At 32.4% G+C, this 231,848-nt stretch overlaps 8 protein-coding genes, 1 long non-coding RNA gene and 1 pseudogene across 21 annotated transcripts; 5 read left to right on the top strand and 5 right to left on the bottom strand.

The window, feature by feature from the left end:
* The first annotated feature begins 8,898 nt into the window (after positions 1–8,898).
* LOC127736128 (uncharacterized) lies at positions 8,899–59,150 on the top strand. The gene is made up of 8 exons (XM_052246682.1): positions 8,899–9,069; positions 12,688–12,796; positions 13,464–13,536; positions 14,791–14,897; positions 15,503–15,587; positions 52,790–52,954; positions 56,145–56,242; positions 56,499–59,150. The coding sequence occupies exons 1-8, from the start codon at positions 8,969–8,971 to the stop codon at positions 56,739–56,741; spliced, it is 981 nt and encodes a 326-aa protein (XP_052102642.1). The 5' UTR covers positions 8,899–8,968; the 3' UTR covers positions 56,742–59,150.
* On the bottom strand, positions 18,462–52,665 carry LOC127736127 (testicular haploid expressed gene protein-like). Of its 6 annotated transcripts, XM_052246676.1 has the most exons (9): positions 52,144–52,305; positions 49,925–50,026; positions 42,041–42,071; positions 32,343–32,405; positions 31,018–31,146; positions 23,802–23,933; positions 22,650–22,691; positions 20,514–20,769; positions 18,462–20,096 (listed from the first exon to the last, which is right to left on the bottom strand). In XM_052246676.1, exons 1-9 carry the CDS (start codon positions 52,166–52,168, stop codon positions 19,806–19,808), a joined length of 1,071 nt encoding a protein of 356 aa, XP_052102636.1. In that variant the 5' UTR covers positions 52,169–52,305; the 3' UTR covers positions 18,462–19,805. The 6 variants fall into 6 exon arrangements, with proteins under 6 accessions (XP_052102636.1, XP_052102641.1, XP_052102640.1 ...); XM_052246681.1 differs by lacking the exons at positions 49,925–50,026; positions 52,144–52,305 and adding an exon at positions 52,536–52,665; XM_052246680.1 differs by lacking the exon at positions 49,925–50,026 and having other exon boundaries at positions 52,144–52,308.
* A 2,465-nt stretch (positions 59,151–61,615) lies between the features above and the next one.
* On the bottom strand, positions 61,616–68,134 carry LOC127736131 (yolk ferritin-like). Its single transcript, XM_052246684.1, has 7 exons — positions 67,963–68,134; positions 67,125–67,225; positions 66,695–66,841; positions 66,209–66,286; positions 65,250–65,294; positions 63,084–63,197; positions 61,616–62,159 (listed from the first exon to the last, which is right to left on the bottom strand). Exons 1-7 carry the CDS (start codon positions 68,015–68,017, stop codon positions 62,028–62,030), a joined length of 672 nt encoding a protein of 223 aa, XP_052102644.1. The 5' UTR covers positions 68,018–68,134; the 3' UTR covers positions 61,616–62,027.
* Positions 68,135–68,185: 51 nt separating this feature from the next.
* On the top strand, positions 68,186–73,453 carry LOC127736132 (ferritin heavy chain-like). Its single transcript, XM_052246685.1, has 5 exons — positions 68,186–68,430; positions 69,456–69,577; positions 70,504–70,650; positions 71,291–71,419; positions 73,228–73,453. Exons 1-5 carry the CDS (start codon positions 68,337–68,339, stop codon positions 73,369–73,371), a joined length of 636 nt encoding a protein of 211 aa, XP_052102645.1. The 5' UTR covers positions 68,186–68,336; the 3' UTR covers positions 73,372–73,453.
* A 5,878-nt stretch (positions 73,454–79,331) lies between these two features.
* LOC127736119 (SMC5-SMC6 complex localization factor protein 2-like) lies at positions 79,332–159,361 on the bottom strand. 3 transcript variants are annotated; one of them, XM_052246660.1, is made up of 22 exons: positions 159,227–159,361; positions 155,514–155,560; positions 150,193–150,222; positions 136,962–138,974; positions 133,886–133,970; positions 123,814–123,859; positions 117,367–117,480; positions 100,471–100,515; positions 97,582–97,642; positions 96,678–96,715; positions 95,836–95,998; positions 91,658–91,753; positions 90,744–90,887; positions 88,836–88,893; positions 88,367–88,477; positions 87,664–87,741; positions 86,835–86,913; positions 86,232–86,408; positions 85,645–85,773; positions 85,065–85,148; positions 81,774–81,842; positions 79,332–79,998 (listed from the first exon to the last, which is right to left on the bottom strand). In XM_052246660.1, the coding sequence occupies exons 1-22, from the start codon at positions 159,250–159,252 to the stop codon at positions 79,624–79,626; spliced, it is 4,068 nt and encodes a 1,355-aa protein (XP_052102620.1). In that variant the 5' UTR covers positions 159,253–159,361; the 3' UTR covers positions 79,332–79,623. The 3 variants fall into 3 exon arrangements, with proteins under 3 accessions (XP_052102620.1, XP_052102621.1, XP_052102619.1); XM_052246661.1 differs by lacking the exon at positions 150,193–150,222; XM_052246659.1 differs by lacking the exons at positions 150,193–150,222; positions 155,514–155,560; positions 159,227–159,361 and adding an exon at positions 146,803–150,171.
* Positions 109,178–110,433, bottom strand: LOC127736137 (uncharacterized). 5 transcript variants are annotated; one of them, XR_007998825.1, is made up of 3 exons: positions 110,382–110,433; positions 109,814–109,884; positions 109,178–109,387 (listed from the first exon to the last, which is right to left on the bottom strand). It is a non-coding gene; the product is annotated as an uncharacterized LOC127736137 (long non-coding RNA). The 5 variants fall into 5 exon arrangements; XR_007998822.1 differs by lacking the exon at positions 110,382–110,433 and adding an exon at positions 110,240–110,324; XR_007998821.1 differs by lacking the exon at positions 110,382–110,433 and adding an exon at positions 110,169–110,220.
* A 42-nt stretch (positions 159,362–159,403) lies between the features above and the next one.
* On the top strand, positions 159,404–176,807 carry LOC127736123 (docking protein 2-like). 2 transcript variants are annotated; one of them, XR_007998816.1, is made up of 4 exons: positions 159,404–159,556; positions 168,804–169,155; positions 170,584–175,418; positions 175,598–176,807. XR_007998816.1 is itself a non-coding variant. In XM_052246666.1 (3 exons), exons 1-3 carry the CDS (start codon positions 159,494–159,496, stop codon positions 171,822–171,824), a joined length of 1,656 nt encoding a protein of 551 aa, XP_052102626.1. In that variant the 5' UTR covers positions 159,404–159,493; the 3' UTR covers positions 171,825–176,807. The 2 variants fall into 2 exon arrangements, 1 of the variants encoding a protein (XP_052102626.1); XM_052246666.1 differs by having other exon boundaries at positions 170,584–176,807.
* LOC127736301 (small nucleolar RNA U3) lies at positions 160,308–160,507 on the bottom strand (annotated as a pseudogene).
* Positions 176,808–188,878: 12,071 nt separating the features above from the next.
* On the top strand, positions 188,879–204,740 carry LOC127736122 (uncharacterized). The gene is made up of 3 exons (XM_052246665.1): positions 188,879–189,024; positions 198,451–198,808; positions 200,704–204,740. The coding sequence occupies exons 1-3, from the start codon at positions 188,962–188,964 to the stop codon at positions 201,948–201,950; spliced, it is 1,668 nt and encodes a 555-aa protein (XP_052102625.1). The 5' UTR covers positions 188,879–188,961; the 3' UTR covers positions 201,951–204,740.
* Positions 204,741–218,001: 13,261 nt separating this feature from the next.
* LOC127733755 (protein phosphatase inhibitor 2-like) lies at positions 218,002–219,048 on the top strand. The gene has a single exon (XM_052243070.1). The coding sequence runs from the start codon at positions 218,002–218,004 to the stop codon at positions 219,046–219,048; it is 1,047 nt and encodes a 348-aa protein (XP_052099030.1).
* The last annotated feature ends 12,800 nt before the right edge of the window (positions 219,049–231,848 follow it).

Raw genomic sequence — 231,848 nt, 5'->3', positions numbered from 1 at the left:
ACTTAATAAGTTACTGTCCTGGCAGAATTTTGTTTACTTTAAAAATGAAAATTGTTCAATTTCTTTATTTTCATTTGATAATTGGGTCTGTTAATTTATAACAGTAACAAAATAGTATGCCAGACAATCTCGATACAGAAACTATTTCATTTATAGTTAGAAATTGCGTTGTTAATTTCCGCCATTTAAACAGAAATTTAACGGAGTAGGCTACTGTCCTGGCAGATTTTTTTTGTGTTAATAAAATAAAAGTTTATATAATTTTATATTTTCATAAAACTTATATTCTAAACTTTCCAATAAACCAAAATTTGCTTACCAGGGGCCGGTTTCACGAAGCTATCCTAAGACCTGTCATAAGATATATCTTAGGACATGTCTTATGACCCTCTTATGACTATCCTAGGACATATCTCAGACCTCGCCACGAAGCTGTCTTAGGGTGATCTTAGCTAAGATATCCTAAACCTGTCGCAAGTTCTTTAAATTTTTAAATATTAACATGGATTCATGGAAAAATTCATGTAAATGTATTATGTGTTTCCAATAAATTACTTAACGTATTGATTAACATTCCAGAATTAGATATTTTGTAAAATTAATATAAGACATTAGTTTAATTTATTTAAATAATCTATTAATAATACACCAATATGCATATAAAAATTCAAATAAAAATTTGAGAAAAAAAAACAATAAGCTGATGATTATTTGATTTTGTACAAGTGAGTTGAATTCAAGTTTTCACTGTATCGGTTATAAAAAGGTTAAAGGATAAAATCGTGCATTTTTGATATAAATAAATCGAAGGTTCATTGTTGATAAATCATTGTTGATAATCCGCCAACCTATAAAGATTTTGTTACGAGTAGAACAAGGAGATTAGATAATCAAATAATAATAACATAATTTGCAAAATTAATATAAAAAATAAGTGTAATTCATAAAAATAAACTTTTGACTATCCTAAGACCATCATAAGACACCTCTCGTGTAGTCCTAACTTTATGACCAACTTTAAGAGATGTCCTAAATTAGGACCACTTTGTGAAACCCACTTAGGACTAAGATATGTCGTAAGACCATCCTAAGACATATCTTAGTCCTAAGACAGCTTTGTGAAACTGGCCCCAGACATTCATTTTGAAGAAGATATTTAACTTTATATTTTGATTTTGAGCTGATTTCAACAAAATTTCTAACGTAATCAGGCGCGTAGCTGCCTTTACGCAAACAATCATTTGCTTGCACATTTTTTTCACCAAAAAAAAGATTCTGAAATTGAATTACGGATAGTCTTTAGTCTTTACAGATTATCGTGTCGGGCGGTGTTTAAAGCCCAAATCTCTGATGTCGTCTGTAGCAGTGACTAATAAGGAACTATATATCCTTCAATATTCGCAATCTTCTCAATTCTAGTTACAATGCCAGTAACTACATCAACTACTGAACGGTCATTTAGTGCATTAAGGCGGCCGAAAACTTATCTCCGTTCAACCATGGTACAGGACAGACTATCTTCGTTGGCGCTCATACCTGTTTCACCGAGAGAGTTCTGCGATCATTTGCCTTGGCAAAAAATAGATATATGGACTTTCGATATTAACTATACTTAAAGTCTTACATGCAGTATTAACATTTAATAATACAGGCTCAATACAATCACCTTGAAAACATCTTAGATTTATATCCCTTACTTATAAGTCAAGACTTAAAAGTGGCCGTTAGATTTCATATTCCCATTGTCCGTTCGTCCAAAAGACTATTGATTCACCTGGGGTATCTGTGTCCCAAATGACCTTCTACCGTTGTCGTAGAAACCTCTCCTTTGATTTGAGAATGACCTTCGTGAGACACACTACGGGTGTCTTGCAAGAAGCAGGAACTGCTTACCCTTTTGGAGCACCGGAGGTCGCCACATTGTTTTCTGGGTTCGTGTTTTTCATCTGTATTTAGTTTTCAATGTTGAATGTTTTTGTTTCTCCTTTTGTGTCTTATCTGTTCCCGGGTTTGTCAATTGTCTATTGATTAACGCTTTGGTTGTCGACTCTCCCTGATCTTCCCCATTTTATAAAATTTATTTTATATTAGGAAATAATCATGTTAATAATATAAGCAGCAAATTACGGAACTCACTAGACTTTTACTATCGTTTCATGAAAATATGGTATAGTACGAAACAGATAGGGTATTTTTCATGTTCAAAGCATTCACCGTAATTACTCATATGCCCGGAGCTTCATGGGGATTCGCTTCCCTGGACCACCGTCTACGGTGCTGCCCTGGATCGCCGACTAGGGTGCTACCCTTGACCAGCTGGTGACTTTGAGCGGTCCATAGCCTCCTCCCTTGCCGAATCACTATAAAGTCCACAAGTATTCACAAAATAGGAGTTTGGGCGTGAATGTGATGTGAATTTCATAAGCATGGCATACCGGGAAAATGCCCGAAAAAAATTATCATTTTCTGCATAAAATGGTCCCAAAAGTTATGATTGCACTTTATGTAAGTCCAGCTACGCCCCTGGTAATATGCTACTGTCCTGGCAGATTTTTTACCTTTAAAAATCGAAAAAAATATTAAATTCTAGATTTTAGAATGAGTATTCCCTACACTTTATAATCGTACAAAAATATTATGCCAGACAGTTGTTTTGGAGAAATTATTTCAATTATAAGTAAATTTTTCTCGGCAATTTCAGACATTTTTTTTTTCTTAAAATTTAACTGTCCTGGCAGATTTTTTTTAACTTATTAATTTTTTATTTTTAATATTTTTACAAATAATGTAAATATATACCCTGTTCTTTATTATACAATTTAAATTTTAACAATATGTTGGTTAAAACAAAAGTTACAGATGAAAACGTATCGAAAATAACTGTCCTGTTTTTAGACCTTCCCAGATTTTTGGCCATATCGCCCGTTTTTCATCAACTCGCACCACATTTAAAAAACGCCCCACTAATATGAAAAAGGGTAAAATCCAGTTGAATTAAGTTCTTGAGACTTATAAAATTTTAAATAATTTGGCTCCTTTATGTTTACAAAATTTACTTCACATTCAACACACTAAATATCCTTTTAGATACAGTAATATTTTGGAAATACCACAGGTAAGAACTATCTCATATGGAAAGAAATCTTTTAGCTTTGCTGCTGCTTCTTTATGGAATAGTTTACCGGACCATTTCAGGACTGTTAACAGCTTCACATATTTTAGAAGTCTTGTTCAGTCCTGGAGTGGAACGGACTGTTTTTGCTCTGCCTGCGGGTAATTTTTGATACATTATTTATGCTTTTTATGCTGCATTAACAGCTTGCATTGAAAATGAAATTTTGTTTTTACGTTTTAATAATTACAAGAGTTGAAGTTTTTTACTTTAAATTATTTACTAAAAAATTTTAGCTGCATTTTTTTTTAAATTATTCCTGTATTAGTGCTTCATATATATATGTTTTTATTATTAGCAAGATACATGTATATACTAGAGTTTAATGTGGTGCTGTTTTATTACTATTTATTTGCATGCTGCATGCCTTGTTTTATTTGTTATTGCATATGTTTTTGTATTCGATGAAAAGCTCATTAGAGCTTATGTTGTAGTATGTTTGTCAGCACGCCCCACTTATGAAAAGGAGTTTAATCCCGATGAATAAAGATCTGCCATCTCGCCCCTCTTATGAAAAAAAGAATTAAATCATACTGCATTAAGGACTACCAACTCGCCCAAATTATGAAAAGGGTTTAATCCCGATAATAGCAAATTGTTGTTAAATTGGAATCCTTAAATTATTACGATTATATAACGTATTATAATACTGATTTCTTTGTCATTATTATGCAAATATGTAAGCTTACAAAAGTAAAGTTATCCTCATATAAATACTACAATTACAAATAATGTATCCACAATTTTATTTTGAGACTGAATGAAGCATCCTTAAATTTCAATCCAAATCATACGTAAATTAATATACGTAAATACGATGATTATGTTAATGATGTTATGGTTCTGGTCCTCCCTGGAATTAAATGTACAGGATTTATATAAAATTAAGAAATATATGTAGCTCTATCATGTTTGTATCTATAAAATTTAATTTTGGATGTAACACGTCTTCTGATTGGCTAAAAGTTTTTGTCTATCAGCTCGTAGACATAGACGGGTTTATCTGTAATTGACCTAGAAAACATGGGCGCATCCATTAACCTCTCACGTGACCGATCCGCCATTACAACCGTGAAAAATAACGCACGTGTATTGATCAAAACATTTTCGATTTTCTGTTTTTGCCATATGACCGTGACGTCACCAACGTTTTTTTTTTATGATTTACTCCTTAAAAATGGAATTTAGAATTAAATTATAAGGAATGGCTGTAATATTTTTTTCTGTCTATTCGAAATAACCTGAAAAAAATGTGATGCACACTTTTAAATAACTCGCTACGCGGGTTATTCAGTGTGCACCATATTTTTGATATTATTTCTTTATAGACAGAAAAAATATTACAGTCATTCCTTGAATGAACTTTTTAAAAATATTTCATTTCAATGTAAAAAAAAAGATGTTTTTCTGTTACAAATCATAATGTATTGTTTTGTGTGTATACATGAAATGCTGCCCATCATGTGCCCTTGATTGGAATAATAAATATTCTTATTCTATATATGAAATTTTCTATTTTTATTAGTATTACAAGTGGGGTTTTTTTTCTATTGTTATTTTAGCAGTACAGTTTGGGAGATTGTGTAGATTAAACTACTTTTCATAAGTGGGTTGAGTTGGTAAATAAGAGTGGGGCGAGTTGGTGGAAGAAAAATGGACGAGTTGTCTTGCTTCCTCCAAAACAGAGGGAGAGAGTAAAAGGTATAATTTATTTGCTGCAATGGAACATGTGTTTTGTTTGCTTTTCTTCTTATTCCAAATACTGCCCACATTTCCACACGCTAACGGCTCTGATATTAAAGCAACACTCTTTCAAACATCATATCGGCCTCTAGTAATTAAGTGTTCCGCAACTATTCTTCCCGTCATTTTAACTCGATTAACCATGATTTAATGAACGTATTATTTGATTTTGTGATAAGTTATATGAAAATAACAAAATTATTTTTTTTGGAGTGTAGAAAAACTTTAAACAGCACATCCGATTCGGTTGAAAATTATGACTTTCAATTCTCTTTATTGCCCAGTGGCGGATCCAGGAGAGGGGGGGGGGGGGGGTCCGGGGGTTGGAACCCCCCTTTTTTTGGACGATCAATGCATTTGAATGGGGACATGTGGTTGGAACCCCCCTTTATCCTGGGTTGGGACACCCCCCCCCCCTTTTGAAAATGGCTGGATCCGCTCCTGTTGCCTCTATGTTTTTAAGTATTGATAATAAAACAAGTGATCTCATCATGATCAGAGTTGATAAATCCACCATATCAGGTAAGACAAACATAGTACGGTTAAATATGTGGTATAAAATTAGAAAAATGAATATTCAGTGCAAACAATGAAAACAAATAATTCAAATCCTATTATACTCACCACTCGAAAAAGGAAAATAAGGATTAGTAATTAAGGCACCTATAAGCCTGCTCGTAAGAATCGACTTGTAACAAAAAGGTCTCAAACGTAAATGAAATGTGACTGACATAAAGGTCATTGCGCAGGTTGGTGTTGAGCCTAGCTGTCAATCCCCCACTTTTCAGTCTACTCCTAAACCGGCCATGATTTAATGATAAGTAAAACAAACATGCAAAAAGTAAAATAACAAAACTATCGAACTCCAAGGTAAATTCAAAACGAAAAGTACTTTATCAAATGGCAAAATCAAAAGCTCAAACACATGCATCAAACGAATGGCAAACAACGGTCATATTCTTGACTTGGTACAGGCATTTCCTTATGTAGAAAATGGTGAATTTAACCTGGTTTTATAGCTAGCTAAAACTCTCACTTGGACAGTCGCATAAAGCTCCATTATATTGACAACAATGTGTGAGCGCAAAACAAACAGACATAATAGGTGCAAGCTTCTTAAAACCTTCACTAACCTTCAGGGGCTACACTGGAAGCGTCTGATGTTTATTTCTTCCCGTAAAAAAGGGATTTGCCTAATATTAACTGAAGGCCATACGATACAGTTTTAATCCTCGGTAATTTTTTTACGAAAATTTGCATAAAAGCTATTTTTCACCTAGGTAATTCAAATATGTGATAAAAAATATACCTTCATGTGCTAAATTTAGAGATAAATAGGGTAGAAATTTTAGACATTTACCTACAGTCTCGGCCGGGTTCATGACACTTCTATCTTTTGGACAGACATCCTTAACTTTTTTGTTTCAAAAGATAAACACATGCGTTTTTTTTTTAAAAGATTTGGAATATCTTTACAAAAGCATACTCTTAATTTTTTTTAGCAATTCTGTCGAAATAATTCATTTTTATTAAATTTTCATGATTTAAAAAAAAAACTTGACGGAAATTTTTAATAATCTTCATACAGTATCAAGTCAAATGTCATTTTAAAAAAGAGGGGTCCATGTACTCGTTTTCAAGTTAATGATTGAAATCACTCGAAAAATGCATCTTTTCCATATATGTCGCAGTTTGACGTCGCGAAAAATAACATTTTACGTTAACAACGTCATTACCTCCCCTGTAACTGTATCTTATTAATTAACTACTCTGTTATTGGACTTAATATGATGATAACTGTCTTTGCTATACAAAAGTGTCAACTCGGCCAATACAGGAAAACTCGGCCAATATTGGCCGAGTTTTCATCCGTCCAATACAGGATTTCGGAACGTCTCTTAGTTTTTAGATCGAAAATCATGATAAACACAACGTAATGTAAGACGCTGTTTTATTTACTCACCATAAACATGCCGAAACGTTCAGTGTGGCAAATATTTCAGGCTGAAGACGGTCACATTCAATTAAAAAAGCATTTTATAAGCAGACAATTGAATTATTTCAGGTTTGGGCAACGAGTCTGTAGATTATCACAAAGCTCATTTTTTGTCGACCTCATAACCATTTAAAACAGTTTATCAGTTTAATGAGTGCATTTCAATTTACTGTTTACTTTCGCTTCTCATGTTCTTGTATCATATTTTTTTCAACCCGAACCTCATATGGATTGTTGAAGGATGACCTGTAATCTATTGATCAAGTCTTTACGGATAGTTGTCTCATTGGCAATCATATTCAACTCCTAGTTTTATTTAGTCATTTTGTTTCTGAATCTCTCATGCAATGGCAGTACCTTTCCAATTACTATTTATGTGCTGCATTTGAATATGTATCGTAACACTTTAAAGTGACTGAAAAGGGTTAACAAATCATCACAAAATGTAGAAGACTCTTCTAAACAGCACCAGATCATTTGACATTGCAGCTTATAAAAGGAAATTCAAATTTGGATAGTTCGATTTCAATGTAAAACATGTTAAAATCTTGTGAAATGAAAGAAAACACAAAAAAAGTTAAACACTGTATGCACATAGTTAATTAATAAAGATATCATTACGTGATTATTTCTGTATTGGCCTTGTTATTGGTCCTCGGCCAGCTGTATTGGCCTTCGGCTTCGCCTCAGGCCAATACAGTAAGCCTCGGACCAATAACAAGGCCAATACAGAAATAATCACGTAATAATATCATAGTATTAAAGTTACTATCTCCGCTCGGTGAAAAAGGACTGAGGTTTCTCCATATTTTTGATTTTAAAGAAAATAGATAAATCAATATGATTAAAACTATTGACACTGTACATATTGGCTGGTTGATGTCTAGTAAGATGGGAAGTGCTGAACTATTGAGCAGGACGATATAAAAAAGGAAAAAAAACCAACTTGCAATAGTCTAGAAGTTAGTCAGTCTCCTCTTTCATTTTCGTTTTTTTTATTTTCAAAAATAATTGCCCCCTTTTCCGCCCTACGCCCTGCAAATTTTTTTGAAAATCAAACATATGAGGGTCTGGATGGGGTTTACAGAAATGAGAGTAATGGGCAAAAAGTTCAATGCGAATGCGGGACAAAAAATAAATAATAATACAGAAAAATAGGCAAATAGGCAAAATAATCAAGAATGTTGCTCTTCTGCTTTAAAGTATAAATTTTAAATTCCAGATTTTTTTAATTCACATGACTAAATCATTATGAAAAAAAATCCCGAAAAGAACGAAAACATCATTAAGGGGAATGCGATTCGCCTCAAGTTTTGATCTAAGGAGCATTCAATTTCCCGTGTATTTGATTCTAGGAGCATTCGATTTTTCGTATATAGTTTATAGGCGCGTACGATTCCTCGCAAATTAGTTTATCTGATTATCGAAAAATATGATGATAAGTTAAGAAAACATGCAAAATCCACTTGTTAAAAATCATTAACCCTCGGGATCTTACCATAAAGATATTTATTTGTCTGTTCACCAAATGTAAATAGATACAAGACTTGAAGATGTGGTATGAGTGCCTTTGAGACAACTCTCCATCCAAGTCACAATTTGTAAAAGCAGAGACATATAATATATATATGTCTCTGGTAAAAGTAAATCATTATATACGTCATATTACTTAAAATGAATTTCATTTTTTAAATGTACACGATATATATAAGCCACGCCATGGCTAAGGATCACTATACATATCCTTAGCCACACACACTAGTCAAAGTTGAAGCTGATCGAGTGCAGAAATATGTAGATAGATAGTTGAAAACTATCATATAATGAATTGTTTTTATTTTATCACTTTTATAATCAAATTACTTTGCATTATTTGTAAGTCGGCGTTGGTGTATACAAAAAAAAAACACAAAAAAAACACAAAAAATATCAAAAACAAAGATTACACGGTTGCAAAGTATAATCTTTCCTTTAATGTCCATATTTGTTTACAGGAAGCACGTGTTCTAAGCGTTGTTGACATTGTTTACGTTTAGAAATGAAAATCCATCCTTAAAATGGGAAAACCTAGAAAAACACACAGACAACCTAGATTTCAATATGACAGAAATAGATCAAAAGAATGGAAAAGTTCAAAGAAATTGCCTGCAATCGAATGGTAATATAATTTCGAAGTCTTTCAATATTTCACAGGTTGGGCCACAGCACAGCCACAGACACTAGAGAGTACTAAAAACTACTATCAATAATAATAAAATATGGGCAATGGGAAGAAAATCGTGTCAATCTATACAATAAAGATACACATATAAGCATTGAAACTATTTTCTTCGCATTGCCCATATTTTATTGTTATTGATAGAACATTTAGTATGAGGGTAGGAATGCCCTTTACCGTCAGGCGTCAAACAGTCATTTTCGGTTACCGTTAGCGTCAAATTGGTTAAAATTTTATTGTGATTCGTCAAACTATCCCTATTGTGATTTTTCAGAGGTCTCAAATAATTAACAGTTACTGTTATTTTTGGAAAGAATTTATCGTGATTCATCAAAATCAGTCGATTATATAACAGTGTTCTCAATAAGAGCCGGCAACCGGCAAAATCTGCCGCCTATTGCGGTGTTTTGTGCCGGCTATTAATTCATTGACAAAAATATGACATACACGAAAATCGCATAGTCGGGATATGTCGTACATCTTTTTTCTACTAACTCGTCCGCCAGGCGTAAATAACACAATAGTAAACGTTAACCAGTTTTAAATCATTTGAGCGTTTGAAACAAAGCGATTAACTCTGTACAAATCGAAATTGATGTTGACGCGGATATTTTAGACAGCTCGTTGCAACCTCAAACATGAAGAGAACGATCAGTGATTACTTTTAGCGTGAGCCGGATTTACAGTAAAGTAAAGATAAGAAAGCTCGCTTAGTGTATCTTACATGGATTTAAACTTGTGGTCATTTATGTATTCTTTTGTATAATCGACGGAGTATAAAGTAAAATAAAACACGGTGAAATCAGTCAACATCTGACGAATTCTAGTCACTTCGGAATGTGGTTAAATCGGCACCCGGTATACTGATCTTTTCTCAATTCGGTACCTAGTCAAATATACGTTGACTATATATTGGTTTTAGTATTTTAAGCAAAAAAAATTAAAATAAAGAAGGGGGATGGCCAGAATTAATTATTGTATATAATCAAGTTCTTTTTGTTTCTTTGTGTATTTTCTTCGGTCAACTATATGTTTATTCAAGGTATTGGATATTTATTATGCATGTTTTAACCAGTTGATAGTGATGACCTGGACTAATAGTTTGCCCTTTTATTGTACAAAAATCAAATTTTAGGAAATGTTATATTTACATATATTTAAATGTGAAATGTTTTGTAGATATGTGTCTCATAAGCCAATCTTATGGCTGGGTACTGATTGTTTTAATGTATATTTTTATTATGTCATTGTATAATGTTCAATCAGTATGTGACACAATAATAAAATAAAATTTATTTTATTTATTATTATTTATTGCTTCTTATTTATTCATGATTAAACAACAGCTTGGGTAATGGCTTCATTGGTTTTAATTTAAGTTTTTGAAGAAAAAAAGGTAAGAGTTCCATATGGCACCCCACCATACAAAAAGAACACAATAATGTATTACAGTTTATTCCGTGGGGGTGCCATATGGAACTCTTTCCCATTTTACTTCTTAATAACAAGATTATTTTTAACAATGTACTGAACAAAATAAAATCCAACCCCAATTTTTTTCTAAATAATTAAAAAGCAGAAAACAGATGAACATTATTATTTGGTGCCGAACTGACCAACTAAATGCCGAAATGACTTTAAAATAGGTGCCTATTTGATCAGATGCCGATTTGACTATTTCGGATTGAGTGTAACCTGATAGACTGTTGACATGACAGAGTTCCTATTTCCTGGATTTAAAATTTATTATTTATATAGCCATATTTTGTCAGTTGCTTACTGCGGGTTGACAGTTTCCAAAGGCAACTCTGGTTTCCTCTAAATATAAATCTTACCAGTTTTTGAATAACTGAATAAAGCATAAATTAATGTTCTCATTGAATTCTATTTGAAATGATAACACAAGACACTAAGAAATAATATGAAGTGAAGACACAATTATAAGGGCTATTCCAGAAATGTCTGTATAGTGACGGGAAAGGCACATTCATAATAAAAAAAAAATGCATGGGCTACTTTAAATATTTTCCCAATCAAAATTTAAAATTATGGAAATATGAATTAAAATTTTATTCAAATAAAATGTGCTTTTCCCTCCCCAAACAATCAATTCTGGAATAGCCCTAAGTGATGAAGACTAAGAAGAACATTGAACATGGAAAGGGGTGAAGCAAGCCATGTCATATAAAATCTGCAAAAAAAATCACATTAATTTTCAATTTTTGAGGAAAAATTTAAATAAGCTACTAAAAATGGACAAATTAACATGAAGAATAAGAGGTCAAAATCTACACAGAACAGCCCAGATGCCACCTCCTGCAATCTAGATTTTCAAAAATCCGAACCCCCAGCTTAACGAGAAGGGGGGATACCCCCCTCTCGCGCCTGCGACGCTCGCTTCGGGCCTTATGGCCCTCATGATTGCCTGCTACTTTTATTTTTCTTCCTCTTATTCAAAATCTTATTGAGAACACTGTATAAAGTGTTCATTTTATCGTCATGCACCAAAAATTACCGTTAACGTCATTCGGCCAGATTTTTTACCATTATTCGTCATGAAGATACCCCCATTACGACCCTCTAGTATCGGGTCTCACTAATTATAATTTAGCGACAGAAGAATAATAAAGGATATGTTTAAATAGATATATATACTGTTTACATTTTAGTGTATAAATGAATGAATCAAGTCGGCATGGTTGATATATCAAAGGTTCAAACCAAATTATAAGAGAATAATATGATCTTTATTTGTTTCACTAAAAAGGTCTATATATATAAATATATCAGATAATAAAAATTCATTACAAGACATACGTAGTACTACTAAATATAGCAAAATTTGAAACTTTAAAAAACAGCAAAACATCAACTAAAATTAATTGACTTTTCAATAAATTTATTGTTTTAATAGTACATAGAAACTTTCTTGTCGCTAAATTTGTCTTCTTGTTGCTATTTTTTTCGTGTCGCTAATTTTTTTTTTGGCCGCTAATTTTTTTCTTCTTGACGCTTCTTGTCGCTAATTAGTGAGACACTGAGACCGTCTAGTACCTGTGGTTGGGGAAGATCCCCATTTAACTGGGTACACTAATACTTATACGAAAGGTTTATTTTGATACGGTTCACATAATATATCAGTACGAAAACATAAGAGATTTTTTCTGAATATAAATATGAAAATACATATATATATGTCACACTTAGTCATCATTTTTTTTAAAAAGCCCATAACATAAAAGCATGCAGATGAAATATTTAAGCAGCATATACATGTATTGAAATGCAGTTAGGGGTATTTTTAAATCCAAGAGCTCTGCTTGAAGAATTATATTGGTTGATGGTGATGCAGTGCGTTGTATTGAAAAAACGTTCCAGATATACTTTATTATTCATGTATACATATGCATGTACAAATATATACTTCAAGTAGATGTTGTAATGTGACATGCAGTTATACAGATTAAGGGTTTGATGGAGACTTTGCCATGTTGATTGCTATCAATTACTTGATGGCATACAGAAAAGAGGTTTAAATTAATTTTCCATTCATTTCAGTAAACAAATTAAGAAAGCATGGATTGCAAATAAGTCTGTTGAACAGAATATGAGGTTGATGGGTCTGTCCAGTGACCCAAATATCACATTAAAAGTACCAAGCACCAAGGTATGTTGTTTAACACTGTTATTCTATTCACTTACACATTATTAGCATTGCTATAAATGTATCAGTTAAGTTGAAAACTTTTAAGTCAATGTTCTGGCATAAGAGTCTAAGAGCAGATATTTGAATCTATAAGTCTGACAATATTTCTCCATGAGTATACATTGTAGCTACTGTGACTCACGATTGACATCCAGATCTAGGTCTTTGTCTGTGAAAATTTTGTTAAGCTAGGGGTTGACACTAATGCTAGCCTGTTACCCTGAGACTTGTTAATTCATGATTGATTAGAAGAAGAGTAGTCCAACATTGTCCAATAGGCCAGTAAATAAAATTATAAATTGTTACAAAAGTAGCTTGATCAGAAGAAACAATATGATAAGAAAGCTGCCATTTAATTTAAACCAACTTTCTGCGATTTTCCAGTTTTCTTAATGCACTAGTACTTATTCAAGGGATGATTCAAGTTTTGCACATTTGCAATGATTTATTTTCAAACTCTTTTTCTACTTGTGAAAATCGTGAATAATGATTTTGCTTACAGTGTATAAACAGTAGACGTGTTTGTAACAGTATGAAAAAGAATTGATTTAAAATAACATGCATGTTTATAGTTACAGATCAATGAATGTTTATTGTTACTATAATCAAATTACTTTCTTTGTTTCAGGAATTGCTTAACAGTGAAAATAAGAAAACACAAAAGAAAGAGAAGAAAACTAAACAAACAACAGTTATTAAAGGTTTGTTAATCGTATATAAAACCTCTCTAAATAAATCATTTACTGAAGCCTGAAATGTGTCTAAAACTATATTTTGATAGGAGTTTCATCATTCCATTGCAAAAAAGGATTAGAGATTTGTCTGCAAAACTGAGCTACTTTGAGAAGCGATCAGATGATTTCCTCGATAATTTGCATGTTATAGTTTGGTACCGTAATTTTGATACATTTTATATTTCAATGTTTATCAGACTTGTAATCCAACTCTAAAGTTCAACGCTAGAAATTAATGTATGCTAAAAATATAAGTAATTTCTTCAAGACCTCTCACTACAGCTATGTATTACAGTAAATCGGTACTTACTCCTCTGAATTAATTCATGGATGGCTTAGTACTTGGTTTTATCCAGTTTGGGGTCACAGTATTTTTGTTTCTGTCTGTACAATAACAAATGATCTCAACCACTTGGTTTTAGATTCAATGTGAAATGGTCAAGTTTATCTGACAAATGTCCAGAATATTGTTCCTGACGTATGGCTTATGTTTACGTAGAAACTGAGATTTTCAGATTTCTTTTCCTGTTGTATAGATGAAATTTGTTATTTTATTTGATTAACCTGATTTATTCTCCTTGCAACAGTAGATTAACAAGATAAGAAAAGAGGAACAGGATAAGGCCACTTATTTGCCGTTTGAGTTCTAAAATCAGGTGTTTTAAATCTATAAAAAAAAAACAGCCTTCATACATGTATGTTCGCTAGACTTTTGGCTGAGATATCATTTTAAATTAATGACTCTTATCATGCTATCTTTTTCTAAGGTTATGAAGTTTTCTCACCTATGTTGATGATTGGCTTCTGCTAATTAGATGATTTAAGATAATTGACCAAATACTAGATCATAATTATGTGTCTTGCTTCATTTTATAATAATGTGATAAAACATGGAAATAACATCCAGAACAAAATACCTTTATAAATATGCTTAAAATATGGCCTCAAGTTATCTTAGAAATATTGAATTTTGTTTTCAGGACATGTACTAACAACCCACTTATGTTAAATTTTTCAAAGATGCTTTATATTGGCTCGTTTTATAGGTACATTTTCTATAGGAAGTGATTTATCAGAATTGATTTTTTTTGGCATTCATTTTATCTTGCAACTTTGCCTTGAAAATCTGGATGATTGCGCTTAAGTGCCCTTTGGGTCAACTAGCACCCTTCTGCCCTGAGATTCAAACTGGAACACTGATAGTTGTTTTCAATATTACAGAATTAGAAGAAGAAGCCAGTATTCCTCCTGCTAAAACTTTACAGTTGTCAGAACCTTTGGTTAGATATTGTGTGTGCATGTTAGAAACATATGGAGAAGATTATAAGGTAATTATGTTTGCACCGCTATAATGAGAGAACCCATGGTAACAGGATTTGTTTAATATAAGGAGATTGTGTAAGGTATGAATGGGTCTACCACTATAATGTAAGAAGCCATGGTTATATGCTATTTTTTTATGTTAAGAAGAATGTAAAATGAAAAATTGCTGGTCAGACCAAATAAAGTCATCAGCGCCACTTGATGTTAGTACTTTATACTGACTCCATGCTAATAAACCATACTCCACAGGGATGGCTGGTGCTGATGGGAAACTAGTTAAAACATCAAATAAACAAGCTTTATTAAAGGATGAATTTGCCAAAAATAGTACACCATATACGGCATATATGAATCTATCACTTCTACCTACATGTACAATTAAATGGACAAAGGGAAATAACTCAATCCACAATGCTTCCAAAATATGTTTCTTTGTACAATATTGCTATGTTTTATTTAAAGTTTACTATGCAAAATGTAAGCAATCATTACTTCATCAGTGTTCACATCCACTTTGATTTTCATTATTTTCTAATTTGTATTGTTTAATTTCCTAAGTTTACTGATTACAGTGGGTTGATATTAAGCATGTTTTGTATCTTGATTTTAGGCTATGGCAAAAGACAGGAAAAATTATTATCAAGACACACCAAAACAGATTAAAAGAAAGATTTCATCATTTAAAAACACACCAGGTCAGTATGCGGCCTATCTGAAGTTGAAAAGTGAGAATAAATTGGCAGAACTTCTCATCTGAGAATTTTATGGAGAACATCTCACATGAAATTGATATGACATTGAAAACACATTTTGATAAAAGCCTATGGAGGATGATATTTGTGCAATTGGACATATAAATAATATGTGACTGATTTTGTTTCCTTGGAAATCTTGTTTCTATATGTTGTTATGGAGACATGAATTTGAACATATTGTCTATTTGTATTGATATTTCAATAAATCGTTTTAAGATTCCTGTTTTTATTTCGTTATTTAAGGCTGTGCAAATGTAAAAGGTATCTTCTGAAGCTAGGAATCTAAAGTGAGATTTAAACAAAATTTTCAAATTCACAGAACTGCTGTTTTGCAATTTTATTTCAAGATATAAGCTATTTAGTATTTTAGAAATCAAAAGCAACAACTGAATTGTACATATATCATCTTGCATGGTCTTTTATCTTTGGATTAGTGATTTCATTCACTATGTCAGCAGTGTATGAAAATTAATTTAATCAAATCTTGTTAGATGCTGTAAATTACTGTAACAGAATATTTTATAAAACCCATACTGACAGGAAACAAATTACAGGAACAAATAAACTTGTCCACTTTAATTTTAAGTATATTGATAGTCATTTATACTTAAGGATTCTTATTGATAAAGTTGAAGTCAAACTTACAAAGAAATCATAAATGCACTTATGACCTTGGCTATTGCGTAAAGTCTTTGGGGCAGTTGACCACCAATATTATTTTCCAAGTGTCATAGCCACAGTGTAGTCTTTCTTTTTAAGGCTATCACTAAATAATACTTATAATCTAATATTCACTTGAAATGAGTAACATGACAGTTGCAACAAGTAGACCTGGTATGGAACGTTTTCCCTTTCCAGAGCACCTGAGCTGATTGCTGGATTTTTGTTGGTTTTCAGTTTCCTAATCTTTGGTTTCTGTGTCATGTTTTTATGCCCCACCTAGGGGCATGTTTTTAGTCTGTGCATCTGTCCATTCGCCCGTCTGTCCCGCTTCAGGTTAAAGTTTTTGGACAAGGTAGTTTTTGATGAAGCTGAAGTCCAATCAACTTGCAACTTAGTACACATGTTCCCTATGATATGATCTTTCTAATTTTAATGCTAAATTAAAGTTTTGACCCCAATTTCTGAACTGAACATAGAAAATGATAGTGCGAGTGGGGAATCCGTGTACTATGGACACATTCTTGTTTACAATGTTGTGGTGTTATTTTACATTCTTTAGATTTTATGCCAATCACTCCTATTTATTTTCTAATAAAAGTCCAAAAAAATACTGACCAATTTTTTTAAACAAATGGCATAGATAGAAACTTATGATTCAATGTTTGTCCTTGAGGCAAATCTGACCAATGGCAGCTACCAAACTGTTATACCAGAATATTTTAACTGTTCCTTTAACTCAATAAATTTAAATTCACTCGGTTGTCTCCTGTAAATGTACTCACCTGAGGCTAGGGAGCACATGGGTTTAAACCCCAGCCCGGTCAAACAAAAGATTTGAAAATTGGTATTTGCTGCTTCTCTGCTAAGCAATTAGCATTTATGAGTAAGAGAAAAAGATTGGTTGGTTAGGGGACTGTAATATTTCAATGTGGGAAATCCAGCTCATCATGTCATACTCTTAACAAAGCAGGGTTCAAATTTAAATCAATTCAACATTTTCTTGTCCTGATATTCATGTAATATTTGCAACTGGATGATAAACACCAATTTGTCCTTTCATTAATAATTCCTTTGTGTTCCATTATTTAACCCTGGACCTGTAGTACTATTTATGCTAGCAATCTGACAGCAGACTAGATTTAAATGGGTCACTTTAGCATATTTAGAGGTTCTACAACCTTTGTAATGGTTTGTAAAGATAAGTTTTATAACATTCTATGGCCATACCACTCCTAGATCAAGCTCATTTGAAGGCCGTATGGTTGCCCACATTGCTTACATCCACTTTATTTGAACTTTAGTGGATAGTTGTCTCATTGGCAATCATACCTCATCTCCTTATTTTTATATCAGAATGACTATTGAAGACATTGTAATATGTGTGCTAATGTATGCTCAATGGTTTTATAGTATGTAGGATCAAAAGTACATCTTCGTTTGTCACTATGCAATGATATGGGGATTAGGTGTGTATGGCAAATTATTAATAGTCTCTAAATTTCATTCACTAATTTTCTTGAATTAGGGCTATTTAGAGCTATTGTTTAAACATGTCTTTTGTTGAAGAACATATAGTATATGTTGTTTTTTTTTTGTGTGTTGTTGGATTCCTTTAAAATCAGTTAGTAAAATGTTTAATGATAAAGTTATGATCACCTCAGAAACTTGTTGGTCACCTTCAGGATCAGGTTGATTGTCATAGGTTTATTTGTCATGTTTGTATTTTATTTGTTCTAATCAGTATTTAGTTCTATGTTATTGGACTGGCATATACATGTATCAAGCTTAAACTGTTACCCCCTGAAGACATCTTAGGCAGAGCTGGTGTATGACAGTTCTTAGTCTTTCTGTGCATTTTTAGTCATTTTTATATTATTACAGGGTATGTGAATAGCCTGGATTAATTTCTCAAGTTGTGCAAGAAAACTTGCATTGAAAAGTTTGGATTGATCCCTTTGAGTTAACTTTAAACCACTGTTAATGAATTAGTATCTACACATGTAGCAAATCTCATTAGTAATGGCATAAGGTATATAGTTGCATAGAATTTTTATAGATTTGTTATTTTAAAACAAATTTTGTTTTTTGTCTTTGTCCTCTGTTCCTCACAACTTGTTTCCTCTACAAGACCATTTGAATAAGATAAACTCATTGCTTAACAGCAGATTTATTTTCAATCATCATACAAATAAAACAAAGAGAAAAAAAATTAACATAGATGTTAAGAAGACATAACCTAAACCATGTGCAAAGAAAATAACAAATTGCAGCATGACAAAATCCATTTAATGATATTCGAACCTGAATAAAATGGCAATGAATGGCAAAACATGTACAATGTCAATAGTTTTACAACAAAATATTGACATTGTCAAAAGTTTATTACATGATATTAACATCATCAAAATTTTATAACATAATATTGTCATCCTCAAAAGTTTTTTCACAAAATGACAATGTTGATAGTTTGATAAATAATATTGACATTGACATTAGAATGCCAGAAAATTAACCCCTCAATTTTGCTGGGATATTGAGTATAAGCTATATTTAGTATGAAGTTTTACTTGTGTTGACAGTACTTTTTGTCTTACTACAGAATTTTGACAGTGTTCTTTGTAGAAAGTATCTCCAATTCATTAGGAAGTTATTTCAATTAAAACTCATGATACTGTAACAACAAGCAAGTATTCCACTTGTTGCAGAGTAGAAGCATATAAACACAACCAATTTCAACTTGCCATAAGATTCAAGTTCAAACATTAGAATGATGACAATTTCTGGCAGTTCTTGATGATAGATCAATTGTAAAAAGAGTAAAAAAAGATTTAGCAAAATGCATGTAGTAGACACACCCACACAATGTTCAAAGAAATAAAAAAAATATTAAGGTCAAAGTTCTACACTTTAAAACTTTCTGTTCATGATCTATTACTTAAACAGTACTGTATTTTAATCTTAAATAGATGACTATCATCTGTCTCCTCAGATGTTACAATAATCATGATAATACTGATTTAATGCTCCAGGTTATGGAGAAAATATGTACCTTTTACTTAAAAAAAATTTAAAATCCTTTACAAGCATAAGTCAGGTTGTAAAATACAATTTACACCTTTTATCCAGTAGAAAACATATTTAAACAGTTTCATGTGTATATTCAGAATAAATCACGAAAAAAAACTGGTTGTATGGAAATATTGTAATATTTTACACTTAACATGTTATAAAGGTTTTTAATCAGCTAAATAATTACAAAGGTTGAAATATTTTCATAGTGCTTTCCGATTGTTCAATTGTTATTTCTTTTCTTTTAAAAATGCTTCATAGAATTTCAAATAATTAACAAAGATACAGGGTGATAGCACCTTTGAAAACATTTGTAACTTTATATTTATCAACAAACATCAATAATACTGTGATGGTAACAATTCCAAAATGTTAATAAATAAATAATTAATACTGTTTCCAATGTGACAAATTTAATTTTTCAAACTATCTATCTATTGGTCTAGATAGTGTTTCAATTCGTTTGGGAACAACTCCTTTCAGAGCAGTTTCTTTAACTAAGAATGCATCAGGATTAAATTGCACATGGTCCATAGACGCTCTAACTATAGGTTTTGATAGTTCATCCACACGAGGAGTTGCAGTGGCACGCCTTGCTGCTTTGGAAATGGGCCACATCTCATCTTTTGGTTTTTGATAGGAATCTGGAGTTGATTTTGATCTAGCTAGTTCAGCACATCGTTCAGTTGCAGATGCATTTTTTGCAGAGACAGGAACCTGAAAGAAAGAAAATACATATCCAAAATATAGATATAATAGTAAATAAAAACCTTGACTGGTTTTATGTCAAGGTTTGCTATGTAGTTTATTGGTTATGCTTAGATATGTTGAGCTTTTTAAACATTGATTATATAAAAAAAGATTCAACCGAGTATAATTGATCGTTTTTTGATAACATTCCATTAATTTGGGATGAAGATGAACAATGCACTAAATCATTTGATTGATGGTTGTTGTTACATGTAGATCAAACATGGCATGATGCTTCCAAAAAATCCTAATCTCGGAAACAATTTTTCTATATTGCTATTTTTGTAATTGTCTGAAAATATATTACGGTAATAGTATTCTAAAATATGACATCGTTGTTGTCTCTTAATATAAAGAGAATAGATTTTTTTTTAATTAACTTACCGACCATACAGGATCTCTAAATGGTCCTTCAGGCCTTTTCTTAGGGAAAGACAAACTTTGGGTTCTTTCACTTGGTTCACCTTTCAAGGCAGATTTTGGTATGATTGTTTCTATTTGTCGTGCTCCTTCATATTCTTTAGGTGGCTGTTTAGGTTCTGCCAATTGTCGTGTTCGAGGCCGGTCTTCAGCCTGTTGTGCTCCTTTACCCACAAGCCATATTGGTGTATTACGTCCACAGCTGTATAAATACTCCCGCCTAAAATATGAAATAAACTTTAACTTAAAGAGGATAAACATATATATCATGTAATGGTAGCATGAAGCAGATTCTTAAAACATAAAAACTTTCTAGTTCTGCTGGAAGTGTACATGAACTTAAAATTGCGATAAAAAATTCCATATCATAGCAAAAATGAACCACCAACAACATACCCTGTTTTATAAGTTTAAAGCATTTGTAAGGATTTAATATTCGACAAAATTACTCCAAGATGTTTGGTAACCAAAATATATTTATTAATATTGGTATAAATTAGTGTAGAAGCTATATAACTGTTACTGACTAAGAAAGAAAAAAACATAATTGGCAAATAAACAATTGATGAAAAAATTAAGTAATGGAAAAGTATCTTGAGCTCGTCAAAAGATGTCAAACAGTGCCTTCAAGACATTTACTAAATTCCAGGAGTATCAAATACAGAAGGAATTTCCCTGGCTTTTGAATTTTGCATCAGTGAATAATTGACAAAAAAGAATTTTACGATAAAAACCATTCAATGTTCTTGATGAAATTCATCTTCTTGACTCATTTAAACTCATTGTTTGCTTTTTCTGAAGGTACAACTCTCACAAATAAACCTGCATGGTTACGATTCTTAAGAAAGTTAACTTGTGCACTAGAGAACGATATTCTCAATAAGGGAATATACCTATTAATACATAAATAGCTACTTATATAACATTATTAGGGCAATGGTTAATAGCAGGAAGCAATATTACAGAATTTCAAATATAATTGATGTAAATATGAATATTCAACTCAAGTTAAAATATAATCAAAACAAAAACAGAAAGCAACATTCTGATTAAAACAACATGACTTCATTGTTTTAAAAATCAATGTATTCGTTTTAGGAAAAGGTATAAACAGTGAATTTCTTTTCTTGGCTATGATAAGTTGAGAATTGAATTTAGAGTTTCTTTAATAGTATTTTAAGGATTTTGAGTGGTTATTGAATAATGGCATTATGTTTTGTTATAAAGATTGACATTAAGAATGCATTAAGTCGCATGCTGATATATCACAAATTTTTTTGAGGAATTTGTTTTAAATGCTTATGACGTCAATACAATCTAAGGCATTATATTTTACTTTTTAAGATAAAAACAGTGAAGACTAGAGATCTCATAAGCACGGATTTGATTTCTTATTCTTTATGGTATGTGGGGTCCGTTGAATGACTTGAAACATATCAGTGTTTAATTGCCATATATAGTAAGTTAATGACTGTTATAAGTTGGTAGCATTAGGCCATTGTTTAAAAGCATGAAAAGTAATGATAAATATCATTTTAACATTTTCTGTAACAGTTAGTTTGTGACAATGTCTTACGAAAATCATGGTAAAAGCATTCTAATATTTAAGGAATGACTTAATATTTTTTCTGTCTATGAAGAAATAACATCAAAAATGTGGTGCACACTGAATAACTGGCGTAGCAGGTTATTTTAAAGTGTGCACCACATTTTTTATGTTATTTCGAATAGACAGAAAAAATATTACAGTCATTTCTTATAAATTAATTCTAAATTCCATTTTAAACCAGAGTAAACCATGAAAAAACGTTGATGACGTCACGGTCACATGACAAAATTATGTCTATGAGCTGATAAACAAAACAACGTCAGCCAATCAGAAGACGCATTACATCCAAAATTAAATTATTCATTGATAGATGGAAACTCTTCTTTTTATAGTAAAAGAATAATACCAAAGGGACATTCAAACTCGTAAGTAAAAAATAAACTGACAACGCCATGGCAAAAGTTTAGTAAACCTAACTAGTAAATGTAGTTTGTTAAAGCAACAGCTATTAAAATAATATTATTGGACAACATGTAACAATGATGACCTACTGTTGTATATAGTTGTAATAATCTCTCCAGTATACGTTATCTCTGTTCCAAAATAAGTTATAAGTAAAGACAAAATGAAGTCAATAATAAAGATAAGTTTTTTGCAGCAATATAAACATTGATGCCATTAAAAAAAGAAAATTTTATATATTTAGTAATTTTGTTTTAAAATAGACGATTTAATTATGTATCATGAATTAAAATAAATCCGCACTTCAACCAAAAGGTTGTGCGATGGGAGAAAATAAATGAGTCTGTTGACATGACAAAGCCTTACAATGTATTTCTTTATGCCTAGAAAACATTTTGCACCTCAATTCAATTTCAGTACAGAATGATTTTTTTCAATCCAATAGTAAGCAGACATAAAAGCAATGTAACACTCAAGTTATTTTTTTATGGGGGGAGGGGGTATGGTTAATTCTGATGCAATTATGTTGTATCAATGTTTCTGATTGGATGGCAATAAGCGTAAAATTCTCTATCTCCCTGTCTGTAACTAAGGAAGCCGACATTTTGAATTTCTGAATGTATTGACATGTAATTTCTTCAATAATAAGCAAAAAACTCACATTTTGCACCTAGAAATCTTCTTTTTATCAAATTTTATAACATGTTGAAGCGGACAAGAAGCAAGAAAACGCCTGGTGTTTACATTTGATGCCCGAAGCATACATATGACGTCACCTAGTTATGGCGCCAATGAAGAAAACATCATTTCGCGGATTTTTCGTTTAATGAAAATTTTACACTGAAATAACGACTAAAATTGAATGATTTGTTTATTTTGCATTAGAATAGAGATAACTGTATTGTATTTAAGCTTTGCTGATGTCCATCGGTAGTTTAACTGTCGCAAATATCCATTTACTGTCTCCGCTACGCGTCGCCAGGTAAACTAAATTTGCGACAGTAAAACTACCGATGGACGTCCACAAAGCTTCAAATACAGTACAGTTATCTCTAAATTACTATACTTTGTATTTTAAGTGAGCCCCTTTTTCAAAGTCATGGATCCACCACTGAAACAATGTTCTTTAATTTGATTTATAATATTGATTCTCAAGACTTGTTATATGCTTCCTAAAGCAGGTGAGGTGCTACCTAGGGTGCTCAAACATACAAATACTGTAAACAAAAACAATAACCTACCTGTTTTCTCGGTGATCTCTATGTAGTTCTTTAGATCTAGAAAGTTCTTGTACCCTAACATTTGCCTGTTGCTGTAGAGGTTTCAGCTCCCATACCATAGATGACCGTCCACAGCTGTAGTAAAACAGTGGTCTGCAAAAGAGTGGCAAAATTGAAACTTAAAATTGTCAAATGCTGATGTCCAGTAGGGGTGTAAAAGGGATTTTTGTGCGTTGGTCCCATTGTCTCTATGCATCTCAATGAGATTTTTATTCAATTTTCAGCACTAAGGTCATTCTGGACCACTATTAATTTATATTACCAATGGAATTGATTAAATGATTTCAAATTTTCAATACCAAAACAGAGTTTGCGATTGCCAATTCTAGAGGTATGCAGTTGAAAACCACAACTGGTATTTTATCACATAAATGGATTTCAATGAAACTTTAAAACAACCAATCTTTGTCTAAAATAAAATCCCTAATTTGATTTATCTTGTCAAAGCCAGAAGGTTTTTCAGAGCTTTTCATCAGGTACACAGGCAAATTTATTCAAGCAAATTTCACATGAATCTCACAGATTCACCTCAAACAAGCTTATACGTGAAACTCATGTGAAAATTTCATGTGAATTTCAAATGATTCTTATGTGCAAATTTTCATATGAATTTCACATGAACTTCACACAAAAAAATTGTATTTTTCATGATTTTAATTAAATTTGAAAATTTAGATGTTTTTTGAATAACTTTATTTTGAAAATTCACATGAACAAAAATTCAATTGATTTTCACGATGAAAGACACATGAAACTCACGTGAAATTAATTCACGTGTTTCACGTATAAGCTCGTTTGAGGTATAATTCACGTGAATTTCACTTGAGATGCACATGAATCTCAATTCACATGAGTGAAATTTCCCTGTGTAGCACACTTTGAAAAAAATATTTCTGATGTCAGTGAGTCGATTTGGACTAAATGTCATCAGAATCATCCATAGCCGACCATCCAAAATTGACCCTGTACCCTGGAACTATTATACTAACGTTAGTATAATAGTCCCAGCTGTACCTAAGTACAATTGAGTTGGTTATTTAGTTGAAAATCTTGTAAAAGTCATATGGCTGTAGAAAGGGTACAACAATGAACTACCTTAAGAATTATATTTATGAACCAAAGTTAAAAAATACAATAATAAAATAAAATTATATAACTTCTGTAAGCATGGTTATAAACACCAATTGCTACCAAATCAATGCATGATGCCCTCCCAAGAATTGTGGCTGAAGAACAAAACATCACCACTTCCGCTATTTAAATATAAAATTTAACAAAATCTAGCTGGAACATTCTGAAAAATTGTGTGAAGATATATACACTATTGACTGGGTAAAAGATAATTGTATGATCCTTTTCGGAACGTTACGAAAAGAAATTAAAAAGATACAATGAGGGCAATCACAAGCCATACGATCGAATAAAGACGGATGACATCTTGTCAAAAAAGAAGAAAGCCGTTTTCAAAATATAACACTGAAAATTAAAGATCGAACAAGCTACTGTTCTTACTGTGTACTCAAGTGCCATGAAAGGGGGAAAACATTGTGTTACTTCAGTGGCAACTCGTGTTTCTTATGACAAGTAAAACCACGTGATCAGTTGCATTTGGTGATTCCATAAACAAAGTATGACTTTCAAGAACTAGAGATATGTCAATGCATTTATCAGACCTACCCTAACCCTAAAGGTTATTTATTGAAACATAAGCTGATGTATAATGACAATGACGCACGCGAAAATTATTCAGATTATGCTGAAACTCTATAAACTCTCTGTATTTTCGGTGAAAAATTAAATTTGTTTCGATTTATTTTATCGCATTTAAAAATTCCGTGCACAAAAGATAGAAACATTGAACTATGCTTTGGTGTTTTGATAGAAAGTTTTTGTCAGTCTATGAATAGAATTATTTTACTTACTGTGCTCGATAGAACGACCCATTTCTCTTGATTACTTTAGGTTTAGCTAGATATTTTATACGTTCCCAGTTAGGGGGTCGTTCTATTTCTTCTCCATAATCTCCGAACAGTGAAAGCGATCCGATTCTCATAATCAAATTTTACATCGTTCGCCATCAAACTTTATTTAATTTTATATACCTCCATTGAAAAAGTCACCATGTTCAATATTAAAACCATATTAAGGCGATTACAGTTTTAATTAATCCACTACATCTGTACTGCCTATTTTCTCAATACACATTAAGTTTTGTTGTGTACTGAAATATACCATAATCTTGAAGTGGACTAATCTTAGCAACCAACATATAAGACTAAATACAGACAAACTACTCTACATATATTTTCACTTTTGTTCCCCTTTAATCGGAGTTACAACCAGGTGAAAAGTTTAACTGATATTTAAGTTATTTTCACTAGAAATTTCTTTGAAACTGCTTTTTGTTGAGCCTGCGACTTTTGTCGCAAAAGCGAGACACAGCGATCCTACATTCCGTCGGCGTCGTCGTCGGCGGCGGCGGCGGCGGCGGCGTCCACAAATATTCACTCTGTGGTTAAAGTTTTTGAAATTTTAATAACTTTCTGAAACTATCCTGCATTTCAACCAAACTTGGACAGAAGCTTGTTTATGATCATAAGATAGTATCCAGAAATAAATTTTGTAAAAAAAAAATCCTGTTTATCCGTATTTTACTCATAAATGGACTTAGTTTTTCTGCCAGTTAACATTACATTCACTCTGTGGTTAAAGTTTTCATACGACCGCAAATTTTTTTTTGTGGTCGTATATTGGTATGACGTTGGCGTCGTCGTCGTCGTCGTCCGAAGACACATTAGTTTTCGCACTCTAACTTTAGTTTAAGTGAATGGATCTCAATGAAATTTTACCATAAGGTTCAATACCACACAAAGGAAGGTGGGGATTGATTTTGGGGGTTATGGTACCAACAGTTAAGGAATTAGGGGCCAAAAATAAGCATTTTTGTAACTTCCAGACATAACTTGTGTGTAAGTGTATGGATCTCTCTGACATTGTACCACAAGGTTCCATATCTCAAAGGGAATGCTGGGATGGATTTTGGGGGTAAATGCCTCCAAATTTTAGGAATTAGGGGCCAAAAAGGGGCAAAAAACAAGCATTTTTCTAGTTTCATGACAATAACTTGTGTGTAAGTCTATGGATCTCTCTGACATTGTATCACAAGGTTCCATATCACAAAGGGAATGCTGGGATTGATATTGGGGGTAATTGCCTCCAAATTTTAGGAATTAGGGGCCAAAAAGGGGCAAAAAACAAGAATTTTTCTAGTTTCATGACAATAACTTGTGTAAAAGTGTATGGATCTTTATGAAATTGTACTACAAGGTTCCATATCACAAAGGGAAAGCTGGAATTGAGTTTGGGGGTAATTGCCCAAAAAGTTTAGGAATAAGGGGCCAAAAAGGGGCCAAAAATAAGCATTTTTCTAGTTTCCAGACAATTACTTGTGTTCAAGTGTATGGATCTCTCTGAAATTGTACTGCAAGGTACCATACCACAAAGGGAAGGCTGGGATTGATTTTGGGGGTAATTTCCTCAAAATTTTAGTAATTAGGGGCCATAAAAGGGCAAAAAAACAAGCATTTTTCTAGTTTCAGGACAATAACTTGTGTGTAATTGTATGGATCTTTATGAAATTGTACTGCAAGGTTCCATATCACAAAGGGAAAGCTGGGTTTGAGTTTGGTGGTAATTGCCCTAAACGTTAAGAATTTGGGGCCAAAAAGGGGCCAAAAAACAAGCATTTTTATACGCCCGTTTACGGAACGTATTATGGTATACCGTTGACCGTCCGTCCGTCCGTCGTCAACATGTCGGACATTAACTCAAAATTGCTTTAACCAATATGCATGAAACTTTGGTGAATTGTTTATATCTATTGGCGTGAGCTCCCTTTCGGTTTTTATAAATTTTGGATTTACCGTTTTCGAGTTTTGGGGTTTCATTCATTAAAAAAGGGGGGATTTTCCAGTTTGTGGACAATAACTCGAAAACAATTTCACCAATTTGCAAGAAACTTTGGTGAATTGTTTATTTCTATGGACATGAGCTCCCTTTTGATTTTTATAAATTTTAGACCATACTTTTCCGATTTATGGGGTTTTATTCATTACAAAAAGGGGGATTTTCCAGTTTTCGGACAATAACTCAAAAATGCTTTCAGCATTTTTTATGAAACTTTGGTGAATTGTTTACATGTATATCTATTCAGTATTGATGTAAGCTCCCTTTAGAATTTTATAAATTTTAGATTTTACATTTCCAAGTTATGGGGTTTTATTCATTAAAATAGGGGGGATTTTCCAGTTTTTGGACAATAACTCAAAAAATTTTCACCAATTTGCAAGAAACTTTGGTGAATTGTTTATTTCTATCGACATTAGACTTTAGAATTTTATAAATTTTATAGATTTTACATTTCAGAGTTATGGGGTTTTATTCATTAAAATAGGGGGGATTTTCCAGTTTTTGGACAATAACTCAAAAACATTTTCACCAATTTGCAAGAAACTTTGGTGAATTGTTTATTTCTATTGACATGAGCTCCCTTTTGATTTTTTCAAATTTTAGACTATACGTTTCTGATTTATGGGGTTTTATTCATTACAAAAAGGGGGATTTTCCAGTTTTGGGACAATAACTCAAAAATGCTTTCAGCATTTTTTATGAAACTTTGCTAAATTGTTTATATCTATTGCACTGTTGTAAGCTCCCTTTTGATTAATATAAATTTAAGATTTTACATTCCGAGATATAAGATTTTATTCATAAAAAAGGGTTGATTTTCAAGTTTTTGGACAATATCCTTAAAGTGCTTAGAGCAGTTTTCATTAAACTTTGATGACTGATTTATATCTATTAAGATAACCTCCCTTTAGTTTTTTTATAAATTTCTGATATAACATTGAGAAGTTATTGTTTGTCTATAGTCTGACAACAGATTTACTAAGTATTGCACAACAGCACAGTGTATAGCACAACAGCAAGAAATCTTTAATTGAATATGAATTCAATTCATATAACCAATTTCAAGTTCTTTGACTACATTTATTCAGAAACCTATAATATGTCAAATATTTAATTACAATCCAAATTCAGATCTGTATTAAGCTTGAATATTGTGTCCATTTTTGCCCCAACTGTTCAGGGTTGGACCTCTGCGGGCGTATCCAGCTGTGCTCAGCGAAGCAGTTTATTTTAATTTTGAAGCTCGTGACAGCTTGATTATAAAAGTTGAAAATAGCAAATAGCAAAATGAATGAAAAAGAAAACACGAAAAAATTAAAGAAAATGTAAATATCGCCACACAATGTTTGTGTTTTAGGACTAGGGTCAAGCAAAAAACGGAACATAAATTAAGATGTAAAATGAATCTACCCACGGGATTGCAATTTCATGAAATATCTCCAAATAGGGTATATTTCTCCAAAACGAATGACATTGATGAAATTGCACCCTTTTTATACGCCCGTTTACAGGACGTATTATAGTATACTGTTGTCCATCCGTCGTCAACATGTCCGACAATAACTCAAAGACGCTTTAACCAATTTGCATGAAACTTTGGTGAATTGTTTATATCTGTTAATGTGAGTTCCCTTTCGTTTTTTATAAATTTTTGATATTTACTTTCCAAGTTATGGGGTTTTATTCATTAAAAAGGGAGATTTTCCAGTTTTCAGACAATATCTTTAAAGTGCTTTGATGAGTTTTCATGAAACTTTAATGACTGGTTTATATCTATTGACGTAAGCTCCATTTCGATTATTATAAATTTTAGATTTAACGTTTCGGAGTTATGGGATTTTATTCATAAAAAAGGGGTGATTTTCCAGTTTTCAGACAATATCTTTAAAGTGCTTTGATGAGTTTTCATGAAACTTTAATGACTGGTTTATATCTATTAAGATAACCTCCCTTTATTTTTTCATAAATTTCTGATATGACATTGAGAAGTTATTGAACTTTATTCCTTTAAAAAGCGACGGGCGTATCATGCGCTCTCATGGCGCAGCTGTTTATTCTCTGAAATTGTACTGCAAGGTACCATACCACAAAGGGAAGGCTGGGATTGAGTTTGGGGGTGATGAATCATAAGGGGGTTCAAAAAATTTCGGGGGGGATTTTTTTTCCTTTTTTTTCTTTAAAATTTTCCATTTTAAATCCGTTATTTCTGATTTATATATAAAAGCAAATAATAATGATATGGTTTGAATAGGTAAATTAAAATTTTTAAGTTCTTAGACCACTTTCGTTCTGTGTCAGAAATCTATGCTGTGTCAAATATTTAATTACAATCCAAATTCAGTGCTGTATCAAGCTTGAATGTTGTGTCCATACTTGCCCCAACTGTTCAGGGTTCGACCTCTGCGGTCGTATCAAGCTGCGCCCCAGCGGAGCATTTTATTCAAATTTTAATAACTTTCTTAAACTATCCTAGATTTGTACCAAACTTGGACAGAAGCTTGTTTTTATTCATAAGATAGTATCCAGCAGAAAATTTTGTAAAAAGAAAAATCCTGTTTATCCGTATTTTACTCATATATGGACTTCGTTTTTCTGCCACTTAACATAACATTCACTCTGTGGTTAAAGTTTTTCAAATTTTAATAACTTTCTTGAACTATCCTGGATTTGTACCACACTTGGACAGAAGCTTGTTCGTGATCATAAGATAGTATTCAAAAGTAAATTTTGTTAAAAAAAAATCCTGTTTATCCGTATTTTACTTATAAATGGACTGAGTTTTTCTGCCAGATAACATTACATTCACTCTGTGGTTAAAGCTTTCAAAATTTTAATAACTTTCTTAAACTATCCTGGATTTGTACCAAACTTGGACAGAAGCTTGTTTATGATCAAAAGCTAGTATCTAGAAGGAAATTTTGTAAAAATTTATTTCTTGTTTTTCCGTATATTACTTATAAATGGACTTAGTTTTTCTTCCAGTTAACATTACGTACAGTCTGCAGTTAAAGTTTTTAAAACATTTATTAGATTCATAAACCTTCTTGGATTTTTACCAAACTTGAACAGAACTTCTTACAATCAAAAGATAGTATCTAGAGGAAAATTTTTAATAATTTTTTCCCCATTTTTGTTGAGCCTGCGACTAACAGCAAAAGTAGGCGAGACACTGGGTTCCGCGGAACCCTTACGAATTTTTTATTCCTACCTGCCTGAACTTTTCCCTGTTTGAAAATTTTTCTTTGGAGATGCTAAAGTTTTAACTCGATCAGTGGCATCTGGTATACTTCTGGAAACTGGCCACATCATTTCCTGTGTCCCCCACATCACATTTGGACTGAAAGTAAAGGAAAGAAAAAAAAAAATATACGTAACTCTTACATAGTATCAAATATCGAAAGTCATAAAGTTTACAGAATCATAAGCCAATATTAGTATCAGGAAAATATTGATATTATAGATTAATCATAAGCCATATTTCTTTGACGACTCCTGATCAACCATATTTCTGAATCATTCAGACCCTCTACGTAACCGATCCTTCCTAATTGGTTATGGAGCCACCCTATAGAGGAGCGGAATATAACGACTGAATTATTCGAGTTGATATGACAAATCATGAAAAAATCTACTAAGATCGGGAATATTTTTCCGTTAGTTATATCCATTTTGATATTATTTTCAGGGGTAGACATTTAAGAAACTATAACTGTCTTCTATGGCTCATTTTGTAATGCCTATATGCATACATATTAATTTTAATTTCACAACAGTTGTGAAATCTTTACTAGAATATGAAGCTATGGAGACGATATCAATCATGATTTAATGGAAGCTAATTAGTTTATCAGCGTAATATGCATACATCTCGGTAATCTGCATATATATCAGTTAGTATACTCGAGTCTAAAGCTCCTACCCAAGAGTCCATACTATTTGAGTAGTTGTATTGTATGGGAATATCTGTCGTGTTTGTGAGTGATTCGAGGCTATCTTGTATTGGAAATTCTTGGCTCTCTCTTGCCAGAACAGTACCTTATGTAATAGTGGTTTACAATGGATTGCAAATTAAACAGTGTATTTAATAACTTGAAAACATTAAACAGTTTTCCTGTTATATTTAAGCAATTTGAACTTGGAAAGAAATGATTGTTTTCTGAATAGTTCCTTAAATAATGATATCAGGTTTAATTGGAGATTTAAATCTGATACATGTCACCAGACTATTCACAATATATTTTAATAATTCATTTAATCTCATTAGATCTGTATAACTATTGTAAAATTACGGTAACCGAATTTTAATCAGGAGATTACAGGAAAATACAGAACATCTGTTTAGAACAGTCAATATTTTAAATCGAGTTTTAAAAGGGGGAAATATTTTAAGAAAAAGAGGGCATGATTTTAAGATTGCTTAAAGTCTGAAAGACCATTAATAGTAAAGCATGCAAAGGCTGCGCTGTTACTACTCAAGATTTCAAAGGGTTTATTGATTAAAGGAAAGATCATTTTAAATGAACTCCTACTTACCCTACGTTTGTCCACCATTCTATTTTTTGTTCTTTTGGTCTTGAAAGATCTTTATAACGGTCTCTGCAAATACAAGCGCAAAATTTGAAAAAAAACTATACAGTTGTAATTGTAGGTATTAAAATACATAGCGACTAGAAATGTCAACGTACCGTTGGTATTTTACCTGCTACACGACTAGGAACATTGAAGACAAAAGAGACTTTCTCTTACGTTTTGTAACACATGTGATACACAGCACGGAGTAGTGCCTGACAGCAGATACATATTTTTGAATAGTGACAGACAGTCGAAACACATCATTGGTTCGTTTCCTCACACACTATTGTGTCTGAAGGAAAGTCGACAAAAAACAGGGCGTGTCAGCTGGTACACTTCACCGAGTTATGTCAGACAGCTGATACACTAAACTGGAATCAGCTTGCATTTAACGCTTCGTCTATGAATACAAGTGTAGTAGTTAGATGAAAACTAGTTTACTGATACACATCAACGCGTTATGTCAGACAGCTGATACACACCAATAAGAAATATTACCGAACTGTGTCGGATAGATTATGCATACAACTTGCTCTAACCATTAAGGTCAAACACACCACTGATTATTATCACAAAGCTTGTTAAACCACTTGATCGAGTCAGACGTGGTACATACCACTTGGTCGTGTCAAACAAGCGGTACATTATTCTGAATCGTTTCAGACACTTAATGCATACGACTTGTTGTCAGAACGAAGGAACATATCAGTGGGTCATGTCAGACAGACGGAACATACCACGGGATAGTATAGAACAGATGTAACATTTCACTGGGTTGTATCATACGAACGGAACAAACCACTGGGTGGTGTTAGACGAGCGGAACAAGTAACTTGGTTGTTTCAGACAGATCGTACATACCATTAGATCGTATCAGGCAGACAGAACATACTACGGGAGCGTGAGCCATAGAACATCCCGTTTAAACCCGTTAAATCGTGTTAGACCACTTGATCGTGTCATCCGATAGCACATTAACTGCATCATGTCTGCCAGTTAGTATCTACGACTTGATATCAGAACGAAGGAACATACCAGGGGATAGTATAGAACAGAACCTACCACCGGGATATATTAGACAGACGGAAAATACCACTGGGTAGTTTATGACAGAGAAAACATACTACTTATTCGTGTCAGCCAGGTGATACATACATGTACACAGTGGATAGTTGCAGAACAACGGAACGTACCACTGGATTGTCTTAGACAAACTGAACATATCACTAGAATAGTGACAGACAAGTGGTCCAAAACACTGGATGGGGGGGGGGGGACAAACGGATAATACCATCAGATAGATTCAGACTATCGAAACATACCATTGTGTCATATCGGAAAACCGCACCATACCATCGGATTATGTCAGACTAACGGATCTTACCACTGTGACGTGTCACGCATATGGTTCATAACACTGGATCATGTCCGACAGAAGGAGCATACCACCCGAACATGTCCTTTTGAGTTAAGATGGTGCATACCACTGGATCATGTCAGACAGAAGGAACATACTACTGGATCATGTCTTAAAGATGGAACATGCCACTGGATCGTGTCAGACAGAAAGAACATAATACTGGATCATGTGTTAAAGATGGAACATACCACTGGATCGTGTCAGACAGAAGTAACATACTACTGGATCATGTCTTACGGTACATACCACTGGATCGTGTCAGACAGAAGGAACACACTACTGGATCATGTATTAAAGATTGAACATACCACTGGATCGTGTTGGGCAGAAGGAACATACTACTGAATCATGTCTTGAAGATGGTACATACCACTGGATCGTGTCGGACAGAAGGAACATACTACTGGATCTTGTCTTAAAGATGGTACATACCACCACTGCATCGTGTGGGACAGAAGGAACATACTACTGGTTTATGTCTTAAAGACGGTACATACAACTGGATCGTGCCAGATAGAAGGAACATATTACTGGATCATGTCTCAAAGATGGTACATACCACTGGATCTTGTAGGACCGAAGAAACATACTACTGGGTCGTGTCTAAAAAAAGGAACATACAACTGGATCGTGTCAGACCGAAGGAACAAACACCTGGATTATGTCGTAAAAATGGTACATACCACTCGATCCTATCAGCCAGAAGGAACATATCATTGGATCATTTCTTATAGAGGGTACATACCGCTTGATCGTGTCTTCCACTTAATCATGTCTTATAGAGGATATATATCACTGGATCATATCAAACAGACGGAACACACCACTGGATCATTTCTTATAGTATGAACATATTATTGGATCATGTCAAGCAGAAGAAACACACCACTGGATCATGTTATAGAAGGAACATACCACTGAATCATGTCTTTTAGAGGGTACACACCACTAGATCATGTCTTTTTGAGGGTACATACCACTGGATCATATCAAACAGACAGAACACACCACTGGATCATGTCTTTTAGAGAGTATATATCAATGGGTCATGTTTTATAGAATTTACATACCATTGGATCATGTCAGACAGACGAAACAACCGGGAACATACCACCGGATCATGTCTTTTAGAGGGTAAATATCAATGGGTCATGTTTTATAGAATTTACATACCATTGGATCATGTCAGACAGACGAAACAACCGGGAACATACCACCGGATCATGTCTTTTAGAGGGTATATATCAATGGGTCATGTTTTATAGAATTTACATACCATTGAATCATGTCAGACAGACGAAACAACCGGGAACATACCACCGGATCATGTCAGACAGAAGACAGACGAAACAACCAGGAACATACCACTGGATCATGTCTTAAAGGTGGTACCTTCCACTTGGTATAGTGAGAAAGCCGATACAAACCACTTAATCATACTAATTGCAACACGGATTTTAATTCTGATATTATTCATTGTTGCATTAGTAACAATAAGGAAAAACGCCATTCTTTAAAATGTTTTTGTCATTTCCATGAAGATTATTTTCACAGTAGGTGGGAGTATGCGTGTTACCATGCAATATAAGTATGCCGACTCTTGGAATATTGTGTTAGAATAACAATTTCAGTTCTACTTACGAGCTCCTACTAACTAAACCAGGAAACTGGGATTGGTTGATAGGCGGAAGTACCAACGTCTCCGACGCCTTCGTTTTCTCTCGCTTTAGCCCCATACGATGCTCCCCAGCAACGCTTATCCATGCAGTTCAAACTTTACATAATTTGCATGTTAAAGTCGAAGACTAATCAGTGCAATTTATCGTACAACAGATCAAAAAATTTATTTTAATTAATATGATATTAATGTTTTAATAATTTAAATGTATATCTATACACAATGGTGATGAAATTGTATATGCTTTGTGACATATTGTTTGCAGATCAACCGTGTCTTTTAACAATTATAAACTACAGAATGGAAGTATTGTTATTTTATGGATTTTGATTTTGTTTTATAGCGTTTAATGAATTGGACTGTTTAATTTCGAGAGACTATTTTAAAAGGCGGACATGTTATCGATTTGAATTGAAATTTCATTTAAACGAATTGAATTTTTACATTTGACACAATACAATTCCGTTTGACGCTTCATTAAGTAACTTTTTCAAATATTGATCTGGTTTAGCAAGTTTTACATATTCAAATATAAGCACATGATATAATTGTCTATATTTACTCAAGGGAAGACTTGACAAATCTATGCCCATGTCTGTTATTTGGTCTCCTGAGATTGAATTCGGTGGAAAAGAACTTTTAGGGGGGGGGGGGGGTGTTGGCAAGAGAGTGGCAAAATCACACCGTTCCGTCGAACTGCCTTAATGAATTTGCAGATTTTATATTTGTAATTGGGACGTAAGACTCCGCGTTAAATCGGGTGCCTCGTATAGCAAAGGCGCCACGCATTCTACACGTTAAAAAACCTTTGCGTCAGCTTTTGCGGGGACCGTAGGTGGTCTGTCCCGAGTCAACATTTCTGCTCTTATCCAACATGCACACATTTATTTCCTAACTTCCCGTCCATCATCGCGGTTGGCCCGCTTTGTAGAGCCTTGCTGTTGGACTTATTGCTAATTTATTCTCGTCCGGAATGTGAATGAAATAATTGCCACTGGGCATTACGCCGACAACATCTACTCGTTGTTTGTGTGTGTATCCGTAGATATGCATTATATCCGGAGAAGACAGAAGATATACATGGTACGGATGGAGGATGTTTTAAAGAGTTACGGACAAAGATCAACAAATCTATCCCATGTCTGAGCCCTATAACTTTGTAAACCAGAAGGATATTACTCGCCAGCATTCGACTTGCGGGCTTACCATAGTTCAAACATACATTACAGAGACGGATTAAGGGGGACCAGGTATCTCTTATGGAGCTACATGTATTATAAATGTATAGACATTTTACTAGTATCACTCCCAAACGTTGACTTGCAACCCCCCCCCCCCCTTTTTTTATCTCAAAATTCTGGACTCATATCTGCATTAGAGGTTATTTAATCTAAGTTTATTCCGATAACCTTTGTGGATACAATGGTATACAGAAAACAATCATTGAATTTCATAACAAAGTAACCCTCTGTCACATAGATGGTGAAACATTAGGTTTTCATAGAAACATTAAAACATGGACCGGATTGTTTTAAAAAATGATTAAAGCGAAGTAATAATGTCCTATTTGGTAAAGAAAAACGGAGCAATACCAGCAATGTTGGTATAAGGTTCATTGATCAACTATAAATGTCAAGATTATGTCCGTTTCTCAGCTACTGTAAGCAATTGGTCAACTATATATATTGGTGTAAGGAATGGTTACAAGGTATACATGCCCGTCTGGCAAGGTTCATACGACCTTGACACAATTTTCATGATATATTCTCTAACGTTAAGTTTTCATTTTGAGTCCATTTCTCACATACGACAAGCAATAGGTCAACTATATTTGATGTATGATATGATTGTTAGGTTGACATGTCATGTGGAAAGGTTCGTCTGACTTTGACTTCCTGTTTCATTTGTCAACGTTGGATTTTCGTGGTTAGGTCGTTTTTTTTAGCTCACCTGGCCCGAAGGGCCAAGTGAGCTTTTCTCATCACTTGTCGTCCGTCGTCCGTCGTCGTCCGGCGTCGTCCGTCGTCGTCCGTCGTCGGCGTTAACTTTTTACATTTTGAACTTCTTCTAGAGAACCACTGAATGGAATGAAACCAAACATGGCATGAATGTTCCTTATGAGGTGCTGACCAAGTGTTGTTACTTTGTAGCCGATCCATCATCCAAGATGGCCGCCAGCGGGGGACTTAGTTTAACATAGGACCCTATGGGAAATGCATACAAATGACTTCTTTTAGAGAACCACTGAATGGAATGTAACAAAACATAGCATGAATGTTCCTTACAAGGTGCTGACCAAGTGTTGTTACTTTGTAGCTGTTCCATCATCCAAAATGGCCGCCAGTGAGGAACTTAGTTTAACATAGGACCCTATGGGAAATGCATACAAATGACTTCTTTTAGAGAACCACTGAATGGAATGAAACAAAACATAGCATGAATGTTCATTAGGAGGTGCTGACCAAGTGTTGTTACTTTGTAGCCGATCCATCATCCAAGATGGCCGCCAGCGGAGGACTTAGTTTAACATAGGACCCTATGGGAAATGCATACAAATGACTTCTTTTAGAGAACCACTGAATGGAATGAAACAAAACATAGCATGAATGTTCCTTACAAGGTGCTGACCAAGTGTTGTTACTTTGTAGCTGTTCCATCATCCAAAATGGCCGCCAGTGAGGGACTTAGTTTAACATAGGACCCTATGGGAAATGCATACAAATGACTTCTTTTAGAGAACCACTGAATGGAATGAAACAAAACATAGCATGAATGTTCATTAGGAGGTGCTGACCAAGTGTTGTTACTTTGTAGCCGATCCATCATCCAAGATGGCCGCCAGCAGGGGACTTAGTTTAACATAGGACCCTATGGGAAATGCATACAAATGACTTCTTTTAGAGAACCACTGAATGGAATGTAACAAAACATAGCATGAATGTTCCTTACAAGGTGCTGACCAAGTGTTGTTACTTTGTAGCTGTTCCATCATCCAAAATGGCCGCCAGTGAGGGACTTAGTTTAACATAGGACCCAATGGGAAATACATACAAATGTCTTCTTTTATAGAACCACTGAACGGAATGAAACCAAACATGGTATGAATGTTCCTTATGAGGTGCTGACCGAGTGTTGTTACTTTGAAGCCGATCCATAATCCAAGATGGCCGCCAGCGGGGGACTTAGTTTAACATAGGACCCTATGGGAAATACATACAAATGTCTTCTTTTAGAGAACCACTGAATGGAATGAAACCAAACATGGTATGAATGTTCCTTATGAGGTGCTGACTGAGTGTTGTTACTTTGAAGCCGATCCATAATCCAAGATGGCCGCCAGCGGGGGACTTAGTTTAACATAGGACCCTATGGGAAATACATACAAATGTCTTCTTTTAGAGAACCACTGAATGGAATGAAACCAAACATGGCATGAATGTTTCTTATGAGGTGCTGACCGAGTGTTGTTACTTTGAAGCCGATCCATAATCCAAGATGGCCGCCAGCGGGGGACTTAGTTTAACATAGGACCCTAAGGGAAATACATACAAATGTCTTCTTTTAGAGAACCACTGAATGGAATGAAACCAAACATGGTATGAATGTTCTTTATGAGGTGCTGACCGAGTGTTGTTACTTTGAAGCCGATCCATAATCCAAGATGGATGCCAGCGGGGGACTTAGTTTAACATGGGACCCTATGGGAAATACATACAAATGTCTTCTTTTAGAGAACCACTGAATGGAATGAAACCAAACATGGCATGAATGTTCCTTATGAGGTCTTGACTAAGTGTTGTTACTTTGAAGCCGATCCATCATCCAAGATGGCCGCCAGAGAGGGACTTAGTTTAACATAGGACCCTAAGGGAAATACATACAAATGTCTTCTTTTAGAGAACCACTGAATGCAATGAAACCAAACATGGCATGAATGTTCCTTATGAGGTGCTGACCAAGTGTTGTTACTTTGAAGCTGATCCATCATCCAAGATGGCAGCCAGCGGGGGACTTAGTTTAACATAGGACCCTATAGGAAATACATACAAATGTCTTCTTTTAGAGAACCACTGAATGCAATGAAACCAAACATGGCATGAATGTTCCTTATGAGGTGCTGACCAAGTGTTGTTACTTTGAAGCTGATCCATCATCCAAGATGGCAGCCAGCGGGGGACTTAGTTTAATATAGGACCCTATGGGAAATACATACAAATGTCTTCTTTTAGAGAACCACTGAATGCAATGAAACCAAACATGGCATGAATGTTCCTTATGAGGTGCTGACCAAGTGTTGTTACTTTGAAGCTGATCCATCATCCAAGATGGCAGCCAGCGGGGGACTTAGTTTAATATAGGACCCTATGGGAAATACATACAAATGTCTTCTTTTAGAGAACCACTGAATGCAATGAAACCAAACATGGCATGCATGTTCCTTTTGAGGTGCTGACCAAGTGTTGTTACTTTGAAGCTGATCCTTCATCCATGATGGCTGCCAGATGGGGACAATGTTTAACAAAGGACCCTATGGATGATACATACAAATGTCTTCTTTTAGAGAACCACATACTGAATGGATTGAAACCAAACATGGCATGAATGTTCCTTATGAGGTGCTGACTAAGTTTTGTTACTTTGAAGCTGATCCTTCATCCATGATGGCCGCCAATGGGGGGACTTCCTTTAACATAAGACCCTATGGGAAATACATACAAATGCTTCTTCTAGAGGTGCACTGAATGGAATGAAACCAAAACATGGCATAAATGTTTCTTATGAGGTGCTGATTAAGTGTTGCTACTTTGTTGCCGATTTACTGTTCAAGATGGCCACCAGGATTTTTTATTAAATTACAGGACCAATATTAAACCAAATTTGGCCTCACTCATTATTAGGGTATCTGTTATGATTTTAATCTATTTTTACATGATTTCCAAAACCAAAGTAGAATCAGGTGAGCGACACAGGCTCTTGAGAGCCTCTAGTTTCAGACACTTTAAGCAATATTTCAACTTTTTTGGCGTATGTATTATGGAAAGATTGTGAATTGTACTTGTTCGTCTAGAAGGGTTTCGGTGATCTGACCATCCGACCTTGGTGATGTTAAGTGTATGTGATATTTGTCGTTAAACTGTTATCTTTAAAACTTTCAACATACAATTCAGTCATGATCAGTAAAACAGGCGAGACATTTCAGCGTGTGCACTCTAGTTTAATTTAAATTCAAATACACAAACATAAAAATTTAAAGAAAAAAACGAAATATAATCGGTTTGAAGCTACGTAAAAAGTTACTTAAAGAACGAATTAATCATGAGTTATGTATACATATGAACAAAAGGAGATAACGGGTATACGTCAATCAGACAGCTACCATGAAAGACCAAATTGTACATCCTGAAGAAATGTAACAAAGTTACCATCTGTCTGTCACGATTCAGTGGTTTGGACCGTCTGTCTGACTCGACCCAATAGCATGTACCCAATTCATGGCCTAATGGTATATTATGTCTGTCTGACACTTGTGGTATTTAATGTCTATCTGACACGACTAGTGGTATGTTATGTCTGTCTGACACGACCAGTGGTATGTAATGTCTATCTGACACGACTAGTGGTATGTTATGTCTGTGTGACACGACCAGTGGTGTGTTATGTCCGTCTGACACGACCAGTGGTATGTTATGTCTGACTGACACGACCAGTGGTGTGTTATGTCTGTCTGACACGACCAGTGGTGTGTTATGTCTGTCTGACACGACCAGTGGTATATCTGTCTGTCTGACACGACCAGTGGTATATTCTATCTGTCTGACTAGACCAGTGGTATGTTATATACAAATAAGGAGATGTGGTATGATTGCCAATGAGACAACTATCCACCAAAGTTCAAATGAAGTGGATTTAAGCAATTATAGGCAACAGTACGGCCTTCAGCAATGAGAAAAACCCATACCGTATAGTCGGCTATAAAAGGCCCCGACATGAAAAATATGAAAAAATATGCCTGTCTTACACGACCAGTGGTTTATTATATCTGTCTGACACGACTAGTGGTATGTGAGGTTTGACTGACACGATCAGTGGTATGTTATGTCTGTCTGACACGACCAGTGGTATGTTATGTCAGTCTGACACAACCAGTGGTATGTAATATCTGTCTGACACCACCAGTGGTATATTATATCTATCTGACACGACCAGTGGTACGTTATGTCTGTCTGACACGACCAGTGGTATTTTTAATCTGTCTGACACGACCACTGGTATGTATGTCTGACTTACACGACCAGTGGTATGTCATGTCTACCTGACACGACCAGTGGTATGTCATGTCTGTCTGGCACGACCAGTGGTATGTTAGCATGTACACATCCAGACAGGAAAAAATATAGTTATATTGGAGACTCGGAGGGAAAAGTTAATAACCGAAAAGAGATAGACTCAGTTTAATTGACCTCAGCTTTCAATTGATCCTTTTTGTCACTGATTTGACTTTACAACGATACGTATTCTTGTGTTATGATGCTAACTAAATCTATGACAAAAAAGACTTACCTTCCCGACTGTCGAATTCTCTCGTACTCCACTACAATCAGAAAGAAAAACAAATGGTGTAAATATTTAATCCAGTTAACCATAATGGCAAAAATATGTGCGGCAGTTCAAAAATATTATATGCATACGTTATTTCTATGTATTTTTGATTTCATCTTTAACCGAAACACTTGAGAGGTATTCCATTAAAAAAGAAAACAACTTTAAGCAAATCATAGAAGGTATATTAAATGAATCACAGAAATTGAATTTCAATTTTTAGAGTTCGAAATAAAACCCATTTTCCACTTTTACATACACTCAAAGAAGTCTGGGCCTAATTCATTAATGATATCGACCGTCGTCATGTTTAGGAGAAGACTCCTTCCCACGGAAGACTGATCTAAAGTCTTCACAACTTTACACGTCTTTAAGACTATTAGATATCACCTTGATGGATCTGATGATTGACTCGACTCGTTAATTATGTAGAACATGTTCCAAGTCCAAACCATTTAATTTTTTGGTTTCATTGTCTTTATAACTACTTTATTATTGGTTCAATGAGGTTTTTACTAAATGGAGCAATTTTTATACGACCGCAAAAATTGAAAATTTTTTGGTCGTATATTGGTATGACGTCGTCGTCGTCGTCGTCGTCTGGCGTCGTCCGGCGTCGTCCGAAGACACATTGGTTTTCGCACTCTAACTTTAGTTAAAGTGAATGGATCTCCATGAAATTTTACCATAAGGTTCAATACCACGAAAGGAAGGTGGGGATTGATTTTGGGGGTTATGGTACCAACAGTTAAGGAATTAGGGGCCAAAAAGGGGCCAAAAATAAGCATTTTTGTAACTTCCAGACAATAACTTGTGTGTAAGTGTATGGATCTCTCTGACATTGTACCACAAGGTTCCATATCACAAAGGGAAGGCTGTAATTGATTTTGGGGGTAATTGCCTCAAAATTTTAGGAATTAGGGGCCAAAAAAGGGGCAAAAAACAAGCATTTTTCTAGTTTCATGACAATAACTTGTGTGTAAGTGTTTGGATATTTCTGAAATTGTACTACAAGGTTCCATATCACAAAGGGAAAGCTGGAATTGAGTTTGGGGGTAATTGCCCGAAACGTTTAGGAATTGGGGGCCAAAAAGGGGCCAAAAATAAGCATTTTTCTAGTTTCCAGACAATAACTTGTGTTCAAGTGTATGGATCTCTCTGAAATTGTACTGCAAGGTACCATACCACAAAGGGAAGGCTGGGATTGAGTTTGGGGGTGATGAATCATAAGGGGGTTCAAAAAATTGGGGGGGGGGGGGGGGATTTTTTTTTCTTCTTTTTTTTCATTTTTTTTTTCTTTTAAAATTTTCCATTTTAAGTTGGTTATTTCTGATTAATATTTAAAAGCAAATAATAATGATATGGTAGGAGATACACACCAAACAGGATGTGTAAATTATTATATAATAAGTATTGTGCAATAGCAAGAAATTTTCAATTGAACAGTATTGCACAATTGCAAGAAATCTTCAATTGCACAGTATTGCGCAATAGCAAGAAATCTTCAATTGCACAGTATTGCGCAATAGCAAGAAATATCCAATAGCACAATATTGCGCAATAGCAAGAAATTGTCAATTGTACAGTATTGCAAAATAGCAAGAAATATTCAATTGCACAGTATTGTGCAAAAGAAGATACTTCGTATAAATTGCTTATTTCTTGATCAATTTCAATGGGGTTTTATTCTTGAATTCTTGGGGTTCTTTAATATGCTGAATCTAACCGTGTATTAAGTTTTTGGATTTTGGGCCCCGTTTTTAAATTGGTCCACATTGAGGTCCAAAGGGTCCAAAATTTAACTTTGTTTGATTTCATCAAAAATTGAATTATTGGGGTTCTTTGATATGCCGAATCTAACCGGGTATTTAGATTCTTAATTTTTGGTTCCGTTTTCAAATTGGTCTACATTAAGGTCAAAAGGGTCCAAAATTAAACTTAGTTTGATTTTAACAAAAATTGAATTTTTAGGGTACTTTGATATGCTAAATCTAAACATGTGTTTAGATTTTTGATTATGGGCCCAGTTTTCAAGTTGGTCCAAATCGGGGTCCAAAATTAAACTTTGTTTGATTTCAGCAAAAATTGAATATATGGGGTTCTTTGATATGCTGAATCTAATCATGTATTTAGATTTTTGATTTTTGGGCCCCGTTATCAACTTTGTCCACATTGAGGTCAAAAGGGTCCAAAATTAAACTTTGTTTGATTTCATCAACAATTGAATTCTTGGGGTTCTTTGATATGCTGAATCTAACCATGTATTTAGATTTTTTATTTGTGGACCCGCTATCAAATTGGTTCATATTGAGGTCAAAAGGGTCCAAAATTAAACTTTGTTTGATTTCATCAAAAATTGAATTATTGGGGTTCTTTGATATGCCAAATCTAACCGTGTATTTAGATTTTTAATTTTGGGTCCCGTTTATAAATTGGTCTACATTAAGGTCCAAAGGGTCCAAAATTAAACTTAGTTTGATTTTAACAAAAATTGAATTCTTGGGGTTCTTTGATATGCTGAATCTAAACATGTGTTTAGATTTTTGATTATGGGCCCAGTTTTCAAGTTGGTCCAAGTTGGGGTCCAAAATAAAACTTTGTTTGATTTCAACAAAAATTGAATATATGGGGTTCTTTGATATGCTGAATCTAAACATGTATTTAGATTTTAGATTTTTGGCCCAGTTTTCAAGTTGGTCCAAATTGGGGTCCAAAATTAAACTTTGTTTGATTTCAACAAAAATTGAATATATGGGGTTCTTTGATATGCTGAATCTTACCATGTATTTAGATTTTTTATTTGTGGGCCTGCTATCAAATTGGTTCATATTGAGGTCAAAAGGGTCCAAAATTAAACTTTGTTTGATTTCATCAAAAATTTAATTATTGGGGTTCTTTGATATGCCAAATCTAACCGTGTATTTAGATTTTTAATTTTGGGTCCCGTTTTTTAAATTGGTCTACATTAAGGTCCAAAGGGTCCAAAATTAAACTTAGTTTGATTTTAACAAAAATTGAATTTTTGGGGTTCTTTGATATGCTGAATCTACACATGTGTTTAGATTTTTGATTATGGGACCAGTTTTCAAGTTGGTCCAAGTTGGGGTCCAAAATTAAACTTTGTTTGATTTCAACAAAAATTGAATATATGGGGTTCTTTGATATGCTGAATCTAAACATGTATTTAGATTTTAGATTTTTGGCCCAGTTTTGAAGTTGGTCTAAATTGGGGTCCAAAATTAAACTTTGTTTGATTTCAACAAAAATTGAATATATGGGGTTCTTTGATATGCTGAATCTTACCATGTATTTAGATTTTTTATTTTGTGGGCCTGCTATCAAATTGGTTCATATTGAGGTCAAAAGGGTCCAAATTAAACTTTGTTTGATTTCATCAAAAATTGAATTATTGGGGTTCTTTGATATGCCAAATCTAACCGTGTTTTTAGATTTTTAATTTTGGGTCCCGTTTTTTAAATTGGTCTACATTAAGGTCCAAAGGGTCCAAAATTAAACTTAGTTTGATTTTAACAAAAATTGAATTCTTGGGGTACTTTGATATGCTGAATCTAAACATGTGTTTAGATTTTTGATTATTGGACCAGTTTTCAAGTTTGTCCAAGTTGGGGTCCAAAATTAAACTTTGTTTGATTTCAACAAAAATTGAATATATGGGGTTCTTTGATATGCTGAATCTAACCATGTATTTTGATTTTGGACATTGGACCATAATAGGTAAATTAAAAAAATTGAAGTTCTTAGACCACATTCTTTCTGTGTCAGAAACCTATGCTGTGTCAAATATTTAATCACAATCCAAATTCAGAGCTGTATCAAGCTTGAATGTTGTGTCCATACTTGCCCCAACTGTTCAGGGTTCGACCTCTGCGGTCGTATCAAGCTGCGCCCAGCGAAGCATTTTATTTAAACTAAGACCGACTTAAGAGCACCAAGTTGTTACACACCAAAGTTACTAACCTAAGTAATCGACGGTCATTGGTTTCTAAAAATACTTTTGACATGATCATGAAAGTATTATATTGACTACTTCCATGATATGATATATATTTCCATTTGTATGCCTCGCCTAGGGGGGTAAAAAAGAGAGGGTATTGTTTCCGTTATCTCAAAATCAGTATCTTGTTAATTGTCCCCCGCCGCAATACGGACCGAGGGACATAGAAACATCGTGCGTCTGTCCGCTCGGTATTGTCAGCGCCCTCTCGCCTACATTTCTAAACAGATGTTTGTGAAATTGATATCTGTAATATCAGCGAATTTATTGAAAATTGCATTGTAATCGGTGAATTGAAACGCTCCACCGCCTTGCACACAGCGAAATCAATGATAGTGGTCACGATTTAAGCGTATTTTCAGCATATTAGAACAACAGATTAAATGTGTTATTTGATAAAACAGCTAACAGCTTTTAATACAATTGACAACAAATAAATAAATGAACAAAGCAAACGTATTAATGTCGACCTACGAATTCGATCAATAAAATATTCCTGGGTTAATAAAACCTGCCATTAACTTCATCAAAATTCAATATATTATATAAAATCAGATTTTAAAAAATTGCTATAATCGTATCATTTACCGAGACACGATGCAGTAAATAAAGTTTAACATAAAAATGTTTACAACTTACTAATACCAGACCAAATACCCTAAAATCGGAAAGTTCACAAACAGAAAGTACCAGCACCATGTGGATTATAGAGAGTGTGTTGTGTAAATGATTGTAGATGCTGTCAATTTTATATTGATTATTTGTTTACATTAATGCAACTGACAAACAAGCCAACAATGTGTTGAACCCTTGTGGAATAGAGATAAGTATTGTTGATATATAGGATTGTTTCTAAACCTTATTATGTTTTATATAATAATTACCTTTACTTTAAAGAATATAAGTTATTGTAAGGAAATATTAAAGATTTAATTATTCAATAGCTATATACTTGTTGGTATTGATTTTTATGTCTGCGTCCTAATTTTTGTCAGTGTTTGATCGGGTAGGTGATATAATCCAACACAGGTATGCGGCTCAAGAGGGGTATGCCAGTTCGAATATAAAAGACGACCGATCTTGGAAATCCTCTTAAGTTGCAGTGACCTCTGTAGCATACATCGTCCTTTTAGGCTAGGATTTGAGCAGTAATCTTGCGAGTTCAATGCTGACTGTTGAAATTCAGATTTTAGTAAAATTACACGATTATTAATCTTAAATTCCACCACTCACGTCATGAACGCATTGGATTCTATGCGGATTGTGACTATGTGAATCAACTGCAAACAAGCAGCGATCCCAACCCGAACCAGTGATAATGATACCGATTCACATTTGACAAAGAAAAAAAACCTTTTGATAAGTTGATGTAGGCCTTATTTGATATTTTTATCAACCACGTTAGCAATATATAATTTGAAAAGATATTATGTGGCAAACGATCTTGTTCTATTGCTGACGACAAGATGACAAAACGAAGCAATTTCGGCAGTTTACCAAAAAATCCTGTAAATATTTATTATCATATCTGAAAAATTAATGTCTTGTGGTTATGGTTATCTATAAAAATCTATACAACACTTTGTGTGATTTTTTCATTGAAATGATCAGAACATTGGTTTGATATTGTCTTATAACAAAATTTGGCAAAATCTCTTAATATTATCAATTTTATAGAGAAATTTGGTACTAAAGCAGCGAGTTTTGTTCAGGACCCCCTGCACATACTGCTCTAAATCCCTTGATCAGCAATACTTTGTAGGTTAAACTTCGTCGAGGTGTCAAAGTCGAGATAATCGTTGTCTCAACATTAAAATCTTCAGATTACTTACATCCATTTATACTATTGACAAAGTGTTAAAATTATTGGAATCTTATAACAGTATGGTGTATGTGTACTTCAACATGATTGATAACCTATAAGGTCTTCGTCTGATATATATCTGTCCATGGTAAAAAGAGAGGTAAAATAAATAAATATACACATGTCAACGTATAGGTACTTGGGTGACTTTCAAAATCTCAATTGGATTGGAACACGCTCCTTATTCGTTTTAGGTACCAAGGGCAGACACTTTAGATTCCGTTACTATATTTCTGTGTATATACTTTCCGTCTTCAGTACGAACTTTTTTTCTGTTGTTTTATTTCATGAAAATATAAACGTAACAGTTCAGATTGGATGAAAGGACAATGTTATCCAGTTCATAGAAAGGAAGGGTCGAGAAATTATACCAAATTGATTGTCGTTTGCCAAAGGTCCAGTGTAAAATATTTAATGGATTTTAAGGACTTTGGGATTTAGAATTTTAAATATAATCTTGATAATTTCCCGAAAGCATTAAAGAAGGATTACAGTCTGAATTTTTTTAAAAAGGGGGAGCGAACGGTATATTTGGCAAAGAAAACGACACTGTCCGAAAAAGAAAGCAATTACCGTCAAAGAATTTGAAACTTGCAAGTTCACGTGTTTGTAGTAACATTAAAATATATAAAATATTATTAAAAGTACTGCATATATGTATATTATTATTTTTTGTTTAGGGCCATGAAGCTGAAGCCCGCCTCCGGGTGTGGGATTTTCTCGCTGTTTTGAAGACCCATTGGTAGCCTTGGGCTGTTTTCTGCTCTTTGGACGAGTTATTGTCTTTTTGACACTTTCCCCGTTTCAATTCTCAATTTTATATATCGTTTATATCAGTGAAGAAAATATCTGAGATGTCAGCCTGAATATTTGGACTTAGTATGACATTTTGCTGTCGCACGGTGGAGATATTTTCTTAAACGTTATTTCCCTCTTGTTTAAAAAAAATGATAAATTATCATATGAGTTTCTTTTTTTTTTAATTTTAAATACAATGATGATTTTATTGACATCTGGTAGATTAAAGGAGCTGCACCTTTAATTTTAAAACATCAAAACATTAATTTTAAAATCAAATATGGTAATAATATTAATAAAAAAACGCAAACAAACTAAAAAACAAAGGACAATATTATTCAATCAATGAAAAGTAATAGTTTAGTTTTGCCGAAAACTTCTCAGACAGACTCAAGCTATAAAATTGAATGCAGTAATATTAAAATTGATCACATCGTTAAACAATATTTTTTTATTGAGCATGCAAACAAACCTTAGATCCTTCCATTATTACCAAATAAACAAAACTATAAAAAAATTAATGATTATATGGCGAAATGAAATGATACATAAGCAGGTACAAGGCACTTCAGAATTACTTTATATTTTAACAACCCCATTAACTTTTTAAGGGTTCTCAACTTTTGACTTTCTCGGAGGAAATAGTTCTCAATAATCATTTTACTGATGCGGAAGGACGCGGTTGACGGTAAACTGCTAATTCAGCTTGTGTTCAGTATGAGACATAATCTACCTCCATGGTAATCCATTTCATTGGCTTCCATGTCATACGAAGGCCGTATGTTGACCTATGGATGTCTTATTGTTTTTTTTGCCGTTGAGTTACTTTCTCATTTACGTATAGGTCTATTACATGTCTCGATTTATCCCTTGTTGTCTTTTGATTTTATTGTTTTGCGTTGTTAAGAGTTGCAATCTTGATGGTTAATACTCCACGCCAAGTTTGATTCATCTGTAGATGACTTGTTTTTAAGTTGTCGAGTTTCTGACTCCGTAATTGGCGTATATTCAACACCTCCGCGGTTATTCATATCTGAAGTAAGTTGAGAACCAATATGTTCGATTTAACAATTTTGTTAATTACAATGGGGTTGTAGTGATATTTGCCAAACAGTGCAAGTGAATATTATAATTGTATGTTTCCCATATCCTAGAAAACACTGATCACCTTCATCGGGATCGTCCTGTGAACCTTTTCGCTCTGGTATATTTGGAAGTTTATTGGCCTGGTTTTCTTTCACTCTTCGGAAAGTGTGCCTTCGAAGTTCTCCTTAGAAATAGTGTAATTGATCAATGAAATATTTTAAATTCCAAAGTCTCTATAATAATTTACATGGAGACAAAAATGAAAAATTTGGTTGAAACTGAGAAAGAAATATTCTCATAAATGTGTTAGGGAGTATTGGAAGGCACTAGTACTTTCCACAACATATCTTGAAGTTCTTTAAAATAATGTTATCATTAAGTCTCTATCAACTCTATTAAACATGATTTTTCAACTTGTGACAATTGAGGTTTCAACATATTGTAAAGAGACAGGTCTATAGTTGAGGACTGTGTGTCGACTTCTAGATTTTTTTCTGGTTATTTGTTTTGTTGGGATGTGGTCTCATTCAACAGTCCATAATTCCACATCTTTTTTATTTGTAGTATGTATTTTAGAGATGTATCGGAACAAATGAATAAGGGATTTGATGTAAATTTCATTTGCATACTTCAGAGTTTTTTGAGATTTGTATAAAATTCAAACAAAAGAAGGAAAAGAAAGGACAAGTAGTTTTATACGTGTAATTCCATTTTTCGTATTTTCGTTATATATATATATTTTTTTTTACTTCGTCACATTTATATTCTGTGTAGATTGAATATCAATTTGATCCATTAACTATTACTAGAGGGTGTGCTTGTATATGTTAACCGTTTGATAGAATGAGTGCCTGATAATGATTTTTTATATTTTATTTTAACGGGACAGAAGAGAAATCTGAAGGATTCCAGTACCCTCTTCTCACACACGAGTTAACTAATTTGACAGATTCATTCTACTTGTAGCACACAATGGTTGTGAAGTAACTTTTATTCTAAATGTTTCGATCATGTCCGTGTTTCCAAAAGATAATTTGACAGTCTATTTAGTTATTAGATCATTACATAAAACTGTCAATCACGTTACTGTGATCAACTTAGTAATGTTTTAACGGTGATCGCTCAGATACAACGACCCAGAAACATTACTTGTTTACGTTAAATGGGTCGAAACTGTAAATTTGTAGATTAAGACTTGAATTGTTATTTAAATGTTTGATGAAATTGTATATGCAGATATCAGTGAATTTATAAATCTTTTTTGTTCACGACGGACTATGCAGTCTGTGATGAAATTTATTTGTTATAAAATTGAGACTTAAACTTTATGAACATTAAATGATATTTTATGATTGATACAACAGCTTATGATGGAGACACACTATTTATGATTGATACAACAGCTTAGGATGGAGACACACTATTTATGATTGATACAACAGCTTATGATGGAGACACACTATTTATTTATTAAATTTTATATTGTATTACCTCAAAATTTCTAGATAATCATTACAATTGGGAGATTGGATGCAGTTGCGATTATGAAGATAAGGGTTGCGTCGAGATAACACACGTTTCGAAAACAAAGATATAAGATAAAACGGTTATATCGCATCTTTTTTATTCTAAGTAAAATAATTAAAACCGAGAAAATATCCTTCTGTTTTCATGGGTTTATTGATTTTTATCTTTTTTTAATATAATAGTAATAGTTTTGTAGTCTTAGAATATGACACCCCAAATTACCAAGTAAACTAGAAATGTTCTTTGAGAAAGGTGTTGTTCAAATAAATGAAGTCTTATATTATATAATATATTTGCCTTAATGTTTTATGTGAATTTTATTATACAATGTATAATACAGATCAATTCAAATTAAATTATTTAAAAAAAAAACTTTAATTTATTCAATTGATTGTTGTACAGTGTAATATAATCAAATTTGGAATTTGAAAAGCATGTTTGGTTTAAAATTTAATCACTTAAGCTTTTACAGTGGTGTACATTCATTTCATTGTGATTTTATTTCACATATCAAATAACTGACTTAAATAAAAATTCAAAAATATTTCGTGTTTAGATTTGTGTAACTATATTCTACTGTTACATACTTTGATATAACAATAACTTTCCCTGTTATTAACTCGTGTATCTTTTATCGATCTCAATCACTTGATTAATGAAAACTTACTGATTAATAAAGTATTTAAATAATGAATTGAAAGCGTACATTCGAATACAATTTCCGTCAAATTGAAATAAATGAAGATAAAAACGAACAGGATAGAAAAATCCTACCTTTGACGTCTGCCATTGTAGCCATGTAAAAATTGGAACACTTTGTCGAAGATTTCCAGTATTGTTTATATGGACCACATGGCCTGTGCTATCTTGTACTCAAAAGAATTTAAAGCTTTCGATTTTTCGCCACTTAGCGACGACCTTTAACTGAAACACGTGACTTGTATATAAAGTTAAAAGCGCGAAATCTGTAAAATCAGAGAAAGTAAAACTTGGTACACAGTGTTTCCTTACATTATCTTATTTATTGTAGAAAAGTTAGATTAGATGGTTGTTAGAAAATATTGCATTATTTAAAAGCGCTAGATTGCTTGCAAAAATTAAGTTGTTTTCCAGTAACAAAATTTGCTCCCATCTTTTAAATTCTACGTATCCTCGTCTGCACTTACCTTTATTTTCCATGCTTTAGTTCGTTGTGTCTTGTTTTGAATAGTGTTAAAGGGGCATTTAGTTGTGATTACGAGTAATAGAATTTTAATGAATATACCGGTATGCCTCTGTCATGTGATGCCTATTACTCAAGTTCTTCCTCTGTTGAGGTGACAACTTCAGCGTCATCCTATTTTTCCTTGGCGACGTTTTTAACGTCACAAAGTTCTTCCATGGTGACCGTATTATTGCACTGTTTCTATTACCATTGTAGACGTCCTGCAGCAAGTGGACAATGAATCAACCCCAGAAAAGGTTGTAGTGGACATGGCTGCCAGGACACGGAAACCTACCAGAAAATACATTGCTAAAAGAAGAAATGGTCACTACACATCTCCAGCTGTAGCTGTTAAGGCAACCAAAACATGTTCTAGTGAAGGTAATTTATTTACATAGTGCAATCAGTTAGGTTTTCTTTGAAATACGACCATTTCAATGTTTTCGTTCATACGCAGTAAGTTTGGTTTTAGAAAATGGAGGTTGCCAAGGGGGCACTCAAAAATTTATAAGTCAATGAAAAATAGAAAATATGACAAAACATTTCACAGAAAAAATTATTCAATTGATAAACCCGGCTGAACTCAGGTGACCCGGAAGGAAAACAACTTTTGTTTTACTTGTGTGAAATGTTATTGCACTTGCACAAATAGACCATTTAAACAATTTTATGTCGTTTTCGATCCCAATTTGAAAGATCGAATCATTATTTAAAGATTTAGGTGTAAAAAAATCCAGCCAATATTGACACATTTGTTTTCCTCGTTGTAACTGCCCACTTTCTACAAATATCATGAATAGCGTCTGCTTGTTTCAGGATGCCAGTCCGTATGTCTAGGAATTTACATTTTTATTTTCCTAACTCGCGTATCGTTTAAGCCATGAATCAGATTTTTAAAACCTTTGATTTGAAAGTGGCATATTTATAAGTTAATAATCGGGTTTAAGATTCAAATGATCACTTGTTGTAATGATGCATTTACGAGAGTACAACATCTTCCATTGTCACTATAACCAGAGACCTGTAATATACGTCTCAGTGCCTTGGATTCAGTTTTACTTTTTGATATCTCAACTGGTAAGTGACTAACAATATTAGGATGAATGAAGGGGCATGTAAGAGCTTCCTACAAAAAATGTTATACTAGTTTTACATTACAGACGGTCACTTCGGTCATTTTTTAAGTGTATTTCTCCAATAAATCCCGCTGTATGAGTGGAAGCTAATTTGATTTCATGCACATTTTCCGTCCGTTCGTTCGTCCAACAAATGTTTCCGGTCCACTTTATTCAGGTAGATATAAACATAATATTTAGTTAGATGTTTAATAGTGATGAAATGCAACGTGTTAGCACTTTTCGGACCTGTCACACATCATACATTGAATTTTTCAGTATGTTGAATGAACTTAAAAATTTTCATCACACTTTTCTCAAATACTACTGAACAGAATAACTTCATATTTAGTCAGCAGTTTGGCAGAAATGAGTTGTAACTTGTGAGTGTTTTTTTGTTTGTTTTTGTTCATTATTTTATCTGCCAGACACCTAATTCCTGTTTTCCTATATATTTGTACTTATTTACGAGTGAGGAGTGAGGTATTCTACACAAGATATAAGTAGTTCCAGCTCAAGTCGTTCCGGACCACGTGGATCCCGTCGTAGTTCCAGCCCAAGTCGTTTCGGACCAAGTGGATCCCGTCGATATTTTTTCCCAATTTGTGGGGGATTAATCATTTCCCCCGTGGGAGGTGTTAATCAGACACTTGAAATCCTCAATTATATGACCTTAATCCCCAAACAAGGCATCCACGGAGATAAATTACATTTAAGCACATATACACTCATTCAAAACCCTAGTTTATAAAATTAAAATCACTGATTCTACTTACAACATATAGTGACCACTTTCAACAAATTGAAGATTACGTCACAGGAGGATAACTTACAAAAACATAGATTAATGTTATACAAATTAAAAATGACATTAATTAGAGATGCATTAGTTTCTCTTGTGGTTAAAATCCCCCATGGAGATTTTGAAAAGAAGGCAGGTATGTCGGTCCCATATAGAAGTAATTAACATATATATAGTTTACAAGTGATTATACTTTAGTACGAGCGATAGAAATGGTAGACGATCGACATTTTTATTCCGCACCTAGGGGCATTATGTTTTTCGGTCTATGCATCCGTTCGTCCGTCCGTCCGTCCGTCCGTCCGTCCGTACTGACTCAGATTTCCAGTCAGATACCACTAGACACAGGGCATGCTCTATCTAACGTTATTTGACCATTAGTTTGGATGATGTGATGGATTTGAAGTATATATATAAGAGGGGGGCTACTATATAAATCAAGGAGGACATTTTTGAAGCTGTCTTCAAATTGTTAAATAATGTAACTGGTCATTCTTGCATATATTGGAACCAACTGTTACTGCATTATACTTGGTGGATGATGATGACCAATTTTCTGATACAATACAATTGCTCTTTTAATTCCAATTTTATTAAAACTTGATTCCCTAAAAGACTCAGAGACCAGGAATTTTTTTAAAACAGTACATAGCAGCTCTTCTTTTTATGACATTAATATTTTGTCCCAAATTTTTATATTGTACAATTGGATTGCAAAGGATACTATTCCATTTTAATAGATTTCCTAGAAGTCTTTCAGAACAATAATGCTTAGGAAAAGCATCTAGCAACCATGTATTTTTTATATGTTAAGACCCAAACATAGACATGGAACAATTAAATTTCAAAAATATGTAATTCCTACTTTGGTCAATTACCTGAATGTTTCAGTAAAATTCCTTGAAGTCTCTCAGAACAACAATAATTGGAAAAAGCACCTAGCAACCAATATTTTTGGAATTATCATGACTTAAAACACTTTCCTGGAACAATTAAATGTGTCAAAAGAATATATGTAAACTGCCTGGAAGTCTATCAGAACACCTAGCAACCATATAATTTTGGAAATGTTATGACCAATGAAAAGAACAAATAAAAGATATGCAGATGAGTCCCTTAGGTTTAACCTTTTATTTTCTCATTTCATCCTTGCATTCAAATGATTTGTTTCATGACTCCCTGGGTTATATATATTTTTCATTTTTTTTAGAGGGCCAAGGAAGGGAGGGGGGGGGGGGGTACATGAGTACATGTTATAAGAATTTCTTCATGAGAACTGATATAGTCATGATGGGGCAAATTTATGGAATAAGAATTTAAGAATTTATCAACTACATGTAAAACAAAAATTTCAGAAATCTGTAGAATGTGTACTTTATTGTTAATTGATAATTGTAATGATTTTATAGTTCTGATCCTGCCTGGAATTAAATGTATGTGATTTTTTATAGAATGAAGATAATAACATCTGTCTTAACTTTTTTAATGTTTCATTTTAATATATAAAAATGTTTTTCTGTTACAAATCATTGATGTATTGTTTTATGTGTACATGTTATGCTGCCCATCAAGGGCCCTTGATTGGAATAATAAATATTCTTATTCTTATTCTTATTGTTACGATCTTTTATGAATTATGAATTATATTTTGTAGTACCTTTGCATAAAGTAAAGAGAAAATTACACTTTGGAAGAAAGCCACCAATCCAGAGAGAGAAAGCTAATAACTTAAAGGAAAAGAAAAAGAGAGAAGTATGTAAATTTATTGTTATTGTTCAACAGCCAATATGATATAATTTTGCTTATAAAATTTGCTTTCCTATTTTAAAGGGTTTTTTTCCAAAAATTTTTTCAAGTACTATGGTAAATTTTATCAACAAAATTTATTTTTGTAATATTATAATTTTTTTATAGTTCCAAACAAATTATAAATGAAATGACTTTATTTGCCTTGTGAACTTATAAGACTGCAAAATATATAATTTCTCAATTTTTCTAATTCATGCAGAGATCAAAGTTACCAACAAAGAAGCAGACGTTTGGAAAGGCATCTGTTAAAAACAAAAGAAAGAGAATTTCTAAGGAATTATTGGATTTATTGGATATGGCAGATCATTTTATCTACTCGGAAAAACTCAGGTCCAAAAATTTGAAACGTCCTTGTCATGGAGACCATGGAATGTCACATGGTGCCTATAAGTTACATTCCTCTCATGAGGTCACTAATCTTATTCCTGGAAGACAGAACTAAAAGAAAAAGTGCCAAAAAAAAAACAGTTAGAGAAGAAAGAACTAAAAGAAAGAGAGCAATAATAAAGAATTTAAACTATAAATGCGATTGATATTGATTCATGTCAAATGCTGTGAATTTTTAAAGACATCATTTTTGTTTAATATGAAAAGATCTAATAGTCATTTAGCATTTATTCAAATTGTAAGGAGATATGTGAAAAAAGAAAGCACATGTCAAATCTATTTACATTTTGTATGCTTATTACATGTACCAATTTGAGAAAGGGAAATAATCCAGTTTATCTCATTTATAATACACATAATGGGTTATCACTACTTTTACACCATAGAACTTGTATAACTGCTTTGAAGGAACATTTTAAGAGTCACTTTTCATAGTTCTGTAAAAATAGATCTGTATTTGAGGTCATTATTGACTTTTTTCTTCTGTAAATTTTATCATTTGTTAAAGTAGAACAGTTCCTAACTTTCGATAATTGTTTTTTACTGAAGACTTATTTGTACTAGCCTTTGCTACCAGTTTTTTTTTTTTTTTATTTAGTATAAAAGCAGAGAGCATTATTTCCTAATGAAAAATATTGGGCAGGATACAGACATTTTTTGTAGAGGGGTTGCAAGAAATTTATTTGTTATTTTAAACATTTTTTGATAAATATAGAAAAGCAAATATAAATATAAGAAAATTCAGAATACAAAGAAGCTTTGAAATTTAAAAACAAAGCATATTTGTAGATAGAAGAGAAGCGGTAGGCCAGTACATTTCTGAGATAATAAAGGAGGTGCTAATGTTATAGATATTTTGTTATGTAGATATACAGAGTTAGTGTTTAGATCAGACATTCATTTTTGTTATGTAAATACACAGTTACAGTTTGTAGACCATAACTATTATTGTTTGTTATGTAGCTATACAAAGTTATTGTTTGTACACAAGAAATGTACATTTTTGTTGATTTAGATCTGAGATGTAAATTTTTGACTCGCCTGTCCTAATGACCTTTTGTCATCACTTAGCATCTGTCGTCTGCCCTCTTGTCTTTTGTCCTTGAACATTTAAAATATATTCCATCTGTAAATTCTGACTCAAAATTTGGGGGAGAGTCTACTAGAATAGGTACATAGCTACTTTTGCACAATTTTTGTAGAGCCTGTAACATCTTGTCACATAAGCATGACCTAGAGGTCCTACATTACGGCATTGTCCTAGTCAACATTAAAAGTTATTCTGTGATTTAAGTTTTTTTTAGACATCAATTACTTCAAACCTTTATGGAATTTTATAAAACGTGGACAAAAGCTTTTTTATGATGAAAAGACTGTATTCAGAGCAAATTTTTTTTTTCTCTCATTTATTCTGTATTTTATTTATAAAAGGACTAAATTATTTTGCAGTTTACTTTAAGATACAGTTTACAGTTAAAGTTTTTCAAATATCAATAACTTTGTTCAAGCTTCATCGAGTTAAATGAAACTTAGAAAGAATTTTTTTATGATCAAAAGACGCTTTCCACAGATAAATTTTGAAATATATATATTTTCATTTTTCCATATTTTACTGATGACAGAACTTAGTTTTTTTTTTGCAGTTAACGTTTAGACTCTAAGGTTTAAGATTTTTTATACATCAATTGTCAAGAATTTTTTGCAGAGGCTTTTTTTATATTTAGAGATAATGTCTGAATCAAATCATTCTTCAGTATTTTCACTGATTGTGTCACTTACTGATATATAAACAAGTGCCAGGTGAGCAGTATGGTTTCTCTACACCCTCTAGTTAATTTTGTTTTGTTATGTGTTCATTGTTTTATAGAAATAGTATATATTAGTAGTTACCAAGTTTTCAGGTAGGAGAATGAAGAGAGATTTGTACGAATTTTAGTTAGGACTCATCTTATTCATATTGTCATTTATCAGGTAACTTGAAAATTTAGGCTATTTTTGATACTTGTGCCAAATGTATGATGAGTTGTCACATTATCTTGAAAGAATGAAATGAAAAATTTTGTTTTGGTTTAGATGAAGTTTCATTTGGTTATTTCAACATTTTTGTATTCCTACATATTAAATTTTATAGTATTGAATACAATTTGTGTAAAGCAGAGATATGCACAATTGAGTAGCGCTTTCAGTGCACCACCTGCAAACTGATTGATTTATCAATTATTTCTAATGATTAAAGTTTTATATTGTTTTTATTACAGCACAGCAAGTGCGTACTCAGCAAGTTTTTACAGTGTTTTATAATATCTGCTGACTCAGCTAGAGTTGTTAGTTGATAACAGGTTTTACATTTGTTTTTATGATGTTTTTTACAGCACAAAGAGTGCTTCTTCAGCAATTTGTTATGATTTTTTAAGATTTTAAGTATATTGTACAAAATGTAAATAAATAAAACATTTGAAATTTAGTTTGAATATATTTTTTTTCCAGTACATAAATGTACAATATTACAATATTGAACCAAGGTTTTACTCCAAATGATATTTTGTTACAATATATCTTATACAAAGATGTCATCATGGGTGAATATATCTTTGGGCAAGGCCCTGGTTCATAACTAATTTTGCCAAAAACTATGTGTATAATGGCCTTTCTAGCTCACCTGGCCCGAAGGGCCAAGTGAGCTTTTCTCATCACTTGGCGTCCGTCGTCCGGCGTCGTCGTTAACTTTTTACATTTTGAACTTCTTCTAGAGAACCACTGAATGGAATGAAACCAAACATGGCATGAATGTTCCTTATGAGGTGCTGACCAAGTGTTGTTACTTTGTAGCGGATCCATCATCCAAGATGGCCGCCAGCGGGGGACTTTGTTTAACATAGGACCCTATGGGAAATACATACAAATGTCTCCTTTTAGAGAACCACTGAATGGAATGAAACCAAACATGGCATGAATGTTCCTTATGAGGTGCTGACCAAGTGTTGTTACTTTGAAGCTGATCCATTATCCAAGATGGCCGTTAGCGGGGGACTTAGTTAAACATGGGACCCTTTGGGAAATACATACAAATGTCTTCTTTTAGAGAACCACTGAATGGAATGAAACCAAACATGGCATGAATGTTCCTTATGAGGTGCTGACCAAGTGTTGTTACTATGAAGCCGATCCATAATCCAAGATGGCCGCCAGCAGGGGACTTAGTTTAACATTGGACCCTACGGGAAATACATACAAATGTCTTCTTTTAGAGAACCACTGAATGGAATGAAACCAAACATGGCATGAATGTTTCTTATGAGGTGCTGACCGAGTGTTGTTACTTAGAAGCTGATCCATAATCCAAGATGGCCGCCAGCAGGGGACTTAGTTTAACATTGGACCCTACGGGAAATACATACAAATGTCTTCTTTTAGAGAACCACTGAATGGAATGAAACCAAACATGGCATGAATGTTTCTTATGAGGTGCTGACCGAGTGTTGTTACTTTGAAGCTGATCCATAATCCAAGATGGCCGCCAGCAGGGGACTCAATTTAACATGGGACCCTATGAGATATACATACAAATGTCTTCTTTTAGAGAATCACTGAATGGAATGAAACCAAACATAGCATGAATGTTCCTTATGAGGTGCTGTCGAAGTGTTGTTACTTTGAAGCCGATCCATAATCCAAGATGGCCGCCAGCGGGGGACTAAGTTTAACATGGGACCCTATGGGAAATACATACAAACGTCTTCTTTTAGAGAACCACTGAATGGAATGAAACCAAACATGACATGAATGTTCCTTATGAGGTGCTGACCAAGTGTTGTTACTTTGAAGATGATCCATCATCCAAGATGGCCGCCAGCGGGGGGACTTAATTTAACGTAGGACCCTATGAGAAATACATACAAATGTTTTCTTTTAGAGAACCATTGAATGGAATGAAACCAAACATGGCATGCATGTTCCTTTTGAGGTGCTGACCAAGTGTTGTTACTTTGAAGCTGATCCTTCATCCACGATGGCCGCCAGAGGGGGACAATGTTTAACAAGGGACCCTATGGACAATACATACAAATGTCTTCTTTTAGAGAACCACATACTGAATGGATTGAAACCAAACATGGCATGAATGTTCCTTATGAGGTGCTGACTAAGTTTTGTTACTTTGAAGCTGATCCTTCATCCATGATGGCCGCCAATGGGGGGACTTCCTTTAACATAAGACCCTATGGGAAATACATACAAATGCTTCTTCTAGAGGTGAACTGAATGGAATGAAACCAAAACATGGCATAAATGTTTCTTATGAGGTGCTGATGAAGTGTTGCTACTTTGTTGCCTATTTACTGTTCAAGATGGCCACCAGGATTTTTTATCAAATTACAGGACCAATATTAAACCAAATTTGGCCTCACTCATTATTAGGGTATCCGTTATGATTTTAATCTATTTTTACATGATTTCCAAAACCAAAGTAGAATCAGGTGAGCTACACAGGCTCTTGAGAGCCTCTAGTTTAGGTAAAATACTGTCTATGACATCATAGTGACATCACAGTACAGTTGACTTTTCTGAACTGAAGCATCCAGATCATATCACCTTTTTCATTCATCAGTCAATTAACGTGACTATTAGGGGTTTCACTAGTTGAGCGAGAACTGCAGACTATGGAAGCTTCTAAATCTTTGGTTTTGTGGACTGTTGTTTGTCTTTTTGTCATATTCGTTTTGGCCATGGTGTTATAAAATTTAGAAGATGTGATATGATTGCCAATGATACAACTCTCCACCAGAGACCAAATGACATAGAAGTTAACAACTATAGGTCACCTTACGTTGTTTGGTTTTTTTTTTTCACTTATGATTTTTAAATGTTCCTTTGACATCATCTCTCTATTTATATAGAAGTATTTGATGTGCTCAATAACAAAAGATGTAGTTCTTCTTCATCATGTTTTATTAAAGGTTTAATTACACCATCAAACTATAAAGATTGTTTCCTATTAAATTTTCCATTCCTTTGAACCTTTGTTTGAACAACTAGCTGTAAAATTAATGTGATCTACAAAGTATAGTATTTTGATGCAGAAACTCTGATAGCTTTAGCAGTTATACATATGAAAAACAGTTAAATAGTAATTTTGAAATGGCAGAAGAAAAAAATGGAATTTGCAAAAATTTCAAACAAAAATTCAATGCTGACTGACAACAAACTATTACAGCACACATTTTAAGTATTTTCCATATATGAAGTTCCTCGCAAACCTGGTTAGACAGTTTATAATATTCTGTCTATTGTTTTAAATACAAAAATAAATACATCTATTATTTATACAAAGAGGTTTACGATTTTACATTTTTTCATCCAATAAATATTCTCCAAGACCTTTCTTTACTCTTCTCAACTGTTTCACTGTGTCACCTATGCTCTTTATGGAATGGACTTGTTCATCTAAGAAATCATGTTCCAGAACGTGGGAAAGCTGAAAAAAAAATGAGATATTTGTTGAATGCACGTGTACAGAAAACTTGAAACTTATTTTGCTATGAACAGTTCTTTTATCTAGAAAAGAATATACAACATTGAGGATATAGAAAGACTTCATCAACCAAGACTTTCAACTTTGAATTTATAAAGGGTCCTTAAGTATTTATAAAAAGTTAGAAAATTCAAAGAATGACCAGCAATGATCTGAGTGTTTTCCATCCCATGACACTTTATTTCTGGCAGTTTGCAAAATTTTTTTTTCAATTCAATAGTTTATTTAAGTCTTATCTCTTAGTACTTTAGGTGTTACATGTATAACATTACATTAAGTGTTTTATATAATATTTCATAAGTAATTTGTAAAGTGATCTTTATGGACTTCACAACTATATACTTATAATGTTGCCTTTTTGTGTGTGTGTTTTTTTTTTTTACTTGATGTAAATTAACTTTATTACTTAAATTTTATGCAAGGAATATTTAATTGTTTGAAATAAAAGAATATGATACTTTAAAAATTGTAAAAACAAAGAAGTCACTACGGAGGTGTATATTTATATACTGTACAATTTCAAGGACTAAAAAGTTTTAGTTAATTTTGAAAAAAAAAGATGTAAGTTCTGTTTCCTTACTTAAACTTGTTGAGAACAGTTTCATGAGCATGTTCTGTTCTTTTAGTTTTTAATGTTTTTTGTTTTTGTTTTATATGAGTTTTTTTTATTTATACTTTGTTTTGTTTTTGTCTTAATTTGTGGGGTTCATCTTGGGGCTATTTTAAAATTTGATGATAGTTTTACTTTTAAATTTTCAAAAGAAAAATAAAGATTATGAAACCAGATCCTTTACCCATAAGTAAAAAACCTATAGGTTTAGTTTTGTTCAATTAATATCTTATTCTGTACAAACATGATCTACCTACATGAGCATCGCTCTCCGTGGCTTTGTGGAGATCTAATAATTTCTGGTTGACAAATCTTTCTAATACTAAAGCATCTTCCATTCCCATTAATCCATTGTACCATTCATCTCTATCCTACAATATTCAACGTAATAAAAGGTCATCTCAAAACAAGATTTACCCTTAGAATTTTGTACAATACTAGTACATGCAAAGGGTAAAAAACGACCACTTTTAAACAAGAAATTGATTTGATAATCTTGAGAATATTGAGATAATGTTACCCAATTTATTTGTAGAAGTACTAATTGTCTATCAATTTAACTCTCTCTTTTCTCAACTCCACACTAGTTTTTCAATGCATTTAATTAAAAAAAAACCTTAGCTATTTGACAACGAGTGGTGAAGTGGATGAAATACAAAAGATAGGCGTTAGTTCGTTAAAAGATACCATGAGCCCGGAGGGAGGGCGGATTGTATCTGTTTAATGTACTAACGGTTATTTATTGTGTTTAACTTTTATTGTTACGACCTTTCTTAATTACAGTTCCTTTCTTAATTACACCCTATTATTCGCGAGCTTAAATAACCACTTAATTCTCTACCAATTAGATTCATAGTTAGTAAATAACAAAAATTAATATAAAATGGTACGAACTAACAGTATACAGAGTATGTTTCAGAAATGTGTCCATTATTGACATAATACATCATAATCGATCTAATTTTCTAGTAAAACCTGTTACTGAAAGAAAATATTTAAATCCCATTCTCGAAAGAAATAAAAATAATAAAAATACCGAACTCCAAAGAAAATTCAAAACGGAAAGTCCTTTATCAAATGGCAAAATCAAAAGCCCAAACGAATGGAAAACAACTATCATATTCCTGACTTGATTTACACTTTTAATATTTTACGATTCGAATACCTCAAAACATGCAGTGAAATAGATGAAATTGCCATAAACATCACCCTTCCGGAGCACCTGAGATCACCCCCGGTTGTAGTTTGGGTTCGTGTTGCTCAGTCTTTAGTTTTCTATGTTGTGATTTGTGTATTGTTGTCTTTTTGGCCTTTTTCTTTTTTTTTTGCCATGGCATTGTCAGTTTTTTTTTTACTTATAAGTTTGAATGTCCCTTTGATATCTTTCGCCTCTTTCACTAAGTTTTGCTTTCATTTATTAAGCAAGTAGTTTTAGAACAGGTTTCAAAACTTGTCTCAGTTGTCAATAGGCTCTAGAGCTCATCTTTGATTAATTATGATCCGGAAAAATATAAAAATGAATATCAAAGTTTGATTCTACTGGTTAAGTGGATTTATACCACGTGATTAAAATGTGAAGTCTCCGAACGGACATCTCGTGATGGTAAAAGCTCACACGTCCTTTCGGTATGCTAAAAATAAAACATGTGGTAAACCCAAACTGGATAGGATAGAAATAAACATTATATATGTAATAAGTTTGATATAATAAACACAAGATAAGATAATCAAGATAAAAGGTCTTTCAACTATTGCTTGTTAAAAAAAAAACGAACAACCTTATGTGCTGACTGTATTGATTTGGAGAATGTGAACAACCTACAACTGAAATTCACGATCTATGTAACAATAAGGAGACGTGGTATGATTGTAAAGGAGGCAACTATCAGCCCACGACAAAAAGACAAGGAAATAATCAACTACGTGTCACCTTACGGTCATCAATATTGAGCAGAAACCATACCGTAAAGTTAACGGTATAATGAAATATGAAACAATTCAAAGAGAAAACAAACGGCCTGATTTATCATAAAAACAATAAACGAAAGACAAGTATGGCACATCACAAACGACGACAACCACAGCCGATATAGGAGTATACGCACTTACTGAAAGTTACTAGTAGTCCACAGCATAATTTATAGTAAGGGCCTTGCCTGGCCACAATATAGTACATTATAGATTTAATGAAAGGTTGTCCGTCAAAGCATGGAAGTAATATTGAATATTACTTCCATGGTCAAAGGTAAAACATTGTTATCATCTTGAAATAGTAAAACAGATAAATATGTTATCAATTTTTTTTCATTGATAAACCATGTACTTTAAATAATTACTTAACTTCAGATTGACCGATATGTATAAAACCCAATTTTAAATTAAAAAACACAAATTCAATATATAAATTAGAATAAATGTCTTACCTGACACAAATTCCATGTTTGAGATTTTGCCATGAAGTAACACATCTGTAAAAAAGAAAAAGTTATACAGGCATTTTAATTCTCCGTTCTGATGATACTTAACTAGGGACAATTTCACAAATATGTATGTGTGTCCCATGTATATCTTTCTTTTTTACTGATATATTGTCTTAATATTTTGCTTATTTTCTTATTCATTTTGTTTGGTTTTGTTTGTTTTTTTTCTGCTTTTGATTTTCCAAATAGGAAAAGGGGTATTTATTCCACATCCCCTTTGCAATACAAATTGAAGTAATAATATTATGAAGCAAACATTTCATACCTGAGATAAAAGTGAAAAAGATACAGCAAAGGTCCTTCTAGAATCAAAATCAAGGCTGGAGCAGATTAAATATTACTACTTCAAAAATTGGAAATTGAAAGCACGAAATTTTAAATTATTGGGTTTGACCTTTCAATCTACTTTTTAGGCGTCCATCATGGTTAATTTCGAGTTAGAGTCATAGTCTATTTAGTATATATTATTCTCAAATTAACTATATAGAGTGTGAATGAAAAGTACTTTTGTTGGCTCCAATATCAGTGTACATTCTTGTAAAATCCACATGGTAGTGAAAAGGGATCATGAGATGATAGATTTTTTTCTCTCTCAATATTGCTGATAGTAAAATTGTGCAGATTTTTCACCTTCTTGTCTTTAAGGAGTGGTCGTATTACTTTCGTATCACACAAGTACAAGAATAAGCTGGCTCTAAATTCGGAAAAAAACAATAACTATTTTAAAATTTCAGGCACATATGATCGGTGTTCACATTTATGCTACTTTAAGCTACCATGTGAATCAAATCCGGCTGTGTTTCTTAATATGCATATTTCTTAACAAACTTCAGGTTGTCTTTTGTGTAGACCAATTTATCATCTGAATATTACTATATGAATCATTTTACTGTTACACTTACACATGCTTTTGTTCTTGAATTTTCTATACCAGAATGTTTTCCAAGTTCTTCTGACACCACATCACAAACATCATTCAACTAAGATGAAAGTATCATAGAGTTAAACATTAAATAAAACAGAATGACAAAAACAAAATATTATCAAAAATAACAAGAGATATCAACGGTCTTATATAATTGTCTAATATATTACTATTTTTTTTAAATGTAATGGCACAATTAGTGGAACAACTACTTTCAGAAAAAACGTCCATCTTTCTTGAAATTTTCCATGCCAGACAGAGAGACACAGAATTTTTTTTTTTTGCATTTTTCAAATTTTTCAAAATTTTTACTGTTTTGGGTTTTTTTGATACAATTTTTAGCAGGAAATCTTCCTATGCGCGAAAAAAACCCTACATAATAAGTCATGTGTATTTGTTGATTAACGAATAGAAATGAAACATTCTCAACCAAATAACAGATCGAAAGAGAAATGGATGATACCTTTATATCTTGTAGTTTGACTTCACCCCCTCTCTGATTCAGGTAATCCATCAGTTTTTCAGCATGCTCCGACTCTTCCTTGGACGCTTTAGAGAAAAACTTGGCAAACCCAGGCAGGGATACGTCAGCTCTAGCATAGTACTGGGACTGAAATATATGCAAAAGTAATATAATAAACAATGCCAAGGCTGGTATCACTGTCCCGGGTTAGGAGAGAGTAAAGTGCTCAAAAAGATGTTTAATCAGCTTGGATACTGAAAACTCCCGTACCAATAATGTTATCTGTGAAGGTAAATTTATGGTGAATCTTGTCATAAAGAAATGATTCTTATTTAGTTATTCAATGTGACTATTTTTTCCAGTAGAGAAGGCTACACAAGTGCTGATGTTCGATTTATATAACATGTGATGTCACGTCATTATTACTTACATATGCTTTGTAAATATAGCTGGCCTGGAGTTCTTTCACGATCTGTTCGTTTAAGGCATTTATTGTTGATGTTTTAAAATCCTGTCGAACATTTGAAACATCTAAAACAAGAAGTTTGAGACATATCTATATGAAACATACAAAGAATACAGTGAAATGGGAGCAAGAGTCAAAAATAGAGAATCCAAGAAGCCAAGAACAGCTTCACAACAATTTCTTTTTATCATATAGTGTCTACACAGTTAAGTATCGATTTTTTTATGCATTTTTATTAATTGATTTCACAAATGCTCTGAAATAACACAATTTCCGCGTATCAATACCATTTCAAGCACTAAATTCAAAATCAAATTTTGTATAATTTAAAAACTTGAATTAGTCGACTATGATTGGCTCTCATCACATTACTTTGTATCTGCTTGAAGTTTTCTTTAGTCTTTGTGAATCTAATACATTCTGGTATATAATAAGACAACGCTTGGTCATGCATGAGACGTTTGCAGTGGCTATAAGACAAGACACTCTAGTTCGAGCCACGCTTATTAAAGACTTAGAGGAACATAAAATATTACTGAGTATTGAAAATTCCAGGCTAAATCCACCATTTTCTACATAAGGAAATGCCTGTACCAAGTCAGGAATATGACAGTTGTTTTCCATTCGTTAGATGTGTTTTAGATTTTGATTTTGCCATTTTATAAAGGACTTTCCTTATTGAATTTCCCTTGGAGTTCGGTATTTTTGTTATTTTACTTTTTTCCATACCAATTGGAAGAACAATATCTTCGATTTTATCAGTACCATTTCTTATATATAGATGTAAAAACATAAATCTTACCATCGATAGCACTGCATGCTGCAACTACCAAGCTTATTAAAAACAACGATTTCATGATGATAAAAATGGATGTCCTCTCTTCAATATTAAAAGTGATTATATCATTTGTTTTACTTAATTATCAAGTAATGTACGTGTGGATACAATGTCCAAAAGTTATCATTGGGATGACTCATGTACCACTTTAATAGTTTGACCTTATTATTTTCCGAACGATTTTGCGTATTGTAGAAAAGTAACGAAACTATATTCTAGAAATATGTAATTCTTAATATATAAGAATTGTTTGTAAAGTTGGAATCTTAGATTTAAAGACAAGTATATTTGTAAGAATTTCAGATATTCTATAGGATACCAGTTTATGTAAATACACTATGCATGGTGTGATAGGGCTCTTGGTTGGCGTCGCAGCAATATTTGCTTTTTCTGCAAGTGGATTTTTTTTCACATCAGATGAGAAAGTAACGGGTAAGAACATAGTATTTATTTTAGTATTTCAAACATATTGACAATTAAAAAAATGAATTTGTTGATTTTTTTCCTGTATCTATAGGATGGCAACCTTTTTATGGGATGTGCATTTATGCTGGGACTATTATACTAACTTAGTATAATAGTCCCAGATTTATGACTAAAAATCTTATCCGAAATTATAAAAGAGAGGCGAAAAATACAAAAGAGATATTCATGAGTCGAAAACAAACTGAAAGTGTCATGGCAAAAAAACGAAAAACGACAAAAGACAAACACCAGTACACAACAAACAGCATAAGTGTTTCTCGTTTCTCTTTTTTTTTCTATAGATTAGACCGTTGGTTTTCTTGTTTAAATTGTTTTACGCTAGTCATTTTGGGGACCTTTATAGCTTGCGGTTCGGTGTAAGCCAAAGCTCCGTGTTGAAGGCCGTACTTAGACCTATAATTGTTAACTTTTCATACATTTTGACTTGAATGGAGAGTTGTCTCATTGGCACTCATACCACATCTTCTTATTATAATAGAAAACTAAAACATGTAAATTTTCTAGCCCTGAAACTTTACCGAATATGAAATTGAAACAACTTTTTCATGACAAGACTGTTACCGGTACATTCAAAACATAAAAGCACAAAGAACTACACCTAAAACTAAAACAAGAGCAACACGAACCTCTTTTAATGTATTACACACGATATCCTTACAGGTGCGATGCTATTCACCTCTAGTTAAACAAAGTAATTTTTCTATAGTCTTAAGATTGTTGTTTTTGTTTTATTTTGTTGTGATTTGTTGCGAATAACCAACATGTGTTTGCACTAGTATTCCATCCTAGACTGCAGAATCTGTTGTCACCATTTATACCATCAAAACAAAATTTAATCAAAGATTTATCACATAGAAAGAATTTATATGTAAATTTTGTAAACATATTCCCCCTTGTGAATTTGCATATTAACAGTTAATGTAGATTTGTATTTCTATATTGTAATACCTTTATATTAACATTTCGTCTAGTTATTGAAACCAGACATCTAGTTCACAAGTTGGTAGAACAGAATTTTGACAGTAAGAACCAAAGATCTATTAGAAAACAGATAACAGAATGTCTCAGGGACAGTTATCAATATTTAGCTATGGTAAATATATTCGATAAATTTTTTTTTTTAAATTAGTCATAACGAGCACACTCCATCAGAGGTAGGTCTAGGATTTCTGGTGAGAATGAACGCAACATCTAAATATGCCAACAACAGAGTTTGTAACCATGCAATGGTTTTGTTTCAACTTGTAGAAATTATTTATGTATTCATCAGTGAGGCCTTCAACACGGAGCAAAATTTCACACCTCATTGAAAGCTGAAGACATTTTAAGCACCGGCTTTAGTGGAATACCTTGCTATAGATCTCACCGGCTTTAGCGGAATACCTTGCTATAGATCTCACTGGCTTTAGTGGAATACCTTGCTATAGATCTCACCGGCTTTAGCGGAATACCTTGCTATAGATCTCACCGGCTTTAGCGGAATACCTTGCTATAGATCTCACCGGCTTTAGCGGAATACCTTGCTATAGATCTCACCGGCTTTAGCGGAATACCTTGCTATAGATCTCACTGGCTTTAGTGGAATACCTTGCTATAGATCTCACCGGCTTTAGCGGAATACCTTGCTATAGATCTCACCGGCTTTAGCGGAATACCTTGCTATAGATCTCACCGGCTTTAGCGGAATACCTTGCTATAGATCTCACCGGCTTTAGCGGAATACCTTGCTATAGATCTCAATAACACTACACTGAATAACGCTACAGTTTTGCATCGAAGAACAAAGATGCTGTGTAATATAGAAACACAATAATTTCATAAGAGGCTCCAAATCAACATACGCTCTTTCGCTGAAAAACATACCCAATGGATTAATTTTTAATTTGTTCTCGTTCTGAACTTATTTGAGATACTTGCTACTGGGAATTAAGCAATCAACATCAATCAATCAAGTATTATATATATGTTTTTTTCTGGATTACATTATCTTTTTAAATTCATGGCTATTCTTCTTCACAGAGCATGTATTTCGACCAGGCAGAAGTGGCACTTCCAGGTTTCCATAAGATGTTCAAAGAGTATTCTAACAGAGAGATGTCAAATGCTGTAAAATTAATGACATATATGAACCTAAGAGAAGGATCAAATAAGTTTCTAGGAATTCCTGTGAGTCTTTCAATTTTCAGTATCTCATTTTAAAATTATTTTTGATCGCTGAATTCACTGCTCAGTGCATGGTCTATTTTTCCGACCGTTTTAACCTTAATCCAAAATTCTGAGTTACGTATATAAGCATACTGAGATTCAAAAGACCATTCAGTTTTCCATGCAAACCCAAACACATTTTAACTGTTTACAGCTTTTATCATTTTCGTGGTTTGAGGAAGGACGAAACTATGTAAATATCGAAATTGACATATAAACTTTAATCTAAAGCAGATTTTTAAATTTTCTTATATAGTCGACCCCAAAATACATATACAGTTTACTTCAAGCTACACGAGGACTTCCTTTCACTGAATCCAAATATATATAATAAAAATGCCTTCCCGCTGTATTTGATGATACAATTCAGCATATTCGTGTGTGTAGTTAAAACATTTAGGGATCTCTTAATCCTTTAAAGTCTCAGACTACATCCTGTAGATCAGGCTTAAATCTGGATTCAGAATATTTTTTTTTGTCATCTGTTTGACCAGAATATTTTTTTCATCAAATTGGGGATCAGAATATTTTTTTTAGAAAAAACCATAACCCAAAAAAATGTTGAGTTTTGGGCTCTATATATTTACTTTTTTTAATTTAGGAACCAAGAATTTCTTATGAATGGCATGATGGAGAAACAGCATTAATAACAGCTTTAAGAATGGAACATAAAGCTAATACCAAGTTCCAGACCATAATACAACTAGCATTGGAAAAGAATGATCCACACGTGAGTTACATCTACACTTACAATTACACTGCACACATTTATTTCAAGTGTTTTGTTTATTAATATATAACACTTCTTCAATTTTTCAATTTGTTCACTAGGTCATCCCTTAGCTATATAAGTGATTTTTTTCCCTTTAAGTTGATTTTATCAAGGATTTGTATTATAGTATACAAATCCTTGATTTTATAAGTTAAACAAGAGGCCACAAGAACATTATGTTTCTAAACTGATACGTTTGAAATATCAATGCATTCATTCTGGGACTATTACCCAGTTAAAAAAATCAAAGAAAAAAATATGATACAATATGATTTCCCTGCGTACACTCATGACCAAAAGTAAGAGAGAAAATTATAAAACGTGTTAAGGGCAATTCACATAGAACGTTTAATCATAAAAAAAAAGATGTGGTATGATTGCCATTGAGACAACTCTCTACCAGAGACCAACAGACAGAGAAGTTAATAGCTATAGGTCACCGTACAGCCTTCAACAATGAGAAAAACCAACACCGCAGTCAGTTACATAAGGCCCCGAAATGACAAATGTAAAACACTTCAATCGAGAAAACTAAAGGCCTGATTTATGCACAAAACAATGAACAAATACAATATGATATACAGCATCAATCGACAACCACTGAATTACAGGCTCTTAACTTGGGACAGGCACATACAGAATGTGGCGTGGTTAAATTTGTTTGCGGGCGCCCAACCCTCTTCTAACAGGGGACAGTGGTGTAACAGCACTACATATCTAAAAACTAGTAAAATTCAGTTGAAAAGGGCCCCACTTATCAGATCGATACAAAGCAGAAAAACAAGTAACAAAAAAACAGACCGGACGTGGGATATTTATACATCCCCACAACAACAAGAGACTACTTACAGATCTGAGAGGACTCGTAGTTACTGACAGCTAGTTCAAAGCCAATAACAAGTAATAAAAGAATCGTGCATCTAGGACTAAAATATCAATCAGGCATGTCAAAACTTGTAGTCTAAATCCCGCTAAGTCTAACGAACTGCTGTATTCCCCAAGTTTAAACATGACAATAAAAAACTAGAATAATGGTAATGTTTATGCTGGTCATAAATTAAGGTCATCAATAAATAGTGCATTTCTTAAGACAAAGAAGCAAACAAGGGAAAGAAAACCTGTTCTTGAGTTGAACTTGGAGGGAGATATCATGGCTTTCAACATCCATTTGTATTGTTAAATGAATTCTGTAACTGGCCAGCAGCCTCTCAATATCAGTTTATTTTCCATTCTATAGTTTCTGATTTAATGCCTGATGCTTTTATCTTCAGGTCCTTGATTAAAGCCTGGTGGGCCAAATGTACCATATTCATTTACAAACCCATCTCCTTTATTTCATTTTATGATTCAAACTGCTCATGTTATTATGATAATACATGATTTGTTTGCCATAATTTATATTTTTGAGCATATATAACTTTAGCCACAACCCCTGATCCACAAATTCAATTTAAACTTTACCACCAATTGTTTAAAGACCATTAGACTGTTGGCAGTTTTAGTATGCTTATACAGTATCTTAGTCAGTATACATACTAGAGTCATACAAATGAATTGCAACCAAATAATAGAAATCAGAGTTAGATCAATAAATAAGGTAAAACCTAATGTTTACTTAGGAGATTTTGTGTCCTAATGTTACATAAATGTATAAACATTGATGAAATAGAATTACATTGACTTCTGAACTGCTCATGTTAGATTGTGTAATGTGAAACAAGATGAACTTGTATAAATAATGAATGAATCTATATTTATTCTTCCAGCTAAAACAGTTTATAGAGGATAACTTCCTGGACCAAAAAGTTAAAATCATTAAAGAACTTGGAGATAAAGTAACACAGCTTGGAAAATACAGTTCAGAAAAGAAAGGGCTGGGATTACAAATGTTTGATAACACATTACTTTGATCTCTGGTGTGCTACTACCACTGTGATATTATCTCTATTGAGATTTGGTGTGTACTTATATGAATAAATTGGATCAAATAATTCATTCTTTTTCATTATATTTTCTCAAATCTTACACTTTCACAAGTTAGGCTTTCAATTATGCTTTTATACAACAAAGATTGTATTAAGCAGAACTAGGAAAACAACAGAAAACCGGCTTAAAGGAAATGTAAAAACTTAACAACACAATGTTTACCAAATTTTACCAAGAGACCAGGTCAACCTATGCAATGTAGTGATAGAAAAATGTCACTACTATTTGCTGTGCTGTATTTTACAGTTTGTTCTTATGTTGTACTGTTATACCACTGTCCCTGGTTGGGGAGGGTTGGGCGCTTACAAACATGTTTAACCCCGCCACATTCTTTATTTGCCTGTCCCAAATCAGGAGGCTGTAGTTAAGTGGTTGTCGTTTGTTCATGTCGGTCATATTTGTTTTTGCTTTATTGATTGTCATAAATTGGAATTTTGGGGTTTTTTGGCTGGTTTGAATTGTTTCACTTTTTGTCATGTTGTAACCTTTTAAGGCAGACTATATACATGATATAAGTCATTTATACACTATATACATGATATAGTCATTTATACACTATATAAATGATATAGTCATTTATACACTATATACATGATATAGTCATTTATACACTATATACATGATAGTCATTTATACACTATATACATGATATAGTCATTTATACACTATATACATGATATAGTCATTTATACACTATATACATGATATAGTCATTTATACTTTGGTGGATAGTTGTCTCATTGGCAGTCACAGCACATTTCAGATATGTTGTTAACAACCTGTTAAATCATAATGAATAGATCTGGTGTAAAAGTCAATGAGACAGCCTAAATAACTAGAAATTAAAAATAAATAAAGTTAGTTAATTATCAGATAAATATCTTAAACGGAAACTTAGTGGAAACTAAAATGGAAAAAGTAACACAAAAAGGAAAATTCAATATTTTAGATTTTTAAAAGCCAAAATTGGTAATGTGGAAGATTAAATATTTTAGATTTTATAAAAGTTCTATGATTCCTTTAATCCACTTGGATATTGAACTGTAGAACAACTGGTATAATATAATAATACTGATGTAAATTCTGTACAGCAAAATAATAATTATTATTAATTTTAGTGGTGTACATAGTAACGATAAATCCCAGACCATTAAATAGTAATCTATATTTTTATTTATTTTATTTTTTAATTATTTTTTTAAATTTTTTTTACTCAAAAAATAAATAAACTCAAGCATGTCCTTTAGTTTTTACTATTAAATCTATTTCACTCCTTTTAGACCTGTGCATTTAAGATATCTTAACTAACAATATTTTATCCTTAATGTACATAAAATAGTAGGTGTAAATATTTTTATAATAGATTTTACATTACTACGTGATTTTAGGACAACAATATATTTTGTTTTTTAAGGATTGTATATATATATTAAACTAGTCCGTTCCAAGTTTTTAAACAATATTAATTGAAAATAAGGGCTTTCTCTTTTTTTTGTTTACCGTGTGACACGGGTGCTCCGTAGCGGAGGAATTTACTTAGAGAAGAAGAAGACAGCCACACTATTCTTTTATCATTAAAATAAATACAGTTTTGAAATACCTGAAAAGTTTTACTCAGTTTGAAATTTGAATGCAAGTTTTGTGTAAATTTTTTTCATTGGCTTAAAGTTCCAAATTGACATATCGTAGCTAAAGGGAGACCTGTCATTTTGAATTGCTTGTATCAACAAATGTTCTATTACTACAATACTATTGAAAATAAAACAACACCTACCTCTAAAACGCTGTTTTGATGTAATTTTATCCAAATTTGAATCATAAAAGTAACATAATAACTTTCAGTGTGTAAGTTCTCATTTGTGACATTTGTGACATTTAGCCATGACATCTATGTGCCAAGATCATTCATGAAGTTACGCAGATTTTTATCTTATTTAAAATTTATACATTTTTCAAGCTCTAGTGTATTATTTCTTTTTGTAATGCATTAGAATAGGAATAACAGTACTGTTGTTGAAGAGTTGCTGCCATTAATTTTGATTTGAAGTTCGGACGCATATATCTGTTTTACTGTCTCTACTACGAGTCGCCAGTATAACTGCATTTGCAACCATCAAATTGCCAATTACCATTCCTTCTCTTTCTAATAAGAAGAAACCCTACACAGAATGTGAGATGACCGATATTAAGGATGTATTCTTCTGATGTTTCAGTCTCGTTGAAATCTCGCTTTGGAATTATTTCCAAAACATGTGACACAAGTGGAAAATAGCAATGAATTTAACAAATATCATAATCAAACTTAACTCTGTGAAAAAATTGTGTATTTACAATAAGCAGTTTTTGAGTAATAAATTTTTCAAATTTTATTACCAATCAAGTCAAGTCTTTTTAGCCAAAATTTTGAATAAAAGGGTGAGGGGTACAAGAAATGATTTTACCAGAAACGTGTACATCCCATATCACTTTTTTCTTTTCAAATTTCTTTGATATGTATTTTTTCAATCATATTTATAACAAAGAAGTTGAAATAATATACATTTTGTTCTTAAAACAGAGAAAAATCACAAATTTACAAAATTGACACAAAAAAGCATCAAAATATGATAAAACTTTCTTATATTAACACCTACTTATAGTTTTTTTAAGTTAAATTTATTCAGATTGGTCGAATTCATCTTAATTGAAAGTATGAAAAAAAGTTTAATTGTGGAACTGTGATTTTTTTCATGATAATAGCCCAAAAATGGGTAAAAATTGAAGAAAAATGGGAAAATCATCAAAATTGGGTACTTTCTAAGGGCCATAGCAAAAAAAGAAGTGCACCACCATATGATCTTTTCTTCACCAATTATATTTTTACAGTCATATAAACCCAAAAATAAGATTAAGAAAAAAAGTTTAATTCTAGAAATTTTTGGCTCCTCAGAGGTGTACATCCTTAAGATATTACTGTACATTATAACATGCCAAATGAAAGTTATTACTTGCATACTTTTGAATGACTGTCAGTGTGTAGATACTATTCATTATGATAGGAATATATATTTTCTGTTTTCTCATTGGCTAAAAGCATAGGAAATCCTCCTTGATAAAACATTATATTCACTGTGGCAAAAATCAGGAGAGGTTGATATAAGATTTGGAACAGTGTCCGTGTACCTAAATATAGATATTCCAAGGCAACGTCAATGACGTAGGTTTATGACTTCATGTAAATTCCTGTTTTTTTCTTTTTTCTTCTTGTTTTCGGTGTACATTGTATTTTTTTGTAAACTTTATTGAATATTTCAACTTATGAAAAATAGCAACTGCAAAACATATATATTTAGTATAAAAACAGGGAGCAGTTTTAAAAGCAAATACTAGAAAATTGAAGAAGGATAAAAAGTCATATAATAAAACAATTGTTGACTTTTGACTTTAGTTGGTCTTGGTGAATATCACATCTCTGGGGTTGATAAATATAGATTCTACCACTGCATCGAGTGTGATATGATATTTATCCACTCGAGACAGTTAAATTTTCAAATTTAAAACGCAAGGCTTGCCGAGCGTTTTAAATATTTAAAATTTAACTGTCGAGAGTGGATAAATATCGTATTACACGAGATTTGGTGGTGGAATCTGTTTCTCTAATGATTTTCAAACAATACGCAGGCAAATTTATTCCTTCTTTTCGAATGATCTGCAAAAAGATGTGTTCTTTCTATGTGACGTCATCAGGCATGGTCGCCTTTTTTCATGCCGTCACAATAGGAAATTCAGAGGAAAGCAAGAAAATTCGACGTCATAATCGGATTTTAACCAATGAAGAACTGAGATCAAACGAACCACACGTTGATTAAATTTATTTTTATACAATGGGTGCAGAAAGGGATAAATTGATGAAGAATTAGAGAAATCATTGTATCAACCTCATCATAAGTCAATTATTGTATAATAATAATAACAACATAATTATCAATGTTTTATTTTATCATTTCATGTATAAAAGTTAAAAACAATAAACACAAAATAATCAATGTTCTGTGATGACTTCTCAGAAGGACTAACTTTGGTCCCATACAAAACTAAAACAATAGATTTTAAATATGTGGAGCACTGTGCATAAAAGGAAATTTACCATCTCAAAAGTTAAACTGAATTCTAGGAAATATCTTAATCAGATTATTATTCATTTATTCAAAGTCTTATTGTTCTTCACAATCTAATATCAAAAGATAATGACTTACTTTGCCATATAAATTATATTTCGGAAATTCTTTAGTTTTTACATTTATTTGAAAAATTGATATTATAGCTTTAACAAGAGTGCACACGCTGAAATGTCTCGCCTTCTTTACTAATCATTGATATTATGTTGATAGTCCTAAATATAAAGCTTTATTACAACTGTCACATAAACTTAACATTAACCAAGTAAACTAAACATTGACCAATGAACCATGAAAATGAGGTCAAGGTCAGATGAACCATGCTAGGCAGGCATGTACAGCTAACAATTCTTCCATACAACAAATATAGTTGACCTATTGCTTATAGTTTAAGAAAAACAGACGAAAACACAAAAACTTAACACTGAGCAATGAACCTTGAAAATGAGGTCAAGGTCAAATGAAACCTGCGTGACTGACATATAGATCATAAAATATTTCCATAAACCAAATATAGTTGAACTATTGCATATAGTATTAGAAAAAAAGACCAAAACTCAAAAACTTAACTTTGACCACTGAACCATGAAAATGAGGTCAAGGTAAGATGACACCTGCCAGCTAGACATGTACACCTTACAATCATTCCATACACCAAATATAGCTGACCTATTGCATGCAGTATTAGAAAAAAAGACCAAAACTCAAAAACTTAACTTTGACCACTGAACCATGAAAATGAGGTCAAGGTCAGATGACACCTGCCAGCTAGACATGTACACCTTACAATCATTCCATACACCAAATATAGTAGACCTATTGCATACAGTATAAGAAAAACAGACCAAAACACAAAAACTTAACTATAACCACTGAACCATGAAAATGAGGTCAAGGTCAGATGACACCTGCCAGTTGGACATGTACACCTTACAGTCCTTCCATACACCGAATATACTAGACCTATTGCTTATAGTATCTGAGATATGGACTTGACCACGAAAACTTAACCTTGTTCACTGATCCATGAAATGAGGTCGAGGTCAAGTGAAAACTGTCTGACGGGCATGAGGACCTTGCAAGGTACGCACATACCAAATATAGTTATCCTATTACTTATAATAAGAGAGAATTTAACATTACAAAAAATCTGAACTTTTTTTTCAAGTAGTCACTGAACCATGAAAATGAGGTCAAGGACATTGGACATGTGACTGACGGAAACTTCGTAACATGAGGCATCCATATACAAAGTATGAAGCATCCAGCTCTTCCATCTTCTAAAATATAAAGCTTTTAAGAAGTTAGCTAACGCCGCCGCCGCCGCCGCCGCCGGATCGCTATCCCTATGTCGAGCTTTCTGCGACAAAAGTCGCAGGCTCGACAAAAATATATTTTTGAATTTTAAAAAGAAATTTTTACATTTAAGTACTCTCTTTCCTTATTATAAGGAGACAGTGGTCAAAACTCAATCAATACACAAACATTTTTCTCTTTTGCATTTATCAATGTTTAATGCCCATCACAATCTGGTATAATTTAATGACAATGATTCAGTTGGCAGTTACAGATAATACTAAAATGGACCTTGGTAAGGTATGAACAATGAAACAAATTGGTCCAATCATATACTCAATGATGATTTTATGAGATTGTCCTCCACAAAAGTCCACAATGAGATCAGGTTTTATTTCAAGTGTTATATCACATTATCTGCTAAAAATGTGTTTTTACTCCTTTTTATATATATATTTTAACAGGTAGCATGGTTTCATTTGTAAGGGCATAAAATTTCAAAATTTCCAATGATATGGTAAAAAGTTATCTCCAGAACAAATATGCAAACCGAGAAAAAATGAAGAAACGATTGTATCAACTCCTAAAACTTTGAATGTAGCATATTAACATGTAAGATATAAACCAGAGTTTGATCAGCAACAATTGTTATGTCTTTAAACAATGAAAATGTCAATTGAAGATGAACTCTCTTGCTGAAGCATTACAGGAATTTGTCATGGGTTATGAATGGTCTAATAAATCTGGTAAATCATCTTCAGTTAAATCAACTTCCATTGGTGAATCAGATATAGGTATTATATCAGGTTTTTCTATTTTTATAATAACAGTGTTATCTATTTCCTTGTCTATTTCATTCTCAAAGTTTTCATTATCTAAGGTAAATGTTTTTGAATGACTCTGGTTTGAATTTTCATCCATAATACATTGAATATCGGTAATGATTGGTGTTCTGCTGTCTACTATAATGTCTTTCGGAACATCTTTTGACTCTTCTTCACCTTCTGACTGACTAGATATATCACCTTGAGAGGCTTCCACTGTTTTGATTTCAAACACTGCAGGTGTCTTCTTTTTAGTATAAGCAAACATACTTTTCTGTAAGAACAAATATAAATAAAGAGTTAACAATCTGTCTAAACTCAGGATGAATTGAAGGTTTGGACACTTTGCCTGTAATCAAGGAGTGCATATTGACATCCAGATGTCAAATTTAGTTTTATTGTGTTGTTAGTGGTTTGCTGTCTCAAAGATGTTTTTCTCTTCTTGTCTCCTTTAATATATAAATTTATAGTGCTATGCTCATCAGATTTATATTTGTTTTAAGTGGCAAAACATATAACATCAAAGTAACATGAAATGTGAAAACATCAATGCCTGTACAAATCAGGCTATCTGGACCATGTGTTGTTCATTGTTACTGGTCTATAGATAGTCAATGAATAATCACAACACTCTCTCACTCTGTTATGCACCAATTCTCTTTATTTATTCCCACAAGCTTTTGCTAACATTTTATCTTAACATATCCCTACCCTTTCTATCAATGTCATTTTATCTTAACATGTCCCTACCCTTTCTATCAACGTCATTTTATCTTAACATATCCCTACCCTTTCTATCAACGTCATTTTATCTTAACATGTCCCTACCCTTTCTATCAACGTCATTTTATCTTAACATGTCCTTACCCTTTCTATCAACGTCATTTTATCTTAACATGTCCCTACCCTTTCTATCAATGTCATTTTATCTTAACATGTCCCTACCCTTTCTATCAATGTCATTTTATCTTAACATGTCCCTACCCTTTCTATCAATGTCATTTTATCTTAACATGTCCCTACCCTTTCTATCAACATCATTTTATCTTAACATGTTCCTACCCTTTCTATCAACGTCATTTTATCTTAACATATCCCTACCCTTTCTATCAACGTCATTTTATCTTAACATGTCCCTACCCTTTCTATCAACGTCCCTACCCTTTCTATCAACGTCATTTTATCTTAACATGTCCCTACCCTTTCTATCAATGTCATTTTATCTTAACATCTCCCTACCCTTTCTATCAACGTCATTTTATCTTAACATGTCCCTACCCTTTCTATCAACGTCATTTTATCTTAACATATCCCTACCCTTTCTATCAACGTCATTTTATCTTAACATGTCCCTACCCTTTCTATCAACATCATTTTATCTTAACATATCCCTACCCTTTCTATCAACGTCATTTTATCTTAACATGTCCCTACCCTTTCTATCAATGTCATTTTATCTTAACATATCCCTACCCTTTCTATCAACGTCATTTTATCTTAACATGTCCCTACCCTTTCTATCAACGTCATTTTATCTTATCCCTACCCTTTCTATCAACGTCATTTTATCTTAACATGTCCCTACCCTTTCTATCAACGTCATTTTATCTTAACATATCCCTACCCTTTCTATCAACGTCATTTTATCTTAACATGTCCCTACCCTTTCTATCAACGTCATTTTATCTTAACATATCCCTACCCTTTCTATCAACGTCATTTTATCTTAACATATCCCTACCCTTTCTATCAACGTCATTTTATCTTAACATGTCCCTACCCTTTCTATCAACGTCATTTTATCTTAACATGTCCCTACCCTTTCTATCAACGTCATTTTATCTTAACATGTCCCTACCCTTTCTATCAACGTCATTTTATCTTAACATGTCCCTACCCTTTCTATCAACGTCATTTTATCTTAACATATCCCTACCCTTTCTATCAATGTCATTTTATCTTAACATATCCCTACCCTTTCTATCAATGTCATTTTTATTTGTCTTTATCTGTTTACTAACATTTTATCGTAAACATATCACTACTGACCTGTTTACTCCCTACAGTTAATAGATAAAGAGTCCATTTACTGCAAACCCGTACCATCATATCTTTCACCTGAAAATAGAAAAAACAAGGGTCAAAAGGTGTAGCATACTTTATACATAATAATTACTATGAAAAATACTATTTAAAATGACTATTAGTCCCCAGGGTATCATAAGCTCAGAAGTTGGTCCTTCAGTACTAACAGGATTTATGATATATCATTTCTTAAATTCTCCATTGATAATTTATAAATCATTATAAAACTAAGGTTCCAACTCAGAAAAGTTGACTGTAGATGGATTTGGTCATATAGCTCTTCAGGTGTTACTGTATTTATACATCCTTGGCTTTCGAATTCTGGCTGAATTCAGAAAAGCGTTTGGAACACATAATATCTATTAAGTTTTATTTTCATTTTTAAGTAACAGTTTTATTGCCATTTCCTTGTCTTTATTTAAAACAGATTATAATGCAAAAAATTTGCAATATAATGAAAAGGCTTTAATTATCTATACAAATGTTATAGATAACAATAGGGAATCACATAGTGAGTGTAGCTCCCCTTTGTAACCCGGAGTTACCAATGAGTAGCCAATGACCTTGTCCTTTGGCCTGTGACCTTGGTGAATTAAATACCCTTCATTGTCTCTTCCTATATAACCAATTTACCAAGTTTGACAAAGAGGTAATGTCATGTCTATTGTGTAGTTTTATACTGATGGACCAAACATTACTGTTTTCTTCTAGCTTTTTTAAGGGATTTAATTGTGTATTGTTATTGTCACTACAGAGTTATTGGCCAATTATCTAAAAGTTTCATAAACAAAATAAAAATTTGGTGATAATCATGTGTAAATATGAAAATCCTCTGTTTATTGATAAATAAAGTGTATTAACTGATTACCAATACAGATAGGTAAACAGATAATGGTGTCCTAATGTTAGGTCAAGGTTAATATTGTGATGCAATGATCCATGATGTCATACAAAGGTTTTATCATCAGAAACTAGCTAAGGTTATAAATTAGGACTATTATCATCAACAATTGACACATCTATTGCAGAAAATGTGTATGCTAACCTCCAGATTTGAATTGTTTTTTGCATGGTTGGGTCATAAACACATACCCAACATAATACTCATACCATAATAAAATAATTTTGATATCAATTCTCCTTGTTTAATTTCAATATGGGTAATAAATTTGCCATAGGGTTTTTTTATTATTATATCAAAATTAAATAATTCAAGTTGCTATCACCTGATATCCAATTCTCACTTGTTATGAAGCCTATAATTATCTATTCCCAAGTCCATTATAAGAACTTCCAGTTTCTGAAGGTAAGATAGATATTTTGATATTGAGAGAGAATTTAACACAAGTTTATCTTAAAAATTCGTAAGGGTTCCGCGGAACCCAGTGTCTTGCCTACTTTTGCTGTTAATCGCAGGCTCAACAAAAATGAGGAAAAAAATTAATAAAAATATTCCTCTCTATACTATCTTTTGATTGTTAGTAGCTTCTGTCCAAGTTTGGTAAAAATCCAGGATAGTTTATGAATCTAATAAATGTTTTAAAAACTTAAACTGCAGACTGTATGTAATGTTAACTGGAAGAAAAACAAAGTCCATTTATAAGTAAAATACGGAAAAAATCAAACAAAATTTTAACAAAATTTCCTTCTAGATACTAGCTTTTAATCATAAACAAGCTTCTGTCCAAGTTTGGTACAAATCCAGGATAGTTTAAGAAAGTTGTTAAAATTATAAAAACTTTAACCACTGAGTGAATGTAATGTTAACTGGCAGAAAAACTAAGTCCATTTATAAGTAAAATACGGAAAAAATGGATTTTTTTTTACAAAATTTACTTCTGGATACTATCTTATGATCATAAACAAGCTTCTTTCCATGTTTGGTAGAAATCCAGGATAGTTTAAGAAAGTTATTAAAATTTCAAAAACTTCAACCACAGAGTGAATGTAATGTTTCTTGGCAGAAAAACTAAGTCCATTTATAAGTAAAATACGGAAAAAATGGATTTTTTTTTTTACAAAATTTATTTCTGGATACTATCTTATGATCAAAAACAAGCTTCTTTCCAAGTTCGGTAGAAATCCAGGATAGTTTAAGAAAGTTATTAAAATTTCAAAAACTTTAACCACAGAGTGAATGTAATGTTTCTTGGCAGAAAAACTAAGTCCATTTATAAGTAAAATACGGAAAAAATGGAATTTTTTTTTACAAAATTTACTTTTGAATATTATCTTATGATTATAAACAAGCTTCTGTCAAAGTTTGGTAGAAATCCAGGATAGTTTAAGAAAGTTATTAAAATTTCAAAAACTTTAACCACAGAGTGAATATTTGTGGACGCCGCCGACTGAATGTAGGATCGCTATGTCTCGCTTTTTCGACAAAAGTCGAAGGCTCGACAAAAATATGTGATATCTTAGCAGGGTAAAAGAGATAGAATTTTCACACAAAGACAGAATCTAACACAATCTTAGTGATACAGGGACAAAATATAGAACTTCTAATGGTGGTTTTAACTGTGACAGCCAACAAATTATGATGTTTAATAGGACATTAATCTATGTAAGGTAAACTCACACAAATTTATCTTCTACATTTATTTACAATATATCATATCTTGATATTAATCTATGTAAGGCAAACTCACTAAATTTTATCATATACACACACAAAAAAATAGTGTTAATCAAAGATTACCAATGGTGCAGTTTATGTATGTATGGAGACAAATACCCCTGCCCCGAAAGATGAGTGCAGGAATCAGATTTGTTTATAGGTCATTTTCCCACATTAAAAGAGGCACAACTCCAGTATGAAATAAAAACCAAACAAACAATCACAAATTTGTCAAAAACATTTCAAATGATTTTTAATAGGTCAAATTGACCTTTGGCATCTAAGAGTCCTGTTACCTGAAAAGAATCAAATTCAGATGTTCAAATTTTTGGGGAAATAATGCTTTTCAAAAATCCAGTTTGTGTACATATATTTGTACTGACAATCTGATTTTTTTTCAATTCCTGTCATAATTCAGAGCTACCAAAAACAAATGACATACCTATATATGAATAAAAGGAGATGTGGGTAACACTACGCCTATTAATTATAGTATCTAGGACACCAGACGAAGCTATTTCAGCATTTCACTGTATAGCCTTCAACAATGAGCAAAACCCATAGTCAGCTATCAAAAGTCCTTATAGACAAATGTCATTTTCCTACTAATTTAAATGATAATGTCCTGTATAACCTACCCAGCTTCTGTCTAACATCTGTACACTGTCTTTTACATCACCGGAAATCTTCTTTAACTGGTCACAAAGGTACTGCAAATCTTCCTGTAATACACAATGTTTATATATAAAGTGTATTGATAATATTTGGTTTTATTTTATACATCTACTTTAAATATAAGATAGTCAACACTACTGTAAATTTCAAAACTAAATTACATTTGTATTGATCATCAAAGTGCAAAAGGTTTTGTTCGATGTCAGATCAGGTGTCTTCTGCTGTATTGGACTGCCAAATAGCAGATAACAATCTGTGTAGATCTTTAAATTTCAACAGAGGAATGCATCTTATTTGTAAAACTTTTAACCTAAATGAAGAAATTTATGTGTTTTATCTTAGTATTTTAACTGTTTTCACAAATACAGATTTTTGTTTGTTTGAATCTTACCATATAAGGGGAAATAACTCAGATATTTATATACTTCAATTTTTTTAGGACACTGTTTATCACTCTTTTATATCTATTTGTATATTTAATTTTTTCTGACTTTTTTATTGCACTATCTAATCCATTTTTTCCTATCTTTTTGCATACTTTACCTTTTCTGACACTTTTATTGCACTATTTCCCACAGCTATATCTAAGTAACTTATTGCACTGGATAATTTATATACATCTGTTGTAACTAAATGTTGCAGCTTCGTCAGATACACATGAAGACATTTAATCTGCAATTTAATAAAATACTTGTTAATTACAGAACAACAAGTATATATGGAGCATTTAATTTGAAAAAAAACATGTATACATAAATTATGAAAAGCTTATGCACACATTAAGACTGGATAAACAAGTACAAGCTTCAAAGTTTAAGATTAAATAACAAAATTTGCATGACATTTTCTTATCAAAATTTATAAATCTATATTTGTGCACATGAATTCTAATCTTAGAACTACACTGTACATTCAAAAGTAAACCAAAATAAGCTTCCCTTTAAATCAGAAGTGTTTCAGAATTTTATAATCCTTAAATCTCAAATAATGCCAGAGTAATTATCCCTGCTGAAATCTCCAATGATGTCCCAAAAAAAGTCAACCTATTCTACATGGATCCTTATCAATTGACCTCAAAGGGTAAATATGTACCCATTCCCTTCACTCAAGAATCATTGACAATATCTTACTTTGTAATCTTTAATGTCTGTGTCTCTACCGACATCAAACATATCCTGTAAATACAGGTAGGCCAATCTCCTCTGTAGATATGCCCCTCGTTTGTCCTCAGGTAATAACTGGGCTAAGTACTGTCTATTATGATGATGGCCAGTGATTTTAAACAGTGTATGACACAGTTCGTTACACTGAAATAAAACAGAAATCATAAGGCTAGGTAATGTGAAAAAAATAGAATGTGACCTGGCACATTACACTTAAATAAACAGTCAAATGATACATTACATTGAAATAAACAGTGCGACATGGCACGTGACACTGAAATAGTTAGTTCCAAGAGAATAAGAGAATAGAGGAAGCATCTGATTTGTAGTTCCTGAAAAAATTGTGACCAGAACTATATGTGACAGACAGATGGATGGATAGAAAAATGGACCCGTATTATCAAGTATTCCTCCTCCTTTGGGGTAGGGGTAATTATATCTGGGTAAACATTTGAAATCATGTTTTTCATTGTCAGATTTTAATCAACACACAAATACTTCTGCCATATATTGTTTGTAGTTAAGCTTGATTTTCTCCATCTAATTAATCTTAATGAACCAAAGACTTACATGTGCATCCCAGTAGTTTGAACTGTAACTTTTCAAGATGCCTTTTAAACAAACTTGGAATTCATGTGGTAACACTTCGCTGAAATCAAAATTCATATTATTCATATATGTTAATATAGCAAATTTCTTTAAAATCAATTCAATATGTGTAATATGTTTATTAACTAATGAGTAGTGAAAAACTACTTTAGCTATATAATCATTAAATTGCTTTATTAATAAAATGGTAGTGTGGTCAGTAAATATAATTTCTGACAGTAATAAATATGACTAAGATTCAGGAAATGTTTGTTTTAAAATGATAAATCTGTAACTTAACATGAGCAAAGAAAACTTAAATTTTCCTCAGCTGTTCCAAACTAATAAAGATGACCCATAATTATGACAATATGAGTATACCTTTTGATATTTTGAAATAACTGTAGTACAACAAGAAATGAAAATGATTGTCAACTCTTTGGTCAATATTAATTTATGTAATTTTTTTTAAAAGAACTTAGGCGTATTTGTGTGTAGACAGACAAAGAAAGTACTGGCACATCTGCTTATGTGAATGTGTGATCCAAACATCTATAGGACACTGGAAATGTTCAGTAAAATATTTTGATCTGGATTGAGTTCTCTTTCCTGGAATGATTTTTTTAAGAATATAATTCAGTTTATCCAAGGATGACTATGTTCAAAAGTCCAGTAAAATTTTGAAGTATTATAATTTTACTTATCATGAGTAAGACTAACTGAAACCACAGTAGGACCATTAAATTAGAATACAATAACCAAAAATGTGTAAGTGACTATATGTAAATGTCAAATAAAATTGTGTACAGACCTATTATGTGACTTGTCCATAGCTACATGACATAAAATAATGAGTAGATCAGTCAGCTGTTTGCTACTGTACCTTGGTCTAAAACAGATAAAATAATACAAATTTATTGATCATTCAATCATTTTTACATTACTTCATCTTTTCTTTCTGTCTCAATACATGCTAAAGCATATATAATCAAAATCTTCCTTCAACTTCTCCTTGTTGCTAAAATATATAGTGGTTGTTCAATAAATGTTTGCTGTCACATTGCCCTTATCCTGCAGATTCTTCTTAAATAGAAAAATCTTCAATTAATTTAAAATTTGCCTATGCTGCACTGATAATGCTACTGAAATTAAAACATCTTTTCCAATTTATATTGTAGAAGATCTTCATTTTAGCCTTGAGTGTGAGAGATAAATTTTTTTCCACAAACGTATCATGGGCACTGATCTATTATAAATTTACATAATTACAATTTGGTCTGTAAAGCAGCTGTTGAATGGTCTAACCACCCAGTACCTAGAACTTTATTACTATCATGGTGTAAATTGTTTGTATGATAGTCTTATTGCAAAATTATCAGTTAATAAATGAATTATTCAAAAGTTAAGCAATTCATTCAGGCAAAATCCCTTAGATTGAAAAAACCTACTAGATACTTAAATAAGTCTGCATTAGAGCCACCAGGAAATGACGTTTGATTAATTGATTACCATACCTTGAATGCAAACACTGTCCAATGATATTGAGGACAAGGTGTAGATTTCTACATATAGAGTTTCCTCCCCTTGGAATCATTCCATTTTGTTCTTCCTGGATAATATGGCTACTGTAAAAATATAAAAAGTTATAGAAATATAAATAACTATGAATAATGAATCAAAAAAAAATTTAAATTCTTATTTCCCCCTTTACAAAACACCTTCATGAGGAGCTGTTTCAGTAAAAAATCACTTTGCTAGGTTTTATATTCTATTCAAAAAATTAATTTCTTTTCTCATTTTAAAAGTAGTAATTCTCACTTAATTATCTGGTAAGCAACATTTTTTAAATTGAATTCTTTCAAAGACTTGTTTTTTTTTGTCAATAGGGAATATTTTTAACTTAAACAAAAAAAATATACATGGAATACTCTAAAAAAAAAAAAAAAAAAGAAAAAAAATTTAATATTAATTATCCAAACATACCTGTACTCTTCTGTCGAGTCTGCTATATTGTCTGGCAGCAATCTGCTTACCTCACAACCTTTAAAGTAAAATAAAATATGTAAAAAGTCCTCAACACATAGCCACATTTTATAATACAGTTACGATTGCATCTTAATATTTTCCTTTTTTGACCAGCCATTTGAAATAATTATAAAACAAGAATGTGTCCATAGTACACGGATGCCTCACTCGCACTATCATTTTCTATGTTCAGTGGAACATGAAATTGGGGTCAAAACTCTAATTTGGCATTAAAATTAGAAAGATCATATCATAGGGAATATGTGTACTAAGTTTCAAGTTGATTGGACTTCAACTTCATCAAAAACTACCGTGACCAAATACTTTAACCTGAAGTGGGACAGACGGACGGACGGAAGAACGGACGGACGGAAGAACGGACGCACAGACCAAAAAACATAATGCCCCTAGGTGGGGCATACAAATATATATAAATTCACATGAACATTATACTACCAGTATTACGTTAACAGATGTTTTTTTTTTTAATTTATTACTTCCAAGTTTGGCACAGTCTTTCAGTAAAAACTGAATTGAGTTTCATATTGAGTACATCATCCTCATTGTTCATTGCATAAGTGATGACAAAAACAAACCTGTATCAAATGTTTTACAGCATGAACTGCATGTTTAAATTACATTTGAATCTGGCTACAAGTAAAAGTCAGAGAAATTTAAAATTTAAAAATTGTTTGGATATTTTCATGTTTTGTGCAATCATCAGAACTGCCTATTTTCAACAATAGGATCAGCTGCTGGATTTAGACAGTGCCCACTATATGAAGGATAATTGTATAGGGTATTATGTTGGGGGACTGCCTGTTTTTATTGTGGTGCCAGTTAGACCAGACTCAACAGTTATTAAAAAATGATTTTATGAAAGTTTGCAAACATTTAATGCAATTAGAATTAATAGAAGCATCTTGATTTACAGTAGTCTAATTAAAATTCCACTTTTATATCAGTTACATACACAGGCACACAAAAAAGAGTTGATCACCAAATGAATTGAAGGGACAATAAAGTCTGAACCTATAAGACTGGTTTTCATTACAGCAATCATTGTTATTATAAAGGAGTTTATTGATGTGTAAACTGGGTAGACACTCACAAATGAAACAATTTTAAGTTGAGTTTGTGAGTGAAAGACAAGAGTTTTAACATTTATAAACTCCCAAATATATAATAACTTATAATTCTAATAATATGCCCAAATAAAATATTTCATGAACTTACAGAACTATTTTGTAGGGGCAAGAATTAATACTCACGAAATCATGCAACAGGTTTACACATGTATAATCTTTATAGTTGCAAAGACAATCACCAATGACATAAGACTTAAAATATGACATTGGAATTATCATATGAGCTGCGTTGGATAAAAATTGACCTTATGCAAATGAATATTAATACATCTGTTAACCTATTTCGGGTTAAAAAAATATATATACGCAAAGTCTGTAACTGTTTGAAAATTGAGTTGATATAAAAATCCCACAAAACAGACCAAAATTCATCTTTTATTTCGTATTTGAATGTTCCAAAATTAACCAAAGTCTTACACATGTAAATTTATTGCATGCAGTGTGACTGGTCTTTTAAGTTTATGTTATATAGACTGGTGGACTTTATATTGTATGGACTGTGTCCAGTGCTACTGGTTGAGTATATATTGTATGACTATGTCTAGTACGACAGGTCTTGATTATATATTATATGGACTGTGTCAAAAAGACTGGTATTCAAGTATATATTGTATGAACTGTGTCACGTTCTACTAGTTAAGAATATATTGTATGAACTGTGTCAATAACACTGGTCTTTTGAGTATATATTGTATAGGCTGTGTCCAGTGTACCTTACCATAATTACAGAAGACAGATAAGACATCTGGTATGGGTGGTATCCATGTCTGTGGTAACTGTTTAAAATGTATCTGTCTGTTTAGATGTTCCAATAAAGTCTTGTGACATCCCTGTGTTACTAACTGGTTACTATGTACAGACACTGCAAACAGATACCATTACAATCAATTTCATTGGACTAGTAGTTATAGATTTTTCTAAATTGCAATAGTCACATAAGTTTTTTTCAAAAAAAATTTGTTGAGGTTAGGATTTTTATTTTCTTGTTTGTAATATATCAAATTTCCTGGATAAAGTGACCAATGCTAAAAACAAATCATTGTAGTTAAAACAGACTACCAGCAAAATCTGTCTAAGAGAAATTTAAAAAAAGACAAGTTTCTAAAGTTTCCATTCAGGTAAAAGATGGTCCTTCAATTTTAGTTTCTCTTTTATAATGTCCTTTTTGGTTTTCAAAACATTTGGCCAAATTGACTTGTGATGAAGCTTACTACAGTAACATATGTAATGCACACTGAAATACACATGTGTCATGCATATCAATATAAACTTGACATATGATGTGTCTATTGTTGATATAGATATTTGCTTGTTTTTTGTTGTTGTTTTATTGTCTCCTTGACATTACCCAACATCTCCTTTTATCTGTGTGTTTGGGGCAGTAAAATAAACCATATAAACTTTAAAAAAAAATAAATACATGTAACGGCACACCAAAATACACTATTATAAATTTCATGTATTATAACTAAACAATTGTGTTGTGCACATAAAAATATACATGTATAATCAAAACCAAAATACAAATGTGCATCATCAGCTTTCAGCAATCACTTTATATATATATATAATGTAGGTATTCTCCAAAAATTCTATAACAGTTAAAGGCTTAAGTAAAAAATGTGTACTTACTCAACAGAAACAACCATCTAAGAACAGCTTCCTGACATGCAACACTATCTAATGTATTCTGTAATATATTGGATGTCAGCAACAAACTATAATCCTCTACAAAAAAATAACATTATTTTCTAGTAATCTTTCAACAATTCAAAGATATATTATACTAAACAAGAGGCTGTCAGAGTGACAGCAAACCAGATTTTCCTGCAGAGGTCAAACCCTGAACAGTTGAGCAAGTATGGACACAACATTTAAACTTAAAACAGCTCTGAATTTGGATTGTGATTGAATATTTAATACAGCATGGGTTTGTGACACAAAATAAATGTGGTCAAAGAACTGAAAAATTTGAAATTGAACATTTACCTATTATGGTCCAATATCCAAATGCTAAGTACATTGCTAGAATCAGCAAATCAAAGAACCCCAAGAATTCAATTTTTGATGAAATACTTCTTAGTTAAACCATTTCTGTTTTAATGGAAATAACTTAAACTTTATTTCTATGAACTAATCATGTTAATCTAAAATTAAATGTGATTTAACCATAGACTCCAAAATTAGATATGATGTAAAGAGATATGATGTTATATTTATTTTTAAATTATAATCAAATATAAATAATAGTTTTCTAATAAATATGTCACTCCAATTATAATTGGGTGATTGCATTGGAAATTACAAGATGTGTGTTATCTTATCACTTAGTGTATAAATCAAAATCAAACTTTATATATATAGTTGATAGTTCCCAATATTTTTTCTTTCATCTGTAACATACTAATATAGATCTGCAACTTATCTTATCTTAATTTTAACTTTTAAACTTATAAATAACAGATTATTATCTAATGAATCATGCTTGCAAATTGAAAGGTTATTTCCCCTTAACCAGAACTATGGTTTAACCTTTTAACAAAGTACTCTAACATTAGGTATATAATTATTAGTAATGTAATTAACTTCAAAATGTCTATCTCTTAAAAACCTATAAAAATTATCTGTAACAAGAAATGATTGTAACAGGATGCTGTTACGAAGTCTCCCAAACAAAGCTCCCATAATTCGTTATTCCCAGGGTCACCTGACATGGGGCAAAGTCCAGTGAAAATTGGTTTGGTCCAGTAAAGTTATATGCATTAGTGATGCCTGGGGACTAACCCTGTATATCATTCAAATCATCTTGGCATGACAAACCAGAATATATATGGTTTAGGGGTGGGGATCTCGACCATTTACAAGATATTAGAACTTTCTCAAATGGCAGGGGGTCGGGATGACCCCTGGGGACTAACCCTGTATATCATTCAAACCATCTTAGCATGACAAACCAGAATATATATGGTTTAGGGGTGGGGATCTTGACCACTTACAAGATATTAGAACTTTCTTCAATGGCATGGGGTGGGGGTGACCCCTGGGGACTAACCCTGTATTTCATTTCATGTGCTTTATCATGACAAACCAGAATATATATGGTTTAGGGGTGGGGATCTCGACCATTTACAAGATATTAGAACTTTGTTTAATGGCAGGGGGTCGGGATGACCCCTTGGGACTAACCCTGTATATCATTCAAACCATCTTAGCATGACAAACCAGAATATATATGGTTTAGGGGTGGGGATCTTGACCACTTACAAGATATTAGAACTTTCTTAAATGGCATAGGGTGGGGGTGACCCCTGGGGACTAACCCTGTATTTCATTTGATTTGCTTTATCATGACAAACCAGAATATATATGGTTGAGGGGTGGGGATCTCGACCATTTACAAGATATTAGAACTTTCTCAAATGGCAGGGGGTCGGGATGACCCCTTGGGACTAACCCTGTATATCATTCAAACCATCTTAGCATGACAAACCAGAATATATATGGTTTAGGGGTGGGGATCTTGACCACTCACAAGATATTAGAACTTTCTCAAATGGCATGGGGTGGGGGTGACCCCTGGGGACTAACCCTGTATTTCATTTCATGTGCTTTATCATGACAAACCAGAATATATATGGTTTAGGGGTGGGGATCTCGACCATTTACAAGATATTAGAACTTTCTCAAATGGCAGGGGGTCGGGATGACCCCTGGGGACTAACCCTGTATATCATTCAAACTATCTTAGCATGACAAACCAGAATATATATGGTTTAGGGGTGGGGATCTCAACCATTTACAAGATATTAGAACTTTCTCAAATGGCAGGGGGTCGGGATGACACCTGGGGACTAACCCTGTATATCATTCAAACCATCTTAGCATGACAAACCAGAATATATATGGTTTAGGGGTGGGGATCTTGACCACTTACAAGGTATTAGAACTTTCTTAAATGGCAGGGGGTGGGGATGACCCCTGGGGACTAACCCTGTATTTCATTTAATGGGTTTTATCATTTAGAACATTTTCAATTAAAAAGATTGTGTCTATCACAAACGGTTTTCAATTTATAATCATTTGAAAATTTAAAAAAATAAAATCCCATAGGGTTCTATAGTAAAACCCTCTTTTCTTTTTGCCCCTCAAAGTACCCCTTTATAAACCCCATTGCACAAACAAAACCCTGATTGCACCACTAGACATGTTAGTCTAACATATTGTGAAACCCTAAGTTAATCTGACAAACGGTTTTGGAGAACGGGTGCGGACAAGTTCAAATTTAAAAGCGGCGGAAGAGGAAGAGGAAGAGGAAGAGGAAGAAGAATAATAATAATAATAAGAACTGAGCAAAAACAATAAGTCTTCCCAAACTTCGTTTGGGAGACTTAATTATCTTCAAAGTGTCTAATAATGAACAGTAAATTTCAACCTTTATTTATACAGTCCTACTAGTAAATTTCAAACTTTATATATACAGTCCTACAGATCTTATCAGGAAACAGAATATTTTCAAATAAATCTGTCACTCCAATTATAATTGTGAGATAAGACTTTTACCATATGCTTTACCTTAGTCGTAATATGATAACAAGAGAGAAAAATATTTAAAAATACCAATTTTGGATACTAAAAATGGTGATAACTCAAAAAGGAGAAATACTAAAATCTTGAAAATTGAACTAGACCTTCATTAAGTCCCAGGAAACAACATATTTAAATTTGAAAAAAAATTTGTTAAAGCATTTTCATGTTATTGTGGAGACACTGTTTAGAAGCCGGCCGTCCGCCCGGCCGTCCGCCCGCCCGCCCGCCCACCCACCGTACATCCCCAATTTAATAACCGATATTTCCTTCGAAAATCCGGTTAACAAAACTAGAGGCTTTAAAGAGCATGTGTTGCTCACCTAGGTCTATGTGCATAATCAACAATGGACTCGCTCCAACATTGTAGACCAGAATAGAATTTACAAAAATTTTTGTTTTGTTGATCTTGTATCGCTGATCAATTTGTCTTATTAAATTCTCTCTATCTTCTTTAGTTTTTGCTCAAAACACAAAAGAGAGTAAAAAAATTCCTCATTTAAGGGCAATTACTCCTATGAAGAGTGACAGTCTACTAACTAAACTTGATCTCAATGAAATCAAGGATTTGAGATTACTATACAAATCCTTGATGAAATGACCAAAATTGTTTCAGTAAAAAAAATAAATGGAGAATGTGTCTGGGACACAGATGATGCCCCCGCTTGCATATAATGTTTTAAAGAGGCATAACTCTAGAACAGTATAAGTGATGCCACCAAAATTAGCACTTGACATGTGTTTTGTGGTAATAAGCATTGTGTATAAGTTTCATAACATTTGGTTGACGCAAACTAAAGTTAGAGAACAGAAACCAATTTCCTGACTTACTTACATACGTACGGACGTTCGATCAACAGTAACACTTAATGCCCCATCCGGTGACAGCAGGGGCATAAAAAATTTGTCCTCAATCACAATCTACTGTTTAGGACAAATATATTTTAGTTTAGGTCATGTCTGGCATATATGACTGTTTTCACTCTTGCTTGACTTTATTTATCGCAAAATTTGGCAACATTTTATTGTTTTTTTGAGACGTCAAAAACTGAAATTAAGAAAAAATCTTCATTTTCACAGAATTTGGTGTTTACGACCTCAGAAATGTTGAGTCAAAATTTTGACTCATTTCAATCATTTTAAAAAAAAGTTATATGCTATAGAAGTTTGAACTCCAAAGAAATTAATAGATGTGGTGCCTTTCTTTGGTTGTTGTGTATACTTACTGGGCTGTAGAGTAGACAGATATTTATCTATGTAGGATGCTCCAGGTGTAAAACCACAGGTTTGTAGGGACAGGGATCCAGTAAATCTGCTTTGGTGTAGCAATGGCTGGAATATGACATCCCCAGGGTGAACCTCTGATATTACACTGTCCAATATCTTGAACTATCAAACGAAAAATAAAGAAATTATTACATGGGACTATAAATAGAAATAGATATTTATAGGAATCTGAGAGAAAGTCCCTTCTTTTAAATCGAATGTAATCATGAAACTAATATGCCATGTTTATTATAGGAAACTTATCATACTGGCATCATCAAGTGAATAAGATTTTTAAAAATTCTTTCAGATTAACTTGTCAGTTTACATGAATGCCACAAACAATCCAAACATTTTCTGATAAGAATACAGGTTGTATTGTGGTCATTATGGCAGGTTATCATTACTAGGAAATGTAATCTGAACTTAATGTAGAATTGAATGCAGGACTATACTTTATGGTGCTGTAACTTAAAGTTATGAAGTTTGTTGAAATTTAAACAAAAAGAAACAGCTTTTGGTACTCCATGTTCCATAAGGTTTTATATAATATGGGATCTCTAATTCAAGGATCTAGCAGGCCTTTAGAGTCATTTATCTATGTTTGGCCAAACTGACTATAATTTTCAACAATTCAAAAAGAACTAAATTTCTAATACTAATAGTAAACCATTTGGAATTCTTTGGGTCTAGAGACAATTTTAACAAAAGGTATGTTCCAAGTTTAATTCAGAGGATTCTGAAATGTCCTATCCTTTCCTTGAATTGAATTTAATACACAGACTTTAAAATAGTAACTTACCTCCTGTAAGTGTTTTTCATGTTCTGGTAAAATTTCATCTGTAAAGAAAATGTTAATATTTTATTGTTGATTTATGAAATAATAACTATGTTCCCATCAATCCATTAAAATAGTCTTAGCTTCTATCTTTCCTACTAACTACTACTTACACATCCATATAAACAAAGGTTAATCAATTGTTTCTGTAAGTCTAGTTTTCACTGTGCATTATATTATTTTCGATTTTGTTCAAGGTAAAAAGTTGGGATTTACAACTCTTAAATTTTAACCATCCACATGATTATTGTTTCTGGCATAGTTATTGCATATCACATCATTAATGGAAACTCATTTTTCTTGATTAGTAATGAAATAAAAAAACAGAAGCAAATAATTGTAAGCTTGCTTTAATTTGTTTCAAGACACTATTGTTCATCTGCTATAACAGTATTTAATTTTATGCAATCAATGCTTAAAACTCTGTCACATTTGTCGCAATAATAAAAACCTCGCAATAATTTCTGAATTTATAGTAGATCATATTTTGCCAATTGCATTGTTCCAGCATATTAGTTCAGGATTACGGGAAATCTGCAATTTAAGTTATTAAATAAATTGTTTTCTTCAGTAGGGCAGATAAAGAGTCTGAATCAATGTTTTATCATCGTGAAATTATCTAAGAGAATTATGATTGATTGATTGCAGCACTATTGTGTATATCCTGGTGGTCAGTTACTACTGGTGGAGGATGTGCCTGGCTAGTGATACAGTACATAAACTACTAAGACACCTAGGCCACCGATGCCACCGAGGCCCACTCTAATACAATTACAATTCTGGATTGTATTAATCAATGTTGTATTATAAGCTTTCAACAGAAAAACATTATTTACAAACAAAGAGTTAATTTTTGAACTAATCTTACCCTCTTGTGGCTCAACTATTTCCAATGTATCTTTTACAAATCCTCCTTTCTTGAGGCCTTCCTTAAAACAAAAAAATAAAAAAAGGTTCAATCTGATTTCTTATAAAACTCCTTTAAATAAAAAATTGTTAACACAAAATCTTGCCTGCCATACAGCTTATTAACAAAAGTTCCATGCAGTGTCATGCACAATATACCACTACTTGTCAGCAGATTTAAGTGAATAACTCACTTGATCATTTGGGTCAGGTGATCTAATATAAAAGGGGAGGACAAACATACTGGTTGGCTGCTTAAAGCCAATCTAAAACAATCTGAAGAAAAAGAATTTTTCAATTTTATCAAGAAGTGAAGATTTTCACTGAAGAGATATTGATTGTTGAAATGCGCATCTGATGCAGAAAAGTTGGTACCATTTATGTTATTTTATCTTTTTTTCATACATCAGATCACAAATTTTCACTTAATAAACAAATTCAAAATCTGATAAAGAATATATGTTTTGAAAATTTTAAATTAAAATTCCTTTTAAGTTGACACCTTGCAGATCTAAGTAACTTTAAAACTCATTCATCTATTTAAATTGTAAACATGGCAAATGTATACTTCCTTAACCATTAAAGGAACATAAATCTAATTTCTTTATATGCTTTCATATTGATTATGTTTACAATAAAAATAAAAAGTTAATAGTAAACCTACTTGTAAAATAAAAAATTTCAAAATCATAACAAATCATGTTTATTTCTTACTTACAAAAACAAATTTGAAGAATCTAGAAGCAACTGGAATATGGTGATCCACACCGGTTACCAGGTCGGTTTGAGGGGTTCGTACAAACCCCCACTTTGAAAACAAATAAGCACTGTTAAAGTCGACATTCTGCTTGAATTGTAACTGTTAAAGTTGAGCATGATTGTATTGAACCCCCCTTGGAAATTCCTGGCTACGGGCCTGTGATCGGCCTGTGATCTAGTGATCACAGATACTGCTTGTAGAAACTCTTTAACAGTAAAACCCCAATTCAAATTGAAGGTGATCTGTATTTTGTGTTTCATAACTTTGTGTGTTAAAATCTAAAAAGATTTTGTCAAACGGTCGGTACTTTCATTATCACTTGGTAGCCTAAAAAAATCCAATTACCTGTATAAAACTTTCTTCAGATGGAATACCACATCCTAAATTTTACGGTGATGTTGTTAACCGAGCCCAGAAATTTATATACGATCCCAGTTAAACTTATATAGATGATGTTCTCTCACTAAATAATACAAAATTTGGTGACTATGTTGAACGAATCTATCCCATCGAACTAGAGATAAAGGATACTACAGATACAGTTAAGTCTGCCTCATATCTTGACTTACATCTAGAAATTGACAATGAGGGTCGGTTGAAAACAAAACTTTACGACAAAAGAGATGATTTCAGCTTCCCAATTGTGAACTTTCCATTTTTAAGTAGCAACATTCCAGCAGCGCCTGCATACGGAGTATATATCTCCCAGTTGATACGATATTCCTGGGCTTGTATTTCCTATCATGATTTCCTTGATAGAGGATTGCTGCTCACAAGGAAGCTATTAAATTAAGAGTTCCAAATGGTGAAGTTGAAATCATCCCTTCGTAAATTTTACGGATGCCATCACGAGTTGGTTGACCAATATGAAATAACCGTTTCACAGACGATATCGGATATGTTCCTTATGTCGTAACTTCAATACCCTTCCCTTTTCACGAATGTGACTTACTGAATTAGACTATTTACCGGACTTGTAATAACATAAGCAACACAACGGGTGCCACATGTGGAGCAGGATCTGCTTACCCTTCCAGAGCATCTGAAGTAACCCCCAGTTTTTGGTGGGGTTCATGTTGCTTAGTCTTTAGTTTTCTATGTTGTGTCATCTGTACTATGATTTGTCTGTTTGTCTTTTTATTTTTGGCCATGGCGTTGTCAGTTTGTTTTCGATCTGTGAGTTTGACTGTCCCTCTGGTATCTTTCGTCCCTCTTTTATCAATCCTTTAAATAAGCTTATTCTAAAAGGTTACCAATTCAACATTGTAATTAGATCTCTGAATATTATTTTTTTTGGTATAAATATTGATTTTGTTATCAGTAAATTAAAATCATACTAAATAGTTTTGTTATACACATATGCACTTTAACGATACTACAATCTGTCGAGACCTTTATTTTGGCATTACACAAGGTCATGTTTTTTTCTCACTGTTAATGACGTCTTTACACTAAATCCATTGGATGTTGGATGTGTGCTGATTGATATTATAGTCTTAGATACATATTTTATTAGTTGTTATTGGCTTTGAACTAGCTGTCAGTAACTGTGAGTACCCTCAGATCTGTACTTAGTGTCCTTTTTGTTGTTAGGGATGAGGGATGGATAAATACCCTGCCACGTCCTGTCTGTGTTTTTGTTTGATTGTTCTGCTTTGTATTGATCTGATGAGTTAAGCCTTTTTCAACTGATTTTTATAGTTTGTTCTTATGTTGTGCTGTTTAACCACTGTCCCAGGTTAGGGGAGGGTTGAGCGCTCACAAACATGTTTAACCCCTCCGCATTCTTTATGTGCCTGTTCCAAGTCAGGAGCCTGTAGTTCAGTGGTTGTCATTGGCTCATGTTGGTCATGTTTTGATTTTTTGTAAATTGTTTTGTTATAAATTTGGCCGTTAGTTTTTTCAATTGAATTGCTTCATATTATTTATGTTGGGCATTTTATAGCAGACTATACGGTATGGGATTTTCTCATTGTTGAAGGCCGTATGGTTGCCTGTAATTGCTTCCATCCACTTCATTTGAACTTTGGTGGATAGTTGTCTTATTGGCAATAATACTTCATCTCCTCATTTATATATATATTTTTTTACCTCTAATTTTGCATGCATTTCCTCATAGTCTCTCTGATCTTCAGACTGAAATAAATAAATAAACCAACATTTAATCTTTATTCTTTTCCTAATACTGTCCTTACAATTAACATACTTAAATCATTTAAAATCACTGTTACACCATGCCTTGCTAACACATAGGTCAGTTAATAATCATTTTTATTCCACTGTATGTAAATATTGATAGTAAATTCAACATGTGATTGATTGAAAAAATTCCATGTGACATTGAACAAAACTTCAAATTCCCCTCTGAAATGTTGGGACTACCTCGTGTGACTTTACGCGCGGTTAATGTACATAACGTTTAGAACTTTTTTAAATAGCAATAGTATAGTCATTATTGTGTTCAAAACTATTTCAGACGTAAAAACAAATACAGAAAAAAATTGAACTAGCCATTGAATGATTAACTTTTGATTGGTATCACTTATATCTATGTTTATGATGTATTTACTAAATTAGTTATAAAAGAGGATGTGAAACATTTGTATGGGAATTAATATTTTATGTTGGAACTTCATGAAGTTATAAAAAGTATAGGCAGTGGAATAAAACATTCATTTCACTTGGCTAAGGGAAATATGATTTTCTTGGGTGAACAAATCTTCATATCTCCCTCACAATTAATGAGAGAGTACTAATTTCAACAGGTGTGATCATACTTTTAAATAATAACCTGCAAGTCTAACCAAATATCAATAAGCTTAAAGGCTAAAATATATCATAAGTAGATTTATTTTCAGCTTATAACAAATGTTACCAAAATAATAACTTACATTTAAAAAAGCAGAATCAATAACTGACTGTAAATTCTGCAGCACAACCTGTCATCTTATCCTCACATAGTCTTATGACAGACTAACTATAGATATGAATAGTATATCAAATTTATCTTGATAAGCTTTATAAGGACAATTTTCTAAGAAATTTAAATAGATGGTATACTACAAAATAGATTGAGTTTACATGCTTGAGGTTATCAATATCCTGGATACTTATATGTACTACAATTACATGTCACTTTACCTATATCTATGTACCGGTATCAAATTACATGTAATTTTAACTTCGAGTTAAAAACTTTGTTGATATCATAAATCTTTAAAAAAAATTCTGAAACGCCCCTCTGATCATTTTGTGCTAATACAAAGCCCTTTTAGACAACAAGAACAAACTTTAACAAGAATTCTTAATTTTCAACAATCTTTGTTTACCCTTGGCATGGATTATGATAAATCATGCTATCTTGAAGTGTGAGTCAATTTGCAGTACAATAAAGCAAATTTCTAATCAGAGTTTTATTATATCAATAAAGAGTAAAGCATGACTATCCCTCACAATCCACACTTCAATGGGATGCATTGTCAGGTAACGCAACTCATTTCAAGGCACACATTACGAACCAATATTAAACATAAACTGTTAACATAGAGATATGCTTTTTTGTTAATTTGATAGTAAAATGCAAATATTGAAATTAAAATAGCAATACATTAGCATGTAAGTTATGCAAAATATTCAAAGTCAATAGACAATGACTGAGGGGGCAGAGCCAAACAATCTCCATGGAAATGAGATGTGCCAATGCTAATACATATGCATACCACATATAATTGTCCTACCACTGGTGGTTCCCCATAAACTGACCTAATCAAAAACTAATACATGTAAAGCAAAAGTTTCAAAGTCAATAGACCATGACTGAAGGAACAGGGCCAAATAATCTCCATGGAAATGATATGTGCCAATGCTTATACAACTGCATACCAAATATCAATGACCTACCACTAGTGGTTCCCCATAAACTGACCTAATCACAAACTAATACATTGCTTACGCTGCCGCCACCGCTGATGCTGGACAAAAATATGTCTTGCTTTTTGACTCTGTCATTTCCCTCATCAAGGCAGAAATAATGTCCAATTTATTTATGCATCATTTAATGTTTCTACCAAAAAATCAGCAGATAACAATAAAAATATTAACAATGACATGAAAAGGTCTTCAGTAACTCTTTCAGTAAGTAAAAATGACATTTCCTCTATCCAGAACAAGTCTGTCCTCATTATTTAAGACCCCTTTAGTGGTTTATACAAAAAATGTGACTATAGGCTGCCTACAATGTCAATGTATTCTCCTACCATAATCAGTTAAGTCCTCTATTATATCAAGTCCAGATACTTCTCATTCAACAGTTTGTTATAGGTCATTATTAAAATTCCAGTAAAAGATTAAAACTGTAACTTCCTCCTTCTGCAATTTAGCTTTTCATTAAATTGAATGTCATCATAAGTTTTATTACATATTCTGTGTAAATTAAACAATCCTAATATAACTCCTCTAATTTATCTTCCTGTTAAGTTAATACTCAATTGTATCACAAAGCAATCTTGAACACTATACTTCAAAATGATAAAATACAGACACTTCCACTGAGCCCAGGATACAGTATAATAATATACCATAGACTCAAATATAACTGCCAGTCATCCAGTAGTTTCTTTCTGTAGATAATGATTTATTTAAAGTAATAAAATTGACTTTTAATAAGTAAAAATTGACTTATCAACATATGGTGCATTTAATTTAATAGTATCTAATTAAAAAATAAATCCTTTTATGTCATACTCAATGCTCATTTTAACATGGGAAGGCATTATATTTGTCGATATTTTACACTGAACATTCATGTCATGCTCTTTAATTATAGGCAACCATACGGCCTTCTATGCTCATTTTATCATGGTTAGGCATTATATTTGTCGATATTATACATTTGTTTGTTTTTATAGTGATTAAGATGATAACACAATGTTGACTGCTGTACCCCTATTTTTGACATTTTAACCTATTGTGTCTGTTTGTTTAGTTTACGCATCGTTGTCCATATAATGGAAGTCAGGAATATGAGTTGTTATCCATTCGTTTGATGTGTTTGAGCTTTTGATTTTGCCATTTGATTAGGGACTTTCCTTTTTGAATTTTCCTCCGAGTTCAGCATTTTTGTGATTTTACTTTTTACACTGAGTGTTAGTGAGGTGTAAAATATGGTCAAATATAATGCCTACCCATGTTAAAATGAGCATAGAGCATGACATGAAGGAATTATTTCGATTCTAATAGGACAAAAACGGTATTTTTATTGGTCGAAGTGTAGGAAAATGCCTCAGGAATGTTTGGCTGTTCCCTTTTCCTCCCCATGAATTATGTACATAACGTTTTCATATTTAATAAGTTTAAAAAGGAATAGCAGGGTAAATATATGATGTTTTCATAACAATATATAATAAAATTTCATGTAGGCAGCTAAAATGTATATATTTCATTACAATAATAAAATGCTCCGCTGGGCGCAGCTTGAACCGACCACAGAGGTCGACCCTGAACAGTTGGGGCAAGTATGGACACAACATTCAAGCTTGATACAGCACTGAATTTGGATTGTGATTAAATATTTGACACAGCATAGGTTTCTGACAGAATGAATGTGGTCTAAGAACTTAAAATTTTTTAATTTACCTATTCAAACCATATCATTATTATTTGCTTTTATATATAAATCAGAAATAACCAATTTAAAATGGAAAATTTTAAAGAAAATTTTGGCCCCTTTTTGGCCCCAAATTCCTAAACATTTAGGGCAATTACCCCCCAAACTCAAACCCAGCTTTCCCTTTGTGATATGGAACATTGTAGTACAATTTCATTAAGATCCATACACTTACACACAAGTTATTGTCATGAAACTAGAAAAAATGCTTGTTTTTTGCCCCTTTTTTTGCCCCTAATTCCTAACATTTTGAGGCAATTACCCCCAAAATCAATCCCAGCCTTCCCTTTGTGGTATGGTACCTTGCAGTACAATTTCAAAGAGATCCATACACTTGAACACAAGTTATTGTCTGGAAACTAGAAAAATTCTTATTTTTGGCCCCTTATTCCTAAACGTTTTTGGCAATTACCCCCAAACTCAATTCCAGCTTTTCCTTTGTGATATGGAACCTTGTAGTTCAATTTCAGAAAGATCCATACACTTACACACAAGTTATTGTCATGAAACTAGAAAAATGCTTGTTTTTTGCCCCTTTTTTGGCCCCTAATTCCTAAAATTTTGAGGCAATTACCCCCAAAATTAATCCCAGCATTCCCTTTGTGATATGGAACCTTGTGGTACAATATCAGAGAGATCCATATACTGACACACAAGTTATGTCTGGAAGTTACAAAAATGCTTATTTTTGGCCCCTTTTGGGCCCCAATTCCTTAACTGTTGGTACCATAACCCCCAAAATCAATCCCAACCTTCCTTTTGTGGTATTGAACCTTATGGTAAAATTTCATAGAGATCCATTCACTTAAACTAAAGTTAGAGTGCGAAAACCAATGTGTCTTCGGACGACGACAAAGCCAACGTCATACCAATATACAACCGCAATTTTTTGCGGTCGTATAAAAATGAAAATAACAAGAATGTAAAGAGTAAGCTTGTGCACATTGTCAAACATATTTTGTGCTAATTAGAACATGGCTTTGTTTACAAAGTGAAATAAGGACGTCATATTAGAATGCTGATTTAAACACCAATACTTAGTTGGGAAAAACTATGACCAGGCATGTTAATCCTGAATTCTATACGCCATGATAAGTTATGCAGAATCATCCAATATATAAAGATTTAATCAAGCAGCTTAAATGACAATGACTCTAGTACAAAGAAGCAGAATGACTTTTTTTTAATAAAATGCATATTAATGGTAATATTTATTGAAATATTGATTGGAGACCTCTGTATAATCAGTTATTGTAGAGTTTTCCTATAATAAGTCTCCTATAATGCTGATATACTACTTTTTATACAAATATCTCCTATTACACAGGGTATAATTGTTTTGTCCTCAGATACAAAAGAAACTTACTGCAATTTTGCAAACATATATCATTTCTAAGCTATTATTGCTGAGCTTAATGAGCTTTCTCTATCTACATCTAGGGTATATAATAGAAGAATATGTATGTGATCATTAAACCTGGGAACAAAACAAAAGATATAAGTCCCAGATTATAATTTTTTGAATTAAATGGGGAATGTGTCCATGGGACACAGATGATGCCCCCACCTGCATACAATGTTATAAAAGGACATAACTTAAGAACAGTAAAAGTGAAGCTACCCAAATTCAAATTTGATCTGTGTATTGTGGTAATAAGCATTGTGTATAAGATTCATAACGTTTAATTGAGGCAAACTAAAGTCAGAGAATGGAAATGAAAAATTCAGCAATTTTTCCATTTGTAAAGGGGCATAACTCTAGAATGGTAAAAGTGACGCCACCAAAATTCAAACTTGATCTGTGTTTTGTGGTAATAAGCATTGTGTATAAGTTTCAAAACATTTGGTTGAGGCAAACTTAAGTTAGAGAACAGAAACATAAAATTCAGCAATTGTTTCATTTGTAAAGGGCATTACTCTAGAATGGTAAAAGTGAGGCCACCAAAATTCAAAATTGATCTGTGTTTTGTGGTTATAAGCATTGTGTATAAGTTTCATAACATTTGGTTGAGGCAAACTTAAGTTACAGGACAGAAACATAAAATTCAGCAATTTTTTCATTTGTAAAGGGGCATAACTGTGGAATGGTAAAAGTGACGCCACCAAAATTCAAACTTGATCTGTATTTAGTGGTAATAAGCATTGTGTATAAGTTTCCTTACATTTGGTTAAGGCAAACTAAAGTTAAAGAACAGAAACCAATTTCGGGACATATGTACGGACATACGGATGGACCGACAGATGGACAGATGGACAGACAGACAGACAAGGGTAAAACTTAATGCCCCCTCCACTACGGTGGGGCATAAAAGTCTCAAAACCTTTCAATTTGTTGGAAAAATCGATCCACTGAAATAACAATCGTATTTGGTGATTCCTATATATCATGAAATTAATAGATAATTTATTGAAAGTAATGTTTGCAAGTTCTGAAGTTAATAAAACCATTTCAATAACTTATTCATATATATGTATGGAGATAATTCTTCATCTTTTTGTATATTAACACTGAAATCATCCTGAGACTTACTATTCTTTTCCTACTTAGGGGTCATCTATAATTGTCAACCATTTTCCGAAGTGTACAAAACATACACTTTTTCAGACCCCCCACACTCCCTCAAAAAGTGTATATCAACCATTTTCAGATTTCAAGACAAGAATCAATCATTCTTAATAAAAAGAAGATCCTGTCTATTATCATGATTATAGTTTAGTTTAATATAGAATTTGATTTGAAAATAAACTGAAACATATCTGACTGTTTTATTTGATGACATCTATCCGTGATGCTTGTGTTTTGTCAGAATAAAGAGTATAAAGATACCATTTTGTTGTTTTGTTGGTTTTAATGAATGGGATAGATGCATTTACACCCAGATCATATACCAAGAAATAACACTGAAAGCAAGCAATCAAGCAGCTAGCCTGAACAACATCTATATATATAAATTGTGGCCAACATCTTATGCAAGATTATGTCTATTAATGAAAGAACCTTAGTGAGCACGCTCATATACCCCACGTGCCCACATTGTCATTGGAGAAATAAAATAAGTGTAAGAAAAAAAATTGTATCAGAAAAAAAAATTGAATCATAATTTCCTGTCAATATGCACATCTACATAGTATGTCCTTATTATCTACACAGTTTCATGAAATTCTGTTGTGTGGTTTGAGAGGAGTTGTGATGACAAAAGGTTGCAGTAGTATATTGGGCAAATAAGTTCAAAGGGGCGTAACTCCTGGAAAAAAAATTGAATCGTAATTTCCTGTCGATATGCACATCTACGTAGTATGTCCTTATTATCTGAAAAGGTTTCATGAAATTCTTTTGTGTGGTTTGAGAGGAGTTGCAATGACAAAAGGTTGCAGTAGTATATTGGGCAAATAAGTTCAAAGGGGCGTAACTCCTGGAAAAAAAAATTGAATCGTAATTTCCTGTCGATATGCACATCTACGTAGTATGTAATTATTATCTGAAAAGGTTTCATGAAATTCTGTTGTGTGGTTTGAGAGGAGTTCCGATGACAAAAGGTTGCAGTAGTATATTGGGCAAATAAGTTCAAAGGGGCGTAACTCCTGGAAAAAAAATTGAATCGTAATTTCCTGTCGATATGCACATATGTAGTATGTCCTTATTATCTGAAAAGGTTTCATGAAATTCTGTTGTGTGGTTTGAGAGGAGTTGCGATGACAAACTGTTGCAGTAGTACATTAAAGTAAATAAGTTCAAAGGGGCGTAACTCCTAGAAAGAGAATTGAATCGTAAGGTTTCGTGAAATTCTGTTGTGTGGTTTGAGAGGAGATGCGATGACAAGAAACAGGACTGACGGACGAGTCAAAAACATTATACCCTCCGCAACTCGTTGCGTGGGGTATAATAAAACCTAGGCATCTAGTTATTAAAAATACAATAGTGTGAAATAAATTTAATATCATTTTTTATGCTACTTTCGACAACAATTCCAAAGAGATTTGTTTGGCGAGCCATTATAATCTGTATCACATATATTTTGATAGATGATAAATGGCTTCATCGCAGTAATAAAAAAAACGAGCCCTGTGGAAACGAAAAAAATTCCGGAAATAAAAAAAAAACGTACAGTTAAAATGTTGATATTTTAACCCCCCTACCCCCAAGTGTACATTTTGTACACTTTGGAAAATGGTTGACAATTATGAATGACCCCTTACAGTTTTGTCAGAAATACATGTAAAATTTACGTATATGTTATAATACATAAGTAAATGGGTCTTCGTATAAAAATATTTCTGCCTACTAATCACATTTCAATTACATGTACTTTACACTTAAAACTGCTTATTCAACAAACTTACAACAGCTGCACCTTATATGGGATTATCAACAATGATGTAACACAAACTACACCTGATATTGAGTAATAAATGAGAATTTCAATTGCTATGGCATTTTCATGTAAAGCCATTCCATATCAGTATAAGATAGGCCTATTGATGCTCAATGTATGATGAACAATATACACATGTTTGAGTTCACAACTCTGAACAAGAAGTGTTACAGCATTTGCAATGTAAAACAGTCAGGAATTATCATTAATATGGTCATAATCATAAATACAAAATGTAAACTGTTTACAAAACTTAAGAATTTTTATAAATACTAAGGATAGTTTACCCCAGGAAGAGATTATTGTAGCTACATATGGCAAAACCTTTTGGAATTTTTAGTCCTTAATACTCTTCAATTTCCTAAATTATTCAGCTTTTTAAACTTTTTTGATTCAAGCGTCACTAATGAGTCTTTAGAAGACAAAACAGGCGTCTGGCGAACATTTTTTTTTTATCTATGAGGAGTTTATTTTGTTGCAAAGCTTTCAAAGCAATAAATATAAATTAAAATATATAAAACCCATAATGAAATCAGCATCCATAACTCAAACATACTTAAACTTTAATCCTTTTACAATCTTGCTAATTTCGATGTTAACTGCATAATATGATAAAGTTTGTTAACCTTAGAACCAAAACTCATTTGTTTTAATTTTTAAAATGTTCCAAGCGATATATTTCATATTCAAGTATAAGGGTGCACAAGCTGAAATGTCAGTCAAGGTCGAAATAACCAGGCAAAACGGACATATACACCTTACAATCATTTCGTACACCAAATATAGTTAACCTATTGTTTATACTATCTGAGAAACGGACATATACACCTTACAATCATTTGGTACACCAAATATAGTTAACCTATTGTTTATACTATCTGAGAAACAGACATATACACCTTACAATCATTTCCTACACCAAATATAGTTAACCTATTGTTTATACTATCTGAGAAACGGACATATACACCTTACAATCATTTGGTACACAAAATATAGTTAACCTATTGTTTATACTATCTGTGAAACGGACATATACACCTTACAATCATTTCGTACACCAAATATAGTTAACCTATCGTTTATACTATCTGTGAAACGGACATATACACCTTACAATCATTTCGTACACCAAATATAGTTAACCTTTTGTTTATACTATCTGAGAAACAGACATATACACCTTACAATCATTTCGTACACCAAATATAGTTAACCTATTGTTTATACTATCTGAGAAACAGACATATACACCTTACAATCATTTCGTACACCAAATATAGTTAACCTATTGTTTATACTATCTGAGAAACGAACATGTACACCTTACAATCATTTCGTACACCAAATATAGTTAACCTATTGTTTATACTATCTGAGAAACGAACATGTACACCTTACAATCATTTCGTACACCAAATATAGTTAACCTATTGTTTATACTATCTGAGAAACGGACATATACACCTTACAATCATTTGGTACACAAAATATAGTTAACCTATTGTTTATACTATCTGAGAAACGGACATATACACCTTACAATCATTTGGTACACAAAATATAGTTAACCTATTGTTTATACTATCTGTGAAACGGACATATACACCTTACAATCATTTCGTACACCAAATATAGTTAACCTATCGTTTATACTATCTGTGAAACGGACATATACACCTTACAATCATTTCGTACACCAAATATAGTTAACCTTTTGTTTATACTATCTGAGAAACAGACATATACACCTTACAATCATTTCGTACACCAAATATAGTTAACCTATTGTTTATACTATCTGAGAAACGAACATGTACACCTTACAATCATTTCGTACACCAAATATAGTTAACCTATTGTTTATACTATCTGTGAAACGGACATATACACCTTACAATCATTTCGTACACCAAATAAAGTTAACCTTTTGTTTATACTATCTGAGAAACAGACATATACACCTTACAATCATTTCGTACACCAAATATAGTTAACCTATTGTTTATACTATCTGAGAAACGAACATGTACACCTTACAATCATTTCGTACACCAAATATAGTTAACCTATTGTTTATAGTATCTGAGAAACAGACATATACACCTTACAATCATTTCGTACACCAAATATAGTTAACCTATTGTTTAAACTATCTGAGAAACGGACATATACACCTTACAATCATTTCGTACACCAAATATAGTTAACCTATTGTTTATAATATCTTAGAAACAGACATATACACCTTACAATCATTTCGTACACCAAATATAGTTAACCTATTGTTAATACTATCTGAGAAACTGACCTAACTAGGAAAGCTTAACCTTGAACAATGAACAGATGGACATGTTCACTTTACCTTACAATCATTCCATCGACCAAATTTTGTTGACATGTTATTATTAGTATATGAGAAACACTGACCTATCCAAGAAAACTTAACACTCACCAATGAACCATAAAAACAAGCATTCTGAGAATATTGCATGGCAATACATAGTCCAAGGACCATAACTCTGCACAAAATCTTCAGATTGGAACAAAATTACAAATTGATCTGTAACTTGTCATGATAAACCAATACACCAAATATCAAGTCAATATCTTCAAGCACAAAGAAAAAAAGTGTGTTTGCTGGACTGACAGATGGACAGACGGACAGACAGACAGACAGACGGACGGAGCGCAAACCTAAATCCCCTTCGACTTCATTGGTAGGGGACTTATAAGGTCAAGGTCAGATGAACCCTGCCAAACAGACACGGAAAACCTTACAATTATTCCAAACCCCAAATACAATTGACATTTTGCTTCTAGCATCTAAGCATCAGACTTGCCATTGTAAATTTCACCTTGAATACTGATCTAGAAATGAGACCAGATGAAACCTGTCTTATAGAGAGGAAGACCATGCAAGTATCACATATACCAGTTAGCAGTATCCAATTACTCATAATAAGTAAGAAATGCATGCTTTTATAGCAGTGGCTGAACCATGACAATGAGCTGAATGTTTGTACTGGGCATTTATCATTATTCATTGCAGACCCATGGAACTTGTGGGTACAGATTGAACCATAAATTACAAATTTTCTATAAGCTTGTTTACACACTTAATAAAAACCAGGATATCAAATATCTAGGAAAAACAGGTTTTCTTCAATCCACTAAAATTGACATCCAGGAAAATAAATGCACCCACAAAAAACATTTGCCAGACAGAAGCTTCATAACACAAGGCATCTGTATACAAGTTATGAAGCATTCAGGTCCTCTTTCTTCTGAAATATAAAGCTTTATGTAAAAAGTTTATATGATCCTGCTGGATTACCATCTTAAAGCTGTTGTTGCAGTCAAGAGAAAAAAATCCCACGTTAGATTAAGTTCAAAGTAGCATCTTGTGTCAAAATATCTTTTTGGTAAGGCTGTTGGTCTAAATACATAAGCATCAGAAGGCTGTTTTTTTTTATCTATATCAATTTATAGTTTTTAAAGGACAAAATAAAAAGCAGCTAATTTATTTATCCTAACTCATTCAGAGCCCCTTTCTTTAACCTATTGTAATTTACTGAGTACTCTCATAGTCTGAATTTCTTTTACTTTTCTTAATCAATTTGAATCAATAACTGTATATGATAGTGTTTTAAATTTTGATTTTCACAGTAAATCCAACTGAGATATAAATGTAGGACTTCTCTGGCTTTACCTCTCAACTCGTACTTCCCATATTTAAGTTCTTGTATGAAATCTTTAAATCTTTATAAAATTCCTTAAAAAAAGTCCAGTAGCTGATTTTAATACCTAAAATAACCATATATTGATTTCTTTTTCACTTTAGACATTATTTTTGTCAAACATGTCAGTTTAATCAAATGCCAACTGCACAAAGATGAGTTCTACCGTTTTATAATTTACACTTTGAAAGTAAATCAGGAAAACCTGAAGAAAAATCTGTTATATAATTATGTGTCTGTCTACCTGAAAACAAATGATTTTTCTGAATGATTTATTTTAGCTAGTGTTGTCAAATTGTACAGTTTTGCCTAACCGGTTACTCAGATAATCATTCGACCGATTAACTGGTTAACCGGTAGTTTAAGTTTTTTCTGAATGATTTATTTTAACTAGTGTTGTCAAATTGTACAGTTTTGCCTAACCGGTTACTCAGATAATCGTTCGACCGATTAACTGGTTAACTGGTAGTTTAAGTTTTTTCTGAATGATTTATTTTAACTAGTGTTGTCAAATTGTACAGTTTTGCCTAACCGGTTACTCAGATAATCGTTCGACCGATTAACTGGTTAACCGGTAGTTCAAGTTGATGTTTGAAGGCCTAATCTATAGTAGCCTACAAATGTACGTTTTTATAATACGATGAATTGAAGTTTGTCCTTTGGCATTGTAAGGCTTGTCTGTGAGGATTCCTGTAGAAGTTTGTCTTTTAATAATCCAATACACCGTATCTACCATGGCATTTGTAATAACTTCAGATTGAACAAGAGGCTGTCAGAGTGACAGCAAACCAGATTTTCCTGCAGAGGTCGAACCCTGAACAGTTGAGCAAGTATGGACACTACATTTAAGCTTAAAACAGCTCTGAATTTGAATTGTGATTGAATATTTGACACAGCATAGGTTTGTGACACAAAATGAATGTGGTTTAAGAACTGAAATACTTGAAATTGGACATTTAAATACCTATTATGGTCCAATATAAAAAAAGTACATATTAGAATCAGCATATCAAAGAACCCCAAGAATTCAATTTTTGATGAAATCAGACAAAAGTTTAATTTAAGACCCTTTGGACCTCAATGTGGACCAATTTGATAAAGGAGCCCACAATCCAAAAACTCTCAATACATGGTTAGATTCAGCATTTCAAAGAACCCCATAAATATTTTTTTTGTTGAATCAAACAAAGTTTAATTTTGGACCCTGATTTGGACCAACTTGAAAACTGGGCCCAAAAATCTAATATTTAGATACAGGTTTAGATTCAGCATTTGAAAGAACCCTATATATATTTAATTTATGTTGAAATGAAACACAGGTTAATTTTATCCATAATATTTTCAGTGCAAAGGGAAATAACTCAAACTGAATAAATAGTTCTCTAAAATAAGATATGATGCAATTTTTCAAATTATAATCAATAATATATAATAACAACAACCAGTGATGACTAAGTTCTCTTAAATTAGATACGATTTAACACTCAAACATTGCTAGAATCAGCATATCAAAGAACCAAAGAATTCAATTTTTGATGAAATTAATCAAAAGTGTAATTTAAGACCCTTTAAATTTGGACCTGAATGTGGTATTATCTTATTAATAATGAAAAGAAATACAGGTTTAGATTAAGCATTTCAAAGAACCCTGTATATATTCAATTAATGTTGAAATCAAACACAGTTTAATTTTGGACCCCAATTTGGACCAACTTGAAAACTGGGCCCAAAATCAGAAATCTAAATATATGTTTATTAATAGACAATATAAGCTTAGTTTTTAAAGGAGTTTACTTCATCAAAAAAAAAATATATATAGCATTCAGAAAATTAGTTTTTACAGAATAACAAACAAACTTGCCAAAAAATTCTACAAACAATTTACCAAAGAAAAGAAGAAAAAAATCCAAAATTTTATTTATCATTATAAATACAAGGTCATTTCAAAATCTATAAAACTTATCAGTAACAAGAAATAATTGTAAAAGAATGCTGTTACGAAGTCTCCCAAACAAAGCTCCAATAATTAGTCATTCCCATTGTTGCTTGACATTGGGCAATGTCCAGTACAAATTGGTTTATGATATGCATAAGTGACGCCTATGGATTGACCCTGTATGTCATTCAAATCTTCTTGAAATTACGAACAGGAATTTATATGGTTTAGGGGTGGAATTCTCGACCGTTTACAAGTTCTCAAAAGGGGGGTGATTTATATGGTTTAGGGGTGGAATTCTCGACCGTTTACAAGTTCTCAAAAGGGGGGGTGATCCCCAGGGGACTCTCCCTTTATTTCATATGATTTTTTTTTTTTTCCTGTACAAGAATATATATGGTTTAGGGGTAGGGATCTTGACCGTTTACAAGTTCTTAAACAGGAGGGGGTGGAGGTGACCCCAGGGGACTCGCCTTATATTTCATTTGATTTGTTTTATGGTCCCATACAAGAATATATATGGTTTCCGCATGGGGATCTTGACCGCTTACAAGTTTTCAAAAAGAGGGGAAGGTGGGGGTTACCCCAGGGTATTTCGCCTTTATTTCATTTGATTTGTTTTATTGTCCCATTCAAGAATATTTATGGTTTAGGGGTGGGGATCTAGACCGTTTACAAGTTATCAAACAGAAGGGGGTTGGGGGTGACCCCCATGGACTTCCCCTATATTTCATTTGATTAGTTTTAATTGCATACAAGAATATATATGGTTTAGGGGTGGGGATCTCGACCGATTACAAGTTCTCAAACAGGAGGGGGTGGGGGTGACCCCAGGGGACTCGCCTTTTATATTTTATTTGATTTGTTTTATTGTCCCATACAAGAATATATATAGTTTCAGGGTGTGGATCTTGACCGTTTACAAGTTTCAAAAAGAAAGGGTGTGGGGGTGACACCCATGGACTTCCCCTATATTTCATTTGATTTGTGTTATTGTCCCATACAAGAATATATATGGTTAAGGGGTGGGGATCTCGACCGTTTACAAGTTCTTAAACAGGAGGGCGTGGGGATCTCGACCGTTTACAAGTTCTTAAACAGGAGGGCGTGGGGTGACCCCAGGGTACTCGCCTTGTATTTCATTTGATTTGTTTTATTGTCCCATACAAGAATATATATGGTTTAGGGGTGGAGATTTTGACCGTTTACAAGTTTTCAAAAAAAGGGGGGTGGGGGTGACCCCAGGGGACTCCCCCTCAATTTCATTTGATTTGTTTTATTGTCCCATTCAAGAATATATATGGTTTAGGGGTGGGGATCTCGACTGTTTACAAGTAATCAAAATGAAGGGCGAGGGGGTGACCCCCATGGACTTCCCCTATATGATTTGTTTTATTGTCCCATTCAAGAATATATATGGTTTAGGGGTGAGGATCTCGACTGTTTACAAGTTATCAAAATGAAGGGCGAGGGGGGTGACCCCCATGGATTTCCCCTATATATCATTTGATTTGTTTTATTGTCCCATTCAAGATATATATATGGTTTAGGGGTGGGGATCTCGACTGTTTACAAGTTATCAAAATGAAGGGCGAGGGGGGTGACCGCCATGGACTTCCCCTATATATCATTTGATTTGTTTTATTGTCCCATTCAAGAATATATATGGCTTAGGGGTGGGGATCTCAATGGTTTACAAGTTCTTAAACAGGATGGGGTGGGGTGACCCCAGGGGACTCACCTTTTATTTCATTAGATTTGTTTTATTGTCCCATACAAGAATATATATGGTTTCAGGGTTGGGATCTTGACCGTTTTCAAGTTTTAAAAAAGTACGGGGGTGGGGGTGAACCCGGGGACTCCCCAAATATTTCATTTGATTTGTTTTATTGTCCCATACAAGAATATATATGGTTCAGGGGTGGGGATCTCAACCATTTACAAGATAAAAGCACATTCTCAAATTGAAAGGGGGTTGGGGTAAGAATATAAATGGTTTAGGGAGACTAAATTATCTACAAAATGTCTAATAATGAACAGTAAATTTCAAATTTCATTTATACAGTCCTACTAGTAAATTTCAAACTTTATATATACAGTCCTACAGATCTTATCAGAAAACAGAAAATTTTCAAATAAATCTGTCACTCCAATGATATTATATGCTAAGATATAACCCAGATCTAATTAATAATTAATAATGTAATTAACTTCAAAATGTCTAATAATATAGCTTATAATCACTACCACTTAGGAAATAGATAATTTTCAAATAAATCTGTCACTCCAATTTTTATTGTGAGATAAGACATTATGCTTAGTCATAAAAAAGATAACAAGAGTAAAATATTTAAAAATTCCACTTTTGGATATTAAAAATGGTGATAACTCACAAAGGAGATATACTTATATCTTGACAATTGAACTAGACCTTCATTAAGTCCCAGGAAACAACATATTTAAATTTGAAAAAAATTTGTTAAAGCGTTTTCATGTTATTGTGCTGACACTGTTTGGCAGCCGCCCGTAGATCCGTCCAGCCGCCCACCGTACATCACCATTTTAATAACCAATATTTCCTACGAAAATCCGGTTAAAAATAAAAACACCTTCTTGATCTCGTCGAATCGAAAATGTCTGAAACCAATGATTCTTTTAATTTCTCTTGATGTATCAAAATATAATGTGGAATGTTTAAATTTGAAATGATTAAGCCTGTTACTCGTACCATCAAGTATACATTAATTACATTCACGTTGATTTGCATTTCACAATTTTTGAGTTGGCATTTCGTTTAAAGTATGACAAAGCCTTGCACGATGGAGGTTGCACATTCAGATGTAGGTCTACGCAATATTAAATAAAAAATTAAATAATGAAGTAAATCATAAAATTTAGTTGGATTACTGATTTAAAGTTACTGTTTAAAAAACATGTATACTAATTATGTTTACTTAAGATCTTGCCCAGAGCTGATAGACAAGTTGTCTAAATTCTAATTAATTTTATGTTTTTTGGATTAACAATAGCAATCAATATACTGGACAATTGACCTGTCAAATTAATTACCACGATGATAATTTTTAAATAGAACTAAATTATTTAATGACTTTAACACACATTTTTATCAAATCTATTAAAATTGAAAAAAAGTCCGGTTAACCGGTTAGCGTTTTTGGTATTAGATATTCGGTCCTTAAACCGGTTAACCGTTGACAACACTAATTGAAACCATTCCACCATATACAATAGATTAATCAAAGCATTGATTACCTTGTCCACTTTCTCTGACACCAGCTGGTCCAGGGAGAATTTGGATGATAACAGGGTCTTTGTTGTTATGTCTGTCAGGTCTGCTTCAGGTGTAGGACTGCATGGTCCAGGAGACTGCAAAATAAGATTTAAATAAAAAAAAGCACTCTCCGAGAAAAGGAAATTTAATTTTAGTTAACAATAATGAGGACATAATGTTAAAATGGGGATGAAATAAGAATATGTGTCAACGAGACACCATTCCAAACACTCACAATCATGTTTCCATGGTAAGTGAACCCTGAGATCAAGGTCAAAATCCCCTAATTCAGCTATTATATTAAACAGTTCATTTCATAATTAGCATGTGGTCTAAGTTTCAAGTTAGCACAAACTAACTTAATCCAAAACTTTATGCTGATATGTGAAACTGACAAGCAGACAGACAAATGTACAGACCAGAATATATAATGCTTATCAACCCATACCTTAGTTGGGGGAAATAAATAACTCTATATTTTGTGACACTTGCAACCTAACAAGAAATAAAAGGCTACATGTGACATTCAAACTTCTAAAAACGTAGGTCATGCAAATGACAACATTGTGCTGCACATTGTAATAGGAATATTATATCATGAATAATAATTATAGGCTTCAAAAAATATATTTCAAGTAATTATAATAATTAATAACACAGGATTATAGAATAAATACATGTATGCATAAATCTATAGGATGAACATGTCTACAAAACTATATCTTTACATACAATCAATATTTCAGGTTAAAATGATTTTTTTTACGATAATAACAGACACGATATAGCTTTTTTCCACTTAAAGATATATAATTTTGTAAAATATGAATACAAGTTATAGACATGCAATTTTGTTGATTTTTTGATAACAGTAACAGGAAACTTTCAAGGTAAAATTTGTTGAATGAACAGGTGATTATATAAACATTTAACTGGCCTGTTTCTTGGAAAAAATAAATAATGTCATTCAAATATGTTATGGTTTGATAAAATCTTTTCCTTGAGCATCTGAATAAATATTTAAAAAGAATATGACAAAAACAAAATTGCTCAGAAGACAATTGTTTAAAATCATAGTAAGTTAAAACAATGTGGCTCTTTAAAGACAAACATGCAGGGCCAGAATACATAAAGTATGCAAACCCCTTTTTAGTCACCTTGAAACGAGATACCAGTAAAACCAGGAGACAGCAATCCAACAAACAATAATTGACATTTAGATGTAGCTACATAGTCCTTAAAGCACCAAAGCATCCATTTAATCCAGATCGAACGGTCTTATTATAAAAGAAGATCTAAACATGCCAAATGGACTTGGACTAACAAAAACAGATAATAACTGATACTATAAAATTAAGGAGATGAGGTATGATCACCAATGAGACAACTATCCACCAAAGTTCAAATGAAGTGGATGTAAGCAATTACAGGCAACCATATGGCCTTCAACAATAAGAAAAACCAATACCGTATAGTCTGCTATAAAAAGCCCTGACATAAAAAATATGAAACAATTCAATGCAGAAAACTAACGGCCAAATTTATAACAAAACAATTTACGAAAAACAAATATGACCGACATGAACCAACGACAACCACTGAACTACAGGCTCCTGACTTGGGACAGGCACATAAAGAATGTGGCAGGGTTATACATATTTGAAGACAACAACCCTTCCCAAACCTGGGACAGTGATGAAACAGCACAACATAAGAACACACTATGAAAATCAGTTGAAAAGGGCTTAACTCATCAGATCAATACAAAGCAGAACAATCAAACAAAAACACAGACCAGACGTTGCAGGGTATTTATCCATCCCTCATCCCTAACAACAAAAGGGACTCTAAGTACAGATCTGATAGTACTCGCAGTTACTGACATCTAGTTCAAAGCCAATAACAACTTACAAAAAAAATCATGTATCTTAGACTAAAATAAGAATCAGTACACATCCAACACCCAATGGATTTAGTGTAAAGACGTCATTAACAGTCAGAGAAAAACATAGCCTTGTGCAATGCCAAAATAAAGCTATTGACAGATTGTAGTACTGTTATTAAGTGGATATGTATAACAAAACTATTTAGTATGATTATTTCTCTCACCAGAGGGAGTTGGTAAAAGCTGATTTCATCATGGCACAGGTAATATTCAAAGAGGTTCTATGTGAATTTAACCAGGTCAATGTGATTGAAATATTTAGACTATAAAGCTTTGTTTTCAATGATACAGTTTTAAATTTTTTGTGGGATAACATGGTTATAAAAATCATAAGATAATTATATTGGATTTTCCTGACACTTTTTCTAAAGTATTCCCAGAAATAAACATACTGTAAATTCAGAAATTATTGCGTGCATTTATTATTGCGATTTTAGTCATTTTAGACAAAAATGCGATTTTAATTTTTGCGATATTGAGAAAAATCTCTGTTTAATTCAAATAAAAAATTACGAAATGCGAGTTTAAATTATTGCAATTATAACCATGTCGCATTTTTTGCAATAATAAAAACATCGCAATAATTTCTGAATTTACAGTAGTCCTGATATTCATTTCATAAAAAATATAATCAGAAAAAATACTTGTAAGTCATTTCAGTATAACTTACAATCATTTTTATGGTAAGCTTTTGGTGAAAAGAACCCCCATACCTTTGACTTCCTACCTCATAGTTCTAACTGATAACTGATGAGTAAGTTTATCCAATGCATTACTGAATTAACTTAAGTTTCAGTTATTATAACACAGGTCAATGGCTATAATTCAAGGTCAACTAAAACAAAATTCATTATCGTTTAATGACTATGATTCTCATTGGACAATTACATACCACATGTCAGGCAAACACTTACAAGGAGGTAAGACTATATACTTATGAATTAACAGTATTCTAAACTCATTTTAACTAAAAACACATATTTCAAACCCCCAAATTATTAAAGTGTTTAATCTAAATTCTCACAACTTTTCACATTTCTTTCTACTTTCTAAACCTTTATCTATATTTAATTCTAATGTTTGCATTAAACATGTAATAAATAAGTACCAGTACTAAAATAACACTTCAATATAAACAATATAATAAATGTTCAATAATGCTGACTTTGTTACAATAAGATAATCAACATGTGTTTAAGCATGTACCTGCTGTGACACATGAACAAGTTTCATATATGTCAAATGAAAGAACCTAAGTGAGCGCGCTCACATACCCCACGTCCCCACATTGTCATTGGAGAAATAAAATAAGTGTAAGAAAAAAAATTGTATCAGAAAAAAAAATTGAATCAAAATTTCCTGTCAATATGCACATCTACATAGTATGTCCTTATTATCTACACAGTTTCATGAAATTCTGTTGTGTGGTTTGAGAGGAGTTGCGATGACAAAAGGTTGCAGTAGTATATTGGTCAAATAAGTTCAAAGGGGCGTAACTCCTGGAAAAAAAATTGAATCGTAATTTCCTGTCGATATGCACATCTACGTAGTATGTCCTTATTATCTGAAAAGGTTTCATGAAATTCTGTCGTGTGGTTTGAGAGGAGTTGCGATGACAAAAGGTTGCAGTAGTATATTGGGCAAATAAGTTCAAAGGGGCGTAACTCCTGGATAAAAAATTGAATCATAATTTCCTGTCGATATGCACATCTACCTAGTATGTCCTTATTATCTGAAAAGGTTTCATGAAATTCTGTTGTGTGGTTTGAGAGGAGTTGCGATGACAAAAGGTTGCAGTAGTATATTGGGCAAATAAGTTCAAAGGGGCATAACTCCTGGAAAAAAAATTGAATCATAATTTTCTGTTGATATGCACATCTAAGTAGTATGTCCTTATTATCTGAAAAGGTTTCATGAAATTCTGTTGTGTGGTTTGAGAGGAGTTTCGATGACAAAAGGTTGCAGTAGTATATTGGGCAAATAAGTTCAAAGGGGCGTAACTCCTGGAAAAAAATTGAATCATAATTTCCTGTCGATATGCACATCTACGTTGTATGTCCTTATTATCTTAAAAGGTTTCATGAAATTCTGTTGTGTGGTTTGAGAGGAGTTTCGATGACAAAAGGTTGCAGTAGTATATTGGGCAAATAAGTTCAAAGGGGCGTAACTCCTGGAAAAAAATTGAATCATAATTTCCTGTCGATATGCACATCTACGTTGTATGTCCTTATTATCTTAAAAGGTTTCATGAAATTCTGTTGTGTGGTTTGAGAGGGAGTTGCGATGACAAGAAACAGGACTGATGGACTGATGGAAAGACGGACGGACGGACGGACAGACAGAAAGACGGGTCAAAAACATTATACCCTCCGCAACTCATTGCGTGGGGTATAATTAAAGAACCTTAGTGAGCGCGCTCACATACCCCACGTCCCCACATTGTCATTGGAGAAATAAAATATGTGTAAGAAAAAAAAATTGCACAAGAAAAAAAAATTGAACCGTAATTTCCTGTCGATATGCACATCTACATAGTATGTCCTTATTATCTAAAAAGGTTTCATGAAATTCTGTTGTGTGGTATCAGAGGAGTTGCGATGACAAACTGTTGCAGTAGTACATTAAAGTAAATAAGTTCAAAGGGGCGTAACTCCTAGAAAAAAAATTGAATCACAATTTCCTGTCGATATGCACAACTACATAGTATGTCCTTATTATCTAAAAAGGTTTCGTGAAATTCTGTTGTGTGGTTTGAGAGAAGTTGCGATGACAAGAAACAGGACTGACGGACTGACAGACTGACAGACGGACAGACAGACAGACAGACGGAAGAACAGACGGACGGACGGACAGACAGACGGATGGTTCAAAAACATTATACCTTCCGCAACCCGTTGCGTGGGGTATAATAATATGTAAGATTGGTAAAACTAAAGAATAAGATGTAGAGTAGGTTACTGCCCACCTATTTATATCCTCACTCAATGAGTAAAAATCTTATCAAAAATACATATATACCAAACAAGATCAAAGTAGTAAGCTGAAAGTAAATAACCACACAATTCAGGTTAACTAATAATTAACTTTGTACAAAATTTCAACAAGCTATGATTTGTATTTGATAAAAAAAAATGCAACAAAATTTCTTCTATATGTACTATATCCATCAATCTAAAGAAATTGCAATCTTGGTTAGTGTACTTGGTAAAGGAAACTTACCTCTCGATGTGCAATCTTTGTTGGTGTACTACGCAAAGGAATCTTACCTCTAGATGTGTAATCTAAGTTGGTGTACTTGGTAAAGGAAACGTACCTCTAGATGTGAGATCTTGGTTGGTTTACTACGCAAATGAATCTTACCTCTAGATTTGAGATCTTGGTTAGTGTACTTGGTAAAGGAAACTTACCTCTCGATGTGAAATCTTGGTTGGTGTACTACGCAAAGGAATCTTACCTCTAGATGTGTGATCACTGTTAGTGTACTTCACCAAGGAATCTTACCTCTAGATGTGAGATCTTGGTTGGTGTTCTACACAAAGGAATCTTACCTCTAGATGTGTGATCTTGGTTGGTGTTCTTGGTAAAGGAAACTTTCCTCTAGATGTGTGATCTTGGTTGGTGTACTTCACACAGGAAACTTTCCTCTCGATGTGTGATCTTGGTTGGTGTTCTACACAAAGCAATCTTACCTCTAGATGTGTGATCTTGGTTGGTGTTCTTGGTAAAGGAATCTTACCTCCAGATGTGATATCTTAGTTGGTGTACTACACAAAGGAATCTTACCTCTAGATGTGATATCTTAGTTGGTGTACTACACAAAGGAAACTTACCTCTAGATGTGTGATCTTAGTTGGTGTACTCGGTAAAGGAAATTTACCTCTAGATGTGTGATCTTAGTTGGTGTACTCAGTAAAGAAAACACCTCTAAATGTGTGATCTTAGTTGGTGTACTACACAAAGGAAACTTACCTCTATATGTGAGATCTTAGTTGGTGTACTTGGTAAAGGAAATTTACCTCTAGATGTGTGATCTTAGTTGGTGTACTTAGTAAAGAAAACTTACCTCTAGATGTGTGATCTTAGTTGGTGTACTTGGTAAAGGAAATTTACCTCTAGATGTGTGATCTTAGTTGGTGTACTTAGTAAAGAAAACTTACCTCTAGATGTGTGATATTAGTTGGTGTACTACACAAAGGAATCTTACCTCTAGATGTGATATCTTAGTTGGTGTACTACACAAAGGAAACTTACCTCTAGATGTGTGATCTTAGTTGGTGTACTCGGTAAAGGAAATTTACCTCTAGATGTGTGATCTTGGTTGGTGTACTTGGTAAAGAAAACTTACCTCTAGATGTGTGATCTTGGTTGTACTTGGTAAAGGAAACTTACCTCTAGATGTGTGATCTTGGTTGGTGTACTTGGTAAAGGAAACTTACCTCTAGATGTGTGATCTTGGTTGGTGTACTTGGTAAAGGAAACTTACCTCTAGATGTGTGATCTTGGTTGGTGTACTTGGTATTGGTCTGGTACTGAAATATAAAGGATAGATTGAGTTGAGACATTTACAGTCAAAAGATTAGTTATCCTTAGATTAACTATTATAAGCTGGCTGTTTTCTTTTATTCAACAACAATATTACAAAATGAAGCTGTTTTAACAATTACTCAACTGACACAGCTACCTCATATAAGGTCCTGGAGCCATCAATTGACCCTGTTACAGATTTTATGTTAGTTGTAATTGCCCTGGGAGCATTGGAAGTCAATGAACTGGTACCATGGTCATAAAGTAAACAGCCAGACCCTATACAGAGTTATAAAATAAAGTACTTGTCAAGAAAAATCAATTCTGACTTAATGTTACCAAATAAACCTACAAGTAATGTAATATTTCCCTAAATGAATTTGATTAAAAAATTTAACATGTAACATTACTATGCCCTGACATATTGTTTTTTTACATTATGAAGGACTGTTTCAATGGCTGGAATAAACAGACATTATATAAATGTAATTGCAGGTGAATTAAAAGATGATGACATTACATATAAAAGGTGACCATGTCTGATGACATTACATATAAAAGGTGACCATGTCTGATGACATTACATATAAAAGGTGACCATGTCTGATGACATTACATAAAAAAGAACACAGATTTTTGCAGATTATTGAAAAAAAGATAAAGTTTGATTACTGATCATCTAACAATAATAAGAGATTCCATTACCCAATTGAGTGAAATTTGACATTTCACTACTCTGAACAGATTTATTTTAAATATTTAATGCTCTCTGCAAGCCTCACATTTAAAATTTTGAAAATTTAACTGTCATGAGTGGAGAATGCTGTATCAGACTCGATCCACTGGTACTCTATATATTAATATCCTGAAGAAATAGACTCTTCTGATATCAAAAAATTCCCATTTCTCTTCATTATTCATGATATTAGAAACATTTTTCTCATTAAATCTTAATTTCTTCCAGCAAAATTTTCTGTTCACCTGATATTATTTCATTATGTTATCAGAATTGTCAAAGATAACAATGCAATTAAATACATCTATGACACTAAACTTTCTAATCAAGAAATTAAGTATATTGAAGTCTTATAGTATATTAAACCCAAGGAAAATGTTCCTTACATAATCGATATGGAATCAAACAAGACATGCTTGAATATGAATATTATGATGTATTGATTTTATTTTAGAAAAGAATATTTTGTTATTATGTATCAGAATGAGCAGGTGAAACAAAATTATGGTCAGTAGATCAACAAAGCATGAATAGTAGGTTTTTGTTCTTAGCACTAATCTGAGAAAAGCCCCTTTCAACTGATTTAAATGATTTGTTCTGATTTGTGCTGTTACACTGCTGTACCAGGTTAGAAGGGGAGGATTAGGTACTCACAAATAGCACAGCTATATCCTGTATGTGCCTGTCCCAAATCAGGAGCCTGTAGTCCAGTGGTTGTTGTTGATAACCTTTGTTATTTGTTATCAGTTAAAATCAGGACATTACTTTTTTCTTTTGAAATAATATCACTCTTTGTTATTCTAAGGGCTAAGTACACAATATGGGTTTAGCTCATAGTTGATGGCCGTACAGTGTCCTATAGTTGTTTGCATCATCGTACTTTGGTCTCTGGTTGATAGTTGTCTCATTGGCAATCATACTACATCTCCTTATTTTTATAAAAAAAATTGTAAGGGGTTCCATGGAACCCTGTGTCTCGCATATGATTGCTGCTCTCAGTGTATAAGTGTAATGTTGACTTAAAAAGTGAGTCCATTTATCAGTAAAAAACAGAATTGAAAAAAAAATTCAAACTTTTTCTTCAGATACTATTTCTTGGTCTTGAAGATAAGCTTCTGTCCAAGTTTCATTACAATTCATGAAGGTTTACAAATTTATCATGTCAAAAAAACTTAATCCCAGACTGTCTGTAAATGTTAACTGTAAAAAACTAAGACCATCTATCAGAAAAATACTGAAAACGAAAATATATTTTCAAAAGTTTGCTTCAGACATTATCTCTTAATCATAAAATAGCTTCTGCCAAATTTTGATAAAATTATATGAAGGTTTGACAAAGTAATTGATGTGTAACAAACTTTATCCCTAGACTGAATCTAAATCTTAACTGTAAAAAAAAAAAAGGTCAATTTATCAGTAAAATACGGAAAAATGAAAATAAATATTTTAAAAATTTTGCTCTGGATACTGTATTTTGGTCATAAACAAGCTTCTGTCCAAAATTCATAAAATTCCATGAAGGTTTGACAAAGTTATTGATGTCTAAAAAACACCACAGACTGAACCTAAATGTTGACGGCGCCGACGATGGAATCTAGAACATAAATGTGGCAGGCTCAACAAAAACATCTTTTACAGTTTTAATATAGATATAAAAGCAGTTTATCGAGGATTGCACGTAACTACATATGCCACCTTCACTAACTGTATGACATCGCATAACTATATGTACCACCATCACTAACTGTATGACATTGCGTAACTACATGTGCCACCATCACTAACTATGACATGGCATAACTACATGTGCCACCATCACTAACTGTATGACATTGCGTAACTACATGTGCCACCATCACTAACTGTATGACATCGCATAACTACATGTGCCACCATCACTAACTGTATGACATCACGTAACTACATGTGCCACCATCACTAGCTGTATGACATCACGTAACTACATGTGTCACCATCACTAGCTGTATGACATCATGTAACTACATGTGTCACCATCACTAGCTGTATGACATCGCGTAACTACATGTGCCACCATCACTAACTGTATGACATCGCGTAACTACATGTGCCACCATCACTAGCTGTATGACATCGCGTAACTACATGTGTCACCATCACTAGCTGTATGACATCACGTAACTACATGTGTCACCATCACTAGCTGTATGACATCGCGTAACTACATGTGCCACCATCACTAACTGTATGACATCGCGTAACTACATGTGCCACCATCACTAGCTGTATGACATCGCGTAACTACATGTGCCACCATCACTAGCTGTATGACATCACGTAACTACATGTGCCACCATCACTAGCTGTATGACATCACGTAACTACATGTACCACCATCACTAGCTGTATGACATCACGTAACTACATATGCCACCATCACTAACTATATGACATCACGTAACTAGATGTGCCACCATCACTAGCTGTATGACATCATGTAACTAGATGTGCCACCATCACTAGCTGTATGACATCACGTAACTACATGTGCCACCATCACTAACTGTATGACATCGCGTAACTACATGTGCCACCATCACTAGCTGTATGACATCGTGTAACTATGTGGAATATTGTAACTATTTTATGTTTATGTTTGAATAGAATATTAAACTTTACAGAAGTATTTTCTTTAGAATCACTCTAACCTTATAAAGTCATGAAGTATACAACTCAAAAAGCAGTTATTTTCAACAGTTTTACAATTTTGATATAGAAATATATAAGCAGTACTGTGGATCATTATTATTCGTTGGAAATCAATTTCCGTGGATTTCCTGAATAAAGGTAAACCACGAATTCAAATGTTCAACGAATTACAAATTTTCTATAGGAATGTATGCAGACTTTAGAACAAGAGTGCACATGCTGAAATGTCTCGCCTACTATACTGACCATTGATTTTATGTTGATAGTCCTACATATAAAGTTTTACTACAAGTGTCACATTAACATTTATGATCCAAGAAAATGAGGTCAAGGTCAGATAAACCAAGCCGTAAATACATGTACACCTTTGATACAATCCCTCCATACACAGAATATAGATGACCTATTTCTTATAGTATAAAAGAAACAGACCAAACCATGGAAATTCTATATTGACCAATGAACCATGAAAATGAAGTCAAGGTCATTTGAACCCTGCCAGACAGACATGTACACATTAAAATCATTCCAAATATAGTTGACCTATTGCTTAAGGTATCTAAGAAAAAAGTTAACCAGGAAAACTGAACATTGACCAATCAACCATGAAAATGAGGTGAAGGTCAGATGATACCTGCCAGACAGACATATACACCTTACAATCATTTCATACACCAAATAGAGTTGACCTATTGCTTATTAAAATGTAAGAAAAACAGACCAAAACACAAAAACTTAACATAAGAAATGAACCATGAAAATGAGGTCAAGGTCAAATAAAACATGCCAGACTGACATGTACATCATTAAATATTTCCATACACCAAATATAGTTGACCTACTGCATACAGTATTAGGAAAACGGACCAAAACACAAAAACTTAACATTTAGCACTGAACCTTGAAAATGAGGTCAAGGTCAAATAATACATGCCAGACTGACATGTACATCTTTATATATTTCCATATACCAAATATAGTTGACCTACTGCATACAGTATTAGAAAAACAGACCAAAACACAAAAACTTAACATTGAGCAATGAACCGTGAAAATGAGGTCAAGGTCAAATAAAACTTGCCAGACTGACATGAGCATCGTAAAATATTTACATACACCAAATACAGTTGACCTATTGCATACAGTATTAGAAAACAGACCAAAACACAAAAACTAAACTATGACCACTGAACCATGAAAATGAGGTCAAGGTCAGATGACACCTGCCAGTTGGACAGTTGGCCAGTAACACCTCACTATCATTACATACACCAAATATAGTAGACCTATTGCTTATAGTATCTCAGATATGGACTTGACCACCAAAACTTAACCTTGTTCACTGATCCATGAAATGAGGTCGAGGTCAAGTGAAAACTGTTTGACGGGCATGAGGACCTTGCAAGGTACGCACATACCAAATATAGTTATCCTATTTATACTTATAATAAGACAGAATTTAACATTCCAAAAATCTGAACTTTTTTTTCAAGTAGTCACTGAACCATGAAAATGAGGTCAAGGACATTGGACATGTGACTGACAGAAACTTCTTAACATGAGGCATCTATATACAAAGTATGAAGCATCCAGGTCTTCCACCTTCTAAAATATAAAGCTTTTAAGTAGTTAGCTAACACCACCGCTGTCGCCGCCACCGCAGCCGTATCACTATACCTATGTCGAGCTTTCTGCGACAAAAGTAGCAGGCTCGACAAAAACCATGACATTAAAGATCCACGAAAATGCAAGTTTTCCTCAATCCACGAAAATTGGTACCCACGAAAATAAATGAATCTACAGTAATTTTCAACAGTTTGCAAAAAGCTATGTAGAATCAACACCAGAAAATAGAATGGCCAAGCAACACATACTGTTATATTTCGCCTTACATGTTGATGATAGTTTTAAACTTGTATGTATTGATTTTCATATCAGTAAATATGTCATCCTGTTATTTTCTTGTCATAGCAAATTAACTGCTGATATGACAGTTTATGAAATTACATCAATTTTGTCAATCATTTGAGCTAGACCATGAATTGTTCATCTGGCTAAAAATATGTCACATTCATATTTAAGGAATGACTGTAATATTTTTTCTGTCAATGAAGAACCTCAAAAATGTGGTGCACACTGAAAAGCGGGTTATTTAAAAGGTGAGCACCACATTTTTTAGGTTATTTCGAATAGACAGAAAAAATATAACAGTCATTCCTTATAATTTAATTCTAAATTCCATTTTTAAGGAGTAAATTTTGAAAAAAAAAACGTTGGTGACATCACAGTCACATGAAAAAATTATGTCTATGAGCTGATAGACAAATTCAAACTTTCATCCAAAATTAAATTATTTACATATAATTTGAACAAAAATGTTATTAAAAAAGATTAACAAAATCTTCCAAGAAATATAGAGTTGGTAATTTTTGTCAATTTACAATATATTCTAAATGATGTTCATAACATGATTTTTATTTATCTTAATTGAATTCATCCTGAATATTCAACATGAACATGAAATATTTGCAACTGGACATCCTGGAAAAGAAATCAATCACAGTAATCTAACCAAAACAAATTTAATGGGTTTTTCTTATCGTTGAAGGCCATAGGGTTGCCTATAATTGCTTACATCCACTTCATTTGAACTTTGGTTAGTTGTTTCATTGGCAATCACACCACATCTCCTTATTCTTATATTAAGATTTTTTATTAATGCATGATTCAAAAACTCTATTGTTTCAAATTATATTCCCAAGAAAAATATCCAACAAATGTTCAGTTTGCATTAAATGTTTGGTAAATGACATCTCCATGCCCAAAACATATATAACATGTATAACAAACCCTCCTCCTTACCTTTTACCCCTTCTAGGTATTAGAAAAAAAAGATATAACAATGGCAAATCAGCAATTTATTATTGAAACCATGATATTTGTTGTTCTGAAATTCTGTGTAAATAAGGTGGCTATGTTTATTCCATAAAAAAAATCTGTCCAAATTAAGGTCTGAAAATGTTAATATTCAAAACTGTTTCAATCAAAGAGTTTGAAGTCTTCATATATACATGTATATAAATAAAAAGTAAAATAACAAAAATACCAAACTCCAAGGAAAATTCAAAATGGAAAGTATTTAAACAAATGGCAAAACCAAAAGCTCAAACATATCAAACGCATTGATAAGAAATTGTCATTTCAGTATTTTTAATATTTGTAGTTAATGGTCTGAGATGGTCATTTACAGAGTTTAATATTCAAATTTGTATTAAATAGATTTTTAAGTACAAATATATTCATATACTTCAGATGTTGTTATTTGAAGTTATTTTACTATTCCATTTGATTCAAATAAAATTACTATTTCTATGAGGCTTAACATACATTAAAACAGGACATTAACCCCTGAAGCTGACATACATACATAGTTTCTAGATGCATTAAATTAAATTCCTTTTCATGTGTATTCATCAAAATATTATTAAGATCCATACTTTTAACAATCTTTTAATAAGTGTTCTTTAATCTAAAATTTTATTACAAACCAGTAAAAGTTGACATGCAAGAGAAGCCTAAAAAAGTTGTTTTAAGTTTCTAATAAATTTTTTCTGCTTAACTTTCAACTTTATAAAGTAGACCAAAGTTGAGCAGGAAAAACAGAAGGTAAATCCTGGACTTGGTGATAGAGGAAGTACATTTAGTACTTCACTTTATCTATGAAGGTCAAATTACTTACTAGTAAAAGTGATAAGGGCTTCCCATTTACATAAAGGTAAATCCCCATTCCCTTTTTAATACGCAAATACATGGGCTATTTAGTATAATCAAATAAGATGACAACAGTATAAACTATTCAGTGTCTACTTATCAAACATACATAGCATGTACAAAAGTAAACTTAAGTGAATTTATAACTTACATACAAACTATTGATTGTTTTTTTCATGTTATTAAATTGTTTTCTCATTGACATAAACCTGATACTCTTAGCTGGAGATTTTGAGATAAGATTAAGGAAACTTGTATATTAATTCATTTTCATATATAATTCAAATTTGTATTTTTTTTTAGGAAATGCACTTTTTTTGAAAATTTAGGAGTTTAGTGTGACATCCATTTTCACTGAACTAGTATACATTATTGTTTAGGGGCCAGCTGAAGCCCCCCTCCAGGTGCAGGATTTTCTCACTGTGTTGAAGAAACATTGGTGACCTTGGGCTGTTTACTGCTCTTTGGTCAAGGTTGTTGTCTCTTTGACGCATTCCCCATTTCCATTCTCAATTTTACAGATATAAATATATATATTAAACACAGTGAATCTGTACCAATTTGTTACATTTAACAGTTGATTAACATTCTTAAGGGAAGTCAAAGTAGTTTTCAGTATGTTGTCATTTCTAAAAATTCGAAATATGATGTATGGCAAGTTAAGATCTTTGAAAAATCATAAAGGTCATAATATTAAAGATGATATGCCTAAAATTTGTTTTCAAGGAAATAATTTCAAAATTGGAAATTTTTGTAACTTCTAAGAAATTTTCTGACAGCTTCATATTTTTCTAACCTTGTAATTGCAGATATATGACAAAAGATTTTTGCAATGATTGCAAAAAAACTTTGTGTATACTAACTGTTCAAGGTATGCTAGATATTGTGTCGTGCTAACCCAAAAAGCAACAAATCCACTTCCCTAGCATGACTCTTGCACATGTCATTTCGATATGCTGTTTGTGATTATGTATATCTATTTCATAGGTGACTGATTATTATTTTTCATTTGGACAATACTTTTGGATTTACTTGTTTGTATATCATTTAAGTTTTACCAAAAATATTTTATAATTCAAACTATATTAATCCTTTTTAAAATCTTATTTTCTGTGATTGGAGTTTTTAGACTAATTGTTTTTGTGAAGTTGTGAGAACCTTGCATGATAATTTAAATTTAACCAATGAACTTCGATAATGAGGTCAAGATTAGATTATTAACCAGGGTGAAGATGGCCATTTATTGCATATACACCTAACAACCTTTCCATACACAAAATATAATTGACCTATTATTCAACATGTTTAAAGTATCTGAAAAACAGAAATTACCACAAAAACATAGCATTGGCCAATAAATCATGAAATGAGGTCAAGGTCGGAGCAGGACATGTTACTGCACCTAACAATCATTCCATACTTTAAATATTGTTAACCTATGGCTTATAGTATCTGAGAAAAAAAGGATCTTATCTCAAAACAATGACTAATGAACCATGAAAATGAGTTCAAGGTTAGATGAACCTTGCAAGATGACCATATCAACGTTTCAATCATTTTACACCAAATATAGTTGATATATTGCTTATAGTATCTGAGATACTGACTTGACCATGAAAACCTTACCTTGATTGGACATGTAGACCTTACAATCATTCTATATATATATATATATACAACTCGTCTAAACATCAGCCCAACAATGTTAGATCTGTAAATTTGCTTTCGCAAATTTTTTGTTCTTCCCTCGCCGAGATTCGAACGCTACTGAGATATCGTGACACCAAATAGCCTGCACTGTATTCGACGCGCTAGACCACTGGACCACCTAGGCTTCACAAAAAATAAAGCTTTCGGTGGCCGGGTGTTACCTTTCCTCGTCAGTTTTAATCTAGCGTCGTAATACAGTATATGATATATAAGGCATGAAGATGGAATTGTTACAGATCAGCTGAAATATCTATTGTAAAGGATCCTACAAAGACGTACTTATATATATATAGATATATAGCTAAATGTAGTTGTTCTATCACCAATAAGTGAGAAAATCAGTAAAAAATATGTAGTCACTGAATAATGAAAATGAGGTCAAGGACAACAGACATATATGCATGATGGAAACTGTAAGCATATATTTGGCTTTATATAATTCCTTAATGCCATTGTTGCTGGATTAGAATTTCTATGCCGCACATTTTGCATCATTTGTTGTGAAATTTATCATGTTTATGGTAATCAAATTACATGTTTGAAATTTTAGCTACATTTCGTTATCTATATATGGGTCTTATCCAACATACGTCTATGGTCTGCAGTATCATCTCAATTTTTCATACAGTAATTTTTATAAAAATTGATAGCTCTCAGGGCAATGATTTTTTAAAAATTTTTCAGGATTTCAAGGACTCATATATACAAGCCCTTCAATAAGAATATGAGAGTTATTAAGTCGGATGTACATACTGAAGAGGTCTTGCTTCTACTAACATTAAACTCAGGCAGGAAAAACAACCATAACCATATTACAAGCAATACCTTAACTTAAGGGTCTACACACATTTCTAAATATCCATTAATTTTGGTTCAATGTCTCTTTTTTGGAACAGAGGGCCTTAAAAAATCTGTAGACCATCAGTATTTCACCAGTGAAAGCCCATTTAATTGTTGTTTGGTCCTGATAGGGAGGAATATTAAGTAAATCATTAAAAGTCTGTGACATTTTGAATCCCTGTTTGAAAGAAAATCATTATAAGAAACAAGTCTAGCTTTCCATATGGCAATACAGGACACTAGTAGGATATAATAATTAACATGCACAAATCTCATAAAGACTTACCTTGCTTCTTCCAAGGAAAACAAAAAAGATGGAGCTTCTAAATCGTCATCATCAGATTCTTCTAAATCTATATCTTCGTCACTCCCTGCCATCATAAAATATTGTATTGAAGTGAAACTACGACAGCAGGTACATTATACTCTTACAATAATCCATCATAAAACAAATTACATTTTAAAACCAACAACCATTCACTGTTTCTAATTATTCACAAACCTATCAAAATATCAATGCATATACATATAGATGTTTTTCTCTCTCACTTCAGTAAATTATATGATTAGGAGAAATTGACATGAATTTGTCTCTTCATGCTTTCACAAGTATTGGAACATATGCTTTGTTAGTTTAGTTCCTAAATTAGTTGACCCAGTTCTTTTCAAATAATTTTGCTGATAATTGGCTGCATAACGTGGATAAACAAATAATGTTGAAAAGAAAACTAAATAATGAATTCTGATACACTTCATGGAAAAGAAAACTAAATAATGAATTCTGATACACTTGAAAAGAAAACTAAATAATGAATTCTGATACACTTGTTGTTTTCGCCATGTCCATAAATAAATAATTGATTTCCATTAAAAGATGTTAGTATTAGATATAAACAGTCCATACATACAAAGATAACATTAAATGACATTTATTTATAGACTGGAATTTAAATAGTAAACTAAAGTTACCTGGAAAAATACCATTTCAAACAATTTGGTCAAATGAGTTTTTCTTTCTCTTTACCATTCAACTGTATGAGCAGATTAAGAATTTCTATTTTGGAAAATTTAAAGACCGCCAATATCTTCTAGATTATCATCATTAATTAGCAGTTTATTACAATGTTCATTAATGGTGGTGTCTGATAGCTACTAGGATGTACATTTATGATATTGTTATTACAAAAGAAAAAATCAAGGGGGAAAAATTATTGCAATAACTGAGAAATGGAGCTCTTCTGATGTTCACCCAGTTCCCCCAAAAAGCTATACTGAGTATAAGTTTACAATAAATAACATTTTGGTAAATTTCTGAGATACAGAACTAATCCAAAGTTTTAACCTGAACATAGAACCCTGAAGGTCATAGGAATATATGATGTGTACATACAATTGTATATATATCATACAATGAATCAATTTTCTGTTTACACTTTCTCTCTAATAGTTAATATGCCCAAAATACAAAAAAAAAGGGTATTAAAAAATTGTTATTTAAGAGCGATAACTACTATAAGAAAACAACTGACAATTTCATCAATGCTGACCTATTTGTAGATCTTGTCTTTCTGATAGCTTTTGCTTTATTTTAAAGTTTTTAAAAGGCAAGCAAAAACGAAAAACAAAATGATAAATATCATCATTAAAGAGCAATAACCCATGTTCATGATGTAAGGAGTGGAAAAACAATTCAGCCATGTTTAAAGATAAATGGCAAAAATGCAAAAGATTTGAATTTGTATTGTTCTTGTCACTTTTTAAAATTTCTCTCTATCTGCAATAGTTTTTAAGATAACCAAAAACTGTGAAATTTGCAAAAAAAATACATTTCAGGGGCAGAAACTCAAAAATAGGTTGACAGATTTTTTTCTGAAAATGCCACAGGAGATAGTACTTGACTTGCTGATCAATTCAATCTAGTCAGATTTGCTCTAACTTTTTTCATTTTTGCCCTATAAATTTTTGAATATAAGCCTATTGGTACTGTACACGTATACCTAATAACAAAATTATTTTCATTTACCTGTGTTTAAAGTTATCATGGTTATAGCAAATGGATGGTATTTTTGTTCGAGCATATTGTTTTTCTTTAATTGTTTAACATTTCTTACCGATATAACATGTTACTTTTATTATTCTTCCCTTAGTTTATTTATTTTGTATTCAAAATTATTTAATTTGTAAAAATATTTCCTTTCTCTATTGGTACTGTACACGTATACCTAACAACAAAATTATTTTCATTTACCTGTGTTTAAAGTTATTGCAAATGGATGGTATTTTTGTTCGAGCATATTGTTTTTCTTTAATTGTTTAACATTTCTTACCGATATAACATGTTACTTTTATTATTCTTCCCTTAGTTTATTTATTTTGTATTTACATTGTGTCATAGGTCAAATTTATTTGTTCAGTGTATGTTCAATGGTGTTAATATGTCCTTTGATTGAGTTAAAAGCTATTTCAGTTGATATTTTATAGTGTGTCTTTCTATGTTGTGATGTTACACTATTGTTTCAGAAAAAGGGTGAAGGTTTGGTACCATTAAAACGTTTAAACCCGCTGCATTTGTTTGCACCTGTCCTAAGTCAGGAATCTGATGTTCAGTAGTTGTCGTTTGTTGATGTGGTTCATAAGTGTTTTTCGTTTTTTATATAGATTAGACCGTTGGTTTTCTCGTTTGAATGGTTTTACACTAGTAATTTTTTGGGGCCCTTTATAGCTTACTGTTCGGTGTGAGCCAAGGCTCCGTGTTGAAGACCGTACTGTGACCTATAATGGTTTACTTTTATAAATTTTGACTTGGATGGAGAGTTGTCTCATTGGCACTCATACCACATCTTCTTATATCTAAAACACATTTTACCCCTATGTTCTATTTTTAGCATCAGTTGCCATATTTGTAGATGGATCAACTCTTGTGATACAAGTTTGATACTAAATACATTAAGGAACATTCAACTAAAGTCTCGTAACATTTTGCAGAGTAGTTTCAGAGGAAAAGATTTTTTTTAAAGTTTATGACGGTGGATGGACGTCTGACGGACAAACAGATGACAACAGATGCCAAGTGATGACAAATTCTCACATGGCCTTTTAGGTCAGTTGAGCTAAAAATTACATTGTTCATAAATTTACCAAAAATTAAATTCAATATCCACAGGCATGATTTAATGGACAGGTGGAAAACAGTCCTGGAGCTTGGAAAAACTAAATATATAGAAATGCACTGATAACTTAGCCAAAAAAATAGGTTGAAAGGTAGGAAATGTTAACATCATGTGACCTTTACTATGAGCATATGATGAAAAAAAGATAAAAATATTGAAAATATAAATACTACTGTTCATGTCCGTACTTACCAACTTTATCTTGTATGGCCTGGAATGAGTTCTGGCTATTGTGTAAGGTTGGTAGTTGGCTAGACTCAATCTCTTCATCAGAATCATTATTTTCTACAGATTTTTCAGACTTTTTTTCTGTTTCTGTTTCGCTTATTCTCCTTGATCTCTCTTTCTCTCTAGCCTTCTTTTCTTTTAATTTTAATAATTTTCTGTATTCCTCTGGTGTATTGGCTAATTCAATACATTTGCGATTCTTTTCCCTCTCTTTCTGAAGTGCTAGATCCTGCTGTGCTTTCAATCTTTTCCATTCTGGATATGATAGAGCAGACTTAAGACTTATACCTGATTTCTCTGGACTGCCTGACAGGGAGCCTTCTTCCTCAGAGATTGCATTATATGTACTATCAATCACTTTGCTATCTGGACTTTGAATTCCAACTTGTTTAATTGGTTTTAAGTCCCCACTAGAACTTCGCTTCCTGTCGAGAGGTGATAATGGGTTTTCTTTTGGAGACATTTTACTTATTTCAGATGAACGATCTTCTCGAGGCAAAACTACATGAAAAGCTGATCTCTGTTTAGCATCTGTTTTTGGCGACAGAATGCCCTGACTATCTCCACTTGAATTACGACTTCTAGGAGAACTTTGTGCTTTACCACCATGTATTTTTTCTTTGCTATTTTTCCTTTGTAACGGTAATAATGGAACTGTTTCCTGCACTGAGCTGGTCTTTTCCTTCACATTATCAACACTTCTCTTCCTTTCAATTGGAGAACTCTCCATTTTATTGTCTATTGTTTTATTTTGAATTGGAGAATTTATAGTTTGACATTCACTTGTGTTGTGATCCATTTCCTGCTTACCCTTCATACATGTATCATCTTGACTTTTAACTTCATTTAGCGCCTTCTTGATTGAAGAGAAGTCCATTTTGTCCATTTTATTTGGTGTTTTTTCTTTACCAGAACCTACTGGTGCACTTTCTTGTCTCCTTACTGGAGATTTCCCTTTGCTATTTTGTGCACCTTTTGACTCAGAATGATTTCCTATTATGTCAGACATGTGTCTTTTTAAGTTTTTACTTGGAGTAGTTTTTACATTTGTTTTTTCCTCTCCATCTTGGAGTTTATCAACTGCACTAAAATACTGGTCACTTTGATAAATATTTCTACCTGGACTAAAGACACTAGAGACAGAATTCTTATTTACAACTGGTTTAGGAGATAAATCCTGTTTGTTTACATTATTTTTATCAGTACTTTTATTGTCCTTTTGACATGATTGATCTCCCTTGCCATCAACATTTTGATTTTGTCTATTCTGACTAGGTTCATTCCTGGACTTTTCTGGTCCTTTTGAATTTTCTGAACTGCTGTAACTATCAGATTTCTTGAAGTCTTGTCGATTCCCAGCTACCTCTGAACTGAATGATCTTTGAACTCTTTCATGTGGTTGTGAACCTATATTATCATGGCTTTGATTCCTTCTTCTACTTCTGTTAAAATTAGTATTTTCATATTGGTAATGATCATTTGAATAAACCTCTCCTTCATTATATCTTCGATTATGTATTGGTGGCCGAGTAAAACTTTCTTGTTCCTGAAAGTCTTCATAGCAACGTCTGTCATCACCTTGGTAATTATTACGATAATTTTCATAATGATTTCTATTAGGATGTTGATTAAAAGGGATATCATGTCTATCATAGCTTTCTCTTGGATATTGAAAGTCTCTTTGATTTTCGTAACTTTGACGATATCTCTCATCTTGCCGTGCATTGTAATAGTTCTGATTCAATCGGCCTCTTTGAGAGGGGTTGCCATGGTTATTAAATCTTGGATACATATCCGTGTCTGCATCAACAGAATCCTCAAGTTCAGTATTTTCTGTTACATTATCTAGGTCTGAACTGTCTTGATCTACAATGACCCCACTGCCATCAATTTCATTCACAACTTTTATAGATGCTTTGTTATTTTTCTTGCTTTCACCCAGTGTTTTTTCTTCAACAGGAACTCTTTCTGTGTTTTCTATAAAAGAAAAAAAGGCAAAAATATTTTTCAAACATGCTTCATATATGAATAAACAGAGCCAGAGTAATAAGGTATATGTCAATCAGACAGCAAGCATACATATTAAACCCAGTCAAGACAGGTAAAGGGTAACCTTCAGCAACAGATTATGGGAAATATCATGTGCAAAGAGCTAAATCAATGAATATACACATATTGGAAATTTCACAGACTACTAATAATATAAATGTAGGACTCTAAAATGTAATGGTACGCCAAAGTGCAATGGTTTTGATTTCGAAGCCAGTTTACTTAAGTGCAATAGTTCAACACACTAAAGTGTTTTGGTTATCGCTGAAGTAGGATGACGTGACCCTCTAAAGTGTTATGGTTATCGCTGAAGTAGGATGACGTGACCCTCTAAAGTGCAAAGGTCATGCTGCATTAGCTGTTATGAGATATTGTGCTATTGCATAAAGGAAACAGTAGTATATTACCAAATGTGTAACGTACAAGTATTTACAGTATTTTACCAAATGTAACATTGTTATTGAATGATAGAAATAAATAAATTTGTTAATAACCATGTTAATAAAACAAGCTGATGATAAAGAAACAAAGCAAGAGGAAGGTGTTACTGAGAAATCATAGCTATTTATAGCTTAGCTTACCTGTGTTTACACCACATAAGTATAATGGAATGAAACCAATAAAGACACAATATGGATGGTAGTACATTTGATTTATTTTAATAAACAAAGCATTGAAAAGCAGTAAACAAATCTGAGCATTACATAACCAGCTGATCATTATATCTATGTAAAAATTATGGTGATGAACCTGAAAAATATAAATGCAAATCACGGTAACCCTTTATATAGCTGTGGTCAGGGCTAGTAACATCTCAGAATTAGGTTAAGCTCATTAACTGCAGAAGCTGGAATGAATTATACATTTAATGTATAATTGAATACATCAGATAATGGAATATTTTTGCTGACAGCTAGAGTATACATCCAATTTGCTGGAGTCTACTGTATTTCAAATTCATTGAAGCACAACTAAGGAATCTCAAAATATTCAAACACTAATACAACAGCATAAATGAATATCAATGATTTATCATGAATAGAGCTGAACTCTTACCTTAATTTTAATTAACCTAGATATAATGATATAAGTCCATAATCATGAAAAAATTTAGTTCATAAACCTGAGGTCAAGGTCAATGATAGGAAAATGGGTCTAAAAATGAATCAAACAAGAAAATAAAGTATTCCTAACGCTTAAAATCATAGACATTCATTTTCTCTGGAGGTTCTTATCAATAATGAATTTCATTTGCTACTCAAAATGATTATAGCTAAACAAAGATTCTGCTATTTTTCAAAACAGGATCAGACTTTCTATACACAAAAAGTTCTGAAGTAGTGAATGGAATCAGAAATGTTTAGTTATTTCCATTTTGTGAGGAATATAGATTTAATGAACTTTGCTGACAATAACACATCCAGTCTAGAACAGAGAAATGCTCAAAGGGAAATAACTCTGATTTAAACCTGTTTCAGTGTTTGCAATTGCATGTCTTTGTGAGGTGTAACCATTGAGGTCATTTTTATTCAAATGGGCATACACTGATTGTATTTCAAACATTATAATTCAATGTAAAAAATAGGCAAATTTCAACTTCTGCTCTAACCAGGGACATTGGTGGCAGGAGTGGTCTGACTCTAAGAAAAAAAAAATGAAAATAACTATGTAAATTTTATGCATCTGAAGCACTTTATTGGATTTACCTTTATCAGGAACAGTCAAGGTCAAATATTATGAAAGCTGAGGATGTACAAGAACCAAAACAGTTAAAGAGCTTTATGACCAAAAAAGGACCTAGATCTAATTAAAAATAATAGCAAAATCCATCTAAAGTCATCTTAACCTGAGGGAGTTAGAACCTTAGTTCATCTACAGTATCACTAGGCAGTCAACACTGGCAAAAGTGTTCGACTCTGATCTCATTTGATTAGGATTGCTAGTTTTCCTGCTGATGGTCAGTGGTTCTCCTGCTTCCTTCACCGATAAAAACTGACTGCCAAAATATATCTTAGAATGCTGAAAGTGTCGTTAAACACCAAAACTCAATCAATCACTCAATCTGCAATAACTATGAATCTTTCATATAAAGAATCCCCTCTTCTTCCCACTTAATATTTGACGATAAATGAACATGCAAAAAACATGTATTGTAAACGTATATCTGTACTAAGTTAAAAGAACAAAGTTATTTTTATAAGTCACCAAGGAAATAATTTTATGATAGAATCACATAGGTTTATCTGTTTTCAATCTGCAGGTAAACAACATGTAGGAAATAAATCATGAAGACAAAAGAAAAATCTTACAATGTTTCAGTATCCATGTTATTACAATTTCAGTTTTCCTTGTCAAGAATAATTTATTGATGTCAGACATGATTGATTGTTTTGACCTACAAGTTGATACAAAGCTGTTTTAAATGGTCTTCTGTATTACTTCCATGGTGGCCATGGGTAATTTTCACAAGTTTGAAATACCCATAAGTCAACAAGGCTTAGTACTTTAAAGTCAATTTGTAAAAGCCATTTATTGACTGGTGATTAGTGTTCGAGAATATAAGAGCATCAAATGAGACTATTGCTGACCAAGGATTTTGTTGTAGTATAGACTTTTTCATAATATCAGTAATGTAATAGACCAATAAGAAGATAGGCGGGTTTAAGAACTGACTACATTAGTAAGAAATTGAACAAGATATAAATACTTTTTCAGCTTTTCTTAAACAGTTTCTGAGATAAAGCCCTCTCAAAGCATCAATGTAACCAAGGGGGCATGATAAAAAGTTTTATGAAATATTTGGGACAATGATATATGACCTGTAATACTTCACAATGTAACTGAAAAATAATTTTTTCAACATTTGAATGGAGAAAAAATGTCATACCATATGACATACTAACAGGTATGTAGTGAAAATGAAGAGATCAGGTGGCAATAACTGACTGAAAAAGACTTGTCTATACAAATCTTGTTCACCTCTGTGTAAGTAAGGATAAAACATAAAGGTGTTGCAAACTGTTGTCGGAAAATTATTTTTCTCACATGTCAAACAAGTGTGCACACGCTGAAATGTCTCACCTGTTTTACATATCATTGAATTCATGTTGAAAGTCTGTAATATGAAGCTTTTATTACAAGTATCACATAAACTTAACATTATCAATGTTCTATGTTCAGATGAACCATGCCAGACAGACATGAACACCTTGCAATCATTCCATACACCAAATATAGTGGTCCTATCGCTAATAGTACATGAGAATCAGATCTAACCACAAATTCTTAACATTGACCATTGGACCATGAAAATGAGGTCAAGGTCATATGTACCCTACCAGATAGACATCTACACCTTGCAATCATTCCATACACCAAATTTATTTGACCTATTGTATAGATAATATCTGATAAACTGACAAAATTACAAAAAAAAAAACATTGACCAATGAACCATGAAAATGAGGTCAAGGTCATATAAACCCTGTCAGATGGACATGTACACCTTACAATCATTCCATACACCAAATATAGTGGCCCTACTCCTTATAGTATCTGAGAAATAGACCAATCCATATGAACTTCACATTGTCTAATGAACCTTGAAATTGAGGTCAAGTTCGGATGAAACAATCAGTTTCGACATGTGTGTACACCTTCAATCATTCCATACACAAAACAAAGTTGACCTAATGCTTATAGTATCTGAGATACGGACTTGACCATGTAACTTTATCATTAACCTTGATCACTGACCCATAAAATGAGGTCAAGGTCAGGTGAACCCTACCTGACAGACATGTAGACATTGCAAGGTTGCATAGAAAGACTGCAAAATAAAAACTATGTAGATTAATCAGAAAAATTAAGAAAATTGAAAAAAAAATATTTCAAAATTTAGATCATAAGAAAGCTTGGCCCAAGTTTCAAAAAATTCCTTGAAATGTTTGACAAAGTTATTGATGTTTAAAAAATCATGACAGGAAAAGTGAGGCTTTGAAATGCTATAATGTTGTGAAGGTTGAATTGTGATATATATAATATAATGTAAAACATATAAATTATAGATATAGCACTACAATATAATACTTCATACTGGTATATGATATATGATAAATGTGTATGGTATATGTGTTAATTTTACTATGATTGTTAATACATGTAGATGTAAAATTGAGAATGGAAATGGGGAATGTGTCAAAGAGACAACAACCCGACCATAGAACAGACAACAGCAGAAGGTCACCAACAGGTCTTCAATGCAGCGAGAAATTCCCGCACCCGGAGGCGTCCTTCAGCTGGCCCCTAAACAAATATATATACTAGTTCAGTGATAATGAACGCCATACTAAACTCCAAATTGTACACAAGAAACTAAAATTAAAAATAATACAAGACTAACAAAGGCTAGAGGCTCCTGACTTGGGACAGGCGCAAAAATGCGGCGGGGTTAAACATGTTTATGAGATCTCAACCCTCCCCCTATACCTCTAGCCAATGTAGAAAAGTAAACGCATAACAATACGCACATTAAAATTCAGTTCAAGAGAAGTCCGAGTCTGATGTCAGAAGATGTAACCAAAGAAAATAAACAAAATGACAATAATACATAAATAACAACAGACTACTAGCAGTTAACTGACATGCCAGCTCCAGACTTCAATTAAACTGATTGAAAGATTGTATTTCACAATGTAACTGAAAAAAAATTTTTCAGTTATATAATATAATACAAATGTATTATACAAATACATATATATATATATATATATCATATATCAATTAAACCAAGATTAACCTTTCAAAGTACATTGTTGAGTAGTGGCACCTCAATTGCTAAAAATGGAAAAAAAACTCGAACTAAAATTCATACTTTTAAATAACATTTTTAAGGCTGTATCATAAATGACTAAAATCTAATTTCTAGACAGGGAAGAAAATTTTTCATGAAACAATGACAGGGCCTAGAAACAAAATTTTTATTTTATCTCTTAGAATTACAGGACTGGTGTCAAAGAAAAGAACTTAACTAAAACTGAATTTCAAAAGGAGGCCCTCAAAAGTCGTTATGACACATTCGTGCCCATTGTCAAAAATGATCAGTCTCTAGTTGAATGAAACCTATCTCACCTCCTAAAGTTTAGAAGCAACTAGCTGTTCTATAACTATTTTATAGAATTTTAAAAAAATTTGTTTATTTGATCAGAATTAAGAATTATTTTTGGATGTGGATAGATTATACTCTGTTTTTAAGCTGACTGGAATAAGATGGGGATAGAGTCTACCCTGTTATTAAGCTAACTGGAATAAGATGGGGATAATATATGTGACAATTAACCAAGATTTGGTGGCACTTCATTTGATTTCCATATTACTTACTTTATTTTTTTGTCAATTTATGGGAGCTATAAACAATGATAGCCATGTTTGAAGGTTGTTACTATAAACAATGATAGCCATGTTTGAAGGTTGTTACTATAAACAATGATAGCCATGTTTGAAGGTTGTTACTATAAACAATGATAGCCATGTTTGAAGGTTGTTACTATAAACAATGATAGCCATGTTTGAAGGTTGTTACTATAAACAATGATAGCCATGTTTGAAGGTTGTTACTATAAACAATGATAGCCATGTTTGAAGGTTGTTACTATAAACAATGATAGCCATTTTTGAAGGTTGTTAGGTAATTATCCATAATTTTGAAAGAGAATATAATATATTAAAATCTACATTAAAACCAATGTTAGGTACATGTTGCATGTAATTAGAGTAGTAGTGGCAGCCGTGTTTGTAGGTCAAGCATTTAAGGAGCAATTGCAGAAACAAAGTAGGGACAGAAGGATGAATGGACGAACGAATAGTCTACCTCATTATCAAATAACACCCACTTTAGAAAAAGGGTATAATAAACTATAATCTAGACCCCTAAAGATCAATCATGGGAAATTTGGTTTGAACTGGTTAAGTAGTTTTAAAACTCATCAAAGACATTGCTGATAGAAACCTATGATATAAGTTTCATAAAATTCTGGCAAGAATTGTACACATGAGAGCGCTAACATTACAATTTTCCATATATAATCAAAATTTCCAAGGGCATAACTCTTTTAAAAATAATTGATCGACACTGATTTTCTAACTCGTCCAAGACATTGCTGATTTAAACCTTTGATATAAGTTTCTAAAAATCTGACAAGAATTGTACACATGAGAGCACTAACGATGCAATTTTCCATATAATTAATGTTTATAAGGGGCATAACTCTTTTAAAAATAATTGATCTGCACTGATTTTTGAAACTCGTCCAAGACATTGCTAATATAAACCTATGATATAAGTTTCATAAAAATCTGGCAAGAATTTAACACATAAGACTGCTAACAATGCCATTTTCCATATAAATAATGTTTCTAAGGGGCTTAACTCTTTTTAAAATAATTGATCCACACTGATTTTTGAACTTGTCCAAGACATTGCTGATATAAACCTATGATTTACATTTCATAAAAATCTCGTAAGTACTGTACATCTGAGAGCGCTAACAAGACCGGACGGACAAACGCAAAGACGGACCGATGCCTGGTATTTCTATGTCCCCGGCAATGCGTTATGCAGAGGACAACTAAAATTTCAATACAGGAAATGAGCTTAAGGGGCAGTAACTAGATTTTGTGAAAAAGTTTCTTTATAATTTTGTCTGCTAGATAGCTCAAAACTTTAAATAAAAGAAGAATGTGTCCATGCCGGTAAATATGCACGAATAAATGTACTAATTCAAGCCTACTGACATTTGAATTTTCTTTAAAAACTTTGCAAAATTTTCCATTTAAAAAGGGATATAACTCAAGAATTGTGAAAATGACGCCACCTAAATTAAATTTAAATTGGTGGTATTAAATAAGCATTGTGTATAAGTTTCATAACTTTTGGTTAAAGCAATGTATAAAGTTAAGAGTGTTGAAACTACAAATTCAGCAATTTTTCCATTCATAAAGAGACATAATGCAAGAACAGTGAAAGTGACACCATGTGAATTCGACCGATATTCTGTGTTTGGTGGTTATAAGCATTGTGTATAAGTTTCATAAAATTATGAATGAGGCAAACTAAAGTTAGAGAATAGAAACCAATTTTGTATGTAAGTATGGATGGACAAGGTTTAACCTAAATGACTTCTTCACCTAGCCAGGAGTACCCCTACACCCTGTGTTAATTTTGATATGCTACACTCTTTTAAGAATTAAACGTTTGTCCACACATGTACATTAGTCATGATGTCTCTGTGTTGAAGACCGTACTGTGACCTATAATGGTTTACTTTTATAAATTTTGACTTGGATGGAGAGTTGTCTCATTGGCACTCATACCACATCTTCTTATATCTATTAAACATTAAATATTATATTTTATACAATTATGCATCATATGATGCAATTGTGAAAGATGATATAGACTATTGATTTTATGACAAATGCCTTTACACTATATATTGATATAGATATAACGGCTGAACTGACAAGTCATGTGACTAAGATCAACAGAAAAAATTTAAAACCAAACTGCCAATACTGTTTTTTATCTGAGGTAAATCTTTCATGTCTCTGTTCTGCAATTATATCCCAAAGATAGCCCCAGGTCATTTGTGCATGAAAACCAATACTGTTTAGATAAATATCAAGCATGAAGAAAGCAAGATTCACCAGCAAGCAATGAAGAGATAGAAATGCACCAAAAACAAGCCACATAACTTACTATTATCTTTCTGATGGCTTGACTCATCATCACTGTTTGACTTGTCAATTGACACATTTCTTTTAAAATGTTTATTTTCAACTTCCTTCTTAAATGAGCTATGTTGTGGTTTTTTCGATGATATTTTAGAATCCATTTTTTCCTCAATTCTTTTTAACTCTGTATTAGAATTGCTTAGCTTTTCAATACCAGTTCTCCAGTTTTCATCACTAGACATTTCAACCAAATCATATGATTTTTTATTCACCCAAGCTTTCTTTACAAAACATTTTTCAGACCTCAAACAAATTTTAATTTCTGCACTATTTTTAAACTTTATGCTGTCATTTGTATGAGTTACTTTGCATGCTGGTACATCAACTTTCTTATGTTCACTTTCAGCAGATCCCCTTGTCAAATTAACTTCACTTTTAGTAGTAAATTTACTTTCAATATGTTCCATTCCAACATTATCTCCCTTATTTGAATTCTCACTGCCACCAAACGCAGTTGTTACATCATCTCTTCTTTTAGCAGTACATGCTTTTGTATTTTCACTTTTAGCCTTTGAAATGAAATATTTCCCCCTTTTTTTTACTTTATCTTTCTTATCACTTAACCCCTCACTTACATGACTTTTATCAGAAAACATTTTTTCCTCCTTTGTACGTGGTAATTTTCTGCTTTCCATCTCTTTGTTTTGCTTGTCAAGCTGGTTTATCAAAGCCTTTATGCTTTTAGCAATTTGATATGTCTGATTTGGTAGTGACCCAGCAAGGTTTGATGTCTGACTGGATAGTGACCCAGCAAGGTTTGATGTCTGACTGGATAGTGACCCAGCAAGGTTTGATGTCTGACTGGATAGTGACCCAGCAAGGTTTGATGTCTGACTGGATAGTGACCCAGCAAGGTTTGATGTCTGACTGGATAGTGACCCAGCAAGGTTTGATGTCTGACTGGATAGTGACCCAGCAAGGTTTGATGTCTGACTGGATAGTGAACCAGCAAGGTTTGATTGTGTAACATTAGATACAGCTGGTGCATCATCTGCTGACTTTATATAATTTGATATGCTTTTATCCACACATGTTGCAGTAGTTATTTTTCTACCAGTCATATCTAACTGTAAATTACAAGCAGGTTGCATTGATTTTTCATTGTTGTTCTTCTTCTTTGTTTTACTCAACACATTTTCCACTTTTCTTTCTATTATTGTACTTTTTTTCTCAGTGGTGCCTTTTTCTGGAATAATTATTTTTTCATCTGAAGCTATAGTCATTACAACTAAACTTTTGGAAGATTTGTCACTAGGTAAATCAGCTTTTGTTGTTACCAACTTGACTTTTGAACTTTCAAGCTGTTTTCCACTAGATATTTCTGTACTTGATTTAGTGACCTGGACCTTTGAACTTTCAGGCATTTTACCACTGGATCTGTCAGTATTTGATTTATTGACCTTGACCTTTGAATTGTTAGAAGGACAACTTGATTTTACTTCCATTTGATGTGTGACTTTCCTTTCATCATGTGAGGCAAAAGTAGGCTTTACCTCATGTTGTGTTATAAGTACTTTAGTATTTATATTTTCACTGCCATGATCTAATTTCACCTGAATGAGATTTGTCATATCTCTGCTAACTTTACTGACTTTAGGATTAACTGAACTGTATGAAATATTGTTCTCTTTTTTGACCTCAGAGATTTGCAGTTGACTCAGTTTTGGAACAATTCCCGTAGATGAACTACTTGTATCTAATCCTTTTTGACCTGCAAAGTGACTTCTTTCTGTCACATTTTCTTGTTCCTTGACATTTTGAACTTCTCTAATCTCAAATGGTTTCTTATTTGTGCTGTCACTCCTCTGATTAATTTTAACCTCAGATTTAAACATCATCTTTTCTACATCATTTTGGTGACCTTGAATATAGCCATGAGATTTTTTCCGACCTTTAGCATATGCTACATATGACTGTTTTATTGGAATATTCCTCTTTGTAACTCTGCAAAACTTAGCTTTAGGAGCATTTTTAACCAGTTTGCTTACTGGAGGAGTGCTTAACAAACTTCTTCTTTTGTAACCTTGACCTACTGATGATGTATTTTGTTGATTGAAAGCTATCAGAGGAGTTTTTGCCTGAATTCCAACTTGGGGTTTGTGTCGAAACACTCTTGGCCTTTTTTCTTGAGCATGTCCTGCCACTTTTGATGCATTCCTACGGTTGCAGGAACCTGCTTGATTATGACACTGATTTGTAATACCTACATTTCTATTCATGTTGTAATTGTTGTTTACACTATGTTGCTGTGGTGATGGCAGAAGTCCTGAACTCTGCTTTGCTTGTCCTGACAGTCTTATTGCTGACTGTGCTGATGAATTCTGCTGGTGTGGAGGACTAACATGTCTTCTTTGAGGCCCATCACAGAATCTAGTGTACTGTTGGCCCTGTGTAAACTGTTTTCCATAATTTTTTGCATTAGAGCCAAAAACAAACTGGTCTGCATTACAACCTACAGTTTGCTGTTTTGAATTAGTAACATTATGATTGATATTTGGTCTTGCAGCTTGTGCATTGAACTGGTTCCCACTAGGTCTTACTGTCTGATGCATTTGTTGAGGGTTAAACTGCTGGTTTCCTGTATTAATATTCTGAACTCCATGTTTTCCAAAATTATATGCAGATGGCTGTGCAAATCCTGGATTAGGATTAACCATATTAGGATGATTAATAAAGTTGGTATTCGGTGTAAAATTTGGTGTAAAATTATGAGAGGATTGTCCATTATTTTGTTGAAGATTTGGTGTATAATTCTGAAAACGTTGTCCATTATTTTGCTGAACATTATGTGTAAAATTCTGACAAGATTGTGCTTTATTTTGAGTGTTAGGAGTGGGTAATAGAACAATCTGTCTTGAATTCCTTTGATGAGCCATTACTTGATCCTAACTACTAAATACACTGGTTACACTATTCTATATATATCTCAGTAGCATTATAACTAAACACGTTTATGGAGAAGAGATGTATCCATTCATAGGTTATCCGAGATAATCAAATTTTTCCTTCAAATTGAATTTTTTCATTTGATTCAACCAAGCGTTGTCTTTTAATCGTAAATGTCCAATCACAAATGGCATATATGATTTTAACTTCTAAAGCCAGGAAAGATTCAACTTTCATTTGAAGTAAAACATCCCAAAATGATGAAATAGACAACCAATCTTTATAACTTTAAAACTTTCATCAGATATTCCAGTATTTTTTTTTTTTAACTGAAAAAAGCTGCTTGAGTACTTTCCACCATATGTTTATTGGTCATTTACTACACCAGCATGCAAAGGATACTAAACTGACTACTATAGCTAACACCAGGAAGTATATAGCAGACAACACTGAAGCACACTTTACCTACCACTCAAGATTTCATCTGCTGTTGAATTCCCTACAAAATCCAAAATAGGCTGCTTATCCTTGTTTATCAAATATATCTACATGAATGTCAAAAATAAAATAAATAATTTCAATTGATATGAAATTAAAATGTTTTTAAAATCAAACAAATTTTGTAAGAAAATCCTAGTGATCGGTAAATCTAGAAAGTCTAAAAATTGACATGCTCAAATTATCATGGAGTAAAAGAAAAACAGTTGATAATTTACATAATGGAATTTTGTAGTTATATTATTTGTCATGTCTTAACAAATGAGACCAAAAAACACCATGGAAACCAAATGTGACAAAAAAAAGAAAATCTAATATCATATATCAGTGTATATTAATTTTGTAATCGGATTCAGCAAATAGTCTTTACGTCAGACATTAGACATTTTTATTAACCAAACATGGCCCAATGTCAGGCAAGATACATAAACATCATAGTACAAGTGATTATGAAGGATAACTATTATAAAACATGGGAAGTATAAAAGTTGTCAATGAAAACATACACAATAATATAAAATAAAATATGAGCAATATAGGATATTATTACAGTATTCAGTTATTAAAATAAGTGTGTGGTGTTATGAAGTCAAATTCATAAAACTAGATCTAAAATATATTAAATGGAAATAATAGTATTTCTCATGACCAGTGCACAGCAGTGAGATACTTTACATCACCACAATGCAGAGGTCATCAAGGGGTGGTCAATTTGAACCAGCAACATATTATTATATATACTTATCACAAACATTGGTTCTCTTCATTACTAATGCATAACAGCAGCTGGGTTTGTCATTGCCACACTGCAAGATTCATCAAGGAACGGTGCTCATGAACTCATTAGTGAAAAATTCTTAAGTTCAAGTGGAAAAAAAAAGAGGGGGATAATTTTATATTATCTGAGATCTAGTCACAAATCCAAAGATGGAGATGTTGACAGACATGTTTGTGTCAATTCCATTAAGAGTTTTCTTATTTCTTCATGAATATGCATAATTCTGATAATAATTTCTCATCTTCATTATTCATTAACCAAATCAATTTTTTGGAGGGGTCTAAATTTTTAGGAGTAATAACACCATTGTTTTTCCCCTATTAATCTTTGTTAAATTGGCATTTTCCAAAAAATGGTGCTGAATTTATCTTTGTTTCAAATAAAGAAATACTTGGCATGAGTAAAGTTTTTTCCTGTCCAGTACTACATTGAAAATTTCATATAACATTTCATTGCATATACCATCACTGGAAGTAGACCAATCAAATTTTCACCCCTTTTTCCCTGTTTATAAGCTTTAATAACGACCATGTCATCTCAAGTTCCAAAAATATTTTAAAGAAACACCAAATAAAAAAAGAATGGTGGTTTGAAACACCCAAGATATATGTTTATCAGACTCAGAAACTTTTTAATGCAATGAAATGTTGGATTAATTTTCTACAACTGTCAAATTCAAGGGAATATTTTTTTTCAACCCTTTTTCATATAGTATGTGACGTACTATGATTTGGTGGTATTACATGTACATGTACACCTTTATACATCTTGCAACAAATATATATCATTGTTATCATATATATTGGTCTGGTAGACTATCACAATTGAAAATAAAATGTATTGACTACCTCTTTCTATAAGTAAATAGTGAGCAGATATATGCAAAATCTTGTTAGACTATGTCTTTCTCCAATCTTTTTTAAACAATGAATACCAAGATTTTTTGGCAACAAAAATTGGATTTAAAAATACAAAAGAAACACATGTACATAATTTTCCTTCTGAATGGTTATTGAGATATTTTTCCTAATCTTTCAGAAAAGTTATTCATAGTTTTCGGAAGTCTACTGGTTTACCCCTGTCAGAGGATGTTAGGCGTTTATTGTTGTCTATTGGTTTACCCCTGTCAGAGGATGTTAGGCGATTATTGTTGTCTATTGGTTTACCCCTGTTAGAGGATGTTAGGCGATTATTGTTGTCTATTTGTTTACACCTGTCAGAGGATGTTAGGCGATTAATAATGTCTATTGGTTTACCCCTGTCAGAGGATGTTAGGCAATTATTGTTGTCTATTGGTTTACCCCTGTCAGGGGATATTAGGCAATTATTGTTGTCTATTGGTTTACGCCTGTCAGAGGATGCAAGGCTATTATTGTTGTCTATTTGTTTACCCCTGTCAGAGAATGTTAGGCGATTATTGTTGTCTATTGGTTTACCCCTGTCAGAGGATGTGAGGTGATTATTGTTGTCTATTTGTTTACCCCTGTCAGGGGATGTTAGGCGATTATTGTTGTCTATTTGTTTACACCTGTCAGAGGATGTTAGGCGATTAATATTGTCTATTGGTTTACCCCTGTCAGAGGATGATAGGCGATTATTGTTGTCTATTGGTTTACCCCTGTCAGAGGATGTTAGGCGATTATTGTTGTCTTTTGGTTTACCCCTGTCAGAGGATGTGAGGCGATTATTGTTGTCTATTGGTTTACCCCTGTCAGGGGATGTTAGGCGATTATTGTTGTCTATTGGTTTACCCCTGTCAGAGGATGTGAGGCGATTATTGTTGTCTATTGGTTTACCCCTGTCAGAGGATTTTAGGCGATTATTGTTGTCTATTGGTTTACTCCTGTTAGAGGATGTTAGGAGATTATTGTTGTCTATTGGTTTACCCCTGTCAGAGGATATTAGTTGATTATTGTTGTCTATTGGTTAACCCCTGTCAGAGGATGTGAGGCAATTATTGTTGTCTATTGGTTTACCCCTGTCAGAGGATGTTATGCGATTATTGATCAGTGAAATAAGTTTCTGTGACTGCAAAATATTTGAAATAGAATTCTTTTTTTTTTAAAGTGACTTAATAAAAAAGAAAGATACATGTACATATGGATTATTCTAAAAGGTTGACAAACAATGCTTGTTGAAGTTGCACCTAAATCATTTCAAACTAAAACTGTCTGTAAACATATCTAAAGCATCCCCTTTGAAGAAAATCTCAGATGACCAGATTACCTCACCTCTGATATGCACATCTATATTCACTTAATGTTATATGTCTGCCACCACATATATACTGTGTATTCATTTATTTTCATGGGTACCAATTTTTGCATATTCAATAAGGATTACAATTTCTCAGATATTCAATTTCTTGGTTTTGCTAAAGCCAGCATAAAAGTCCATTGAAAACTTGCCCTTTGTTAAACAATTAAACTTGTGGTTAATGTTTACCTAGGAGATCCATACAAATTGGTATTCCACTAATAAGTATGAATCCACAGTACTATGAAAAAACATTCTTATAAATTCTATACATGTCATGCATGTGTTCAGTAAAATATGCTTACTGTTCACAGTTGTGCAGAAACCACAGTACTACAGATATTTTTGAAGAATTGTCAAAATCTAATATAAGCATGTTTTGCAATGTCACAACTCTTTCATTGTCTTTACCAATTTCAAAAAAAAATCTTTTAGATCATGCACAAACTCTAAAGAAAAGCATTTTGTCAAATTCATACAGTTTTGATAAATTGTTTTTAAATTACAAACATGCCTCCAACTTCTCCGCTTTGCAAGCAGATAGAAATTTTACCCCAATATTTTGCCATAGAAAACCTCTGAATTAAAACTTTTTATCTGATCTGGCACCAGTAGACCTTCATTTTCAAACAGTGTAAGACAGGAAACATTTTTAAGGTTATTTTTTTACATTACAGTAAATATTTTATATTTCCAACATGTCTGAATTTTCCCATTTTTTATGGAAACAAAGGAAGACAACTCTAATGCTGTGAATATGTGTCACTCCAATTGTGTTTGTTCAACTAATTCTATTCCTAATTTTTCTTAACTGTAGGAATCATCATGATAGAAGTCATTTATCTTTTGTTTAACAATGGGAATATGGTGAGCTACTAAATTTTAGATAAAAACTGACTTCATTAAAAGTTTTATGAAATTACGGTTTATTCACATTGTCAAAACATCATTTTCAACTATAAACAGTAGGTATCTATGCAAAACAAATTTGAAGAGTAAGTCAGTTTATTTAAAATTATTTTTTAAGTAGATGAAGGATATCTTTGAGATAATCCACAAAACCAATGGCACTGTTCTACTAAGACTACAAGATTCTTTGGTTTATTTCAACTGCATATTAATAATTATCTGAACACTAATTGAGTCTTCAAGTTCATGTCGAGCCTATCAAAAATAAATTAACTTTTGAGTTTAAAATGCATGTACTGCAATCATTTTATACAGAACTTGATAAAAGTTTCTTCACTGTATAGACAGGGATTGCTCTGACATCATTGACTACTGTTCCTGATGCAAGACCTTTACTTTTCTTTCAAATTTGAATAAAGTTAAGAAGAGGTTTACTTCCTGGTCCGACTGATTACAAAGGAATGAATGTTTCAACTTTTTCCAAAATCAATTGCAATCATTTAAAAAATTGGTTAGCTTGTTCATAATATGGAATGACTGATTGCAGTAAAATCTTTAAAAATAAAGCCATTAGTACAAATGTCTCTGGAGTATGGACTTTTTTATCTATTTTTTTTTTATCTTCCTGAATATGCATGAAATATTTGCCACTGGACGTTAAGCAACCAATAATCAATCTATTTTTTTTTGGTTGCCCAACAGCTCCAAATTGTTGATTAATGTATTGAGAATAGTGATTTTCCCTAATGGCAACTTCATGACAATCTTAGCTGGATTCCTTTAAAGATTGATATTTTTTGAACAGTGTAATTAACACAGGTTGTCATAAAGCATATGGGAATATTTGATTTATTACATAGAACTGACTTACAACTATTCCAGAGTTTATTGTAAAAAGAGTGGGGGTCAAAGATATCTCAAATTAAAATTTGTCTTTTAATCTCCAGTTCATTTATTTCTTGAAAAGCTTGGTCTATAAAAAATTACAGTATTTTCCTGAACCTGGGTAGAAACTTTGCTGAATAGATCATTCCAACCCCTTCTCATATAAAAAATGCCTGCTTCAGTACTTTCCACTTAAAACAAAATGAAGATAAAACTACCTCCAACCCTCGTTTACACAAGGATTGTATAGTACAGCCTTTGGAATCTACATGTATAAAAGTGTATATGTATTTGAAAATTGTTTTAACAAAATGTCAGCTACAACATTATATATAACAATAAATAATATGTATATATTCATGATATTACCAACATGACCCATGAAAGTCTTCCCTAATCCATGTAGTAACATGAAAACATAAAAGCCATAATTTCAAACTGTAAAGTAAAAGTTTTATACTTACTATCTAAATCTGCTGACAACTTAAAAAATTTGGTAATACACTGTAGCCTGGAATAGAAATACATGTAAGAGAATAAAATCATTCAAGGTAACAAATTCAGAATTATTCATATACATGTAAGCAATTTTTTTGTATTATATAACTTGCACATGTTAAGGGGGAGAAAAACTATCTAGTTTAGAATCAGAACACTGTTGACAAAAAAAACCTGGTTGAATAACAATTTAAAGACTCTTTTCTCATAATTTTGGTAGCCTTTAATAATAAAAAGCTTGATGTGTACTGTAAACCTCTGGATGACCATCATTTTAACTGGGTTCAACAGAGGGTTCTTTCAGTATTTAATAGATTTTCCGTAAGGTGTTTTCAAATGCTAGTAAAGTACTTAGCTATGACTTTTTGTCCTATCAATCATACACAGAAGAAGTGTGATCAACCACATGTAAGATCATACACAGAAGAACTGTGTCACAAAAACAAAGGTCATCAGTAATGAGATAAGGGAGGAAAAATTATCCAATCAAACACAAAAAGTGAAATAAATGCTTTGTTTGAATTGTTTAAGATGATTAAAACAATTCTCTATGAAATTTTCTTTGCACACTAGATGTACATCATTGAAACAGAGCCCCAGATAGCTTCAACTGGATTATGACATCATAGAATATTTGTGTAATTTCTGAACTTATCCGAATTGGAATAAATATTGATAAGGTGTATTAAGTAATTTTTTAACCTTTTTAAATAAAGATCTATTCCACTATTTCTAGCTATTCCTAAAACATACTCAATTGTAAACCATATACATGTAACGGTAATGGGTACACAACAACTTGTATACTCAACCAACTGTACTTTTTTCTTATATTACCAACTCATACTTTTACCAACTCGTACCCAATATGTTTTAGCATGATTGTGTTTCATTAATTAGGTTATATTGAAAATTTTATTGTTATGCAGCATGTCTTTAACTGTGAAGTAATACATTCATTAGTTTTAACTCTAGTTGGTAAATAAGAATATATAGAACATAATCTCAAGCTTGAATTCGAATGATTCATAGAATAATGGAAAGGGATATTTTTTTGCTGATTTTTGCGTTGGACATGTGAGTTTTTTAGTGTTAGTGTCTATATATAATGAATACCTTTTTTGTTTTTGAAACCATAAAGCCAGCACATGAATTAAACAAACATGACTAACACGGACTAAACTTAACTCTTTTTCTCCAGGGGCCAGCTGGGCCCCCAAAACATTTTTTTCAGGGGCCCAGTTGAAATTTTAGTGGCCCAACCAACTTTTATACTAATAAAATAAAACTTAAATGTACATTTCATATACTAATAAAGCCTTTTTATGTAATCCTATATGTAATGTTTGAGTCTGGTAAAGGTTATTGTGTGGTAACTTTATAATATTTGAATTAATGCCATCATAAATATATCATAAGATTTGACAGTTCTGAATTTAGAACATTTCCTGCCAAAATTATCTCCCTTCAATTTGAACATCCTGTTGACAATATAGCTGTTTCCATAAAACATTAAATGTTATTTCAAGTCCAAGCCATCCTCTAATAAGTGTTGACCAAAAATATTATATAATTACTTTTCATCGAAATTGGTTAGCATACTACATATTATTATATTTATTTATGAGATTTTGCGTTTCGTTTTTTCATTTAAGAACAAGTTGTGTTTACAAGTTTTTGTCAAAAAACAGACTTGTAATGACTCCCTGAACAACTGGGATGTATCTCTAAAGAAATTCAGATTCAACAGCGTAACGAAAACACTTAAAAATAATGAATTAATTGTAGAAGCTTTAAAAAAGAAATTAGAAAACGTGTTTAGAGAAGGGGTATACATGTGTCAAATCGTAACTTTGCATCGAAAACTTAGTTGTCTGACTGGGTTTTGGTTATTAAAATGACCTTACTCAAGTTACTGGTTTCCGGAAATCCTCCCTTCCATTTTCCCGCTTTAATTAGACAATCAGGTTTCCGTTTGGGAACAGTTTTTGTTTATATCGTGGAGGAAAGGATAGACATGGGATTCAATGCAAAATATTTTCGGTAGCCAACTGGGTGATCAGGATGATAAATATATTCGCCCAGCCGAAAATCTGGTCGAATTGGGCAACCGTTAAGTTTAATCCCTGACTAAGTCCAAATGTTTTACATATATATAAGATACTATAAGTAATAACAGATAATAATGACAATACATTAAAACATTTGATGCATTCAATTTATCTGAATTAAGATCTCATTTGATAACTGTTCATCAAATTTTTTTTACATGTTTAATCAAATTAAATAACTGTTCACATTCACATTTAATGTTCAATGACACAATTAACCACTGAGCGGTTTCATTCAAACAATGTAATGTTTTACACAAATCAAAGTTTAAATTTCCATTCAAACAATTTCATTAATGATAATTATAAGCATTTTATCTTTTTAGCTTTGATTTGAAACAATTATGATTGCATCATATCTGGGAACAGTATATCTAACGGGAAATGAATCTGATAGACTTTTCAGTATAAAACTGATAAAATCTCGAACTTTATGAAACTTCGCGAGATTTATGGATTTTGGACACGTCTGACTGAAAAACTTTCGTAACTGCTCAATAAATTAACATTATTCCAAACGTTAACAAATACAATGATTAGGCCAGTTTTATCGTAAAGTAGATATATTGAGTTATATAAAATGACCAATATAAGTGTGATTTATTTGACGTGAAGTGTTAATAACGGTTTGTGAAATTCACGGTTACTGGGAATGCCATAGGCGCCATTTTTTTATTACCCTGTTTGCATTCTGTACCCTTCTGTGATGAAATGAATGTGATTATGACAAATTTGAAGTGACAGGTTACAAGTTCGATACACTGGCAAAACTTATTACTTAGTTTGAATGACATGTTATTGATATTATCAGAAATTATTAGGATAATAGCGAGTTCGTATTTTACACGTCCGTTTCTGTATTGTGATATTTATTAACTATGACCCGACAATAAAATCGGCTATAATTAGGTAGTGTCAAGTCCCGTCAATATATATGTTCCTGATCATATTACCAATCAAAGTTATATTTTATTTTATTTATGTTATTTGTATGTTACTATATCATCATGATATATGAAAGAAAATAACACCTTTAATGTATATAAATAATTATAAAATATTATGTACGAGTTGGTTGAAACTCGGGTATGAGTTGACATGTATCCAAAGGTAATCATTTTTAATAGTTATACATGATATTCAAATTTCAATTTTATAAATGAACTACCCAGTTGACCAAGGGTCAATTTGGGTAAACGCGTCACAAGACATTGCAAATAAGAAATTTGCATTTTGATGTCAACAATTTCTGGGAAAAAGCATCAACTGGAGGATCATGTATAGCTTTAGGGCCGAAATGACTTAAAATAATGGTCTGGATAATGGATCAACTTGGGACAGAAAGGACTGTGGTCATATAAATAGGCAAAAATCAGATAGCAACACAGGACGAATTATTTTAAGATTCTATTAGATAATCAGTGACCTGGTGAGGTGTTTAAATATGTATACATTGTATAGAAGAGGATTACAATTTGTCATTGTAATTTGTATATAGACACAAAACAAATTTATACAGAATTCGCAATTGAACTGATCCTTTCAATAAATCATTGACTTTTGCATACCCTTGTGAAAGTTTGCGTTTACTCATACTATTCTCATCATTCGATTTCCAGCATCTTTTGCAAGAAAAGACAAAATCCTAGGTTGGAAATCCCCGAAATTTTCTGAGGTGATGAAGCGCTAAAAATCTGGGTCATTTTAATGTTTTCTGTAGGTGGAAACCGTTAACGGAACGGATACGAAAAACATAAGAAACAAGTTTACGTCTTACACACTTCCTGGTTGAAACTTTCAAAGTTGCTATGAAGAAGGAAAAAATTTAACAGTTTATGATGTCAGATTCAAAATATATGATAAAAGAAGGAGAGATAACAATAAGATCCGGAATTTTAGTAAGTCATACGTCAAAAATCATTTTGAGAAGAGCCTCCAGAGGGGAGTAGTTTTACACTTTTTGTGTAAAACTTCAATCTGTGCACAAATTTCCAATTTTCTGAATTTTAATGAAACTAGCTGCTTATCTTGATTATCAATACAACTTGCTTACACGTACGTTTATCAATGTAAGTGTGATTTACCGTTGCACACACATTTATTGGACATATGTTGCAAATCCTATCCAGTTAGTGCTGTTTTTATTTACCAAGTAGATTTTTTATCTGAGTAGTTGCAATATTGGAGAACTCCTTCAGATCAGTTGACAGAATGGTGGCTTTTTTGCAAGGGGTCCTAGGTTTAACATTGATAGGCATGGTCAGAGTACTAATTTGAAAGGGGTTCCAAATTATATGCTCTACATGCATGACATGTATATATATATAATTCAACATTTCATTGGAAAGAGCACAAATTATAGACATGATAGAGACATGACCTAAATACAGATACATCCCATAGGCCTACAAACAAAATTACAGTAAAAACAAGTCATGAGTTTACATATGGTACATAGGCGGATCCAGGGGGGGGGCCCCGGGCCCCCCTTTTGTGGGAAAAATTTGGTTGATTATATGGGGAATCACTGAAGCATGACTGGAGCAGGCCCCCTTAGGTCAGTCAGCGGGCCCCCCCTTATGAAAAGTTCTGGATCCGCCACTGTGATATATAAATAATTTCTAATTACATGTATGCCATGTTGTATGACTGACTCAGAATGCGTCTGCTCCCTCCAGCTCCCCACTTAGAGGAGTTGACGGCCAAGTCTCACTAAATCACAGACAGCCCCCGTCTGCTTCACGCTCAGAAGCAGAAACTATTTCTCTTCATCATGAGATTAGGTCCAGTCAAAATTGTCTCAAGTTGATATGTTTACTATACATGTACATGCATACATGTACTATATATGTGTGCTATTTTAAAACATTTATTCATAATTTTTAATATAAAATTGAACACACATATATATACAATGTATGCATATATAATAAACATGAAGTACTAATCTCTCATGTCCATCCTTCAAGAAAAGAGTGGGCTTAATTGCCTGTAATAGTAAAAAGACTGCCGAGTGTAAGAAAGCTACATTTGTTTTTGACATTTTATGCTAAAAAATGATATATTTTTCAATCAAATGAAGTGCGTTCATCTTCTATACTCCTACCTCTAAAAACCCCACTGATGTCTACTTCTACATCTTCTATACTCTTACCTCTAAAAACCCCACTGATGTCTACTTCTACATCTTCTATACTCCTACCTCTAAAAACCCCACTGATGTCTACTTCTACATCTTCTATACTCCTACCTCTAAAAACCCCACTGATGTCTACTTCTACATTTAGCACTCCCAATGAAAGATAATACTGTGTAACTGAAAGTGATTTTGCACATACATTGTTAATAACCATCATAAGACATGGTTGAAAGATCTAGCACTGACCAGCTTGTATGGTAAGAAAATGTGGGTTTTTTTGTAACAAAATTTCAGACACAATGTTGTCATCAATTTGACCAAATCTTTTCTTTTTATTACAACAAAAGTGCAAAAAATCTACATTTTCTATCCTGTTTCTACAAGAAATGTCCTTCAATCTATCTTTTATAGGTTTAGAAATTAAACTGTTTATCATTCTACTTTTTGTTGTTAAATCATTGAGTCTTTGCAGGACCAATAACATTTGCCTAAATGCAGTCAGGGGTACTACTTGTACAAGTAATCTTTATTTACTTGAAGAAGTAAATAATAATATACTTATATAAGTAAATTATAATGTTTGAATAATCTCACCTTAATTTTCTCAAAAATTTAATTGTACAAGTAATTATTTTTTACGATCCGGATAAATTCTCAAGTTTTGAGATGTAAAAACATGCCTTTAACAATTTTTCTCAGGTTAGCTCATAATTTTTTATTAGAGTTCAATTTTTCATCTCATTAATTCAACAAAGAAACTAATTGTGCAAAGCGCAAGGTTTGCACAAGGCCTTCAAAAATTGCCCCTTGGGGGCTTGTAAATGAGCAGTGTTCTGAAGATAACAGACAAATGAGATATTCATTGTCCATGAAATTACACTTAAATGATTAGTAAAGACATCTGCAAAGGACACACAATTAAAAATTCTATTAGATCAAAGAAGTCCTAAGAAATTCAAGAAAAGATTGGATGACTTATTTACTTGTATAAGTAAAAAAATCTGAATGTCTAAGGGACATAACTAAGCTAAAAAATAATTTACCTTTACAAGTAAATAAAATACACTTGTATAAGTATTCTACAAATTTACTTATATAAGTATATTAATATTTACTTCTTCAAGTAAATAAAAATTACTTGTACAAGTAGTACCCCTGACTGACATAAAGGTAGAAATATAACTAAAAATGTTTCTTTTCTTTTCTTTTGTATATTTACACACTACTACATCATGTACATGCATGACATGAACACACAATATTGCAATTAGCACATGATTTAGTCTTCATGTACTGTTCATGATATTGCTGTATAAAAATCATCTGGGAAGTATATATTGTGACCAATGTTAGACTTTTTAGGACAGAATGATTTGTACTTGAAAGCATGTTATAGTACTTTGAACTTGCTCTGATTTATTACACAAAAATGTAGCTAGCAATGAACATTGTGTGATACAGCTTTATGATAACCTCTCCAATGGATTACCTCCGTCTGTTTTTGCATAACATTTTTTTGTATAATTTTTCATAGCAATACCATGACTACAAGTAATAGCTTCTTGATATATATGTGACATCAATTTTATAAATAAAACAAATCAAAGTTCCTCAGACTGACACACAAATTATTATCAATATATGTATGTGGAGATAAATCAAAGTTCCTTAGACTGACACACAAATTATTATCAATATATGTATGTGGAGATAACAAATCAAAGTTCCTTAAGACTGACACACAAATTATTATCAATATATGTATGTGGAGATAACAAATCAAAGTTCCTTAGACTGACACACAAATTATTATCAATATATGTATGTGGAGATAACAAATCAAAGTTCCTTAGACTGACACACAAATTATTATCAATATATGTATGTGGAGATTATTTTATTCCCTGATAAATGGAGCCAGGACATATAATACTTAAAAGAAGGCATTAGCTGTCTATATAAACATGATAAATAAGAAGTTGTGGTATGAGTGCCAATGAGACAACTCTCCTTCCAAGTCACAATGTATAGCTCATTATGCCCCAAATCTATCATTTCTGATGCAGCTATAATATTGTTAATTCAGTGATAATTATAAAACCTGCATTTAAAAAGTTAATTATTGAACATCCTGGATATGCATGAAGTTTTAGCCACTTGACATACATGTACATGACATAAGGCAAAAACCAATTGCAATCAATCAATAAAAACGAAAATTTTTCCTTTATTATCAGACAAATAGCTATTTATTTCCCAGTTTTATTTTTGTAAAGCCTTTTTTATGGTAAGCTGAATGATTAGGAATACATTAATAAATAATGAAACAATGCTTTTGAAAGAAAGTAACCAGTTAGTTCAGACATTTCGAATGACTGCATCTAAATAATGAAACAATGCTTTTGAAAGAAAGTAACCAGTTAGTTCAGACATTCCGATTGATTACATCATAACAAAAATTGTAGAGTGGACACCAATTTAGAGAACAAATTCAGATTTGCAATCTATCATGTCTATAAATTGCATTGCTTTGAAGAGAGGAACAAATATCAGCCCAATATGTGTATGACATCAGTTTACTGTAGAATGATACCAAAAAAGGTGAAACAAGAGAAAAGTCAGTCAGTGTGGCCATTTACATTTATATGCAATAACTTAAAGTCATTGTCACAAAATATCATTTGTATACAAATCAAATTGACAAACACTTATCATTGAAATAAAAAAAACTTCTTTGATAGTAAAACCTCCATTCAACAGATGTGTATAAAAATGCTTCCTTCCTTCCTGGTTACATTGTATTTCTTTCCAAATGAAATGGAGCTGTAATTCAGGGAATAATAAAATACAATGAAACAGATAGTACATTAACATTGATAAATGTTTACACAGGAGGGAAAGGGAAGTCACCATTCGCTCCTGGTCATTTCTGAGCCTTTAACATCTATTTTTAACAATGTATAATTTGTTGATGGTTTAAATGATTATGGAAGTAAGGTTTTCAATTAATTTCTCTGCCGATCATAACAAAACTATAAATTGAATTGTTTGGAACTCAAAATAAGAATTCTTGTTTTTGGTTTAGTCAGATCGCATGCAGATTAAAAAAAATAGTCTCAAGATCAACCAATTCTTGATTCTGATTGGTCAATGTTCAAATCTTTAATCTAAATCAAAACCTTATACATGTTATAGAAATGTTGTTATAGTGTTGATTTGGTGGCATAATGGGGACAATGATGTTATAGTGTTGATTTGGTGGCATAATGGGGACAATGATGTTATAGTGTTGATTTGGTGGCATAATGGGGACAATGATGTTATAGTGTTGATTTGGTGGCATAATGGGGACAATGATGTTATAGTGTTGATTTGGTGGCATAATGGGGACAATGATGTTATAGTGTTGATTTGGGGACATAATGGGGACACTGATGTTATAGTGTTGATTTGGTGGCATAATGGGGACAATGATATTATAGTGTTGATTTGGGGACATAATGGGGACAATGATGTTATAGTGGTTACAATTGAAACCTTTTAGGTACTGTTACAGGAACTACATTGTTATGATTGTACAGTTCTTTTCATAATTGAACCAAATTTGACATGATCTGTGGAGGGGGCTTTCAATCATTTTCAACTCTATCATAGTATATTAAATGTATTTAAAACATGGACAACATGATGATTCTTGGTTTTTGTTTGGTCAGTTTTACCTCAGACAGATGTTCATTGATAAGTGTAAATCTTTCAAACATCATAGGCAGTATGATTGTAATTTCATGCACAATGTTAGGCATAGAAGCAGGTTAGTTCTCATTGAAGAAAATGCAGTTTTGTTCCATAAAATTTGTTTAAAAGAGTAAATATTATTGATGCATGATACATGTATATGTAGCACTTCACAGTTATTAAATAAAATTAAAATAGACCCCTAAAAATGTTTAATCATCCTCTTTTCCTGTCATTTTGATAAATTTTAAAGCTACACAAGACTCATCTGTGAGGCCCGCATAAGTTAAAAAGACCAAATATAGTATGAATTTGAAAAGCATACATGTATCCATAGATAAAGTTTTCATTAGTTAAAACTGGAACACACCCGCGACATTGGCGTCCTTGGCTGTATTAAAGTAACTACGCCTTATTTAATGCATGAATTTTTAGTTTTCCTTTTGTCATCTGATAAAGTCATGCTGATTAAAAGGTGTACAGTTTTCTCTGTTTTCAAGATCTTTCTGTTTGAACCCTACCTGGTTTTCTTACTACAACCGGAAAATTCGTGTGACAATGATTGTATTTAGCGGTGTTATTCATTGTGTAATGACAAAGTTCAGGTGTGATTATGACCCGTGTTTGTAGCAAAACCCAAATACACCGTTTGGTGGTGCGCCTGACAGGGGTGGAACGTAAAGATTAGGCAACAGGTAACAGGTGACATATACTATTGGTATCGGTATCAGATTCAGATTAGACCCAAAACTTGTTAATTATTGGTAATATTAATTATGTGGAAAACAAAAGGGCCTGCAATGATGTAATTTCTAATCAACACCATTGTCCTATATTAGTTATATATAAAGTTGAATTCTTTGATTCATTGTTTTTTTCCGTCATGCTGGCTAACAAATTTGACCTCGTTATTTTAGTATTATAGATGGTGAGATATAATTTCTTTTTTATGTTTCCACAACATTCTGCAGTAAAACTTATTCAAGTATATAAAACAGATATATTCTTCTTCATTTTTTTTTTTTTTTTTGAAGGATTATATGACTTTAAACATGTTCTAAATTGAAGTAAGCATAAAGTATCAGAAATGACCAGTAGTCAATGGTGACTTCTCTTTCTGTCATGTGTAAAAAATTGTTTGTGTTAATGTAGGATCTGTTTCATTGTATTGTATATTTAATCATTATTCCCTGAAATCTACAGATCTCCAATTTATTTGGAAAGATTAACCAGGAAGGAAGGAAACACTTCTATACAAGTGTAATTATGGGATGTTTTACTAGCTAAAGAAGGAGTTTTTTTATTTTTACATGAGGGTTGTGAAGGTACGATTTGTTTTTCAAATCGATTCATATAAAATTTACATTTTGTTACAATATTACATTAATCTATTGCATATGAATGTTAGTGGCCACACTGACTGACTTTTCTTTTGTTTCTCCTTTTTCTTTTGGGGTCATTCGACTGTAAATTGATGCCTTATACATATTGAGCTGATATATTTGTCTCTCCTCTAAGCTAGGCAATATAAAGAATGCAAATCTGAGTTTGTTCTTTAAATTGGTGCCCAGTCTACAGTTGCTTTTGATGCAGTCATCCTGATTGTCTTAACTAATTGGTCGCTTTCTATCAAAAACAGTTTTTCATTATTTATTACGGTTATGTTTATATACGACCACAAAATTTTTGCAGTCATATAATGGTATGACATTGTCAATGTTGTCATCTTCCGATGACATTTGGTTTCCAGACTGAACTTGAGTATGAGTGTATGGATGTCTATGAAATTGTACCACTAGGTTCCATACCTCAAGAGGAAGGTTGGGATTGATTTTGGGGGTTGTGGCCCAAATCATTTAGGAATTAATTAGGGGCCATAAAACTAGGAATTTCTGTTTTCTGGACGATAACTTGAGTATAAGTCTAGGGATCTCTATAGAATTGTACCACAAGGTTCCATGCCAAAAAAAGGAAGGTTGGGATTGATTTTTGGGGTTAACCATGTAGAAAAAGGGAACAAAAACAATATTTTTCTAACACTTAGTATAAATTGCTTAATTCTTGACCAATTTCAATGGGGAATTTAATTCAAAGTCTTGAATTCTTGGGGTTCTTTAAATTTGCTAAATCTAACCGTGTATTTATATTTTGGAAGTTGGGCCCTGTTTTCAAATTGGTCCACATTAAGGTCCAAGGGGTCCAAAATTAAACTTAGTTGGATTTTATAAAAAATTGAATTATTGGGGTTCTTTGATATGTGGAATCTAACCATGTATTTAGATTTTTGATTTTTGGCCCTTTTTCGAAATTGATCCTCATTAAATATATATTTATATATAAAGTCCAAACGGTTCAAAATTAAAAACTTTGTTTGATTTGAACAAGAATTGAAAACTTGGGGTTCTTTGATATGCTGAATCTAAACATACATTTAGATTTTTGATTTTGGGCCCAGTTTTCAAGTTGGTCCAAATCGGGGTCCAAAATTAAACTTTGTTTGATTTCAACAAAATATGATTATATGGGGTTCTTTGATATGCTGAATCTAACCATGTATGTATTTTGGATATTTAACCACAATAGGTAAATGTCCAATTTCAAATTTTTAAGTTCTCAGACCACATTCATTTTGTTTCAGAAACCTATGCTATGTCAAATATTCAATCACAATCCAAATTTAGAGCTGTATCAGGCTTGAATGTAGTGTCCATACTTGCCCCAACTGTTATACCAAAAGGCGGTACGGTTGCCTATAATTGCTTCCATCCACTTCATTTGAACTTTTGTTGATAGTTGTCTCATTGGCAATCATACCACATCTCCTCATTATTATAATGATTGATTGATAAAGGAAAGGTTCACTTTTGCCAAAATATGGCCTTGAATTTCAAATTTAACATATAATTTAAAAAAGGTCCTAATTTGGTTCTTAAAATGGATCTATTTCTAAATCCTTAATGCTAGGTAAATTAATCTCTTCATAAGATTACATTATAGGCTCAAAATTCAAGCACATTTTGGAGATATTGTCAAAAGAAAACCTTGATTGCAACCTAAGATCCAAAATATTCTGTATAACTAAAAGGTGCCAATGTTTATAGAGTGCATTATAGGCTCAAAAGTCAAGCACAATTTGGAAATATTGTCAAAACACAATCAATTTTTCCGACATTTAAGCTTTGGAGAAATAAAGAAAACCGTGATCGCAACCTAAGATCCAAAATGTTCTGTATAAAACAAAGGTGCCAAGGTTTATATTAAACCCCTAGTTACAACTTTGAACAATTCGATCAAAAATAACATTTCAACACAAATAATTAAGGGGTTGAATTTTGTAATTTATAGTTTGTTGTGCCAAAAAGAAGATATATTGTATTAAGGTGTAACACCACTAATATGGTTCCAGTCAGAAGGCAAATACCAGAAAGTAGTACATATTTAAACACAAAATAGTTCCTATGCATGGGTGTAACTTTTGAAATATGTAGAATATTTTGGTTAATTTGGATTCAAATGAAAGCTGAATGACTGGTTATCATTGATTGACTTTTGACTTCAAATTTTGAATAAAAAAAATTCATGAAATTGAAAAAGGGATGGTACATTTTGCCTGTTTGTCAGATCTGAAGTACCTGTTTTGGTACATCCAAAGTTCCAGGAACCAGTTCTCTCTTTTAAAAAGCAATTAAAGGTATATTGACTTTATTCAGTACAAGATGACATAAGGTGTTGCTTTGACATGCAATGATTGTCACTTTATTTGAACTTAAGACAAAAGGGCTGTGGCTGCTTAAAATTGAGGAATTTAATATAGAAAACAATGGGGTCATGAATTAGTGGTGAACTTCCTCAATAGTTAGTCAAAACTATTTCTTTTTAAAATTTGTAACATTTTGGCAAGATTTAATAAAATTAAGTGAATTTACTCCTTTAAAGTAATAGAACAAACAGAAAAATAGAAATGAAAGGGACACAACTCTCTCACAAGTTAAAAAACCAATAACTATAAGATATAAGGGCAAACACCACTAGATAAAATTTAACCATGATGGTCAACTTGCATTAAACATAATTTTGAAAAGACTTAGGAAATATTTAATTTTGTCATACCTCCTTAGACAATATTAGAGATGCAATGTAATCAAACTACTTCTACATTTGTATATATGGTTCACATATCCCCCTTCATATAATTGAACATATGAACTAATTCTAGATCTTTCATCTTCTCAAATTCATATTATACAATAATATACTTTATTGTTTTACAGAAACAGAAGCATAAAAGATTTTGTAAACTATGTAATGATGGTGATTCAGTGGTTCTTGAATGCTATGAAAGCAAAGACCATACAGACAAAGTTAAAAATACCTTCACACTTGTTCATGTCAAAGGTTTGGATAAAGTGGTGAAAGAATCTTCAAAAGAATTCTACATAGATGTTCATTTAAAGAAAGAGAAATTCTCACTGATATTCTCCAACCAAAATGAAACTGAGAGCTGGTACAATTGTTTACAAAACAATGCCCATTTTACTGAAGGAAGAGAAGACTCATCTACTTTTGAGGATGATGATACAGGATTAAAAGACAATATTTTGTATGATTCTGGACCTGGAGACAGTAAGTTGTTTGACATTTTTATTGCTGCGGCAGCAAGTATTTAATTTGATAAAGTATAGTGTTAAAATGTAATGTAAAAATATACAGTTTTATGAAATGATTTAGATTCAGAAATTATTACATGCATCTATAATTGTGATTTTTTCAAGAATGGACAAAACTGTGAGATTAATTATTGCGATTTCAGTAAAATCTGTATACAGATGTATAATTAATTGTATAAGATATCTGAATGCGAGTTCTAATAATTGCAATACTCACCTAGTCCCATTATTTGCATTAATAAAAACCTGGCAATAATTTCTAATTTTACAGTATGTGGGCCAAACTTAAAAAGTGAAAAAAGTCAGTGTATTATCCCCAATGTTTCTTCAGCCCACATTAAAAATCAATCACTATCAACCTAGGATAAATCTTCAGTCAATGAAAACTATTGAACACCAAGAAGATGACAAGAAATTAAAGCAGTACATGTTTACCAGTTGTTTTGTAAATAAAGAGGATTATTCAAACAAGGGATTTCTTATATATTGACTTGTTCAATTACCCCCTCCCTGCAAACAAAGTTTGTTGGGTATATACATGTAGTAATCACCTTCTCTGTGTGTCTGCTGTCTATCTGTCTGTCCCTCTGTCTGTCTGTCCATCCTGCTTAGTGTCCAGACCATAACTTTTGTACCATTGAACTTTGTTTGATTAAACTTGGTATGCAGATGAATCATAGACTGGGGGTGTGTCACTCTGAACTTGACTTTGAGCCCTATTAAAATAAATCCTTGTCCATTTTGTGTCTGGCTCACTATTTTCATACCCTAAATCATATTTGATATGCAGTTGTATCATGGGCTGGATGTCATATATATCGAAGTTAGGTCACTTTGACTTTAACCTCTATGAAAGTAAAAGATTGCTTGATTTGTTTACAGTGCATAACTTTATTACCTTAGCACTTAGATTGACAAAAGTCTGTATGCAGAAGCATCATGGGATCAGTTTGTGTCAAATACCAAAATGAGGTCATTCTGACCTTGATCTTAACACCTATGATAGTTATATTTGTGTTTGGAGCATAACTGTTCTCTGTTAGCAATAAATTTGGACACAATATTTCATATTTAATTAAATAATTCCTCTGACTGTATTCAGTAACAATGGAAGATGTTGTTGCTTTGGAATAGTTGAAATATTTTTCATGGTATTCAAGCTTTTTTGCAAATTTTAGCAAAATACAAAATAAAAGAAAATCTAGATAAATTGTAGGCTACAGTACTAGTGTTTTAAGTTTTGTATGATTTACATGTATTTACGTTAAAGAATTCATGAACTTTTTTTTAATTTGACAAGTTGAATTATCTTACTGAAGAATATGCATAGCTTGTAGCCCTTTTGAGAGAATTCTATTCTACTACATTTTATTATTTATTTTAGCTGATAGATTTGATGTAATGTTGAAACAAAATGAAGATACCAAAAACCTTGGTTTGACAAGTACATACCGCCTGCATGTATCAAATGTGTGTCTTATGTTAGAGGACTTAGTAAAGCAAGAAGCCAAGTACAGATGGTATTACAATGCATTGAGGAAATATGGCAGACAAGGCAACGATTTTGTGATAGAAGCAGGACGTAAGAGTGAAACAGGTGCAGGGACATTTATATTCATTTATGAGGATCCTTCTAAAATTACTAAAGCAATTGATAAACTTACCAAAAGGAAAGCAAACGAGCAGTTAACAGGTAAACTTAATTTTTCATCGTCTGAAACAGAGAGACCTGTATCAAATAGAATGTCAGAACCCATTCAGAAGAGAGAAAATTCCCCATCTCCTCCAAAGAAGGCATCATCAGTGAAGGAAAGTACAGATATTAAAACACCTTTATCCAGACAACATTCTGCTCATCTTTCTCCGAATTTCAAACATGAATTAGAAGATGTAGTTAGTGGTAAAAGTAAAACAATAAGTGACAAATCTAGCAAGAGTAAGAAAGAAAAACAAGAAACCAAAGATGAAAAGAAGGAAGAAAAGAAGAAAGGATTCGGGGCATTTTTCAAGTCTAGCAAAGATAAAAAACCAAAGGATAAAATGGAACAGGAAGTTGACCATGAGGGTGATGATGAGTATCCTGAAAATCTGTATGATGAACCCGAACTTCCTTCTGACTTGAAAAGACCTACTGAACCTCTGTATGAGGAAGCAGATCAGAAAGCTAAAGCAAAGAATAAACGTGCTTCTTCAAGTGATAAAAAGCCTTTAAAACCTCAAGAACATTCAGTTTATGCACAGGCACATCCTCTTCGCCAAGAAGCTTGGAAAAATCATGGGGCTCAAGAAGAAGTGCATCTTGAAAATTATGAATCAATAAAAGCTGCTGCGAGTCTCAAAGGCCAGCGTAAATCATTTGACAAGATAACAAACGACGAAGAGGAAATTGACGATACATATGATCATGCATTCCTGGCTGAAAGGAACCTTAAAAGAGAAAACATTGCAAATGACTCTAAAAATATCTACGGTACTTCAAGTGGGAGGGAACCTGAAGCAGATTATGAATTAGGTGACCCTGAAGATGAACCTGTTGAATATGATGATGCCTTTTCCACACAACAGAAATTTTTAGCTCAGCCAGCTGAGGCATATGAAGAAGTTGATATCAGATCATCAACATAGAACTTTCTAAATCAGTCAAACTGCAATAATGCAGGTTTTGAAAATATCTGATACAGGCTAAACAATTTTTGATGCACTGTATCGTGCTAGATGTATTATTATTGTCTTATGCAATTGTTCTACTTGTGCAGTCAAATTGTTATGACTATATCATGATTTCTTATACATTTGGTCAATGGTCTTGTATGTTATGTTAACAATATATTTCCCTTTTTATTAGTATGACATCACAAATGATTTCCAAGTTTTCAAAATGTTCAAGTTGCCTGCCTTTGGTCTAAAGTTCATTATTTTCATTCTAAGTATTTTTTAATTGTTTCAAAAGTAAAAGTCTAAATGAAATATAGCTAAACATTGTCTATGATGGATTTTTTTTTATAGTGTATGATAAATAATACTTGGCCAATCTTCTGGTCACAATTGATGTTGTATTCAAAGACAATATATTATTTTCTTTATGTTTTTGCCTATTCGTACTGTATTTTAGAGCAAATTTTGAGATGTCTTCCTTTTTGCAGATTTTTACACTTGTTTTAAGGTTTATAAATGCTCTCTGTGAACATTGCCTGAATTGTCCCTGACCAGCGAGGCTACACTCTTGTGCATCCCAACCTGTAAGCGTAACCCTTACTCTATCCTTTGTTCTAACCATACCTTAACCCTGATAAACATACTCTTACTCAACTTTAACCCTAATTTTCAATGGAATTGAAAAGAATTTTTACTTTAAAGCATTATCGAAATACCTTTAAAGTAGCATGAGTAGCAATTTTTGCAAGCAATATGTATGATATTCAAATGATACTCGAATGAGTAATTTGGTCTGTACATTTAGAATATTTAGTTTACTACTTTAAAACAATATCACGAATATGAATGTGATGAATATTTATATTATCAATTGATTGGTAATTTTACTAGCCATTTTACTGAATATTTGTAATGGATTTTGGATATATACATTGGTGCTTTTACTTCTGTAGAATCATCTATTTTTAGTAAATATCAAAACTTATGTTTTTTTTCATAGGTTTATAGAATTTGAAACTTTTATATCCACATTCAATCATATACATTCCACCTTTTGTTAATGAGTTATGAAAATAGGTATATTTTTTATGAAGAAAATAAGATTTCAATTCCATGTTTATATTTTATAATAATATCTTTTATTTTAATAGGGTAACCCAATTTATTTTTACTTATCTAACTGGAGGCCCTCATAAAGCAAGCTTTATTATAAATTAAATAAAATACAAAATGTATATACAAATAAACAATAAAACAAACGAGCAGTATATATTGGTATTTTACCTGGTGATTGTTAATTTCTATAATATTGCAAAATTTTGTAGTTTGAAAATGATCCAGCGCCTATTTTTTATTTTTTTATCATTTTGCTTTTAACCTTTTTTGATTTCTTTCAATTAAGGTTAGCTTCCTACAGGATCATATATTCAATTGATATATAATCCATTAATTGCCACACCACCTCAAAGTTTATGGACAATTTGCCAAAGAGTGGGTATTTTAAGAAAAATGATAAAATATTTGTGATTATGCAAATTTGTAACAAATTCAGATTAATGTGCATTGAAGTGATCATTATTTAGAACATATCCAGTCAATGTCATGTAATTTATTGATGATATGTTATACTTTGATATTTAAGTTAAAATATGATATGTATTTGAATTACCATACTTGTCAAGAAAACATTTTATATTAAAGATTACATAAGTAATGCATGGTGTATGAATCTGTTATAAAAATAGGTTCAACTACAAATGTACAATCATGAACAAAGGAAGATAGCTCCACCTCAAATTTTTTATTTGCCTAGCTAAATAAAATTCAATGTTCTATTTTAAAATTTACAAAATTGCAAAATGAAAGCAACCTTTACCCTGCAGTGCTCACAAGCACTTTGATTCTTCTTTTTACTGATGGTCTTAATTTGTTTGCAGTTAACATTTTACTTACAGTCTAGAGTTTAATGTTTAGACATTAATTACTTTGTTTATTTTTAATGGATGTTACTAAACAGTTTATGATCAATAATCAACACCTAAAACAAACATTTTGATTTTTTTACCATATTTTACTGATAAATGGACTTGATTTTGGTAGTCTAAATTAAACTTTTACACTGACAGTAGGAATCACGTGTGAGACAGATGTATACAGTAGGAATCACATGTGAGACAGATGTATACAGTAGGAATCACGTGTGAGACAGATGTATACAGTAGGAATCACATGTGAGACAGATGTATACAGTAGGAATCACATGTGAGACAGATGTATACAGTAGGAATCACATGTGAGACAGATGTATACAGTAGGAATCACATGTGAGGCAGATGTATACAGATACCTGATGTTCTGGTAGTTCTGTCTAACATGCATATGTCTAATGTCCTTGACCTCATTTTCATGGTTCAGCTACCACTGGAGAACACAGCATTTTTTTTATATTTAACCTATATAGTTTTTTATCACATGATTTTCTCAGTTATTATGAGTAATAAGTCTATGTGTCCCACTGATAGGGTTCATATAACCTTTACCTCATTTCATATCTGTTTTTCAGATACTACAAGCAATAGGTCAACTGTATTTGATGTAAGGAAAGATTGTAAACTGAACATGTTTCACCTTACATGGACACCATTTTGATGGTTCATTGGTCAATATTTATTCATGGTTAGGCCTATTTCTGGAATACTATAAGAATTAGATTAACTATATTGGGTGTATTGAAGGATTGTAAGGTTTACTTGTCGTCTATCTGGTATGCTTCATTTGACCTTGATCTCATTTTCATGGTACATTGGTCAATATTAAGTTTTTGTGTTTACTTCTGTTTCCCCAAAGTATAAGCAATGGGTCAACTATATTTGATGTTTGGAACGATTGTAAGATGTACCTCTCCAACTGGTAGGATCCAACCTTTGTATCATTTTCATAGATTACTGATAATGTCAACTTTATGTGATATTTGTAGTTAAACTTTTATCTTGAAGACTTTTAACATACATTCTATCATGATTAGTAAAGCAGACATGATATTTCATATTATGCACTCTTGTTACAATGTTATGTTTTGAAGTATATTTTACTGCTCTGCTTAAACCAAACAATAATCAATAAATCAAATATGTTTTCAAATATTTTTAAAAATTCATTTGCAGAATAATCAGTAACCTCAAACTCTTCAGAAGTCAAGTCATCAAAATAAATTTTTGAATTTCTCTTCTCTTGCTCGTCATGAAATTTTAAATCATCTTAAGCATTACACCTGAATTTTTCAACACACATATATTTTTGAAGCTTATTCATGACCACGCTTATTTTTAATTTTGCTTATAAAAACATTCCAAAATTGTTGGTTAATTTATATGTACAAAAAAAATTTTTTTTTAATTAATATCTATTAATATATTATTGTAAAATGCATTTTATATTTATATACAATGTATATGATATTTTTATACATAAAGCTATTTTAGTCCCATGTGTTGAGGAGAAGGGATCATACAATCATTGCCTCTTAATTGATTTACAATAAAAAGATATGATTAACATGTTACTGTTAATTATAAAACAGAATTATGTGTCTCAGACAACTTTTCCCTTCAGTTCTTATAAATTGATTTAAGTAGAGGTATATTCCCTTTGTATCTGAATATGTACAATTGAGAATGGTGAATGAGGGCTATATTACAGTGTTAATATTTCAATTATTTTTTTTATTTTATTATGAAAGCGAGGCCAAAGATACCAAATAGACATTCAAACTCATAAGTCAAAAATAAACTGACAACGCCATGGCCAAAAATGAAAAAGACCAAAAAGAAAAACAACAGTACACAAAACACAACATAGAAAACTAAAGACTGAGTAACACAAACCCCACCAAAAACTGGGATGATCTCAGATGCCTGTTTAGGGTAAGCAGGTCCTGCTCCACATGTGGCACCTGTTGTATTGCTGAATAATAGATACATGTATGAAGTTGTACTAACATGGGAAATGTACAGTTTTGAAAGATTCTATCAGCTTTTTTTATTTGTTGGTATATATGTATATTCATTTATACAGTTCAAATGTTTTTTATCAACTTTTTTTTCTGCATCATTATTTCTTGGTCTTGGACAATGTCAAAGTTTCCTCAAGAGTAATTTCTGAATATTTAGTTTGTCTTTTCAAGTTATTTATATATTTAGAAATACCTTTGAATGAAGAAAGAAGAATTGTCAGTAACTTATATCAGATTTCTAATGTGAAAAGGGCATAACTGACATTTTTTGACAACAAATACCACATTTTTCCTATGCTTTTTGAGGAAAAGTAACAACTAATGATTCACAGCATTTTTATTGCATTATATGTCTTGTTTATACTGTTAATATGCTGCTTGTTAAATTATTGAATATATATAGTTATTTATATTTTATAGAATACTTCATTGAACAGTTAATTCAGATGATACAAAGATTGAATATAAAAAGAGTATTGAAGTTACATTTGGTTAACAAAGTAAAATTTAAAAAAAGGTACTCTGAAAGTACTTTTATTCGTGGAAATCAATTTTCGTGGTTTGAACAGATGTTATATGTTTGTGGGTTCTTAAATTCGTGGATTTTAGTTTTCTGAAAAAATCCAGGGAAGATTTTGTAGCCATCACAAAAAAAAGATTCTCGTAAATAGTCATATGGTGTATTATAATAATTTGTGGGACATTGCAAAATAAGGTGTTCATTTTCACTTACTTGATCGTCTTACATTCGTTAATTTTTTTATAAAATAATTGCTTATGAGTACCTTTAAACAGGGAGAGAAAAGCATTGATTAATACTAAATGTTACAGTATTACTATTATTTATACTAACGCTGTTGTGTTGTTGAATATTAATGAACATATATAACTTCATAATTGCAAATAATTTGAAAAAATAAATAATATGTGCTTTGATAAAACAGTGTTTTATCATCTGACTTGAAGAAAAGGAAAACTTTCCTGTCTCGTAAAAGAAGGGTGTTCAGATATTTTCTTTTTAGCTCACCTGGCCGAAAGAGCTTTTCTCATCACTAGGCATTCTTCGTCATTGTTATCTGTTAACTTTTACAATAATCTACTCCACTGAAACTACTGGGTCAAAATTTACCAAACCTAGCCACAATCATTATTAGGGTATCTAGTTTAAAAATATGGCCGATGACCTTGGCTGTCAATTAAGATGGCCGACATGGCTAAAAAAAGAACATAGGGGTAAAATGCAGTTTTTGCCTATTATTTCAAAAACCAATATAAATATAGAAAATCTGACAAGGGCAAAAGTGTTCAAAATGTTGAGCTCTACCTGTTGTATTTAATCAAAACTGTCAGACGACTTTTTATAGGACTTATTGCCCTAAAATGACGAATTTTACCAATTTTAAAACTGTTTGCCTTTTATCTTGAAAATTATAATAGATAGAATCTTTAAAAAACAAAAATAATCAGCAGGACAAGATCTACTAGTGAGTCAAACATGACCAAAATCGTCTGACCACTCCTTATTAGTGTTATTGCCCTTTAATGACGATTTTTACCAATTTATTTCAAAAACCAATACAAATAGAGAAAATCTGACAAGGGTTAAAGTGTTCAAAAATGTTGAGCTCTACCTGTTCTATTTAATCAAAACTGTCAGACGACTTCTTATGGGACTTATTGCCCTAAAATGACGAATTTTTCCAATTTTAAAACTGTTTGCCTTTTATCTCGAAAATTATAATAGATAGAATCTTTAAAAAACAAAAATAATCAGCAGGACAAGATCTACTAGTGAGTCAAACATGACCAAAATCGTCTGACCACTCCTTATTAGTGTTATTGCCCTTTAATGACGATATTTACCAATTTATTTCAAAAACCAATATAAATAGAGAAAATCTGACAAGGGCAAAAGTGTTCAAAAATGTTGAGCTCTACCAGTTCTATTTAATCAAAACTGTCAGACGACTTCTTATAGGACTTATTGCCCTAAAATGACGAATTTTACCAATTTTAAAACTGTTTGCCTTTTATCTCGAAAATTATAATAGATAGAATCTTTAAAAAACAAAAATGATCAGCAAGACAAGATCTACTAGTGAGTCAAACATGACCACAATCGTCTGACCACTCCTTATTAGTGTTATTGCCCTTTAATTACGATTTTTACTAATTTTTGCCTTATTGCCTAATATCTTAAAAAATATAATAGATGATCAGCATGACAGGATCTACAAATAAGTAAACATAGCTGAAATCTTCAGTTGACTCCTTATTAGAGTTATAGCCTTTAATATGATTTTCCCCGTTTTTATACGACCGCAAAAATTAAAAATTTTTTGGTCGTATATTGGTATGACGTTGGCGTCGTCGTCGTCGTCGTCGTCGTCGTCGTCGTCGTCTGGCGTCGTCCGGCGTCGTCCGAAGACAAATTGGTTTTCGCACTCTAACTTTAGTTTAAGTGAATGGATCTCCATGAAATTTTACCATAAGGTTCAATACCACGAAAGGAAGGTTGGGATTGATTTTGGGGGTTATGGTACCAAAAGTTAAGGAATTAGGGGCCAAAAAGGGGCCAAAAATATGCATTTTTGTAACTTCCAGACAATAACTTGTGTGTAAGTGTATGGATCTCTCTGACATTGTACCACAAGGTTCCATATCACAAAGGGAAGGCTGTAATTGACTTTGGGGGTAATTGCCTCAAAATTTTAGGAATAAGGGGCCAAAAAAGGGGCAAAAAACAAGCATTTTTCTAGTTTCATGACAATAACTTGTGTGTAAGTGTTTGGATATTTCTGAAATTGTACTACAAGGTTCCATATCACAAAGGGAAAGCTGGAATTGAGTTTGAGGGTAATTGCCCGAAACGTTTAGGAATTGGGGGCCAAAAAGGGGCCAAAAATAAGCATTTTTCTAGTTTCCAGACAATAACTTGTGTTCAAGTGTATGGATCTCTCTGAAATTGTACTGCAAGGTACCATACCACAAAGGGAAGGCTGGTATTGAGTTTGGGGGTGATGAATCATAAGGGGGTTCAAAAAATTTGGGAGGGGGGATTTTTTGTTTTTGTTTTTTTTGTTTTTTTCCTTTTTTTTTTCTTTTAAAATTTTCCATTTTAAGTTGGTTATTTCTGATTAATATTTAAAAGCAAATAATAATGATATGGTAGGAGATACACACCAAACAGGATGTGTAAATTATTATATAATAAGTATTGTGCAATAGCAAGAAATTTTCAATTGCACAGTATTGCACAATAGCAAGAAATCTTCAATTGCACAGTATTGCGCAATAGCAAGAAATCTTCAATTGCACAGTATTGCGCAATAGCAAGAAATATCCAATAGCACAATATTGCGCAATAGCAAGAAATTGTCAATTGTACAGTATTGCACAATAGCAAGAAATATTCAATTGCACAGTATTGTGCAAAAGAAGATACTTCGTATAAATTGCTTATTTCTTGATCAATTTCAATGGGGTTTTATTCTTGAATTCTTGGGGTTCTTTAATATGCTGAATCTAACTGTGTATTAAGTTTTTGGATTTTGGGCCCCATTTTTAAATTGGTCCACATTGAGGTCCAAAGGGTCCAAAATTTAACTTTGTTTGATTTCATCAAAAATTGAATTATTGGGGTTCTTTGATATGCCGAATCTAACCGTGTATTTAGATTCTTAATTTTTGGTTCCGTTTTCAAATTGGTCTACATTAAGGTCCAAAGGGTCCAAAATTAAACTTAGTTTGATTTTAACAAAAATTGAATTTTTAGGGTTCTTTGATATGCTGAATCTAAACATGTATTTAGATTTTTGATAATGGGCCCAGTTTTCAAGTTAGTCCAAATCGGGGTCCAAAATTAAACTTTGTTTGATTTCAACAAAAATTGAATATATGGGGTTCTTTGATATGCTGAATCTAACCATGTATTTAGATTTTTGATTTTTGGGCCCCGTTATCAACTTTGTCCACATTGAGGTCAAAAGGGTCCAAAATTAAACTTTGTTTGATTTCATCAAAAATTGAATTTTTAGGGTTCTTTGATATGCTGAATCTAAACATGTATTTAGATTTTGGATAATGGGCCCAGTTTTCAAGTTGGTCCAAATCGGGGTCCAAAATTAAACTTTGTTTGATTTCAACAAAAATTGAATATATGGGGTTCTTTGATATGCTGAATCTAACCATGTATTTAGATTTTTGATTTTTGGGCCCCGTTATCAACTTTGTCCACATTGAGGTCAAAAGGGTCCAAAATTAAACTTTGTTTGATTTCATCAAAAATTGAATTCTTGGGGTTCTTTGATATGCTGAATCTAACCATGTATTTAGATTTTGGATATTGGACCATAATAGGTGAATGTCCAATTTAAAATTTTTAAGTTCTTAGACCACATTCATTCTGTCTCAGAAACCTATGCTGTGTCAAATATTTAATCACAATCCAAATTCAGAGCTGTATCAAGCTTGAATGTTGTGTCCATACTTGCCCCAACTGTTCAGGGTCGACCGCAGAGGTCGTATCAAGCTGCGCCCTGCGGAGCATTTTATTGCCTATTATCTTGAAAACTTAATAGATAAATAGAAACTTTAAAAAGCACAAATGATCAGCAAGACAAGATCTACAAAATTGCCATAATGGCCCAAATCTTCTTTTAATAGAGTTATTCCCCTTTTATGAGCCTCTAGTTTGCAGATCCTACAAAACTAAGAAAATCATCTCTTTATGAAATATAGAAATGATAAATAACACATCATTGTATTTTAAAATGGTAAAACATTAATAAACAATATTTTTTTTAATAAACAAATTTGGAAAATTACATGCTTAAAATATATGTTGTTGCCTGTTCAAGACGAAGGACACAACTTTGCATTACTCAGCCTAAAAGTAAAAGACAATCATTATGAGAAGGGATGATTTTATTGAAATAAAAGGCAGAGGCTAAATGTAAATCAGCAGTTCAGAATCAAGGTAATTTGGCATTGTCAGGAAGACATACTTGTGTTTATCCGTTCCACTTTTCAAAGGTCAAGGTTTTAATGTAGCAAATAACTTTAAAATGTTGAGCTTTTGAGATTATTATATCCTTTGAATTGCAGCCTCCTTCAGCTGCTTCTTTGATGAACATGTAGACTATGTGAGTAAGAACGAAGATTGTTTGGATCATTTTCCGAGTGATCTTCCCAAATAAGGTAGCAGGTTATCCTCAGTCTGGATTGTTATCTTGTGAGCTAGCACAGAAATATTTCGACTTTTGGCCTATTAAAAGCAGTTTAAATTCATGTAACATTCATGTGCTATCATTCTTAACATGCATTTTGTACTGAAACATTACTGTCCCAGGTTAAGGGGATCGAGTTGGTCGCCAGAAAACATGTTTAACCCCGCCATATTCTGTATGTGCCTATCCCAAGTCGGAAGCTTGTGAATCAGTGGTTGTCGTTTGTTGCTATATTTCATGTTTGTTTTTTGCATTTATTGTTTTGTACATAAATCCGGCTGTTAGTTTTCTGTTTTGAATTGTTTTACATTTGTCATTTTTGGGGCTTTTTATAGCTTACTATGCGGTATGGGTTTTCCTGATATTTGAAGTCCGTACGGTGACCTATAGTAAACTTCTATGTCATTTGGTCTTTTGTGAAGAGTTGTCTCATTGGCAATCCTACCAAATCTTATTTTTATATGTTGTATTTGTCACTGGACATCAAACAGACATCTGTTAGTGCTTTGTACTTATCTATCAATGGCTTTTTTGTACTAGTTTTTGCAATGGTGAAAGTAGATTAGAAGGTATTATTTAAAGCCTTTGTATAAAATCATTTCCCGTATTATACTTAAGATGGAATACAGTTTTGTTAAAAGTTGAAGATACAAACTAAATATCCTATGCAAATTAATAAGAAATGAGCAGGAATTTTATGGTTCCTTTGAAGAATCTCATTCTGAGAGGTTATCAATTTAGCATTGTGGAATGATCTTGGAATATTATCTGTCCGTAATTATGTGTACATTTGAACTGGTAGCTGGGGACGTTACCCTTTGGACTCAACAGGTCTGGCTCCATTTGGTTTTGTTTTTTATCCTGATTTGCATTATTTGAATAGATTGATGAGATTTGCAGTTTTGTTAACTACTTCCTTTGACCAGTTTGTTAAATTTTGATACGCCATACGTTGATGAAATTGGTCGCGTGAAATTTCCTACCATTTATCTATTTGCAAAATTTCACTTAGTATTTTCCTTCTATTAATTACAAGAGAAACAGATTCTACCTCTGTACCCCGTCAATTGCAATATTTATCTATTTTCGATAGTTAAATTTTCAAAACTATCTTGAGTCGATTAATGTAGTAATCAAAAGTAAAATAACAAAAATACCGAACTCCCAAGGAAAATTCAAAACGGAAAGTCCCTTATCAAATGGCAGAATCAATAGCTCAAACACATCAAACGAATGGAAAACAACTGTCATATTCCTGACTTGGTGCAGGCATTTCCTTATGTAGAAAATGGTGGATTAAACCTGGCTTTATAGCTAGCTAAACCTCTCACTTGAATGACAGTCACATAGAATTCCATGATTAGATAGACGGCTTAACAAATTGTCACTAAAGCACTTAAAGTATATTGTGTGAATTAGATTTATGTCTAATTCCCATTTGTCCAAATCTTCCGGGTTATAAGTTTATTGAAACTGAAATTTGCTTCAGATATTTTTGAATGAAAATCCATCACATCCAGCACGCATCAACTCTATGTTCACCGAGTACGTATAATTGTATATCATAAGTGAGCAGTAGCTCACAATCCATTGTTCCATTTTTGTCTCGCTTGACGGAGTCAAAAAGCGAGACATAGGTATGCTGTTTCCGGCGTCGGCGGCGGCGGCGTCAACAATGTATTAGTTTGTGATTAGGTCTAGTTTATGGTGAACCACTAGTGGTAAGTCAATGATATTTGGTATGCAGTTGTATTAGTATTGGCGCATCTCATTACCATGGAGATTATTTGGCCCCGCCCCCTCAGTTATGGTCTATTGACTTTGAAACTTTTGCTTAGTTTTCATGTATTAGTTTGTGATTAGGTCAGTTTATGGGGAACCACTAGTAGTAAGTTAATGATAATTGGTATGCAGTTGTATAAGCATTGGCATATCTCATTTCCCTAGCGATTATTTGGCCCCGCCCCCTCAGTCATAGTCTATTGACTTTGAAACTTTCGCTTAGTTTTCACGTATTAGTTTCTTAGGTCGGTTATGGGGAACCACTAGTGGTAGGTCAATGATATTTAGTATGCAGTTGTGTTAGCATTGGCAAATCTCATTACCATGGAGATTATTTGACCCGCCCCCTCAGTTATGGTTTATTGACTTTGAAATTTTACTTATTTTACATGTATTAGTTTGTGTTTAGGTTTGTTTAAAGGGAACTTCTTATGACAAGTCAATGGTATTTGGTATGCAGTTGTATTAGCATTGGCACATCTCATTTCCATGGAGATTGTTTAGCCATGTACCTTCAGTCATGGTTCATTGACTTTGAATATTTGCAAAACTTACATGTTAAAGTGGTGCTATTTTAATTTCAACATTTGCATTATTGAAATTACAAAAAAGCGAGACATATCTCTGTGATAACAGTTTATTTAGAATATGCACACATATATATTTAGTCATCAATTTCTTGGAAATGCACTTCTTAATTTTTTTTATCTTATTGTTAAAGATATATATAAAAGAAATGCTTTAATAAAAGAATCCAAACTTTTTCCAAGAGGGATAAATTATGCACGTTTTCAATTCAGGGGAAATAATAACTGGATGTACCTACAAATCAACAAAATTTACACTATTTTGTAGAAAATAAAAGCAAGATACATAGAATTTGAACTCCATTTCTCTCTTTATTTTCGAAAACTAGTGATCTGAATACCGTTGCCCATAACATTTATGACTTTCTGTATTATTTTCAAAGATTTTTTCCTTCAAAATACATTTTTGTCGAGCCTGCGACTTTTGTCGCAGAAGGCTCGACATAGGGATAGTGATCCGGCGGCGGCGGCGTTAGCTAACTTCTAAAAAGCTTTATATTTTAGAAGCTAGAAGACCTGGATGCTTCATACTTTGTATATAGATGCCTTATGTTACGAAGTTTCCGTCTGTCATATGTCCATTGTCCTTGACCTCATTTTCATGGTTCAGTGACTACTTGAAAAAAAAGTCAGCATTTTTTGTAATGTTAATTTCTTTCTTATTATGAGTAATAGGATAACTATATTTAGTATGTGCGTACCTTGCAAGGTCCTCATGCCTGTCAGACAATTTTCATTTGACCTCGACCTCATTTCATGGATCAGTTAACAAGGTTAAGTTTTCGTGGTCAAGTCCATATATCAGATACTATAAGCAGTAGGTCTACTATATTTGGTATATGGAATGATTGTAAGGTGTACATGTCCAACTGGTAGGTGTCATCTGACCTTGACCTCATTTTCATGGTTCAGTGATCAAAGTTAAGTTTTTGAGTGTTGGTCTTTTTTTCTAATACTCTATGCAATAGGTCAACTATATTTGGTGTATGGAAATATTTTATGATGTACATGTCAGTCTCACAGGTTTTATTTGACCTTGACCTCATTTTCACGGTTCATTTCTCAGTGTTAAGTTTTTGTTTGTTGTCTGTTTTTCTTGAACTATAAGCAATATATCAACTATATTTATTGCATGGAAGGATTGTAAGGCTCATATGTATGTCTGGGAGGTATCATCTGACCTTGACCTCATTTCCATGGTTCATTGGTCAATATTAAGTTTTCATGGTTAAGTTTGTTTCTTAGATACTATAAGCAAAAGGTCAACTATATTTAATGCATAAATTGATTGTAAGGTGTACATGTCTGTCTGGCATGGTTCATCTGACCTTGACCTCATTTTCATGCTTCATTAGTCAATGTTAAGTTTTCTTGGTTAAGACTGTTTCTTAGAAAAGAGGGACGAAAGATAACAGAGGGACAGTCAAACTCATAGACCGAAAACAAACTGACAACGCCATGGCTAAAAATAAAAAGACAAACGGACAAATAATAGTGCAGATGACACAACATAGAAAACCAAAGACTAAGCAACACGGAACCCACCAAAAACTGGGGGTGATCTCAGGTGCTCCGGAAGGGTAAGCAGATCCTGCTTAGAAAATATAAGCAATAGGTCAACTATGTTTTGTTTTTTGAATGATTGTAAGGTGTACATGTATTTCTCGTTTGGTTTATCTGACCTTGACCTCATTTTCTTGGATCATGTTAAGTTTATGTGTTACTTGTAGTAAAGCTTTATATTTCGGACTATCAACATAAAATCAATGGTTAGTAAAGAAGGCGAGACATTTCAGCGTGTGCACTCTTGTGAATTTTAAAACGCACATTTCTCTAAATAAAAAACAATAAGCTTTTTTTTTTGAAAACTGAATTATATACATTTAAATCTGTTTTAGTACAATTTAAGATGACAATTTTGTATATTAATATCACTTTATATACCCAGCTTGATAGTCAATATTTAGCCTATACAAACCCAAACACTTTACATATTACCTTTAGTTCAATTATTAAACAAATCATCAATTAATTCTTTTTACTTACATTTTTAAGAAGGTGCATTTTCAAGAAGAGAAAAGGAAAGATTCTCAGAATAAATAAAAAAGCTATTGCAAAATTATCCTAGAATAAAGTGACTGTTCAAATGTTACAAAAATAAATTCAATTTTGCTCTGACCAATTCAGATAAGTACATTCAGACATTAAATGTTTTTAACACATATATCATTTCATTCAAAAAGAGAAATTAGAAAAAAAAACAATTGAAGGAAAATGTCTCCACTCACAAAAAAAAGTAAAAGAACAAAAATACCGAACTCCAAGGAAAATTCAAAACGGAAAGTCCTATACAATGCATTGATACTTATGGGAATATGTGGTTAGTTAAAACAATCAAATGAAAGATTTTTAATTGTTAAAATAAAAACAACACAATGAATATTTCCTTTGCTCCAGGGCAATACAGTCGGTCTGACACCTAAACATTTAATGCACTTTTCCTTGGCCACTTTTTTACCGTCAACATAACGATTGTTATGTCTTCAAGTTCAAAGAAGTGAGTCACCCTCTTGCTGAAATTAACAATTTATTTTAGGTGACTACAATATAATTAAAATTAAGATACCTAAAAAATGGGCATCGTTTAAATGAGATTAACGAATTTGATTCGTATAAGTAACAGAATAATCTTCAGTTTGAAAGTTTTCATTCATATTATGTAATGTTTTTCCAAGAAGTTAGTGTTGCACAATTATTTATAACATTTCACGGAAATGTACTTTATTCGAAGTTTATTAATCTATTCAAGCGCTCGTGTATTTACCCACCATTTTTCCTTAAAATGTCCTGTACCAAGTCAGGAATATGGTAGTTGTTATCACATAGTCCGTTTCTGTGTATGTTGGCGTTTGTTTTTGTAGCAGTTCAGTGTTTCTGTTGTTCCGTTTTGTTTCCTCTTATAGTTGATGTGTTTCCCTCAGTTTTGATTTATGACCCGGATTTGTTTCAGTTAAATCGATTTATGACTATTAAATAGCGGTATACTACTATTGCCTTTATTTGGCACAAGATGTGTATTGATATGAAAGTTGAATCCCACCCTTTTTTGAAATGCTATTATTCCAATTCTTTTCTTAGGCAAGTAAGAGTACTGATATAATACAGTATGATAGACATCTGTCATTATTTACAAATAATTTCACCCAAAGATGGGAGTATAATAAATTGGAATCACCTCCACTTTAATGCCTGTCTTAATTGACCACAGTTGATACCTCTTGTATTACATAATTGAATACACAAAAATATTGACGTCAATAGTAGACATATAGTCACTTGATCTACACTACATACAATGTTCAGTAAATTATTTCTCAGAGATGAATGATTAAGGATAAAAAGATGCATGTTTATTGCAAAGAAAAGACAAACTTGTAAAATCAGTGTTGTAATCACTGATATTAGTCAATAATTTATGTTAATTTAAGTTACAATTATCATTAATTAGCTTGAAACAATAAACAAAATTGCTGAACTCTAACCTGGGAATTTTCTGCAATCAAATTTATTTGTGTTTTCCCCATTATTTGGCTATTTGATGGTGTAAGTATAAGGAAATGCCTCTACCAAGTCAGGAATATGATATGTTTTCCATTCGTTTGATGTGTTTGAGCTTTTGATTTTTCCATTTTATAAAGGACTTTACGTTTTGAATTATCCTTTGAGTTCGGTATTTTTTTTATTTTACTCTTTATTATACATGTATATTTGAATACAGAAAATTATTTTTTCTCTATGAAAATTTAAATGAAAAATAGTTATCTGATTTTAGTTGTTGAAAAAGTGCATTTTCAATGCCTCTTTTGTGAAACCATCAAGTCAAACTTCAATAAAAATATACTGCACCTTCCTTCAAAGATTTCTAATTCCAATCAAGCCAAAATAATTTAATTGATAAAAAAGATATTAAAAATCAGTGCCCCTTCTAAAAATTGAAATATCTGAAGAATTTGTATCAAAATTAAGAAATTCTCCATCTTTTGGATCTTGAATACAATAATGGATTATGGAAATGAAATTAAATCATTCATCTTCTGTCATATAATTTTTATCAAAAAACAATATATGATCCTAAGCTGTGTAAGAAAAATAGAAATATTCCCAAAAGCAACCATTTATAAGTAAATTTAGGGAGACATGCTTGTTTAATCAACTGAAAAAAAACCTATTATCTATCTGAATTTAATGCAAGGATGACAAATCAAGTTTTTTTTTGTTCACCACAAGACCCGAGCATATGATTTGAAATTATGCACACAACTCTTCCAGTCTTTCCATTAGTGACTTCGATCACTTTGATTGTTATAAGTACATTAGAAAAAGTACATTTTAACTGAGAATGTCATGAACTGAAAGGGGTGATTTTAAAAAAGAAAAATAACACTGGTTATATTTAGTGAAATAATAATGAAAATAATAATATTCAACATTCAATCCTAGTGTTGGTTTTTTTTTTTTGTAAACATATAATATTAGATTGGCCCTTGGTTTCTTCTTTGTTTTAGCAAAAATTGACATTTTGATCAAAATCGCTTATCCAAAGTTGTGATGGTTGTCTCTAAATGTCTTACAAGAGCTTGAATTATTTTTTTTTATTATAATTAGATCACAAAAAATGTCTGTCTACCCGCCGTAGCTAAACAAATGGCTGAATCACAACACCGACGATGCTTTGATTTAATTTATAACAATATGAAAAACAACAGTACCGTAGTTGAGCACATGCGATCCCCCCGGTTTTTGATGGTGTTAGTGTTGCTCAGTGTTTAGTTTTCTATGTTGTGATGTGTGTACTGTTGTTTGTCTTTTGGTCGTTTTTCGTTTTTGCCTTGGCATTGTCAGTTTGTTTTTGACTTATGAGTTTGAATATACTTTTGATATCTTCCGCCTCTCTTTTGCACCGGCTGTAAATGAAGATGACTCCACTGAATTTGACAGAGGAAAGAAATTGATGCCAAATTCTACTTAAGATAAGGGACAAAAACTATAAATCATAGACATGAAAATACCATATTATAAACTAGAATAAGGTGTTATAGGGTTTTTTATTTGTGTTTTATTTGAATGTTGACCTGTATATTGTTTTCTTGTCTTTTTTTAAACTTATTATATACTTCAATTTAAAATATGAGAAAATTTCTATCATTTATTTCTTAAATAAAAATACGACTCAGAGCGAAAAGGGTTTGATTTTCCCTATGTATCTATACACAATAAGCTAAGAACTATATTTTTCTTTAGTTGCTTACTATTTTATTAAATGATCGGTATTTCCCACTTGAGTTTTAATTACATTTTTGATGTATATAATTAAACGGATAAACTGTACAGAGTGTGATAAAAATCTATCATTTTCAGTTTATACTTTCATACGACCCAACACTCTTCCTGGTTTAGGCTTTCAAAGTAGCTATGAAGAAGGGAAAAAGTAACAGGTCATGATGTCAGATTCAAAATATTTGATAAAAGAAGGAGAGATAACAATACGATCGGGAATTTTAGTAAGTAATATATTCAGTCTCATTTTTATTGTTTCAGAATGTACAGAAATGTAAAATGTAATCAGAATTTGAGTTAAACATACTGATTATCTCATTTGTCAATTTAAATTGCAAGAGTGCTCATATAGGACATTTGATGTTGGCCAATAATTTCGTTTGGCCGGTAAGTCCGTTCATCTAACGTTATGTTAACGAAATGAACAGACTAACCGGACACACGAATTTACCGAAATTAAGGATATACACTAAGCAAGTCCTATCCACTCTAGTGATGTTGCAACGACCCAGAGAATCTTTGTTTTAAGTAGCTGAGATAGTGAAGATTACTTGAAGCAAAATTGACAACTTGGTAGCTTACTATGCAAGACATGGCCTGGCAATGTCGTATAAGTTGTAATTTTAAGAGGGAAACCATGATAAACTGCTGTGCCAGGTTATATTTTGCACTCCAAATTAAAAAAAAATACTGGGTACCTCAAGCTGCTTTTACACACAGGGAGTATCATTAGACGAAGTAGAAAGATTTAAAAGTTATTGCTGACTAGCTTGTATGGTTAGAATGATTGTTTATAGCTACTGTTGCGTAATTTTTAAATAGTTGTCTCAAAGACTTTTTTTTGGGGGGGGGGTTGTATACCCATATACACGATATACCATAATGCATCCATGTATACTTAATTATGGTGTTGACGTATATGCCAAGGAAATCAGATGAATACCGAATACGTTTATGAAGTAACAGTGAAGAACAGTTTCCACTAAAGCAATTCTGAGTGTAGTAGATTGTATTCCAACAGATTTCATCCGCCGTTTTGATTATTGAAGCAGAGTGTGCTCCTTTTGGTTAATTTAGTTCATACAAGTCTTTTTTAACGTGTAAGCCCAAAAGTTATACCAGAAACCTTCAATACTTCTACAGAAATTTATTTATTTGCAGTTAGTTCTTTGTTCATTATCAAACCTGCATCTAAGAATTATTAACAGTCCCGAATAGGCATGAAAATGAAATATTTGCCACTTGACATTAAGCAAAGACCAATCAATCAATTAAAACTTTAGAATTGTTTTCCTTATCAGACAAATAGCCAATTATTTCGTAGGCTTTTATTTGTTAACTGTTTTCGTGTAAGCTAAATGAAAAATCATTGATAAATATTGAGCCACCATCTTTGAAAAAATACATGTAACCATGAAGTATAAGTTAATTCCATAGCCCATGAAATCAACAATTGTAGACAAGACACCCATCTAAAGTTCAAATACAGATTTGCAATCTATATATTCATTACTGCATAGCTTTAAAGAGAGGGAAAAGACAGTGGCTCAATATGTGTAGGCATCAATTTACAGTAGAAAAACTCACCAAAGATAACAAGCTTATAAATTTGTAAACCAGACACGCTATTCTTCTACAAAAGGCTCATCAGTGACGCTTGAAGAAAAAGAGATAAAAAGGCAAAATAAAGTACGAAGTTGAAGAGAATTGGATGACACCAAGAAAAGGGACATATAAAAAGTCAGACAGTGAAAAGTAAAACAACAAAAATACCGAACTCCAAGGAAAATTTAAAATGGAAAGTCTTTTATTAAATGGCAAAAATAGCTCAAACACATCAAAAGAAATGGACAACAACTGTCAAATTCATGACTTGGTACAGATAACTTTCATTCATATGCAATAGCTTAATGTGATTTTCTATATATAGTTCCAAATATCAAATTTGGCAAAAAAAGTAGCAAGAAAATCGTCCCTTAACCAACCTCATGTAAAAATAAACTCATTAACGGCATCTTTTCGAAATATAAGATAATCAGATACCCGCGTCTAATCTGTAATTTTATCAAAAGTGTCCTTTTCCATATTAAGGGCATACGATACAGTTTCGATCCAACGATGAACTTTTTACGAAAATTTGCATATAAGCTATTTTTCATATAAGCAATTCAAATATGTAATAAAAAATGTACCTTTATGTGCTACTTCCAGAGATAAAAGGGGTCGAAATTTTAGACATTTACTCAAAATTTCGGTTTTTTTGACATTTCTATCCTTTGGATAGACACACCTAACATTTTTGTTTCAAAAGATAAACACAAGCGGATTTTTGTAAAACATTTGGAAAATCTTCTGTTCATAAGTATGCTTTAGATTTGTATAACAATTCTTTGGAAATAATTTTATTTTTTACAGTTTCAGGATTTTAGAAAAAAAACGGCATTTTTTGCTGTATATTTATCTAATTTAAAAAAAATTCATCGTTGACTTTTTCATGAAAATTGGTACAAATAATCTTGATACGTAATCAAACCAAGTGTCATTTTAAAAAAGAGGGGTCCATGAACTCGTTTTCAAGTTAAATCAGATTGAATGATAAAAATCAGTCGAAAAATGCATCTTTTCCCGATATGTCACAGTTTGACGTCGAGAAAAATAATATTTTACGTTAGCAACGTCATTACCTCCCCTGTAACTGTATCGTATGCCCTTAAGACATTTTGACTGCGTGTGGCGGATGATGCCATGATGGACAACACGAAACGCTTCCTGTTTGAGTTCATGCGATTCCCTTATCTTGATTTGTCTTAATCGATTCAATAAGATTTAAAACTACTGTTGCATACATTTAGCGAGAGTCTCTTTACCACACTTATATCTAAATGCTTCCGTCCTTCCGTATTTTTTCTTTCCAAACAACATGGAAGTTGTGGATTCTAGGAAAACAATAAAATAACACAAATTGTAAATATTCAATGACAATTGTTTACAATTGAAAGAAAAGGAATTCCGCTTGGGTAACGTAATCATTTTTGGGGTTATACTTCTCCCTGTTTATACGATATTCCAGAGCTTGCATTTCCTATCATGATTTCCTTGATAGAGGGTTGTTGCTAACAATGAAGCTATTAAACCAAGACTTCTAAGTGGTGAAGTAGAAATCATCCCGTCGAAAATTTTACGGACGGCATCTTGAGTTGGTTGACCGTTTTGGAATATCTGTTCCAATTGTTGTAAACAAAATCCCGTCCTCTCCCCGAATGTGAACTACCGAATAAGACTTATCATCGGGTTTGTTCTTACATGAGCAACACGACGGGTGTCACATGTGGAGCAGGGATCTGCTTATCCTTCCAGAGTACCTGAGCTAAATCCGGGTTTTTTGTACAGTTCGTGTTGCTCAGTCATAATCTTTTTTTTTTTTTTTTTCGTTTTTTTTGCCATGGTGTTAGTTTAAATCCGACTAAAGAGTTTGAATGTCCCAATGGATCTTTCGCCTTTCATTTGTGGAATTTAAAGTAAAAGGTTTTGGTTAAGGTTTAATCAGAATAAATAATGTTATGAGGATCATCCAATTTTAATCATGAACGATCAATGCGCAAATCTTCTTTTGTTATAATAGCAATGCAGAATCGTTTCACTCTTTATAGAAATGTATAGAAACGATAGAACCCTTTCAGAAATAAAATTTAAGTTATATAAGGGTTTCATAGCAAGTTACTTCACAACTAAAATGTCAGTTTTGATCTCCAGTGTTGTGTACAATACAACTGACGCTGAAATATAATTGCGATGTCAGGCACGTATCCCCATGTTGAGTTGGAAATTGAACATTACTTATATTACAAAATGAAAGAAAACCCATCATAATAAAATAGATAGTAATTGGATATGGCTAGACCTCGACGATTTCTGGTAAATATCTCTTTTGGTCAGCTAGGTGTTACTGAAATGCTGATCTCGGAGACTGTCAGTATAATTATTCAGTTTTCTCTATCTTTGCATCTTTGAATCAGCAAAAGGAAAAGGTATGATACAGATAGGTGCTACTGTTTTGCTTCCAGCATGTTAAAATCTTATTACATAAATACAAGTTTCCCTACAAAGTCTTCTGGAATTTCCTTCAACTCATTTCATTTGAGGCCCATAAGACATTAGTCTGTCAGGTATCAGTACAAAATAAGTATAATATATTCACATTGTAATTACATACTAAAACTAGGTGCTTTTAAAGACGATTGAAAATGAAAATAACACTTTGTAAATATTATGCATCCAAAATGGTGACAGACAGGAAATATAAACTTCCTGAACATTTTCTAATACTTGAATATGTTCGTCATATTTTTAAACAATGTTCAATTCTTCAAGAAGTATTTTCAAAAACGGTATTGTGATTGTTAAGGTTGTTAAGGTATTTAAAAAAAACATCCGTTTGCATAAAACACCCTTCTTGGTCAAATATATCAGTTATATCTGATATAATTACCTCCCCTGAATTGTAATGACAGCCTCCAGTGAGCGCCGGTAAATAATCTTAATTGCTTCGGAATTTGAAGATTGTTACCAAAGAAATATAGTTATTTAATGAAATGAAGTGGTAATAACACTAATTAACAATGGTTTTATGACCTATAATTGAATCTTGCAAGCATTATATATCTTACCTGAACGACACAGAAAGGAAAAAAAACATGACGGACATCGATGTTGACCATATGATCACAAACAATGATATAACCTTAAAGGGAAAATTCGCGATTTTTTACTTATCATCTTATTATGTTCATAATACCATTAAAAACATATTCACCAAGTTTTATCTGGATATGAAAACTAATAAAGAAGAAAATTGGGAATTATTAATTCTATTTATTCAAACTTCCTGACTTATGTGACGTAGTTTAAGTCTTTTTGCATGCCGGGAGTGGATTAATCTCATTTAAAGTCTTGTTCGTTAATCATCTAATAACGCGATTTAAAGCGCATCAACGACTTTTGGTGTAGCTATTAACCAACTAACAATTCAGAAAGAAAAGTGATCAGCCGTGCATTTTTTTAAATTAAAATTTACGATTTATACTTTAAGGATTTCTGATATGATTATAGTAATAAAAGCAAATCATACAATCGAATTTTTTTATGATTTTTTTTTCGACGGATATGTTGAACAACATATATAACTGATAGTATAATAGAAATTCACGTTTGTATTCTCCCCTATTACTTCAGTCGAGGATTTGTCTTACTATACAAATCCTTGCTTCAGTCTAGCACTGTGTAAATACAATGCATGTGTATTATGCTAACACCACCTGGTAAAGGCGTGGTTAAATTCACGGTAATTAAAAGATTAGCATTATGTAATTTTAATCATTTGATCTTCACTAGAGTGGTGTTTGTCCTCAAGGGTTCACCGTTGCAGGTATGAGACAGATTTTTTTTAATTATTAAGGGAGGAATATGGTGGCAAAATACCTTAATCGCCGTTATATATATATTTTTTTAACATCTTGCATTTGCTCAGTTTTTAAATAAATAGGTGAGTATTTTGTTGTAACATCGAAATTCTGAATCACTTTCAATAAAATAATTATATAAATATTATAAATGGCCCACGAAAACGAGCGTATAAATCAAAACAGTACTATTTTAAATTATCATCGGTAACCTTGAATATTTAAATGTGCAGAGAAAATTATCAGTTACGAAAATATAGTTTTGTCGTCCAAAGCGATCTTCATTTACCTAATCAGGAATGCCCTTATTAAAATATTATAAATCTCACAACGTATTTATATAATTCTTAAGCTATTTGACCAACGATGTTTAAAAAAATTAACAGAATCAATCTAACGTCAACTTTCCTTTTTTAAATGGAGACAGAACGGCGAAATCAATTTTCAATGTGCTTTTGTAAGACTTATCATTCATTCATAAACCCACTCTTAACCAGAGACATATATACGTCTGTTTAAACTGACAAGAAAACTCCTATAGCGGACAAGCAGTATATTCTGTAAATTTCTGAGATTTACTACAAAGAAATAAAAAAAATCCCGAAATTAATTTGATCCTGGAAAATATTCACATCCTCATTCGGTCTGAAAAAAAGATACGAATTTGGTAAACAGAACATGCAGAAGTGTGAATATTATAAAACCTAATTGTTATATCAGAAACCATTATAAATATGAACATACATACGTAAGACCTCATGGGACGTCACCTAACCACATTCAGGTAATATACAAGTAGCTCTGTTATACCCGGAAATGTCAAGGATAATCATAGATAGATAGACATGACCTCAGACCACCACCATCCCCCCCCCCCCTTCCCCCCAAATCGAGGAACAGTATATCTTACAATGTGTATATTCCTGCAAAAATAAAAAATAAATGAGAAAAAAGAAAGAGATGAACGGTAAGTCACATCAGATTCAGATATTTATATAGTTGCTTGTCGTTAAATAGAGATCTAGTGTATACATGTCTCTGCGTTAACTTATAAAAATAAAAGGAAATAATAAACTTGAAATAGATTTATGATGAATACTTTGCAACTGCGACACCCCTTTTTATCACAGCGTACATGCATGCATTTAAATGACTGTCCGTTATGCGATTAAGAATGACAATCGTACGTACAATCCTATAGTTCATGGTGAGTCCTTTTCTATCAGATATGCGACTTTTCGTATTTATATTTTCTCTTATATTACCGGTACTGTCATTTAATATCTAATGCATAAGTGCAATATTAAGAGTGGTTAAATCCCCTACAAGCTAACTAAATAAATTAATCAACCCTCTAGCTGACCAGACGTTAATACAACTACCATCAGTTTATCCGGAGTGAAGTTTCTTTATTTCTTCAAATAGGCTTTTGGGGATCATTAGTGCACGTCCAGTGGCATATATATATAACATGCGATGATGACGAATTTCTTAAACTGTTCGAAATAATCTTATTGAAATATAAATCTGTGATTTTACTATGTCTATAGCTTCGATTAACCAAAGTAAGTTAGATATCGACCTGTATTTAAATCAGATTGGTTCTGGGTGTTTCTCTCGTATATTCAATATACTTGTATGATATCAGTTCTATATTGCGACTGTCCATAGTTCCCTATAAACCTTCCATCTAGGCGTGTAAACCAATGATCGACAAGTGCCGCACATTTTGTTAAATCAATATTTGTATGTTTCAAAATGTCCATAATTATTGACAACGAGTATATACTTACATTTTCCCCAATTTACCCTTGGAAAATGTGTTAATAGATTTTTATTTCATCAAATCTTTTTTTTTTTTTAATTATTTAAATTTTCATAAATATCATTCTTTACACCAAAAATGTTATTTATAAACAAGCGTATGAGTTTAGCAATGACTAGTATATCACTATCGGATACGCTAGACAAAGTTGTATATTACACCTGATAGATTCAAAATGGAAGTTACATGTTATCGGCCGTGTACACTGATCAATACCCCCAGAAAAAAAGTGATGCACGAACTTGTTTTATGTAATTGTGTAATAACAGTTTTAAAGCCCGACAGGAAATCGCTTGAATACCTGTACGTTTCACCTCACAATACCTCTGGGAACAATTCCTTTAGCCATTCTGGTGATCAGATAAGGGAAGGTCCGAATTTATTTTAAAAAGTTTATTACATAAAACAATTATGAACAAAGTAGATTTTCAAAAACAATTTTACACGGAACACTTATTTATGACTTTGAACTTTGACTTTTTAACTAATTTCAATTTCTTGTTTTAAATACTTCGTAAACAAAACAGTTTCAAAACGACAGACCATACTATTAGTACTAGTTATTTAAAAAATAATATATATAAAATTACATTTTCCGTATCAAGTTAGTTAGGAAAGGTTGCACAACCATGTCTATCATAATCTTTTTTGTGACCCGGGAAACTGTTTATGCTTTCCTTGTCGGATAAAACAACTGTACGCTTGACAAGATATCGACACTCAATTACGGCTACGTTAGGTTACTGCTTGTTTTGGTCCTTTGTGGTTTATAGATATATCGTGGTCAATATTCGGGGAGGATGTCAAAATGGCCGCATGTGGAGAATTGATACTCTAAATTTAAAATCGATGGTGATCTCTTAACTTGCAGAATAAAACTTTAATATCTATGAATTTGTGCTTTTTTATACATAATGAACAGAATATGAATTTTTCATTTTTTTGCGAAGTTTCCCTTTAACTAGTTTTTACTGTGACTATCCTGTAACTTGTTTACCAACAAAATTTAATGTACCATCAGGACCCAAAGGCAAGCGTGCTCTTACTGAAGAAATTGTATGACGAAGCGGCCCACATGATAGCATTTCGTATTCCACACTCAAAGCCAGCACCTTGGATCAAAAGTCTATTGCTTTTGTATTATGAACACTATGGTATATCACCTGAGTATATAGTCAGTTGGTTCGATGACCCTGAAAACTGGTCTGCAAAGAATTCTGGAAATAAATACATCTGTGTAGAATTATCAACAAAAGCAGAAGTTCTCAATTCTTTACTGTACAAAATCGCCCTATTTATAAACACAGGTTTAGTGCAAGTACAGGGAGACCATAAAGATACTTTTTTAAATAAAGATTTCCAAGTCCTACTCAAGCTGGTTTACGAAATTTATATGGCAACTAATACAGACAAATCTGAGTTATGTAAGATAAACATAAGCCAGTGTGGAAGTGAAACCGACTTAAGTGATCAAACAAATATTAAACAAATATCAACATTGATTGAAACAAATAACAACAAAGATTTGGTATCTCATAACGACAGTATAGTTACAAAAGACAAATTAGGTGAGGTGCATGAAGCAAACGATATAAGTCAATCAAATATGAATGTTACACATTTTCAGCCAGACCAGATATGTAGTAGAATGGAGGCCAGTTTCACAATAGCGATTGACAAAATTTGTACGCAGCAATCCGATTTATTCAATTCGAAATTTCAATAGATGGAGCATTATTACAATCAATCTATAGAAACAAACAACAATAATTTCAAAATGTTGCAAGATACAATTACTACTATACTTAAACCTACAAGTGATAATGAAAAGCTTGCTGCTCGCATTGTCTCTCTCGAAAAAGAAAATATCACCCTAAAGTCATCTGTTAATGAATTTAAAAACACATCTGCCATTAATATTGAATGTTAGAAATCAAAAATTGAAACTCAAAAATCCCAAATGGAGCTACCAAAAAATCGCAGGACAAGAGAATTAAAGATTTACAAAGTGACATTTCTGATCTATAAACTAAATTAAACGATAAGATCAGTAAAATAGAAGAGATGGCATCAGCTTTTGAATCAGTGTCCGAAAATTTGAAACAAAAAGAAGACGAAGTACTTTGTCTAAATTTGCATTTAAGTCAAGACAATACAAACAATTTTCCGGAAGTGAATCCAAAATAACCTATATCAGGTCTATGACAATGACATCTCAAGATTGTACGTTTAATCGAAATATAACTTTATTTTTTTTGTATACATGGATGACATATCCTTTACATAATTGAATGGCTTGAATAAATTCTAATTGTTTCATTTTCTCAAATCAAAATAATATTTTAAGATATACATTTGTTTTACAGAAACAGAAGAATAAAAGATATTGTAGACTATATAAGAACGGTGAATCTGTGTTTCTAAACTGCTATGAAAGCAAAGGAAATACATTAAAGGTTAAAAATACATTCACGCTTTCTCGTGTCAAAGGTTTTGATAAAGTGGTAAAAGAATTTTCAAAAGAATTCTACATAGATGTTCATTTAAAGAAGGAGAAATTCTCTCTGATATTCTCCAACCAAACTGACACTGAGAGCTGGAACAATTGTTTACAGAACAATGCACACTTTGCTGTCGGAAGAGAAGAGTCGTCTTCTGTTGATGATGATGATTCAGATACAGGATTCAAAGATAATATTTTGTATGATTCTGGACCTGAGAAAAGTAAGTTGTTTGACATTTTTATCATTGATGCTTGTAGTATTTGGTTACTCTATACCTAAGAATAGATATAAGATGATGTAGTATGAGTGCCAAAGAGACAACTCTGCATCCAAGTCATAATTTGTAAAAGTAATTCATTATAGGTCAAAGTAAGGCCTATTTATTTTAAGAATTTTATATTAAGAAGCCTACATATTCATAATAATACCTGTTAAAAAAAACAAAAGGTTTTTTGGTCATCAGAGAGAAAAAATTTACGTAAAAGAGCAGTGAAATAAAAAACAATCAGAAAGGTAATGTATTTAATTTGTTTTCAGTGTTTTGATATTTCAGGCATAATGGGACCCCTTGCATTAATACAAGCCCCTCCTTAGAAAACTAAATTGGCCAATTAGTCTTATTAGTCCTATTTCTTCAAAATTCACAACAGTGATCTTTAGTCGATCCTCCATCCTTTCAAAAAAAAAATCTAGGGACAAATGACATGCAGGAAGGTTTTATTATGCTCTTTTTTTAGCATTTTAAACTTTACACCATTGATCAAATGAATATGAAGGATATTTGTAATGCCTGTCACTTGTTTGTGAATTGTACAACTAATAGCAGTATTTTTCATTCGTCCTATTGATAAAATTGACATTTATTTATTTCTGATAAAAACCTTAATGAAAATTCGAGGAAACTCTTAGAAAACGGAAAAGAATGTGAAAATCACTTATTTCAGGGACTTAATCGTATTTCTACTCTGAATAATTTGAAATTCGATAAAGATAAAAATCTGATTGCAATTATTCTATACACAACATTTTACGTGAAACAAATGATTTAGTTTAGTGATTCCTCTGACCATAAATAGGACAATGAAAACTGTTTCTATTTCGTAATTGCCTTGAATAGTGTAGTTAAAATATTTTTCATGTTACCTAAGTTATTTTGCTTTAGCAAAACACAAGATAACAGCTGGTCTACATTGGATACAGTGTTTTAAGTTTGGATGATTTTAATGTATCAACCTAGTTCATTTACATTTTTAGCTTACCTGGACTACGGGCATTGTGACCTATTGCCATGACTTAAAGTTCGTCGACTATCACCATCATAATCGTTGCCTGTTAAATTGTTCACAAATCTTTTTTTGATTTTGATAATTATCTTGAAAGCTATAATAGATAAAGAGAAACTGTCAAATGTAATCAGCAGGGCAAGATCTCATAAAGATCTAATGGAAGAAGTCTTCAGTCGACTTCGTATAGGAATTATTGTCCTTGAATACGATTTGTCAGTTTTTTATATTTTGCGTAAACTATAGTCGAAATGTAGAATGCTTGTACATTAAACTGATCAATAGGACAATGTTTACAAAAAAAGGTCAACACGACCGAAACGTGTCGAATCTTTACAAGAGTTATTGCCCATGAATGACGATTTTTACCAATATTTGGGTTTTGGTTAAAATTATTTGAATAAAGAGAAACTGTAAATAGCAAAAATTATCAGCAGGACAAAATTTACTTATAAGTCAACATGACCGATAACGTCATTCGATTCTGTATAGGATGTATTGTACTTAATTGATGATTAGTACCCATTTTATCAAACACTTGAACAGATAGAGAGAAACTGTAAATAACCCAATTGATCAACAAAATAAGATCTGGAAATAATTTAACATTATTGTAATCGTCAGTCGACTCTACAAAGGTGTGATATTTTTTTTTCCTTTTTTCGAAACACTATCAGAATGTTCTATTGCATTGAGACGTTACAATTTTATGCACATGTTCCGTGTGAACGATACATGTTCCTCGGATCCATTCGGGTTTTTTATTTTGACAACCTGAGTTATCTTACTGAAGAACACACATAGCTTGTAGTCCTTTTATTATTCATTTTAGCTGCTAGATTTGATGTGACGTTGAAACAAAATGAAGATACCAAAAGACTTGGCCTAACGAGTACATACCGCTTGTATGTATCGGAAGTGTGTCTTATGTTAGAGGACATGGTAAAAAAAGAAGCAAAGTACAGATGGTATTACGATGCATTGAGAAGATATGGTAAACAAGGCAACGATTTTGTGATACAAGCCGGACGTAGGAGTGAAACAGGTGCAGGAACATTCACATTCACGTATGAAGATTCCTCTGAAATCACTAAATCAATTGACAGACTTACCAAAAGGCGAGTAAGTGAACAGTTAACAAGTAAACTTGGTTTTTCGCAGTCTGAAACAAAAAGACCATTATCAAACAGAATGTCAGAACCCATACCGAGGGGAGAACAGTCACATCCTCCAACAAAGCACATATTATCATTGGAAGAAAATACTGATATGAAAGCATCGTTAACCAGATATCAGTATCCTCACATTTCTCCCGAAATGAAACGTGAATTAGAAGGTGTAATTAGCGGTAGAATTGAATTAGTCAGAAAAAAATCTAGCAAGAGTAAGATGGAAATACAAAAAAGCAAAAAAGAAAAGGATGAAGAAAAGGAGAAAGGATTAGGAGCAATTTCAAAATCTGAAGATAAAAAGCCAAATGATAAAACTGAACAGGAATTTATCAAAGAGGAAAATGACCAGGATTCGGAAAATCTGTATGATGAGCTCGAACTACCCCTAGACTTGAACAGAGTTACTAAGCCTCTTTTTGAGAAAGCAGACCAGGGAGATAACCCAACTCAAAAACGTGTTTCCTTAAGTGATAAAAAACCTGAGGAACCTGAGGAACATGAAGAACCTTCAGTTTATGCAGATGCACAACCTACTCGCCAAGAAGCTTGGAAAAATTATGGATCACAGGATGAAGAGCATGTGGAAAATTATGAATTAATAAAGGCTGGTGCAAGTCAAAACGTCCTAAGTAAACCATTTGACAAGATAACAAGTGATGAAGAGGAAATTGATGATACATATGATCATGCATTCCTGGCTGAAAAGAACTTAAAAAAAGAAAACATTGCAAAAGACTCTAAAAACGTTTACGGTACTTCAAGCGGGAAGGATATTTTAGAAATAGAAACAGAGGGTGAATTATGTGATCCTGTCTATGAATCTATTGAAAATTGTGATGGCCTTTATTCAAAACAGAAATGTATACCCCAGTCAGAGGCGTTGGAAAATGCTGATATCAGATTATAAAGCTAGAACTTTCTAAATCAGTCATACTTTGATAATCAATTAATAGTAAAATTACAATTATGACGATATCAACGCTAATTCATATAAATTATGACTATATCAATGATTATTCATGCCAACACCGAAGTGCTGACTACTAGGCCATCATTGATGTTTACTAATTGTATTATCCAATTGTTCTTCTACAGTCAAATTGTTAAGACTTTATAAATATTTTGATAAACATACAGGCAATGGTGTCATATATTTCTTTATATGTTATGTTGATGATATGTGTCAATTCAAAATTATTTAGTATGGCTGGTTATTCCCAAATGATTTACAGTTTTACATTATGTTCATGGTGCCAGTCGTTGGTATGAAGTACATATTTTTCAATTAAAGTATTATTTCAAGTGTGACAGTCTTAAGAAAATTGTCGTACACTGTCTTTGGTGAGACAGTTTCTTTAAAATGGCATGACATAAGATAAGAAAATACTTGAACACGTGACATTTCTATCGGTTCTTCTATACAGGGAACACAAAACTTTGTATTCAAAGACAATATATGTTTTCCCTATCTTTATACAGTCTATTTACACTGTTCTACAGGTTTACAACATAAAAGAAATGTGTCCACTCAGAAAGAGACACTCATTTTTATATTTATCTCACCTATCCCTAAGGGCAATGTGAGCTATTGTCATGACTTGGAATCTGTCGTCGTCGTTGCCCGTTATCGTTAACATTTTGTAAAATCTTCTCTTAAGCTTCTTGACTCATTTCAACCAAACTTGAACTGACTGATTTCAGTGTATCTTGTGTAAAATTTGTGGGTTTTGTTCCTGCCAATCATCTAGCATGGCATCTATGGCTAAAATATATCATAAGAGTAAAACACATTAGTTTTCTAATATCTTTAAAACCATAATAGATAGAAAAATCTGAAAAGGCAAAGTTGTTCAGAATGACAAGATCTACTTCTAAAGTCCACCCAAATTATTAGATGACTCTTTATATAAGAGCAAATGTCCTGAAATGGTGATTTTTTTTTACATTTTCTGCGTTCATGTCTAGAAGCTTTAATCTATTATATATAGGAAGAAACTCATAACATAAAAAAGGTATTTAAAAACTTAATTTTCAAAAATGTTGATATGACTGAACCTATTTGATAACTCTATATAAGAGTGAATGCCCTTTATTTGGAAACAAGTTTTGGAAATTTTTTCGAGTGTTTACCTAATATCTTCAACCCGATGATATATATGTAGAAACTTTGACAGCAACTTCGGCCAGAAATACAAGATATATATTGGAAAGGTATGAGATACGGTGACCTATAGTTGTTAATTTCTGTGTCATTTGGTCTCTTGTGAAGAATTGTCTCATTGATAATCATACCACACCTTCTTTTTTATAGATCGTATGGCCCTCATTTTCTTATTTTTGTTTCAATTAAATTATAGATTTTAGCCTGCTTATTCAAATAAAAATAATAGTAATTTGTTGGGTTTTTTTATAATTCATAACACGACTTGATTATCTAAAAAAAATTTCGAAACGTGATATACAGGGAGGATGGTTTTTAGTTTCTTTTGTAATCAATATAAAAGAAAGTGAAGAAAGTAAGTCTTCATATATGTCTCGGCTGTGACAAAAGTCATAGAATGCGAGGCATAGGGATTACTTTTTTGCGGCGACGGCGGCGTAAACTATGTGTATAAAGCTGTATATTTCAGAAAAGAAGCGATCGATACCAGAGGGACATTCAAACTCATAAGTCGAAAATAAACTGACAATGCCATGGATAAAAAAGAAAAAAAGACCAACAAACAAATAATTGTACACAAAACACAACATAGAAAACTAAAGACTGATCAACACGAACCCCACCAAAAACTGGGGGTGATTTCAGGTGCTCCGGAAGCAGATCCTGCTCCACATTTGGCACCCGTCGTGTTGAAGGAAGAAGACCTGGATCTTTCATACCTTGTATGCCTTATGTTATGAAGTCAATAGTCCTCGATCCCATTTTTCATTGTTCAGCGACTGCTTGAAAAAAATGTTTTTTGTCATGGGCATTACTCATTTATTATGAGTAATAGGATAATCATATTTGGTATAAGGGATCCTTGCAATGTATTTGTGTCCGTCAGATTGGGTACACCTGAATTCGACCTCATTTCGTGGATCATTAATCAAGGTTACGTCCGTATCACAGATACAAATTGTATAAGCAATAGGTAAACTATATTAGGTATGTGGAATGATTGAAATGGTTACATGCCAGACTGGCAGATTTCATTGGACCTTGACCTCATTTTCATGATAAGAAAGGTGAATAAACAGAAAAAGACTTGCATTTTAAAAAAAGTTTTATGGAATATCCTAAGGATACATTACAACACACATGGATACACAATGATCTCCAGCGTCATTCAGAATACAGCTGACATTTCAAATTTAATTGTGAAGTAACGAACATGAACCCAATGTTTTAGAACATTGCTGTGTCTTGGGCATCATATTAGAAATTAAAAAAAAGAATGAGATGATACTGATAATACTGATAAGAAATTAGATCTGCTACTTAATAGGTGTTAAATTAGGTAACCCCAAACTGTAATGGATATAAAAAAGTGTGTTTCCCCCAAGTATTGTTAAAATACCTTTGAAGTTTAATGTAGCTAGATATGTGAGTAATTTATACCTTTGCAGTTTTCTTTATATTTGAAATTGTTGTCGAATTTGCCAGGTTAATTTTACTTCAGAATAAATAACAATATAAACTATATTTTTTGTTGTATGTTGATTTGTCAAATTCACATAAGAAAGGTAGACTTTTCACAATTAAAATAGTTATGAATATATGAAATTAACAAGCCAAACTTTTGATGAATATCATGTGCAATTTCTGTTAGATTTATATGAAATCCATGTGCATATTAATATCAATAAATTTCAAATGATGCTCACATGAGTAACTCTGTCTGAACATTGAGAACGTTTTATTTAGTTTACTTTTTATAAACAAAATGGATGTTATAAATATTTGTATATACATTCATTTGTATTATATTATACATTTTATAAGAGAGCTGAAAGATACCTTAGGGAAATTCAAACTCATAAGTCCAAAACAAACTGACAATGCCATCTAAAAAACGAAAGTGTCGAAAAGATAAACAACAGTACTCAAAACACAACATAGAAACCAAAAACCGGAGGTGGTCTCAGGTGCTACGGAAGGGAAAGCAGGTCCTGCTCACAGTGTTGAAACGGTTAACTTTAAACAAAGTGTTGTATATAATCTGTAGGAAAACGGGAAGGGAATTTTGTTAACGAACACCGATTCCCAAATCTTTTGTTTTACTGCCATATTTGAAAACACAAGCACAATATTTTATCTACGAAATTCAAACCGCTCGAAACCGTCAAGAAGCAGTTAGGACAATCCAATAAACAATTCGAGGATTCCTATAAATTTCATAACTGTCTTAGATTAAACGATTATAGACTTCATATATCCTTGGTTTTAATGGAAAAAAATCATGGGACAAGGGAACATATCTAAAATTTCCTCTATTGATATATTATGAATATTGTTAATAAAAGACAACATCATGATAGGTCACCTTGAAAATTTATCAACAAAAATTTAATGAACAGTTATGACTTTTCAACTTTCCATAATAAATTCCACACACTATTATCAAGCACGTTTTCTTTTCATTTTGATAGAATGGTCCTTTGAAAAATCTGATTGCAGATTCATTGACAGCTACTCATATAAAGACTTCACCTGAAATGAAAAATGAAAATATGCTATATATACTTAGTTGAGGTGTGATGAGATCATTAAAGCTGTACATTTTTCTCCTTTACAACATATATATAAAAACAGAAGATGTGATGTGATTGCCAATGAGACAACTCTTCACAAGATACCAAATGACACAGAAATTAACAACTATAGGTCACCGTATAGATCTCAAGTAACATCGTGGACTTGGAGGGGCGGGTCATTTACATTTACTAAAGGCAGGTCAATCAGACCTCACCTTTGATTGCTGTATTAGTAAGACATTATCTGATTTGTGTCATTGTACCGTAGAACTTAAATTGAACAAACTCAGTGTTCTCCACAGGGAAGCAAGTCAACTCACACTATTGCAAAGTCGTACCACGCCAACCAACTGATGCCACTAAAAGTCAACTCAAATCAACATTAACTACTAAATATTGGTATTCACAATATAATTTATGTCTGATAGACGTATCAGAGACCATGTGTCAACTTACAACAGAGGGAGACTAGAGCATTATATTAAATGACATGTACATTGTATGTATAAAATTGTATGTAAGAAATAAAATTTAACATAATTTTATCTCTCTGACTCTCAAACTGCTCATCTTTTTAATTTGTCGAAAATCAAACTTTGATCTGACCCTAAAAAAAAATATCCCATGATCCCATAATCATGATAATGATTTCTTTTCAATTTCATGGACAAAACTTGTGTAAATATATTTTATCATGATTGTATGTCTAAATAAACAATATAAATATTTGTATTTGTTTTTATTTCAGCTAGATTCCAATTCTTGGCTTTAATATCCTAGAAATGACAAGACATACATGTTGAATACATGATACTATCTAGTAGCTGCATTGACTAGTCATCATAATATTTCCATGACAGCTATGAAAGTTTAGACCTTTTTGATGTTTTGAATATAGTTATACATGTATATCTACAGATATGATCAAAGTACATGTACTATGAACATTTTTACCAGGTCTTATCATATGACGACTAGTCAGACAAATTTTGGTTCAGAATTCTGACAGGAATTTTTACAAAATTGCCAGGGGTTACAACACATGAATATAATTTGTCATGGAGTTTACTGTAACGGTCCAGCTATTTTTAGAGGCTGTCTAATGATAATATCAGAACTATGATATGTCTGTGCAACTGTTACTATAAAATGTGGGAGATACATGTACATCGTATTATTGCACACTATCAATATATATACAAGTAGTAACCCAGGTATCAGTTATATAAAGATAGTTTGAATACATCATGATGATACACTGTGCAGATACATGAAATATGTTTATAAAGTATGTAAGAAATGAAGAATATAAACATATTAAAAATAAACAGACAAAATATTTGTATGAAATTTGATGTAATGTAATCGGTTGGACACGTAGAAGTACAATAATGTAAAATAAAATTAAAAGCATTTCTAGCCCAACAACATAATCTCTTTGTGTAATATAATCCATGCATGATAAACAATAAAATTACCACACCTCAGATTGTTCCCAGTATTATTAAATCAGTTTTTGTACGGAGTGACACCTGCTGATCTAACTAAAAATGCTAATGTGGCATATGAAAACTCTTAGAACATAGTGGAATTAAACTATACACCACTGTGGAAAACATTAATTCTGATGATATTATTCCTGCATAAGAAAAATTCATTCATCAGTGTATTGAGAAGTTGATAGAAGTAAGCATCTGTATGTCACATACGGCCTGTAACAATGTGCAAAACCCATACTGCATAGTATAAAGCTGTAAATGGCCTTGAAATGACAAATGTAAAACAATTCCAACAAGAAAACCAGCGTCCTGATTTATGTACAAATCAATAATGAAAAATAAATATGATATACAGCAACAAATGACAACCACTGAATGACTTTGGACATACACACACGTAATCTGGCAGGGTTACACATGTTTACTGGCGCCAAACCTTCCCCTTACCTGGGACAGTGTACATACATCTTCTCAGATATTCAATCATCGAAAGGATACATATTTTAAAGTAATTTAAAAATGAATAATAAACGTTTGAAAAAATTGGTATATTGTTAGAGAAAAGTGTGTAGGATAGTGGAAATCAGTACAGCACATGACAAAAAAAAAAAATCAGAAACATGAGATATAACAAGCTGTGATAAACAATTTAAGCAACACTGCCACAGTTTTCATCATGTTTTTGATTAACTGCCTATAGCGCTTACAGTGCTTTGATTATATGTTGTATTTGTCACTGGACATCAAACAGACATCTGTTAGTGCTTTGTACTTATCTATCAATGGCAATCTAATTAAAATACAGAACTCGGATTTCGTTATACTACATACGAGATCTAACAACTACCCGTATAAGGTATCACTTCTGAAGGATTTCATTTGCATGTGACTTTTTCAACCAATCAGAATTCTAGTTATCGAATCTGAACAGCGCACGCGGAACATATACTTAAATGAGGTTCATTGAAAGGTCCCGAGGGTATCCAAAAATAAAAACAATGGGACCTAAAATTTATCGCTTCGATTGTAAATAGTTTTTAAATCTCTTTCGTCGTCATATTGTAACTATAGCCATGAATATTTGAAATATGTGACGTTTGCCATAGTTTTCAGATGTGCCTCATATGCTTTATGACTTGAGGTCGGATCGTTATGGAGCTAACATTTGATTTTTATTGGGGGGGGGGGGGGGGAGGGGGGTAGGATGAAATTTGAAAAAAAATAGGCAGGACAGGAGTTTATAGTAAAAAAAAAAGGCAGGGTGAGACACTTTGCAAAAAAAAAGGCAGGATGACAATTTATGTAAACAAGTCAGGATAAACTAAAAAAAAAAAGGCAGGACCGAATAGAGTGAAAAATAAAAAGGCAGGACAGAGATTACAACTAAAAAAAAGGCAGGACAAAATTTTTCATCCTAGCCCCCCCCCCCCCCCCCTTAAAAATCAAATGGCAGCTCCCTAATCGTGAAAATTACAGAGTACAGTTAACACTTTTAAACTGTACACTATAGCGGTTCAATGCTCTTCAACTTAGTACTTTATTTGGCCTTTTTAACTTTTTTTGATTCGAGCGTCACTGATGAGTCTTTTGTAGACGAAACGCGCGTCTGGCGCAAATACAAAATTTCAATCCTGGTATATATGTTGAGTTTATTTGGATAGTGCCTTAATCAAATTCAACACACATTCATTTTTCTTCAAAACATACCTTAACTAAGTCAGGAATATAACAGTAGTTTTCTATTCGTTCCGATGGTTGATATAGCCGAGTGTTTGATTTGTCAGAGTTTATGGACTTTCCCCTTTTCCAATTTACTTGCAGTTCGGTATTTTTGCTAATGCGTTTCTATATTATATAAAAAGTGTAAACCATGACCAACAGGATTTTTCTTGATTTTGATTGGTCAGTTTTCCCAACATTACACAGAAGTTCATAGATAATGGTAAATCTTTCATACATTAATTTTAATATCCTGTTACGGTAACTGGGTGTCTAAATGTTCGACGATATATTTTTCTTAATCTTCTGTAAAGACTTCTTGGTCAATCTACTGTCAAATTTCAATATAAAAACTGGGGGTCACGAACCTGGTTTTTTTTTGTTAATATACAAGAAATTTATGAAATTACAGTTATTTTATATGGGTTATGTAGCAGAAACTTAATTTTTCCTTATTGAGAAAACATTAAACAACAGAATTGGTTCAAAATTCAATGAGATGATTGCTTTTCATAAATACGTCTAAATATGAAAAAATAGGAGGTCACGGGCCGTATTTTCTTGAAAAATAGAAAATACTCACACCAATTGTTCTATCAAATGCAATATAATTATCTGCCCTCGATTTTAAATAGTTTTATTTTTACTGAAAATTTTAAATACACTCAATGACACTTATTTTTTTGATAGTTTAATCTTTAAATTTCATTTTTCTGTTGTATATTGGACGATACTTGGTAAAATAATTAAAACTAACAAAGAACTTTTCAACATGCCCAGAAGGGGTGCTCAGAAAAATTATTCCGATCTAATTAAAGTGTTATAGTTTAAAGCATGTCAGTTCTTATTAACTTATATGCAGTCTTGTTAACATTTTAAAAGAAGAGTAATTTATTAGCAATGCATGATGCAGGTTTCTTTAAATGTCTAATAAATTATTGAAAATGATTCAGAAATATTTTCTTCATTTTTTTCTTATTATTAAATCGGTTAGCATTACATCTTTTAATATCTTTACACTGAGTGTCAGTGAAATGTAAAATGTTAACAATGTTAATGCCAACCAATGTTTCAATCAGCATAGACCATTGAACGCCAACCATTACGATGTGATTAATCAACAGATTCCTAAAACCAAGTGTTATAGTATAAAAACTTGTATATAAATACTTTCTATTTTAAATATATTATTGAGATTCATACCTCCACAACAACAATGTCCATTTTGATAGCCAGTGTTGTTTACAATACAACTGACACTGAAGTAAAATTGTGATGTCAGGCACGTATACCCATGTTTTTTTTTTAAATTGAACATGACTTATATCAAAAAATGAAAGAAACCCCATCATATTAAAGTAGATTGAAATTGAATAAGGCTATATTTCCATGATTTCTGGTAAATATCTCTTTTGGTCAGCTAAGATTGTCTTTACAATATTTATCTCAGAGACTGTCAGTAAAATTATTAAGTTTTCTCCATCTATACATTTTTGTATACATCTTTGTACCAGCAAAGGAAAAGGTAAAATACAGATAACTGTTCTGGTCTTGAAGATGTTATGTGTCCCTATACATAATCTTCTGGTCTTGAGGATGTTATGTGTCCCTATACATAATCTTCTGGTCTTGAGGATGTTATGCGTCCCTATACATAATCTTCTGGTCTTGAGGATGTTATGCGTCCCTTTACATAATCTTCTGGTCTTGAGGATGTTATGCGTTCCTATACATAATCTTCTGGTCTTGAGGATGTTATGCGTCCCTATACATAATCTTCTGGTCTTGAGGATGTTATGCGTCCCTATACATAATCTTCTGGTCTTGAGGATGTTATGCGTCCCCATACATAATCTTCTGGTCTTGAGGATGTTATGCGTCCCTATACATAATCTTCTGGTCTTGAGGATGTTATGCGTCCCTATACATAATCTTCTGGTCTTGAGGATGTTATGCGTCCCTTTACATAATCTTCTGGTCTTGAGGATGTTATGCGTCCCTATACATAATCTTCTGGTCTTGAGGATGTTATGCGTCCCTATACATAATCTTCTGGTCTTGAGGATGTTATGCGTCCCTTTACATAATCTTCTGGTCTTGAGGATGTTATGCGTCCCTATACATAATCTTCTGGTCTTGAGGATGTTATGCGTCCCTATACATAATCTTCTGGTCTTGAGGATGTTATGCGTCCCTTTACATAATCTTCTGGTCTTGAGGATGTTATGCGTCCCTATACATAATCTTCTGGTCTTGAGGATGTTATGCGTCCCTATACATAATCTTCTGGAATTTCCTTCAACAAAAAGACATTATTCTGTCAGATACCAGTAGAAATGAAGTATTATATATTCAAATTGTCATTACATATTCAAACTAAGTGCATTTAAGACTACTGAAAAAAAAAAATTAATACTTTGAAGATAACGTGCGTTCGAAACACTGAAATAAAGGAACTATAACATTGCTGAACATTTTCTAATATTTGAATATGTTGATCATATTTTTAAACAGCGTTCATTTCTTTAAGATATTTTTATTTCAAATACGATAACGTGATTGTGAAAGTCATATGAAATGAGAAATTATGATTATAAAGAAATTATTGAAGCAATGAATGTATATATACTATACACGATTTTTTACTTTTATTACGAATCCATAACATGTAATCAACAACAAAAGTTATATTCAGCGAAAACGTTGCCTGTTAATTAACTTTCGCGTTTTATTGCCGAAGTGTACCGAGTATATAATCCACACAGAATCATGGAGCACGTGAAAAATAATTGAGATGATAGAGTAACATCCAATAGCGCGATGTGTAATTTCTTTATATTTTCCATGCGTTTCTATTTGATAGTTTGCCATAACAGTTGTTTCAATGTTCCTTTGGTATCTTTCGCCTGTCTTTTTAAATGATTTAGTATATTAAATTTTCTTTCAGAATCGATGAACACTGTTATAAACCATTGCCGTGACGTCAGCTTATTTATTCACCGTGGTTTCTTTTTCTAGAATCAATGCTTCTTGTATCTTTCGCTGCTATGGAATCACCAAGTTATATTCAATAGTTTCCTTTGTTTGCTTAATTTCATCAAGTTTGAATTTGTTTATTTACTCAGTGGTAAATCTAGTGACAAAATATTACCTTCCCTGTAAACATTTAAAACTAGATCTTTTCAATGTTTGTCCCGTTTTAGCAAGGATGCTATCAATTATAAATTCATGGGAAAACGTTCTGGTAAATTGTAAAAATTAAAATAATTTGAAATAAAAAAAAATCCATTTAATGTTATCATAAAAAATAAAATCACAAAAATACCGAACTCCGAGGAAAATTTAAAACGGAAAGTCCCTAATCATATGGCAATATCAAAAGCTCAAACACATCAAACGAGTGGGTAACAACTGTCATATTACTGACTTGGTACAGGCATCTTCTTGTGTAGAAAATGGTGGAATAAACCTGGTTTTATAGCTAGTTAAACCTCTCACTTGTATGACAGTTTGTTTTTGTTTTTATCAATATGCAGCAAAGATTAACATTTTTTAGATTTTAGTTTCACCAGCTGCTAATGCAATTATCCCGATAAGTACTGAACATAAAACATCGAGTATTTGCAGGTATAGTTCTAATAACACAGTTTAACAAATAATTTCCTTAAAATGAACAATTGTTATTAAGAAATAACTTATTTATTATATTTTGAGATAAAAATGTAATGAACATAATCCAGCACTGTTTTTTTACATCAAGAAATTTTTGGTTCGTGGTATCTTTTTCACGAACCAACGCTTATCCATTGTATCTACTTTATCTAACGTCCATGTGTGCTTACCTTTTCTTTCGTCTTATTTTTCCTCGCACTTGCCAATGTTTTTACGAGAGGTCTCGTTATTAAGGGTCATACGGAAAAGTTATCTGCGAATAAGAGTACGGGAAGACAAAAGTTCAATAGCAGTTCATTTTTCAAGATTTTGATAAGATATAGGATTTATTTTGGAAAGAAAGTCCATGCACACGTAATTCATAGCCATTCAAGTATAAACGACATATTCAACTTTTTTTTAATTTGAAGTATCATACGACTTTAATATAAATAAGAACAGTCAGGATTCTACTTCGTCAAAATTATCTTTCCATTACGCCACCTAATTTTTATAATTTTTATAATCGTAATAATGGAAGCCATTGTACTGATGACGCGCTGTCAATTTAGCTCTTGAAAGCCGATAGATTTATCCACATAGCATCATAACGATCCGTATGTGGCAGTTGTATTTTAAAAGACAAATATATCAACTAGCTATTAAGCATCATTTAATGTACTTTTATTCATTTGATCAACTTAAAACTATTGTCTGCTCGGTTATCAGGGGGAATTTTTCGAAAATTCAAAAATATTTAAAAAAATTCTAATTAAATATTTCGTAGAAGGGCAGACTAAAAATTTTCAGAGGTTGAAGACTAATTATCCTAGATAACAAACACAAAAAATGAGTTTTTTTGAAGCTATGCATTTTTAAGATCTACTTGAAAAGTCTTTTGTCAAGTACTTTTAGTAAAAATTCGTAAGGGTTCCGCGGAACACAGTGTCTCGCCTACTTTTGCTGTTAATCGCAGGCTCAACGAAAATGAGGACAAAAAATAATAACAATATTCCTTTCAGTACAATCTTTTGATTGTAAGAAGCTTCTGTCCAAGTTTGGTAAAAATCTAGGATAGTTTATGAATCTTATAAATGTTTTAAATCTTTAACTGCAGACTGTATGTAATGTTAACTGGAAGAAAAACTAAGTCCATTTATAAGTAAAATACGGATAAACAGGTATAAAATTTTAACAAAATTTCCTTCTAGATAGCCTTTGATCAAAAACAAGCTTCTGACCAAGTTTGGTACAAATCCAGGATAGTTTAAGAAAGTTATTAAAATTTTAAAAACTTAAACCACAGAGTGAATGTAATGTTTCCTGGCAGAAAAACTAAGTCCATTTATAAGTGAAATACGGAAAAACAGGATTTTGTTTTTTACAAAATTTAATTCTGGATACTATCTTATGATCATAAACAAGCTTCTGTCCAAGTTTGGTAGAAATCCAGGATAGTTTAAGAAAGTTATTAATATTTTAAAAACTTTAACCATAGAGTGAAAGTTATGTTTCCTGGCAGAAAAACTAAGTCCATTTATAAGTAAAATACGGAAAAACAGGATATTTGTTTTACAAAATTTACTTCTTGATACTATCTTATGATCATAAACAAGCTTCTGTCCAAGTTTGGTAGAAATCCAGGATATTTTAAGAAATTTATTAAAATTTCAAAAACTTTAACCACAGAGTGAATATTTGTGGACGCCGCCGCCGCCGACGACGACGACGACGCCGACGGAATGTAGGATCGCTATGTCTCGCTTTTTCGACAAAAGTCGAAGGCTCGACAAAAATGTGTTATTCGAACACACCTACTCTGTTGTTATTACTCATTAGAAAGGTATTTCACTTGACCCATATATTTCATTTATTAGTACTGTAAATTTTTTAATGTCATTATATCAACCTGCAGCCTAAATATATAAAAATAATAGAATCTGAAGCGAGATGATGCATCAAATATTTTTCTTTTTTACGTTTTCAAAACAGAATAGTCCACTCAAACACGCCCGAACATGAAAAGGTGTACTGGACTTTCTCTTTTCGATGAAATTATTGCCCATTTTGAGGATGTTTTTCCAAAAAACTGTCGCCGGGGACAGAGATGCAAATTAATGTTTTAAAAAGATCAATCTATTATCTTTCTTTTAAATTTGTTTCGGTGGAATTTATATTTATGCACAAAAAAGATCCACATGAATTTGCACCTACCACAATCGACTGTTTTGTGAAAATTTGTCTATAATTTAAAAGTTTACAAATATCTCGAATCTCCATACCATAATTTAAGTAAAAAAACATATATAAGACGCATAAATTTTAAATTAGGAACATTAATTGAACTTTTAAAGCCCATAGAAACAGATGTAAACAATTCAAGTTTACCAACTTCGCCCTTTTTACCTTCTCTAACAAAAAGTTCCATTTCTTTTGTTTAATTCAACTGGGTCCCGCCTGAGAAGATGTGGTATGAGTGCCAATGAGTCAACTCTCCATCCAAGTCACAATGTATAAAAAGTTAACAATGATAGGTCAAAGTACGGCCTTCAACACGGAGCCGTGGCTCACACTGAACAGCAAGCTATAAAGGACCCCAAACTGACTAGTGTGAAACAATTGAAACAGGAAAACCAACGGTCTAATCTATATAAATAAACTGTTAACACAGAGATATGTCTCGCCTATTTGTTATTTTGATAATGCAAATGCTGAAATTAAAATAACAATACTTTAACATGTAAGTTATGCAAATATTCAAAGTCAATGAACCATGACTAAAGGTACAGGGCTAAACAATCTACATGGAAATGAGACGTGCCAATGCTAATACAACTGCATATCAACTATTATTGACTTTTCATAAGTCGTTCCCTTTAAAGAAACATATACACAAACATTAACTTGTAAACTAAGCAAAAGTTTCAAAGTCAATAGACCATGGCTAAAGGGATGGGGCCAAATAATCTCCATGGAAATGAGATATGCCAATGTTTATACAACTGTATACCAAATATCATTGACCTATCACTAGTGGTTCCCCATAAACATACCTAATCACAAACTAGTACATGTAAACTAAGCAAAGTTTCAATATCGATTTACCATGACTGAGAGGACGGGCCAAATAATCTCCATGGCAATGAGATGTGCCAATGCTAATACAACTGCATACCAAATATCATTGACCTACCACTAGTGGTTCACCATAAACTAGACCTAATCACAAACTAATACATTGTTGACGCCGCCGCCGCCGTCGCCGCCGACACCGGAAACAGCATACATATGTCTCGCTTTTTGACTCCGTCAAGGCGAGACAAAAACGAGACGCGAGAAACACCTATGAACAACGTCAACAAACGACAACCAATGAACAACAGGCTTCTGACTTAGGACAGGTGCATAAAAGGTTGTTAAGGTATTTGATATAAAATTTAATTTGATCAAAGCTCGTTGGCATTAGGCACCCTACTTGGTCAAATATATCAGTTATAGCATGTGTATGACAGTGAAATCTCAAACTTCATTTTTGTATACATGGTTCGCAGGCTCGACAAAAATGCAGTACGGTTATACTATGCTCTTTCTTCTGCATTTTACACATTATACCATTGATAATATGAATATAAAAGGTAATTTCAATGTTTGGCATTTCTTTTTTGAATTGTACAACTGATAGTAGTATTTTTCATCCGTCCTGTTGATAAAAATTGATATTTATTTATTTCTGATGAATCCTGGTATGCAAATTCTAAGAAACTCTTAGAAAAAGGAAACAGTGTGAAAACCACTTATTTTTTTGACTAAATTATACTTTTAATCTGAATAATTTGAAATTAGAAACAGATAGAAATCTTCTGAATGCAACTATTCTGTACACAACATTTTTTTGGTGAAACAAAAGATTTAGTGAAGGGACTCCGTTGGATATAAAGTGACAATGAAAATTTTGTTGTTTTGTTATTGGCTTTGAATAGTGTAGTTAAATATTTTTCATTATATCCAAGTTATTTTTCATTAGCTAAAAGCAAAATAGATAGATGTAGATAGGCTACAGTATTTTCAGTTTGGATTATTTGCATGTTGAATGATTTACATGTATCTACTTAATTCATTTACATTTTTAGATCACCTGGCTCAAAGGGCATTGTGAGCTATTCCCATGACTTGAAGTTCGTCGTCTATCGCCATCCGTCGTCGTTGTCTGTTCAATTTTACACAAATCTGGCCAAAGCTAATTTTTTAGATTTTGACAATTAACTCGAAAGCTATAATAGATTAAGAGAAACTGTAAATTGTAATAATCTCAGCAGCGCGAGATCTCATAAGGATCTAATGGCCGAAATCTTCAGTCGACTCCGTGTAGGAATTATTGTCCTTGAATACGATTTATCAGTTTTTGTGTATTTTCCGGAGCACCTGAGATCACTCCCAGTTTTTGGTGGGGTTCGTGTTGCTTAGTCTTTGGTTTTCTATGTTGTGTCATCTGTACTATTATTTGTCTGTTTGTCTTTTTATTTTTGGCCATGGCGTTGTCAGTGTGTTTTCGATCTATGAGTTTGACTGTCCCTCTTCTATAGTCGAAATGTAGAAAGTTATATTAAACTGATAAACATGACAATATTTTCAAAAAAGGTCAACACCACCGAAATGTGTCGAATCCTTATATGAATTATTGCTCTTGAATGACGATATTTACCAACATTTTTTTTTTTGCAAACATTATAGTAGATAAAGAGAAGCTGTTAATGGCAATAACTATCAGCAGAACAAAATGTACTAAAAAGTCAAATGACCGATAACATCATTCGATTCCGTATAAGATTTATTGTCATTAATTGACTATAAGTACCTATTTTATCAAACACTATAACAGAATGAGAGCAACTGTAAATAACCAAATGATCAACAAAAATAAGATCTACAAATAATTCAACATGCCCGAAATCATTTTTTTTACTTAATTTTTTCCAGACACTATCAGAATATTATTTTGCATTGAGACGTTACAATTTAATGCACATGTGCCGGGTGAACGATACAGATTCCTCGGATCCATTAGGGTTTTTTTATTTTGACAACTTGAGTTATATTACTGAAGAACATACATAGCTTTTAGTCCTTTTGACAGAATGCTATTCTACTACATTTTATTATTTATTTTAGCTGCTAGATTTGATGTGACGTTGAAACAAAATGAAGATAGCAAAAGACTTAACCTGACGAGTACATACCGCCTGTATGTATCGGAAGTGTGCCTTATGTTAGAGGACTTAGTAAAAAAAAGAAGCTAAGTATAGATGGTATTACGATGCATTGAAAAGATATGGCAAACAAGGTAACAATTTTATGATACAAGCAGGACGTAGGAGTGAAACAGGTGCAGGGACATTTATATTGGTTCATGAGGATTCCTCTGAAATTTCTAAAGCAATTGATAAACTTACCAAAAGGAGAGTAAGTGAGCAGTTAACAAGTAAACTTGGTTTTTCGCAGTCTGAAAAAATAAAACCATTATCAAACAGAATTTCAAAACCCATACCGAGGAGAGAACATTCACCTCCTCCAACAAAGGAGATATCATCATTGAACGACAATTCCGATATCAAAGCACCTTTATCCAGACATCAGTATCCTCATGTTTCTTCCGAATTCAAACGTGAATTAGAAGATGTAATTAGCGGTAAAATTAGATTAATAAGTGAACAATCTAGCAAGAGTAGGATCAAAATACAAGAAACCAAAGACGAAAAGGACGAAGAAAATGAGAAAGAATTAGGAGCAGTTTCAAAATCTAAAGACAAAAAGCCAAATGATAAAAGCGAACAGGAAGTTTACAAAGAGGATAATGATCAGGATGAAAACAATATGTATGATGAACTCGAACTTCCGCTTGACTGCAACAGATTTATTGAGCCTCATTTTGAGAAAGCAGATCAGAGAGGTGACCTAACTCAAAAACCTGCTTCCTTAAGTGATGAAAAACCTGAGGAACCTGATGAACCTTCTATCTATGCAGAGGCACAGCCTCCTCGCCAAGAAGCCTGGAAAAGTTATGGTGCACAGGATGAAGAGCATCTGGAAAATTATGAATTAATAAAGATTGGTGCAAGTCAAAACGCCCTGTGTAAATCATTTGACAGTACAACAAATGACGAAGAGGAAATTGATGATACATATGATCATGCATTCCTGGCTGAAAAGAACTTAAAAAAAGAAAACATTACAACTGACTCTAAAAACATTTACGGTATTTCAAGTGGAAAAGAGATTTTAGAAGAAGAAACAGATGGTGACCCTGAATATGAATTTATTGAAAATTACGATTGCCTTTATTCAAAACAGAAATGTATACCCCAGGCAGAGGCGTTTGAAGATGCTGATATTAGGTTATAAATCTAGAATTTTCTAAATCATTCCTACTTTGATAATCAATTAAGAATAATGCAGTCTTTGAAAGTATCTGATAGCGTTTACATAGTACCATAAACTCATCATAGATACCAGGATACAAATTGTGTACGCCAGACGCGCCTTTCGTCTATATAAGACTCATCAATGACGCTTAAATCAAAAAGCTTTAAAGGATAAAACCATTAGGAGGTTGAAAACCATTGGGGACCCAAAATTCTGAAAGGTTTTGAAAAATAAAGCTAAGTTAATCTATTCCTAGGGTAGAAAATACTTAGTATTTCGAAAAAATTCAAAGTTTTGTAAACAGTTAATTCATATTTATGAACTTATCAATGATAACTCATGAAAAAATTTGAAGTACTGACTACTAGACATTTGCGGATGTCTATACCTAGGATTCCACTTAGACAATTACAGTTGACAAAAAATAAGGGGTCATCTCAAAATTGAAATAGCACCAATAGAGATACCATAGCAAAACCAAATGATTTTCGTTGTTATGTAAATAAAACTTTTTGACGTCATACTAATTCAGCGAAATTGTCACGACAGATTTGAATCGTTGTATTTGATATGTCACCAACAATTCCCCATAACTATATTTTTTTTTAATTCTGTGATGGCGTGTTCAAACTTAACCTTATAGTGTGTAATAAGTCTATCTAATTTTTTAGACTTCCTCTACATATCCTGAGATTTTCGAACAATCTGTTGTATAAGGTTTATAATCTTTTTGTTATAGTTCCAAAATTGCGTCTTACCTTATTTTAGTATAGCAAAATCAGCAAAAATTCCTTCAGAGGGTACTCTACAAACGGTGCACTTGAAAATCAGGGAATATGCGTTAAGCAAGTGACACAATATAATTATTAAGCCCGCCGTAGCGCAATGCTTTTGAAATGTCGTTTGTTTTCAGTCACGATTACATTTTGTATCCGAAACTGCTCCCTAACGAATTTAAATAGTTAACGATTTTTTTTAACAATTTCTTCTCGCCAGATGTACCTTTGCAACTTTTGTAAATTTTAATCAACGTCGGATTATTAGTTTCTGCTCATGCTTCGATCAGACCAGACCCACCAATGTTTATGGGAGAGAAATAATTATCGACACCGTGAAAGAAACGGTCTATACTCGAATGATTACCAAGATCTCTATAAGAATTGCACAAAAACAAACAAATCAGAACCCGGTAGTAATTTTTACCTGCGTCGCTCCTGAAGGCGAAAGCAGGTATATATATAGAATGAATTTCATAAAAGTGTGGACATGGACACCTGATATTTAAATGACATCGTGTCATGTCAAGGGCCTCTCAATGGGGATATACATAATTACTATTTTACACATGTCCATTCAATAAAATAAATGTGTCTGCATGAAAGTTTATAGGAATTTGTTTTGAATATATTTATATACTCCCAGCAAAAATTTTCTTTTGAAAGAATGGGTTGATTCAGATTCATTATCACCAAGTAATCGAGAGAAAAAAAGTAAGAAAAATTCTATTCTGGCAAAAAATGAAAAATTAAGTAAGACTTAAACCAGTATTGCATAAAATCATTCGCAGTGATCAAAACGGGTATGTATAAAAAACAGATAAATTGGGTTTAATATCAGACAAATCCAAGATATTATAGACTATTCAGAAAAATTCAACGTAGACGGGGCAATTCTTTTTTTTTAGATTTTTCAAAGGCATTTGACTCGTTAGAATGGGAATTTATGTATTGTTCATTAAAGAAATTTGGCTTTCAGAAATCTTTATTGAAGTGGATAAATACTTTATATACAGATATAAAGGGTTGTATATTAAATAATGGGTGGATTTCAAGACCCTTCAGCATTGAGCGTGGGATCCGTCAAGGGTGTCCCGCGAGTTCTATAATTTTCGTTGTTGCTGTTGAAATTTTAGCCTGTAGATTAAGACAAGATAAAAGATTTAAAGGTTTTCAAATCAAACTAGATAATAAAACCCATACTCTAAAGTTAAGCCAGCTTGCAGATGACACCACTTTATTTTTGAATTCAAAACAAGAAGTTTCATTAACTTTGAACATTATCGAAATTTTCGGATCACTTTCAGGCCTAAAGCTTAATCGAAATAAAACAGAGGGGATATGGCTCGGAAATTTAAAATCCTGTAAAGATAAAGTTGAAAACATTAAGTGGACACAAGAGCCGATAAAAGTATTAGGAATATATTTTGGACTTAATAAAAATGAGTGTAAAAAAATTAAACTTGCAAAGACAATACGAAAAATCGGAAAAATAATTAAAGATTGGAGTAAAATAAAATTAACTATGTTAGGTAAAATAACTCTTGTTAAATCACTAATCCTACCAAATATAACCTATGTTGCATCAGTAACAGAAATTGATAAAGAATATCTCGCAAAATTTAAAAAAATAATATATAGTTTTATATGGAATAATAAACCAGAAAAAGTTAAAAGAGCTATAATAAGTAAAAATTATCTTGCCGGCGGGCTTAAAATGATAGACATAGATAAATATATAGAATCCATAAATATTAATTGGGTAAAAAGACTCATTGATAATGAAGACTCATCACCCAATTGGAAAGTCTTACCAAAATTTTACTTAGACAAGTTTGGACAAGAATTCCTTATATTTAAAATGGACTTTAACAATATTAATCTAATCAATAAGCTAAAAGAAATTGCTCCAGAATTTTACTTAAAAATAATTATATCATGGATAAACTCAAAATCTGAAAAAGAATCAAATCGACTAACATATAAGCATATCAGACAGCAACTAATATGGGGCAATAAGCATATCAAATTAAATGGTAAATGTCTTATTTTCAAAAATTGGATAAACAGCAAAATTTTATTTGTAAATGACATAATTGATGATAAAGGAAAAATTAATCAAAATAAGATTTTAGATAAACTATCTTGCCATGCTAATTGGTTTTCGGAATATTCTAAATTGATGAAAGCAATACCAAAACAGTGGTTACAAGAGCTCATAAAAGAAGAGTCAATCAAAACAAAAGTTGCTACCGACTCCGAATTTAAATTCAAAGATAGAGAAGGAAAAAATGGTACCAATAAAAATATTTTTCTCGAAAGATATCTACATCTCGCTTTTAAATAGATATTATGAGAAAGCAATAGGATTTCAAAAATGGGACAGAATTCTAAAATTAGATAACAATACAAGGAAAAGAGAACAAATGCTGTACTTCATCTTTAACTATATCCAAGATAATAAATTGAGAATGTTAAGATGGAAATTTCTACATTACATTTTACCAACCAAACAATTACTTTTCTCTTGGAAAATAACTTAAACTCCTCTATGTAATATATGTAATGTCATTGAATATTATGATCATTACTTTCTGACATGCAAATATCTAAAATCATTTTGGGATCAAATAAAACTAATACTAGATAAACTTAAAATAGGACATCATATAATATCACTGGCATCACTTGTGTATGGATATAAGATAAACGATACAAATTATTACAATATCAACGATTTTCTAACAATCATACTTTTTACTATATATAAAGTGTATTACATATCCGAACAGAAAAAACAAATTAATGTGTTTGAAATTTTTAAAAGTGAACTTCTCCAACATTACGAAATATTGACAAATAAACAAGGCAAATATAAAAACTTCTACAATTTGGTTGCAGAAAAAAATAATTTATCTTCTTAACTAAGATTTATAATATATCATAGTAGTTTCTTTTTATTCTGTTATTATTTATTAGCAAAACTGTATGCTGTGTACTAACAAGTACAAACCTTATGAAATGCTATATACTAACGTCAACGAGACCGGGATAAGGTACCGGTACTTTATGTATCTCTAACAAATGTACATTTCAAATAAAATTATATAGATTAAAAAAAAAAAAAAAATAAAAAAAATAAAAATAAATTAAGTAGTGTGTCAGTTATAGACAAGTAGTCCATCATGCATTGCAAATCATTCAGTGGATTGGTCAATCGCCAAAATAAAAAAAATGCTTTATTTGTAAACAAACACTAATACATGCATTGACGGGGGCATAAGTATGCTAAATTATACATGTACTTATAAGGAAATGTGCCCGACCTGTTGAATACAGCTGTTCTGTTGATTTGAAAAATGAATGGACGGATCACAGCGATTTAATTTAGAATTGTACTTAATTTTTTTAATTTGTGTTTCAGTATCTATCCATGAATTAAATATGTTCACAATACCTTTTATATTATTCCAAAACAAATGTATTGTGAACATACCAGTAAATTCATGGATAGATATTGAAACACAGAAACCGAAATAGAAGTGAGTACAAATTCAATTTCAAATTGTGAGGGGGCGACCATTCCTGATTCAGTTAAAGTAAGGGAGGGGTGGCTATGCAAGAGGCTTTTGAAATCAGCATGAATAAAATTGCAAATAAACGTTTATTGTCTCAAATATGCGTCTTCAAATAACAAAAAATATAGTTGAGTAAGACCAAATTCATTGAAATTACCTGCTTAATTTGTAGTAAAAGAATATAGATCCCGTAACTTTTGTTATACTTGTTCAGGTATAACAAAATCTAAAATAAACATTAATGTTTCCACAAAAACTACTCTGACTCCAATCAATGTACATTTTGCACACATGACCGGATTCATATGCTTCTTGATATTTTCACGAGTTATTTTTTGTTAGAATGATTTTTAAATGTTCACGAAAATCTGATCGTTGGAGTCTTCGATCGGAATTCAAATTTTTTCCGTGCAAAAAAATATGCAGCCCAGAGGACTAATATGATTTTTAATAAAGGTCCGGGGTTCTTATTACAAACAAAAATAATCTTAGTATAAAAGTTGATTGTAGGTTACTCTACATCAACTCGTACGAATAAATATGATTTTTAATAAAGGTCCGGGGTTCTTATTACAAACAAAAATAATCTTAGTATAAAAGTTGATTGTAGGTTACTCTACATCAACTCGTACGAATAAATGTATTCTTATTTTTTTAAGGAGCCACAGAAGTTTGTTCAAGAAAAAACAACGTCTTTTTTTCTCTCGATTAATTGGTGATATCACCTCTGAATAAACTAATTCTGTCAAAAGAAACTTTTTGTTGTGAGTATATAAATGTATTAAAAACAAATTCCTATAAACTTTCATGTAAAAACTTTTATTATATGAATAGACATGTGTAAAGATAGTAATTATGAATATCCCCATTGAGAGGCCCCTGACATACTGTAATTGCGTGAAGTCTTTGTTGTTGACAGCCAGTGATACACAAGATGACATTTACATACCATGTGTCCATGTCCACGCTGTTATGAAATTCATTCTAGTAACCACTCGGTTCTGTCCGCCCCGAAAGACCTTGCGTAAAAAAACTGTCATCAAAGATTTTTCCTGGCCTCTATAGAAAGGAATGATTTTATATTTGGTCTGTAGCTTAATAATTAGTGAGCTGTAGCGTATATGCTATTTGTACCTTGTTCAATAATTATGTGTACATATTTCTTCATATATTTATTAAAAACCCTGACATCATTGTTTTGAAACGACCCAAGATTTAAATGATATTGTAATACTAATCGTATGACACTTTCCGCAAATTTCTACTGGGCAATGATTGATATATATTAATTAGCTTATGTAATTGTTTTTTCTGCAGTCAAATGTTTAAGACTACATAAAAACATACACTCAAAGGCATCATATATACCCTCATATGTTATGTTGATAATATATATCAAATTAAAATTATTTAGTATGAAGTCACAAATGATTTGCAGGTTACCACGGTGTTCATGGTGCCAGTCGTTGGTATAAAATTCATAATTTTCAATTAAAGTATTTGTTAAATGTGACAGTCTTAAGAAAATTGTCCTACATTGTCTCTGATGAAAAACCAAACTAACATGGCAGCCATGGCATACCATAAAGGTAAAACATTTTAATTTTCTAATATCTGTAAACCCATAATAGAAAGAAAAATCTGACTAGGCAAAATTGCTGAGAATGTCAAGTTTAGTTTTGAATTCAACTTTAATTATTAGATGACCCCTTATATAAGAGTAAATGTCCTTAAATGACGATTTTTGTACATTTTCTGCGTTCGTGTCTATAAGCATTTAAGCTATTATAGATAGGGAGAAACTTATAACATAAAAAGGATCTGGAAAACTAAATTTTCAAAAATGTTAATATGACTGAAACAATTTGATAGCTATTTATAAGAGTAAATGCCAATTTTTTTTTAACGTTTTTTGACTAATTTTTGTTTTCTGCCTATTATCAATCTATATTCTCTATTAGGTAGAAACAGTAAACTCGAATCAGCAATAGAAGATTTACAAAAATCCCAATATGACCGAACCAATTTGATAATTTGCTTAAGGAGACTTTACCCAGAAATTACGATTTTGGGAAAATTTTCGAGTGCTTGCCATATATTTTCAACACGATGATACATATGTAGAAACAAACGAAAACCAACTTCGATCAAAAATACAAGATATATCCTGGAAAGATGTGAGATACAGGCTCGTATTGCCCTCATGTTCTAATTTTGTTTCATTTGAATTGTAGATATTTGCCTGCTTATTCTAATAAAAAAATTTATAATTTATATCAAGACTTGATTATCTAGACAATTTTTTTCGAGACGTGATAAACAGGGAGGATGGTATTTAGATTCTATTGTAAGAAATATAAAAGATATCAAAGAAAATAAATCTTCTTTTTGTCTCGCCTGTGTCGAAAGTCGTATAATGCGAGACATAGAGATTACTATGTTGCGGCGACGACGGCGTAAACTATGTGTATACAGCTATATATATCAGAAGAAAGAAGATCTTTCATACCATGTATGCAGATGCCTTATGTTATGAAGTCTCTGTCAATAGTCCTTGACCCCATTTTTCATTGTTTTTTTTTTCTCCTTGAAAAAAAATGTTTGCAGGTTTTTAGTTTTTTTAAATGTTATATGTCCAATAGATTGGGTTCACCTGACTTCGACCTCATTTCGTGGATCAGTGATCAAGGTTACGTTCATAGCTGAACTATATTTGGTGTATGGAATGATTGTAATGTGTACATATCAGACTGGCAGGTTTCATTGAACCTTAACCTCATTTCATGGCTCATTGGTCAATGTCAGGTTTTCATGGTTTTGTTCATTTAACATTTTTTTTTATGTTATAGCAGGAAAAAACGTTGATGAACTTTTTGATATTCTGAAAGTAATTTCTAAGAGTCGTATTTTGTTTCACATTTACCTTCTATACACATAATGATGTTTTCCCCTGTATAATCCATACAAAATCTGTCATTTTTTCACAACCTGGATCTTGAGAAAAAGCTCGGTGATCTAACATTTTGATTATACTTTTGAACATATCATAATACATACTACATTTTGGCAAAGTATGAAACATTCGAATATTTTGTATATAAGCCCATACCACATTGAGTGGGATTACATTGTTTGCACAAATATGTAATTCTCGATGTTTGTAATGGGTTGAAAACGTAAATAATTCATTGCTTAAGTGATTGGTTTTAAACAAACCTTATACGACGTGTTAGAAAGAATCCCATTTTTATTTAGACGAATTAAAACATTTCTAGAAATAAAATCATTTAATTATAAAAAAAAAAAAAAAAAAGTGAACACATAGAAAAAGACTTAGATTTTTTAAAAGTTTTTATTGAATATCCTAAGGATACAACACAACACCTATAGATACACAATGATCTCCAGTGTCATTCAAAATTAAACTGATATTTCAAATTTAATTTTGAAGTCACGAACATGAACCCAATGTTTTAGAATATTGCTTTGTCTGAAAAAAAAACCAAAGTTGGGCATCATATTATAACAAAAAAAAAAATAGAAAATAATGAAAAAAAAACATTATTTATGCTACACAATAAGTGTTAAATTAGTCAATCCCAACCTCCAATGGATATAAAAAAAAGTGTGTTTTCTCCCGACGTATTGTTAAAATACCTTTGAAGTTTAAAGTAGCTAGATATGTGAGTGATTTTTACCTTTGCAGTTTTCTTTCATTTGACCATGATGTCGAACTTTTTAGGTTATTTTCACTTCAGAATGAGTAACTATATAAACTATATTTCTTGTTGTATGTTGATTTGTCAAATACACATTAGAAAGGTAGTCTTTTCACAATCGAAATAGTTATATGAATTCAACAAATAAGACTTCTGATTAATATCATGTGCACTTTCTGTCAAATTTATATGAAAGTCATGTGCATATTAAATATCAATAAATTTCAAATGATCCTCACATGAGTTATTTTGTCTGAACATTGAGAAAGTTTTGTTTAGTTTACTTTGTATAAACAATATGAAGGTAATGAATATTTGTATATATAAATAAGAAGATGTGGTATGAGTGCTAATGAGGCAACTCTCCATCCAAGTCACAATGTATAACTAGAGGCTCTCAAGAGCCTGTGTCGCTCACCTGTATCTACTGTGGATTTGGAAATCATGTAAAATAAGGTTAAAATCATAATAAATAGTTTTAGATACCCTAATAATGATTGAGGCCAAGTTTGGTTTAATTTGGCTCAGTAGTTAAATTAAAAGCAGGTCATTGTAGTCTTACAATAGTTACTGAAGACCCCTTATCATTATTCAAATTAGTTTTTAAGTTGTGACCACTTGAAATTGTTTTTTTACAATTTTCCCATAGACTTCTATAGTAAACCCCTATGTTCTATTTTAGCCATGGCGGCGATGTTGGTTGGCAAGGATTTCGGATACAATTTTCAATCAAGATACCCTATTGGAAATTGTGGCTAAGTTTAATTCTATTTGGCCCAGTAGATTAAGTGGAGAAGATTTTTGTAAAAGATTACAAAATTTAAGAAAAATTGTTAAAAATTGACTATAAAGGGCAATAACTCCTTAAGGGGTTAATTGACAATTTTGGTCATCTTGTCTTATTTGTAGATCGTAATTTGCTGAACATTATTGCTGTTTACAGTTTATCTCTATCTATAATAATATTTAGGATAATAACCAAAAACTGCAAAATTTCCTTAAAATTACCAATTCAGGGGCAGAAACCCAACAACGGATTGTCTGATTTGTCTGAAAATTTCAGAGCAGATATATCTTAACCTGTGCACATTTTTACCTGTTGTCAGATTTGCTCTAAATGCTTTAGTTTCAAATATATAAGCCAAAAACTGCATTTTCCCCCTATGTTCTATTTTTAGTCATGTCGGCCATTTTGGTTGGCAGGCAGGGTCATCGGACACTTTTTTTAAACTAGATTCCCTAATGATGATTGTGGCCAAGTTTGGTTAAATTTGTCTCAGTAGTTTCAGAGGAGAAGATTATTTGTAAAAGATAACAAAAATTTACAAAAAATTGTTAAAAATTACTTCAAAGGGCAATAACTCCTTAAGAGGTCAATTGACAATTTTGGTCATGTTTAACTTATTTGTAGATCTTTCTTTTCTGAACATTATTGCTGTTTACAGTTTATCTCTATCTATAATAATATTCAAGATAATAACCAAAAACTGCAAAATGTTCTTAAAATTACCAATTCGGGGGCAGCAACCCAACAACGGCTTGTCTGATTTGTCTGAAAATTTCAGGGCAGATAGATCTTGACCTGATGAACAATTTTACACATGTCAGATTTACTCTAAATGCTTTGGTTTCAGAGATATAAGCCAAAATCTACATGCTACCCCTATGTTCTATTTTTAGCCATGGCGGCCATGTTGGTTGGCAGGCGGGGTCATCGGACATATTTTTCAAACTACATACCCCAATAATGATTGTGGCCAAGTTTGGTTAAATTTGGCCCAGTAGTTTCAGAGAAGAAGATTTTTGTAAAAGTTAACGGATGACGACGGACGAAGACGACGGACAACGGACGCCAAGTGATGAGAAAAGATCACTTGGCCTTTTAGGCCAGGTGAGCTAAAAAGTAAACAATCATAGGTCAAAGTACGGCCTTTAACACGGAGCCTTGGCTCACACCGAACAGCAAGCTATAAAGGGCCCAAAATGACTAGTGTTAAACAATTCAAACAGGAAAACCAACGGTCTAATTTATATAAAAAATTCGTAAGGGGTTCACCGGAACCCTGTGTCTCGCCTACGATTGCTGCTGTCAGTGTAAAAGTGTAATGTTGACTTAAAAAGGGAGTCTATTTATCAGTAAAATACAGAATTTAAAAAAAAAATCACTTTCTCTTTAGATGCTATTTCTTGGTCTTGAAGATTAGCTTCTGTCCAAGATTCATAACAATCCACGAAGGTTAACAAACTTATCAGGTCAAAATATTTCAATCACCGACTGTCCATCTATAATAAAACATACTGAAAATGAAAATATATTTTCAAAAGTTTGCTTCAGACATTATCTCTTAATCATAAAAAAGTTTCATAAAATTCTATGAAGGTTTGACAAAGTATTTGATGTGTAACAAACTTTTACCCCAGACTTCATCTATTTGTTAATTGTAAAAAAAAAAACTAAGTCCATTCATCACTAAAATACAGAAAAATGAACATAATTATTTTCAACATTTTGCTCTGGATACTGTTTTTGGTCATTAACTAGCTTCTGTCCAAATTTCATATAATTCCATGTTGGTTTGACAAATTTATTTATGTCTTGAAAAAACTGTAACCACAGACTGAACCTAAATGTTGACACCGCCGACGCCGACGACGGAATCTAGGATCGCTTTTTCTCGCTTTCGCGAAACAGTGAATTTCGCAGGCTCGACAAAAAACGAGAAACGAGAAACACTTATGAACCACACCAACAAACGACAACCACTGAACAACAGGCTTCTGGCTTAGGACAGGTGCATACAAATGCAGTGGGTTTAAACGTTTTAACAGGCGTCAACCTTCACCCTAACCTAAAACTGTAGTGTAATATTACAACATAAAAAGACACACTATAAAATATCAATTGAAACGGCTTAACTCGACCAAAAAGACATATAAACAAAAGCAAGTTAACATACACTGAACGAATAAGTTTGATCTATGACACAATATAGATACAATATTAATAAAAAAAAAAGATGTAGGAACAATGTCAAAAAGACAACTCTAATCTGCGACAAAATGGCGTTAAAAAATAACGCACACAGGTAAATTTAAATAAATAAATTGTTCACAGTACGAGTACAGAAGTGAAAATTTATCGTCATACTAAATACTTATCAAAGGTGGTACATATTAAAAATAGTGAGACGAGATATAGCACAACATAAGTAAACATTGAATAACAGAAATGCATTACAAATTGTGTCAACAGGTCAAATTAACAAGAAATTAGGAGTTAAGAGTACTCGCAGTTATTGAAAGATAGAGAAAATTTCTGGATAAGGGAACTAGGTACTGCAATGCCATATGGTTGCAATTATAATGTCAAAGGAGTAGGAAACTTGTCAAATCCAGCCTGCAGTGATGTTAATGTAATGAGTTTATTTAATACTACCTTCCGAAACCAACGTAGTCATGGGCAAATACATTACAATCGGTCTAATGTAAAAATGTCTTCCAAATCTAGATCGCCCTCTGCGAGCTTTGATGACCTTCTTTCACACCTTCATCATCCGCTAGGGTTGCATTACATTAGAACTATTCTGTTTTCACTGCCTGTTAATTTTCTAAAATGTTTGAGAGATTATGCACTTGACAAAAGATGTTTCTTTAATTTCTAGTTCTGGGGGACATATTAATGGAACCCAATCAGAAAAGTTCGGATTGTTAATGGAAATAATATCATCAATATATCTGAAAGTGAAATTAGATAACCTGGCTTCTTTGATCTTCTTGTTTTTGACAAGTGTCTGAAGGAACTCCGATTCATATGAAAATAAGAAGAGGTCGACAAGGAGAGGCGCACAGTTCGTTCCCATAGGAATGCTGACAATTTGTTGAAAAAGTCTACCTCCAAATTCAACAAATATGTTGTCAATAAGAAACTCCAGCATACTGATCACTTGTTCCTCTGTGTAGCATGTTTTACCCTTTTGTTCACTATTAACAAAATATACCTCATGGTATCCCAAAGTAATAAATTTATAGCGTATGCTACCATTTTTATGTTGAAAAACATTGTGGATTATTTCTTTTAGACGGTTTTTCAATTTCACATGGGGAATGGTGGTATACAAGGTTGAAAAATCAAAAGTTTTGATAGAACTAATTTCAGAAAAAGACCGAGATTTAAAATTATCTAGAAGTTCTTTAGAGTTTTTAAGAATCCATATATGGTTAACTTAATACCACTACGCGAGTAAACAGTTTCACAGTATTTCTGAAGACCCTCTTTCACTGCGGACAGAATTTTAGTCAATCTAATGGACAATTCTGTAGTGGAACATGCAGATGAGCCGGCAATGTACCGTTGTTTGTACGGAATTTTGTGAAGTTTAGGTATCCAATACAAACAAGGTAAGTCCTCCGATTTTTTGTTCAATACAATGTTCATTGAAGCCATGAAGGACTTATGATTCGTCAAAATCTCATCCTTGTCAAATGATATGTTTTTGTATGTGGGATTACCTGAGTGCTCATTTATTCCTAATTCTTTTTCAAGACACTCGTAGTAATACGATTTACATACAAAGACAATATTATTTGAACCTTTGTCCGCAAGAACAACAACATACTTATCATGAAAGATAATAGACATTTCACAGCCTCTTTGTCTCTGAAAACGGACTTTGGTCGATCATTCACAGTTTTTCAACTTATGAATG

Source organism: Mytilus californianus, unplaced genomic scaffold (assembly GCF_021869535.1).
Source record: "Mytilus californianus isolate M0D057914Y unplaced genomic scaffold, xbMytCali1.0.p SCAF_3, whole genome shotgun sequence".
NCBI classification, from domain to species: Eukaryota; Metazoa; Mollusca; class Bivalvia; order Mytilida; family Mytilidae; genus Mytilus; species Mytilus californianus.
Note: the sequence above shows the minus strand (reverse complement) of the source record. Positions and strands in the feature narration are given on the sequence as shown.

Bases quoted from the DNA above. Each gene is read 5' to 3' on its own strand.
- LOC127736127 (XM_052246676.1), bottom strand. From the start codon at position 52,168: ATGGCTACAATGGCAGACGTCAAAG. The intron at 31,147-32,342 runs GTAAGTAGGAGT...CTTTACTTTCAG, and splicing joins GAATGGTGGACAAACGTAGG to TCCAAATGTGATGTGGGGGA. The intron at 23,934-31,017 runs GTAGGAATAAAA...ACTCTTTTGCAG, and splicing joins ACAGGGAAAAGTTCAGGCAG to ACCACTGTTTTACTACAGCT.
- LOC127736128 (XM_052246682.1), top strand. From the start codon at position 8,969: ATGGGAAAACCTAGAAAAACACACAGACAACCTAGATTTCAATATGAC. The intron at 9,070-12,687 runs GTAATATAATTT...CATTCATTTCAG, and splicing joins AAATTGCCTGCAATCGAATG to TAAACAAATTAAGAAAGCAT. The intron at 12,797-13,463 runs GTATGTTGTTTA...TCTTTGTTTCAG, and splicing joins TAAAAGTACCAAGCACCAAG to GAATTGCTTAACAGTGAAAA.
- LOC127733755 (XM_052243070.1), top strand. From the start codon at position 218,002: ATGATACAAGCAGGACGTAGGAGTGAAACAGGTGCAGGGACATTTATA.
- LOC127736132 (XM_052246685.1), top strand. From the start codon at position 68,337: ATGCATGGTGTGATAGGGCTCTTGGTTGGCGTCGCAGCAATATTTGCT. The intron at 68,431-69,455 runs GTAAGAACATAG...CATTTCGTCTAG, and splicing joins ATCAGATGAGAAAGTAACGG to TTATTGAAACCAGACATCTA. The intron at 71,420-73,227 runs GTGAGTTACATC...TTATTCTTCCAG, and splicing joins TGGAAAAGAATGATCCACAC to CTAAAACAGTTTATAGAGGA.
- LOC127736119 (XM_052246659.1), bottom strand. From the start codon at position 149,713: ATGGCTCATCAAAGGAATTCAAGACAGATTGTTCTATTACCCACTCCT. The intron at 96,716-97,581 runs GTAAGATTAGTT...TTTTCTTTACAG, and splicing joins AATAGTTGAGCCACAAGAGG to ATGAAATTTTACCAGAACAT. The intron at 87,742-88,366 runs GTATGGTAATCA...TATCTGTTTTAG, and splicing joins GGACAGTGTTTGCATTCAAG to ACCAAGGTACAGTAGCAAAC.
- LOC127736122 (XM_052246665.1), top strand. From the start codon at position 188,962: ATGATGTCAGATTCAAAATATTTGATAAAAGAAGGAGAGATAACAATA. The intron at 189,025-198,450 runs GTAAGTAATATA...TTTGTTTTACAG, and splicing joins CAATACGATCGGGAATTTTA to AAACAGAAGAATAAAAGATA. The intron at 198,809-200,703 runs GTAAGTTGTTTG...TATTCATTTTAG, and splicing joins TGATTCTGGACCTGAGAAAA to CTGCTAGATTTGATGTGACG.
- LOC127736123 (XM_052246666.1), top strand. From the start codon at position 159,494: ATGATGTCAGATTCAAAATATATGATAAAAGAAGGAGAGATAACAATA. The intron at 159,557-168,803 runs GTAAGTCATACG...ATTGTTTTACAG, and splicing joins CAATAAGATCCGGAATTTTA to AAACAGAAGCATAAAAGATT. The intron at 169,156-170,583 runs GTAAGTTGTTTG...TATTTATTTTAG, and splicing joins TGATTCTGGACCTGGAGACA to CTGATAGATTTGATGTAATG.
- LOC127736131 (XM_052246684.1), bottom strand. From the start codon at position 68,017: ATGAAATCGTTGTTTTTAATAAGCTTGGTAGTTGCAGCATGCAGTGCT. The intron at 66,842-67,124 runs GTAAGTAATAAT...CATATATTTCAG, and splicing joins GCTATATTTACAAAGCATAT to TCCCAGTACTATGCTAGAGC. The intron at 62,160-63,083 runs GTAGGTAGATCA...TTTTTTTTTCAG, and splicing joins CCACGGAGAGCGATGCTCAT to CTTTCCCACGTTCTGGAACA.